Source organism: Pelobates fuscus, chromosome 6, assembly GCF_036172605.1.
Source record: "Pelobates fuscus isolate aPelFus1 chromosome 6, aPelFus1.pri, whole genome shotgun sequence".
In the NCBI taxonomy this organism is placed as follows: Eukaryota; Metazoa; Chordata; class Amphibia; order Anura; family Pelobatidae; genus Pelobates; species Pelobates fuscus.
The window spans coordinates 137031742-137320099 of record NC_086322.1 but is presented as its reverse complement, the minus strand read 5'-3'; the positions used below and the strand labels follow the sequence as shown (position 1 = coordinate 137320099).

General features: G+C 39.8%; 3 protein-coding genes across 6 annotated transcripts; 2 read left to right on the top strand and 1 right to left on the bottom strand.

The window, feature by feature from the left end:
* Nucleotides 1-86412: 86412 nt before the first annotated feature.
* AP1AR (adaptor related protein complex 1 associated regulatory protein) lies at nucleotides 86413-129353 on the top strand. 2 transcript variants are annotated; one of them, XM_063458345.1, is made up of 10 exons: nucleotides 86413-86551; nucleotides 97980-98028; nucleotides 101148-101174; nucleotides 101775-101800; nucleotides 110723-110819; nucleotides 116122-116220; nucleotides 121388-121452; nucleotides 125296-125360; nucleotides 126346-126474; nucleotides 127397-129353. In XM_063458345.1, exons 1-10 carry the CDS (start codon nucleotides 86478-86480, stop codon nucleotides 127636-127638), a joined length of 873 nt encoding a protein of 290 aa, XP_063314415.1. In that variant the 5' UTR covers nucleotides 86413-86477; the 3' UTR covers nucleotides 127639-129353. The 2 variants fall into 2 exon arrangements, with proteins under 2 accessions (XP_063314415.1, XP_063314416.1); XM_063458346.1 differs by lacking the exon at nucleotides 116122-116220.
* A 25308-nt stretch (nucleotides 129354-154661) lies between these two features.
* TIFA (TRAF interacting protein with forkhead associated domain) lies at nucleotides 154662-159109 on the bottom strand. Its single transcript, XM_063460049.1, has 2 exons — nucleotides 158995-159109; nucleotides 154662-156039 (listed from the first exon to the last, which is right to left on the bottom strand). Exon 2 carries the CDS (start codon nucleotides 156029-156031, stop codon nucleotides 155432-155434), a length of 600 nt encoding a protein of 199 aa, XP_063316119.1. The 5' UTR covers nucleotides 156032-156039; nucleotides 158995-159109; the 3' UTR covers nucleotides 154662-155431.
* Nucleotides 159110-159192: 83 nt separating this feature from the next.
* On the top strand, nucleotides 159193-272490 carry ALPK1 (alpha kinase 1). 3 transcript variants are annotated; one of them, XM_063458341.1, is made up of 15 exons: nucleotides 159193-159280; nucleotides 160132-160211; nucleotides 206538-206715; nucleotides 223112-223266; nucleotides 252374-252572; nucleotides 255453-255512; nucleotides 257970-258056; nucleotides 258746-258822; nucleotides 260704-260799; nucleotides 262723-262827; nucleotides 265333-267208; nucleotides 269482-269635; nucleotides 270965-271127; nucleotides 271682-271868; nucleotides 272137-272490. In XM_063458341.1, exons 3-15 carry the CDS (start codon nucleotides 206598-206600, stop codon nucleotides 272358-272360), a joined length of 3501 nt encoding a protein of 1166 aa, XP_063314411.1. In that variant the 5' UTR covers nucleotides 159193-159280; nucleotides 160132-160211; nucleotides 206538-206597; the 3' UTR covers nucleotides 272361-272490. The 3 variants fall into 3 exon arrangements, with proteins under 3 accessions (XP_063314411.1, XP_063314410.1, XP_063314412.1); XM_063458340.1 differs by lacking the exons at nucleotides 159193-159280; nucleotides 160132-160211 and adding an exon at nucleotides 167615-167719; XM_063458342.1 differs by lacking the exons at nucleotides 159193-159280; nucleotides 160132-160211 and adding an exon at nucleotides 167615-167728.
* Nucleotides 272491-288358: the final 15868 nt, after the last annotated feature.

The following is a 288358-nucleotide window of genomic DNA, read 5'->3' as shown; positions in this document are numbered from 1 at the left end:
ATCAGACCTTCCTTCTAATTCCTCCTCAATTGCCCTCTGCTGGATGATCTGTGTATTGATATTAGCTATATAATTCAATTGAATCAGACCTTCCTTCTAATCCCACCTCAATTGCCCTCTGCTGGTTGATTTGTGTATCGCTAGCAGCTCTATGTGTTCTAATGCTAGTGTGCATTGCATGCAAAAAATAACCCTGGGGCGTCGCCACAGTATGCAAATGAATCAATGAAAAAATTCTGCATAGCACATATCGTTCTTCCTATCCCTTAAACCCGTCGGTCCTGCATCAACTAACTATTACATCCTGTCCTGGTTTGACTTTTCCAAGCTTTGTTTTGTGCCTTTTCTAAACATTTTAATGTTATCAACAGTAGGCAAAATAAGAGGGGTTTGGACCCTACCCCTTTAAAATTATGGTCTTCCCATTAAAAGTTTTCTGTGTAAGTAATGAGCTGCACTTTGTTGCAAAGTTGTGTTTGTAAAAAAAATCTCATTGTATGCCTTCTGGAAGCTGCAAATGCCTTTTTAAAGGCACTGTTATAAAGAATAGTTGAAAAAGATGTCTAGGTAAACTGTCTATAAAATATATGCCCAATAGTTTGGAGCTATCATAGAAATGTGCAAGAGTTACATCTTTTTATTAATAATAATATAGGTTTTCTTTTAAAAGAAGCTATTCTCCCTTCTAATCTATCCTCAAATGAAAATACCCTCTCCTGGATGATCTGTGTATTGCTATCAGCTATATAATTCAAATGAATCACACCTTCCTTCTAATTCCTCCTCAATTGCCCTCTGCTGGATGATCTGTGTATTGCTATTAGCTATATAATTCAATTGATTCAGACCTTCCTTCTAATCCCTCCTCAATTGCCCTCTGCTGGTTTATTTGTGTATCGCTAGCAGCTCTGTGTGTTCTAATGCTAGTGTGCATTGCATGCAGAAAATAACCCTGGAACGTCGCCACAGTATGCAAATGAATCAATGAAAAAATTCTGTATAGCAAATATCGTTCTTCCTATCTCTTGAACCCGTCGGTCCTGCATCAACTCACTATTACATCCTGTCCTGGTATGACTTTTTCCAGCTTTTTTTTGTGAATTTTCTAAATATTTTAATGTTATCAACAGCAGGCAAAATAAGAAGGGTTTGGACCCTACCCCTTTAAAATTATGGTCTTCCCATTAAAAGTTTTCTGTGTAAGTAATGAGCTGCACTTTGTTGCAAAGTTGTGTTTGTAATAAATTCTCATTGCATGCCATCTGGAAGCTGCAAATGCCTTTTTAAAGGCACTGTTATAAAGAATAGTTGAAAAAGAGGCCTAGGTAAACTGTCTATAAAATATATGCCCAATAGTTTGGAGATATCATAGAAACGTGCAAGCGTTACATCATTTTATTAATAATAATATAGGTTTTCTTTTAATTGAAGCTATTCTCCCTTCTAATCTATCCTCAAATGAAAATACCCTCTCCTGGATGATCTGTGTATTGCTATCAGCTATATAATTCAAATGAATCAGACCTTCCTTCTAATTCCTCCTCAATTGCCCTCTGCTGGATGATCTGTGTATTGCTATTAGCTATATAATTCAATTGAATCAGACCTTCCTTCTAATCCCTCCTCAATTGCCCTCTGCTGGTTGATTTGTGTATCGCTAGCAGCTCTATGTGTTCTAATGCTAGTGTGCATTGCATGCAGAAAATAACCCTGGGGCGTCGCCACAGTATGCAAATGAATCAATGAAAAAATTCTGTATAGCAAATATCATTCTTAATATCTCTTGAACCCGTCGGTCCTGCATCAACTCACTATTACATCCTGTCCTGGTATGACTTTTCCAAGCTTTGTTTTGTGCCTTTTCTAAACATTTTAATGTTATCAACAGCAGGCAAAATAAGAGGGGTTTGGACACTACCCCTTTAAAATTATGGTCTTCCTATTAAAAGTTTTCCGTGTAAGTGATGAGCTGCACTTTGTTGCAAAGTTGTTTTTGTAATAAATTCTCATTGCATGCCATCTGGAAGCTGCAAATGCCTTTTTAAAGGCACTGTTATAAAGAATAGTTGAAAAAGAGGCCTAGGTAAACTGTCTATAAAATATATGCCCAATAGTTTGGAGATATCATAGAAACGTGCAAGCGTTACATCATTTTATTAATAATAATATAGGTTTTCTTTTAATTGAAGCTATTCTCCCTTCTATTCTATCCTCAAATGAAAATACCCTCTCCTGGATGATCTGTGTATTGCTATCAGCTATATAATTCAAATGAATCAGATCTTCCTTCTAATTCCTCCTCAATTGCCCTCTGCTGGATGATCTGTGTATTTCTATTAGCTATATAATTCAATTGAATCAGACCTTCCTTCTAATCCCTCCTCAATTGCCCTCTGGTGGTTGATTTGTGTATCGCTAGCAGCTCTATGTGTTCTAATGCTAGTGTGCATTGCATGCAGAAAATAACCCTGGAGCGTCGCCACAGTATGCAAATGAATCAATGAAAAAATTCTGTATAGCAAATATCGTTCTTCCTATCTCTTGAACCCGTCGGTCCTGCATCAACTCACTATTACATCCTGTCCTGGTATGACTTTTCCCAGCTTTGTTTTGTGCCTTTTCTAAACATTTTAATGTTATCAACAGCAGGCAAAATAAGAGGGGTTTGGACGCTACCCCTTTAAAATCATTGTCTTCCCTTTAAAAGTTTTCTGTGAAAGTAATGAGCTGCACTTTGTTGCAAAGTTGTGTTTGTAATAAATTCTCATTGCATGCCATCTGGAAGCTGCAAATGCCTTTTTAAAGGCACTGTTATAAAGAATAGTTGAAAAAGAGGCCTAGGTAAACTGTCTATAAAATATATGCCCAATAGTTTGGAGATATCATAGAAACGTGCAAGCGTTACATCATTTTATTAATAATAATATAGGTTTTCTTTTAATTGAAGCTATTCTCCCTTCTAATCTATCCTCAAATGAAAATACCCTCTGCTGGATGATCTGTGTATTGCTATCAGCTATATAATTCAAATGAATCAGACCTTCCTTCTAATTCCTCCTCAATTGCCCTCTGCTGGATGATCTGTGTATTGCTATTAGCTATATAATTCAATTGAATCAGACCTTCCTTCTAATCCCACCTCAATTGCCCTCTGCTGGTTGATTTGTGTATCGCTAGCAGCTCTATGTGTTCTAATGCTAGTGTGCATTGCATGCAGAAAATAACCCTGGGGCGTCGCCACAGTATGCAAATGAATCAATGAAAAAATTCTGCATAGCACATATCGTTCTTCCTATCCCTTAAACCCGTCGGTCCTGCATCAACTAACTATTACATCCTGTCCTGGTTTGACTTTTCCAAGCTTTGTTTTGTGCCTTTTCTAAACATTTTAATGTTATCAACAGTAGGCAAAATAAGAGGGGTTTGGAAAGCAGTTGTTGGTGGGGGATTCCATCATAAGAGGTGTGGAGATGGACAATGGTGGTCTTGTGAGGTGTCTTCCCGGAGCTACTGCTCACAGAGACAGGAGACGTATCGGTAATATTGTTAAGCAAGCAAAGCAGGAAGGGGAATTGGATGTACTTGTCCATTTAGGGACAAATGACTTGGCTTGCAATGAGGTTTCAGAGGTTAAGGAAGTTTTTAGTGTTTTTGCCAATGATATACGGCAGGTTGCTTCCACATTGTCATTCTCTGAAGTTCTGCCTGTGCATAACACTCAGAATGACAGGCGGATGCGTATTAGGGACTTTAACTTGTGGCTTGGTGAATGGTGTCGGGAGCAAGGATTTGGCTTTATTACTCATGGTAGCTCTGTTTGGAATGGAAATAAACTGTACAAAAAAGATGGTTTGCATCTTTCTCAAAAGGGAACAAATGTTCTCAGTGAGCAGTTCAGAGGTTTTGCTAGGATGTATTTAAACTAGGAGGGGGGGGCAAAAGGGTGATAAAACATCAATCCAATTGTCCCCCAAAACAAGGACAGAAGGTGCCTGTAGCAAGTGTGTTAAAAAATGATAAGCTTAGAGTCATGTCTACAAATGCTCGCAGTTTAGGGAATAAGATCCATGAACTTGTGGCAATAATGGCAACTGATAGTGTAGATTTAGTCGCTGTTACTGAGACATGGTATAATGAGAAAAATGACTGGGACATAGCAATACCAGGGTACTCTTTATATAGAAAAGACAGGGAAGGCAAGAAAGGGGGAGGGGTGGCCCTGTATGTAAAGAATAGCATAAAATCTAGTCTAATAAAGGTTAGTGAGGCGAACATAGAGTCAGTTTGGGTTACGTTAGAATTTGGTAATCACACAGTAACTCGTGTAGGTGTGATTTATAGGCCCCCAGGACAAATTGAAGAGTTAGATAATCTACTAGTTGAAGAAATAGCTAAAATGACAATGAAGGGGGAAGTTATCATCATGGGTGACTTTAATCTTCCTGATATAAATTGGAAAACAAAAATAGCTACTTGTGCCAGGAGCACACATATTCTAAACTCCCTACTGGGATTGTCTCTAAAACAAGTCGTTGAGGAGCCAACTCGTAAAGAGGCCATACTAGATTTAGTGTTAACAAATGGAGATTTGGTATCAGATATTACTGTAGGTGAAAGTTTAGGATCCAGTGATCATCAGTCAGTGTGGTTTAATATAAGAACAGTGACTGAGTCACACCACACAAAAACAAAAGTTTTAGACTTTAGAAAAACAGACTTTTCCAAAATTAGAATATGTGTAAAGGAGTCATTATCAGACTGGAGCAATTTAAATGGAGTCCAAAAGAAATGGGATTATTTAAAAGTTGCACTACTGAAGGCAACAGAAAATTGCATTAGGCTTGTCAGTAAAAGCAAAAAATTCAAGAAACCACTGTGGTACTCCACAGATGTAGCCAAGATAGTAAAAAACAAAAAGTTAGCATTTAGTAATTATAAAAAAACCCAGAGTGAGGAAGACAGAATGACCTATAAGATTAGGCAGAAAGAGGCTAAGCAAGTTATAAGAGCTTCCAAATCACACACAGAAGAGAAAATAGCACAGTCAGTAAAAAAGGGGGACAAAACCTTTTTTAGATACATAAATGAGAAAAGAAAAGTAAAACAAGGATTAGTTAGATTAAAAACAAAAGAAGGAAGGTATGTAGATGAGGATAAAGGTCTAGCTGACTGCCTCAATGAATATTTTTGTTCGGTATTTACAGATGAAAATGAAGGAAAGGGACCTCAGTTAAGAAAAAGGATAAATGAGTCATTTATTACACGTGAGTTTACAGAGGAAGAGGTTCTATTTCAACTGTCAAAAGTAAAGACAAATAAGTCAATGGGACCTGATGGAATACACCCAAAGCTATTAAAAGAGCTTAGTGGTGTACTAGCAAAACCATTAACAGATTTATTTAACCAATCATTGATAACAGGAGTAGTCCCAGAAGATTGGAAGTTAGCGAATGTTGTGCCCATTCACAAGAAAGGTAATAGGGAGGAGTCGGGCAACTATAGGCCAGTAAGCCTAACTTCAGTAGTGGGGAAAGTGATGGAAACCATGTTAAAGGATAGGATTGTTGAACATCTAAAAACACACGGATTTCAAGATCAGAGACAACATGGGTTTACTTCAGGGAGATCATGCCAAACTAATCTTATTGATTTTTTTGATTGGGTAACTAAAATTATAGATCAGGGTGGTGCAGTAGACATTGCTTACCTCGATTTCAGTAAGGCTTTTGACACTGTTGCACATAGAAGGCTTATCAACAAACTACAATCTTTGAGTTTGGATTCCAATATTGTTGAATGGGTAAGGCAGTGGCTGAGTGACAGGAAACAGAGGGTTGTAGTCAATGGAGTATATTCAAAGCTTGGGCTTGTCACCAGTGGGGTACCTCAGGGATCTGTACTTGGACCCATTCTCTTTAATATTTTTATTAGTGATATTGCAGAAGGTCTTGATGGTAAGGTGTGTCTTTTTGCGGATGATACTAAGATATGTAACAGGGTTGATGTTCCAGGAGGGATAAGCCAAATGGAAAATGATTTAGGTAGACTAGAAAAATGGTCAGAGTTGTGGCAACTGACATTTAATGTGGATAAGTGCAAGATAATGCATCTTGGACGTAAAAACCCAAGGGCAGAGTACAGAATATTTGATAGAGTCCTAACCTCAACATCTGAGGAAAGGGATTTAGGGGTGATTATTTCTGATGACTTAAAGGTAGGCAGACAATGTAATAGAGCAGCAGGAAATGCTAGCAGAATGCTTGGTTGTATAGGGAGAGGTATTAGCAGTAGAAAGAGGGAAGTGCTCATGCCATTGTACAGAACACTGGTGAGACCTCACTTGGAGTACTGTACACAGTACTGGAGACCCTATCTTCAGAAGGATATTGATACCTTAGAGAGAGTTCAAAGAAGGGCTACTAAACTGGTTCATGGATTGCAGGATAAAACTTACCAAGAAAGGTTAAAGGATCTTAACATGTATAGCATGGAGGAAAGACGAGACAGGGGGGATATGATAGAAACATTTAAATACATAAAGGGAATCAACACAGTAAAGGAGGAGACTATATTTAAAAGAAGAAAAACTACCACAACAAGAGGACATAGTCTTAAATTAGAGGGACAAAGGTTTAAAAATAATATCAGGAAGTATTACTTTACTGAGAGGGTAGTGGATGCATGGAATAGCCTTCCAGCTGAAGTGGTAGAGGTTAACACAGTAAAGGAGTTTAAGCATGCGTGGGATAGGCATAAGGCTATCCTAACTATAAGATAAGGCCAGGGACTAATGAAAGTATTTAGAAAACTGGGCAGACTAGATGGGCCGAATGGTTCTTATCTGCCGTCACATTCTATGTTTCTATGTTTCTATGTTTCTACCCCTTTAAAATTATGGTCTTCCCATTAAAAGTTTTCTGTGTAAGTAATGAGCTGCACTTTGTTGCAAAGTTGTGTTTGTAAAAAAAATCTCATTGCATTCCTTCTGGAAGCTGCAAATGCCTTTTTAAAGGCACTGTTATAAAGAATAGTTGAAAAAGATGTCTAGGTAAACTGTCTATAAAATATATGCCCAATAGTTTGGAGCTATCATAGAAATGTGCAAGCGTTACATCTTTTTATTAATAATAATATAGGTTTTCTTTTAAAAGAAGCTATTCTCCCTTCTAATCTATCCTCAAATGAAAATACCCTCTCCTGGATGATCTGTGTATTGCTATCAGCTATATAATTCAAATGAATCACACCTTCCTTCTAATTCCTCCTCAATTGCCCTCTGCTGGATGATCTGTGTATTGCTATTAGCTATATAATTCAATTGAATCAGACCTTCCTTCTAATCCCTCCTCAATTGCCCTCTGCTGGTTTATTTGTGTATCGCTAGCAGCTCTGTGTGTTCTAATGCTAGTGTGCATTGCATGCAGAAAATAACCCTGGAACGTTGCCACAGTATGCAAATGAATCAATGAAAAAATTCTGTATAGCAAATATCGTTCTTCCTATCTCTTGAACCCGTCGGTCCTGCATCAACTCACTATTACATCCTGTCCTGGTATGACTTTTTCCAGCTTTTTTTTGTGGCTTTTCTAAATATTTTAATGTTATCAACAGCAGGCAAAATAAGAAGGGTTTGGACCCTACCCCTTTAAAATTATGGTCTTCCCATTAAAAGTTTTCTGTGTAAGTAATGAGCTGCACTTTGATGCAAAGTTGTGTTTGTAATAAATTCTCATTGCATGCCATCTGGAAGCTGCAAATGCCTTTTTAAAGGCACTGTTATAAAGAATAGTTGAAAAAGAGGCCTAGGTAAACTGTCTATAAAATATATGCCCAATAGTTTGGAGATATCATAGAAACGTGCAAGCGTTACATCATTTTATTAATAATAATATAGGTTTTCTTTTAATTGAAGCTATTCTCCCTTCTATTCTATCCTCAAATGAAAATACCCTCTCCTGGATGATCTGTGTATTGCTATCAGCTATATAATTCAAATGAATCAGATCTTCCTTCTAATTCCTCCTCAATTGCCCTCTGCTGGATGATCTGTGTATTTCTATTAGCTATATAATTCAATTGAATCAGACCTTCCTTCTAATCCCTCCTCAATTGCCCTCTGCTGGTTGATTTGTGTATCGCTAGCAGCTCTATGTGTTCTAATGCTACTGTGCATTGCATGCAGAAAATAACCCTGGAGCGTCGCCACAGTATGCAAATGAATCAATGAAAAAATTCTGTATAGCAAATATCGTTCTTCCTATCTCTTGAACCCGTCGGTCCTGCATCAACTCACTATTACATCCTGTCCTGGTATGACTTTTCCCAGCTTTGTTTTGTGCCTTTTCTAAACATTTTAATGTTATCAACAGCAGGCAAAATAAGAGGGGTTTGGACCCTACCCCTTTAAAATCATTGTCTTCCCTTTAAAAGTTTTCTGTGAAAGTAATGAGCTGCACTTTGTTGCAAAGTTGTGTTTGTAATAAATTCTCATTGCATGCCATCTGGAAGCTGCAAATGCCTTTTTAAAGGCACTGTTATAAAGAATAGTTGAAAAAGAGGCCTAGGTAAACTGTCTATAAAATATATGCCCAATAGTTTGGAGATATCATAGAAACGTGCAAGCGTTACATCATTTTATTAATAATAATATAGGTTTTCTTTTAATTGAAGCTATTCTCCCTTCTAATCTATCCTCAAATGAAAATACCCTCTGCTGGATGATCTATGTATTGCTATCAGCTATATAATTCAAATGAATCAGACCTTCCTTCTAATTCCTCCTCAATTGCCCTCTGCTGGATGATCTGTGTATTGCTATTAGTTATATAATTCAATTGAATCAGACCTTCCTTCTAATCCCTCCTCAATTGCCCTCTGCTGGTTGAATTGTGTATCGAAAGCAGCTCTATGTGTTCTAATGCTACTGTGCATTGCATGCAGAAAATAACCCTGGGGCATCGCCACAGTATGCAAATGAATCAATGAAAAAATTCTGTATAGCAAATATCGTTCTTCCTATCTCTTGAACCCTTCGGTCCTGCATCAACTCACTGTTACATCCTGTCCCGGTATGACTTTTCCCAGCTTTGTTTTGTGCCTTTTCTAAACATTTTAATGTTATAAACAGCAGGCAAAATAAGATGGGTTTGGACCCTACGCCTTTAAAATTATGGTCTTCTCTTTAAAATTTTACTGTTTAAGTAATGAGCTGCATTTTGTTGCAAAGCTGTGTTTGTAATAAATTCTCATTGCATGCCATCTGGAAGCTGCAAATTCCTTTTTAAAGGCATTGTTTTAAAGAATAGCTGAAAAAGATGCATAGGTCAAATGTCTATAACATATATGCCCAAGAGTTTGGAGATATCATAGAAACGTGCAAGCTTTACATCATTTTATTAATAATAATATAGGTTTTCTTTTAATTGAAGCTATTCTCCCTTCTAATCTATCCTCAAATGAAAATACCCTCTCCTGGATGATCTGTGTATTGCTATCAGCTATATAATTCAAATGAATCAGACCTTCCTTCTAATTCCTCCTCAATTGCCCTCTGCTGGATGATCTGTGTATTGCTATTAGCTATATAATTCAATTGAATCAGACCTTCCTTCTAATCGCTCCTCAATTGCCCTCCGCTGGTTGATTTGTGTATCGCTAGCAGCTCTATGTGTTCTAATGATAGTGTGCATTGCATGCAGAAAATAACCCTGGGGCGTCGCCACAGTATGCAAATGAATCAATGAAAAAATTCGGTATAACAAATATCGTTCTTCCTATCTCTTGAACCCATCGGTCCTGCATCAACTCACTATTACATCCTTTCCTGGTATGACTTTTCCCAGCTTTGTTTTGTGCCTTTTCTAAACATTTTAATGTTATCAACAGTAGGCAAAATAAGAGGGGTTTGGACCCTACCCCTTTAAAATTATGGTCTTCCCTTTAAAAGTTTTCTGTGTAAGTAATAAGCTGCACTTTGTTGCAAAGTTGTGTTTGTAATAAATTCTTATTGCACGCCATCTGGAAGCTGCAAATGCCTTTTTAAAGGCACTGTTATAAAGAATAGTTGAAAAAGATGCCTAGGTAAACTGTCTATAAAATATATGCCCAATAGTTTGGAGATATTATAGAAACGTGCAAGCGTTACATCATTTTATTAATAATAATATAGGTTTTCTTTTAATTGAAGCTATTCTCCCTTCTAATCTATCCTCAAATGAAAATACCCTCTCCTGGATGATCTGTGTATTGCTATCAGCTATATAGTTCAAATGAATCAGACCTTCCTTCTAATTCCTCCTCAATTGCTCTCTGCTGGATGATCTGTGTATTGCTATTAGCTATACAATTCAATTGAATCAGACTTTCATTCTAATCCCTCCTCAATTGCCCTCTGCTGGTTGATTTGTGTATCGCTAGCAGCTCTATGTGTTCTAATGATAGTGTGCATTGCATGCAGAAAATAACCCTGGGGCGTCGCCACAGTATGCAAATGAATCAATGAAAAAATTCTGTATAGCAAATATCGTTCTTCCTATCTCTTGAACCTGTCGGTCCTGCATCAACTCACTATTACATCCTGTCCTGGTATGACTTTTCCCAGCTTTGTTTTGTGCCTTTTCTAAACATTTTAATGTTATCAACAGCAGGCAAAATAAGAGGGGTTTGGACCCTACCCCTTTAAAATTATGGTCTTCCCTTTAAAAGTTTTCTGTGTAAGTAATGAGCTGCACTTTGTTGCAAAGTTATGTTTGTAATAAATTCATATTGCATGCCATCTGGAAGCTGCAAATGCGTTTTTAAAGGAACTGTTATAAAGAATAGTTGAAAAAGATGCCTAGGTAAACAGTCTATAAAATATATGCCCAATAGTTTGGAGATATCATAGAAACATGCAAGCGTTACATCATTTTATTAATAATAATAATATAGGTTTTCTTTTAATTGAAGCTATTCTCCCTTCTAATCTATCCTCAAATGAAAATACCCTCTCCTGGATGATCTGTGTATTGCTATCAGCTATATAATTCAATTGAATCAGACCTTCCTTCTAATTCCTCCTCAATTGCCCTCTGCTGGATGATCTGTGTATTGCTATTAGCTATATAATTCAATTGAATCAGACCTTCCTTCTAATCCCTCCTCAATTGCCCTCTGCTGGTTGATTTGGGTATCGCTAGCAGCTCTATGTGTTCTAATGATAGTGTGCATTGCATGCAGAAAATAACCCCGGGGCGTCGCCACAGTATGCAAATGAATCAATGAAAAAATTCTGTATAGCAAATATCGTTCTTCCTATCTCTTGAACCCGTCGGTCCTGCATCAACTCACTATTACATCCTGTCCTGGTATGACTTTTCCCAGCTTTGTTTTGTGCCTTTTCTAAACATTTTAATGTTATCAACAGCAGGCAAAATAAGAGGGGTTTGGACCCTACCCCTTTAAAATTATGGTCTTCCCTTTAAAAGTTTTCTGTGTAAGTAATGAGCTGCACTTTGTTGCAAAGTTGTGTTTGTAATAAATTCTCATTGCATGCCATCTGGAAGCTGCAAATGCCTTTTTAAAGGCACTGTTAAAAGAATAGTTGAAAAAGATGCCTAGGTAAACTGTCTATAAAATATATGCCCAATAGTTTGGAGATATCATAGAAACGTGCAAGCGTTACATCATTTTATTAATAATAATATAGGTTTTCTTTTAATTGAAGCTATTTTCCCTTCTAATCTATCCTCAAATGAAAATACCCTCTCCTGGAAAATCTGTGTATTGCTATCAGCTATATAATTCTAATGAATCAGACCTTCCTTCTAATTCCTCCTCAATTGCCCTCTGCTGGATGATCTGTGTATTGCTATTAGCTATATTATTCAATTGAATCAGACCTTCTTTCTAATCCCTCCTCAATTGCCCTCTGATGGTTGATTTGTGTATCGCTAGCAGCTCTATGTGTTCTAATGCTACTGTGCATTGCATGCAGAAAATAACCCTGGGGCGTCACCACAGTATGCAAATGAATCAATGAAAAAATTCTGTATAGCAAATATCGTTCTGCCTATCTCTTGAACCCGTCGGTCCTGCATCAACTCACTATTACATCCTGTCCTGGTATGACTTTTCCAAGCTTTGTTTTGTGCCTTTTCTAAACATTTTAATGTTATCAACAGCAGGCAAAATAAGAGGGGTTTGGACACTACCCCTTTAAAATTATGGTCTTCCCTTTAAAAGTTTTCTGTGTAAGTAATGAGCTGCACTTTGTTGCAAAGTTGTGTTTGTAATAAATTCTTATTGAATGCCGTCTGGAAGCTGCAAATGCCTTTTTAAAGGCACTGTTATAAAGAATAGTTGAAAAAGATGCTTAGGTAAACTGTCTATAAAATATATGCCCAATAGTTTGGAGATATCATAGAAACGTGCAAGCGTTACATTATTTTATTAATAATAATAATAATAATATAGGTTTTCTTTTAATTGAAGCTATTCTCCCTTCTAATCTATCCTCAAATGAAAATACCCTCTCCTGGATGATCTGTGTATTGCTATCAGCTATATAATTCAAATGAATCAGACCTTCCTTCTAATTCCTCCTCAATTGCCCTCTGCTGGATGATCTGTGTATTGCTATTAGCTATATAATTCAATTGAATCAGACCTTCCTTCTAAACCCTCCTCAATTGCCCTCTGCTGGTTGATTTGTGTATCGCTAGCAGCTCTATGTGTTCTAATGCTAGTGTGCATTGCATGCAGAAAATAACCCTGGGGCGTCGCCACAGTATGCAAATGAATCAATGAAAAAATTCTGTATAGCAAATATCGTTCTTCCTATCTCTTGAACCCGTCGGTCCTGCATCAACTCACTATTACATCCTGTCCTGGTATGACTTTTCCCAGCTTTGTTTTGTGCCTTTTCTAAACATTTTAATGTTATCAACAGCAGGCAAAATAAGAGGGGTTTGGACCCTACCCCTTTAAAATTATGGTCTTTCCGTTAAAAGCTTTCTCTGTAAGTAATGAGCTGAACTTTGTTGCAAAGTTGTGTTTGTAATAAATTCTCATTACATGCCATCTGGATGCTGCAAATGCCTTTTTAAAGGCACTGTTATAAAGAATAGTTAAAAAAGATGCCTAGGTAAACTGTCGATAAAATATATGCCCAATACTTTGGAGATATCATAGAAACGTGCAAGCGTTACATCATTTTATTAATAATAATATAGGTTTTCTTTTAATTGAAGCTATTCTCCCTTCTAATCTATCCTCAAATGAAAATACCCTCTCCTGGATGATCTGTGTATTGCTATCAGCTATATAATTCAAATGAATCAGACCTTCCTTCTAATTCCTCCTCAATTGCCCTCTGCCGGATGATCTGTGTATTGCTATTAGCTATATAATTCAATTGAATCAGACCTTCCTTCTAATCCCTCCTCAATTGCCCTCTGCTGGTTGATTTGTGTATCGCTAGCAGCTCTATGTGTTCTAATGATAGTGTGCATTGCATGCAGAAAATAACCCCGGGGCGTCGCCACAGTATGCAAATGAATCAATGAAAAAATTCTGTATAGCAAATATCGTTCTTCCTATCTCTTGAACCCACCGGTCCTGCATCAACTCACTATTACATCCTGTCCTGGTATGACTTTTCCAAGCTTTGTTTTGTGCCTTTTCTAAACATTTTAATGTTATCAACAGCAGGCAAAATAAGAGGGGTTTGGACCCTACCCCTTTAAAATTATGGTCGTTCCGTTAAAAGTTTTCTGTGTAAGTAATGAGCTGCACTTTGTTGCAAAGTTGTGTTTGTAATAAATTCTCATTGCATGCCATCTGCAAGCTGCAAATGCCTTTTTAAAGGCACTGTTATAAAGAATAGTTGAAAAAGATGCCTAGGTAAACTGTCTATAAAATATATGCCCAATAGTTTGGAGATATCATAGAAATGTGCAAGCGTTACATCATTTTATTAATAATAATATAGGTTTTCTTTTAATTGAAGCTATTCTCCCTTCTAATCTATCCTCAAATGAAAATACCCTCTCCTGGATGATCTGTGTATTGCTATCAGCTATATAATTCAAATGAATCAGACCTTCCTTCTAATTCCTCCTCAATTGCCCTCTGCCGGATGATCTGTGTATTGCTATTAGCTATATAATTCAATTGAATCAGACCTTCCTTCTAATCCCTCCTCAATTGCCCTCTGCTGGTTGATTTGTGTATCACTAGCAGCTCTATGTGTTCTAATGCTAGTGTGCATTGCATGCAGAAAATAACCCTGGGGAGTCGCCACTGTATGCAAATGAATCAATGAAAAAATTCTGTATAGCAAATATCGTTCTTCCTATCTCTTGAACCCGTCGGTCCTGCATCAACTCACTATTACATCCTGTCCTGGTATGACTTTTCCAAGCTTTGTTTTGTGCCTTTTCTAAATATTTTAATGTTATCAACAGCAGGCAAAATAAGAGGGGTTTGGACCCTACCCCTTTAAAATTATGGTCTTCCCTTTAAAAGTGTTCTGTGTAAGTAATGAGCTACACTTTGTTGCAAAGTTGTGTTTGTAATAAATTCTCATTGCATGCCATCTGGAAGCTGCAAATGCTTTTTTAAAGGCACTGTTCTAAAGAATAGTTGAAAAAGATGCATAGGAAAACTGTCGATAAAATATATGACCAATAGTTTGGAGATATCATAGAAACATGCAAGCGTTACATCATTTTATTAATAATAATAATAATAATATAGGTTTTCTTTTAATTGAAGCTATTCTCTCTTCTAATCTATCCTCAAATGAAAACACCCTCTCCTGGATGATCTGTGTATTGCTATCAGCTATATAATTCAAATTAATCAGACCTGCCTTCTAATTCCTCCTCAATTGCCCTCTGCTGGATGATTTGTGTATTGCTATTAGCTATATAATTCAATTGAATCAGACCTTCCTTCTAATCCCTCCTCAATTGCCCTCTGCTGGTTGATTTGTGTATCACTAGCAGCTCTATGTGTTCTAATGCTAGTGTGCATTGCATGCAGAAAATAACCCTGGGGCGTCGCCACAGTATGCAAATGAATCAATGAAAAAATTCTGTATAGCAAATATCGTTCTTCCTATCTCTTGAACCCGTCGGTCCTGCATCAACTCACTATTACATCCTGTCCTGGTATGACTTTTCCAAGCTTTGTTTTGTGCCTTTTCTAAGCATTTTAATGTTATAAACAGCAGGCAAAATGAGAGGGGTTTGGACCCTACCCCTTTAAAATTATGGTCTTCCGTTTAAAAGTGTTATGTGTAAGTAATGAGCTGCACTTTGTTGCAAAGTTGTGTTTGTAAAAAGTTCTCATTGCATGCCATCTGGAAGCTGCAAATGCCTTTTTAAAGGCACTGTTATAAAGAATAGTTGAAAAAGATGCCTAGGTAAATTGTCTATAAAATATATGCTCAATAGTTTGGAGATACAATAGAAACGTGCCAGCGTTACATCATTTTATTAATAATAGTATAGGTTTTCTTTTAATTGAAGCTATTCTCCCTTCTAATCTATCCTCAAATGAAAATACCCTCTCCTGGATGATCTGTGTATTGCTATCAGCTATATTATTCAAATGAATCACACCTTCCTTCTAATCCCTCCTCAATTGCCCTCTGCTGGTTGATTTGTGTAACGCTAGCAGCTCTATGTGTTCTAATGCTACTGTGCATTGCATGCAGAAAATAACCCTGGGGCGTCACCACAGTATGCAAATGAATCAATGAAAAAATTCTGTATAGCAAATATCGTTCTGCCTATCTCTTGAACCCGCCGGTCCTGCATCAACTCACTAGTACATCCTGTCCTGGTTTGACTTTTCCCAGCTTTGTTTTGTGCCTTTTCTAAACATTTTAATGTTATCAACAGCAGGCAAAATAACAGGGGTTTGGACCCTACCCCTTTAAAATTCTGGTCTTTCCGTTAAAAGTTTTCTGTGTAAGTAAGGCGCAGTACTTTGTTGCAAAGTTGTGTTTGTAATAAATTCTCATTGCATGCCATTTGGAAGCTGCAAATGCCTTTTTAAAGGCACTGTTATAAAGAATAGTTGAAAAAGATGCCTAGGTAAATTGTCTATAAAATATATGCCCAATAGTTTGGAGATATCATAGAAACGTGCCAGCGTTACATCATTTTATTAATAATAATATAGGTTTTCTTTTAATTGAAGCTAGTCTCCCTTCTAATCTATCCTCAAATGAAAATACCCTCTCCTGGATGATCCGTGTATTGCTATCAGCTATTTAATTCAAATGAATCAGACCTTCCTTCTAATTCCTCCTCAATTGCCCTCTGATGGATGATCTGTGTATTGCTATTAGCTATATAATTCAATTGAATCAGACCTTCCTTCTAATCCCTCCTCAATTGCCCTCTGCTGGTTTATTTGTGTATCGCTAGCAGCTCTATGTGTTCTAATGCTAGTGTGCATTGCATGCAGAAAATAACCCCGGGGCATCGCCACAGTATGCAAATGAATCAATGAAAAAATTCTGTATAGCAAATATCGTTCTTCCTATCTCTTGAACCCGTCGGTCCTGCATCAACTCACTATTACATCCTGTCCTGGTATGACTTTTCCCAGCTTTGTTTTGTGCCTTTTCTAAACATTTTAATGTTATCAACAGCAGGCAAAATAAGAGGGGTTTGGACCCTACCCCTTTAAAATTATGGTCTTTCCGTTAAAAGCTTTCTGTGTAAGTAATGAGCTGAACTTTGTTGCAAAGTTGTGTTTGTAATAAATTCTCATTGCATGCCATCTGGATGCTGCAAATGCCTTTTTAAAGGCACTGTTATAAAGAATAGTTAAAAAAGATGCCTAGGTAAACTGTCGATAAAATATATGCCCAATACTTTGGAGATATCATAGAAACGTGCAAGCGTTACATCATTTTATAAATAATAATATAGGTTTTCTTTTAATTGAAGCTATTCTCCTTTCTAATCTATCCTCAAATGAAAATACCCTCTCCTGGATGATCTGTGTATTGCTATCAGCTATATAATTCAAATGAATCAGACCTTCCTTCTAATTCCTCCTCAATTGCCCTCTGCTGGATGATCTGTGTATTGCTATTAGCTATATAATTCTATTGAATCAGACCTTCCTTCTAGTCCCTTCTCAATTGCCCTCTGCTGGTTGATTTGTGTATCGCTAGCAGCTATATGTGTTCTAATGTTAGTGTGCAGAAAATAACCCTGGGGTGTCGCCACAGTATGCAAATGAATCAATGAAAAAATTCTGTATAGCAAATATCGTTCTTCCTATCTCTTGAACCCGTCGGTCCTGCATCAACTCACTATTACATCCTGTCCTGGTATGACTTTTCTAAACATTTTAATGTTATCAACAGCAGGCAAAATAAGAGGGGTTTGGACCCTACCCCTTTAAAATTATGGTCTTTCCGTTAAAAGTTTTCTGGGTAAGTAATGAGCTGCACTTTGTTGCAAAGTTGTGTTTGTAATAAATTCTCATTGCATGCCATCTGGAAGCTGCAAATGCCTTTTTAAAGGCACTGTTGTAAAGAATAGTTGAAAAAGATGCCTAGGTAAACTGTCTATAAAATATATGCCCAATAGTTTGGAGATATCATAGAAATGTGCAAGCGTTACATCATTTTATTAATAATAATATAGGTTTTCTTTTAATTGAAGCTATTCTCCCTTCTAATCTATCCTCAAATGAAAACACCCTCTCCTGGATGATCTGTGTATTGCTATCAGCTATATAATTCAAATGAATCAGACCTTCCTTCTAATTCCTCCTCAATTGCCCTCTGCTGGATGATCTGTGTATTGCTATTAGCTATATAATTCAATTGAATCAGACTTTCCTTCTAATCCCACCTCAATTGCCCTCTGCTGGTTGATTTGTGTATCGCTAGCAGCTCTATGTGTTCTAATGCTAGTGTGCATTGCATGCAAAAAATAACCCTGGGGCGTCGCCACAGTATGCAAATGAATCAATGAAAAAATTCTGCATAGCACATATCGTTCTTCCTATCCCTTAAACCCGTCGGTCCTGCATCAACTAACTATTACATCCTGTCCTGGTTTGACTTTTCCAAGCTTTGTTTTGTGCCTTTTCTAAACATTTTAATGTTATCAACAGCAGGCAAAATAAGAGGGGTTTGGACCCTACCCCTTTAAAATTATGGTCTTCCCATTAAAAGTTTTCTGTGTAAGTAATGAGCTGCACTTTGTTGCAAAGTTGTGTTTGTAAAAAAATCTCATTGCATGCCTTCTGGAAGCTGCAAATGCCTTTTTAAAGGCACTGTTATAAAGAATAGTTGAAAAAGATGTCTAGGTAAACTGTCTATAAAATATATGCCTAATAGTTTGGAGCTATCATAGAAATGTGCAAGCGTTACATCTTTTTATTAATAATAATATAGGTTTTCTTTTAAAAGAAGTTATTCTCCCTTCTAATCTATCCTCAAATGAAAATACCCTCTCCTGGATGATCTGTGTATTGCTATCAGCTATATAATTCAAATGAATCACACCTTCCTTCTAATTCCTCCTCAATTGCCCTCTGCTGGATGATCTGTGTATTGCTATTAGCTATATAATTCAATTGAATCAGACCTTCCTTCTAATCCCTCCTCAATTGCCATCTGCTGGTTTATTTGTGTATCGCTAGCAGCTCTGTGTGTTCTAATGCTAGTGTGCATTGCATGCAGAAAATAACCCTGGAACGTCGCCACAGTATGCAAATGAATCAATGAAAAAATTCTGTATAGCAAATATCGTTCTTCCTATCTCTTGAACCCGTCGGTCCTGCATCAACTCACTATTACATCCTGTCCTGGTATGACTTTTCCAAGCTTTGTTTTGTGCCTTTTCTAAACATTTTAATGTTATCAACAGCAGGCAAAATAAGAGGGGTTTGGACACTACCCCTTTAAAATTATGGTCTTCCTATTAAAAGTTTTCCGTGTAAGTGAAGAGCTGCACTTTGTTGCAAAGTTGTGTTTGTAATAAATTCTCATTGCATGCCATCTGGAAGCTGCAAATGCCTTTTTAAAGGCACTGTTATAAAGAATAGTTGAAAAAGAGGCCTAGGTAAACTGTCTATAAAATATATGCCCAATAGTTTGGAGATATCATAGAAACGTGAAAGCGTTACATCATTTTATTAATAATAATATAGGTTTTCTTTTAATTGAAGCTATTCTCCCTTCTAATCTATCCTCAAATGAAAATACCCTCTCCTGGATGATCTGTGTATTGCTATCAGCTATATAATTCAAATGAATCAGACCTTCCTTCTAATTCCTCCTCAATTGCCCTCTGCTGGATGATCTGTGTATTGCTATTAGCTATATAATTCAATTGAATCAGACCTTCCTTCTAATCCCTCCTCAATTGCCCTCTGCTGGTTGATTTGTGTAACGCTAGCAGCTCTATGTGTTCTAATGCTAGTGTGCATTGCATGCAGAAAATAACCCTGGGGCGTCGCCACAGTATGCAAATGAATCAATGAAAAAATTCTGTATAGCACATATCGTTCTTCCTATCTCTTGAACCCGTCGGTCCTGCATCAACTCACTATTACATCCTGTCCTGGTATGACTTTTCCCAGCTTTGTTTTGTGCCTTTTCTAAACATTTTAATGTTATCAACAGCAGGCAAAATAAGAGGGGTTTGGACCCTACCCCTTTAAAATCATTGTCTTCCCTTTAAAAGTTTTCTGTGAAAGTAATGAGCTGCACTTTGTTGCAAAGTTGTGTTTGTAATAAATTCTCATTGCATGCCATCTGGAAGCTGCAAATGCCTTTTTAAAGGCACTGTTATAAAGAATAGTTGAAAAAGAGGCCTAGGTAAACTGTCTATAAAATATATGCCCAATAGTTTGGAGATATCATAGAAACGTGCAAGCGTTACATCATTTTATTAATAATAATATAGGTTTTCTTTTAATTGAAGCTATTCTCCCTTCTAATCTATCCTCAAATGAAAATACCCTCTGCTGGATGGTCTGTGTATTGCTATCAGCTATATAATTCAAATAAATCAGACCTTCCCTCTAATTCCTCCTCAATTGCCCTTTGCTGGATGACCTGTGTATTGCTATTAGCTATATAATTCAATTGAATCAGACCTTCCTTCTAATCCCTCCTCAATTGCCCTCTGCTGGTTGATTTGTGTATCGCTAGCAGCTCTATGTGTTCTAATGCTAGTGTGCATTGCATGCAGAAAATAACCCTGGAGCGTCGCCACAGTATGCAAATGAATCAATGAAAAAATTCTGTATAGCACATATCGTTCTTCCTATCTCTTGAACCCGTCGGTCCTGCATCAACTAACTATTACATCCTGTCCTGGTATGACTTTTCCAAGCTTTGTTTTGTGCCTTTTCTAAACATTTTTATGTTATCAACAGCAGGCAAAATAAGAGGGGTTTGGACCCTACCCCTTTAAAATTATGGTCTTCCCTTTAAAAGTTTTCTGTGAAAGTAATGAGCTGCACTTTGTTGCAAAGTTGTGTTTGTAATAAATTCTCATTGCATGCCATCTGGAAGCTGCAAATGCCTTTTTAAAGGCACTGTTATAAAGAATAGTTGAAAAAGAGGCCTAGGTAAACTGTCTATAAAATATATGCCCAATAGTTTGGAGATATCATAGAAACGTGCAAGCGTTACATCATTTTATTAATAATAATATAGGTTTTCTTTTAATTGAAGCTATTCTCCCTTCTAATCTATCCTCAAATGAAAATACCCTCTGCTGGATGATCTATGTATTGCTATCAGCTATATAATTCAAATGAATCAGACCTTCCTTCTAATTCCTCCTCAATTGCCCTCTGCTGGATGATCTGTGTATTGCTATTAGTTATATAATTCAATTGAATCAGACCTTCCTTCTAATCCCTCCTCAATTGCCCTCTGCTGGTTGAATTGTGTATCGAAAGCAGCTCTATGTGTTCTAATGCTACTGTGCATTGCATGCAGAAAATAACCCTGGGGCATCGCCACAGTATGCAAATGAATCAATGAAAAAATTCTGTATAGCAAATATCGTTCTTCCTATCTCTTGAACCCTTCGGTCCTGCATCAACTCACTGTTACATCCTGTCCCGGTATGACTTTTCCCAGCTTTGTTTTGTGCCTTTTCTAAACATTTTAATGTTATAAACAGCAGGCAAAATGAGATGGGTTTGGACCCTACGCCTTTAAAATTATGGTCTTCTCTTTAAAATTTTACTGTTTAAGTAATGAGCTGCATTTTGTTGCAAAGCTGTGTTTGTAATAAATTCTCATTGCATGCCATCTGGAAGCTGCAAATTCCTTTTTAAAGGCATTGTTTTAAAGAATAGCTGAAAAAGATGCATAGGTCAAATGTCTATAACATATATGCCCAAGAGTTTGGAGATATCATAGAAACGTGCAAGCTTTACATCATTTTATTAATAATAATATAGGTTTTCTTTTAATTGAAGCTATTCTCCCTTCTAATCTATCCTCAAATGAAAATACCCTCTCCTGGATGATCTGTGTATTGCTATCAGCTATATAATTCAAATGAATCAGACCTTCCTTCTAATTCCTCCTCAATTGCCCTCTGCTGGATGATCTGTGTATTGCTATTAGCTATATAATTCAATTGAATCAGACCTTCCTTCTAATCGCTCCTCAATTGCCCTCCGCTGGTTGATTTGTGTATCGCTAGCAGCTCTATGTGTTCTAATGATAGTGTGCATTGCATGCAGAAAATAACCCTGGGGCGTCGCCACAGTATGCAAATGAATCAATGAAAAAATTTGGTATAACAAATATCGTTCTTCCTATCTCTTGAACCCATCGGTCCTGCATCAACTCACTATTACATCCTTTCCTGGTATGACTTTTCCCAGCTTTGTTTTGTGCCTTTTCTAAACATTTTAATGTTATCAACAGTAGGCAAAATAAGAGGGGTTTGGACCCTACCCCTTTAAAATTATGGTCTTCCCTTTAAAAGTTTTCTGTGTAAGTAATAAGCTGCACTTTGTTGCAAAGTTGTGTTTGTAATAAATTCTCATTGCACGCCATCTGGAAGCTGCAAATGCCTTTTTAAAGGCACTGTTATAAAGAATAGTTGAAAAAGATGCCTAGGTAAACTGTCTATAAAATATATGCCCAATAGTTTGGAGATATTATAGAAACGTGCAAGCGTTACATCATTTTATTAATAATAATATAGGTTTTCTTTTAATTGAAGCTATTCTCCCTTCTAATCTATCCTCAAATGAAAATACCCTCTCCTGGATGATCTGTGTATTGCTATCAGCTATATAGTTCAAATGAATCAGACCTTCCTTCTAATTCCTCCTCAATTGCTCTCTGCTGGATGATCTGTGTATTGCTATTAGCTATACAATTCAATTGAATCAGACTTTCATTCTAATCCCTCCTCAATTGCCCTCTGCTGGTTGATTTGTGTATCGCTAGCAGCTCTATGTGTTCTAATGATAGTGTGCATTGCATGCAGAAAATAACCCTGGGGCGTCGCCACAGTATGCAAATGAATCAATGAAAAAATTCTGTATAGCAAATATCGTTCTTCCTATCTCTTGAACCTGTCGGTCCTGCATCAACTCACTATTACATCCTGTCCTGGTATGACTTTTCCCAGCTTTGTTTTGTGCCTTTTCTAAACATTTTAATGTTATCAACAGCAGGCAAAATAAGAGGGGTTTGGACCCTACCCCTTTAAAATTATGGTCTTCCCTTTAAAAGTTTTCTGTGTAAGTAATGAGTTGCACTTTGTTGCAAAGTTATGTTTGTAATAAATTCATATTGCATGCCATCTGGAAGCTGCAAATGCGTTTTTAAAGGAACTGTTATAAAGAATAGTTGAAAAAGATGTCTAGGTAAACAGTCTATAAAATATATGCCCAATAGTTTGGAGATATCATAGAAACATGCAAGCGTTACATCATTTTATTAATAATAATAATATAGGTTTTCTTTTAATTGAAGCTATTCTCCCTTCTAATCTATCCTCAAATGAAAATACCCTCTCCTGGATGATCTGTGTATTGCTATCAGCTATATAATTCAATTGAATCAGACCTTCCTTCTAATTCCTCCTCAATTGCCCTCTGCTGGATGATCTGTGTATTGCTATTAGCTATATAATTCAATTGAATCAGACCTTCCTTCTAATCCCTCCTCAATTGCCCTCTGCTGGTTGATTTGTGTATCGCTAGCAGCTCTATGTGTTCTAATGATAGTGTGCATTGCATGCAGAAAATAACCCCGGGGCGTCGCCACAGTATGCAAATGAATCAATGAAAAAATTCTGTATAGCAAATATCGTTCTTCCTATCTCTTGAACCCGTCGGTCCTGCATCAACTCACTATTACATCCTGTCCTGGTATGACTTTTCCCAGCTTTGTTTTGTGCCTTTTCTAAACATTTTAATGTTATCAACAGCAGGCAAAATAAGAGGGGTTTGGACCCTACCCCTTTAAAATTATGGTCTTCCCTTTAAAAGTTTTCTGTGTAAGTAATGAGCTGCACTTTGTTGCAAAGTTGTGTTTGTAATAAATTCTCATTGCATGCCATCTGGAAGCTGCAAATGCCTTTTTAAAGGCACTGTTAAAAGAATAGTTGAAAAAGATGCCTAGGTAAACTGTCTATAAAATATATGCCCAATAGTTTGGAGATATCATAGAAACGTGCAAGCGTTACATCATTTTATTAATAATAATATAGGTTTTCTTTTAATTGAAGCTATTCTCCCTTCTAATCTATCCTCAAATGAAAATACCCTCTCCTGGAAAATCTGTGTATTGCTATCAGCTATATAATTCTAATGAATCAGACCTTCCTTCTAATTCCTCCTCAATTGCCCTTTGCTGGATGACCTGTGTATTGCTATTAGCTATATAATTCAATTGAATCAGACCTTCCTTCTAATCCCTCCTCAATTGCCCTCTGCTGGTTGATTTGTGTATCGCTAGCAGCTCTATGTGTTCTAATGCTACTGTGCATTGCATGCAGAAAATAACCCTGGGGCGTCGCCACAGTATGCAAATGAATCAATGAAAAAATTCTGTATAGCACATATCGTTCTTCCTATCTCTTGAACCCGTCGGTCCTGCATCAACTAACTATTACATCCTGTCCTGGTATGACTTTTCCAAGCTTTGTTTTGTGCCTTTTCTAAACATTTTAATGTTATCAACAGCAGGCAAAATAAGAGGGGTTTGGACCCTACCCCTTTAAAATTATGTTCTTCCCTTTAAAAGTTTTCTGTGTAAGTAATGAGCTGCACTTTGTTGCAAAGTTGTGTTTGTAATAAATTCTCATTGCATGCCATCTGGAAGCTGCAAATACCTTTTTAAAGGCACTGTTATGAAGAATAGTTGAAAAAGATGCCTAGGTAAACTGTCTATAAAATATATGCCCAATAGTATGGAGATATCATAGTAACGTGCAAGTGTTTATAATTTTATTAATAATAATATAGGTTTTCTTTTAATTGAAGCTATTCTCCCTTCTAATCTATCCTCAAATGAAAATACCCTCTCCTGGATGATCTGTGTATTGCTATCAGCTATATAATTCAAATGAATCAGACCTTCCTTCTAATTCCTCCTCAATTGCCCTCTGCTGGATGATCTGTGTATTGCTATTAGTTATATAATTCAATTGAATCAGACCTTCCTTCTAATCCCTCCTCAATTGCCCTCTGCTGGTTGATTTGTGTATCGAAAGCAGCTCTATGTGTTCTAATGCTACTGTGCATTGCATGCAGAAAATAACCCTGGGGCATCGCCACAGTATGCAAATGAATCAATGAAAAAATTCTGTATAGCAAATATCGTTCTTCCTATCTCTTGAACCCTTCGTTCCTGCATCAACTCACTGTTACATCCTGTCCTGGTATGACTTTTCCCAGCTTTGTTTTGTGCCTTTTCTAAACATTTTAATGTTTTAAACAGCAGGCAAAATGAGATGGGTTTGGAACCTACCCCTTTAAAATTATGGTCTTTACTTTCAAGTTTTACTGTGTAAGTAATGAGCTGCATTTTGTTGCAAAGCTGTGTTTGTAATAAATTCTCATTGCATGCCATCTGGAAGCTGCAAATTCCTTTTTAAAGGCATTGTTATAAAGAATAGTTGAAAAAGATGCATAGGTCAAATGTCTATAACATATATGCCCAAGAGTTTGGAGATATCATAGAAACGTGCAAGCTTTACATCATTTTATTAATAATAATATAGGTTTTCTTTTAATTGAAGCTATTCTCCCTTCTAATCTATCCTCAAATGAAAATACCCTCTCCTGGATGATCTGTGTATTGCTATCAGCTATATAATTCAAATGAATCAGACCTTCCTTCTAATTCCTCCTCAATTGCCCTCTGCTGGATGATCTGTGTATTGCTATTAGCTATAATTCAATTGAATCAGACCTTCATTCTAATCCCTCCTCAATTGCCCTCTGCTGGTTGATTTGTGTATCGCTAGCAGCTCTATGTGTTCTAATGATAGTGTGCATTGCATGCAGAAAATAACCCTGGGGCGTCGCCACAGTATGCAAATGAATCAATGAAAAAATTCTGTATAGCAAATATCGTTCTTCCTATCTCTTGAACCTGTCGGTCCTGAATCAACTCACTATTACATCCTGTCCTGGTATCACTTTTCCCAGCTTTGTTTTGTGCCTTTTCTAAACATTTTAATGTTATCAACAGCAGGCAAAATAAGAGGGGTTTGGACCCTACCCCTTTAAAATTATGGTCTTCCCTTTAAAAGTTTTCTGTGTAAGTAATGAGCTGCACTTTGTTGCAAAGTTGTGTTTGTAATAAATTCTTATTGCATGCCATCTGGAAGCTGCAAATGCCTTTTTAAAGGCACTGTTATAAAGAATAGTTGAAAAAGATGCCTAGGTAAACTGTCTATAAAATATATGCCCAATAGTTTGGAGATATCATAGAAACATGCAAGCGTTACATCATTTTATTAATAATAATAATATAGGTTTTCTTTTAATTGAAGTTATTCTCCCTTCTAATCTATCCTCAAATGAAAATACCCTCTCCTGGATGATCTGTGTATTGCTATCAGCTATATAATTCACTTGAATCAGACCTTCCTTCTAATTCCTCCTCAATTGCCCTCTGCTGGATGATCTGTGTATTGCTATTAGCTATAATTCAATTGAATCAGACCTTCCTTCTAATCCCTCCTCAATTGCCCTCTGCTGGTTGATTTGTGTATCGCTAGCAGCTCTATGTGTTCTAATGATAGTGTGCATTGCATGCAGAAAATAACCCCGGGGCGTCGCCACAGTATGCAAATGAATCAATGAAAAAATTCTGTATAGCAAATATCGTTCTTCCTATCTCTTGAACCCGTCGGTCCTGCATCAACTCACTATTACATCCTGTCCTGGTATGACTTTTCCAAGCTTTGTTTTGTGCCTTTTCTAAACATTTTAATGTTATCAACAGCAGGCAAAATAAGAGGGGTTTGGACCCTACCCCTTTAAACTTATGGTCTTCCCTTTAAAAGTTTTCTGTGTTAGTAATGAGCTGCACTTTGTTGCAAAGTTGTGTTTGTTATAAATTCTCATTGCATGCCATCTGGAAGCTGCAAATGCCTTTTTAAAGGCACTGTTAAAAGAATAGTTGAAAAAGATGCCTAGGTAAACTGTCTATAAAATATATGCCCAATAGTTTTGAGATATCATAGAAACGTGCAAGCGTTACATCATTTTATTAATAATAATATAGGTTTTCTTTTAATTGAAGCAATTCTCCCTTCTAATCTATCCTCAAATGAAAATACCCTCTCCTGGAAAATCTGTGTATTGCTATCAGCTATATAATTCAAATGAATCAGACCTTCCTTCTAATTCCTCCTCAATTGCCCTCTGCTGGATGATCTGTGTATTGCTATTAGCTATATTATTCAATTGAATCAGACCTTCCTTCTATTCCCTCCTCAATTGCCCTCTGATGGTTGATTTGTGTATCGCTAGCAGCTCTATGTGTTCTAATGCTAGTGTGCATTGCATGCAGAAAATAACCCTGGGGCGTCGCCACAGTATGCAAATGAATCAATGAAAAAATTCTGTATAGCAAATATCATTCTTCCTATCTCTTGAACCCACCGGTCCTGCATCAACTCACTATTACATCCTGTCCTGGTATGACTTTTCCCAGCTTTGTTTTGTGCCTTTTCTAAACATTTTAATGTTATCAACAGCAGGCAAAATAAGAGGGGTTTGGACCCTACCCCTTTAAAATTATGGTCGTTCCGTTAAAAGTTTTCTGTGTAAGTAATGAGCTGCACTTTGTTGCAAAGTTGTGTTTGTAATAAATTCTCATTGCATGCCATCTGCAAGCTGCAAATGCCTTTTTAAAGGCACTGTTACAAAGAATAGTTGAAAAAGATGCCTAGGTAAACTGTCTATAAAATATATGCCCAATAGTTTGGAGATATCATAGATATGTGCAAGCGTTACATCATTTTATTAATAATAATATAGGTTTTCTTTTAATTGAAGCTATTCTCCCTTCTAATCTATCCTCAAATGAAAATACCCTCTCCTGGATGATCTGTGTATTGCTATCAGCTATATAATTCAAATGAATCAGACCTTTCTTCTAATTCCTCCTCAATTGCCCTCTGCTGGATGATCTGTGTATTGCTATTAGCTATATAATTCAATTGAATCAGACCTTCCTTCTAATCCCTCCTCAATTGCCCTCTGCTGGTTGATTTGTGTATCACTAGCAGCTCTATGTGTTCTAATGCTAGTGTGCATTGCATGCAGAAAATAACCCTGGGGAGTCGCCACTGTATGCAAATGAATCAATGAAAAAATTTGTATAGCAAATATCGTTCTTCCTATCTCTTGAACCCGTCGGTCCTGCATCAACTCACTATTACATCCTGTCCTGGTATGACTTTTCCAAGCTTTGTTTTGTGCCTTTTCTAAATATTTTAATGTTATCAACAGCAGGCAAAATAAGAGGGGTTTGGACCCTACCCCTTTAAAATTATGGTCTTCCCTTTAAAAGTTTTCTGTGTAAGTAATGAGCTACACTTTGTTGCAAAGTTGTGTTTGTAATAAATTCTCATTGCACGCCATCTGGAAGCTGCAAATGCCTTTTTAAAGGCACTGTTATAAAGAATAGTTGAAAAAGATGCCTAGGAAAACTGTCGATAAAATATATGACCAATAGTTTGGAGATATCATAGAAACATGCAAGCGTTACATCATTTTATTAATAATAATAATAATAATATAGGTTTTCTTTTAATTGAAGCTATTCTCCCTTCTAATCTATCCTCAAATGAAAACACCCTCTCCTGGATGATCTGTGTATTGCTATCAGCTATATAATTCAAATTAATCAGACCTGCCTTCTAATTCCTCCTCAATTGCCCTCTGCTGGATGATTTGTGTATTGCTATTAGCTATATAATTCAATTGAATCAGACCTTCCTTCTAATCCCTCCTCAATTGCCCTCTGCTGGTTGATTTGTGTATCACTAGCAGCTCTATGTGTTCTAATGCTAGTGTGCATTGCATGCAGAAAATAACCCTGGGGCGTCGCCACAGTATGCAAATGAATCAATGAAAAAATTCTGTATAGCAAATATCGTTCTTCCTATCTCTTGAACCCACCGGTCCTGCATCAACTCACTATTACATCCTGTCCTGGTATGACTTTTCCCAGCTTTGTTTTGTGCCTTTTCTAAACATTTTAATGTTATCAACAGCAGGCAAAATAAGAGGGGTTTGGACCCTACCCCTTTAAAATTATGGTCGTTCCGTTAAAAGTTTTCTGTGTAAGTAATGAGCTGCACTTTGTTGCAAAGTTGTGTTTGTAATAAATTCTCATTGCATGCCATCTGCAAGCTGCAAATGCCTTTTTAAAGGCACTGTTATAAAGAATAGTTGAAAAAGATGCCTAGGTAAACTGTCTATAAAATATATGCCCAATAGTTTGGAGATATCATAGAAATGTGCAAGCGTTACATCATTTTATTAATAATAATATAGGTTTTCTTTTAATTGAAGCTATTCTCCATTCTAATCTATCCTCAAATGAAAATACCCTCTCCTGGATGATCTGTGTATTGCTATCAGCTATATAATTCAAATGAATCAGACCTTCCTTCTAATTCCTCCTCAATTGCCCTCTGCTGGATGATCTGTGTATTGCTATTAGCTATATAATTCAATTGAATCAGACCTTCCTTCTAATCCCTCCTCAATTGCCCTCTGCTGGTTGATTTGTGTATCACTAGCAGCTCTATGTGTTCTAATGCTAGTGTGCATTGCATGCAGAAAATAACCCTGGGGAGTCGCCACTGTATGCAAATGAATCAATGAAAAAATTCTGTATAGCAAATATCGTTCTTCCTATCTCTTGAACCCGTCGGTCCTGCATCAACTCACTATTACATCCTGTCCTGGTATGACTTTTCCAAGCTTTGTTTTGTGCCTTTTCTAAGCATTTTAATGTTATAAACAGCAGGCAAAATAAGAGGGGTTTGGACCCTACCCCTTTAAAATTATGGTCTTCCGTTTAAAAGTTTTCTGTGTAAGTAATGAGCTGCACTTTGTTGCAAAGTTGTGTTTGTAAAAAGTTCTCATTGCATGCCATCTGGAAGCTGCAAATGCCTTTTTAAAGGCACTGTTATAAAGAATAGTTGAAAAAGATGCCTAGGTAAATTGTCTATAAAATATATGCCCAATAGTTTGGAGATACAATAGAAACGTGCCAGCGTTACATCATTTTATTAATAATAGTATAGGTTTTCTTTTAATTGAAGCTATTCTCCCTTCTAATCTATCCTCAAATGAAAATACCCTCTCCTGGATGATCTGTGTATTGCTATCAGCTATATAATTCAAATGAATCACACCTTCCTTCTAATCCCTCCTCAATTGCCCTCTGCTGGTTGATTTGTGTAACGCTAGCAGCTCTATGTGTTCTAATGCTACTGTGCATTGCATGCAGAAAATAACCCTGGGGCGTCACCACAGTATGCAAATGAATCAATGAAAAAATTCTGTATAGCAAATATCGTTCTGCCTATCTCTTGAACCCGCCGGTCCTGCATCAACTCACTATTACATCCTGTCCTGGTTTGACTTTTCCCAGCTTTGTTTTGTGCCTTTTCTAAACATTTTAATGTTATCAACAGCAGGCAAAATAACAGGGGTTTGGACCCTACCCCTTTAAAATTCTGGTGTTTCCGTTAAAAGTTTTCTGTGTAAGTAATGAGCTGCACTTTATTGCAAAGTTGTGTTTGTAATAAATTCTCATTGCATGCCATTTGGAAGCTGCAAATGCCTTTTTAAAGGCACTGTTATAAAGAATAGTTGAAAAAGATGCCTAGGTAAATTGTCTATAAAATATATGCCCAATAGTTTGGAGATATCATAGAAACATGCCAGCGTTACATCATTTTATTAATAATAATATAGGTTTTCTTTTAATTGAAGCTAGTCTCCCTTCTAATCTATCCTCAAATGAAAATACCCTCTCCTGGATGATCTGTGTATTGCTATCAGCTATTTAATTCAAATGAATCAGACCTTCCTTCTAATTCCTCCTCAATTGCCCTCTGCTGGATGATCTGTGTATTGCTATTAGCTATATAATTCAATTGAATCAGACCTTCCTTCTAATCCCTTCTCAATTGCCCTCTGCTGGTTGATTTGTGTATCGCTAGCAGCTCTATGTGTTCTAATGCTAGTGTGCATTGCATGCAGAAAATAACCCTGGGGCGTCGCCACAGTATGCAAATGAATCAATGAAAAAATTCTGTATAGCAAATATCATTCTTAATATCTCTTGAACCCGTCGGTCCTGCATCAACTCACTATTACATCCTGTCCTGGTATGACTTTTCCAAGCTTTGTTTTGTGCCTTTTCTAAACATTTTAATGTTATCAACAGCAGGCAAAATAAGAGGGGTTTGGACACTACCCCTTTAAAATTATGGTCTTCCTATTAAAAGTTTTCCGTGTAAGTGATGAGCTGCACTTTGTTGCAAAGTTGTTTTTGTAATAAATTCTCATTGCATGCCATCTGGAAGCTGCAAATGCCTTTTTAAAGGCACTGTTATAAAGAATAGTTGAAAAAGAGGCCTAGGTAAACTGTCTATAAAATATATGCCCAATAGTTTGGAGATATCATAGAAACGTGCAAGCGTTACATCATTTTATTAATAATAATATAGGTTTTCTTTTAATTGAAGCTATTCTCCCTTCTATTCTATCCTCAAATGAAAATACCCTCTCCTGGATGATCTGTGTATTGCTATCAGCTATATAATTCAAATGAATCAGATCTTCCTTCTAATTCCTCCTCAATTGCCCTCTGCTGGATGATCTGTGTATTTCTATTAGCTATATAATTCAATTGAATCAGACCTTCCTTCTAATCCCTCCTCAATTGCCCTCTGGTGGTTGATTTGTGTATCGCTAGCAGCTCTATGTGTTCTAATGCTAGTGTGCATTGCATGCAGAAAATAACCCTGGAGCGTCGCCACAGTATGCAAATGAATCAATGAAAAAATTCTGTATAGCAAATATCGTTCTTCCTATCTCTTGAACCCGTCGGTCCTGCATCAACTCACTATTACATCCTGTCCTGGTATGACTTTTCCCAGCTTTGTTTTGTGCCTTTTCTAAACATTTTAATGTTATCAACAGCAGGCAAAATAAGAGGGGTTTGGACCCTACCCCTTTAAAATCATTGTCTTCCCTTTAAAAGTTTCTGTGAAAGTAATGAGCTGCACTTTGTTGCAAAGTTGTGTTTGTAATAAATTCTCATTGCATGCCATCTGGAAGCTGCAAATGCCTTTTTAAAGGCACTGTTATAAAGAATAGTTGAAAAAGAGGCCTAGGTAAACTGTCTATAAAATATATGCCCAATAGTTTGGAGATATCATAGAAACGTGCAAGCGTTACATCATTTTATTAATAATAATATAGGTTTTCTTTTAATTGAAGCTATTCTCCCTTCTAATCTATCCTCAAATGAAAATACCCTCTGCTGGATGATCTGTGTATTGCTATCAGCTATATAATTCAAATGAATCAGACCTTCCTTCTAATTCCTCCTCAATTGCCCTCTGCTGGATGATCTGTGTATTGCTATTAGCTATATAATTCAATTGAATCAGACCTTCCTTCTAATCCCACCTCAATTGCCCTCTGCTGGTTGATTTGTGTATCGCTAGCAGCTCTATGTGTTCTAATGCTAGTGTGCATTGCATGCAGAAAATAACCCTGGGGCGTCGCCACAGTATGCAAATGAATCAATGAAAAAATTCTGCATAGCACATATCGTTCTTCCTATCCCTTAAACCCGTCGGTCCTGCATCAACTAACTATTACATCCTGTCCTGGTTTGACTTTTCCAAGCTTTGTTTTGTGCCTTTTCTAAACATTTTAATGTTATCAACAGTAGGCAAAATAAGAGGGGTTTGGAAAGCAGTTGTTGGTGGGGGATTCCATCATAAGAGGTGTGGAGATGGACAATGGTGGTCTTGTGAGGTGTCTTCCCGGAGCTACTGCTCACAGAGACAGGAGACGTATCGGTAATATTGTTAAGCAAGCAAAGCAGGAAGGGGAATTGGATGTACTTGTCCATTTAGGGACAAATGACTTGGCTTGCAATGAGGTTTCAGAGGTTAAGGAAGTTTTTAGTTTTTTTGCCAATGATATACGGCAGGTTGCTTCCACATTGTCATTCTCTGAAGTTCTGCCTGTGCATAACACTCAGAATGACAGGCGGATGCGTATTAGGGACTTTAACTTGTGGCTTGGTGAATGGTGTCGGGAGCAAGGATTTGGCTTTATTGCTCATGGTAACTCTGTTTGGAATGGAAATAAACTGTACAAAAAAGATGGTTTGCATCTTTCTCAAAAGGGAACAAATGTTCTCAGTGAGCAGTTCAGAGGTTTTGCTAGGATGTATTTAAACTAGGAGGGGGGGGCAAAAGGGTGATAAAACATCAATCCAATTGTCCCCCAAAACAAGGACAGAAGGTGCCTGTAGCAAGTGTGTTAAAAAATGATAAGCTTAGAGTCATGTCTACAAATGCTCGCAGTTTAGGGAATAAGATCCATGAACTTGTGGCAATAATGGCAACTGATAGTGTAGATTTAGTCGCTGTTACTGAGACATGGTATAATGAGAAAAATGACTGGGACATAGCAATACCAGGGTACTCTTTATATAGAAAAGACAGGGAAGGCAAGAAAGGGGGAGGGGTGGCCCTGTATGTAAAGAATAGCATAAAATCTAGTCTAATAAAGGTTAGTGAGGCGAACATAGAGTCAGTTTGGGTTACGTTAGAATTTGGTAATCACACAGTAACTCGTGTAGGTGTGATTTATAGGCCCCCAGGACAAATTGAAGAGTTAGATAATCTACTAGTTGAAGAAATAGCTAAAATGACAATGAAGGGGGAAGTTATCATCATGGGTGACTTTAATCTTCCTGATATAAATTGGAAAACAAAAATAGCTACTTGTGCCAGGAGCACACATATTCTAAACTCCCTACTGGGATTGTCTCTAAAACAAGTCGTTGAGGAGCCAACTCGTAAAGAGGCCATACTAGATTTAGTGTTAACAAATGGAGATTTGGTATCAGATATTACTGTAGGTGAAAGTTTAGGATCCAGTGATCATCAGTCAGTGTGGTTTAATATAAGAACAGTGACTGAGTCACAAGACACAAAAACAAAAGTTTTAGACTTTAGAAAAACAGACTTTTCCAAAATTAGAATATGTGTAAAGGAGTCATTATCAGACTGGAGCAATTTAAATGGAGTCCAAAAGAAATGGGATTATTTAAAAGTTGCACTACTGAAGGCAACAGAAAATTGCATTAGGCTTGTCAGTAAAAGCAAAAAATTCAAGAAACCACTGTGGTACTCCACAGATGTAGCCAAGATAGTAAAAAACAAAAAGTTAGCATTTAGTAATTATAAAAAAACCCAGAGTGAGGAAGACAGAATGACCTATAAGATTAGGCAGAAAGAGGCTAAGCAAGTTATAAGAGCTTCCAAATCACACACAGAAGAGAAAATAGCACAGTCAGTAAAAAAGGGGGACAAAACCTTTTTTAGATACATAAATGAGAAAAGAAAAGTAAAACAAGGATTAGTTAGATTAAAAACAAAAGAAGGAAGGTATGTAGATGAGGATAAAGGTCTAGCTGACTGCCTCAATGAATATTTTTGTTCGGTATTTACAGATGAAAATGAAGGAAAGGGACCTCAGTTAAGAAAAAGGATAAATGAGTCATTTATTACACGTGAGTTTACAGAGGAAGAGGTTCTATTTCAACTGTCAAAAGTAAAGACAAATAAGTCAATGGGACCTGATGGAATACACCCAAAGCTATTAAAAGAGCTTAGTGGTGTACTAGCAAAACCATTAACAGATTTATTTAACCAATCATTGATAACAGGAGTAGTCCCAGAAGATTGGAAGTTAGCGAATGTTGTGCCCATTCACAAGAAAGGTAATAGGGAGGAGTCGGGCAACTATAGGCCAGTAAGCCTAACTTCAGTAGTGGGGAAAGTGATGGAAACCATGTTAAAGGATAGGATTGTTGAACATCTAAAAACACACGGATTTCAAGATCAGAGACAACATGGGTTTACTTCAGGGAGATCATGCCAAACTAATCTTATTGATTTTTTTGATTGGGTAACTAAAATTATAGATCAGGGTGGTGCAGTAGACATTGCTTACCTCGATTTCAGTAAGGCTTTTGACACTGTTGCACATAGAAGGCTTATCAACAAACTACAATCTTTGAGTTTGGATTCCAATATTGTTGAATGGGTAAGGCAGTGGCTGAGTGACAGGAAACAGAGGGTTGTAGTCAATGGAGTATATTCAAAGCTTGGGCTTGTCACCAGTGGGGTACCTCAGGGATCTGTACTTGGACCCATTCTCTTTAATATTTTTATTAGTGATATTGCAGAAGGTCTTGATGGTAAGGTGTGTCTTTTTGCGGATGATACTAAGATATGTAACAGGGTTGATGTTCCAGGAGGGATAAGCCAAATGGAAAATGATTTAGGTAGACTAGAAAAATGGTCAGAGTTGTGGCAACTGACATTTAATGTGGATAAGTGCAAGATAATGCATCTTGGACGTAAAAACCCAAGGGCAGAGTACAGAATATTTGATAGAGTCCTAACCTCAACATCTGAGGAAAGGGATTTAGGGGTGATTATTTCTGATGACTTAAAGGTAGGCAGACAATGTAATAGAGCAGCAGGAAATGCTAGCAGAATGCTTGGTTGTATAGGGAGAGGTATTAGCAGTAGAAAGAGGGAAGTGCTCATGCCATTGTACAGAACACTGGTGAGACCTCACTTGGAGTACTGTACACAGTACTGGAGACCCTATCTTCAGAAGGATATTGATACCTTAGAGAGAGTTCAAAGAAGGGCTACTAAACTGGTTCATGGATTGCAGGATAAAACTTACCAAGAAAGGTTAAAGGATCTTAACATGTATAGCATGGAGGAAAGACGAGACAGGGGGGATATGATAGAAACATTTAAATACATAAAGGGAATCAACACAGTAAAGGAGGAGACTATATTTAAAAGAAGAAAAACTACCACAACAAGAGGACATAGTCTTAAATTAGAGGGACAAAGGTTTAAAAATAATATCAGGAAGTATTACTTTACTGAGAGGGTAGTGGATGCATGGAATAGCCTTCCAGCTGAAGTGGTAGAGGTTAACACAGTAAAGGAGTTTAAGCATGCGTGGGATAGGCATAAGGCTATCCTAACTATAAGATAAGGCCAGGGACTAATGAAAGTATTTAGAAAACTGGGCAGACTAGATGGGCCGAATGGTTCTTATCTGCCGTCACATTCTATGTTTCTATGTTTCTATGTTTCTACCCCTTTAAAATTATGGTCTTCCCATTAAAAGTTTTCTGTGTAAGTAATGAGCTGCACTTTGTTGCAAAGTTGTGTTTGTAAAAAAAATCTCATTGCATTCCTTCTGGAAGCTGCAAATGCCTTTTTAAAGGCACTGTTATAAAGAATAGTTGAAAAAGATGTCTAGGTAAACTGTCTATAAAATATATGCCCAATAGTTTGGAGCTATCATAGAAATGTGCAAGCGTTACATCTTTTTATTAATAATAATATAGGTTTTCTTTTAAAAGAAGCTATTCTCCCTTCTAATCTATCCTCAAATGAAAATACCCTCTCCTGGATGATCTGTGTATTGCTATCAGCTATATAATTCAAATGAATCACACCTTCCTTCTAATTCCTCCTCAATTGCCCTCTGCTGGATGATCTGTGTATTGCTATTAGCTATATAATTCAATTGAATCAGACCTTCCTTCTAATCCCTCCTCAATTGCCCTCTGCTGGTTTATTTGTGTATCGCTAGCAGCTCTGTGTGTTCTAATGCTAGTGTGCATTGCATGCAGAAAATAACCCTGGAACGTTGCCACAGTATGCAAATGAATCAATGAAAAAATTCTGTATAGCAAATATCGTTCTTCCTATCTCTTGAACCCGTCGGTCCTGCATCAACTCACTATTACATCCTGTCCTGGTATGACTTTTTCCAGCTTTTTTTTGTGGCTTTTCTAAATATTTTAATGTTATCAACAGCAGGCAAAATAAGAAGGGTTTGGACCCTACCCCTTTAAAATTATGGTCTTCCCATTAAAAGTTTTCTGTGTAAGTAATGAGCTGCACTTTGTTGTAAAGTTGTGTTTGTAATAAATTCTCATTGCATGCCATCTGGAAGCTGCAAATGCCTTTTTAAAGGCACTGTTATAAAGAATAGTTGAAAAAGAGGCCTAGGTAAACTGTCTATAAAATATATGCCCAATAGTTTGGAGATATCATAGAAACGTGCAAGCGTTACATCATTTTATTAATAATAATATAGGTTTTCTTTTAATTGAAGCTATTCTCCCTTCTAATCTATCCTCAAATGAAAATACCCTCTCCTGGATGATCTGTGTATTGCTATCAGCTATATAATTCAAATGAATCAGACCTTCCTTCTAATTCCTCCTCAATTGCCCTCTGCTGGATGATCTGTGTATTGCTATTAGCTATATAATTCAATTGAATCAGACCTTCCTTCTAATCCCTCCTCAATTGCCCTCTGCTGGTTGATTTGTGTATCGCTAGCAGCTCTATGTGTTCTAATGCTAGTGTGCATTGCATGCAGAAAATAACCCTGGGGCGTCGCCACAGTATGCAAATGAATCAATGAAAAAATTCTGTATTGCAAATATCATTCTTAATATCTCTTGAACCCGTCGGTCCTGCATCAACTCACTATTACATCCTGTCCTGGTATGACTTTTCCAAGCTTTGTTTTGTGCCTTTTCTAAACATTTTAATGTTATCAACAGCAGGCAAAATAAGAGGGGTTTGGACACTACCCCTTTAAAATTATGGTCTTCCTATTAAAAGTTTTCCGTGTAAGTGATGAGCTGCACTTTGATGCAAAGTTGTGTTTGTAATAAATTCTCATTGCATGCCATCTGGAAGCTGCAAATGCCTTTTTAAAGGCACTGTTATAAAGAATAGTTGAAAAAGAGGCCTAGGTAAACTGTCTATAAAATATATGCCCAATAGTTTGGAGATATCATAGAAACGTGCAAGCGTTACATCATTTTATTAATAATAATATAGGTTTTCTTTTAATTGAAGCTATTCTCCCTTCTATTCTATCCTCAAATGAAAATACCCTCTCCTGGATGATCTGTGTATTGCTATCAGCTATATAATTCAAATGAATCAGATCTTCCTTCTAATTCCTCCTCAATTGCCCTCTGCTGGATGATCTGTGTATTTCTATTAGCTATATAATTCAATTGAATCAGACCTTCCTTCTAATCCCTCCTCAATTGCCCTCTGCTGGTTGATTTGTGTATCGCTAGCAGCTCTATGTGTTCTAATGCTACTGTGCATTGCATGCAGAAAATAACCCTGGAGCGTCGCCACAGTATGCAATTGAATCAATGAAAAAATTCTGTATAGCAAATATCGTTCTTCCTATCTCTTGAACCCGTCGGTCCTGCATCAACTCACTATTACATCCTGTCCTGGTATGACTTTTCCCAGCTTTGTTTTGTGCCTTTTCTAAACATTTTAATGTTATCAACAGCAGGCAAAATAAGAGGGGTTTGGACCCTACCCCTTTAAAATCATTGTCTTCCCTTTAAAAGTTTTCTGTGAAAGTAATGAGCTGCACTTTGTTGCAAAGTTGTGTTTGTAATAAATTCTCATTGCATGCCATCTGGAAGCTGCAAATGCCTTTTTAAAGGCACTGTTATAAAGAATAGTTGAAAAAGAGGCCTAGGTAAACTGTCTATAAAATATATGCCCAATAGTTTGGAGATATCATAGAAACGTGCAAGCGTTACATCATTTTATTAATAATAATATAGGTTTTCTTTTAATTGAAGCTATTCTCCCTTCTAATCTATCCTCAAATGAAAATACCCTCTGCTGGATGATCTATGTATTGCTATCAGCTATATAATTCAAATGAATCAGACCTTCCTTCTAATTCCTCCTCAATTGCCCTCTGCTGGATGATCTGTGTATTGCTATTAGTTATATAATTCAATTGAATCAGACCTTCCTTCTAATCCCTCCTCAATTGCCCTCTGCTGGTTGAATTGTGTATCGAAAGCAGCTCTATGTGTTCTAATGCTACTGTGCATTGCATGCAGAAAATAACCCTGGGGCATCGCCACAGTATGCAAATGAATCAATGAAAAAATTCTGTATAGCAAATATCGTTCTTCCTATCTCTTGAACCCTTCGGTCCTGCATCAACTCACTGTTACATCCTGTCCCGGTATGACTTTTCCCAGCTTTGTTTTGTGCCTTTTCTAAACATTTTAATGTTATAAACAGCAGGCAAAATGAGATGGGTTTGGACCCTACACCTTTAAAATTATGGTCTTCTCTTTAAAATTTTACTGTTTAAGTAATGAGCTGCATTTTGTTGCAAAGCTGTGTTTGTAATAAATTCTCATTGCATGCCATCTGGAAGCTGCAAATTCCTTTTTAAAGGCATTGTTTTAAAGAATAGCTGAAAAAGATGCATAGGTCAAATGTCTATAACATATATGCCCAAGAGTTTGGAGATATCATAGAAACGTGCAAGCTTTACATCATTTTATTAATAATAATATAGGTTTTCTTTTAATTGAAGCTATTCTCCCTTCTAATCTATCCTCAAATGAAAATACCCTCTCCTGGATGATCTGTTTATTGCTATCAGCTATATAATTCAAATGAATCAGACCTTCCTTCTAATTCCTCCTCAATTGCCCTCTGCTGGATGATCTGTGTATTGCTATTAGCTATATAATTCAATTGAATCAGACCTTCCTTCTAATCGCTCCTCAATTGCCCTCCGCTGGTTGATTTGTGTATCGCTAGCAGCTCTATGTGTTCTAATGATAGTGTGCATTGCATGCAGAAAATAACCCTGGGGCGTCGCCACAGTATGCAAATGAATCAATGAAAAAATTCGGTATAACAAATATCGTTCTTCCTATCTCTTGAACCCATCGGTCCTGCATCAACTCACTATTACATCCTTTCCTGGTATGACTTTTCCCAGCTTTGTTTTGTGCCTTTTCTAAACATTTTAATGTTATCAACAGTAGGCAAAATAAGAGGGGTTTGGACCCTACCCCTTTAAAATTATGGTCTTCCCTTTAAAAGTTTTCTGTGTAAGTAATAAGCTGCACTTTGTTGCAAAGTTGTGTTTGTAATAAATTCTCATTGCACGCCATCTGGAAGCTGCAAATGCCTTTTTAAAGGCACTGTTATAAAGAATAGTTGAAAAAGATGCCTAGGTAAACTGTCTATAAAATATATGCCCAATAGTTTGGAGATATTATAGAAACGTGCAAGCGTTACATCATTTTATTAATAATAATATAGGTTTTCTTTTAATTGAAGCTATTCTCCCTTCTAATCTATCCTCAAATGAAAATACCCTCTCCTGGATGATCTGTGTATTGCTATCAGCTATATAGTTCAAATGAATCAGACCTTCCTTCTAATTCCTCCTCAATTGCTCTCTGCTGGATGATCTGTGTATTGCTATTAGCTATACAATTCAATTGAATCAGACTTTCATTCTAATCCCTCCTCAATTGCCCTCTGCTGGTTGATTTGTGTATCGCTAGCAGCTCTATGTGTTCTAATGATAGTGTGCATTGCATGCAGAAAATAACCCTGGGGCGTCGCCACAGTATGCAAATGAATCAATGAAAAAATTCTGTATAGCAAATATCGTTCTTCCTATCTCTTGAACCTGTCGGTCCTGCATCAACTCACTATTACATCCTGTCCTGGTATGACTTTTCCCAGCTTTGTTTTGTGCCTTTTCTAAACATTTTAATGTTATCAACAGCAGGCAAAATAAGAGGGGTTTGGACCCTACCCCTTTAAAATTATGGTCTTCCCTTTAAAAGTTTTCTGTGTAAGTAATGAGCTGCACTTTGTTGCAAAGTTATGTTTGTAATAAATTCATATTGCATGCCATCTGGAAGCTGCAAATGCGTTTTTAAAGGAACTGTTATAAAGAATAGTTGAAAAAGATGCCTAGGTAAACAGTCTATAAAATATATGCCCAATAGTTTGGAGATATCATAGAAACATGCAAGCGTTACATCATTTTATTAATAATAATAATATAGGTTTTCTTTTAATTGAAGCTATTCTCCCTTCTAATCTATCCTCAAATGAAAATACCCTCTCCTGGATGATCTGTGTATTGCTATCAGCTATATAATTCAAATGAATCAGACCTTCCTTCTAATTCCTCCTCAATTGCCCTTTGCTGGATGACCTGTGTATTGCTATTAGCTATATAATTCAATTGAATCAGACCTTCCTTCTAATCCCTCCTCAATTGCCCTCTGCTGGTTGATTTGTGTATCGCTAGCAGCTCTATGTGTTCTAATGCTAGTGTGCATTGCATGCAGAAAATAACCCTGGGGCGTCGCCACAGTATGCAAATTAATCAATGAAAAAATTCTGTATAGCACATATCGTTCTTCCTATCTCTTGAACCCGTCGGTCCTGCATCAACTAACTATTACATCCTGTCCTGGTATGACTTTTCCAAGCTTTGTTTTGTGCCTTTTCTAAACATTTTAATGTTATCAACAGCAGGCAAAATAAGAGGGGTTTGGACCCTACCCCTTTAAAATTATGGTCTTCCCTTTAAAAGTTTTCTGTGAAAGTAATGAGCTGCAATTTGTTGCAAAGTTGTGTTTGTAATAAATTCTCATTGCATGCCATCTGGAAGCTGCAAATGCCTTTTTAAAGGCACTGTTATAAAGAATAGTTGAAAAAGAGGTCTAGGTAAACTGTCTATAAAATATATGCCCAATAGTTTGGAGATATCATAGAAACGTGCAAGCGTTACATCATTTTATTAATAATAATATAGGTTTTCTTTTAATTGAAGCTATTCTCCCTTCTAATCTATCCTCAAATGAAAATACCCTCTCCTGGATGATCTGTGTATTGATATCAGCTATATAATTCAAATGAATCAGACCTTCCTTCTAATTCCTCCTCAATTGCCCTCTGCTGGATGATCTGTGTATTGCTATTAGCTATATAATTCAATTGAATCAGACCTTCCTTCTAATCGCTCCTCAATTGCCCTCTGCTGGTTGATTTGTGTATCGCTAGCAGCTCTATGTGTTCTAATGATAGTGTGCATTGCATGCAGAAAATAACCCTGGGGCGTCGCCACAGTATGCAAATGAATCAATGAAAAAATTCGGGAAAACAAATATCGTTCTTCCTATCTCTTGAACCCGTCGGTCCTGCATCAACTCACTATTACATCCTTTCCTGGTATGACTTTTTTCAGCTTTGTTTTGTGCCTTTTCTAAACATTTTAATGTTATTAACAGCAGGCAAAATAAGAGGGATTTGGACCCTACCCCTTTAAAATTATGGTCTTCCCTTTAAAAGTTTTCTGTGTAAGTAATAAGCTGCACTTTGTTGCAAAGTTGTGTTTGTAATAAATTCTCATTGCACGCCATCTGGAAGCTGCAAATGCCTTTTTAAAGGCACTGTTATAAAGAATAGTTGAAAAAGATGCCTAGGTAAACTGTCTATAAAATATATGCCCAATAGTTTGGAGATATCATAGAAACGTGCAAGCGTTACATCATTTTATTAATAATAATATAGGTTTTCTTTTAATTGAAGCTATTCTCCCTTCTAATCTATCCTCAAATGAAAATACCCTCTCCTGGATGATCTGTGTATTGCTATCAGCTATATAATTCAAATGACTCAGACCTTCCTTCTAATTCCTCCTCAATTACCCTCTGCTGGATGATCTGTGTATTGCTATTAGCTATATAATTCAATTGAATCAGACCTTCCTTCTAATCCCTCCTCAATTGCCCTCTGCTGGTTGATTTGTGTATCGCTAGCAGCTCTATGTGTTCTAATGCTAGTGTGCATTGCATGCAGAAAATAACCCTGGGGCGTCGCCACAGTATGCAAATGAATCAATGAAAAAATTCTGTATAGCACATATCGTTCTTCCTATCTCTTGAACCCGTCGGTCCTGCATCAACTAACTATTACATCCTGTCCTGGTATGACTTTTCCAAGCTTTGTTTTGTGCCTTTTCTAAACATTTTAATGTTATCAACAGCAGGCAAAAAAAGAGGGGTTTGGACCCTACCCCTTTAAAATTATGGTCTTCCCTTTAAAAGTTTTCTGTGTAAGTAATGAGCTGCACTTTGTTGCAAAGTTGTGTTTGTAATAAATTCTCATTGCATGCCATCTGGAAGCTGCAAATACCTTTTTAAAGGCACTGTTATGAAGAATAGTTGAAAAAGATGCCTAGGTAAACTGTCTATAAAATATATGCCCAATAGTATGGAGATATCATAGTAACGTGCAAGTGTTTATAATTTTATTAATAATAATATAGGTTTTCTTTTAATTGAAGCTATTCTCCCTTCTAATCTATCCTCAAATGAAAATACCCTCTCCTGGATGATCTGTGTATTGCTATCAGCTATATAATTCAAATGAATCAGACCTTCCTTCTAATTCCTCCTCAATTGCCCTCTGCTGGATGATCTGTGTATTGCTATTAGTTATATAATTCAATTGAATCAGACCTTCCTTCTAATCCCTCCTCAATTGCCCTCTGCTGGTTGATTTGTGTATCGAAAGCAGCTCTATGTGTTCTAATGCTACTGTGCATTGCATGCAGAAAATAACCCTGGGGCATCGCCACAGTATGCAAATGAATCAATGAAAAAATTCTGTATAGCAAATATCGTTCTTCCTATCTCTTGAACCCTTCGTTCCTGCATCAACTCACTGTTACATCCTGTCCTGGTATGACTTTTCCCAGCTTTGTTTTGTGCCTTTTCTAAACATTTTAATGTTTTAAACAGCAGGCAAAATGAGATGGGTTTGGAACCTACCCCTTTAAAATTATGGTCTTTCCTTTCAAGTTTTACTGTGTAAGTAATGAGCTGCATTTTGTTGCAAAGCTGTGTTTGTAATAAATTCTCATTGCATGCCATCTGGAAGCTGCAAATTCCTTTTTAAAGGCATTGTTATAAAGAATAGTTGAAAAAGATGCATAGGTCAAATGTCTATAACATATATGCCCAAGAGTTTGGAGATATCATAGAAACGTGCAAGCTTTACATCATTTTATTAATAATAATATAGGTTTTCTTTTAATTGAAGCTATTCTCCCTTCTAATCTATCCTCAAATGAAAATACCCTCTCCTGGATGATCTGTGTATTGCTATCAGCTATATAATTCAAATGAATCAGACCTTCCTTCTAATTCCTCCTCAATTGCCCTCTGCTGGATGATCTGTGTATTGCTATTAGCTATAATTCAATTGAATCAGACCTTCATTCTAATCCCTCCTCAATTGCCCTCTGCTGGTTGATTTGTGTATCGCTAGCAGCTCTATGTGTTCTAATGATAGTGTGCATTGCATGCAGAAAATAACCCTGGGGCGTCGCCACAGTATGCAAATGAATCAATGAAAAAATTCTGTATAGCAAATATCGTTCTTCCTATCTCTTGAACCTGTCGGTCCTGAATCAACTCACTATTACATCCTGTCCTGGTATCACTTTTCCCAGCTTTGTTTTGTGCCTTTTCTAAACATTTTAATGTTATCAACAGCAGGCAAAATAAGAGGGGTTTGGACCCTACCCCTTTAAAATTATGGTCTTTCCTTTAAAAGTTTTCTGTGTAAGTAATGAGCTGCACTTTGTTGCAAAGTTGTGTTTGTAATAAATTCTTATTGCATGCCATCTGGAAGCTGCAAATGCCTTTTTAAAGGCACTGTTATAAAGAATAGTTGAAAAAGATGCCTAGGTAAACTGTCTATAAAATATATGCCCAATAGTTTGGAGATATCATAGAAACATGCAAGCGTTACATCATTTTATTAATAATAATAATATAGGTTTTCTTTTAATTGAAGTTATTCTCCCTTCTAATCTATCCTCAAATGAAAATACCCTCTCCTGGATGATCTGTGTATTGCTATCAGCTATATAATTCACTTGAATCAGACCTTCCTTCTAATTCCTCCTCAATTGCCCTCTGCTGGATGATCTGTGTATTGCTATTAGCTATAATTCAATTGAATCAGACCTTCCTTCTAATCCCTCCTCAATTGCCCTCTGCTGGTTGATTTGTGTATCGCTAGCAGCTCTATGTGTTCTAATGATAGTGTGCATTGCATGCAGAAAATAACCCCGGGGCGTCGCCACAGTATGCAAATGAATCAATGAAAAAATTCTGTATAGCAAATATCGTTCTTCCTATCTCTTGAACCCGTCGGTCCTGCATCAACTCACTATTACATCCTGTCCTGGTATGACTTTTCCAAGCTTTGTTTTGTGCCTTTTCTAAACATTTTAATGTTATCAACAGCAGGCAAAATAAGAGGGGTTTGGACCCTACCCCTTTAAACTTATGGTCTTCCCTTTAATAGTTTTCTGTGTTAGTAATGAGCTGCACTTTGTTGCAAAGTTGTGTTTGTAATAAATTCTTATTGCATGCCATCTGGAAGCTGCAAATGCCTTTTTAAAGGCACTGTTATAAAGAATAGTTGAAAAAGATGCCTAGGTAAACTGTCTATAAAATATATGCCCAATAGTTTGGAGATATCATAGAAACATGCAAGCGTTACATCATTTTATTAATAATAATAATATAGGTTTTCTTTTAATTGAAGTTATTCTCCCTTCTAATCTATCCTCAAATGAAAATACCCTCTCCTGGATGATCTGTGTATTGCTATCAGCTATATAATTCACTTGAATTAGACCTTCCTTCTAATTCCTCCTCAATTGCCCTCTGCTGGATGATCTGTGTATTGCTATTAGCTATAATTCAATTGAATCAGACCTTCCTTCTAATCCCTCCTCAATTGCCCTCTGCTGGTTGATTTGTGTATCGCTAGCAGCTCTATGTGTTCTAATGATAGTGTGCATTGCATGCAGAAAATAACCCCGGGGCGTCGCCACAGTATGCAAATGAATCAATGAAAAAATTCTGTATAGCAAATATCGTTCTTCCTATCTCTTGAACCCGTCAGTCCTGCATCAACTCACTATTACATCCTGTCCTGGTATGACTTTTCCAAGCTTTGTTTTGTGCCTTTTCTAAACATTTTAATGTTATCAACAGCAGGCAAAATAAGAGGGGTTTGGACCCTACCCCTTTAAACTTATGGTCTTCCTTTTAAAAGTTTTCTGTGTTAGTAATGAGCTGCACTTTGTTGCAAAGTTGTGTTTGTTATAAATTCTCATTGCATGCCATCTGGAAGCTGCAAATGCCTTTTTAAAGGCACTGTTAAAAGAATAGTTGAAAAAGATGCCTAGGTAAACTGTCTATAAAATATATGCCCAATAGTTTTGAGATATCATAGAAACGTGCAAGCGTTACATCATTTTATTAATAATAATATAGGTTTTCTTTTAATTGAAGCAATTCTCCCTTCTAATCTATCCTCAAATGAAAATACCCTCTCCTGGAAAATCTGTGTATTGCTATCAGCTATATAATTCAAATGAATCAGACCTTCCTTCTAATTCCTCCTCAATTGCCCTCTGCTGGATGATCTGTGTATTGCTATTAGCTATATTATTCAATTGAATCAGACCTTCCTTCTATTCCCTCCTCAATTGCCCTCTGATGGTTGATTTGTGTATCGCTAGCAGCTCTATGTGTTCTAATGCTAGTGTGCATTGCATGCAGAAAATAACCCTGGGGAGTCGCCACTGTATGCAAATGAATCAATGAAAAAATTTGTATAGCAAATATCGTTCTTCCTATCTCTTGAACCCGTCGGTCCTGCATCAACTCACTATTACATCCTGTCCTGGTATGACTTTTCCAAGCTTTGTTTTGTGCCTTTTCTAAATATTTTAATGTTATCAACAGCAGGCAAAATAAGAGGGGTTTGGACCCTACCCCTTTAAAATTATGGTCTTCCCTTTAAAAGTTTTCTGTGTAAGTAATGAGCTACACTTTGTTGCAAAGTTGTGTTTGTAATAAATTCTCATTGCACGCCATCTGGAAGCTGCAAATGCCTTTTTAAAGGCACTGTTATAAAGAATAGTTGAAAAAGATGCCTAGGAAAACTGTCGATAAAATATATGACCAATAGTTTGGAGATATCATAGAAACATGCAAGCGTTACATCATTTTATTAATAATAATAATAATAATAATATAGGTTTTCTTTTAATTGAAGCTATTCTCCCTTCTAATCTATCCTCAAATGAAAATACCCTCTCCTGGATGATCTGTGTATTGCTATCAGCTATATAATTCAAATTAATCAGACCTGCCTTCTAATTCCTCCTCAATTGCCCTCTGCTGGATGATTTGTGTATTGCTATTAGCTATATAATTCAATTGAATCAGACCTTCCTTCTAATCCCTCCTCAATTGCCCTCTGCTGGTTGATTTGTGTATCACTAGCAGCTCTATGTGTTCTAATGCTAGTGTGCATTGCATGCAGAAAATAACCCTGGGGCGTCGCCACAGTATGCAAATGAATCAATGAAAAAATTCTGTATAGCAAATATCGTTCTTCCTATCTCTTGAACCCACCGGTCCTGCATCAACTCACTATTACATCCTGTCCTGGTATGACTTTTCCCAGCTTTGTTTTGTGCCTTTTCTAAACATTTTAATGTTATCAACAGCAGGCAAAATAAGAGGGGTTTGGACCCTACCCCTTTAAAATTATGGTCGTTCCGTTAAAAGTTTTCTGTGTAAGTAATGAGCTGCACTTTGTTGCAAAGTTGTGTTTGTAATAAATTCTCATTGCATGCCATCTGCAAGCTGCAAATGCCTTTTTAAAGGCACTGTTATAAAGAATAGTTGAAAAAGATGCCTAGGTAAACTGTCTATAAAATATATGCCCAATAGTTTGGAGATATCATAGAAATGTGCAAGCGTTACATCATTTTATTAATAATAATATAGGTTTTCTTTTAATTGAAGCTATTCTCCATTCTAATCTATCCTCAAATGAAAATACCCTCTCCTGGATGATCTGTGTATTGCTATCAGCTATATAATTCAAATGAATCAGACCTTCCTTCTAATTCCTCCTCAATTGCCCTCTGCTGGATGATCTGTGTATTGCTATTAGCTATATAATTCAATTGAATCAGACCTTCCTTCTAATCCCTCCTCAATTGCCCTCTGCTGGTTGATTTGTGTATCACTAGCAGCTCTATGTGTTCTAATGCTAGTGTGCATTGCATGCAGAAAATAACCCTGGGGAGTCGCCACTGTATGCAAATGAATCAATGAAAAAATTCTGTATAGCAAATATCGTTCTTCCTATCTCTTGAACCCTTCGGTCCTGCATCAACTCACTATTACATCCTGTCCTGGTATGACTTTTCCAAGCTTTGTTTTGTGCCTTTTCTAAGCATTTTAATGTTATAAACAGCAGGCAAAATAAGAGGGGTTTGGACCCTACCCCTTTAAAATTATGGTCTTCCGTTTAAAAGTTTTCTGTGTATGTAATGAGCTGCACTTTGTTGCAAAGTTGTGTTTGTAAAAAGTTCTCATTGCATGCCATCTGGAAGCTGCAAATGCCTTTTTAAAGGCACTGTTATAAAGAATAGTTGAAAAAGATGCCTAGGTAAATTGTCTATAAAATATATGCCCAATAGTTTGGAGATACAATAGAAACGTGCCAGCGTTACATCATTTTATTAATAATAGTATAGGTTTTCTTTTAATTGAAGCTATTCTCCCTTCTAATCTATCCTCAAATGAAAATACCCTCTCCTGGATGATCTGTGTATTGCTATCAGCTATGTAATTCAAATGAATCACACCTTCCTTCTAATCCCTCCTCAATTGCCCTCTGCTGGTTGATTTGTGTAACGCTAGCAGCTCTATGTGTTCTAATGCTACTGTGCATTGCATGCAGAAAATAACCCTGGGGCGTCACCACAGTATGCAAATGAATCAATGAAAAAATTCTGTATAGCAAATATCGTTCTGCCTATCTCTTGAACCCGCCGGTCCTGCATCAACTCACTATTACATCCTGTCCTGGTTTGACTTTTCCCAGCTTTGTTTTGTGCCTTTTCTAAACATTTTAATGTTATCAACAGCAGGCAAAATAACAGGGGTTTGGACCCTACCCCTTTAAAATTCTGGTGTTTCCGTTAAAAGTTTTCTGTGTAAGTAATGAGCTGCACTTTATTGCAAAGTTGTGTTTGTAATAAATTCTCATTGCATGCCATTTGGAAGCTGCAAATGCCTTTTTAAAGGCACTGTTATAAAGAATAGTTGAAAAAGATGCCTAGGTAAATTGTCTATAAAATATATGCCCAATAGTTTGGAGATATCATAGAAACATGCCAGCGTTACATCATTTTATTAATAATAATATAGGTTTTCTTTTAATTGAAGCTAGTCTCCCTTCTAATCTATCCTCAAATGAAAATACCCTCTCCTGGATGATCTGTGTATTGCTTTCAGCTATTTAATTCAAATGAATCAGACCTTCCTTCTAATTCCTCCTCAATTGCCCTCTGCTGGATGATCTGTGTATTGCTATTAGCTATATAATTCAATTGAATCAGACCTTCCTTCTAATCCCACCTCAATTGCCCTCTGCTGGTTGATTTGTGTATCGCTAGCAGCTCTATGTGTTCTAATGCTAGTGTGCATTGCATGCAAAAAATAACCCTGGGGCGTCGCCACAGTATGCAAATGAATCAATGAAAAAATTCTGCATAGCACATATCGTTCTTCCTATCCCTTAAAGCCGTCGGTCCTGCATCAACTAACTATTACATCCTGTCCTGGTTTGACTTTTCCAAGCTTTGTTTTGTGCCTTTTCTAAACATTTTAATGTTATCAACAGTAGGCAAAATAAGAGGGGTTTGGACCCTACCCCTTTAAAATTATGGTCTTCCCATTAAAAGTTTTCTGTGTAAGTAATGAGCTGCACTTTGTTGCAAAGTTGTGTTTGTAAAAAAAATCTCATTGTATGCCTTCTGGAAGCTGCAAATGCCTTTTTAAAGGCACTGTTATAAAGAATAGTTGAAAAAGATGTCTAGGTAAACTGTCTATAAAATATATGCCCAATAGTTTGGAGCTATCATAGAAATGTGCAAGAGTTACATCTTTTTATTAATAATAATATAGGTTTTCTTTTAAAAGAAGCTATTCTCCCTTCTAATCTATCCTCAAATGAAAATACCCTCTCCTGGATGATCTGTGTATTGCTATCAGCTATATAATTCAAATGAATCACACCTTCCTTCTAATTCCTCCTCAATTGCCCTCTGCTGGATGATCTGTGTATTGCTATTAGCTATATAATTCAATTGATTCAGACCTTCCTTCTAATCCCTCCTCAATTGCCCTCTGCTGGTTTATTTGTGTATCGCTAGCAGCTCTGTGTGTTCTAATGCTAGTGTGCATTGCATGCAGAAAATAACCCTGGAACGTCGCCACAGTATGCAAATGAATCAATGAAAAAATTCTGTATAGCAAATATCGTTCTTCCTATCTCTTGAACCCGTCGGTCCTGCATCAACTCACTATTACATCCTGTCCTGGTATGACTTTTTCCAGCTTTTTTTTGTGAATTTTCTAAATATTTTAATGTTATCAACAGCAGGCAAAATAAGAAGGGTTTGGACCCTACCCCTTTAAAATTATGGTCTTCCCATTAAAAGTTTTCTGTGTAAGTAATGAGCTGCACTTTGTTGCAAAGTTGTGTTTGTAATAAATTCTCATTGCATGCCATCTGGAAGCTGCAAATGCCTTTTTAAAGGCACTGTTATAAAGAATAGTTGAAAAAGAGGCCTAGGTAAACTGTCTATAAAATATATGCCCAATAGTTTGGAGATATCATAGAAACGTGCAAGCGTTACATCATTTTATTAATAATAATATAGGTTTTCTTTTAATTGAAGCTATTCTCCCTTCTAATCTATCCTCAAATGAAAATACCCTCTCCTGGATGATCTGTGTATTGCTATCAGCTATATAATTCAAATGAATCAGACCTTCCTTCTAATTCCTCCTCAATTGCCCTCTGCTGGATGATCTGTGTATTGCTATTAGCTATATAATTCAATTGAATCAGACCTTCCTTCTAATCCCTCCTCAATTGCCCTCTGCTGGTTGATTTGTGTATCGCTAGCAGCTCTATGTGTTCTAATGCTAGTGTGCATTGCATGCAGAAAATAACCCTGGGGCGTCGCCACAGTATGCAAATGAATCAATGAAAAAATTCTGTATAGCAAATATCATTCTTAATATCTCTTGAACCCGTCGGTCCTGCATCAACTCACTATTACATCCTGTCCTGGTATGACTTTTCCAAGCTTTGTTTTGTGCCTTTTCTAAACATTTTAATGTTATCAACAGCAGGCAAAATAAGAGGGGTTTGGACACTACCCCTTTAAAATTATGGTCTTCCTATTAAAAGTTTTCCGTGTAAGTGATGAGCTGCACTTTGTTGCAAAGTTGTTTTTGTAATAAATTCTCATTGCATGCCATCTGGAAGCTGCAAATGCCTTTTTAAAGGCACTGTTATAAAGAATAGTTGAAAAAGAGGCCTAGGTAAACTGTCTATAAAATATATGCCCAATAGTTTGGAGATATCATAGAAACGTGCAAGCGTTACATCATTTTATTAATAATAATATAGGTTTTCTTTTAATTGAAGCTATTCTCCCTTCTATTCTATCCTCAAATGAAAATACCCTCTCCTGGATGATCTGTGTATTGCTATCAGCTATATAATTCAAATGAATCAGATCTTCCTTCTAATTCCTCCTCAATTGCCCTCTGCTGGATGATCTGTGTATTTCTATTAGCTATATAATTCTATTGAATCAGACCTTCCTTCTAATCCCTCCTCAATTGCCCTCTGGTGGTTGATTTGTGTATCGCTAGCAGCTCTATGTGTTCTAATGCTAGTGTGCATTGCATGCAGAAAATAACCCTGGAGCGTCGCCACAGTATGCAAATGAATCAATGAAAAAATTCTGTATAGCAAATATCGTTCTTCCTATCTCTTGAACCCGTCGGTCCTGCATCAACTCACTATTACATCCTGTCCTGGTATGACTTTTCCCAGCTTTGTTTTGTGCCTTTTCTAAACATTTTAATGTTATCAACAGCAGGCAAAATAAGAGGGGTTTGGACCCTACCCCTTTAAAATCATTGTCTTCCCTTTAAAAGTTTTCTGTGAAAGTAATGAGCTGCACTTTGTTGCAAAGTTGTGTTTGTAATAAATTCTAATTGCATGCCATCTGGAAGCTGCAAATGCCTTTTTAAAGGCACTGTTATAAAGAATAGTTGAAAAAGAGGCCTAGGTAAACAGTCTATAAAATATATGCCCAATAGTTTGGAGATATCATAGAAACGTGCAAGCGTTACATCATTTTATTAATAATAATATAGGTTTTCTTTTAATTGAAGCTATTCTCCCTTCTAATCTATCCTCAAATGAAAATACCCTCTGCTGGATGATCTGTGTATTGCTATCAGCTATATAATTCAAATGAATCAGACCTTCCTTCTAATTCCTCCTCAATTGCCCTCTGCTGGATGATCTGTGTATTGCTATTAGCTATATAATTCAATTGAATCAGACCTTCCTTCTAATCCCACCTCAATTGCCCTCTGCTGGTTGATTTGTGTATCGCTAGCAGCTCTATGTGTTCTAATGCTAGTGTGCATTGCATGCAGAAAATAACCCTGGGGCATCGCCACAGTATGCAAATGAATCAATGAAAAAATTCTGCATAGCACATATCGTTCTTCCTATCCCTTAAACCCGTCGGTCCTGCATCAACTAACTATTACATCCTGTCCTGGTTTGACTTTTCCAAGCTTTGTTTTGTGCCTTTTCTAAACATTTTAATGTTATCAACAGTAGGCAAAATAAGAGGGGTTTGGACCCTACCCCTTTAAAATTATGGTCTTCCCATTAAAAGTTTTCTGTGTAAGTAATGAGCTGCACTTTGTTGCAAAGTTGTGTTTGTAAAAAAAATCTCATTGCATTCCTTCTGGAAGCTGCAAATGCCTTTTTAAAGGCACTGTTATAAAGAATAGTTGAAAAAGATGTCTAGGTAAACTGTCTATAAAATATATGCCCAATAGTTTGGAGCTATCATAGAAATGTGCAAGCGTTACATCTTTTTATTAATAATAATATAGGTTTTCTTTTAAAAGAAGCTATTCTCCCTTCTAATCTATCCTCAAATGAAAATACCCTCTCCTGGATGATCTGTGTATTGCTATCAGCTATATAATTCAAATGAATCACACCTTCCTTCTAATTCCTCCTCAATTGCCCTCTGCTGGATGATCTGTGTATTGCTATTAGCTATATAATTCAATTGAATCAGACCTTCCTTCTAATCCCTCCTCAATTGCCCTCTGCTGGTTTATTTGTGTATCGCTAGCAGCTCTGTGTGTTCTAATGCTAGTGTGCATTGCATGCAGAAAATAACCCTGGAACGTTGCCACAGTATGCAAATGAATCAATGAAAAAATTCTGTATAGCAAATATCGTTCTTCCTATCTCTTGAACCCGTCGGTCCTGCATCAACTCACTATTACATCCTGTCCTGGTATGACTTTTTCCAGCTTTTTTTTGTGGCTTTTCTAAATATTTTAATGTTATCAACAGCAGGCAAAATAAGAAGGGTTTGGACCCTACCCCTTTAAAATTATGGTCTTCCCATTAAAAGTTTTCTGTGTAAGTAATGAGCTGCACTTTGTTGTAAAGTTGTGTTTGTAATAAATTCTCATTGCATGCCATCTGGAAGCTGCAAATGCCTTTTTAAAGGCACTGTTATAAAGAATAGTTGAAAAAGAGGCCTAGGTAAACTGTCTATAAAATATATGCCCAATAGTTTGGAGATATCATAGAAACGTGCAAGCGTTACATCATTTTATTAATAATAATATAGGTTTTCTTTTAATTGAAGCTATTCTCCCTTCTAATCTATCCTCAAATGAAAATACCCTCTCCTGGATGATCTGTGTATTGCTATCAGCTATATAATTCAAATGAATCAGACCTTCCTTCTAATTCCTCCTCAATTGCCCTCTGCTGGATGATCTGTGTATTGCTATTAGCTATATAATTCAATTGAATCAGACCTTCCTTCTAATCCCTCCTCAATTGCCCTCTGCTGGTTGATTTGTGTATCGCTAGCAGCTCTATGTGTTCTAATGCTAGTGTGCATTGCATGCAGAAAATAACCCTGGGGCGTCGCCACAGTATGCAAATGAATCAATGAAAAAATTCTGTATTGCAAATATCATTCTTAATATCTCTTGAACCCGTCGGTCCTGCATCAACTCACTATTACATCCTGTCCTGGTATGACTTTTCCAAGCTTTGTTTTGTGCCTTTTCTAAACATTTTAATGTTATCAACAGCAGGCAAAATAAGAGGGGTTTGGACACTACCCCTTTAAAATTATGGTCTTCCTATTAAAAGTTTTCCGTGTAAGTGATGAGCTGCACTTTGATGCAAAGTTGTGTTTGTAATAAATTCTCATTGCATGCCATCTGGAAGCTGCAAATGCCTTTTTAAAGGCACTGTTATAAAGAATAGTTGAAAAAGAGGCCTAGGTAAACTGTCTATAAAATATATGCCCAATAGTTTGGAGATATCATAGAAACGTGCAAGCGTTACATCATTTTATTAATAATAATATAGGTTTTCTTTTAATTGAAGCTATTCTCCCTTCTATTCTATCCTCAAATGAAAATACCCTCTCCTGGATGATCTGTGTATTGCTATCAGCTATATAATTCAAATGAATCAGATCTTCCTTCTAATTCCTCCTCAATTGCCCTCTGCTGGATGATCTGTGTATTTCTATTAGCCTTATAATTCAATTGAATCAGACCTTCCTTCTAATCCCTCCTCAATTGCCCTCTGCTGGTTGATTTGTGTATCGCTAGCAGCTCTATGTGTTCTAATGCTACTGTGCATTGCATGCAGAAAATAACCCTGGAGCGTCGCCACAGTATGCAAATGAATCAATGAAAAAATTCTGTATAGCAAATATCGTTCTTCCTATCTCTTGAACCCGTCGGTCCTGCATCAACTCACTATTACATCCTGTCCTGGTATGACTTTTCCCAGCTTTGTTTTGTGCCTTTTCTAAACATTTTAATGTTATCAACAGCAGGCAAAATAAGAGGGGTTTGGACCCTACCCCTTTAAAATCATTGTCTTCCCTTTAAAAGTTTTCTGTGAAAGTAATGAGCTGCACTTTGTTGCAAAGTTGTGTTTGTAATAAATTCTCATTGCATGCCATCTGGAAGCTGCAAATGCCTTTTTAAAGGCACTGTTATAAAGAATAGTTGAAAAAGAGGCCTAGGTAAACTGTCTATAAAATATATGCCCAATAGTTTGGAGATATCATAGAAACGTGCAAGCGTTACATCATTTTATTAATAATAATATAGGTTTTCTTTTAATTGAAGCTATTCTCCCTTCTAATCTATCCTCAAATGAAAATACCCTCTGCTGGATGATCTGTGTATTGCTATCAGCTATATAATTCAAATGAATCAGACCTTCCTTCTAATTCCTCCTCAATTGCCCTCTGCTGGATGATCTGTGTATTGCTATTAGTTATATAATTCAATTGAATCAGACCTTCCTTCTAATCCCTCCTCAATTGCCCTCTGCTGGTTGAATTGTGTATCGAAAGCAGCTCTATGTGTTCTAATGCTACTGTGCATTGCATGCAGAAAATAACCCTGGGGCATCGCCACAGTATGCAAATGAATCAATGAAAAAATTCTGTATAGCAAATATCGTTCTTCCTATCTCTTGAACCCTTCGGTCCTGCATCAACTCACTGTTACATCCTGTCCCGGTATGACTTTTCCCAGCTTTGTTTTGTGCCTTTTCTAAACATTTTAATGTTATAAACAGCAGGCAAAATGAGATGGGTTTGGACCCTACGCCTTTAAAATTATGGTCTTCTCTTTAAAATTTTACTGTTTAAGTAATGAGCTGCATTTTGTTGCAAAGCTGTGTTTGTAATAAATTCTCATTGCATGCCATCTGGAAGCTGCAAATTCCTTTTTAAAGGCATTGTTTTAAAGAATAGCTGAAAAAGATGCATAGGTCAAATGTCTATAACATATATGCCCAAGAGTTTGGAGATATCATAGAAACGTGCAAGCTTTACATCATTTTATTAATAATAATATAGGTTTTCTTTTAATTGAAGCTATTCTCCCTTCTAATCTATCCTCAAATGAAAATACCCTCTCCTGGATGATCTGTGTATTGCTATCAGCTATATAATTCAAATGAATCAGACCTTCCTTCTAATTCCTCCTCAATTGCCCTCTGCTGGATGATCTGTGTATTGCTATTAGCTATATAATTCAATTGAATCAGACCTTCCTTCTAATCGCTCCTCAATTGCCCTCCGCTGGTTGATTTGTGTATCGCTAGCAGCTCTATGTGTTCTAATGATAGTGTGCATTGCATGCAGAAAATAACCCTGGGGCGTCGCCACAGTATGCAAATGAATCAATGAAAAAATTCGGTATAACAAATATCGTTCTTCCTATCTCTTGAACCCATCGGTCCTGCATCAACTCACTATTACATCCTTTCCTGGTATGACTTTTCCCAGCTTTGTTTTGTGCCTTTTCTAAACATTTTAATGTTATCAACAGTAGGCAAAATAAGAGGGGTTTGGACCCTACCCCTTTAAAATTATGGTCTTCCCTTTAAAAGTTTTCTGTGTAAGTAATAAGCTGCACTTTGTTGCAAAGTTGTGTTTGTAATAAATTCTCATTGCACGCCATCTGGAAGCTGCAAATGCCTTTTTAAAGGCACTGTTATAAAGAATAGTTGAAAAAGATGCCTAGGTAAACTGTCTATAAAATATATGCCCAATAGTTTGGAGATATTATAGAAACGTGCAAGCGTTACATCATTTTATTAATAATAATATAGGTTTTCTTTTAATTGAAGCTATTCTCCCTTCTAATCTATCCTCAAATGAAAATACCCTCTCCTGGATGATCTGTGTATTGCTATCAGCTATATAGTTCAAATGAATCAGACCTTCCTTCTAATTCCTCCTCAATTGCTCTCTGCTGGATGATCTGTGTATTGCTATTAGCTATACAATTCAATTGAATCAGACTTTCATTCTAATCCCTCCTCAATTGCCCTCTGCTGGTTGATTTGTGTATCGCTAGCAGCTCTATGTGTTCTAATGATAGTGTGCATTGCATGCAGAAAATAACCCTGGGGCGTCGCCACAGTATGCAAATGAATCAATGAAAAAATTCTGTATAGCAAATATCGTTCTTCCTATCTCTTGAACCTGTCGGTCCTGCATCAACTCACTATTACATCCTGTCCTGGTATGACTTTTCCCAGCTTTGTTTTGTGCCTTTTCTAAACATTTTAATGTTATCAACAGCAGGCAAAATAAGAGGGGTTTGGACCCTACCCCTTTAAAATTATGGTCTTCCCTTTAAAAGTTTTCTGTGTAAGTAATGAGTTGCACTTTGTTGCAAAGTTATGTTTGTAATAAATTCATATTGCATGCCATCTGGAAGCTGCAAATGCGTTTTTAAAGGAACTGTTATAAAGAATAGTTGAAAAAGATGCCTAGGTAAACAGTCTATAAAATATATGCCCAATAGTTTGGAGATATCATAGAAACATGCAAGCGTTACATCATTTTATTAATAATAATAATATAGGTTTTCTTTTAATTGAAGCTATTCTCCCTTCTAATCTATCCTCAAATGAAAATACCCTCTCCTGGATGATCTGTGTATTGCTATCAGCTATATAATTCAATTGAATCAGACCTTCCTTCTAATTCCTCCTCAATTGCCCTCTGCTGGATGATCTGTGTATTGCTATTAGCTATATAATTCAATTGAATCAGACCTTCCTTCTAATCCCTCCTCAATTGCCCTCTGCTGGTTGATTTGGGTATCGCTAGCAGCTCTATGTGTTCTAATGATAGTGTGCATTGCATGCAGAAAATAACCCCGGGGCGTCGCCACAGTATGCAAATGAATCAATGAAAAAATTCTGTATAGCAAATATCGTTCTTCCTATCTCTTGAACCCGTCGGTCCTGCATCAACTCACTATTACATCCTGTCCTGGTATGACTTTTCCCAGCTTTGTTTTGTGCCTTTTCTAAACATTTTAATGTTATCAACAGCAGGCAAAATAAGAGGGGTTTGGACCCTACCCCTTTAAAATTATGGTCTTCCCTTTAAAAGTTTTCTGTGTAAGTAATGAGCTGCACTTTGTTGCAAAGTTGTGTTTGTAATAAATTCTCATTGCATGCCATCTGGAAGCTGCAAATGCCTTTTTAAAGGCACTGTTAAAAGAATAGTTGAAAAAGATGCCTAGGTAAACTGTCTATAAAATATATGCCCAATAGTTTGGAGATATCATAGAAACGTGCAAGCGTTACATCATTTTATTAATAATAATATAGGTTTTCTTTTAATTGAAGCTATTCTCCCTTCTAATCTATCCTCAAATGAAAATACCCTCTCCTGGAAAATCTGTGTATTGCTATCAGCTATATAATTCTAATGAATCAGACCTTCCTTCTAATTCCTCCTCAATTGCCCTTTGCTGGATGACCTGTGTATTGCTATTAGCTATATAATTCAATTGAATCAGACCTTCCTTCTAATCCCTCCTCAATTGCCCTCTGCTGGTTGATTTGTGTATCGCTAGCAGCTCTATGTGTTCTAATGCTACTGTGCATTGCATGCAGAAAATAACCCTGGGGCGTCGCCACAGTATGCAAATGAATCAATGAAAAAATTCTGTATAGCACATATCGTTCTTCCTATCTCTTGAACCCGTCGGTCCTGCATCAACTAACTATTACATCCTGTCCTGGTATGACTTTTCCAAGCTTTGTTTTGTGCCTTTTCTAAACATTTTAATGTTATCAACAGCAGGCAAAATAAGAGGGGTTTGGACCCTACCCCTTTAAAATTATGTTCTTCCCTTTAAAAGTTTTCTGTGTAAGTAATGAGCTGCACTTTGTTGCAAAGTTGTGTTTGTAATAAATTCTCATTGCATGCCATCTGGAAGCTGCAAATACCTTTTTAAAGGCACTGTTATGAAGAATAGTTGAAAAAGATGCCTAGGTAAACTGTCTATAAAATATATGCCCAATAGTATGGAGATATCATAGTAACGTGCAAGTGTTTATAATTTTATTAATAATAATATAGGTTTTCTTTTAATTGAAGCTATTCTCCCTTCTAATCTATCCTCAAATGAAAATACCCTCTCCTGGATGATCTGTGTATTGCTATCAGCTATATAATTCAAATGAATCAGACCTTCCTTCTAATTCCTCCTCAATTGCCCTCTGCCGGATGATCTGTGTATTGCTATTAGTTATATAATTCAATTGAATCAGACCTTCCTTCTAATCCCTCCTCAATTGCCCTCTGCTGGTTGATTTGTGTATCGAAAGCAGCTCTATGTGTTCTAATGCTACTGTGCATTGCATGCAGAAAATAACCCTGGGGCATCGCCACAGTATGCAAATGAATCAATGAAAAAATTCTGTATAGCAAATATCGTTCTTCCTATCTCTTGAACCCTTCGTTCCTGCATCAACTCACTGTTACATCCTGTCCTGGTATGACTTTTCCCAGCTTTGTTTTGTGCCTTTTCTAAACATTTTAATGTTTTAAACAGCAGGCAAAATGAGATGGGTTTGGAACCTACCCCTTTAAAATTATGGTCTTTCCTTTCAAGTTTTACTGTGTAAGTAATGAGCTGCATTTTGTTGCAAAGCTGTGTTTGTAATAAATTCTCATTGCATGCCATCTGGAAGCTGCAAATTCCTTTTTAAAGGCATTGTTATAAAGAATAGTTGAAAAAGATGCATAGGTCAAATGTCTATAACATATATGCCCAAGAGTTTGGAGATATCATAGAAACGTGCAAGCTTTACATCATTTTATTAATAATAATATAGGTTTTCTTTTAATTGAAGCTATTCTCCCTTCTAATCTATCCTCAAATGAAAATACCCTCTCCTGGATGATCTGTGTATTGCTATCAGCTATATAATTCAAATGAATCAGACCTTCCTTCTAATTCCTCCTCAATTGCCCTCTGCTGGATGATCTGTGTATTGCTATTAGCTATAATTCAATTGAATCAGACCTTCATTCTAATCCCTCCTCAATTGCCCTCTGCTGGTTGATTTGTGTATCGCTAGCAGCTCTATGTGTTCTAATGATAGTGTGCATTGCATGCAGAAAATAACCCTGGGGCGTCGCCACAGTATGCAAATGAATCAATGAAAAAATTCTGTATAGCAAATATCGTTCTTCCTATCTCTTGAACCTGTCGGTCCTGAATCAACTCACTATTACATCCTGTCCTGGTATCACTTTTCCCAGCTTTGTTTTGTGCCTTTTCTAAACATTTTAATGTTATCAACAGCAGGCAAAATAAGAGGGGTTTGGACCCTACCCCTTTAAAATTATGGTCTTCCCTTTAAAAGTTTTCTGTGCAAGTAATGAGCTGCACTTTGTTGCAAAGTTGTGTTTGTAATAAATTCTTATTGCATGCCATCTGGAAGCTGCAAATGCCTTTTTAAAGGCACTGTTATAAAGAATAGTTGAAAAAGATGCCTAGGTAAACTGTCTATAAAATATATGCCCAATAGTTTGGAGATATCATAGAAACATGCAAGCGTTACATCATTTTATTAATAATAATAATATAGGTTTTCTTTTAATTGAAGTTATTCTCCCTTCTAATCTATCCTCAAATGAAAATACCCTCTCCTGGATGATCTGTGTATTGCTATCAGCTATATAATTCACTTGAATCAGACCTTCCTTCTAATTCCTCCTCAATTGCCCTCTGCTGGATGATCTGTGTATTGCTATTAGCTATAATTCAATTGAATCAGACCTTCCTTCTAATCCCTCCTCAATTGCCCTCTGCTGGTTGATTTGTGTATCGCTAGCAGCTCTATGTGTTCTAATGATAGTGTGCATTGCATGCAGAAAATAACCCCGGGGCGTCGCCACAGTATGCAAATGAATCAATGAAAAAATTCTGTATAGCAAATATCGTTCTTCCTATCTCTTGAACCCGTCGGTCCTGCATCAACTCACTATTACATCCTGTCCTGGTATGACTTTTCCAAGCTTTGTTTTGTGCCTTTTCTAAACATTTTAATGTTATCAACAGCAGGCAAAATAAGAGGGGTTTGGACCCTACCCCTTTAAACTTATGGTCTTCCCTTTAAAAGTTTTCTGTGTTAGTAATGAGCTGCACTTTGTTGCAAAGTTGTGTTTGTTATAAATTCTCATTGCATGCCATCTGGAAGCTGCAAATGCCTTTTTAAAGGCACTGTTAAAAGAATAGTTGAAAAAGATGCCTAGGTAAACTGTCTATAAAATATATGCCCAATAGTTTTGAGATATCATAGAAACGTGCAAGCGTTACATCATTTTATTAATAATAATATAGGTTTTCTTTTAATTGAAGCAATTCTCCCTTCTAATCTATCCTCAAATGAAAATACCCTCTCCTGGAAAATCTGTGTATTGCTATCAGCTATATAATTCAAATGAATCAGACCTTCCTTCTAATTCCTCCTCAATTGCCCTCTGCTGGATGATCTGTGTATTGCTATTAGCTATATTATTCAATTGAATCAGACCTTCCTTCTATTCCCTCCTCAATTGCCCTCTGATGGTTGATTTGTGTATCGCTAGCAGCTCTATGTGTTCTAATGCTAGTGTGCATTGCATGCAGAAAATAACCCTGGGGCGTCGCCACAGTATGCAAATGAATCAATGAAAAAATTCTGTATAGCAAATATCATTCTTCCTATCTCTTGAACCCACCGGTCCTGCATCAACTCACTATTACATCCTGTCCTGGTATGACTTTTCCCAGCTTTGTTTTGTGCCTTTTCTAAACATTTTAATGTTATCAACAGCAGGCAAAATAAGAGGGGTTTGGACCCTACCCCTTTAAAATTATGGTCGTTCCGTTAAAAGTTTTCTGTGTAAGTAATGAGCTGCACTTTGTTGCAAAGTTGTGTTTGTAATAAATTCTCATTGCATGCCATCTGCAAGCTGCAAATGCCTTTTTAAAGGCACTGTTATAAAGAATAGTTGAAAAAGATGCCTAGGTAAACTGTCTATAAAATATATGCCCAATAGTTTGGAGATATCATAGATATGTGCAAGCGTTACATCATTTTATTAATAATAATATAGGTTTTCTTTTAATTGAAGCTATTCTCCCTTCTAATCTATCCTCAAATGAAAATACCCTCTCCTGGATGATCTGTGTATTGCTATCAGCTATATAATTCAAATGAATCAGACCTTCCTTCTAATTCCTCCTCAATTGCCCTCTGCTGGATGATCTGTGTATTGCTATTAGCTATATAATTCAATTGAATCAGACCTTCCTTCTAATCCCTCCTCAATTGCCCTCTGCTGGTTGATTTGTGTATCACTAGCAGCTCTATGTGTTCTAATGCTAGTGTGCATTGCATGCAGAAAATAACCCTGGGGAGTCGCCACTGTATGCAAATGAATCAATGAAAAAATTTGTATAGCAAATATCGTTCTTCCTATCTCTTGAACCCGTCGGTCCTGCATCAACTCACTATTACATCCTGTCCTGGTATGACTTTTCCAAGCTTTGTTTTGTGCCTTTTCTAAATATTTTAATGTTATCAACAGCAGGCAAAATAAGAGGGGTTTGGACCCTACCCCTTTAAAATTATGGTCTTCCCTTTAAAAGTTTTCTGTGTAAGTAATGAGCTACACTTTGTTGCAAAGTTGTGTTTGTAATAAATTCTCATTGCACGCCATCTGGAAGCTGCAAATGCCTTTTTAAAGGCACTGTTATAAAGAATAGTTGAAAAAGATGCCTAGGAAAACTGTCGATAAAATATATGACCAATAGTTTGGAGATATCATAGAAACATGCAAGCGTTACATCATTTTATTAATAATAATAATAATAATATAGGTTTTCTTTTAATTGAAGCTATTCTCCCTTCTAATCTATCCTCAAATGAAAACACCCTCTCCTGGATGATCTGTGTATTGCTATCAGCTATATAATTCAAATTAATCAGACCTGCCTTCTAATTCCTCCTCAATTGCCCTCTGCTGGATGATTTGTGTATTGCTATTAGCTATATAATTCAATTGAATCAGACCTTCCTTCTAATCCCTCCTCAATTGCCCTCTGCTGGTTGATTTGTGTATCACTAGCAGCTCTATGTGTTCTAATGCTAGTGTGCATTGCATGCAGAAAATAACCCTGGGGCGTCGCCACAGTATGCAAATGAATCAATGAAAAAATTCTGTATAGCAAATATCGTTCTTCCTATCTCTTGAACCCACCGGTCCTGCATCAACTCACTATTACATCCTGTCCTGGTATGACTTTTCCCAGCTTTGTTTTGTGCCTTTTCTAAACATTTTAATGTTATCAACAGCAGGCAAAATAAGAGGGGTTTGGACCCTACCCCTTTAAAATTATGGTCGTTCCGTTAAAAGTTTTCTGTGTAAGTAATGAGCTGCACTTTGTTGCAAAGTTGTGTTTGTAATAAATTCTCATTGCATGCCATCTGCAAGCTGCAAATGCCTTTTTAAAGGCACTGTTATAAAGAATAGTTGAAAAAGATGCCTAGGTAAACTGTCTATAAAATATATGCCCAATAGTTTGGAGATATCATAGAAATGTGCAAGCGTTACATCATTTTATTAATAATAATATAGGTTTTCTTTTAATTGAAGCTATTCTCCATTCTAATCTATCCTCAAATGAAAATACCCTCTCCTGGATGATCTGTGTATTGCTATCAGCTATATAATTCAAATGAATCAGACCTTCCTTCTAATTCCTCCTCAATTGCCCTCTGCTGGATGATCTGTGTATTGCTATTAGCTATATAATTCAATTGAATCAGACCTTCCTTCTAATCCCTCCTCAATTGCCCTCTGCTGGTTTATTTGTGTATCGCTAGCAGCTCTATGTGTTCTAATGCTAGTGTGCATTGCATGCAGAAAATAACCCTGGGGAGTCGCCACTGTATGCAAATGAATCAATGAAAAAATTCTGTATAGCAAATATCGTTCTTCCTATCTCTTGAACCCGTCGGTCCTGCATCAACTCACTATTACATCCTGTCCTGGTATGACTTTTCCAAGCTTTGTTTTGTGCCTTTTCTAAGCATTTTAATGTTATAAACAGCAGGCAAAATAAGAGGGGTTTGGACCCTACCCCTTTAAAATTATGGTCTTCCGTTTAAAAGTTTTCTGTGTAAGTAATGAGCTGCACTTTGTTGCAAAGTTGTGTTTGTAAAAAGTTCTCATTGCATGCCATCTGGAAGCTGCAAATGCCTTTTTAAAGGCACTGTTATAAAGAATAGTTGAAAAAGATGCCTAGGTAAATTGTCTATAAAATATATGCCCAATAGTTTGGAGATACAATAGAAACGTGCCAGCGTTACATCATTTTATTAATAATAGTATAGGTTTTCTTTTAATTGAAGCTATTCTCCCTTCTAATCTATCCTCAAATGAAAATACCCTCTCCTGGATGATCTGTGTATTGCTATCAGCTATATAATTCAAATGAATCACACCTTCCTTCTAATCCCTCCTCAATTGCCCTCTGCTGGTTGATTTGTGTAACGCTAGCAGCTCTATGTGTTCTAATGCTACTGTGCATTGCATGCAGAAAATAACCCTGGGGCGTCACCACAGTATGCAAATGAATCAATGAAAAAATTCTGTATAGCAAATATCGTTCTGCCTATCTCTTGAACCCGCCGGTCCTGCATCAACTCACTATTACATCCTGTCCTGGTTTGACTTTTCCCAGCTTTGTTTTGTGCCTTTTCTAAACATTTTAATGTTATCAACAGCAGGCAAAATAACAGGGGTTTGGACCCTACCCCTTTAAAATTCTGGTGTTTCCGTTAAAAGTTTTCTGTGTAAGTAATGAGCTGCACTTTATTGCAAAGTTGTGTTTGTAATAAATTCTCATTGCATGCCATTTGGAAGCTGCAAATGCCTTTTTAAAGGCACTGTTATAAAGAATAGTTGAAAAAGATGCCTAGGTAAATTGTCTATAAAATATATGCCCAATAGTTTGGAGATATCATAGAAACATGCCAGCGTTACATCATTTTATTAATAATAATATAGGTTTTCTTTTAATTGAAGCTAGTCTCCCTTCTAATCTATCCTCAAATGAAAATACCCTCTCCTGGATGATCTGTGTATTGCTATCAGCTATTTAATTCAAATGAATCAGACCTTCCTTCTAATTCCTCCTCAATTGCCCTCTGCTGGATGATCTGTGTATTGCTATTAGCTATATAATTCAATTGAATCAGACCTTCCTTCTAATCCCTTCTCAATTGCCCTCTGCTGGTTGATTTGTGTATCGCTAGCAGCTCTATGTGTTCTAATGCTAGTGTGCATTGCATGCAGAAAATAACCCTGGGGCGTCGCCACAGTATGCAAATGAATCAATGAAAAAATTCTGTATAGCAAATATCATTCTTAATATCTCTTGAACCCGTCGGTCCTGCATCAACTCACTATTACATCCTGTCCTGGTATGACTTTTCCAAGCTTTGTTTTGTGCCTTTTCTAAACATTTTAATGTTATCAACAGCAGGCAAAATAAGAGGGGTTTGGACACTACCCCTTTAAAATTATGGTCTTCCTATTAAAAGTTTTCCGTGTAAGTGATGAGCTGCACTTTGTTGCAAAGTTGTTTTTGTAATAAATTCTCATTGCATGCCATCTGGAAGCTGCAAATGCCTTTTTAAAGGCACTGTTATAAAGAATAGTTGAAAAAGAGGCCTAGGTAAACTGTCTATAAAATATATGCCCAATAGTTTGGAGATATCATAGAAACGTGCAAGCGTTACATCATTTTATTAATAATAATATAGGTTTTCTTTTAATTGAAGCTATTCTCCCTTCTATTCTATCCTCAAATGAAAATACCCTCTCCTGGATGATCTGTGTATTGCTATCAGCTATATAATTCAAATGAATCAGATCTTCCTTCTAATTCCTCCTCAATTGCCCTCTGCTGGATGATCTGTGTATTTCTATTAGCTATATAATTCAATTGAATCAGACCTTCCTTCTAATCCCTCCTCAATTGCCCTCTGGTGGTTGATTTGTGTATCGCTAGCAGCTCTATGTGTTCTAATGCTAGTGTGCATTGCATGCAGAAAATAACCCTGGAGCGTCGCCACAGTATGCAAATGAATCAATGAAAAAATTCTGTATAGCAAATATCGTTCTTCCTATCTCTTGAACCCGTCGGTCCTGCATCAACTCACTATTACATCCTGTCCTGGTATGACTTTTCCCAGCTTTGTTTTGTGCCTTTTCTAAACATTTTAATGTTATCAACAGCAGGCAAAATAAGAGGGGTTTGGACCCTACCCCTTTAAAATCATTGTCTTCCCTTTAAAAGTTTTCTGTGAAAGTAATGAGCTGCACTTTGTTGCAAAGTTGTGTTTGTAATAAATTCTCATTGCATGCCATCTGGAAGCTGCAAATGCCTTTTTAAAGGCACTGTTATAAAGAATAGTTGAAAAAGAGGCCTAGGTAAACTGTCTATAAAATATATGCCCAATAGTTTGGAGATATCATAGAAACGTGCAAGCGTTACATCATTTTATTAATAATAATATAGGTTTTCTTTTAATTGAAGCTATTCTCCCTTCTAATCTATCCTCAAATGAAAATACCCTCTGCTGGATGATCTGTGTATTGCTATCAGCTATATAATTCAAATGAATCAGACCTTCCTTCTAATTCCTCCTCAATTGCCCTCTGCTGGATGATCTGTGTATTGCTATTAGCTATATAATTCAATTGAATCAGACCTTCCTTCTAATCCCACCTCAATTGCCCTCTGCTGGTTGATTTGTGTATCGCTAGCAGCTCTATGTGTTCTAATGCTAGTGTGCATTGCATGCAGAAAATAACCCTGGGGCGTCGCCACAGTATGCAAATGAATCAATGAAAAAATTCTGCATAGCACATATCGTTCTTCCTATCCCTTAAACCCGTCGGTCCTGCATCAACTAACTATTACATCCTGTCCTGGTTTGACTTTTCCAAGCTTTGTTTTGTGCCTTTTCTAAACATTTTAATGTTATCAACAGTAGGCAAAATAAGAGGGGTTTGGAAAGCAGTTGTTGGTGGGGGATTCCATCATAAGAGGTGTGGAGATGGACAATGGTGGTCTTGTGAGGTGTCTTCCCGGAGCTACTGCTCACAGAGACAGGAGACGTATCGGTAATATTGTTAAGCAAGCAAAGCAGGAAGGGGAATTGGATGTACTTGTCCATTTAGGGACAAATGACTTGGCTTGCAATGAGGTTTCAGAGGTTAAGGAAGTTTTTAGTGTTTTTGCCAATGATATACGGCAGGTTGCTTCCACATTGTCATTCTCTGAAGTTCTGCCTGTGCATAACACTCAGAATGACAGGCGGATGCGTATTAGGGACTTTAACTTGTGGCTTGGTGAATGGTGTCGGGAGCAAGGATTTGGCTTTATTGCTCATGGTAGCTCTGTTTGGAATGGAAATAAACTGTACAAAAAAGATGGTTTGCATCTTTCTCAAAAGGGAACAAATGTTCTCAGTGAGCAGTTCAGAGGTTTTGCTAGGATGTATTTAAACTAGGAGGGGGGGGCAAAAGGGTGATAAAACATCAATCCAATTGTCCCCCAAAACAAGGACAGAAGGTGCCTGTAGCAAGTGTGTTAAAAAATGATAAGCTTAGAGTCATGTCTACAAATGCTCGCAGTTTAGGGAATAAGATCCATGAACTTGTGGCAATAATGGCAACTGATAGTGTAGATTTAGTCGCTGTTACTGAGACATGGTATAATGAGAAAAATGACTGGGACATAGCAATACCAGGGTACTCTTTATATAGAAAAGACAGGGAAGGCAAGAAAGGGGGAGGGGTGGCCCTGTATGTAAAGAATAGCATAAAATCTAGTCTAATAAAGGTTAGTGAGGCGAACATAGAGTCAGTTTGGGTTACGTTAGAATTTGGTAATCACACAGTAACTCGTGTAGGTGTGATTTATAGGCCCCCAGGACAAATTGAAGAGTTAGATAATCTACTAGTTGAAGAAATAGCTAAAATGACAATGAAGGGGGAAGTTATCATCATGGGTGACTTTAATCTTCCTGATATAAATTGGAAAACAAAAATAGCTACTTGTGCCAGGAGCACACATATTCTAAACTCCCTACTGGGATTGTCTCTAAAACAAGTCGTTGAGGAGCCAACTCGTAAAGAGGCCATACTAGATTTAGTGTTAACAAATGGAGATTTGGTATCAGATATTACTGTAGGTGAAAGTTTAGGATCCAGTGATCATCAGTCAGTGTGGTTTAATATAAGAACAGTGACTGAGTCACAAGACACAAAAACAAAAGTTTTAGACTTTAGAAAAACAGACTTTTCCAAAATTAGAATATGTGTAAAGGAGTCATTATCAGACTGGAGCAATTTAAATGGAGTCCAAAAGAAATGGGATTATTTAAAAGTTGCACTACTGAAGGCAACAGAAAATTGCATTAGGCTTGTCAGTAAAAGCAAAAAATTCAAGAAACCACTGTGGTACTCCACAGATGTAGCCAAGATAGTAAAAAACAAAAAGTTAGCATTTAGTAATTATAAAAAAACCCAGAGTGAGGAAGACAGAATGACCTATAAGATTAGGCAGAAAGAGGCTAAGCAAGTTATAAGAGCTTCCAAATCACACACAGAAGAGAAAATAGCACAGTCAGTAAAAAAGGGGGACAAAACCTTTTTTAGATACATAAATGAGAAAAGAAAAGTAAAACAAGGATTAGTTAGATTAAAAACAAAAGAAGGAAGGTATGTAGATGAGGATAAAGGTCTAGCTGACTGCCTCAATGAATATTTTTGTTCGGTATTTACAGATGAAAATGAAGGAAAGGGACCTCAGTTAAGAAAAAGGATAAATGAGTCATTTATTACACGTGAGTTTACAGAGGAAGAGGTTCTATTTCAACTGTCAAAAGTAAAGACAAATAAGTCAATGGGACCTGATGGAATACACCCAAAGCTATTAAAAGAGCTTAGTGGTGTACTAGCAAAACCATTAACAGATTTATTTAACCAATCATTGATAACAGGAGTAGTCCCAGAAGATTGGAAGTTAGCGAATGTTGTGCCCATTCACAAGAAAGGTAATAGGGAGGAGTCGGGCAACTATAGGCCAGTAAGCCTAACTTCAGTAGTGGGGAAAGTGATGGAAACCATGTTAAAGGATAGGATTGTTGAACATCTAAAAACACACGGATTTCAAGATCAGAGACAACATGGGTTTACTTCAGGGAGATCATGCCAAACTAATCTTATTGATTTTTTTGATTGGGTAACTAAAATTATAGATCAGGGTGGTGCAGTAGACATTGCTTACCTCGATTTCAGTAAGGCTTTTGACACTGTTGCACATAGAAGGCTTATCAACAAACTACAATCTTTGAGTTTGGATTCCAATATTGTTGAATGGGTAAGGCAGTGGCTGAGTGACAGGAAACAGAGGGTTGTAGTCAATGGAGTATATTCAAAGCTTGGGCTTGTCACCAGTGGGGTACCTCAGGGATCTGTACTTGGACCCATTCTCTTTAATATTTTTATTAGTGATATTGCAGAAGGTCTTGATGGTAAGGTGTGTCTTTTTGCGGATGATACTAAGATATGTAACAGGGTTGATGTTCCAGGAGGGATAAGCCAAATGGAAAATGATTTAGGTAGACTAGAAAAATGGTCAGAGTTGTGGCAACTGACATTTAATGTGGATAAGTGCAAGATAATGCATCTTGGACGTAAAAACCCAAGGGCAGAGTACAGAATATTTGATAGAGTCCTAACCTCAACATCTGAGGAAAGGGATTTAGGGGTGATTATTTCTGATGACTTAAAGGTAGGCAGACAATGTAATAGAGCAGCAGGAAATGCTAGCAGAATGCTTGGTTGTATAGGGAGAGGTATTAGCAGTAGAAAGAGGGAAGTGCTCATGCCATTGTACAGAACACTGGTGAGACCTCACTTGGAGTACTGTACACAGTACTGGAGACCCTATCTTCAGAAGGATATTGATACCTTAGAGAGAGTTCAAAGAAGGGCTACTAAACTGGTTCATGGATTGCAGGATAAAACTTACCAAGAAAGGTTAAAGGATCTTAACATGTATAGCATGGAGGAAAGACGAGACAGGGGGGATATGATAGAAACATTTAAATACATAAAGGGAATCAACACAGTAAAGGAGGAGACTATATTTAAAAGAAGAAAAACTACCACAACAAGAGGACATAGTCTTAAATTAGAGGGACAAAGGTTTAAAAATAATATCAGGAAGTATTACTTTACTGAGAGGGTAGTGGATGCATGGAATAGCCTTCCAGCTGAAGTGGTAGAGGTTAACACAGTAAAGGAGTTTAAGCATGCGTGGGATAGGCATAAGGCTATCCTAACTATAAGATAAGGCCAGGGACTAATGAAAGTATTTAGAAAACTGGGCAGACTAGATGGGCCGAATGGTTCTTATCTGCCGTCACATTCTATGTTTCTATGTTTCTATGTTTCTACCCCTTTAAAATTATGGTCTTCCCATTAAAAGTTTTCTGTGTAAGTAATGAGCTGCACTTTGTTGCAAAGTTGTGTTTGTAAAAAAAATCTCATTGCATTCCTTCTGGAAGCTGCAAATGCCTTTTTAAAGGCACTGTTATAAAGAATAGTTGAAAAAGATGTCTAGGTAAACTGTCTATAAAATATATGCCCAATAGTTTGGAGCTATCATAGAAATGTGCAAGCGTTACATCTTTTTATTAATAATAATATAGGTTTTCTTTTAAAAGAAGCTATTCTCCCTTCTAATCTATCCTCAAATGAAAATACCCTCTCCTGGATGATCTGTGTATTGCTATCAGCTATATAATTCAAATGAATCACACCTTCCTTCTAATTCCTCCTCAATTGCCCTCTGCTGGATGATCTGTGTATTGCTATTAGCTATATAATTCAATTGAATCAGACCTTCCTTCTAATCCCTCCTCAATTGCCCTCTGCTGGTTTATTTGTGTATCGCTAGCAGCTCTGTGTGTTCTAATGCTAGTGTGCATTGCATGCAGAAAATAACCCTGGAACGTTGCCACAGTATGCAAATGAATCAATGAAAAAATTCTGTATAGCAAATATCGTTCTTCCTATCTCTTGAACCCGTCGGTCCTGCATCAACTCACTATTACATCCTGTCCTGGTATGACTTTTTCCAGCTTTTTTTTGTGGCTTTTCTAAATATTTTAATGTTATCAACAGCAGGCAAAATAAGAAGGGTTTGGACCCTACCCCTTTAAAATTATGGTCTTCCCATTAAAAGTTTTCTGTGTAAGTAATGAGCTGCACTTTGTTGTAAAGTTGTGTTTGTAATAAATTCTCATTGCATGCCATCTGGAAGCTGCAAATGCCTTTTTAAAGGCACTGTTATAAAGAATAGTTGAAAAAGAGGCCTAGGTAAACTGTCTATAAAATATATGCCCAATAGTTTGGAGATATCATAGAAACGTGCAAGCGTTACATCATTTTATTAATAATAATATAGGTTTTCTTTTAATTGAAGCTATTCTCCCTTCTAATCTATCCTCAAATGAAAATACCCTCTCCTGGATGATCTGTGTATTGCTATCAGCTATATAATTCAAATGAATCAGACCTTCCTTCTAATTCCTCCTCAATTGCCCTCTGCTGGATGATCTGTGTATTGCTATTAGCTATATAATTCAATTGAATCAGACCTTCCTTCTAATCCCTCCTCAATTGCCCTCTGCTGGTTGATTTGTGTATCGCTAGCAGCTCTATGTGTTCTAATGCTAGTGTGCATTGCATGCAGAAAATAACCCTGGGGCGTCGCCACAGTATGCAAATGAATCAATGAAAAAATTCTGTATTGCAAATATCATTCTTAATATCTCTTGAACCCGTCGGTCCTGCATCAACTCACTATTACATCCTGTCCTGGTATGACTTTTCCAAGCTTTGTTTTGTGCCTTTTCTAAACATTTTAATGTTATCAACAGCAGGCAAAATAAGAGGGGTTTGGACACTACCCCTTTAAAATTATGGTCTTCCTATTAAAAGTTTTCCGTGTAAGTGATGAGCTGCACTTTGATGCAAAGTTGTGTTTGTAATAAATTCTCATTGCATGCCATCTGGAAGCTGCAAATGCCTTTTTAAAGGCACTGTTATAAAGAATAGTTGAAAAAGAGGCCTAGGTAAACTGTCTATAAAATATATGCCCAATAGTTTGGAGATATCATAGAAACGTGCAAGCGTTACATCATTTTATTAATAATAATATAGGTTTTCTTTTAATTGAAGCTATTCTCCCTTCTATTCTATCCTCAAATGAAAATACCCTCTCCTGGATGATCTGTGTATTGCTATCAGCTATATAATTCAAATGAATCAGATCTTCCTTCTAATTCCTCCTCAATTGCCCTCTGCTGGATGATCTGTGTATTTCTATTAGCTATATAATTCAATTGAATCAGACCTTCCTTCTAATCCCTCCTCAATTGCCCTCTGCTGGTTGATTTGTGTATCGCTAGCAGCTCTATGTGTTCTAATGCTACTGTGCATTGCATGCAGAAAATAACCCTGGAGCGTCGCCACAGTATGCAAATGAATCAATGAAAAAATTCTGTATAGCAAATATCGTTCTTCCTATCTCTTGAACCCGTCGGTCCTGCATCAACTCACTATTACATCCTGTCCTGGTATGACTTTTCCCAGCTTTGTTTTGTGCCTTTTCTAAACATTTTAATGTTATCAACAGCAGGCAAAATAAGAGGGGTTTGGACCCTACCCCTTTAAAATCATTGTCTTCCCTTTAAAAGTTTTCTGTGAAAGTAATGAGCTGCACTTTGTTGCAAAGTTGTGTTTGTAATAAATTCTCATTGCATGCCATCTGGAAGCTGCAAATGCCTTTTTAAAGGCACTGTTATAAAGAATAGTTGAAAAAGAGGCCTAGGTAAACTGTCTATAAAATATATGCCCAATAGTTTGGAGATATCATAGAAACGTGCAAGCGTTACATCATTTTATTAATAATAATATAGGTTTTCTTTTAATTGAAGCTATTCTCCCTTCTAATCTATCCTCAAATGAAAATACCCTCTGCTGGATGATCTATGTATTGCTATCAGCTATATAATTCAAATGAATCAGACCTTCCTTCTAATTCCTCCTCAATTGCCCTCTGCTGGATGATCTGTGTATTGCTATTAGTTATATAATTCAATTGAATCAGACCTTCCTTCTAATCCCTCCTCAATTGCCCTCTGCTGGTTGAATTGTGTATCGAAAGCAGCTCTATGTGTTCTAATGCTACTGTGCATTGCATGCAGAAAATAACCCTGGGGCATCGCCACAGTATGCAAATGAATCAATGAAAAAATTCTGTATAGCAAATATCGTTCTTCCTATCTCTTGAACCCTTCGGTCCTGCATCAACTCACTGTTACATCCTGTCCCGGTATGACTTTTCCCAGCTTTGTTTTGTGCCTTTTCTAAACATTTTAATGTTATCAACAGCAGGCAAAATAAGAGGGGTTTGGACCCTACGCCTTTAAAATTATGGTCTTCTCTTTAAAATTTTACTGTTTAAGTAATGAGCTGCATTTTGTTGCAAAGCTGTGTTTGTAATAAATTCTCATTGCATGCCATCTGGAAGCTGCAAATTCCTTTTTAAAGGCATTGTTTTAAAGAATAGCTGAAAAAGATGCATAGGTCAAATGTCTATAACATATATGCCCAAGAGTTTGGAGATATCATAGAAACGTGCAAGCTTTACATCATTTTATTAATAATAATATAGGTTTTCTTTTAATTGAAGCTATTCTCCCTTCTAATCTATCCTCAAATGAAAATACCCTCTCCTGGATGATCTGTGTATTGCTATCAGCTATATAATTCAAATGAATCAGACCTTCCTTCTAATTCCTCCTCAATTGCCCTCTGCTGGATGATCTGTGTATTGCTATTAGCTATATAATTCAATTGAATCAGACCTTCCTTCTAATCGCTCCTCAATTGCCCTCCGCTGGTTGATTTGTGTATCGCTAGCAGCTCTATGTGTTCTATTGATAGTGTGCATTGCATGCAGAAAATAACCCTGGGGCGTCGCCACAGTATGCAAATGAATCAATGAAAAAATTCGGTATAACAAATATCGTTCTTCCTATCTCTTGAACCCATCGGTCCTGCATCAACTCACTATTACATCCTTTCCTGGTATGACTTTTCCCAGCTTTGTTTTGTGCCTTTTCTAAACATTTTAATGTTATCAACAGTAGGCAAAATAAGAGGGGTTTGGACCCTACCCCTTTAAAATTATGGTCTTCCCTTTAAAAGTTTTCTGTGTAAGTAATAAGCTGCACTTTGTTGCAAAGTTGTGTTTGTAATAAATTCTCATTGCACGCCATCTGGAAGCTGCAAATGCCTTTTTAAAGGCACTGTTATAAAGAATAGTTGAAAAAGATGCCTAGGTAAACTGTCTATAAAATATATGCCCAATAGTTTGGAGATATTATAGAAACGTGCAAGCGTTACATCATTTTATTAATAATAATATAGGTTTTCTTTTAATTGAAGCTATTCTCCCTTCTAATCTATCCTCAAATGAAAATACCCTCTCCTGGATGATCTGTGTATTGCTATCAGCTATATAGTTCAAATGAATCAGACCTTCCTTCTAATTCCTCCTCAATTGCTCTCTGCTGGATGATCTGTGTATTGCTATTAGCTATACAATTCAATTGAATCAGACTTTCATTCTAATCCCTCCTCAATTGCCCTCTGCTGGTTGATTTGTGTATCGCTAGCAGCTCTATGTGTTCTAATGATAGTGTGCATTGCATGCAGAAAATAACCCTGGGGCGTCGCCACAGTATGCAAATGAATCAATGAAAAAATTCTGTATAGCAAATATCGTTCTTCCTATCTCTTGAACCTGTCGGTCCTGCATCAACTCACTATTACATCCTGTCCTGGTATGACTTTTCCCAGCTTTGTTTTGTGCCTTTTCTAAACATTTTAATGTTATCAACAGCAGGCAAAATAAGAGGGGTTTGGACCCTACCCCTTTAAAATTATGGTCTTCCCTTTAAAAGTTTTCTGTGTAAGTAATGAGCTGCACTTTGTTGCAAAGTTATGTTTGTAATAAATTCATATTGCATGCCATCTGGAAGCTGCAAATGCGTTTTTAAAGGAACTGTTATAAAGAATAGTTGAAAAAGATGCCTAGGTAAACAGTCTATAAAATATATGCCCAATAGTTTGGAGATATCATAGAAACATGCAAGCGTTACATCATTTTATTAATAATAATAATATAGGTTTTCTTTTAATTGAAGCTATTCTCCCTTCTAATCTATCCTCAAATGAAAATACCCTCTCCTGGATGATCTGTGTATTGCTATCAGCTATATAATTCAATTGAATCAGACCTTCCTTCTAATTCCTCCTCAATTGCCCTCTGCTGGATGATCTGTGTATTGCTATTAGCTATATAATTCAATTGAATCAGACCTTCCTTCTAATCCCTCCTCAATTGCCCTCTGCTGGTTGATTTGGGTATCGCTAGCAGCTCTATGTGTTCTAATGATAGTGTGCATTGCATGCAGAAAATAACCCCGGGGCGTCGCCACAGTATGCAAATGAATCAATGAAAAAATTCTGTATAGCAAATATCGTTCTTCCTATCTCTTGAACCCGTCGGTCCTGCATCAACTCACTATTACATCCTGTCCTGGTATGACTTTTCCCAGCTTTGTTTTGTGCCTTTTCTAAACATTTTAATGTTATCAACAGCAGGCAAAATAAGAGGGGTTTGGACCCTACCCCTTTAAAATTATGGTCTTCCCTTTAAAAGTTTTCTGTGTAAGTAATGAGCTGCACTTTGTTGCAAAGTTGTGTTTGTAATAAATTCTCATTGCATGCCATCTGGAAGCTGCAAATGCCTTTTTAAAGGCACTGTTAAAAGAATAGTTGAAAAAGATGCCTAGGTAAACTGTCTATAAAATATATGCCCAATAGTTTGGAGATATCATAGAAACGTGCAAGCGTTACATCATTTTATTAATAATAATATAGGTTTTCTTTTAATTGAAGCTATTTTCCCTTCTAATCTATCCTCAAATGAAAATACCCTCTCCTGGAAAATCTGTGTATTGCTATCAGCTATATAATTCTAATGAATCAGACCTTCCTTCTAATTCCTCCTCAATTGCCCTCTGCTGGATGATCTGTGTATTGCTATTAGCTATATTATTCAATTGAATCAGACCTTCTTTCTAATCCCTCCTCAATTGCCCTCTGATGGTTGATTTGTGTATCGCTAGCAGCTCTATGTGTTCTAATGCTACTGTGCATTGCATGCAGAAAATAACCCTGGGGCGTCACCACAGTATGCAAATGAATCAATGAAAAAATTCTGTATAGCAAATATCGTTCTGCCTATCTCTTGAACCCGTCGGTCCTGCATCAACTCACTATTACATCCTGTCCTGGTATGACTTTTCCAAGCTTTGTTTTGTGCCTTTTCTAAACATTTTAATGTTATCAACAGCAGGCAAAATAAGAGGGGTTTGGACACTACCCCTTTAAAATTATGGTCTTCCCTTTAAAAGTTTTCTGTGTAAGTAATGAGCTGCACTTTGTTGCAAAGTTGTGTTTGTAATAAATTCTTATTGAATGCCGTCTGGAAGCTGCAAATGCCTTTTTAAAGGCACTGTTATAAAGAATAGTTGAAAAAGATGCTTAGGTAAACTGTCTATAAAATATATGCCCAATAGTTTGGAGATATCATAGAAACGTGCAAGCGTTACATTATTTTATTAATAATAATAATAATAATATAGGTTTTCTTTTAATTGAAGCTATTCTCCCTTCTAATCTATCCTCAAATGAAAATACCCTCTCCTGGATGATCTGTGTATTGCTATCAGCTATATAATTCAAATGAATCAGACCTTCCTTCTAATTCCTCCTCAATTGCCCTCTGCTGGATGATCTGTGTATTGCTATTAGCTATATAATTCAATTGAATCAGACCTTCCTTCTAAACCCTCCTCAATTGCCCTCTGCTGGTTGATTTGTGTATCGCTAGCAGCTCTATGTGTTCTAATGCTAGTGTGCATTGCATGCAGAAAATAACCCTGGGGCGTCGCCACAGTATGCAAATGAATCAATGAAAAAATTCTGTATAGCAAATATCGTTCTTCCTATCTCTTGAACCCGTCGGTCCTGCATCAACTCACTATTACATCCTGTCCTGGTATGACTTTTCCCAGCTTTGTTTTGTGCCTTTTCTAAACATTTTAATGTTATCAACAGCAGGCAAAATAAGAGGGTTTTGGACCCTACCCCTTTAAAATTATGGTCTTCCCATTAAAAGTTTTCTGTGTAAGTAATGAGCCGCACTTTGTTGCAAAGTTGTGTTTGTAATAAATTCTCATTGCATGCCATCTGGAAGCAGCAAATTCATTTTTAAAGGCACTGTTATAAAGAATAGTTGAAAAAGAGGCCTAGGTAAACTGTCTATAAAATATATGCCCAATAGTTTGGAGATATCATAGAAACGTGCAAGCGTTACATCATTTTATTAGTAATAATATAGGTTTTCTTTTAATTGAAGCTATTCTCCCTTCTAATCTATCCTCAAATGAAAATACCCTCTCCTGGATGATCTGTATATTGCTATCAGCTATATAATTCAAATGAATCAGACCTTTCTTCTAATTTCTCCTCAATTGCCCTCTGCTGGATGATCTGTGTATTGCTATTAGCTATATAATTCAATTGAATCAGACCTTCCTTCTAATCCCTCCTCAATTGCCCTCTGCTGGTTGATTTGTGTATCGCTAGCAGCTCTATGTGTTCTAATGCTAGTGTGCATTGCATGCAGAAAATAACCCTGGGGCGTCGCCACAGTATGCAAATGAATCAATGAAAAAATTCTGTATAGCAAATATCGTTCTTCCTATCTCTTGAACCCGTCGGTCCTGCATCAACTCACTATTACATCCTGTCCTGGTATGACTTTTCCCAGCTTTGTTTTGTGCCTTTTCTAAACATTTTAATGTTATCAACAGCAGGCAAAATAAGAGGGGTTTGGACCCTACCCCTTTAAAATTATGGTCTTCCCTTTAAAAGTTTTCTGTGTAAGTAATGAGCTGCACTTTGTTGCAAAGTTGTGTTTGTAATAAATTCTCATTGCATGCCATCTGGAAGCTGCAAATGCCTTTTTAAAGGCACTGTTATAAAGAATAGTTGAAAAATATGCCTAGGTAAACTGTCGCATCATTTTATTAATAATATAGGTTTTCTTTTAATTGAAGCTATTCTCCCTTCTAATCTATCCTCAAATGAAAATACCCTCTCCTGGATGATCTGTGTATTGCTATCAGCTATATAGTTCAAGCGAAGTAATGGCTAAGATGTGGAATATTCTAGGTGTTAAACGAAAGCTACATATTGCATACTGCGTCTAGCGGGGGGGTAGAGCGATATAACCAGTCTATCGTTAATATTCTGAAGAAGTATGTTAAGGAGTCTGGTAAAGACTGGGACATTAAATTGCCCCTAGTTTTAATGGCGATTAGAGCTACACCTAGTACTGCTACCAAATTGTCACCTTTTTGAATTGATGACAGGAAGAAAGATGGTTTTACCACAGCATTTACTATATCGTACTTCGGATCATAATTTGATCAATGCTGCCACTACGCATCAGTATATCGAAAATTTGGGCGAGCATTTACAGCATGCGTTTGCTTTTGCCCAAAAGAATCTAGAAAAAGCAGCGACAGGGGTTAAGACCTATTACGATTTAAAAACCACGAAAAAGGAATATGAGATAACAGATCAGGTCTATCTGTATAACTTTGCGCGAAATCAAGCCAAGGAAAATACATTTTTACCTTCTCTGAAAGGGCCATATGTCATCATTGACGAAATTTCCCCAGTAGCGTACAAGATAAAAATTCCTAAGGATGGTGATTTTATTGAAAAGTGGGTTCACATTAACCAGTTGCGTGCTTGTCATCCTAAATCTCAATTAAGGATTATAGGTGTGGATTCGGATGCAGAAGGGTGAACGACTAACCTGGATGAATGCTTTATTCACGTGGTATTGTATGATGTGAAATGTTGTGATGTGCCATGATCTCATGTACGTTCATGTCATTAACCATTTCCTTGCCATCCAATAACTACATTTCTAAGCAGGTTACTAGCTTGTTTAACTGCTATAGGCATATTGCTGAGGAGTCAGTAATATATGTAGTGAGGGATGAAGTTATAAAAATAGAATTAGAGAGAATACGTATGTTGATGAATCGGAATAATGTGTTATCCTAGGCCAAGTGATGTCATACTGTTATAAGTTTGTATACTTAACAAACCTTGAATCATTAGTAGATAAGTCTGAAACGAGTTCCTGATCCGTGACTGTCGAAAGATGTCCAAGAAGGATGTGGCGTGTTTCTGGATTGTATTGTTCCTGTGCCAAGAGCTACAGACCGACCCGATCGCAGAGATGGGACCATCCTCCGGCATCCTGATTCAAGAGACACCAGGGTTCATCTTGACAGTGAAGAGGATCCTTACCCGACGTGTGTTCGTCAGCTTGGACCCCAAGATTTCCATCGAGAAGGCGTACAACATTTCATCGATGCAGCTTCCTGAGTTACAGACTTGGTACCAGATGCACCTCCAAAGAGCACAGGACCGTGTGCGAAACATCTTGGAGCAAGCCCGGAAACCATTTGTATCCAGTTCTATTTCGATGAGCAACCGACCCAAAAGGTTCCTCACCGCTATAATTGTTGCATTAGTTTGTGCCACTGTCGGTGCAGTTGTCGCAACTGGAATGTCTGCAGCCAACTCTATTACTGTCCAAAAGCTGGATATGGAAATCTATGCGCTAAAGCAACACATTAACGATATTCATCAGGTGATAAACCAGCAAAGAACACTTCTCCAAGACGTGCTAACTATTGTGGAAGACACAGTTGTTACAACAAATTTGCATTTGGAGTTATTGCCAAATCCACTGAGTTGCACCAAAGTCATGACTTATTTAAGCGTGAACTTCTATTTCTACATGACCCGATATTGTTCCACACACTTGCTTTTCTCGATGAAGTGCAAACTGGAATGATCGAATTGGCAGGGGGACGCATACCTCTGTATTTTGTATCCAAGGATATTGTTCATGCGATGCTTGCCAATGTGGATGGAGAAACAATTGAGCCTATGCAATTAAATCTGGTCTTTGAGATGGGGAGCGCTATACCTCTCTTAATTGACCCGGAACGTATGGAGATTTGCTTTTTATTGGCCATACCATACGTAACTCCCAAAAACATTTTTCAAATGAAAACAATTTACAACGTTGGTACATGGAAGGAAAATATCCATGTAAAAGTCCAAACCCCAGATGTTTTGGCTTTTCAACCGTGGATACCAGATTGGTATTCAATACCCATTTTGAATGACTGTGAAAAATTCAAAGACAATAATTTCCAATGTGATGGAAAACCTTTTGTGTACGATTCTACCAATGCTTTGTGTGGGATCGAGTACCTTAAACATGGCTCTGAAACATGTCAAGTGACTATGTCAAAAACCGACAGTAATGCGTTAATACATGCTATCTTAGTAAAAGATAAATGGTTGGTAAGCACGTGTCTTAAAAACATGAGTGTTTTTCGCAGGGACCAGGTGACTAATAAAGTAATTGCCTTACCAACACCTGTATCATTGATCAAGGTTCCCCACGACTCTCGTATCACCATCGGTGACGTTACGCTATACCCAGTGTACACTGACGTCCTCGAAAGTGCTATTGAGATGGTGGATCCCTTCCAGAATCTAGATATCCCTCTAGATCCTAATCTAAAGTTCTTGCTGGACCATAAGCCCAACCACACTATCCAAATGTCAATCAAGAAAGATAATACATTTAAATACTCTGAGTTAGATACTGACCTTATTGATCGTGTTGACTGGTTCATTCATGTTAAAATTGTTATTGGGTGTGTTATGATAATGATGATATTATGGTTGATTGTACTAAGTGTAAAGTTCAAAACACTTACAGGTACAAAAACATACGAACATGTTCATTCCACGCATAGGCCTATGTCAGAAATGATGTGATTGCACAATATGTCTTGTGACTTCCATAGTGCCTATTCATAAGCTAAATTATTTGGCTATGACAGGCACTAAGGGGGTTTATGTCAGGGTATTTATATCGGCAGACATTTTGTGCTATGATAGAAATACAAAGTATATATTCTGAAGTAATCTGAACATACCAGAATCCATTTTGTTCGTTTCAAGTTAACAAAGAGACACAGAATTTCTATCCTTTCTCTAAAACTGACCGCTTTGCCCGAGCTGAATGGAATGTGTAATATAAACAACCTAGAGATAAGACATTGAGAACGGGGGATGGATAGACTGTCTAAATGCTAATGGAATAAAATAAATTCTAAATCCAGACATAGGTGACAGAGAAGATTAAATAATTATTTTACTTTCTATACCTAACAGATTCCCATTGTATTTAGGGGTCATTTGAAGTATTACAAACTGTCATATTAGAAATTATAGCAGAATTTGCAGACACATAGTCTGGACAAAACTGACAGAAGACTTGAGTTAGGGCAAATATATAGATAACGTAAATGACGTCAAAATAGCCACCAGGAAAAGTTAACTCTTTCCTGGATAGGTATGTTTAGTGGGACAAGACTGCCATCTTGAGTCCAAATACTAAAATGGTTACCTAGAAGAGAACCACACCCCTAGTTTCCTATTGGTTCTCACTTAGAGGAATTTTCCCTTTAAAAAGTTAAGACAAGGGAAGAGAGAAGGAAGAATCGGGCAATCAGAGTAACCAAGAAAATCGGAGAGAGAGATCGATCAAGACACTCCATGCAGAACAAGAGAGAAACATTCCTTGACACTTAGCTACCTGAGAATATCTGATGAGAAAATATCTACTTAACTGGTAAATAATAGCATTATATATGACTGGATAAATCATGATTAGATTTCAATATTTAGAAATCTTAATTAACTAAGAAATATATATTTATAACCATTTCATACTGCAGATGAAATTGGGATAAGTGTTTATTTCTGTGACATATCACAAGTTAGTATATTGTGACATTTATCCAGCTGTATTGATTTGCTCTAAAATAAGATAAAATATCTGTTAGACAAATTAATTAAAATATCAGCTTAGATAACATAGTAAGATTTCTCATTGGATGGATCAAGGAAGTGGTTACTGACTGTTTAAATGTTATTTTATTTAAAATTACATAGGAGTAGATCTTAAATCCCTAGAAGAGGTCTAGCCAGCATTGAAAGGGTTATACTGCCAGCTGAAAGATTTTATTGCTTTACGCTGCACGCTGAGGAATTCTCTTCTCCCCGTGAAACTTTCTTTGTCTCTGTGAAGACAGCCATAAATCTTCTTGACAACTACTGTATTAACCATTAGATGTTTTTATATTACCACTTTGTATTGCATATTGTGTTATACTGAATATTCATTGATTATTGTCACGCATGTTACTCATTATTATTATTTAAATTGTTAAGAAATAAAAATTATCTATTTTTATAACAATTGTGATTTATTATATGATATACATTTCACTTATAACGATAACGATCTTTGGGATCTGAGAATTGAAAATCGTGGGCAATTCTCATCTGTTTACTATTATTATCCCATAAATATCCCCACACCGCGCATGCGCATTAGCGCACCCCATAGGAAAGCATTGAAAACGATTTTCAATGTTTTCCTATGGGGAATTGAGCGACGCTGGAGGTCCTCACACAGCGTGAGGACGTCCAGCGCCGCTCTAGAACAGAAAACCTGTGCTATAGAGCAGGAAGTTCCCTCTAGTGGCTGTCTAATAGACAGCCACTAGGGGAGGACTTAACCCTGCAAGGTAATTATTGCAGTTCATAAACAACTGCAATAATTACACTTGCAGGGTTAAGGGTAGTGGGAGTTGGCACCCAGACCACTCCAATGGGCAGAAGTGGTCTGGGTGCCTACAGTGTCCCTTTAATGCTATGTTTGTCTGGTGGGTTTTTTCTTTGTCTGACATTATGGGCACTGTATTGTTCCAGTTTTATCAATACATTATGTCTTGGCATGTGTACTTTGGTTTAAGTACCGATTTAACCGTTGGGCTCCTGTTTTTTATGTTTTCACAGGTTGGTTCTGTGCTGTTTGTGCTGTTAAGAGACCTTCACTACTTCCCACAAGGCTTCACCACGTTGGCTGGAGATCTATGGATTGTGTTGTGATGTGCTCCTCATTGTTGGCGCTTCTCTATTCATTTATGAATTGGTCCCAGTTCGCATATGGTTCCTGATCGGTATCCGGCTGGATTTCAGGATGGTTTGTTATGCCGTGGTTTGAACTGATTCATCGGTTCCTGTTTGCTGGTTTGGTGTCGCTTCTCCAAAGAAAGAGGACATACGTGGGGAAGTGCTGACTATTATACTGGGATTTGGTATGGGAGTGGTCTATCACTATGGTTACCATTTTTTCTTACTGTTTGTATTCTTTGCTGCTATTGGTGGACAGTAAAGAAAGGGTTAAGCAAAACTCGCCTCCGTGTCTTTCATAAAATCATGACTTTTCGTCATGAAATAGCAAAATCATGTAATTCTCTCTATCTCTACACAGTTTGTAATCATTTCAGCCAAGGTCTCAATTGCTAACACAAATAATAGTGGTGACAATGGACACCTCTGTTTGGTCCCATTAAAAAGTTCAAAACTTTCAGAGACGAAACCATTTGCAGAGACTGTTGCTGTAGGAGAACAGTATTTGCGACATAACTTTTCTCAAGAAGCCCCAGTGTATCCTATCGAATGCCTTTTCCGCATCTAAAGATTAGAGCAAAGAAGGTATGTGACTTAGTTTAACTTGATTTATTACATTTATATAATAACTTGTACTATCCGGGGCCTGACGATTTAAAACAAAACCCACCTGATCAAAGACACATACATACACACAGACACACATACATACATACAGACACACACACACATACATACATGCATACAAACAAACACACACATATACAAAATGTTTAAGTCACCCACTGTTTCCTACCTTTTAGGTGCAGGAGGGTGACTTTCCCTGACTTTTCTGACTCTGATTGCCTCTCTTTCCTCTCGCGCAGCTCTCTGATAGCTGGGAGGAGTGACCGGAGCAGTCACTTCCTCCCAGCAGTGACCTCATCACAGGGGGCCCGGTCGCGCTGTTAAAGCACTGCAGTGCTGACCAGGCCCCCTGGAAAATCCATACCCATCAAGTGGCCCTAACAGCATGTGCCACTGGATGGGCCCGTTGAAGGTGTGGCCTCTGTGGTTTCCCGCGCAGGCCGGGGTCGCCAAACATGGCGATGAGTACACAGTCGCAGGGGACTGCAGGGCTTCTGGGCCCCATGTAGTGACGGGCCCGGTCGCAGATGTGACCCCTATATGTACGCCACTGAATACCAGAAACATCAAACCAGAAAATGCACTAATAGGGAACAAAGAACTACAACAGGGCAATGATTCAGAGCAAGTGATCCTTTTTATAGTGTGGCCCTTTAATTGAGAGCCACGCCCCCAAACCATCCAATTCCAAATGATCCTGTGGGCTGTGATTTTTTTCAAAGGGACGTTATCCAGAAATGACTTAATTATTTCTGTTGTGGTCTGAGCATTATTAGGATTTAATCTCAAATTATATAATTTTTTTTATCATTTATCAATTGTAATACTTATTTTAATAGGGTGTGTAATTTTTCACCCTCATCATTTATCACATGTTCAATTTTGGATTGAGATATTTTATGCCGCAATTTAGAGGCTAATAATGTAGATGCCTTGTTACTTTTTGAATAAAAAATGAGTTTCAATCTCTTTAACATCAAGGATGTGTACTTCAATTGGAAGGTGTTAATTTTATTTTTGATTCAGAGATTTTTGAAGTTTATTCAATTTATATAATTATTTTTTCTAATTCTTGTAAATTTTTTGTTCTAATTATCTTTAGATAGGAGGTCCTTTGTAAAAAAAAAAATGGCATCTTATTACTACTTTATGGGCATTCCACAATAAAGTATCAAGTACATTTGGGGCCGAATTTTCTTTAAAATAATTTTTAATTACTTCTTCAGCAGGCATCCTTTTTTCCAAACCTGTGACTAAGTAGTCACTAAGATGTAATTCTTTGTTTGTGTTTAATCAGGAAGACTCTTCTAGATGCAGCGTAATGGGTGCATGGTCTGACCAGTTAATGTCCAAAAAGTGGATGAAATTATATAAGGTATATTGTTTTCATTTGTCAAAAACCTGTCTATGAGGGCGTACATGTTACTGGCAATGGAATGATAGGTGTAGTCTTTTTCATTTTACAAGAAACAAACCCACCTTAAAGGGTTATTCCAACCCAGAATTGTTTTTAGAAAAATTTAAAAAAATATATATAAATGCATATCTATTAGGTTCCCCCTGTAAAAATCTGCAAACAAGATATAAACATACCTTAATCCAGCACTGGGCAGAGCGGCCGGCGCTGATCGTCCATGGCACATTGTGATATCACCCTGCACTTACGCGCTTCACTCACAGGCTTCTCCTAGAGAAGTCTGTGATTTAAGTGATTTGCAAGCTCAGAGTGCAAAGTTTTTTTTTTTAACAGAGGGTATCGGTTGGAAGAGGAAAGCTAAGACATAGCACATACATACTTCTACCACCATGACCACTTCAGTGGTAGAAGTATGTATGTGCAATATGTTAGCTTTTCCTTTCCTCCCACAACCCTCTGTTATTATTATTATTGCTATTTATAAAGCGCCAACAGATTCCGCAGCGCTGTACAATTAGTGGAGAAACGTACAATATACACAGACAAATATAAGAGGTAGAGAGAGCCCTGCCTGTAAGTTGATTTCTAGCCATTGGAGCTCTTTTATACAAAGTGCTTGGCTAGATAGCCTGAGTTAAAAAAAACTTTACACTCTGACCTTGTGATTGCAGCGTGTAAGTGGTTGGAGTAAACTTTTCAGACATCCTTTTTGGATAGTGAGGCTAACCAAGGTTACTCCGTTGATTTGTAGACCAGCTCACCCACACCTGTATGGCAATTTGGCACTCCTATAGTACACATACAGTTCTGTTTTTCTGTTTGGGCAGGGACTTGTTCACCTCTTGTATCTTTTATGTTCTGTAAGTAAATTACTTGTTGTCAGATATCCCCAATCTATACTTGTAAAGGCAGTGAAATCTATATCAATGATAATTGCATTTTGAACATACTATGTGAAAATACAATGACTGTGCTCTCTTTTTTATTTATTAATTAAATGACTTATGGACAGATGAGCCATTGCCTTCCATAATGTAACAGTAATATGTCTGAGTGCACCACGCACACGCCAGCAGCCTAACCGGGCCGCCATGTTTGTGAAGGGCAGCAGAGGCGGAAGCCAGTGCAGACGTCAGAAAGTCGTGACGTGCATGACCAGCACACGCCTGACAATGACGAGCACGGGAGCGCGCAGCCCTGAGCTTCCCGGATCGAGCGAGCGCGCGTTCACGAGTCCCTCGGGTTGGTGCTATGTGCGCGCCGCGGTCAGTATGCCATGGGGATCTGTTGGACTCGGTGTTGTAGCCTCTTCCGCAGAGAGAGCAGTCGCTTGCAGAGAGCAGGAGGAGGGTAAGGTGATGGGGGCAGAGGGGCATTGGGTGGTTTTAATATATCCCTCCTTTTTATGGAGACCCTGTGGCTCTCAGAGTTAGTGTGTCTGATTGCCTGGACACTGTGGCAGTGAGAGGGTTAATCAGTTTGGGTTTGTAGGATCTCCCCCCAGGGGTGCAATGTCTGGCTACTGTCTATATACTCTCACTCCATTGTTCCTGGTCACATGGAGGATGCTCCCATGGGGGTATGACTGCACACACTGGGATACAGCACCCAATCCAGTGTCACCTGAGCTTCTCTGTCACCTGAGCTGGAGCACCTCCCTGTGCCAGACTGTGTGAGGGTGTCACCATGTCACTGGCATCATGTACATAGCTGCACGGATACATAGAAGACATGGGAGCAGTATTGTGTTTATTTTTGTTTGGTTCATTCTAAATGAAAGCCCAGGTTCCAGTACAATTCCAACCTCATGCCAGCACATCCTTGGAAGTATCAGAAGGATAGTATCAGAAAGTCTGCTATTTTTGTATCACTGACTTGTAGCAAAATGTAATATATTCACATACCATGGTGCAAGCTGTTCATTCATTGCCTGTGTAGCAGACAAGGGTAGGTCAAGGTTTATTACACTAGGAGCTTTGATTGTTATTTAAAATTACATTTGAGTAACTAAAAGTGTGTTTATTATGGGATATTTGTAGACTACAGAATTGTTTCTAAATCTCCTTACCTGGGGATCACATAAGGTGAACCAAGCTGTTTGTTTTACAATTGTATGCAAACACTGAATTGTATTTTATAAAAAAAATAAAAAAGATTGTTGCACAGTTAGGGCATGACATTTGAACTGAACAATATTGTGCATAGTTTCTCATTCAATGATGTACTTTTTTCCTTTCATTTAGTCTTACAAAATCATTAGGCTAGTATAATTTATTAGAGATTATACTGTATATGCTTGCTTTCAATCCTTCCAAATGGTTAATTTTACAGAGACACTGTAACTGCTTCATCTCATTAAAGTGGTTATAGTGTCAAGAGTCTCCTGGCCGTTGTAATTCCATTCAGTTTTAATCTGTGTTGTTACATTTTAGAGTCCCCAGAAGCCCATTGTCTGTGCTTATTGGGCCAATGAGGATGTATTGGTGTGAGCAGCAATGGGCAGGTGTGATTGACTGAGATTGTCACCTGACTGCCCTCAGCCTATCACAGTGCCTACTGCTGGTATTGATTGGTATGGCTGGAAGGAATGATGTAATCTCTGCTTCGCTATACCTCCAGTAGGGGCTGGGCTGTGGGTTGCCAGGAATTTAGTATAAAACAGCCAGATAATGAACAATGCCATAAAACTGCTATAACCAATCCAATGAGATGAAATGGTTATAGTACTTACAGACACCCTTTAAATATATTTTCAAGCTAGTCATGACATATTTCTGGCACAATGGCTCCTTAAAACATGTGAAATCTACCATGAGGAATACTTATAGATGCATGTTTTTGAGGTCTACTCTGTACTGTCAATTTATATTTGAGGGCTGCTAAGTTCCCGTTAATAAGGCATTGACTTAGCTAGGAGAGTTAAAATGAACACATCTCTAATTTGACTTTGTGATTTCTCGGACATACAGCAAACCTTTACACAAGTAATTGCTCATGAGGTAGAGAGCTCGGGACAAATTGTCTTTTTCCTTAAAGCGGTACTGTCTACCTCCCCCTTAAAAATTAGTATTTCATAAATATAAAATATTTATGAACTACTCATATAGACTGTGTTGGAATGTCATTGAAATTCCAACGCAGTTAAAGGGAAACTCCAGTGCCAGGAAAACAATCCGTTTTCCTGGCACTGGAGGTACTCTCTCCCTCCCACCCTCCAATCCCCAGTTGCTGAAGGGGTGAAAACCCCTTTAGTCACTTACCTGAGGCAGCGGCGATGTCCCTCGTCGCTGTCTCCTCCTCCGCGCCACTCCTCCTAATTCCGTCCACCGGTGGGCGAGACTGATCCCGCACACTGGCCGAGGAGACCTAATGCGCATGCGCATTAGCGCTCCTCATAGGAAAGCATTGAAAAAGATTTCCAATGCTTTCCTATGGGGAAATGAGCGACGCTGGAGGTCCTCACACAGCGTGAGAACGTCCAGCGATGTTCTAGCAAAGAAAATCTTTGCTAGAAATCAGGAAGTTCCCTCTAGTGGCTGTCTAATAGACAGCCACTAGAGGAGGAGTTAACCCTGCAATGTAATTATTGCAGTGTATAAAAAAAATGCAATAATTACAGTTGCAGGGTTAGGAGTAGTGGGAGTTGGCACCCAGACCACTCCAATGGGCAGAAGTGGTCTGGGTGCCTGGAGTGTCCCTTTAAGAGTTATACAAAGACAAAACAGGGACTACTTGGTCTCAGTATATTTTTTTGTACGCCTGACTCTTTTAAACACTGGGTGGAGCTACCGCAATCTAGAAGTGCAGGGAATCGGACTTATCTATGGAGGGTCTCATAGGATCCTCCATAGACCTCAGTGGTGTACTCTGTCATGCATGCGAGAAAGTACACAAGTGACGTCTGCTCCTGGCTCAAAGTAAAATTCACCTTAGCCTGCCCCCCAGCCACAGGACCCCCAGCCACAGGACCCCCAGCTGTGATGTCACCATGTGGGGTCATTAAAAATTCTGCAAAGTCCCCAGACGGTGACAGTGCTGCTTTAATGCATTAGCAATATCAGCTATATCAGGCTTAAATAAATCATGGTATGGTAACAATGCAATATATGTGTGCGCAAAACATATGGCCATAAAAAATTGTTAAATAATCGTGTCTGAAATAATTAAGAAAATTGCAAATTGAACGTCTGTTGAATTGCTTAAACATCAGCATTCTTAGATGTGAAATTGAAGCTAGAATGAGCATGTACATTTCTGGCAATGTGATCTTCTGAAAGCCTATAGAACTATTCATGGAATTGCTGTTCTCCAGGGCTGTAGCAGAATGGATATTGGCTGGATGGGAGATGTGTTGCAGGTGTATTATATGTAGTTTGTTGAACTCCCTCACAAATGCAGACTAAGTAGACGTCACACATTTTACAAAATGCATTGTTTGGGTACTGCTCTACACTTGGGCAGTAAGGGTTTTGTGTGTGTCTAAAAACTTTGGTGCTAATTACTAGATTTTGGCCATCACTCCCCGGCATACTGGAGTGGGTGCATTATTTGAGGTAAATATGAGTAGAGATTCATGTAAGGGACCGCTTAAGTGCCATGAGCTCTATAATCTTTCGAAGGAGTCTTTGGGTGGAGTCTTCCTGGTTTTCCTCAGTCTGTTTTTGACAACAACAAAAAAAAAAAGCTGTGTGGACACAGCACCTGAAGCCTAGTGCCCTCTTCTGCCACCTTAACAATACGGAAGTTACACTGCTACATTATCTGTACAAATATGTCCAAGTTTGGATAGTGATGTGTTCCAAAGTCTGAACTATCCCAAGTCCAAATTAAATAGGAAAGTGCTTGCCTACAGGTGTCAATTGGTTAAAACATAACATTTAATAAATTCGTTTAAAAGCTTGCCGTTGATGATCAGCAAATAAACCAAAAATTATTATTAAATTCTAAAGCTATTAATAGTGTAGAACAAAGGACAAAAAGAAAAATGTAAAAAATAAATTAAAAAAGGGACTATTGTAGAATAATCCTAATCATTTCTGAGATTACAGCATGAGTTCAAGTATAAGTAATTAGTAGTGTACATTTAGAAATGCCAGTGAAAATGAAGCTGGCAATTCTAAGAGACACAAAGTATCAATAGAGTAAAATATAACCACTAACTATAGTTTAGTATACTATTGTATCAATTTCCCTTAAAGGGAACTATCAGTGTAACTCTGCTAGGTTTTACACTCTATAGGAGAGGAACTCAGCCTGAAAATCTCTTATCAGATACAAGAATTGGATTGTTCAATGCATGACTCTTTTCCCAAATAGTGCTGTTCACCGATCATACTGTGAGTTGCTAAGCTGTGCCTTCAAGGGCACCTAATCTGTATAAGAAACTATCTGCTAGTCTAAGGTAAGCACTAGTTTTGGAAAAAGAAAGTCATGCAAATGCCCTGCCTATCTCTCTTGCAGAGGACATAATGTCTAAGATCTAATAAAAAAAGCAAATGTGTTAAAGTGATCGTTATAGAGCAGGGGTAGGCAACCTTCAGCACCCCAAATGTTGTGGACTACATCCCCCATAATGCTCTTACACCCATAATGCTGGCAAAGCATCATGGGAGGTGAGGTCCAAAACATCTGGAGTGCCGAGGGTTGCCTATGCCTGTTATAGAGTATAGTGCAGAGCAGAGCCCCGACGCGCGTTTCGCCGGTAAGGCGGCTCTTCAAGGGGGATAGGACTATTGTGACAGGGTATATATCGGGAAATTCTAACCGAAGTCCACACAGCTATCATTGCTGTCCAAAACGCTATGAGAAGAACTAGAGAGACAGAGTGCACTAACATTCTTGGATCATAACAAAAAATCACTAGTTTTGTTACTTATAGAATCCATTTAAAGAAAACCGATTCTTAAGCTCTGATTTGAGACCTAAAATTGGATCCCTATGTTATTTCATTGTGTCCCCAAAACATCACATCGCATTGCTCATATCTCCTGCAGCTGTCTACAATAAATAGTGTACTGTTATGACACTGTTGTCCCCTTGAGATCAGTCTGACAGTCTGAAGAATATAATGAGGTTTTAAAAAAAAAAAAAAATTATTTAGTTAAACTGTATTTTGTATAACAGTTGAAAAATGGGTGACTGAACTATTTTTATATTTGAAACCTCATTTACCAACTGTTTATCATGTAAATTATTTGGGTCAGTGAGAAAATGGTTAAACAAAACTGTATAGAGTTTTTGAGCACCCTAAAACACACTTTTCACAACACTTTCATCCATTTGTACACTTATTGCCTGATAGTGAAATCCCATTCACAAGTCAAGAGCAGAGAAGTGAGTGGGTTTTCACTAATAAGTTTACATTATGCAGTGGAAGTGCTTCTTTCTGACTTGACTGGAAGTAGATATGGCATTGCACTTTGTGACGAATTGAACCTCGTCACGGGTACTTGGAGGGGCCTGCTGGCCAGCCTCTTGCCAAAAGACTACTGGCCAAGTCAACGACTGTAAAGACCCATATTTTATTCCTCCTGGTTACCCTGGTCCTGCACTTTCCATAGAACCGAACGCTAGCTCCATGGCTGCCGTTCACATGGACCAAAACCGCAAATGGACTTCAGGGGGAACTATATGCCCTGGAACTATATTCGGCATGAAGACTTCGCGGTTTCCGGCCGGTCCCCCAGCGGCACTTAGCTGTGATTCTATGGAACCGTTTTGGGCATGGGACTATGTGTGCAGTCGGTAAAAACTTTGACTTCCAAGCAAATTCTGAACCCCTGAACTGATCTGGATGATTCTGTGATATGTTGGTCACCCAGATCAGGGCTATCAGGGGATGTAACTTTGTAGGGATTTTATGTATTTTAAGATATTTTGGGGGTCTAGTAAAAATGTGTGTTTTTTGTGTTTGGAGATATTTGAGTTTAGTATAGTGCTTGACTCAATTATCTCCTAAGTAAAAGGGAAGGCTTATTGTATTGTATATGGGAGTGTCATGCATTGTAACACTGTTATTATTGGTCTGCGACTTTGTAACGGAGTTCCCTACAAGGTCCATGTAGGAGTGCCCCTTGCATGGGGATTGTCATAAAAGGCCAAGTGTGGCACCATTAAAATCAGTCCCACTTCACCCTCAACATAGAGCCTTGTCTCGTGTGTGGAGTTTACAGCTATATTCACTCTGGGGATTGCTTTACTCCTTATACTCCCTGGAATTATAATCACTAGCTCTTATAAGAGATGTTCCTGCTATACTCTCTGGAGTAGGAGAGGTTCACCCACTGGAAGCTGGATCCTGGTCTTGGGTCCAGGGTGGGTGGAGGACAGCGAGACCCCAACCAAGCTGCGGCGGTTTGTGGGGTCTGTGGTGCTGATGGTGTCTGGTGAGCACTAGGAGCATTGATTGGCAGAGGCACTCGGTCGGGGTGCCAGGCGGTCCGTCACACACTTTATTAAAAATATTGCACTTATATAAAGTTTTTTGCACTGTCAATTACTATAACACAATGCCCTTATTTATTCCTGACACTTTAATTAAGGTTGTTGGAGTGTTAAACACTTTATTTTATTAGAGCATTCTTGTCTGTCAGAAAGAATTAGTGCACCTTTTCCTATTTTTTTTATTTATTTATTTAATGTGTTTTGTCATATATTGCACTTTAAGAGGCACTGCTTTTTCCAACATTATCAGGTTTTTTTGGCACATATTTAAACATTTTAGACATTGGTCAGTGCCTCTTTACTTGTTTTGGTGTTCTGCATTTTCTTTGAGAATTTGGGTAAGCATCACTGAGCTGGGAGACTTAGTTCTTGTGGGGACCCTTTTAACAGGAGGATAAAATGGCTTGCCCTCAGTGGAACCTCTTAGATTCTCACGGTTATACTTTGTGCTGTGTTATGTTCAGGAATATCTAGATTCTGTATACCTAACACTTGGCTTATTAGTTCTGAGTGCCTCCAATATTTTCCATTATCTTTTCACCACACCTGTTTGGAAAAATGTTAAACTAATTTGGAAATATCCACTGGCTATCATATTGATATTAAGCAAAGTATTATTGTACATTCTGCCGGGAACCTTTATGGATATTTTACAAATTAAATTAATTGTCTACTCAAAATAAAAATCTTTAATCATGCTGAAGCCTTCTTCATTTTCCGCAAATGATGCATCTTTATAGTGTTTAATAATTCATGACTTGCGCAGAGAAAATGAGCTACATGAACGGAACATTTAAGTTGCATTAAACACTATCATTAAATTGCCGATTCCTTGTAAATAGGGCCTACTGTCTGTAAAGCAGCTTGTTTGGTTTCAGAGACCAGGCATAGTTTTATTCTTTGCAGGTTTATGGCACACTTTGCATGCAGGTGCGCACCTCTGCTGGCTCCAGTATTTTTCACTTTTTGGGAAACTTTTGTAGAAGGTAATAAGCAAGGAAAAGTGCTATAATTTAATGTGTATTTAAATAGCTGTGGCTCTTACTGAATAACCATGTTGACCTGTGTAACGGCACCCCGGGCATAAAAGGGTTAAACCGCCGTTTAGGAGATCTTCCCCTTCTAGAGATACAGGCACAGCTACTGTAGAACACCAAACTTCTGAACTGAATACAAGGGAATGCTCCAAACTCCCGAACTGCATACAAAATAGCACTCCAAACTCCCGAACTGGAACCTCCCGAATAGCTGCTAGCAGACGAACAGAAAAAGCACCCAAGCGGCTTACACTCCTGGCAGTCAGTCTCCAACAGCATACAGTAAATCCCCCCCCAAGAACGCGACAAGGCTTCGTGTTGAGGGTCAAGCAGTGGTCTGGTTTATTCAGGGCTACCTGCCCAGTATTTATGCAGGTCTCCCACCTGGTGGACACTCTCCTAGGGGACCAGATGGAAGACTGTAACACAGACAGACATGTATCACATTCAGACACACAGAAGTAAAACATCCCCACAATACATCCTAATGTCCCTCCCTCTATCCTGGAGATAATTGGGAAGTAATCCAATTATCTCCCAGGACAGAGGCAAAACTCCATTATACACGTGGGGACACAAAGACAGCAAAACACTTTCAAATATGCAAAGGTACATTTTATACATAAAATACAGACATGTCACATATCCCCAGATAGCTGGGATCTGAGCGCACATAACTACCGAATAGCGCTCAGATCCTATACACACAGTTCAATTGCCATGGAGCCAAAGTCTTTAATTACACGAATAGGCTCCATGGCATAACTATCTGGGTTAAAACAGTCGCATAGAAAAAGTCCTGATTAATCCAGCGTTCGGCTAAACCGCCACGAATAGAAGCAAGGAGGCTGACGGCTCAGCGGTGTTTGAGCAAATAAGTGTCCATTTCCAGTTCCATAGTTTGGGCGCTGAACACCGCTGGCCGTTCGGGACTTTAAAATGGCCACCGCCACGTGTTCTGCAAACGAACAAAGGCCACCCAGTATTCGTCAATTAAGCTGCGGTTAACCGCAGCTTCTGGGAGGTCAATTGATGGCACACTCCAGCTCCCAGGTGGTCCAGTCATTCGTTTGTTTGTTCGGTAGCTTGAATCTACCAACCGCCGGGCAGAAAGGCACGAATGAGCCTTTTCTGCAGGGGAAAAGAAAGCTTCTTAACATGGGGCCATAATCCAGAGGCAACAGGCGGGCAACCAGGATTCTCCAATGCAATGTGGCGAGATTGGTCTCATCACAACCTGTAAGTCACGGAAATGCATGTCTACGTGCCTGATAAAGATGAATGTCTGTTCTGATTTTACTTAAAGGGTTACTAAAACCAGCATGACCACGTCAGTGATTTGAAGTGGTCATGGTGGTAGGAGTCAGAATGCGCATATTTTTAATTGTGTGTTGGCTGTCTAATGTCAATCTGTACATAAATCACAAATCAGCGCTGACAACAGACATAGATCTTTTACCCTTGCAAGGGGAAGCTAGTTCTCCTCACCCTTCCACATTGTGCTCCCCGCCACAGCATAGCTCTTTGTTTAATAAAAATGTTTTAAAAAGCTCTCTTCCCATTACCTCCCTCTGCCGTGTCTAAACTTGCACATGCACTTCAAGCAGGAAATTGGACCAATCACAGGCTTCTCTGTAAGAAGCCTGTGTTTGGATCCTGCAGGCCCTGTGATGTCAGGAGGGTGCCCGCAAGAGCCGCACCGGGAGCAGGGGGAACTTTCCCACAGTGCCCAGTAGGGCTTATTACGCTGGAAAGGTCCTCCCTCTCAGTATAGTTTTAGAAACCCTGCATCTTGGGGAGCATGGAGGCAGCGCGTGAGGGAGCAGTAATCTTCCTGCAGTTCCTCTCTGCTCTCTCATGCACTGTCTAGTAATTCCAGAGCCGGAATATGATGTCACTCTTACCCTGGCATTACTACAGAGAGCAGCCCCACTAGACCCCAGGGAAAAAATATTAAATGTTAGTTTGAGTGTGTGAGAAAATATATGTGTGAGTGTTTCTGTTTAGCTACCTGCCCCTCTCCGATCGCATGAGAAAGATATTTTTATTCTCCTTTTTTCCCATGCCGTGACCGTTTTGCAACGACTGGTCACACCTGCACGGCTGAGATGATCGATCTTTATGATCTCAGCTAAGATATATGCCAATCAGCATCTCCTCATTCACAGAGATGCATTGAATTAATGCATCTCTATGAGGAACATTCAGCACATCCATGCAGAGCTTGGAGAAGCTGAAAGTGGGCGCTGCACACTGCAGCTCTGACCTAGGACTTTAGTGACTGTCACTAGAGGTGTTACTAAGCGGCAATCTTCTCTCTGAAAAGTCTGCAGGGACAGGCTACAGACACCAGAAGAACTATGTGCTGTAGTGGTTCTGGTGATATATAGTGTCCCTAAAGAATTGCATTTTTCTTGTTGAAAATTAAAGGGACACTATAGTCACCAGAACAACTACAGCTTATTGAATTTGTTCTGGTGAGTAGAATTGTTACCTTCAGGCTTTTTGCTGTAAACACTGTCTTTTCAGAGAAAATGCAGCGTTTACATTACAGCCTAGTGATAACTTCACTGGCCAATCCTCAGATGGCTGTTAGAGATCCTTCCTGGGTCATGGCCGCCTAAAATGCATCCAAACCTTCAGTGTCTCCACCCTCTGCATGCAGACACTGAACATTCCTCATAGAGATTCATTGATTCAATTAATCTATATGAGGAGATGCTGATTGGCCAGGGCTGTGTTTGAATCATGCTGGCTCTGCCCCTGATCTGCCTCCTTGTCAGTCTCAGCCAATCCTATGGGGAAGCATTGTGATTGGGTCAGGCTACCACTTCTGCTTCTACAATTACAACTTGTTTTTCTGAGGCAAACAGCATGCAGATCTACAGCTTCAGGCTTGAATACAGGAAGATTTTGCTACATTTATGGAGGCATCAGGGGCCCAGGGGGGCTAGATAGTGGTTTTAACACTATGGGGTCAGGAATAATGTTTGTGCTCGTGATCTTTTAAACTTTGTTAGTTTAAAAAACAACAAACAAAATAAGGTCCTCTAACTTTTTTAGCTGGCTACTAGATTCCAAACAAATTTGTCAATCCCTGACTTATTATATATAATTTTGTTCAGGAGAAACAGGGCTTTCATTTCACTTCAAATATTCATATATGAAACGTAATTTAACATGAGTAAAATCATTTTTAATTCTGCATGGCATTTTAAATGTGAATGTCATAATACGGTTTGCTTTTACTGCAATAAAATACACATATTTGTATTCAGCGATGCCTACCGAGTACAACAGTACCCCCATGTATAGGTTTTATAGTTATTTTGAAACGTTACAAGGTCAAATATAGCATGTTACATTTTTCAGTTTATACAAATTGAAATTTGGCAGACAGGTGATGTTGCCTTTGAGACCGTATAATAGCCCAGGAATGAGAATTACCCCCATGATGACATACCATTTGCAAAAGTAGACAACCCAAGGTATTGCAAATGGGGTATGTCAAGTCTTTTAGTAGCCACTTGGTCACAAACGCTGGCCAATGTTAGCATTCATATTTGCTTGTGTGTGAAAAATGCAAAAAACAACTACACTATGAAAAGTGTTCATACTGTAGTCTATAGCAGTGTTTCCCAACCCAGTCCTCAAGGCACACCTACCAGTCCAGGATTTAAGGATTACCCAGTTTTGTCTAAGGTGTTTTTTCTTTTTTTTTTCTAAAAACACCTTAGACAAAACTGGGTAATCCTTAAATCCTGGACTGGTAGGTGTGCCTTGAGGACTGGGTTGGGAAACACTGGTCTATAGTATATCACTTTGTGTATCCCTGCAGTACCACAGTAAGACAGAACAAACGAGTTAGAATGTCACTTTATCCTTGCCTTTATTTCTAGCCTTGAATGATATCTATGCCTGGTACAGTGCCAGTTTTAATGTTATATAGTGTTACTGTCAATTTTTTTTATATTTTTAATAAACCTACTCACTGTAGAATAATGGACATTAAATTGTTTGGAATTCTGTGGAATGCAGTGAACGTTAAAATTTGCATTCTCATATTTGCATCATAAATTTATTTAAAATACACCGCCGAATTCAGATTTAGTGCATAAAACTAGACTGAGATATATTTTCTAAACTCAAGAGCAAGAAAATGTCAGTTACCCTATTTCCATGTTGTCTTTCATCACAGTGCTGTTATTATGGGTTATGACATGCTATAAGGCAACTGCATTTACTTATTTGTATTATTTTTAAAAATATTAAAAAAAATTTGTTTTGTTTTTATGCAGGTCAAAGTATTTCAGGACATGTTCCAGGGGAGAACATTTTACTATTGAGGTTAGTGCTTGCAAATAGTTTTTTGTACATCTACGATGCTCTTTCTTTGAAAATGTTTATCTCTTAAATATCTTGCATAAATGGGTAAGAGTCACCATAAAATTTGCTGAATACTTTGATAAAAGCTGCTCTTACACACTTTATTATTTAAGAAAAGGTCACCTATTCGGGATACAATTCAACTTGGTGCCAAAAGTTCTTTTATAAAAGAAAGGGCATATGGTCTTTAAAAATTATATCATGACATGACCTAAAAGCACATAAAATTTGTTTTTTCTCTTCATGTGTGAAATATTTACATTATAATGGAATTACTGTATGGTGACCTTTTTAAAAACTTGTAGAGATAAATAATATTTTTTTTTCTTTTTCTATGCATGTTTTCCTACTGAAATAATTTTGAAAGGAGCACTAACACGATGGTGCCCTAGTTTCAATTTAGGACCCCCAATGCAAGGGTTAGAAAGGTGAGTTTACTTACCTTTACTCCCTCGCAGTGCTGGTCTCTGGCATGCCCCTCCGCCTTCTTGGCTGAGATTATCGAGAACAAGGATCTAAGCCAATCCAGTGCCTTCCCATAGGAAAGCATTGAGAGGTTGTGTGAAAGCTTGGCAAAATGCCATGCTGCACTAATCGGATGGTCTCATAAAGGACCATTGGGGACCTCATGTGCATGTGCAGCAAGTGCTGCACACTTCAAATTTCACTATAAGAAAGCATTGAATCAGTGCTTTGCTACGGAGTCTACAGTCACATGACAGTTTTAATCTCTTACTTTCTAATAAACAATGTTTTACATTGGATGATTAAACCTATAGGACCACTGTACCCAGACCACTTCATTCAGCTAATGTGGCCTGGGTGACTTTAGTCACAATGACACATATATGTTTTGCTATGTGTATGTTCGAATGCAATTTTTGTCTTTGTCCACTCCCCCCAAGCGGCATCCAGCTTCTGAATTTTCAGATCCAGGAAGCACAGAGTGCTGCTGGGCAGGGGCAGCTGATTGGCTGAGAGCGGTGAGCTGGCACTCTCAGCCAATCAATGACTCCCCCAAAACTATCTTGCAAAAGGTACGTTTCTTTGCAAGACAGTGTTGTGAATAGGGAGTAATTTATTGGCTGAGAGCGTCAGATGACTGCTTCCGTAAACTGAATATTCAGAAGCCGGATGCCACCTGGGGCGGAGTGGAAATCGCCGTTGGAGGCATCTTTGGGGTAGAACCATCCAGAGCAAGATTATATTTTATTATTGTTGGAAAAGACCCCCTGGCAGAGAATTAAAGCTGAAATCTGATGGAATTTAATTTCTCCAGTTAGCAATCAAAAAACAGAAGTTGTAGACAACACACAAACATATGGTGCAATAAACAAATATTAAATAACGAGCAGAGAGTGAATACAAAATACTTACAAGGTGGAGGGGTCGGGGATTCCAGGGCACTTCTGGTATCATAACCAGTACTGTCGGATTTATATCACGAGCGCCTCTAGGCACATAATTCTCAAGTGCCCCCCTCCCTCCCACTTTCAAACGAAAAAACAAAAACAAAAAAAAACAAATATATATATATATATATATATATATATATATATATAACCATTTCCAATATTATACAAATTGTTGTATACACAAACATATAGAGTGAATGTGTGTGTGTGTTTATGTATATATATATATATATATATATATATATATATGTGTGTGTGTGTGTGTGTCTGAGTGCATGTGTTTCTGTGTGTGTTTGTAACAGCATGTGCTGTACCTTGTGTAACATGTATACACAGTTTAGGTAATAGCATATGTTGTAGTTTGTGTAGCAATATGTGCAACAGTGTAGGGCAGTAGTAGTGTTTGTGTGTGTGTGTATACAATCTGGAAAACTGAGCTTTGAGTAGCTGAGCTGTGTGCGTGTTCAGTGTGAGTAGCTGAGCTGCGTGTACAGTGTGAGTAGCGGAGCTGCATGCACAGTGTCTCCCTCCTGCAGATCACAGTGTTTTATCTGAGGGGGCGGTTTCATGTACTGGTAAGGCTTTTCAGACAGACTGGCAATGTGTAAAATAAAAACAGTATGTCTTCTATGAGTTTACCGAACAGTTTGATTCATCCTAAGTGAGGAGTGGAACTGCTCTTGAGGATATGCTGCTAATCCCATAAAACTGCTGTAGAAGGTGCAAGTATCTTATTGTTGACTTTTGCATGGAGAAATAGCTAACTTCAGTGGAAACACCGTTGCCTATTCCAGGTTTAAAGACTGTAGTGGAAGTAAGGTTGTTTGTCTGGCTGGTATTACTGACTTGCTTGTTTTAGCAGCAAAGCAGGATAACTTCATAAGGAGGTGTGAGTTGCAAGCATACAGCTGCTTCAATATGCCACAATATATAAACAAAAAGGAGGAATTCTACACTTTTATCAAAATCCTGGTGCAACCAGACCTGGGGTTGGCTGCCCCTACCGTAATAGTTGAACAGAATTGTGGTCCAGACACTCAAGGATCAGTTAAACAGCAGGTTTATTTTGGAAAGGTGAGATCGAAGCATTGAACTTTTCCAAATAAATCTTCTGTTTAACTGATCCTTGAGTGCTTGGACCACAATTTTGTTCATTATGCCACAAGACATATCTAAACTTTGATTCGCTTTATGTAAGTTTCAAACGTTTTTGTGATGAGTTCTGCAATAGCCATCAGATTAGGCCTGATTAAGTTAGTTTCCTGACTTCAGAATGAGAGGTTACCATTTGGGTACAGTACTAATTTAATGTATCTTGTTGATATACAATCTAGTAGTACTTGACTTGTGTTCTGAAAAACTTTAAATGTCTACTTATTCACAACCTTCTTTTTCACCCAAGTAAATCTTTATTATTTATCTGTAAGCTATCTTTGTATTTCAGGCAAAGTGATCCATCTATAATAGAACAAATATTATTAGTAATGTATGCATTATTGTGTGTGATAATCCTGCATGGTTGGATTTTCCACTGAAGTGGAGGTATAATATTAACAATTTTAGGATAAGTTCTGAATAAATGTGTAATCATTTAAAATGAATTGCTATATTTGAAATCGGTTGTAGAAGTGCATAGTAACAAAATTCTATGTTTCATTCCAACAGTTTGAAAATCTTGTAGAAAGTGATGAGGTGAGTAGAACTGTCTCTCATATTATTTCAGCATTACATTGTCGGGAACCTGCACCTTTTATATTATGGAATTTTCAGTGTTTGAAATAAATACTATAATTAAATTCTCCAGGCAGGGCATTGTTTGGTTGGAGTTATACCTACGAACAGTATTTTGCAAATAATGCTTTATGCTGTCTATCAAGTTATCATTCTGTGATTTAATTCTCTTTAACAAATGCAACATCTGTTACTTTAGTTTGTTTCTGTAGTTTTAAGTTGAGCTATTATCAGTAAACAAATGCACCCACTGCTATCTGTGTGCAGTGTCTTTAATGTTTTAAAACTACTTGCTCATGCTGGAAGAGCTACATCACTTACCTATTTCATAATGCACAATAAGCAAGTGCTTTGTGAAATTAGGGACATAGAGTAGCCTAGGGGGCAGAATGTAAAATACTAAGACACTTACGGTAAAGAGATTAAATTACAGATATTACCATTATTATTGTTTATAAACCGCCAACAAATTCTTCTTAGTTTTTTTCATGTTTCAGCTAAATACACTGCCAGATTAATGTTTGTACACTATGCATAAACTCCTGATTACTTTTTCAACAGGGGGAAAGTCCAGGAAGTAGTCAAAGGTAAGCACTGGATGAAAAAAATGCAGTGGTGATAGTCACGGTTTATTTTAGAACATCTTATATTGTTTGACCCCTTGATTTCATAGTTTGTTTATTTTTTGTCACAACATGATTTTTGCATGTTTTGTTAAATTTATTAATGCTTGTTCAACTTATGATGTACTCAAACATATAATAGACTATTTCTGCTTAAGGACAGATAGGCCTCCCTTATGTTTTGATCTATTTTGGAAGCAACATACTTTTGTTTAAATGCAAGAGTTTATTGGCATTGCCAAATAGGAAATAACTGCCTTTCAAAGCCTGTATGAGAGAGATGGCTGTGAAAGTACTGGCTGTGTTAATTAAAGGTAATGTAGAATGTAACTCTAAGACACATTTTGTATTGGTGAGAATCATGGGAGTTTGCCCAAGGCATACTGAAGGCAAGTATACCCTAACCTAACCCTATATACCAAAACCCTAACCTAACCCTATATACCAAAACCCTAACCTAACCCTATATACCAAAACCCTAACATTAAACGTAACCCTAAACCAACCCTAACTCTTATGCAGAGCTAATCCCTCCGCTGGTCTCATCTAATGCTGAAAATCTGGATCTTTTATGACCACACAGCAATTGGTTTCAGCAATCTTCACAAACCAGTGCCAATCAGTGTCTAATGTGACTTGTAGAGAGGCCCAACTTGGGTCTTTTAAAGCCCCATTGTTCTTCCGATCATTTGTGAGTAAGACTTATCTCATGAGAGCTAATGTAAGCTATCAGGAGCTTACAGCTCTCTCTTCTGGCTGCGGGCGGGGATCGGTGCCTGGTAAACTCCAGGTAAGAAGTTAAAACGTTACTAAACTGTATGACTACTATTTGGGGGACGTCAGGGCACTCCATAACAACTACAGTCCACTCTAAGTGTTCAGTATATACTTAAGTGAAGTTTAAAGGAACACTATAGTCCCCTAAATTACTTTAGCTAAATAAAGCAGTTTTCGTGTATAGATCATTCCCCTGCAATTTCACTGCTCAATTCACTGTCATTTAGGAGTTAAATCACTTTGTTTCTGTTTATGCAGCCCTAGCCACACCTCTCCTGGCTATGATTGACAGAGCCTGCATGAAAAAAAAAAAACTGGTTTCACTTTCAAACAGATGTAATTTACCTTAAATAATTGTATCTCAATCTCTAAATTGAACTTTAATCACATACAGGAGGCTCTTGCAGGGTCTAGCAAGCTATTAACATAGCAGGGGATAAGACAATCTTAATTAAACAGAACTTGCAATAAAGAAAGCCTAAATAGGGCTCTCTTTACAGGAAGTGTTTATGGAAGGCTGTGCAAGTCACATGCAGGGAGGTGTGACTCGGGTTCATAAACAAAGGGATTTAACTCCTAAATGGCAGAGGATTGAGCAGTGAGGCTGCAGGGGCATGTTCTATACACCAAAACTGCTTCATTAAGCTAAAGTTGTTCAGGTGACTATAGTGTCCCTTTAAAAAATTGTAGATTGAATCCACAGACAGTACATTACTCTGGATTGAATGGAGCGGCTGCACGCGCAGCCACCCTTCATAAATCCATTCCTAGAATGTAGGTACATGCAAGATTTTGTGGGATAGGTCTGTGACATTTGGAGACAGTTTGGCTGTTTGTTTAGACACTCACAGCACCCTTACATGCAACCATTGCTATGCCAACAGGCCTAGGAAAGTCTAAACCACAAAATGCTCAGTAACTTTTCATCTGTACATGTGCTAGAAATGTGGATATCACATCTATATGAAATGTTATGCTGTTTAAAATGGCATCAGCTCATGTTGGACATGTTTGCTGCAACTTTTTTATTATTTATTTAATGTTTTATATAGTTTGAACCCCTTAAAGGACCACTCTAGGCACCCAGACCACTTCAGCTTAATGAAGTGGTCTGGGTGCCAGGTCCAGCTAGGGTTAACCCATTTTTTTTTATAAACATAGCAGTTTCAGAGAAACTGCTATGTTTATAAATGGGTTACGCCTTCCCCCAAATCCTCTAGTGGCTGTCTCATTGACAGCCGCTAGAGGCGCTTGCGTGATTCTCACTGTGAAAATCACAGTGAGAGCACGCAAGCGTCCATAGGAAAGCATTGATAATGCTTTCCTATGCGACCGGCTGAATGCGCGCGCAGCTCTTGCTGCACGTGCGCATTCAGCCGACGGGGCGGAACGGAGGAGGATCGGAGGCAGAGAGCTCCCCGCCCAGCGCTGGAAAAGGTACGTTTTACCCCTTTTCCCCTTTCCAGAGCCGGGCGGGAGGGGGACCCTGAGGGTGGGGGCACCCTCAGGGCACTATAGTGCCAGGAAAACGAGTATGTTTTCCTGGCGCTATAGTGGTCCTTTAAGGACCAAACTTCTGGAGTAAAAGGGAATCATGACATGTCACACGTCATGTGTCCTTAAGGGGTTAATTAATCTATAAAACTATGTACACAACTGAATAAATAAATTGTGCTATTTGCATAGAAACAGTATTCATAATAAAATGACAATAGTAACGCCAATGCACATAATGAAAGAATAATACTGGATTGAGGGTTTTGTTAGGTTAAATAGACTTAGGAAGAGACTCTAGCTCAATTGTTTGGTGTCTGCAGTGTGACACAGGTACAAATAGTTTAACTTTTGCTAGATTACAGGTAGTTAGCAGATAAGACGCTGTTGATAGTTGTTGCCTGCCAGTGTCGGACCTATTTGGTTACGATAGAGGCTATCTCTGTGGCATCGCATAATTTAATGAGTGATCACTTAGACATCTCCGGTAATCTTTTTGACCTATAATTTCATGCTTGAACAGCTTTTGGTTTAGTGGTCATCTGGATCTGTACCATTCCATAGTTGTACACAACAGGTCTTGAAAGAACAACAGAGATATGACCTTAAGGTGGTATGGCGTCTTATTCCACACAGCAGACATCAATGACCTTTTGTCTTGACTATTTTGGAATCTGATGATGATATTGCTGCTCACCTCTGCCGTAGAATGAATTGGTTTAGTAATGTGATGGCACCCATCCAGGATCATAGTTTGTTTGTTTAACTGAAAGTAGGTGAGAGAAAGTGGGTCAGTTCAGTAATGTTCACTCATAGGACACCCCGCTGAAGTTTTCCTGCATCGCTTGTCCTTTATGGCAGTTAGGCGGTTAAGCGAATGTGTCGGGGCCAACTGCATATCTTGCATCGAGTGCTCAAACGTGGAAATCCTATCCTCATGAGCTATTTTAGTCACCTATGTAGTGTGGAGGCGAGTGGATATTCTATTCACCTTTTTGTGGCGCAACTCTGACAGGAGGCTCTTTAGCGTCTCTTCTGTCACCCGGCAGGCTGGTTCTTCTAGCAGATCTAGGTGGCTTGTGTAGCGAGCGCCTCCACCTCCTGAGCCTGAGGAGTAATCCGATGGTGGCACCATGACAGGCATCTGGGAACTTTGCGGTCTTCTGAAGAGTGTGTTTGTCTGCCTTGAGAAGTATTTTGTCAGCCCTGCACTCTGTGTTGCTGCATCCCATAGCAATTTTGGGCTGGTTATTGTGCTGTATTGGCTTATATTTAGGGCTTTTAGCATAGGTGTTCGAAGGTAAGAAAATGTGCATCCGACATGAAGGCTGCTGGCTCCGCTGTGATTGCTGCAACTTCTATCTGCAATACATTTCCAGCTTTATTTTTATAATGTTGTAGTGACCCCTAAATAATTTAAATTCATACAAACGTTAATTTCAGAATATGTGAAGCTTATCTAAAATGCATTCAAGTCTCCTTTATGATTATGTTTAAATATCCTTGATAATCATAAGAAGTAATAATTCTTAGTATCATGGCCTTATGCAAGGTTACTCAATAGCATGTGATCTAAAGGCCACCCAGATATAAATCTTAATGACTTGTTTCTAGCAATGCAATTCTTTGGCAATCGATTATTAAATAACATTTTGTATTACACACAGCACAGCAAATTAGTTATCCGAAAAATTTAAAAACATCTCTGGAAACCCTAAAACTCTATTTCAACTAAAAATCGTGAGTGAGTGTGAGTGGTTCAATTGTCAGATATTCACTGATTATCATGAAAATGTTAAATTTTTTGAGGGAATCCTTAAAGCGGCTCTGTCACTTCTTTTAAATCCCTCCTTGACTGCCCTGTTTTTTTGGGGGTTTTTTTTGGGGGGGGATGGTGTTTAAAGACACTTTTTTGCTAAATTATACATAAGGTAACATGGAGACCACTTTTTCTTATGTAGAACAAGCAGATTGGCAAATGGTTGGGCTTTAGTCAACCTCCAGCAGTCTTTTTCAACTGTGTCATTGGCTGTACTCACCTCTTTCTAGCGTGGCTTCACAAGGTCTTAGCATGAATTGGGAATGCACGTAATTTGAAGTACATGCCAACTATGGGCAGATTATATTAGAAACTTGAAGATGGCACCTTTTGGACAAGCTTCAGCTTAACTTGCAATTTTAGAGGGTTGTTCAGACCCTCCTGGTCTTCTTTCTGGGCCCTGCAAACTTAGAAACTTTAAGATGGTGGAGCCTAGAATTGACCACCTTCTTAAATTATAAGTTTAGCTGCTCCCAAGGTCCACAAATGGTTGGGAGTGTCTCGGCGGTATAAAGGAATGGATCCCTCCGTTCTTAGGTGAGCAATCCAAAAAGTGACTGAACCACTTTAAAGGGATGGGTTGGACCGCTCTGTAAAGTGATCACAGTCATTCTCAGCAGAACCACATCTTGGCTCTTTCTAGTGGTAGAAAGAAAGACCTTAACATGGACTGTGCCCTCTCTCTTCCTAGAATAAAGACCTGAGCTGGACATTAAACTTGGATAAAATTGATTACACTCAAGCCAGAGCAAAAATTTACATAGTCAGATGCTTGAAGTTTAGGTACACCTCCGTCAAAAAAGCAAGTACCTCGGATCTGGCAGCATTTTATACTGAAACACTTTGCAGACCAGATCTTCGCATTACAACCACTTTAGCAAACTAAAATGCTTATACTGGTTCGAGTAACCCTTTGATCCTTACGCATATAAAACCTTTCTGTAAATGAACTCTTCAGCTTTTATTCTTCTATTGTTTTAAAAGTTCATACAGATACACCATCGGCAAAAATGTAGACATTTTAGAGGAACACTAATAATAAAGTGGCATGAGGAAGGCTGAGCGCAGAGAAATGAGATTGATGTGATAGGAATTGTGAATGATACCAAGTGAAAACAAGCCACACAATAAAGTTTTATACTTTTTCTTTTTCTTTCTATGAGTATGCTTGTATGTCTGCTGCTTAGAGCACAGAGCTCATTATGCAGTTTACTTCCTTATTCTGTTTGGATGCTCTTGAAAATATTGACATATCTGTGAGTTCCATAAGTGGCATTACTAAACGGGTCTAAAGGGTCTGTTTTAAAGGAAGACTCTAGTGCAGATTTACCAATTATTTTTAAAACCTTCTGAAAATAAGACATTTAAATGTGTGTTAAAGTTAGAGCATATCTAAACCCTTACCTGAATATGCGTTTTTGTTTTTTTGCATTTTCTTTTAGGTTTTTGTTGCATCTTATTGTGCACCCAGTGCTATACAGTACTTAGCTGGTATTTCCCATACAATAAATTGTGGAGTAAGTAATGCACTCACAAACAAAAGTGTAAATCAGGCCTCTCACCCCCCTGGGGTATATGTAGTATGGGACTTGATAGTAGATCCAGATATCAGAATGTCTTCAGAGAAATGGGAAAAAAATGGGAAAAAAAAGGACCATGCAAAGTGAAAGTACGTATAAAAATATCAAAAGAGAATTTATTGGTTACACTTACAGACATAAAGTGGTAGTAAGCATGTCTCCACTCTCAGTGGAACTGGAAGGCAGAGTAGAAAATACCAGACACAGATCCAATCGGAGTAGCAGAGTACAGGAACAATAAAAGGACTATAAAACAAATAAAATCAAGAAACAGTCCGAAAAAGTTCAATATCCAACGCGTTTCGTCCGTGGTAAATGGAGGACTTCTTCAGGGATATGAGTAGATTCGAATATGTGGGAACTTTTATATCCAATTCAATCTTCCTTGATTCCGTTCACCGGCAGCGTGTGTTCCACATTGGAGCGCAGAATTGTACTTCCTGTGGAACACACGCTGCCGGTAAACGGCATCAAGGAAGATTGAATTGGATATAAAAGTTCCCACATATTCGAATCTACTCATATCCCTGAAGAAGTCCTCCATTTACCACGGACGAAACGCGTTGGATATTGAACTTTTTCGGACTGTTTCTTGATTTTATTTGTTTTATAGTCCTTTTATTGTTCCTGTACTCTGCTACTCCGATTGGATCTGTGTCTGGTAGTTTGTATTCTGCCTTCCAGTTCCACTGAGAGTGGAGACATGCTTACTACCACTTTATGTCTGTAAGTGTAACCAATAAATTCTCTTTTGATATTTTTATACGTACTTTCACTATGCATGGTCCTTTTTTTCCCATTTTTTTCCCATTTCTCTGAAGACATTCTGATATCTGGATCTACTATCAAGTCCCATACTACATATACCCCAGGGGGGGTGAGAGGCCTGATTTACACTTTTGTTTGTGAGTGCATTACTTACTCCACAATTTATTATCATTATCTTACTGTGTTACGCTATGATATACACCTTTTATCATTCCAGATTTTATTACATGCTTATATAGAATATTCCAATTTTGGATATATTCCTCAGGTTGTATCTTATTATTTTTGTGAAGGTGGTTTCCACTTTATTGCTTTCTGTTTTCTACTTTTGGTGTTAGTGAGGTTCACCTGGAACCACTTTCAATTTAGCAGTTCTATTGCTTATGGTTAGTGGGTATACTACTGTCTTGTCATTTCCCATACAATGCTTGACCATCTGTTCACTTGAATGATACATAGCATACTGTGGTGGACCTTGTCCTCTCCCCATTCGTTTCCCGTATCTCCCTTTTGATTTCTCCGAACAACTGTGTTCCCCCTGGTTCCTTCTATTGAACGTATTACCTTAAGTACGCTACCTGGCAGATGGCACCCATTTTGTTTTCCCGAACACTCACAGTAGTACTAAGCCGTGAACTCCCTAGAACTATTTTTGGCCACTTGACCATCAGGTCCCGGTCTGTTTGGTTCGCTGTTTTGCCAAAAACGTGCCAAAAAAGCACTTATTGGAGGTAAGGTGCTATGGACTATAAGAAACAATTGCTCCCTAAGAGCATGGGGGAGCACCCATTTATTTGACCACAGGAACTACCGATATTTGACCAGCCAAAACCACTTTTGCCCTGGATCTATTTTGGGCTTCGCCCACGTGTGCGGCCAGTCAAAATTTTACCCCAGTGATGATTGGACAATTCTTTATGGATCCGGGCGCTGTTTGGACAACTTGGGTGCTCCCAGAAGAGCTATCTGGGGATGTATGATGTGGGGTTCCTGTGTGTTTTAACAGTTTTTTGGATTGTTTTTAGATTTCATATTTTATGTTCTGCTCTCTGTACTCAGGAGATAATTAGTTTACTGGTCAGTAATCAATTATCTCCCGGACACAGAGACGTCTGGGTAGGCACTGTGCACAGACAATGGAGACCCCAGGGCTAGGCTCTGTGCATAAAAGGCTGAGTTTGGCTCAATAAAAAAGTTGTCCAGTTACTGGTGGAATGGGCTATATTCACTATGCAGCGCTTTTTTCCAGCTTGAGAGGATTTCGGCGGAGAAATTCGGTCTCAGGATTGCAGCTCCACTACTGCCATACCTCCCAACACTAGTAGTTACTTGTGCACTGGGCTTACTGGTAGCCATGCTCACCAGCCCCAATTGTTGCCATTGGGCAGATCAGTTGTAAGATTCTCTCATAGGAATGGAGTTTTTTATACTTGATGTGACAGGCACTCAACATTTCAACTGTAATTTTGCATTATGTTTAATATCACATGCACCTATGTTAACTTGAAAGACCTGAATGAATCGTTTTAATTATTTCAAGTTAAAGGGATACTTCATCCAAAAAACATTGTTTTAAGAGAACACTGGTTTTGGTAAACATAACCCTTTCATAACCTGCCCCTCACCCCCCAACCCCTCCAAATTATAAATAAATAAAAGCTGTTGTATCATATAGTGATGCTGCCAGTGTTGGTTACATCTCTGGTAACAGAGGGGTTAATCTCCATATGTGCAGCATTTCATAGTGAAATGATGCACATACAGACTCCAAGCACCATGACTGAACCAAATCATTGAACTGGTCATGGTGCATCAACAAATTTTTATGTAAAAGCATAGCAAGCTCTTGCTGTAAATTGTATCTTGGGTTTGTTTCTTTTGTGTGCCGTGTGCATGGGAATCCATGGTTGACAGATTTGTAGAGCTTCCTGGCATGTGTGCTTACAACTGCTATGATCATCCTTAGTGATGAAAACTAAGGCAATTTTTCCATGGCTCGGTTAATTTGCTAAAACCGCTATAGCAGAGAATGAATAAAGAGAACTGCAGATTTTATGAGTGGAAATGTTCAGCAAGCTGATGGCGGCTATATTCAGAGTAAACACCTTAGACAGTAAAGGGAAGTATATGCACCGGTTTGGGATATATTTGAATGGCAATGGAGGAAGTAAATCTCCCCTTCCTCCCCCATGTCTGGAGGAGTGGGGAATCACTGCTTTTATATGTCATACTGTGAAAGGATACAGTGACAGGGGACCGCTATGCAATAAAGACTGTTTATGTGTTTATAATCTATGCAACACTATAAACTTCCTAGACCGAAGAAGAGTTTCTTTATTGGTGGGCTTTAATGGATCTATAGGAGAATTGGACATATGACAAGATTACTTCCATGGACTTACTCTCCTGTGAAGCATATTTTACAGATATCTTCCTTCTTGTTTGCAGACCTTTAAGTGAAGAAGAAATAAGTGATTTAAGAGAGAGACGTTATGAATCGATCGCAAACAGACAGCAGTTTGATGACATCAAGTTACAAGATGAGGTAATGGAAATGTTGCTGGTAATATTTAGTCTCCTTGCTGTGACTGGTGTCTCTGCCGTACAGAGCAAGTATGGCAGACACTTATCCCTTTGAGTGCTGGAAATGTGTCCAACAATGTGCTTTTCAATCACATGAATGGTTACATGGACAGTACAATTGCATTTATAAATGAAAGGTTGATTACTGTCTGTCAGTAGTGAAAGGGTTGAATATTCGTAGAGTCAGCATTAAGCAGCTAACGGTGTGTTCTCCATTTATTACGTTGCTTAAAACAATATCCTACTTTTTTTTTTTTTTTTGGCAAGGGGTCTGGAAATGTATTTTATCCATTAACCATTTCCAGAAACACATGGAAATCGATGTTTGTTGGCCATCCAAATAGCAATGTGATTCCTTTCCACTTATACGTTTCTATTAAAGCATTTCCTGCATCACTGCTGAATGTTATGTTTCTGCCGATAGCTGCAAATGGAATTATTTTAATACAGTCCTTGTGGTTACAGTATGCTAAGCTTCTGCAAAATATGTTTAATACATTACGCAAGTGTTTATCACTATCCAGTGTTCCATGAAGCCTTTATATGGCAAGCAGTAGTGCGATAAGCGTGAATACTGTTTATATAAAATACTGAGTTTTTCTGTCAACTGACATACACAGTGTCATGCAGGACTTTAGAAGTGTCATACACATGGGAAACACATTTAGGGTTATATATTAAAGGGAGAATTCAAATTCAAAGTGAATTTTAAATTTAATACAAAAATAGCCGAAATGGAAGCAAACGTGACAGGATTTTTCCGTTTTGGCCATTTTGACATTTAACATTTGCTTTGAATTATTACTTTATTGAATAACCCTCACTGTATTTGAATATAGAAACACATGGAAGCTTTGAAACTTTTTTTTTTTTTTTTTTATCTTATCATTTATTTTCTTTTTAATTTGTTCCGAAAACACATATTTGTGTGTCTGACTGGCGATTGGCAGCTGGCACCTGATGTCTATTTTGAACAAGTTGATAGTTCATCAGAAAATGTATGAATGGGTTTAAAATTTTTATGCAATCTGTTAAAAACAATCTTACTCTTTTTTACTCAATATAATTGGCATTTAATCTTGTCAAAATAATTAGGTGATTTTTATTTTGTATTTTATTTTGCTACATGAAGCTGGATTTAAAATAAAAGAAGAATCCTAATTAAGGTTCTTTTTTCCACTTTACTGCAATGAAAAGTGTAATGCACCATGTGTGTTTTTTTTATTTTAGACTCCCTGAAAATTCTGTTTATTTAATTGACTGGCTTATCTGGGCATTTTGTGAATTGAATCCCAAAAAGCAATAAAAGCCTTCCTTTCTATTTCTCTCTTTCCTGTGTATCCTGCTCTTCCATTTCCTTCCCTTTCCCTCTTTGTTCATTTTCTTAACCTTCTTTGCTTATTCCATCGTCTTTCACACACTCTAAACCAGGTATAGGCAACTTTCGGCACTCCAGCTGTTGTGGACTACATCCCCCATAATGCTGTTACACCCATAATGCTGGAAAAGCATCATGGGAGGTGTACTCCAAAACATCTGCAGTGCCGAAGCTTGCTGTGCATGGAGAACATTTAAAGTGATTTTTAATTGGCAGTTATCAAGCACATAATCAGCTATCAGAAATATTTAGTTAATTTTTAAGCTCTGCGTGTAAAACTAAATTGTTTTATAATTTAAAGCTTGTAAGCTGTAATTTGAAATTCGTTTATTGTTGAACCATGTTTTTTATTTACAAAATTGTTGTGGTAATTATCCAAACAAAAACTTAATTTATTTGGAATATAAAAAGGACTCCACAAGCCATAATTTTAAGAATGAACAGTTGATAAATCAAGTGTTATTTGATGTTCCAAAAATATTATAATGAATTCTGAATAATTTGCTTTTTTTTTTTTAACATGTATATCAGTATAAGTAATATACAGTTTAAAATTGTTACACTTCCCAGTATGTAGTATTTATTTACAACCAGCAGAGGTCACTGCTGCCGTCTGTTCACTAAAAATATTGAATCACTGGAGTCAGATGCTGATAATAGCTAGACAGGGAGGGGAGGTGTAGTAACCCTATGTCGACTGTAGAGGTCTCCTCAACACCATCCTGTTGACATAATGCCTGTTCAATATCCTAAGTATAAATGCATATAAAGTCTCATTGGAAGAGGGAGAAAACCATTCTGACCTCACAAACCACTTAACTCACAATTTTGAATCCCGCGGACAAGTAACATGAATTTTTTTTAAAAGGTACAAACATCTATAGAATAATGATCATAAGTTCCATTTTACTAGTATAATATTGACTTGTTTATTACAGTTAACGCACGTTTAACTATAACAAAATAAGTGTGATATCTGTTGCTGGAAAATTATAAGTGTGAATCCATTAAAGGGACACAATGGTTACCAGAACAACTACAGCTTAATGTAGATGTTCGGGTGAGTATAATAGTTCCCTTCAGGCTTTTTTCATGTAAACAATGCCTTTTCAGAGAAAAGGAAGTATTTACATTACCTCTAGGGACACCTCCAAGTGGCTACTCCTTAGATGGCACTGGATGTGCTACCTGGCTCAGTGCTGCCGAAAAAGCAGCACTGACGTTCAGAGTCCCCACGCTCTGCATGGAGACACTGAATTTTCCTCAGAGAGATGCATTGATTCAATGCATCTCTATGAAGAGGTCCTGATTGGCTAAAACTGTTTTTGGCCCCACCCCTGTGCCAATTTTAACCAATCCCATGCTTTTCCTAGTATTCCTTTAAGTTTATGGATTCTTGGCTCCAATGATGTCACTGCAACACGGAGAGCTGTTTGTATGTCAAGTCGACAGCGTTACTTATTTTTCATTGCCGTAACAAATGAGTGTCTTTTCACACAAATATGTTGTTGCAAATGGAATAACAATTTTGTTTAACAGACACACACACACACAGAATACAATACAAATGTGACTTACACAACACCACAAATAAAGTGCTTAGTGAAAAAAGTGCAGATGGATAATTTGTCACTTAAAGGTTCACTATAGTATCAGGAAAACAAAGCAGTTTTCCTGACACTATAGTGCCCTGAGGGTGCCACCACCCTCAGGGCCCCTTTCCCGTGGCGCTGAAGGGGTTAAAACCCCTTCAGCCACTTACCTTATTCTAGCGCCGGGCTCCCTCGGCACTGATGACCTCTCCTCCCCGCCGACGTCCGCTCCCTCTGCCGACGTCAGTGGAGCTCAATGCTTTCCTATGGACTCTCTGCGCGATGGAGGCATAATATGCCTCCAGCGTCGCAGATGCGCCTCTAGTGGCTGTCCAGAAGACAGCCACTAGAGGCTGGCTTAACCCTGCAATGTAAACATAGCAGTTTTTAGCAGTTTGCATCTGCAGGGTTAAAACCTGAGGGACCTGGCACCCAAACCACTTCATTGAGCTGAAGTGGTCTGGGTGACTAGTGTCCCTTTAACTTCCCTTACAGCCAAGGAATAACCCGAAGATTTCCTAAAATCTTCAATTAGTAAAAATGCAAAATATAGGGTGTGTCCTGCTAGAGAAGATATGGATAGCGCAACATAGTGCAAAACTGTATAATGTAATTTTGGTAAATTATAAATGCCAATTGGCCACTCACACTTTTGAGCCAAATATAGAGCCTTCAGAAAATGATTGGTAGATATCTTTTCAAGTCTTGAACTTTATTTGTATCAATCTCATTCAATGATAAAAAAGACAAAGTGCAACCAAATCAAATAGCAAAATTATCTACTTACACCAAAGTAAACCGTAGTAGGTAAAGCATGTCACCAAAGGTACCCTGTGATTCTTTTGCTCACATGCTTTACCTACTACTGGCCCTGTGCTCTCTGTGCGTAGAGGAGTATCAGTGGTGTCTGCTAATAAGACCCAAAGAAGGGCAAAACGATTGTTCACGGTTGTTGTATCCCTCTTGCAGAAGGAACTTATTAGAAGTTTGGATATGGATTAACCTTGTCAGTGGGATCAGTCTGATATGCTTTTGGTATAGGTTCCCTATGGTTCAAGTGAACAAAAACATTTAGTTACCATTTTTTTTAAAATGTATTTTTGTATAAAGAATTTCTTCCTAGTGGTGAGGAGATTTACTAACTTTACTCTTACCTGAATTGTCTTAGCAGAAGCAGAAAATCAGAGCTTCTGCTAATGGGACCAAAACCTTTTATATGATGCAAACTAGCTCAGGAGTTGATTGCAAGCAGTTCCCAGATAGATGTAGAATTGCATAAAAAAATACTTTTGATATTTAATTACTTTGCAATGATTAACCCAGGGGGCATGGTAAAATATCCCTCCCTAAAGTAGTTGGAATATTAACTTGTTTGAACAGGGCCCTCATCTACCTATTGTTTCATTGTCTCATTTATTGTAAATTCCCCCCCCCCCTCCTTTTCATAATATTGTAAAGTGTTGAGGACTTAGTTGGCGCTATATAAATACCAATAATAATAAGCATTAATAAAGTATCAGATCAGACTCGAAATTTTTTATTGAATTATTTTTATTTTTCTATGTTTCTATGCATTTTTGTACATTTTATCATAAAACGATCGCAATTATATACAATAAGCAATGTCTAACTTTAACATATTAAAATCACATTCATTTTTAGTACATCCCAGACCCCGCTGTCTGGGCTTAGCAGTGAGATCCAGGTAAGATTATTTACCAGTTGTTTTTTACCATTTCTTTTCAGAGGTAGCCTATTTTCTCACCTTATCATGATTTGCAGCCTGTGTTTTACTTGTTTTGTACTTCTGAACATGTTCTAATTCCAAATGGATTTTGCCTCTTACAAATTTGTATTGGTAAAGTATGCCTTCAACATGTCTGTTTACATATCTTGAACTATAGTGGCTCAGTGTAGGTTTTAAGGGAAAATGCAGAAAGTCACCAAGACATGTGAAAAGACCAGAGCAAGGTGGAGGAGATTTATAAAAGTGTTACTTAATGCTAATGCGCTAGCCATACCAAAGTGTTTTTAAATCGATTACATATGGTTGGGTTTGATAAACTGCCTCTTGTATAAAACAATTCTCATAGATCTGAAGTTCCATTTAATATGTTAATATGGCCGTTGTCTTGTCTTTTATGTTTTGTTACTTAAAGTTTATATTCATTAATTTTATTTATTTTTTCATTATTTTGTTGCATGCGATTTTACGTTCTTGATTTCTTTTCTAACTAGAGGCGAGCTAGACAGGTTCTGATTATGTTAACCCTTATTGTTTTGTTCATACACAGTTAGCCTTACAAGAGGAGAAGTTAAAACTAGAAGAAGAGGCTTTATATGCTGCACAGCGTGAAGCAGCCAGGGCAGCCACGAAAAGAAAGCTTTTGGAGGTGAGGGGATGATGCCCCAATACTTGTAGACCTTCCTGTACCAGTAGATACATGTGTGTCTTTTTAGGCCAGCAAGGACTCCTTTGCTGCTGATATACTGTAAAGAAAGGCCTGCTTTTTTGGCAACAAGTTGTCACACACACACCCTCCCCCCCCCCCCCCCTTCTTTTTTTTACGGCAATTGATAATTAAAGACCTATTTACAATCTGAAAGTTTCACATCATGCCCCTGCAGTCTTACTGCTCAATTCTCTGTCATTTAGTTAAATCACTAAGTTTATTCACACCTACTCTGACGATGTTATTCACTAAAGGAAGAATTCAAGGTGAATTCAATGTAAATTTGAAATTTAAGGTCAAAACATCCAAACTGAAAATAGTCTCTAAGTCAACTATGCTACTCTTGCCTTAAATCAAAAATTCACCTTAAATTCTCCCTTCAGTAAATAACCCTGTAAAAGTTTAGCGTCCCTTGTTGCATAGTGTGTTTAAAGGGACACTATAGGCACCAGGACAACTTTAGCTTAGGGAAACTGTTTTGGTGGCTAGATCATATTCCTGTTGTCTCACAGCTCATTTTTCTGCAATTTAGTAGTTAAATCACTTTTGTTTCTGTTTATGCACCTCTAGCAACTACTCCTCGGTTGTGATTTGCATAGCCTGCATGAAAAAAAATGTTTTATTTTCACTCGGATGTTAACTTGCTTTGGGATTTTGTATCTCCTGCACTGTAAATGGAACTTGATCCACAGACAGAAGGGTCTTGCAGGGTCTAGAAGGCTATTAACAGAGCATGAGATAATAAATTCTAAATTGAACAGAATGTGCAATAAAGGAAGTTTTAACATTTGATCTTGCTTTACAGGACTAAAGTCTCACAGCAGAGAATTCAGCAGTGAGACTGCAGAGACATGATCTATACATAAAAACTGTTTCAATAAACTAAAGTTGGCCTGGTTCTAATAGTGTCCCTTTAATTTAAAATGTCCTGTCTCCTGCTCTTTTAATTGCTTGCTAGATCCTGTAACAGTCATGTGTGTGATTTGAAGTTTAATTAATAGAGAAGGAGATTAGAACTTGTAAAGTAAACACTCTCCTGTAAAAGTTCAACTTTTTTTTTTCTATGGAGGCTGTGTGCATCACAGCCAGGGAGGTGTGCCGAGAGCTGCATAAATAAAGCCATTTAACTCATAGGGGCAGAGCGAGCAGTGAGATTGCATGGGCATGATATATACACCAAGCTGCTTTGTTGTGGTGCTTAGAGTATATATTGCTTGTGTTAAAGGAACAATAATGGTTTTAAAAAAAATATTTTAATTCTTATCATGAATGTAAAAAATCACAGATGCCCTTTTTAACTCCATATAAATCCCCCTAGAAATTCACTTTAAAATGCAGATGTTGCTAATGTGAGGCAACCAACTAGTGGAATCACCCTTGATATTCCTGTGGTTTCCATGGCGATTTCTCAACTCTGTCCCACTTTTCTTTTGGCAACATTTCCTGAAAAATGTTTTCAATAATCCAATAAAACTGAATAATTTATTTCATTCAGTATCACTGTTTATAGTCAGAGCCTTATGGAGCATTTTGAGTTTGGCATGTGATGCACATTTAAAACAAAAATTTAAAAAACAAACATTTTATTTAAAGGAACACTATAGGGTAGGGAACGCAAACATGTATTCCTGACCCAACCCTCCATTTTGGTGGCTTGTTTACATTGCAGCTCTAAGTCTGCCCTCTGTGGCTGTCTGCCAGACAGCCACTAGAGGGCTTCCGGCATCCAAACAGACTTTTGGTCCGTTATCTCACGCACATTAGGTCTCCGACGTCGGCGGGGAAGAAGCGTGACCCAGCGCGAGGGACTGCCCCAGGAAGCACCTCCAGTGGCCATCTGAGGAGTGGCCACTTGGAGGTGTCCTTAGGGGCAATGTAAATACTGCATTTTCTCTGGAAAGGCAGTGTTTGCATGAAAATACCTGCATATAATGATTATACTCACCAGAATAACTACATTAAAGGGACACTATAGTAACCTGAACAACTTTTACTTAATGAAGCAGTTTTGGTGTACAGAACATGCCCCTGCAGCCTCACTGCTCAATCCTCTGCCATTTAGGAGTTAAATCCCTTTGTTTATGAACCCTAGTCACACCTCCCTGCATGTGACTTGCACAGCCTTCCATAAACACTTCCTGTAAAGAGAGCCCTATTTAGGCGTTCTTTATTGCAAGTTCTATTTAATTAAGATTTTCTTATCCCCTGCTATGTTAATAGCTTGCTAGACCCTGCAAGAGCCTCCTGTATGTGATTAAAGTTCAATTTAGAGATTGAGATACAATTATTTAAGGTAAATTACATATGTTTGAAAGTGGAACCAGTTTTTTTTTTCATGCAGGCTCTGTCAATCATAGCCAGGGGAGGTGTGGCTAGGGCTGCATAAACAGAAACAAAGTGATTTAACTCCTAAATGACAGTGAATTGAGCAGTGAAATTGCAGGGGAATGATCTATACACTAAAACTGCTTTATTTAGCTAGAGTAATTTAGGTGACTATAGTGTTCCTGTAAGCTGTAGTTGTTCTGGTGACTATAGTGTCTCTTTAAATAAACACTAATGGGTTAAATTTTACTTTCTAACAATGGCTCCCAGCCTTTTTTGAAACTATGCACACTTCAATGAAATACATTCCACAGCACACGTCAATGAAAGAATGCAAACACTGTCAACAGGCAGTGTGTATACTGTGACAATTGTGAAGGGTAGGTTGAAAGGACCGTTAAAAAAACAACTGAATGAAAGAAGTTCCAAAGCACACGACTTTGTTTGTTTTTTTATGTCAAGAGCAACTTTTGAATGTCACTTTTACATGACTAGAGAGGTATGCATGCTTCTAGCCATACTGACAAAGTTAGTTCCCCAAATTTTTAATATTATGTTTATTTGTGAGGTGTAAAATAAATAAAAAATAAATGTAGAAATAAAATTACCTGCTTGATTTACAACTCCCAGGGGGCAAGCCAGGTGCTGCAACAAAACTCTAAAGTGAGTTGGTACAGGGTGCACTATGCAATATTAACAATTAAATGTTATGCTGCTTAAAGTGATCATTTAAAATGCCCCCCCAAAAAATCATCTTGTGCTCTGTTATATACTCTCTGTGTACAGTCTCATAGTCTCTTATATACTCTCAGTTGTTTTTTAACGGTCCTTTCAACCTACCCTTCACAATTGTCACAGTGTACACACTGCCTGTTGATACAGTGCAAGTCATTTAATTGTAGAATCTGGGTGACACTGCGCTTTGAGATGAGCAGAGAAAGCTGTTCTGTGTGTGCGCACTGTAACCGTTTCTTCAAGTGAAGGTGATTGTCTTGCATGGAGTTAGCCGGTAGTGTACTCTCTCGCTATACATGTACTTGGACAGCTTAATTGGAAAGTACATTTTGGTGCTGATATTAAAGTAAAAAGAAAGAAAACCATAAAGTTATGCATTAGGGAGAAAACAACATTCTTACATGAGTCACCTGGCTCTGTAACTTTTGCATTTTATATTCATCAGGTAAAACATATAAACAAAAACAAAAAAATATCATGGTAAGTGGAGAATTGTGAAGGTTGTACTTCAAGTCATGCCTCCTGGGGATTCAGTTTAGCGAAGGTAAACTGGATCTGGAGTCTGGGCACAGCTGTGTGAATTTAAGCTCAATAGCCACTTTATTTTTGTCCCAAATTTTACAAATGTTACCACAATTCACTGTTTAGTAAACAAACCTTAGTGTTTGCATTGGTAAAATATCTCCCATGATATTAAATAAATTCAGGTTATATTGAGCCATTACTGTCCTTTTAAGAAACGTTTTCCCATTGAAATGATCATATTTAGTGTAGAACACATATTAGTGGAAAAATATAGTAAGAATTATGTATGAAGAGCAGCTGTAGGGCAAAGTTTTAAAAGTAGCGCAGTCACCATGGAAACCAATGGAATATTGCAGCCGATTGCTCCAATTATAGAACTTAGAACGTATTTATTTATCTATGAATTAACTATCTTTGACTCTTTAACCTCATTCTGTTGAACACATTATTTTCTACTACGGTAGGTACATTACATATATTTGCCCTTCGGAAGGGGTCACTTGGCATTTGTGTTTCTATGTGTAAGCACCCCCATGGTTTGTTTACTGTATCAATCTCCTGTAGATATCATGCCATCACTCAGTTAATCGGTTTTTCACAAAGCTTGATCTTGCAGATACATGGAAAATTATCAAGCGAACCTAGGAGATTAGTTGGAATATGTTCCGAACTTTAAGAACTTGTAGTTTTTACAAGTGACAAAAGGCAATTAAAATTTGTGGAAACTATGAACTTTTAAAATATCAACAATTTTAGGTCACTACGGGAATAAACAGATGTACTATACAATATGTACGTTTTCCAACAGCTGAGCGTTGTCATATATTAAGTGAAACAGACATGCTTTTGCTACAGCACTATTTGTGGTGCTCCTTTACTGGTGAGAAAACCAAGATCTAAGTAAGAATGGACTGTACTGGGTCTTGTCTGAATCCTTGGGTTACTGATGAAGGTAATGCACTATTCAGGAATATTGTCTGAATCCTTGGGTTACTGATGAAGGTAATGCACTATTCAGGAATATTCATTTAAGCTATCTAAGTGGCAGAGGTGTGTTTTTATCACATTGCTTTGCAATGTCCAAGGCTCACTTTAGGCATTAAAAGGGGAAAATCATCACCCCTAGTAGGAATTTGACTTAGGATGGCAGCTAGTTATTTTACATACATACTATGTTTGACATGGTACTCGCTGAATTAGAATTGGTGACATGCAATCACTCTCAATGTGTGACAACACAATACCTGAAGCTATTTGTCTACTTGCGTATAAAGGTACATGTGATCTATGTCAGTTAACAGGCACAATTTCTATAACCGTTTACTATAGCAACATCATGCAAAGGCAGCATTCTTGCTAACCTCAATGTCAAAATCGTGAATGCCATTTGCACAGTTACTATAATTGTGAACAATGCTAGACTTCCTTCAAACAATATGTTTTTGTTATTACCCATTTACAGGAAACTATATGACTGTTTTTGTTTTTTTTTTCCTTTTTTTCTTTCTTTTTTTTTCTTCAGCAACATCGGTTACAGTGGCTTAAGCAAAAAGCTCAAGCATTTAAAAGTGGGGAAAACATGAAAGGGTAATTTTTATTTTGTGTTTATTACATGATCAATAACATTGATTTATATCTGCATGGCATATCTTAATGTATGTGTATGAAACCGTATATCAGTAATCTGAGATATTGATACATCCTTGGTTGCGAATTGTACCACCTCATACCTGAAAATTAGGTTCTTTAAATAAAGTTCTCTTTGTTTTTGAGTGTATTTCCTATTTAAGCACAGATCTAATGTTATATTTGCAATTTTGCACTATTGTATTCTATTTTTTTTATTTCATATATTGTGATATCACTGACTATATTTCGTAGTGGGGAACAAAACGCTACAGGCTTTCGCTACTAGAGCTCGTATAAACATTCCATTCGATGTGAGTGTGCACTCTCTCTATTTTCATATCCACCCATTGCAAGATATACTACACTATTAGTCCCTATCTTTTCTATCTTTTTTTTTTTTTTTTTTTTTTAAATTCTTTATTTTGGTGTGCATGGAAAATATAACAAGTGAGCTTGACTTGCCCCAACGGCTTTGACAAGCTTATTACTAAACATATTTTAACATTTGGATAGCATGTGTTACAGTCTGCACATTTTTGTTAAATTAGTAACCTTACAGGATAACATCGTGTGTTCAGCATAAAAAGTTGTACATAATGGCATTTGCAATAGACGTGTGGATGAAAGAACTTAACGGCTGAAACTTTATCTTAATAAACAATAGGGTAACTTAGTCAGAGTATTGTTCAGTTGACAGTGCTTGGAGCGCTCGGTAGGCAGTGAGTAGGTAAGTAGAGTAGAAAATAAAATTAAAAAGGAGGGGTGGTTGGAAGGGCAGCTGAGATGGTCAAGTGGTAGGTAAATGTAAATATAGGCTTGCTGCCCTAACGAGCTGCCTAATCGAGCTTTTAGTGAGTACCTACGGTCATAACCTCGTGAGTGTAACCCTTGGGTCGCCCCTTGTTGGTGGTGCCTGAGGGTATGAAGGTGTAAGCCCGTGTCAAAGCGGTGAAGTCGTAAACGTCGTATGTACCCCGTGTGTGTTGTCTGGACATTATTATCCGGAGCATGTGCCTGATCTACGGTCAGGGGGGGGGTATTCAGTGGGGAAGAATTGCTACGTGGTCTGAGAAAGGTCTAGGTAAGCTGCAAGCTGTGTGTGGAGGGTATGGGGTTTTGTGCCCTGTGCGGGTAGGACTATTCTGTTGTATGAGTCCCACATCGGAAGAGGCAGTCCCTTGTAGTTTCAGGTTGTGGGTCTGGCTTTGGCGCCCACATCGGTCTGTCTGGGTACGAAGTCCGCCGTGGTTCCTGGGTCCCATCTGTGGGCTGGCTGGGTAGCCGGAGGTGGAGTGTCCATGTTAGGAGAGTGTTGGGGTAATCCCATGCGCTGCAGAATCGGTGCGGCTTCTTGGAGGTTGCGTATGGTGTAAGTAGAGGTTCCGTGGAGGATGGATAGGGACCTGGATGGGCGCCACCTGTAGTCGATTTTGTGTTGTTGTAACAGGCTAGTGAGCGGTTTTAGGTCTCGGCGCCATGCCAATGTGCTGCCACTGAGGTCTGCATAAAATGACAATGACATGTTCTCGAAGTTGTATGGTGTAATGCCCCTTAGTGCAGTCAGGAGCGCGGCTTTGTCCCTTCCATGTTGAAATTGAATAATTACGTCCCTTGATGCTGTGGGTGGTGCCTTAGCGGGTTTAGGCACCCGAAATATGCTTTCTATCACCATCGTTTTGGAGATTTTGGGTGTCAGTAGGACCGCTAGCAGTCTCCTTACTGCGTGTGGGAGCTCAGCTTCAGGCATGAGTTCAGGGATTCCCCTAACTTTCAGGTTGTTTTTGCGACGGGAATCTTCCAGTGCGGCAAAGCGGCATTCATAGGAGTAATTCTGTGTTTGCAGGTCTCTAACCTCTTGTTGGAGGGTCGTGAGCTGCTGCTTGCAGGAGAGGGAGGTGTTTTCCAGGGTTCCTATGCGGCCTGTCAGACCTTTCAGATCCTGGCGTAACGTTGCCATGTCTGCCTGCAGGGTTGTTTGTAATTCCCCCAGTAGCTCTTTTAGGAGTGTGGCTGTCACCGGGGCTGTGTCTGGCTTCGCAGATGGGATCGGCGGTGGTGGAAGCGCCGGTATCGGTGTGTAGCCCTCCTCCGTTCCACATGAGAAGTCGTCGGAGAGATCCGAGCAATCCCCTGTGATGGTCGCCATTTTGGGCCCATGTGCGCCTTGGGCCTGCCGCCATAAATCCCCTATGTTCATGCTCGACCGGGGAGCATCTTGCCGTAATTTCTTTGTTTTCTTCCCCATTTGGAAATAGGTATGCTAGGGGATGTTCAGGGTACGAGAAAGCTGGTCTGGGCGCCAGAAAATAGGTGAAAATTACCCTCGTTGGTCGGAGCTCCACACACATGCGACCGTCCGCTTAGGCTGTCAGACTCCGCCTATCTTTTTTTATTTTAACATGTACCTATTGAGGGGAGGACCCAATCCTATAGTAACCAAGGCCACTGGACAAATATGTTAAACTTTTTACTTTTATTTTACTGTATCTCACTTTATATATTCTTTTCACATCTGGCCCAATCTTTCTTCTTTACAAAAATGCCTGCTATGGCAAGTGAGAAATCCGGGCCCTGGACACAGGTACAATACAGCAACTATTTCAGAGACCGTTACCTTGCTGATAGACTGACAGATTTATTGGAGAAAGATATCAATAGTTATATCCCCTCTTATCTTCATACTGAATTACAGGGGCACCTGAATGAAAAAGTATTTGTATATCACCAACATTTACAGCAGTGTTTTACAATGAATATATATATATATATATATATATATATATATATATATATATATATATATATATATATATATATATATATATATATATATATATAAAATAGCAAGAAATGACGAATAAAGTAAATAAAAACAAGATGTGAAGATGGGCCTACTCAGATGTACTTATACAGGACTTACAGCACAGGGGTAAAGACTTGCTTTTTCAAGTGTGATCATTTTGAATGATTTTAATATATAGTTACAAAACGGCAAATAAAGAATATTGGTTAAAATAATAGAAATGAAATCGAATTTGCAATAAAAGTAGTGCAAACATTTAATTACTCTTTACAGGAAGGCTGTGTAAGTCACATTCAGGGAGATGTGATTAGGGCTGTATAAACAAAGTCATTTAAACTCTGAATAGCAGAGAAGTGAGATTGCAGGGGCATGATCTATACACTAAAACTGCTTCATTAAGCTAAAGTTGTTTTGGTGACTATAGTGACCCTTTAACTTCTGCATTTAATCACAGCTCTTGTTGAAAATTATCAAAATTTCATAAAACCCAGTGGGATCAACATGCATGCTATCACAGCATTATTTTGTGGGCTTGGCACATGAACTAGTTGGTATAGTAATTGCTACTTGCAAGATCGCTTTTTTATTTTTTAAATACATCAATGATTTGCATTTCTAAGAATAAAAACGTGGCAATTTCCTGTTCCCTACTAAAAGAAAAACATTTTAAAAAAGTTTTTATGTTCGTGTTACTTAATAGTGTATGTATGTGTGTGTGTGTGTGTGTGTGTATATATATAATATAGATGTTTCTTTTTTTTTGAAGTGCGGATATAGAATGTTTGAAAAGTCGCAGCTCGCCAAGGCCCCTTGATAATGCTATAGCTAGGGTATTGTTATGTAACATGTGATTGTCTCTGCATGCAGGAATGCATAAAATTAAAATTCTGATTTAATGCTACTGTTTAATTCCTTTTCGATACTTTGATAATTGGCAGAAAAGTAAGGCATGCCTATCTACCTGTATAAGACAAAGTAACATTGAATTGTTCTTACAGCTCAGAAGATTTTGAATCCTATTTGCAGAACGTGAAATCACAATATGAAGTATTCAGGAGTAGTAGTAAGTTATTAAACCTATTAATTTCTTCACCAGGAATTTTGCCAGTAGAAAAGAATCACTTCAAAACTGCTCTTTCATATAAAGCTATGTGATATATACAATGCAAACACTTCTGCATTGTGTAAGTGGTTTGCAGTTGTACTTGACATGTCAGTCATTTAGGACTGAAAAAGACGAAATGGGTTTGACAAACTGGATAAAGGAAGATTTGTAGGCTATATTAGAAAGCAGGTCACATAACAAGGGTTTAGTCTTGGCTTTGGAATGAAGAGGAAGAATCAGAGATTACTACCTTACAAACCTTCCTGAGTAAATTGCTGCTTTTAGAAAGTATAGGGAGTAGTCTCAATTGTCCCTTTCCGAATATCTAAATAAAATTAAAAAAACATGTTTTACACCAGTCCTGCCAGCTGCTCCGCCTCCCGCGACATCCATCTCACAAGCTGATGGTTAATCTAATGGTATTAGAGGAGCATTAGAAACTGATGAGTGGAAAGCACTGCGTGTGCATCCAAACTTCCACATAGAAAAGCATTGTATTCAGTGCTTTTCTATGGGTTTCTGTGTTACTTGTATGCATTTTACTGGCAGTGCTGCGGAAGTGCCTCTATTGACTGTCAGGGAGATTAGCTACTAGAGGTGATCGGAAAACCTCAAAAACTGTTTTACATGGCATGGTTTAAACTAAGCACAGTAACATTGTATAAGGAATCCTAGAACCAACTGATTTTATAACAGTTTGTTGAAGACTCAACTACAAGAATGTATCCTGCATGCTCAGTTAGCTGCTCAATGAAACTTGTTTTGAAAACTGGACCAATCTATTTGCTTATAAAATACATAAACTAGCCTTTAACCCCTTAAGGACACGTGACATGTCATGATTCCCTTTTTTTCAGAAGTTTGGTCCTTAAGGGGTTAAGACAAGTCTCCATAAACTGTAAAGTTGCATATTTCTTCTAACCAGTCTGTGTATATCATTCAGGGCTTTCTTCTGATGCCAACATATTAACTCCCAACACGGAGAGTAGCTGTGATCTCACCAACAAAACAAAGTCTACGAGTGGCAATGATGATAACACATCCCTGGATCTTGAGTGGGAGGATGAAGAAGGTGAGGAGCTGGCCCATGTTATTCATGCTTTATACTTAATTAAATATGTAACATTTGGGATAATGACATAACATAGTGTGGTTTATTAAAAGGTTACCCTAAGCATCATAACCATTATGGTAGTACCCTGGTGCTGTTCCCCAGTAACATGATAAACCAACAATGTCCATGGTGTCTGTACTGCCTCCAACCTCTCCAGAGCTGCAGAAGCCGAATGCCAATCCTGCCATCCATTCATTGCCTGGTAGTGTCAGCTGAGCGCTCTCAGCCAATGATTAACTGTCTGTACATAGAATGGACTTATATCTCTGTTTTCAGGCTGCCTATTGACACTGCCATAAGTGGAATTACATCTCCGGTACCTACTCCTAATATCTTTGTATGTGCAGCATTCCATCATGACAACTACAAAACACTGAAGTAGTCATGGTGCTTGGAGTAACACTTTACCCTCCTTTGCGGCAAAGTGCTTGTCTAGCAATGAGTTACGACACTTAAAGGAACACTCAGACATGCTGAATAACTAGCTGAACCAACTCCTTTTAAAGGAATGTTCTAGGTACAATAATTGCTACAGTTTATCTTAGTGGTTATGGTGCTAGTAGTCTGAGTGCAGCCCATCCAAGATAGAAGAAAAAAAACAGGGCTCACTTTGTACTGAAAACCCAGCTTCTCTGCTGCCCCATCTGTATTACCTGTACCCATCCAAGTTTCATAGCTGTGATTAGCTTTAAGCGCTAGTGGTGGCTTAGAACTGCACTCACGGCCTATAGTAATTTATAATGCGCTGACAACTCTTTTGCAGAATGTAGACTCAATAGGTTTGGCCAACTTACCTAGATATTTTCTCAAGGTGGCTTTCGACCCCACTAACTATATTTCATCAATGCTCAGGTATTAATGTGTACTCTTTCTTACCTAGGAATAAATAGGATGATTCCAATGAGAGAGCGCTCCAAGACTGAGGAAGATATTCTGCGGGCAGCCTTAACATACAGTAGGAAGAAGCCCGGGAGTCACGCGGCCTCAGCCTCTGATGATTCGAATGGGCTGGAGTGGGAGAATGATTTTGTGAGCGCAGAAATGGATGATAACGGGAACTCGGAATATGCAGGGTTTGTTAACCCAGTAACAGAGCAGTCTGCAGAGCAACAGGACAGGTAGAAGAGACATTGGATACAGTGGACTATAATGACCAAACACTTTATTCTCCTTTATGGATTATCGAATGTACAGACTTTTGTTTTCCTTTTTTTTTTTTTTTTTAAATGCACACTCAGATGTAGAAATGTGTCACTGGAAAAGAAATTAAGTGCAATTTTTATTGTTTACTTTTTGCGAATGTTTTTCTTTAAGGGGTTTGTATTTTAACCCCTTATGAACCATTGACATTCTTTGTCATCATAACTATCTGATTTTTACAGATCTTATCCTAAAATAAGTCATGTTCTACTCATCCATGACAGCAGGACTGCATAGAGTTACCAGTGGTTTCTGAGCAGGACATTCCGTGCAGTCAGCCTTTGTGGACCAGATTGTGATGACCGCATGGAATATCATTGGTTTTTAAGAGTTAATCACTAATGAAACATGTGATGTTGCTTGGATTTTGGCACTTGTCTAGGTCCACTAATTATCTGCACTACTTGAAAATTTGTCATTTTGGCAAGCATCTTGTCCTTCACTAGCCCTAGGTTTAGAATGTGTAGCAGTCTTTAATATTGTCTTCTATTCTTCTTTTTGGTTTTACATATTGGAAGACATTGCAGTGATATCTTCACATATAAAATATGATAAACTCCAGAATTCAAAATCTTGGCAACCTATATGATTCTGAACTACATTTCCCAAAATGTTCAGCCGGCCTAAGGGATACCCATCACTGATTTAGAAACTCTATACACATCTACCCATTTTTACAGAACAATTGAACAGTTTGGAAAAGCTATAATAGCAATACAGCTTCAAATTACAATGCCCATCTTTAGGAGAAACTCTCTGCAGAGCTGTTGCATTGCCTTAATTAGTATGTCATTAATAAATTAGTTATTTAAACTCAACAATTTTATAAAAATGGTTTATGTATTCATGTATTTTAATTTTTTTCCCCCATTAATATACATTATATTGAACTGTACTGACATAGAAAAATAATCCTCACTACCGATTTATAGGGAATCTGAGGGAGAAACCTTTCAGGTTGATTTTCATACATTTTATAGAAATGTGCGTGTGCTAGTTTGGAAAATCACCAAAGAAATGTTTTGCTATGTAACAAAAATATTTACAAATTGTAACAAGCCCCTGCTAAAATAATTTCAAAGAATCTGATTCATGTATTGATTAAAAAGAACTATAAAACAAGTGTAATTCATTAATTATTTTTTCTCTTATTCAAAATTTAGACTATGCACTAGGTAGTTATTGCATTGCATCATTTGTTCCTAACATTTAGATTGGGACCCATGACTCCAGTTCCAGTTATTTACAATAGACATCATATTGTAAGGCCCTAGGCAACTCTCTTAAATAATACCGTCCCTGATATATATAAAAAAAAATGTTGGTACCCAATTAATATCGTATACATCATATGCATATTTTGGTTCCCTGTCAATAGTGGTTAATAAGTACTGTAATCCATATTAAATACCTGCACTCATCACAGTCTCAGTTGAAGGACAAGTGTATGTGGTAGTGATGACTGCACTCACCCTGCTCTATATTTTGCTTTGCTGAGAAGCTAGCTCAGTGGGGAATTATGTGGTTTTCAAGATGCACTAGTCACTACAAACAAAAACCAATGCAATTTTTAGAAGCAAACAAAATAAACACAACACTGTGTATGATGTATACTAATAAATTTTGTTTTGTCTGTCTGTGAGTGGCTGAACTTATTGAATTTTGATCAGATTGTTATGTAAAATTCACACACACCAATCCAAAATCCAACAACTGTGTTGGTTGTGGCAAACAACCATAACATTTAAAAATATACATGCACTAGGTGGAGCTTTTGGGGAGGTGGAAGGCAGTGGTCTACAAAATATAAATAAGTGAAGTAAATGATAAATGCACTCACAAAATAAGAGCAAGTAGGACTATTCTTAATCAAAATTCTTGCGCAGTAGGATTTCTATAGGGAATCCTACCCCTTCGTCTGTATATTCTCCCGTAGTAGTGTAGATAGGAGAAATCACATAAAGATCCACAGATATTCCAAATGTAAAAGATGAATACTTTATTGGCTGGTTAATGGGGTAAAAGGCTAAAAACGATTCAAATACAAAATAAAAACAAATATTGGTACCATAAAATGTCTGCAATATCCTTTAAAATGCATTTCACCTTATCCTAAGGCTTCTTCAGTTGGTGCATCTAGATTCTTCCTTCTTACTCTTCCTTCTAAATACCTGCTGGCAGCTGGTTTTCGGTCTGCTCCTCAAATCAATTTCCTGAACGTTATTTGCGTTCCACGGTAATATGGGTCTCTTTCAGGCATCCCTATGCATCCCATTAGATTCCCGGAATTGCGTCATACGTTACATATCTATGCAAGTCTCCTACGCCTTATATATATTCATCATAACCGGTACGCCTGTGTTACTCGTGGAACACATCCTTTTTTTTTTATCATTATGGTTGGTCATTGTTAACATTGTCCTTACAGTAGGGTTCCCTGTTTAAACTCCCACTGGTAGTCTGTAGATAACACTGACCAAATAGTATATCTGAAGATACCCATGGTGTATAAAGTGTATTAGACCGAATACTAGTAGGGATATGAAAACCACCTTTCTGGTACATTGCAAAATATCAAGAACATGAGCATTATCAACAGCCTGGTAGATTGTGGATAACTGGTAAATGCTCTGCTACATAGAAAGAAAAACAAATGTCAACTGACAAATAGATCACGTGAAGATGACGAAGTGGACACACGCATAGTTGGTGAGGGTCATGTAGTGACAGTATTAGAGTATTAATAAACATATCCACGAGGACGGAGCTTGACTACTAAGCGGACCAGACGTTCTCTTGCAAGCTCCTGCATATCTCACACAAATACCTCCCTTACCGGACCGCTTGAACGTAACGAGCTGTGGAGAGGTGGCCACTACAGGTAGCTGCTCCAACGCTCAACCAACTGGCAGCAGATGTCTTTAAGATGGCGAATGGGCAGCCACATCGAGTGCTCGGACCGCCATGGTCCTCGCGGTACAGCAGAGCAAATACTGACACACCTGAATTAGCTTTTTGACAGCTACTTGGCAAAAGTAGAAACCCATTTTGCAGCAACACAGAGACCAGAACGGAACCGCAATAGGAGAGAAGAGCAGGTTCCCCCAGGGCACAGTGTCCCTACAGCTATGTCTCTTAAGTCTGACCCACCTGGGCTGAAGACCACAGAGGTAGGGAAAGTCCATCAGGAACTTCAGCTGTCCCTCTACAGGGAAAGACTTGAACTGGTTACTGAGGGCCCAAGTATGTGGGTCTAGGATGCAGACCTTCGCATCGACTTTTGGCTGGGAGGGCTCTGCACTTGACTCCTGCCTCGTATCACCTATTGCATGCCTCCCTCTACCATGGAAACAAGGTGTTGGTTGAAACCGGACTTACCACCTTGGGCCGTGTGACAGAAACCATGTACTTTGCCACCTAATGATTTGCCCAACTGCCTCATGCAATGCCATGTGCCGTACTGCTCGGTATAGTTACATTCATGTAAAAACAAGTTGTGATACAGAATCTGCTTCTTATCTGATCTCTGTACATTCCTCTGAGATGGGAGTTCATCAGGAGAGAATTAGAAATAATATTTCCATATTGGACTAGTGTGAGAACATAAAGGCTGTATAGCGTGTTCTCTTTGTTGTTTCTGCATTCAGTGCATTTATTTATGTAAATGTTCTTGTATTCGTAATCTAGCTAGATCATTGTTATTCCTGTCCTGGCCTTGTCTTTTTTTTTTTTTTCTTCACTCTTCCACACTTTAAATATTGGCTTTTCCAATGCTTCTGTTTTCTTCTTAGCGAATTCACTGCTATACAAACAATGTATTAATGTTGCTGGCACTACCCTATATGTGATATCGAGTTGTCTGGTTCAACCCCTCATAGAGGCAATTCATAGACCATGTTTTCCCAATAGAGGCAATTCATAGACCATGTTTTCATACACATCGGAATGTATTGGAACCTAATATTAAATTTACTATGACTGTCGGCAGGTATACTATGCCTTTTCTTCATGTACAAGCCAGTTAAACTGGTACCCAACTCCATCGAAATATCTATACTAAGCCCACTGATAAAAAAAAAAAACCTGTTGGGATCTGAAGGTAAGGTCACCTTACAGCAGGCTGTTAAGGGTATGTAGAATATCTCAAGAGGAATATCTGAATGCGAGCTCTTATTTATTTCTTTTTTTGTGTGTGTGTAGACAATTTGAAAAAAAGGTAGAATACTGCAATATTATGATCATAGACAGCCAGGGTGGATGAGAGGGATAAAACAAACAAGACCCCTTTTGTGTCTCCATACACGACACTTGGTGGTGACATTAAGAATGTTATTCTTTTTTAAGGAGATTAATATCGACCTCCACAATTCCATTACTTTTTCTCTTACATCAAAGCTAAGACGTCTTAGTATAATCTAATATTAGTGGAGGCAGGAGACAAGTGAGGTGTTTTTCTGAACTCAAAAAGTGTTTGTTTCCCTGCTTGGGTTAACCAGAAAGAAATAGTGTAATTAGGGGAGAATATTTTACACATACTCTTATAGGGCAAAAATATAAATTCTACATTTACTATACATGTCACTCTGTCCATGTTGTCATATTGAACTGTCTTTGTGGTAAGCTGTATGTAGGGAAGTCTACAAGAGCGATGAAGTAGTGAATAGCAGTGTATAAGGGCAACATTAAGGTGGCTATTACTAGAGAAGCATGACACTTTAAACCTGAGAGACACAGTGTTAATCAAATTTTAATTAACTCACAGAAACAAAAAGTAAATTAGAACCTTAAATACATTATATCCACAAAGTCTTAATGAGGATTTTGACCTGAAGCATTTACAGTGACAGACTACTGTGCTTCTCAGTGGAGGGACTGTGTTATCCTTCAGTGTTATCCTAGTTTGATCGTTATAGTATTTCCGCACGCCCTGTCAGAGCCTAGTCCGGACCAATGTTTGGTACTTGACACTTATAACTTCCTATGTATCCTTGTACACCTTTTAACCACATTTGGTCGCCTACTATACGATTCAAGGGTTCCCCTGCATATACTCTGAAGACATTTCTATGTATTTATCCAAACACCCATCATTGAGTATTGTAACGGATCCCCTATACTTGGACTGAGTATATCTGCTGAAGAGTCTCCTTATTCACGCAGAGTGAAAGTGTGTCTGTGTCTTGGAGATAATTGAGGTAAGCCTTGTTAAGCTAATTATTTCCCGGATAAAGAAGACACAATGTAAAATACCCCAAAGACAAGCATAAAACAACAAGCTATCCCCACAAGTTATATATCTTTCGCAAGGTAGGATCCGAGCTCCCATTCTGTGAAAATAGCGTTTGGATCCATGGGGAACTGTCCAATCACCACCCAGTTAAACTTGGCTGGCCACAACTAAAGTCCTTGCCGAAAATAGTTCCATGCGGCGGGTACCATGTCGCTGTCTTTTACTGGGGGCTTCAGCTGCTTGGGGAAAGGGAGCACCCTCCTTCTCATAGGGAGAGCTTGTTGACTCTCCAAAGAGTGTCCTCCTAGCTCATGGGGAAAGGGGTCAGAACAAGGTGAGGCACTGAGGGTAGCCAGACTGGAGTTTTGGAAGGATTGTCCGTAGCTCCCACTGGTGAAAGTCACTCTGGCTGGCTCAAAAGGGTGCAATGGGCAAGGAGAAAGAGGTTGATGGTATGGAGGCTTGTGAGGGAGTATAGACAGGAGAGGGAACAAGAGTGATTATAGTCCTTCTAGTACATTTACATGTAGCCTGCTTTATTTTTAAATTTTTCAGTATTTTACATTTTTTTCCATTTTAATATTTTTATTGATTAAAATAATATTTGTAATTTTAAAATTACATCCCTTATACCATATGTATTTTGGACCTTCTTGTGTATTATGTAATTAATGTTTTTTTTATTTATTCATTCATTCGTTATTTTTTTTATTAAAAAAAACAATAAACATATTTACATTTTTTACTCCCTTTATTTCTCATTACTCAACGGTTTCTTTTTTTTTTTTTTTTGTCATGTTATTTCTTTTTTTTTCATTATTATTTTTTTTTTTTTTAACAATTTCATCTTTGTGTGTAACTAACCCAGTGTGGTTAATATGCAATATAGAGGACTTTAATACAATGCATTTTTATTTGCTTTTCATAAAGAGGCCATATTTGGCAACGCTAGAGTCCTGCAATTAAGGAGGTATAGGGAGCCACCAGAGAAATTTATATAATCACCCGAAGCAGCCATGGTTCCCAAGCATGCACATTTTTTCCCATATGCATTTTGTAATACCTTTTTTCAGCTTTACTGTCCAGTTAGAGTGATACCATAGAAAGAAGACTTGTTCGTTTTTTTATTCTTAGATAGCCATTGAGTATTTGGATATTTTTTTATTTTATTTTGTAATTCTTTATTTTTGTTGTGCAGTATGGGTTACAAACATGCCTGTTATGCCACGACAGCAGTCACAGGTTCATCAACGCAAACATTGTCATGACAAGATTGAGCTGCACATTTTTATAGGTAGATAGGTCTAATAGGTGAGTACGTGTGATCATTGTTAAAAGTATGCAAGTTGTTATAAGTTAGGCTTCTTAACATGCGATGTTGCTCTATGCTTGGTACACTTTAAGAAACATGCGATTTAAGGGAAACAAGCTTAGTCTAGTTATAGGGTTCAAACATCAGAAATACAGTTTAGTTCAAGCTTAAATTGTTAACATAGTGAGTTTTAGATATTATAGCATGGTCGAACTAGTGTGGTTTAGCTCAAAGACATCGGGTAAACTTCATTGCCGAGCATAGTAACCGGTGGCACTAAGATACAACCTGCACATTGTGTGTTATGGTATGTTTAGGTTGTAGGCTGGCTAGTGTATGTCTAGGGTGAGTGGGTCTCGAGAGTAAATGTTCAGGCAGAGGTGGATAGCCGGTGTCCCAGGTAACCTTAGGGTGGGCCTCTCTCCCATAGTGCCAGTCAGCCGATGCCACGTGTGGGCAAAGTATAGTCCTGTGCCAGTTGCTGGAGCTGCTTGCTCCACGTTCTGGGTGTGTAGAGGAGAGGAGCGGCAGAGAGGGTTGTAGGTTCTCCTGGTGGGTATCTTGGGGTCCTGGCATTGCCTTGTGCTGATCGGCGTTGTCGCTCACCTTTGCCGGTTCGCTGTGGCAGTGTAGTGGTATCTGCTAGTTTATAGAGAATAAAAAAAAAAAAAAAAAAAATTCCATTCTACCTGTGTATGATTAACTGAGAAGATTATAAGATAAAAAATAACTTTTAATAAATAAATCTAAAATAAAATTATATTAATGAAAAATAATATGAACAGCAGGAGTGAGTGGAGACTATACAGCGAGTAAAACTCTGTGACTACTTATACAAGCTGTAAAAGTGTATACATAATAACACTAATGCTGAAGCAATACTGTTTTGCTATAATATAACATCAGGATATTCCCAAGTAATAGAGGTGATACTGTATTAAATATCACTAATAGCTGTAACAAGAGAGGGGAGATAAGACGACTGCTAAACCAGTGCTGTCAATAGTTAAAAGATTTATGGATAAGTAAGTCCCCTACATGATAGTATAACTAGCGACATGGGTTAACTCCACATACAATAATTGATAATGTTCTATGGTACTTAACCTCAGAAAGATCAAAGATAATGGTTCAGCTAAGACAGATTTCTGACAGACGGCAATTAGCCAGTTAAATATCACAAAAGCTGCCTAGATCATTATTCTATACGTCTTCCTCTGTCACTGTCTGTATATTTTCTACTACCTAGGCAACCTGTTCAAAACTGTTTGCAAACCCTCTCTTTACACTTTGACCTATTATTTAGATACAGCTAGCACTTAGGCTACTTGTGTGACTTTTAACCGGTTAACTGCTGCCTGTCTGCAGTCTTTCACAGATGAGCTACTACTTTGTGCTCCACTGTGGTCAAGCATAAGATAACATCATTCAGTGCAGGCAGCCGTTGTTACACTATTGTGTTATTATGTATACACTTTTACAGCTTGTATAAGTAGTCACAGAGTTTTACTCACTGTATAGTCTCCACTCATTCCTGCTGTTCGTATTATTATTTTTCTTTAATATAATTTTATTTTAGATTTATTTATTAAAAGTTATTTTTTAAGCTTATAATCTTCTCAGTTAATCATACACAGGTAGAATGGAATTTTTTTCTTTTTTTGTTTATTCTCTATGATATTCACCATTTAGGGGTTACCCCCTTTTTTGTGCCTTCTACCTTGTGATATCTACATTTTGGCCTTAGGTTAATTCTTTTCATTTTCTTCGTATAACTATCTGCTAGTTTAGGCTCGGCAATCCACCGTCTACCCGGACTGTCTGGATGGGCCTTACCCCTCCTGAGTCTGCTTTGGGTTGTTGCTTTCCGACGGGGCTGCCCATGATGTTGTGCCGTGGGAGTCCCCTCATTTTTATGAGCTTTGTGCAGGCCTTCTGCAGTCGCAGCGTTGCTCTGTGTGGGCACTGTAGGGTTGGGCTGTATCTTAAAAGTGGCCATATGGGGAGGGGGGTTTATCCCATCCTTCTTTTTGCCTTTATGCTGAGATCCCTGCAGCATACTGCTGGTTGAAGATTCTGCTTGTGGGGGCCACAGTAGAGCCTTTAGCTTCTTCCAGGTGGCCCTGAATATGCGGTCGTACCTGAGCTCCATCTCTCTCTCGATCGTGTGCACGGCATTGTAGGATGGGTCGACCGCCATCTTGTGGGCTCCGCCCGTGGCCCCTGGGCTGTGTGATCCTGTCGCTTGGGCCTTGCGTGGCCGGTTAGTCACTTGAGCTAGGACCGGGATATCCCCCGCCGGTCCAGAGGGGGGGGCGACGGGGGCTCCGAGTCTGTGTTCTCCTTGAACCTCGGCGGCAGGAGAGCGTCCGTCTCTCCCGCGGCCACCATGCCAGTAGGCCTCAACGGCGTGTGGGGGTTAGGTCGGGTCGATCGTCGCTTGGAAGGTATCGTTTTGTGTGTCCTTCTTCCCCCATCGCTTGGTAGCCCCAATCTGGCTGTTAGGTTCCGTTTTCGTAGGGTTATTTTGCTTTTTGGGGCTCTGGATGCAGGAGCTGGCAAGGTTTGCTGCTGCTCAGCTCTGCGGTTCAGCCCCGCCCCCTGGATATTTATTTACATAAGCCGGGCGTCATTTAGTGGGTCTGCCCGGATTTGGGTATATAATATTTATTAGTGCTACATTTTTTTCCATGTTTTTGTTGTGGTAATTATGGACATTCTCAACAAAATTCGTTTTGCATTAGCAATTGTCATGACTGTGAAATTATCTTTTGTACTTCATTATTTTGTAGAACTAAACCACAACATACTGTTGTGGAGGGTAATCTAAAATCTTCTGTACCATTTACGTTCTAAAAACATTGTTGTTCGTTTGTTTGTGTGCACTGTATTTTTTCCACAGTAGGTGGCACAAATGGCATAGGGGTGAACATCATCCTGTGTGTAAGGCAGTGTGATTTTATTTGGACTTTTTTGTAATAGTTGACTTTGATGATAATGATACTCTTTGTAAATAATTTTTTGGGGGGCAATAAATCGTTTTCAGCAATTCTTCATTGGTGATTTATTTCACTGTTGCACCCAGTTAGTTTTAAAGATCAGTAAAAATGTTTTTGTTACTCTCATCTAATTTCCACAATCAGTCCAGTGTACTCTGACACTATTTTGCTTCTGCAAAACATTTTCTTCTGCCGTTTTTGGGAAAACACTGTGTAATAACTAGTTTATATTGACCTGTCTCGCCGCTCTTATTATTCCACCAGCAGGATCAGTCCGGGTAAAAATCTAATGCTGTTAAACCAGGTAATTTAATGCAGTTTTTGCTGTATTTCACCTTCGCTAATCCTGAACCGTCTTGTCTACCAGGTTTATTGGCATTGCTCCACTGTAAATGTTTTGATAATCAGCAAATAGGCAGCTATGCTTTACACTTCACTATTTGAAAACAAGTCACTTATATTTAAACAGAGAACAGTACTGGACTGGTTCAGTGATTTATTCATATTCTCCATGTGTCATATTTAGATGTGCTGTTGACTGGGAAGATTTCTGAGTTTCCAAACTGCTCAAAGGGAGACTCCACGCACCATAATACCCTCATAGGAATTAGTTATTATGGTGCAAGAAGGTCATAGATGTCAGCTCACCTGAGGGAATTAAACTGTTAACAAATGGTTTAACTCCAAAGACTTCAAGACGGTTCCTTATTACTTTGCCCCTAAACTACATCCAAGGCTTCAATCAAGAAGCCTCAGATTAGTAGCTTCCATTGAAAAAAGAGAGTTAAAAAGACACGTACCTTTTTCATTCTCTCTTCTCAATGGGGGTATTCAAACATTCTTAATCTATCTGCAAAGCTTCCTGATTGAAGCTTCAGATTTGGAGCCTTAGTTCAGTGACAGTGCAATTAGAAGGTTTAACCACTTTAGCTCAGGACCTCCATGCACCATAACAACCTCCTTGCAATGAAGTTGTTATGGTGCTTGATGTGGTCCTTAAATCTTTGACTTCAAATTGGATTCCATGGGTTTACTAAACTATGACCTGTAGTGAATTGAAATCAGAAGGATACAATTTTGCCCAAAAAAATGATTTATAAAAATTCTCAAACTCACCTACAGTGAGTGAGCCTGAATGTTGCCACATTTTACTACAATTTAAGTTTAGCAACAATAAAGTTAAGTAACCCTAACAATATCAATATAGCCCAGAATCAAATTGGCCATCATTACATTTACCAGATACTATGAAGACCGCATTCAGTTCCACCACAGACTATAAAATAAAAATAAACAGTGTTTAAATTGAATAATACATAGTCATTGGTTGCATCAAGCATGTCAACTAAGCTCCAAATTGTAGTAAATTAAAATCGTAATGACAAATATTTTGGCAAAATACAGTAACTGTTCTATCATATACATTACAAAATTGGTCAATTCTGTACTTTTCTGTGCTACCCTCCTCACTCTTGTAAACCTTTTCAATAGTATTTACCTGGATAAAAGGATAAAATACTGGCATTATCAAAAATATAACAATTCCTCTAAATGCAAGTGTTACCAGCTAAATCAGAATTTGGTCTAAAAATGCAAAGTTATGGACAAATTATCAATACAGTAAGGTTACTCATGAAGACATAAAGGGACACTTTAAGCACTATAACATGCTCATTGCTCAGGTGGTGGCACAAGGCCCATCCCCCCCTAGTCCTGTCACCATGCACACTGTTGCTTTATAAATACAGTGGGTTGTACAAATTACACAGCTACTGGTTATACGTTTTTTCATCTAAGTATTTGCAAGGCACGAACATGCTGGCTTTATGTGTGCCATACAAAACCCACCTCCTTGACAGCTTATTGTAAAGCTGTACTGATCCATCTGAAAAAAGTATTTGCTTGGTCTTAAAAAGTTACCCAGGATTCCAAGAACGGCCAGGCATATGTGAATAGCAGTAAGATAAAATCTACTGTACAAGAATAGTGAGTTCATTTGTACAACACTTTCTAATTGGGTGACTCATGTTGCAATTATTACACAATTTATTATTAAAGGACAGAAAGCACCGTTTAGTTCCTGTTTCCATGGGTCAAGTGTTCTCTTTTTTGAAAAATTGGGTTGGTTTCCATTTAATAGCTGAAAGTCCACATGGAGTAAATGAGGAAATAGGATGATAGTTTCCATTTGCACACAGGAAAATGTCACTTATTTGAAAATTACACCATGTAACCTGTTTTTTTTTTTTTTACTGTTTTATGTGAAAGCAGCAAACATTATAAAATGCTAAAAGTAGTTATATCATGCACAATAAAAGCAGGTCAGTATTTTCAAAGAGAAAATAGAAATTAAAAATGCATTAAACAGAAACAAAGGGCAAAAGGAAAAACAAGAGTGCTTTTTTTTCCCAAGCGTTTTATTTCAAAAATCTATTTTAAGGATTTAGCAAATGCCAACACAATCCAGTTCAGCCAAGGCACAACCTGGGCACACTTTGCAAATAAGGAGGAGAAATACATACATTGTTTTATGACAGAGAGCCTATTTACAAAAAAAAAAAATATATTTTTTTATCTCCCACAAACATATCTACTAAATATAGATGATAAGTAAACACAATAAAAATACTGGATGTGACCATTCCCCTCTAAGGACTAAGACCCAGGACTAAGACTAACACCCAGCACTCCCAAGCAACCAAGTCCTGCAAAATCTTCTGAGCAGAGACTGGGCCCCTTAAAACAGCATTAACACCCAGCACTCCCAAGCAACCAAAATCTTCTGAGCAGAGACTGGGCCCCTTAAAACAGCATTAACACCCAGCACTCCCAAGCAACCAAAATCTTCTGAGCAGAGACTGGGCCCCTTAAAACAGCATTAACACCCAGCACTCCCAAGCAACCAAAATCTTCTGAGCAGAGACTGGGCCCCTTAAAACAGCATTAACACCCAGCACTCCCAAGCAACCAAGTCCTGCAAAATCTTCTGAGCAGAGACTGGGCCCCTTAAAACAGCATTAACACCCAGCACTCCCAAGCAACCAAGTCCTGCAAAATCTTCTGAGCAGAGACTGGGCCCCTTAAAACAGCATTAACACCCAGCACTCCCAAGCAACCAAGTCCTGCAAAATCTTCTGAGCAGAGACTGGGCCCCTTAAAACAGCATTAACACCCAGCACTCCCAAGCAACCAAGTCCTGCAAAATCTTCTGAGCAGAGGTATCATCTCTGGAAGATCTACTCAAGAATACCTGTATTCCTGTTTCCTTTAAACTCTCATTTTAAAATTTGTGTTCTATTCCATCTCCCTCCCTATACTATCACTACTTAATTGATAACTATATCTCCCATCCTGATCTTCTGTTTTTGTTTTTCTTAAAGCTGGTATGATCATGTCATTTTATGTTCATTCCCTAAGACTCGTTGTTAATTGTTTGTTTAGCTAGTGTTACTACTCTCACTGATAATCTAGTAAATTTATGTTCATGGTTTATGACTTTCACCTATCTGATCCTTCCTATCTTTTTATCCCAAATGTTCTCTCCTTTTAGTTTTTTCATCTCTAATTAATTACCTCAATAGCCCCATGTCTCCCCACCCATAATAGTGTGTTTTTGTTTCTTTTTTTTTTTTCTAACCTCAGACCTTATATTTCAGACTGGGCCCCTTAAAACAGCATTAACACCCAGCACTCCCAAGCAACCAAGTCCTGCAAAATCTTCTGAGCAGAGGTATCATCTCTGGAAGATTGCCTTGCCTCCCCTCCCCACACCATGGTCAACAACTTACTTATAGATAGTGCACATCAGCTGGTTTCCTTAACACACCAATCAAGTTACCAAACCTCTCCTCACCTGAATTCATTTAACACACTGCATCCTTACAATGGTTTAAACATTCATTGATATTTGTGTGTGTTTGTATATATGATCTACATATCTATATAATACACATTTTCTCTAATGTTCTCCCTTCTATTTTTCACTTTAACACTAACTTCTCTGATCACTAAAATATCCCTATCCTTTCACTCACCTGTCCCTGGCAGCACAATCCTCATTACTTCCACCTTACTCCCCTCCTCTCTCTATTCATCCCATGCACTCTACACATACCTTTCCAGCCTATCTCCACCAACTCCTCCCAAATCTACATACATACCCTCCTACAAAACTTTCAAATCCTGCTCCCACCTTCACTTCCTTTCTATCCTTCTGCTCCTAGCAGCTGGTGATGTATCTCCAAACCCCGGTCCCCTCTCAACAAACACAGCACATACTAACCCAAGGACCCACACTAATCTCATACCCATCTCATGTTCCTCCAGATCCTCCTTCAATACTGCCCTCTGGAACGCACGCTCTGTTTGCAATATAACTAAATCCACTGCTGTCCATGACTTCTTTATCTCTCGTTCAATAGATTTACTAGCCTTAACAGAAACCTGGCTCTCCCCCTCTGACACTGCCACCCCTGCATCTTTGTCCTTCGGTGGTCTCCAACTTACCCACAACCCAAGAAACTCTGAATGTAAAGGTGGTGGTGTTGGGTTTCTCCTCTCCCCTCACTGCTCTTTTAAACCTCTTCCCACCCCCCCTTCCCTCTCTTTCCCGTCATTTGAAATACACTCAATTCGCCTTTTCAAACCCTTCTCCGCTAACATTGCTGTTATTTACCGTCCCCCTGGTTCCCCTCTTCTCTTCCTTGACCACTTTGCTGCCTGGCTACCCTATTTCCTCTCTTCTAACATTCCATCCCTAATTCTCGGGGACTTCAATATTCCTATAAACCCACCTTTGACCTCTGCAGCCACTAAACTACTTTCAATGACTTCCTCCCTCGGGCTATCACAGTGTGGTATGTGTAAAACTGTTTCTGTGAGAAAAGTGGTATAACTATGGCACAATTAGTGTTATTGGTTAATGTTTTGAATGTGGAGCAGTCGACATGCAAGCCAACAATCATTAGGCCTCCATTTAATTAGAGCCAGTAATTTGGCTCTCATTAAGCTTTCGATTGGTTCGGATAGATTATATTACCTCCATTAAAGACTCATTGGTAACCAATAAATATCGGTTTGAATATTAAAACCGATACCTATCCTTTACATTGACAATACTGGATTAGGCTTTTTAATTCCATTTCTCAGGCTCATAATAAATGGCATAGACATCAGTATTTTACTCTCACGCGTGCATAAGAGAACAGCAGGCCCGGCTCCTGGCAGATAAAACAGAAAATGGCAGCACAGATAGGGCACAGCTTAAGGAAAAGGGCCTCCACACTGCAAAATATGCACAGACCCCCATAGGTAACAGCTTTCAAATAGCCATAAAATAAATATAAACGGCTAAAATGAAAAATAAAAATAACTCTCCCCTGATAAGTTTGAAGTGCATCTGACCACCGGCCTGCTGTCTGCACTCATTATGCACTACAAAGGGGGGCTTTATACCCTCCGAAATTGTGATTAAACAAAAGCAAGATTGCTAAAAAAAAGCATGGAAAGGGGGACCTCCTGTTTTACCTGAGGCACTAAAAGCGTTTCCTGGTTTTAAAAGATCACTAAACAAGGTGTAACTGGTGAACATTAACCTTAATCTTATCTAGGTATTTATTTTATAATTATCAAAACTAAAATTACACATAGATACATCAGGAGATGAGGACCCTGCCTATTTTCGTAGAGTCTAGCAAGTCGATACACAGAAGATCCTTCAGGAATCTCTTGAGTTTATTTACCAGATAAATAATCTGTGTGTTTGAGGCAGGGAAATGATTTATTAATAGTAATAATAGTCTCATAGCTGTTCATATCAGTAGGCAGATAAGCAAATGCTAAAACAATTATTGTTCAAACGTTGCATTGCTTACAGCAAAGGATATTTTTACACAATAACACTACATAATCATTGAATAAATAACAAAAATCAATATACAAGGAGATATATTTATTTAGAACACTAGTACCTTACAAAAGAGCAAACTTATGCATGCACGTATGTTTACCTATATATTTAATTCACATAACTCCACCAGGAGTACCTAGAGCTATATTCTCTACATTGCAGGAGCTGCACAGTACCTGCAGGAGGTATGTGGAGGTATAACCTTATTATGTACAATTCTAATGGATAAACCAGAGTGATCAGAATGGGGTAACAGTGCTCCCCAGTTTGGAGAGTGACTTTTTTTAAACATAGGAACTAGCATTTAATGGTGTTTCCTGCTAGTTCTGCAGAGAACTCTTCCACGCAACTACACACCTTGACTCTGCACCTTTTACCAAATTTTAACTATAGACTGTAATATACACAAAATACACTAACGCTGGTTCCTTTTTTTTTTGTTTCCTTTGTGTGAAAAATAATATATAACACTAAATTAAAATACATGTTGCACTAGGCTCTACATCTCAATGTGAGTGATTCAAAATTTTGTTGTAAAATTTAATCTAAGGTAGCCAAACTGTGATTATAGTTAAGATGAAAAATTTCATAAATTTAGATATATCTTTCTTAATTTTTTTTAATCTAGATCTCTATTTGTTACAGTTCAGAGTTTATTGAATAACCCTGACTTGTTATGCCTAGTGGATCTGTAATCAGAATACTAGAAATTGTCTGTTTCCATATATATCAATGCATAATTTAAAATAATGTTAATATAGTCGATTTACAGTAATGACCTTGGAGAAATTAGGTAATTTTGAAGTTGTCTACTCTATATCATGTATTCTTGTTGTATTTATCAGTATATTTTGGCCTTCCTTTAATATTTTTGGATAAGCTTTTCAAATTATTTCATGTTTTTGGGTAAATCTTTCTTTTAAAATGATTTAATATTTTGAAAAATATTTTGATCATTTTGATATATACCAATATATATATAAAAAATAAAATATTTTTAAAATGTATTTATGATTTTTTTTAATATTTTTATCTTTTTAAAACATTTTAAAAGCTAGCACAAAATAAGAAAAATAGGAGGATATCTAAGTAGCAGGAGTAGATAAAACAAAATGGTAATAATAAGGTGTAGTGGTTGTGGTGAGAGTGGAAAAAACCCTAATTCAGTCGAGAAATGAATTGAAATGAACTTAGCTTTTAATAAATATTAGTGTAAAAAGTACAGTAGTAGTCCCCTCTGATGATCCGAAAGGTGAAACGCCCATCAGGGGCATAGACACTGCAATCTACCTGTGCTACCCACTTGCCGACCTAGTTCCTAAACATTTTGTGGTCTTGTTCCAGACATTCTTATTAAGTTACTGCAGCACAGAGAATATGGAATGCTGGGGACTCTCATTTAGCATTAAAACCAATGGTTTAATGTTAAATGGAAGGACGGTGCCATGGGACTCCAGACACTGTAACCACTTCAATGAGATGAAACAGTTACGTTTCCTGCAGTGTCCTTTTAATTTACCACAGTTTTTTTCTATTGAACCCTTACTGTTTTTAATTACAAAGTGTTTTTATAGTACAGCCGATAAGATTGTCATATATCAGTGAATTGCCTCTCCTTTTATTAATTTTGCAAACATTTTTTGCAGTTTTTTTTTTTACCCTTTGTTTAGTAGTTCCACCACTAGGCAAAGGCAATAGCCTGGCAAGGAAAGTAGGCCAATTCTGCATAACTCAGCCACAATATACAGTAAAAGAAGTAGGATGTAGTTATTAACATATAATGATTGATTTATCATGAGGAGTAGAGAGGCATTACAAAACAGAAATAGTGGACAGGTACTAAAGGGATTAGAAGAGAAGCAAAAAGTTGGGTTTAGAAGAAAGGAGGGTAGAATTAAAAAAATGTATTTACACACACCCCGTTAAAATATCATACTGCCTGTACACACTACACTCAACCTCCAGGCACACAAACTAATACTCCAAACATTCACAAATTGATACATCACAGAAATACACCAAGCATTCATATACTGATATGCCACAGAAATTTACAGAACATTCACATACTAATACACCACAGAAATACACTAACCATTCACATATTGATACACCACAGAGATACACCAAACATTCACATATTGGTACTCCACAGAAATACACAAAAAAAATCACATATTGATACTCCACAGAAATACACCAAACATTCACATACTGATACACCACAGAGGTACACCAAACATTCACATATTGCTACTCCACAGAAATACACTTAATATTCACATACTGATACTCCACAGAAATACACTAAATATTTACATACTGGTACTCCACAGAAATACACCAAACATTCACATATTGATTCTCCACAGAAATACACTAAATATTCACATACTGATACACCACAGAGATACACCAAACATTCACATATTGATACTCCACAGAAATACACTTAATATTCACATACTGATACTCCACAGAAATAAAACAAAGAAAGGTGGGAAAAAGCACTCAGTATACGTATACAAAAAATTGGAAATGAACCAGGATCCGAAGACCAAGTAGAGATCTATAATAATAACAAACAAAACATAGCATAATACAGTATAAAATAGAGAAATATGTGATGTTGGTAGAAAACTCACAAACAGATGATATATCAGGCTTTTCACCCCACCAGGGGTTAAAACGAATAAATTGTATGGTGACTGTCAGATGATGAAGATTTCTTGATTTAATACACCAAACATTCACATACTGATACTCCACAGAAATACACTAAACATTCACATAGTGATGATGCTACAAACAGTATAAATAACACTACATGTACCCCAGTATCTCGTCGTGAAACTGTCATTAATGCCAGCTGGTATGGTGGCAGATCATTTTAGTCTGACTATCAAAAAGTAGATCCCATGTCGGTAAGTTTTGGCCACCCCTGACATATTTCTCCCTCAAAATTCCTTCTGTTACCCTGTGTATTGATCAATGTTTTCTATTAATTTACAGTAATATGATCAACTTTTATTTTTTCATAGGACAATAAAAAGTATAACACAATTTAATAGATATGGGACCTTAAGTTAATTGTTTATGATAAAAATAAGTTGGGAGATACTGCTTTTGAGTATTACAGACTAATTTCATCAGCTAATTAAATGTTAATATGGAAAACCCTACACTTAAAGTAAAGAAAATCCCCTTCCAACTGTTTTTATGAGTAATGTATACGCTTTTAAAGAATAGCCAAAGGCAGTTTCAACATCTCATTACAGTGCATTATGGGATGGAAATGTTGCAGCCCTTAAGCTAAAAGATGAGTCAACTCTTACAGAGTAGTTCAGACATACAAAGCCACATAGTTACATTGAGTTCACCTATTTGTTCTATTGGACAGTACTCTTCAACTCTAATACTGTGATAATCTGCTCCTCTATTCTGAAAATCTATACTTTTAAACCAAAATAAAATTTATGAGAACAGACGGCACAATAGCTCTTTCGATTAGTTTCCACTCAGATCTCAAACTCCCTAAAATCTAATTAAATATTTTTTTGCAGGTTGATTTTTTTTTTGTCATTGTGATGTAATAGGTACATGTTCTCCAATATTAAAAATAAGGATACGTACAAGTAGGAACCTATACAGTTGAGGTCTTCCCTTCATTGAAAAACACAATAAATAGTTTCCCTATTAAAATCAGAATGTGGAAAATTTTGATTCAAAGGTAACTTACAAGAATAATACAAAAATATTACGTAAAAAAACAAATGTATAAACATGACAACTTTTGTCAGACTATAATAAAGCATTTGACATGAATATAAAATTTTTTAAAAATGCCATCAGCAAACACGGAATACTTGAGTTGCTAATAATATGCATTAGCAACATTTAGACGTGTCCGCATTGCTTAGTCTGTACAAAAAAACAACAGCCCACAAATGATAATCAAATGGCTCAAGAAAATGGGTTCTAGGGTTACTCCAATCATTATAACCACAGCCTCAATGGCTCCCAACTTGGGTCCTTGCTGGGCTCGCATGCTAACTGGTGGAACGGTGACACGCTTCTGGCTTCTGCAGAGCCACAGCCGTTACCATTTATTGATTAAGAGCAACAGCTGACTGCTCTCAGCCAATGACTGACATTCTCTGCTGTTAAAGTTGCACAGAATTGACGCACAGTGCATTGAAATGTGAATGGTATTACACTAAAATCCTAAAGCATGTATCAAAATGATTTAAAAGAAAAGCCTAGATACATGATATAAAATAATATTTTATACAAATGCAGGTGTCATTTAACCTAAAAAGTTATTTCAATGTGTCTGGGCATAGCACAAATCAGAGTTTAACCCCTTCACTGCCGAGTACTTGTTGATTGAAAAATATTAGCATAACATTTAACTGAAGCAAGGGATGCATAGCTAGCATTTAAAAAAACAAAACAAGTTATAGACATAGAGAGTATAAACAACAAGAGCAATAAAACACCCAGGAGCCCCCTTAGCATAATCAAGCTTCATGCTCCACAAGAAAAACATCTCTATGCAACTGTAGTGAGCATGAAAATCGGAATAAACTTTAAGTAAAAACAATACTGCATTAAGTGGCTGTTAAAACAAAAGATAAACTAAGATCACATGTGTGAAGACATCAGAGGGGGATTAGTGCCAGCCGATAAACATAGAAACATAGAAACACAGAATGTGACGGCAGATAAGAACCATTCAGCCCATCTAGTCTGCCCAATTTTCTAAATACTTTCATTAGTCCCTGGCTTTATCTTATAGTTAGGATAGCCTTATGCCTATCCCACGCATGCTTAAACTCCCTCACTGTATTAACCTCTACCACTTCAGCTGAAAGGGTATTCAATGCATCCACTACCCTCTCAGTAAAGTAATACTTCCTGCTATTATTTTAAACCTTTGCCCCTCTAATTTAAGCGTATGTCCTCTTGTTGTGGTAGTTTTTCATCTTTTAAATATAGTCTTCTCCTTTACTGTGTTGATTTCCTTCATGTATTTCAATTTTTCTGTCATATCAACCCGTTCCTCCAAGCTATACATGTTAGTTCCTTTAACCTTTCCTTGTAAGTTTTATCCGGCAATCCATGAACCAGTTTAGTAGCCCTTCTCTGAACTCTTTCCAATGTATCAATATTTATTTATTTATTTATAAAATATTTTACCTGGATGGATACATTGAGATTTCTCTCGTTTTCAAGTATGTCCTGGGTCCACAAAACATTGCATTGTTACAATAGGATACAATATTACATCCCTCTGGAGATACGGTCTCCAGAACTGCGTACAATACTCCAAGTGAGGTCTCACCAATATTCTGTACAATGGCATGAACACTTCCCTCTTTCTACTGCTAATACTTCTCCCTATACAACCAAGCATTCTGCTAACATTTCCTGCTGCTCTTTTACATTGTCTGTCTAGCTTTAAGTCATCAGAAATAATTGCCCCCACATCCCTTTCCTCAGATGTTGAGGTTTGCACTGTATCAAATATTCTGTACTCTGCCCTTGGGTTTTTATGCCCAAGATACATTATCTTGCACTTATCAACATTAAATGGCAGTTGCCAGAACTCAGACCATTTTTCTAGTGTATCTGAATCATTTGTCATTTGGCTTATCCCTCCTGGAACAGTAACCATGTTGTAAATCTTTTATCATCAACAAAAAGACATATCTTACCATTAAGACCTTCTGCAATATCACTAATAAAAATATTAAAGAGAATGGGTCCAACTACATATAACTAAGGTACCCCACTGGTAACTAGACCTTGCTTAGAATATACTCCATTCACTACAACCCTCTGTAAGATTCCATTTCCAGTATATTAAATACCCCTCTGAGGTAATCAGGCACAAGGATCCAGACATGGGCCTCAGCAGCACCATAGTGGAGAAAGGAGATTTGCCCAGCCGCGGCCCCAAAGTCCTCCCAAGCAAGCCAGTCTCCAGGACAAAGCAAAGCAGGTCCACCTCTCAAGCCGACCCGTTAGTAAGTTGCGCCCAGGTATGTTGATATTGCGGTGTTTCATAGTTTTCTGCCATTTCCAGGTCCTCCTTAATGTTATCACTGAATTCCGCCACCAGGTATGCAGTGGGAGTCTCTAAGACTGCCAGATGCTGGCTTCTTGGAAAACTTGTCATCGCCAGGGCACACTGGCCCTGCGCTTCAGCTGTTTGTTCAGATTAGCCTCAAAATCAAGTTGTGCAGCATGAAAGGTAATTAGACATGCGGTCTTGATTATCTTAGGTGAGCTGAAGCAATTATCTACAGCTCTGATGGTTTCTCCCTGCCAGCTTGTGGAGTACTGGTAGCCTCTCAGGTGTGGACTGGGATCACCCCCACTGGAAACAAACAAAGGGGTAAAGGGGCCTGAAGATTGGCCACCTCTCCCACTTAATGCTCACTAGGGACTAGAGATGTGCATGGGCAATAAATTTGGTTCGGTTTGGCACTTACGAAATTCGGACTTCGGCAATTCGGGACTTACGAAATTCTGGACTTCGCCAATTCGAGACTTTGGCAATTCATTACTTCAGCAATTTGGGACTTCAGCACTTCGGTTTGGCACTTCCGAAATTTGGGGCTTCGGCAACTCGGGAATTTGTCAATTCGGGACTTCGGCAATTCCCTACACCTAACCCTACCTGAATGTCTGAATTGCCGAAATTAGTCCGAATTTACATTCTGAACGAATTGCACATGTCTACCTGCACATCTGTCACGGTTGGGTGAAGAAGCTCCCAAGAAGGTGTGAACTTCAGCACAGTGTGCCAGGTAAGTCTGAGGAGAAAATTCTTCTCACAGCTAACTCTGACGGGCCAAGTGAAGGCACAAGAAGGATTTCTTATCAGGATAGTGGAGGAGCTTGCTCATGATGCATCTCTCCACCATGACAGTCAAGCTAATCTCACGCTTTCATCCTTCAAGTAAATGCATACCCCCTAACCGCAGTGTCCAGTAAAGCAGGAAGTCTATGGACGGGGTAAAGGGGTGGGCCACTGACGCAAATCACATAACCAGAACTGCAGAAAGGGGCAAACATACCCAAAAAGGGGCATGTCTGTGTCCCAATGTCTCCCAGTCCCTTAGTGTATGTGTCCTAATTTCTCCCAGTGTCCCCATGTCACTAGGGGACATTGAGAGACATGGGGACCTGAGATACTAGGGAACACTGGGAGACCTGGGGGCACTGAGACACTTGGGGACACTGGGAGACATGGGGACACTGCGTGACTTTGAGACATGAGGGGACACTGGGAGACATGGGGCACTGAGACACTGTGATACATAGGGGGCACTGATATATAGGGGACACTGGAGACTTGGAAAAATACCTGGGTACAGGTTAAAATGTTGCGGTGTCCAATAAACCTGATGAAATCTATCACAGTGAGTGCCAGAGATTTTTTTCTTTTATACTAGGGGACACTGCGAGACTAAGGGACTCTCCAAGACTAAGGGACACTGAGACACTAAGGACACTGAGACACTACGGACACTGGGAGACATTAGGGACACTGGGAGACATGAGACACTGTGATACATAGGGGACACTGGAGACTTGATAAAGACCTGGGTACAAGTCGAAACATTGCGGTGTCCAATAAACCTGCTTAAATCTATCACAGTGAGTGCCTGATATTTTTTTATTTTATAATAGGGGACACAGACACTGGGAGGCATGGGGACACTGGGAGACATTGGGACACTGAGACACTGGGAGACTAGTGGACTTTGGGAGACTAGGAAACACTGAGACACTAGGGACACTGGCATACTACAGACACTGAGAGACACCTGAGGGACACTTGGAGACATGGAGACACTGAGATACTAGGGACACTAGCTGGGAGACATGGGGACACTGTCTCAGTGTCCCCAAGTCTCTCACCGTCCCCATGTCTCACAGTTTCCCCTAGTGTCTGTGTCCCCAGGTCTCCCAGTTCCCCCTAGTGTCTCAGTGTCCCCATGTCTCACAGTGTCCCCTAGTGTCTCCCAGGGCCCCCTAGTGTCTGTGTCCCCAGGTCTCCCTGCAGCCTTTCCCTCCCATCCCTCACTTACCTGAGTTGTTGGCTGTGTCTGCAGGCTCGGAGCTGCTGTCTGGGCTCTCTGTGTTCTTATCTCTCCACACACACAGTGACCCCTACTGGCCTGTGCTGGTATTGCAGAATAATCTCTGTTTATACTGAGACTGACATTTGTATTGCCAGTATTACTGCAATACCGGCACCGGCTAGGCAGCCTCAAATACCTGAGAAATACTTCTGAGAAATACCGGCAACCCTAAGAAATACTTGAGAAATACCTGGCAACCCTAAGAGTACTGTGAAAAAATCCTTTTTTTTTTTAAATCAATGGGCCTATTCCATGGGCTTGGGCCTGGAGCTGCAGCTCCATAAGCCCCTATGTTAATCAGGCCCTGCACTAGGTGCACTATCTAAGAGGCTTCCTGCTTGTGTCTAATGCCTAAAGACAACATAACTGCTTATGGTTACTCCACTGTGCCATGCCAACACCCTGTTAATCACAACTCATATATAAAAGAAGGTAGAGATACAAAAGAAGAGCCAAAAGAGCAAATCAGTGAACCTTATAGCAACAGATATTGCGTTTAAAGTTTGCAATGTGTTTCTGATATAAAATGTGGGTACAGAGTGCTATATGCAATATGGAGTCCAAGTTCAGCCTATTTCCTCACTCGGGAGGTTGAAGAGGTGAGCCAAGAGATCACTGCCGGTTGCAACTGTGCGGTAGTAAGGCTTGACAGCCCCAAAGCCCCAGGTCAGAAGAGAGGCAGGCATCATTGAGCCACGGACTCAGAAGCTTGCGAATTCCAAGTCCTTTTTCTCCTCTTACAAGGTCCTCAATGAAGTCTACCTTTAGTAGAAGGTGAGGCAGGAGCGGCAAATCATGTGCTCTGACGTTGGAAGTCAGCACAGAGGGGACCATGATGACCCTCACCGATCCGGGGGGCGGGGAATAGGTCCCGGGTGCGACTCATCCGGCAGGACTCCACTGAGAAGGTCGGCGGCCACTCCGAGCATGGCCCACACTAGACCACAGATACACAGGACCGAAACTCCGCTGTCGCGGGTCACAAGTATACTCCGATTGGTGCCCAAGGTGTTCGGGATTAGCATGGGTTAACATGTGATCAGGATTATTTCACGGAATAGGGCAATTTAAGCGAGGAGCCCCTTCCAATGGGACTATAAACTATTATCACTCCCATGATAAAAGTATATTGTGCATATAGCTTAATAGGACAGGGCTTGTCAAATTTGTTTTAAATCTAGGAGCCAGCCCATGAAACAAATGGGCCACTGCTATAGAATAACACATCACAGCTGGTTTTACTTGTTTTTTTCGTTATATCATGCTTTATTTTGTCCTATGGTTCTGATAACAGATTACTAATGGTAATGCTTATATCTTTCTCATAATCCTGAGGATCTCACTACATCGGAGCATGCTTGCTCCTTAGGGAGCACACGCTCTCCAGTACTTAAGAGATGGCATAATACACACCAATCAGCCCCCCCCCCCCATCCATCAATACCATCTACGAAAATGCACACTTAAAAACCTGAAATCGTCACGTCTCTTTTACAGCACTGAAACTTCACAAAATAGTGTCTAGATCATACATTGGGAATATTGTCTTACGCAGAAGATGTAACTGAGCATACTTTGGGGGCTTTTATGACAGTAGCACATATCAAGTGTACAATATACCCAGCAAAAATGCAACATGTATGTATAAAATGCTAATTTTTTTCTCCTTACCACAAACATTGATAGAAATTGGTGGCAAGTTATGGCACAATATATGCCATATAAGATAACCTGTAGGGGGCGGGACTGGACCGCCATTCTGAATTGTCGCATAGACTAATGGCTCCTGCAGATTCTTGGCAACTAAGTAGAAAATCCATGATTAACCAACCTAAATACATACCAGAAGCAGCAGCCCTGCGTGCACAAGGGTGCTGATTTCGAAGCTACATGCTCCCTGTGAATTTTGGTCGCTGGAGAGGGGGCTTTGATGACGTGGTAGCTGAGGCCTAACCAGGTGGTGAGTGGTGTGGCAGCCGCCCCAATATCCTGCCCAGTGTCTGCAAGCCGAATCTTTGTCGCTATGTGGTTCTGATCTCGTTCTCCCCCCCCCCTTTGCGCCAGTGGGGGTCATCCCGGTCCTCTCCTTGGGGACCCTATTGCAACTCAGAGTTATAGTTCTGCTACAGGGAACTCTCTCACTAAAATGGCAGATGCCTCGTGTCACATTAACAGCAACACAGACCAGGCTGGGCCTACCTGCACAACAGCTGACGACTTCACAGACTTCTGGCCAGGATCAACGCCTGTGGCTGCCGGTCAGACAGGAGAGGAGTTACCATTGCCCACTGAACCCATCGTCTGGGTTCCGGCAAGAAGCGACGACTCCAACGGCAGAAGGGGCCTGTGATAGGTGGCAGTGGTGGGTGCACCCTGTAATAGCAGCTGCAGTGACCCAAACGCCATAGGGCCATGACCCATACCATCCAGCTAGGGCAGTGTCCCAGAAGAAATGCATACAGCGGGAACTTCTCTAAGCTGGTATAACCAGCACCTGGGTACGCGGCCTACCAGCACAGATATCCGATATCCAGGAGCATATGGGCAGCCGGACCGTACCAGGATTATCCTGTGTCTCTGGAGGGGGTTGGCTGAGCTGTGACTCTAGATGTTGCTGGGTTTCTTTTGCTTTGCTTTTTTTTTATGCCCTCACTATGTTTAATTTTGATTAATTTGCATGATTTCTCAGTTCTTGGTACACTCTAGCCTACCGCTAATTGTTAATGTGGGGCATTTTATACCTCTAGCGTAAGCGCAGGGGTCCCCCGGCTAAATAATTATTTATAGCTTACAGTCATCCAACTCCTGCATCCCTTCTTTCAAGGAAGAGAAATCCTTCTCTCAGCCGGCGAGTCAGTCCAATTACAGACTTCTGTATGGGAAGCATTTTTTTGAACCGTGGCTATGCACGGTGACATCATGATGGGTTGTGGAAGAGCAGTGCCTTGAGTTAGGTTAAAGCAAACTATTTTTTTTTTTCTTTTAAAAAATACATTTTTGGGACGTTTTCATTATTTTTACAGGGAGGGTCTGTCTAATAATTATGCCCCATAGGATATTTCTAATGTTAAAAATATTTTTTTTTTTCAATCAGGCTTAGAGTAATTCTTTAACTTCTGTTTTATTTTTTCTAATTCTTTATTCATGACAGCCATCCAGCTAGTCAGTACAATATAAATGAAATATGCATGAATATACTTTACAGCATAGTACAACGATTTAGAATTATCTGAGAGAAGTGAGTGAGTCTGGAAGTTGGGGATCTCCCACTCTCATCTCATCTCATCTCAGCTTCTGTTGTTCTTAACTGTGCTTCTGGGTTAACTTGTTATATATATATATATATATATATATATACACACACACACACACACACAATGTAAGTGTGATACAATTTAAAAATAAATAAAAGCAATACTGGTACATCATGTAACATCAGTAAGGTGGCATTTCAGGGTAGCTGCGTGTTGTTGTTTTAAACCAAAAATGGACACAAATATTAGTTTTTAATAAACAAAACATATCCTAAAATGCTAGGCATTAATGAATGTTGAGGTCTGTTAGTGACTGAAAATGGTTATAACACCAAACATAAAAGTTAGCAACACTTGACTATAAATAATTACATGAATTGGTTTTATAACTGGTAAAATAGGTTATTACACACTGAACAGTCACCCACACCTGTGTAGCGCCTGCCTTCCATTAAGTAACACATACCCCAGTAAAAAAGGATAGAGGCAATTTTCCACTACTCATGTAAAAATCCAGTTACCGGTATATATTTTTAACTCATGATAATGAGTAATTTTAACCGATAATAACTTGTTCCCCAATCAACATTTAGGCTGTGTGATTCCCTTCAACAGAAGAATTCTTCTGACCATCTGCTTCTAAATTTCCATTTCAGCCAGACTAGTCTGGTCTCTTTCTACTGTTTATAGATCCCAAATTAGAGTTCTATTCTCTTTACCAGCTAGGAGATGGTATTGGATATCCCTTAAGTCCAACACTGATACTTAAAAAGCACAAGTCATAGGATTGGTGTTAACAAAATAAATATACATTAAAGGAAAAACCAAAACACTCTGTATATGCCTATAACAGACATCAAGTCCCAATGTCCTCGTTTGGATGAGTCACAAATTGATTTTCATCAGTTTCTTCTGCAATTGAACATTTAAGAAAAGTTGGAGGAGCTGACCCATTTAATATGCTATTTTCAGGTATAGAGACCATTAAATGTTGAGTTTCCTGAACAAGGGGGGTCCGAGACACATCACAAGATATCTCAAACACATCTTCTGATTCACCTTCTTCTTTCTCTAACAACATCTGAAAGTCCCCAAACTGTATTATGCATTTGGCAGGAAGATCAACCTTGTTCAAGTAATTCAGCTCCAAGTGGTCAACGTACAACTTTGCTTTCTTGCTCACATTTTTAATTTCAAAGGCAGTGCCGCCATGATGCAATGGTTTGAAGAACTGTATGACGAACTGAATCCGGGAGGCTCTGTTGCACAGAAATACATATTTGCAAGTATTTACATCTCGACCAAATGCTACAGTTGCCTCTGCCTTTATTTCTTGTGGTGTTCGTAGCGGAATAGCGCCAAATATATTTTGCCTATGATTTTGTGGATGATAGAAGGTCAAGTGCAAGCAGGTTGTAGTCTGCTCGGTTTCCACATTGATAGAATTGTTTGCCATTGTAACATCTGAATTATGGACAGGAGGAGGAGGGAAAAAAAAAATCAGGTTAGTGTTAGAATTGCATCAGGATACTCAAACAATGGTTAATCTGCACACTAGAATAAAAATAGAAAATCACAGCTACTCAAATATGTAAAATTAACCCACAAATCTACAAGACAAAATTTCACCTTTAAAAATAAATAAATAGGAGTGTGCGGAGAAAATGAATAAAGTGGCATTTTTGCTAGCAGACAGCAAGAAATTAAGGCACCCATAACCTTGAATTACCTACATATAAGGGAAGTGGTGTTAAAGATTTTAAAAGAACTTTTCTGAATCTTTACACCCACTCTCCTTAATGCAGATGAATGTGCATGTATGCATACACACACACACACAGTTATTAGTTTTCCTATGTAATGCTTGTATGAGAGCAAGGTGCTCACCACATAGGAGCATCAGGTCATTAAAGGGATTCTCCAGTGCCAGGAAAATATATTAGTTTTCCTGGCACTGCAGGATCCGGTAGTGCCCCTCTCCCTCCCACCCCAAGTTGCTGAAGGGGTTAAAACCCTTTCAGTGACTTACCGGAGTCCAGCGCAGATGTCCCTCGGCGCTGGTCAGGCTCCGCCTACTCTCCTCCCCCGCCGTCAGGGGAGGCCCATGCGCAGCAATGGCTGCGCACTAGACCTCCCCATAGGAAAGCATTATTCAATGCTTTCCTATGGGGATTTTAGCGACGCAGGACTTAACCCTGCAATGTAAATATTGCAGTTTATGAAAACTGCAATAATTACACTGGCAGGGTTAAGGGTAGTGGGAGTTGGCACCCAGACCACTCCAATGAGCAGAAGTGGTCTGGGTGCATGGTTTATCCATTTAATGCTCCTGATTGGCATTGGATTGAATTATGCTAGAGTAGGCTATGCCTCTTCTGTGATGTCATAAGAGTTCGAGAGGCAGCACCAAGGGAGCCTCAGCTCTAGAAGAGAAAAACGTTTTTTTTTTTGTTTTTTTAAAATGTAAAAAAAAATTATAATAAGGTGGTGGGAACCTAGGTTTTTATTCAACCCGCCCAAAAACCAAACAAACCTTTAAACAGAAGGAATAGGGAAACCCTATGGTGCATGTGAATTCTGCCTTTTCTGGAAGAAACTAAGCATTTAGAATCTCAGAAAGATTTATTTTACACAAGTGAATAAATATTTAGTATAGTGATTAGTGTTGTGTAGCATGTATGATAGAATATCCTGCTGCTGTCATGTGAACTGAGCTGTTCTGTATCCTTTGAAGTAGACAGTTGCTGCTCCACCCTCTCTCAAATTGCAGCCTGGAAATCCCCCCCAAAATTCCCAGCAACACAGAAAATTTTATATGAAGTTTTATATACTGGGTTATTCACTTACTTGCGAATAGATGGCAATTCTAAAGAGATTATTGTTTTTTATATATTGATCAAAGTTGGCTATTTTGTTCTACAAGTCTCTAAGTCAGATATGTCAATGTGATAATTTTAGCCTGAAATTGTAAGGCTTACCTTAGTAAATAACTTAAAATATCAACATATTCAGCAGTAAATAGGAGAACTACTGAACTAAGAGGACTATAAAATATTAATAAAGGTATGCAGTATTTGTTTAGGTTCTCAATCCCCCCTCTCTTGCCTGTTTCTGAACCCATACGGTAGCCAAAAAGGACAGTGATAAAGTGGTTCTGTAAACTCTGCATTACCAATCTGGTTCAGAGGCTTCGTGGAACAGTTTATATCAAATCATTCTTAAGCAATCTGTAGTGGTTATAGTTCCTTAAAGTTACTTTGAAAATGAATTAATAAAAATATATAAAATATAATATTTTACATGCAAACAGGTGGCCCATTTTGGTCACACAAAAAGCCCTTACAGTGATATCTATTCATTCTACAAGAACAGAAACAAATAAAGAGTGGTCCATTCGTTTCATAATTATCACTAAAAGCTGCATATACACACACACACACACACACACACGTTTAAAAAATTGCCTTTTTTTTTTTAGTTTACACAGCATACCTTTCTTTAACCCCTGCAGTGCCATGTGAAGTCTACTTTGGGACTACTGAAGGCATACCTGAATACAATGCACTTCTACTGCAGATGAGGAATCATAGGGGTACAAAGTCACCCAGAACAAGTTTGCACAGTGGAGTGTGTTTCTGCACTTACCTCCAATGCATTATGCAGTCTTGCAAACATTCCTCAATAAGTAAAAAGTTGCATTATAAATTAAACATTTTTATCTATTTTTCCAACTGTTCTGTACTTTCAGCCTAAAATGTGAACTTCCTTTTTCAATTTCACAGTTATCCATTTAGTTAATAACTATTTATAATGGATTATTTTCATCCCAACAATCAGTTTCGGAGTATAAACCTACTGTACATTGAATTAACTCTGGTCATTTGTCAACGTGAGAATTCAAAGTGAATTTCAAATTTAAGGTCAAAATACTGTGCAGAGAAAAAAAAAAAAATTCTCTATATTATTTTATTATTTATATAGCGCCATCAGATTCCATAGCACTGTACAATGGGTGGACTAACATACATGTAATTGTAACCAGACAACTGGACGCACAGAGGGCCCTGCTCAATGAGTTTACATTCTAGAGGTTGAGCTTTCCATCCAGAAACCCTGGCCTTAATCTGGACATTCACTTTGAATTCTTTATTAAATAGCCCTGAAATGCTCTGTCTCTGAATGCGAATATTTACAGCATTAAACCCATTGCAGCCATTCCCCTCTAACACAAGAGCCTCCTTCAGTACATTCTACATTAAGCAAGTTGTTACATTAAGCAAGTTGTTTGCCAGCTGGGGAATGGGGATCACACACAGTTAACGCCTCTCTAACCCACCAGCACAAACATCAAGTCCCCCCCAGCATATTACTACACACCCACAATTCACAACAATGTGTACAAACAACATTCTCACCTACCTAGACACAAGGCTCACGTCCTGTTATTCTCTGAAAAAAAACAGGTTTTCAGGATTTATATTCTAGCTTGCTTCCAAACTCCTCCTCTTTGTTAAACTGCAAAGATCAGCACATAACCCCCCTCCCTTTCTTTAATCCCTCCCCCCCCATCGCATTGCCCAACACTCACATCCTGAATTCCTTCCAGGAGCCCTCCCCCTAAACACAGTATGGGTTACTGGAAGTCAGCTGTTCTGGGAGATACAAAAGACTATTTACATTCCACGAATGGTCTGCTACACCCTCAGTATGTACATATATTACATAAACTGTTAGAGCATTTTTTTTTATATACACACATATTACTCCATATTAACCCAGTAAGGTTTAAGGGCAATTAACATGTTTGTACTAGAAACATATTTAGTTTCTGCAGTAACAAATCTCCTGTTAAAATATTCAAACAACATTTATATGGCAATATTTAGAAAGAAAATATTTGATTTTTTTTATTTATTTATAGTACAAACCCACAACCCACCAATAGAATATTCACTAAACTCAGAATTTTAGAGAAGTACAATCCAAATGGCAAAACATGCCAAAATAGCCATGCTGTCATTTTTCCTGAGCTGGGGAATTTCCCCCAGACTAGCTGTTGGAGCCTAAGTGTTGCTATTCAGATTTTGGTTTTCTACAGTTCAGAGTTTAGTGAATATCCTTCTTAGCCTACTCTAAACCAATAAAGTATCGATTAATAGGAAAATTTAATTTCTCTAGTTAATTTCATAAGTTATAAGCCGTTGCCTGTAATATTATTTATTCAACTAATGCAAGTAAAAAATTAAAATGCAAAATCTACGATTTTAAAATCGCAACTCTCTAAGCAAAGGATATCCATTTCTTTTAGACAATCACAAGCAAAAATGAGAAGAAAATTGCCACCGTTTACATGTGATGTTTTGATATCTATTAATAGCGTGGTAGTCAAAATGGTATGGTTAAAATGTGGAGCACTGATAGATAATGTGAAGGATAGTGACCAAGGTAATAGTAAAGTGGATAATGGATCCACTAATTAATGGACAAATAAAGTCACCCAGACCACTTAATCTCACTGTAAAACATTGTCGTTTTTTTGTTTGTTTTGTTTTTTAGAAACTGTAATGGGTACATTGCAGGTAAAATCAACTTCTAGCGACTGATATACTGAGCAGCACTGAAGCTCCTGGAAAAAGGTAAAAAACAACAACATATATATATATATATATATATATATATTTTATTGGAATGAAGTGGGGGGAGGATGGCAGTAAAAGAACTAGGGACAAGGGCACTATAGCATGAGGAATACAGGTTTGTATTCCTAACTCTTTAGTGTCCCTTTAAGCTCAGAAAGGCACATTATAAGTGTAAACAAATGGCTCCGCCTACAAGAAGTGTGCCTGTAAGAAAGTGGAAATCCGGCACTCTTATTGGCATATTTTTTCTGATTGTTTAACCATCAACTATGTGCACTATATAACATGAGACCAAGAAGGATCCTACTGGATGTGGTGAGAGAAATGCTTCTTCATGTTTTTTTTATTATATCTGAAGTACATTTGTAGCCAGGGCTGGCCTTAGGCATTTGGGCGCCCTGTGCAAAAAATCTTCACAGCGCCCCCCCTTCCCGTCTCCCCCTCCCCCACTCCTTCCCCCCTCCCACACACCCTGTCACACACACACACAGGCAGACAGCCATACACACACACACACAAACACACTCAGGCAGTCATACACAGACAGCCACACACAAACACACACACACAGACATAGAATGTGACGGCAGATAAGAACCATTCGTCTGCCCAGACAGTCACACATAGGCAGTCACACAAACAAACACACACAGGCAGACAGCCACACACACACACAAACACACACAGGCAGACAGCCACACACACAGGCTGGCAGTCACACACAGACAGCCACACACAAACACACAGGCAGACAGCCAAACACACAGAGGCAAACAGCCACACACACACACAGTCACACACACACACACACACACACAGACAAACAGTCAAACACACACACAGGCAGACAGCCACACACAGACAGTCACACACACACACACATAGGCAAACAGTCACACACACACAGGCAGACAGCCACACACACTCACTAACAGACAAACACACTAACAGAAACACACTAACAGACACACACACTAACAGACACACACACACTCACCCACATTAACACATTTTTTTAAATTTATTTAAACACCCCCCCCCCCCCCAGCCTCCTTACCTTTGGGAATGCTGGGGGGGGGGTGTCTCTTCCTCCCTGGTGGTCCAGTGGCTGCTGGGTGAGCGGCACTGGCTGGCGGGCGGGCGGGCGGCTGGCGAGGGAGCACTTCCTCTGAGCTGTCTGCTCAGCTCCCTTGCGCGCCTCAGAGTGAGGCTGGGAGCCGGAATATGACGTCATATTCCGGCTCCCAGCCTCACTCGGCGGCGCGCGAGGGAGCTGAGCAGACAGCTCAGAGGAAGTGCTCCCTCGCCAGCCGCCCACCAGTGCCGCCCGACCGCCCAGCATGTCTGTTAGCCGCAAGGCTAACAAGACATTTGCCTTGGGCATTTGGGGGCGGCTTTTTTTGCCGCCCCCTGGAAAATGCCGCCCAAGGCAAATGTCTTGTTTGCCTCGCGGCTAATACGCCCCTGCCGTGTGAGCTATGCGGCCGCAGGGCGCCCCCTGCTCCATGGCGCCCTGTGCGGCCGCACAGCTCGCACACCCCTAAGGCCGGCCCTGTTTGTAGCTGTTGGTATACCTAAACCGTTTATTTTGGCTGAAACAAAAACAGAGAATATGAGAACTCTGAGAACGGGCAAAAAGCCTAGACAAACTCAGTAGCTTGCCCTTCTTAGAGAAACTCCGTAGCTTTTTGAGTCCCTTCTCAGGTCTCAAAAATGTTTTTGCTTACTTGTGTCATTACAAAAAGAACCTATACCATTTGCATATCAAACTGATTCCACCCATAAGTTCCATCCAGAAGTGAAATGCCAGCACTTTCCTCTGCACAAGAGATGTAGCAAGTCCGGACGATCAGTTTGGCCTTCTTTGGCAGGGCCGGTGCAAGGATTTTTGCCGCCCTAGGCAAAAGTAAAGTTTGCCGCCCCTCCCCACCCCATGTGACATCACAATGCCCCACCCATGTGATCTGCCATGTTAACCAACGCCAGTGCTGCAGTGCCGCCATGTTTACATTAATAGGCCTGCAGGGACAGGCTATAGACACCAGAACCACTACATGAAGCTGAAGTGGTTCTGGGGACTATAGCGTTTCTTTAATGTGAGGTAAATTAGAGATTAGTGCCACGAATAATATACTAGATCGCCTACTTACAACCAGATGAGGATGATGATGGGCTCTAGCTGCAGTCTGGCTCCACTGGTCTGGTGTAGAACAGGCTCTCTGGAGGCTGTTTGTAACTGTGGTCACAAAAATCAATGTTCTGGGAGAACGGGAATCAGCTCCATTTTTTGGGGGCCCTTTACACAGCTCAAGGTCTGGGTCCCAGGGTCCACCTTCATGTTTCACCAATGAGTTTGTTCACAGGGGGTGGAATGTGTAGGGGATGTCCTGATATGTGTGTAAGGAATGCATTGTGTGAATCTGTGTTTGTATGTGTAAGGGCTGCAAGGTATGTTTCTGTGTATGTACGGGATGCAGTGTGTGCGTCTGTAAGGGGTGCATTGAGTGTGTGTAAGGAATGCATTGTGTGTTTCTGTGTGTGCAAGGGATGCATTGTGTGTAAGGGTTGCATTGCTTGTGTGTGTGTGTCTGTTTGTGTAATGCATTGTGTTTTTTTCTGTGTGTAAGGGGTGCATTGTGTGTGTGAGTGTGTGATGGGTGTCAATCTCTCCCCCCTCCCTTGTCACTCTCTTCTCCCTCCCTCCTTTGTCACTCTCTTCTCCCCCCCTTGTCCCTCTCTTCCCCCCCTCTCGTCACTCTCTTCTACCCTGCTTGTCCCTCTCTTCTCCCCCGTTGTCACTCTCTTCTACCCTGCTTGTCCCTCTCTTCTCCCCCGTTGTCACTCTCTTCTCCTCTGTTGTCACTCTCTTCTCCCCTCTCCACTCTCATTCCCCCTCCCTGTCAATTTCTTCCTCCCCTCCCTGTCAATTTATTTTCCCCGCTGTCGATTTATTCCCCCCCTTTCAATTTATCCCCCCTCCCTTTCAATTTATACCCCTCCCTTTCAATTTATCCCCCTCCCTTTCAATTTATCCCCCTCCCTTTCAATTTATCCCCCTCCCTTTCAATTTATCCCCCTCCCTTTCAATTTATCTCCCCCCTTTCAATTTATCCCCCTCCCTTTCAATTTATCTCCCCCCTCCCTTTCAATTTATCTCCCCCCTTCAATTTATCTCCCCCCTCCCTTTCAATTTATCCCCCCTTTCAATTTATCTCACCCCTCCCTTTCAATTTATCTCCCCCCCTTTCTATTTATCTCCCCCCCTTTCTATTTATCTCCCCCCCTTTCTATTTATCTCCCCCCTTTCTATTTATCTCCCCCCCTTTCTATTTATCTCCCCCCCTTTCTATTTATCTCCCCCCTTTCTATTTATCTCCCCCCCTTTCTATTTATCTCCCCCCCTTTCCATTTATCTCCCCCCCTTTCTATTTATCTCCCCCCCTTTCTATTTATCTCCCCCCTTTCTATTTATCTCCCCCCCTTTCTATTTATCTCCCCCCCTTTCTATTTATCTCCCCCCTTTCTATTTATCTCCCCCCCTTTCCATTTATCTCCCCCCCCTTTCTATTTATCTCCCCCCCTTTCTATTTATCTCCCCCCCCTTTCTATTTATCCCCCCCCCCAACCTGTGTTGTAGCGTGGCCGAGCTCTGTATGATCCGCGGATACAGGGAACTTTTGTTTCCTGTACCCGGCCGGACTAAAAGGTGCACACTCAGACAGATGCTCCCTGTACCCGCGGACCATACAGGGCTCGGCCATGCTACAGTGAGGGAGTGACAGGAGGGAGCGCTGAGCGCTTCCCTCCTGTCAGCCCCTCTCCTCATGCTGCGCCCGGGCGGTGCGCCCTCATGGACGCACCAGCCCGGGCAGAGCTGCAGCCGCCTGAGGCTCTCTACAGAGCGCTCGGGCGGCTGCAGCATGAGGGGGGCCGGCGCTCCTGGGGGCTCCCCTTCCCGGCTGCTTAGTCCGCCTTACAGGTAGTGCCGGCCCTGTTCTTTGGGCCTCGTCAGTGAGGTGTTGCTGATACCTCTCTGGGCACCATGAGCACGGGATCCTCATCTGGATTGTTTTTATCAAATACACACACACAAAGAAAAACCAAAAAATATTTTCCCATGCTAATTAAATTATACAATTATTAACCTCCCATGACTGTTCTGTAATGGACAGGTGCAATCTACACCATAAAACCTAAATTAAACCTGTCTCCTGTAAATCTAGTGGATGATTGTCACGTATTCATCCGCTTATAAAAATGTGATTAATGACAATTACTGTCCACACAGGAAAAGTTGTGCCGAGCAGCAACCTAATCCACAGAAGGGTTAATGCTGAGCAACAATTATGCAAATGGAAACCTGGTAACTGACTTTGGGGTCAAAGGCCGGTTACAGCCTATCAGATCTAGAGGAGGGGTATTTAGGCACAGTTCTCATCCTGTTCAGTGCCCTGTCGTCAGGGCCGGCGCGTCCATAAGGCGGCACAGGCGGCCGCCTTAGGGCGCACCGGCTCTGGGGGCGCCAGATTTCAGTGACCGGCAGGAGGGAAGCGCTCCTTCCTGCCAGGTCACCTTCTGGATCCCCGGCTGGCGGCAGCGTTCTAATGAGAGGCGGCGAGGGAGCTCTAACCTGTCTGCTCTGCTCCCTCGCGCGCCGTGTGCTGATGCTGCGGGAGCCGGAAGATGACATCATATTCCGGCTCCCGCGGCATCAGCAGACAGCCCACGAGGGAACAGAGCAGACAGGTTAGAGCTCCCTCACAGCCTCTCATTAGAACGCTGCCGCCAGCCGCACGGAAGCCCCACTGGACCCCAGGGACACATCCACACCAGCTCTCCAGGTAGGGAGGCTGGGTGGATATTAATATTTAATTGTGTGTGTCTGAAAGTGTATATGTGAGTGTGTGTCTGTGTCTGTGAGTGTGTGTCTGTGAGTGTGTGTGTCTGAAAGTGTATATGTGAGTGTGTGTGTGTGTCTGTGAGTGTGTGTGTCTGAAAGTGTATGTGTCTGTGTCTGAAAGTGTATGTGTGAGTGTGTTTGTCTAAATGTGTGTGTGTCTTTGTATGTGTTTGTCTGTGAGTGTGTGTCTGAAAGTGTGTGTGTCTGAAAGTGTATGTGTGAGTTTGTGTGTGTGTCTGAAAGTGTGTGTGTGTGTGTGTGTCTGAAAGTGTATGTGTGAGTTTGTCTAAATGTGTGTGTGTCTGTGTATGTGTTTGTCTGTGAGTGTGTGTCTGAAAGTGTATGTGTGAGTGTGTGTGTATGTGTTTGTCTTTGTGTGTATGTGTTTGTCTGTGAGTGTGTGTCTGAAAGTGTATGTGTAAGTGTGTGTGAGAGTGTGTGTGTATGTGTCTGTGGGTGTGTGTGTATGTGTCTGTCAGTGTGTGTGTGTGTATGTGTCTGTCAGTGTGTGTGTGTGTGTATGTGTTTGTCTTTGTGTGTGTATGTGTTTTTCTGTGAGTGTGTGTCTGTATGTGTTTGTCTGTGTGAGTGTGTGTATGTGTTTGTGAGTGTGTGTCTGTGTATGTGTTTGTGAGTGTGTGTCTGTGTATGTGTTTGTGAGTGTGTGTCTGTGTATGTGTTTGTGAGTGTGTGTCTGTGTGTGTGTTTGTCTGTGAGTGTGAGTGTGTGTATGTGTCTGTGTGTGTCTGTGAATGATTGTATGAATGTGTGTGTCTGTGTGTGTGTGTTTGTGAGTGTCTGTCAAATCAGTGAGAGTATGTTTGTGATTGAGTGTGTGTCTGTCAATGAATGAATGAGTGTGTGTCAGATCATTGAGTCTGTGTCTGTCAGTGACGTCTGTGTGTTTGTCATTGAGTGTGTGTGGCTGTTAGTGTGTATACACCACTGAGTGTAGCGTGGCGGAGCGGAGCGCAGTACATGAGCTTCTGTTTCCTGTACCCGGCCAGACTGAGAGGAGGTGCTCACTGAGAGAGGACTTCCTGTCAGTCCAGCCAGGTACAGAAAACTGAAGCTCCTGTAGAGGGTCTGCTCCGCAACGCTACAAGACAGGTAGGAGGCACACCAGGAAGGGGAGTGTGACCGCTAAGAGAGTGGGGGGTGCACCAAGGGACAGAGAGGGGAGGGGAGAGAAAAACCAAGGGACAGAGAAAAGAGGGGGGAGGGGAGAGGAACACTAAGGGACGGGGAAGAGGGAGGGGCTGGTTAGGAGGCACATAGGTGAAGATGTTAATTTTAGAGGGGGGGGTGGGGGCGGAAAAATTCATCTTCGCCTATGTACCCAAAAATCCTTGCACCGGCCCTGCCTGTCGTGGTTTCCCTTGTGGTTGTCCGAGAGCGCGTTCCTGTTATAGTTTTATACCTGGTTTTGGACTTTGGCTTTGTTTATTGACTTCTCTATATTCTGGTATCCTGACTCCTGGCTTTCCTCATCGCTGTGTCCCTTTCTGTGTTCCCTGACCTCGGCTAGTATTTTGACTATTTTATGTACGTTAAATCCGGCCATTCTAAGGACCGGTAATACGTTACTTATTTGTCATCCGTGCCATACAGTTCTACGTGCTGGATCATACAGTAATCCTGACAATGATAGATGCAGATGGCAAATTACATATACTTTATATTAAAACATACATTTTCTTGAAGATTGTTCTGTGACAAGGAATACTTGAATAGTCAGAATAGCTGCAAATTTCCATGGCACATGATTTAAATGTCACCTAAAGGTTAATAAAGCTGAATGTTTTTACTTTTATACGCAAGTATTCTTTCTAAGATTTTATCGAATGCCACCTTTGAACTGAGGAGTCACTCACTGCTCCTGGAAATCTAGTTCTAGACCAGAAAGGTAAAAGATTCAGTGGTGAAAAACAGTTCATGTATGTGTTGACTTTCATTTTAGGTAGCTCAGTGTATAGATTAAATGGCCACTATAGGCACCCAGACCGCTTCATTTAATTGAATTGTAGTTTCAGAGAGCTACTAGAGGCGCTTCCTGCATTGCTTCCTGCATTTACACAGAGTTAAACTCTGTAAAAACGATGCTGGATGTCCCTACAGTGTGCACAAGGACACCCAGCATCTTTAAATTTAATCTTTCATTGCATGGGGGGGAAGGGAGGGAAGAGGGCCACTAAAGTGTTAGGAATACAGCTTTGTATTCCTAACACTATAGTGTTCATTTAAGGTGTTTTTTTTATGTAGTCACATACAGTGATGCCCTGTTAAATAAACATTTGTTTTAAAAAAAAAAAATTAAAAAAAAATACGGTAGCTTTTCAAAATAAGTAATGAACAAAAATTCCCTGTGAGCCATGATTGTAAACGAATTGCTGAGATCATAAGAATGCTGCTAGCAGTCTGTGTGATTACACTAGATCATCGCTAGATGGCAGTAAGTCTGGTTTTGTGCACTGTCCAGCCTACAGCAGGAAATCCCAGAATGAAGCAACACCTGGTTGTGTCTGTGTGCTCTCAGCTACAGTATGATAGTTTGCAATGATTTCCTGGAAGCGAGTGGTGTATAAGAAGACACTGGATGTCTGAGGTCAGCCTGGTAATGATTTTCTAGAGTTTAGTATACAGTGCCAAAGTACTGTCTGTGGATGGATGCAATGTTATGACTTTTACTGTGAAGCAGGTATATTTTTACTGCATACCTGAATTTATCTGTACCAGCAAAACATCAAGGTAGATAAGGGTGTGCTTTTTGCCCCCACTATGTCCTAGTGTTACTGTCATGTGACAGAGTCCTTAGCCATTGCTGCGTTCTACTATATAACCTGTGTGTGGTTTGGGTTTCACAAGGTGTTTAAAAGGGACACTATAGTCAACAGAACAACTAAATCTTAGCATTTTTTTTGTGTTTATAACCTTTCAGAGAAAAGGCAGTGTTTACTCAGAGGGCCACTAGAGGTTCTTCCTGGGTCAGTGCTGCACAGTGTACAGAACACTATAGGCACACCTTGGACCCGTCTAATTCAAAAACAAGCAATTAAAAACGTCTAATTTTGATATATCAGCTCCACGGGCAGGCCACAGCATTTCTTCTATGCAACCCTGTAACTGCCTTTGTAAGCCATCCTGGTAAAAGAAAATGGCAACTTTGTAATATTTCTGCAAAGTTGTTATGGTAGTTTGTGTGAATCTTGAAAGGAATGTAATCAAATCTGCTCTTCTGTTTAAAAAAGAAAAAACATAAACCTGCCATTCACAGAGCTGTATTCCATGACGGGCTGATGGGGAGATCAAACATCTCGCTTACCTGCCCACATGTAGTGTTTTGCAGCCACCGGCGGGGGATAGAGGGAGGGAGACAGGAGAGGAACCCGGAGGACTTCTATCTTGCAGCTTCGCCGGGTTCCTATTGCGAGATTCAGAGCATTGCCATGGCAACGCTCCGGGTCTCGCGAGAGTTCACTCACCACTAGCACCACCAGGGATGGCAGCAGCACGATCCCCCCTCCCAGGCTAAAGGTAAGAAGCGAGGGGGGATATAATCACTCACACTCAAACACTGCACCCCTGACACTCACACACACACACTGCACCCCTGACACTCACAGCACCCTCACCCTCACTCAAACACAGCACCCCTTACACACAGCACTTCTCTTGCACACACTACACCCCTAATGCACACAGCACACACACACACACACACTGCACCCCTGAAACACACAGCTTCCTCACACACACACACATAGCACCCTCACGCAAACACAGCACCCATCACTCACACAGAGCACACACACACTGCGCCTCTCACACACACACTGCACAATACTCTTTCCTGGCATTTTTGTCTCCTGGTGTCCTATCTATTTCAAGCAAACACAGCACAAGCATGTTTTTAAATTTGCTTACACTGTGCAGAACAAAATACAGGGTCTTTTTCTCATGCTAAAGCTCTTCAGCAGAGCTCTGCGCATGGTCTGGCCTGGAAGAGCTGAACCAAAATGCTTACTTTGTGATGGGGCGTGCTTGTCATTGGTGATGACGACAAAACACACCCTATCTGGCCCCGCCCCCTTTTTAGTGGTCCGCTGTAATTAAAAATGCCCAGGCTGAATTTTTTTCCCAGTCGGGCCCTGCACAGAGTTAACCTATATATTGTGGTAAAAACATTGTTAACAGTGTATTTTAGCGTATTAAATTATTGAAACTTTTGTCCAGGTGTATGTTAGCGTATATTATTTTTTTGCCGGAAGTAGCAATAGATCGAAAAATTGATCATCTGCTATATGGGAAAAGATTGAAAATAGTCTGCTTTGAGGGAAAAGACTACAAATAGATTTTAAGATACAAGGGAAAAGGCGGGAAAATGTCGGAAAAAGACAAAACAGTTAGATAAATTAAATATTATCATTATTATTCGCTTGTCTATTGGTAAACAAAATGTCTTCCGTGATTTTGAGTTTTTGAAACAAAATGTTTTCGGTTGCTTAATGCTTGTTATTGCTGAGAATTATCTGGTTTATACTGTTAAGAGTACTCGTTACAATTTTTTGACTCTTAATAATAAAATACGCTATTTGATTTAAGTAAGATTGAGCAATAATAAAATACGCTAAAATACACTTACTGCAAAATTATCTGCAAATGCGTAGCTCCAAATGTATACTTACATGGAGTTTTATATGGAGTATATTTTTTTGAATCTTTGTATATAATGCCGATATTTGAATACAGGACACTTGTTTGTGTGTAGTATTTGTGTTTCACAAATATACATACACTTCCACACAAATACAGGCCCACATTGCCATACATAGAAAAACACATACACTGCCACACACAGATACCCTCAGATACACTCAAAGAGATACACACATGCACAGATACATTGACATATACACATGCCGAGACCCACAAACACTGACGTATGTGAGATAAATACACTGATACACAAACATTTTGAAACACTCACTCTCTCTTGGAGTCCAGCTCTCCCTCCTGTGGGCTTACAGTTCGAACTTCAACACCCCAGGGCTCCGGTGTGTCTTGTTCCATAAGTACCTGCTTGCTTCTCTGCCTCTATTTTTTTTTACTGTGTAAGATAAGATCTACCAGTGGTGGGAGTATGAATTGGAAGGGCCCAATGACACCTGCACCCTATTTCTCTGAATAGTCGCCCCCTGGTGCCATTGCACTGTCTGCCTGCACTCTTATCCCTGCCTGTCTCATTACATGAATTTACAATAGAAGAGACTGCACTTGTTTTATTAGGATATCTCACTAAGACAAAATAATAGAAGTACAAAGATGATCCAGGCCCTGGGGTAGACCGCAAATATCATGCTAACCTCATAAAGCTGAGTGAAAAGTGAGTAGTGCGGTTAGCCAGTTACGGTGTTAAATTAGCTTATTGTGGATTATTTGAAATGCACTATGGTTTAACTGCTATATAAATTATTGCTTCTTCTTATGCTAGGTTAAACCAAGTTTAGAGGTTTTAAAACTTGTGGTCTTCCTAACTCCTAGGAAGTCTTGGTTTAGGCTGCTGGTAGTGATTCTAGTTGGCTTGATTCTTGGTTGACCTCATAGCCACTAGGAAGTCCAAGTTTCCTGAAAACCAGAGTGAAATACCGCCTACCTCAAGTGAAAAACATATATTGAAAGTGTTGCTCTGAAATGTAATAGTGTATTTACACTACAGTACTTCACATTTGTTATATTCTATGAAATATGTTAAACCGCTTTAAAAACCTGTGTATGTCTTTTTACCAGGGGAGAGCTGGCAAGGTGGGCAGGAAGGCAATTGTCCCCCTAACCCATCACTATTAAATAGGAGTAGTGGGATGCAAGCTCACAGAACCATTCTGCTGAATAAAAGCAGTGTGAGGAGTGATGGGATGTCTGTTAGCAGAATGCTGCAGAGGTGAGGCAGCAAGCAGGAATTGAACAGGGCCTCTGCTAGTCCTGCACTGTGTTAGTTGGTACTTGGGCTGGTGTCATATGTACAGGGACACTAGTCACCAGAACCACTACAGCTTAATGTAGTGTTTCTGGTATCTGCAGCCTGTCCCTGTAGGCTTTTAAATGTAAACACTCAGAGAAAAGGCAGTGTTACATTACAGCCTAGTAACACCTCCACTGGCCACTCCTCAGACGGCCACTAGAAGTGCTTCCTGGGTCAGTGCTGCACAGTGTGTAGCACTCGCATTCTGTGTCTCAACGCTCTGCATGGAGGTGCATTTGGAGGCTATTACACATGCACTGCACAACATAGAGATGCTGATTGGTGCTGAGCATGCGCAATAGCCTCCCAATGCTTTCCTATGGGATAGCATTAGATTGGCTGAGAACGTCAAATGTAATACTTTCATCCAAGGAAGTGGAGCAAGGCTAGGCGAGCCGTGGGGAGACCAACGCGGTGCTTGAAAAAAGTTAAGTAAAATGCCTTTTTAAAACCAGGCAAGGGAGACAGAGCACCTAAACAGTGCTTTTACAACTCTAGTGTCAGTAATACATGTTTGTTTCATGCCTTGTTATGATCAATTTCAACTTGACAAGTGACTTCTCTACCGCTAGGTAATGAAAAAAAGCTCATGCTGATTGTTCCCTTTCTAGCAGCTACTATACATTATACTTTCACATTTTGGTGATCGCATGAATTGTGGACTTTATAAACTTTTGTTGATAATTAATAATAGCCTGTTAAATTTAAGTGTACTAGACAACCCTAGGGATCCCATCAGTTTTAGTGGGAGTGCATATGTGTATCTCATTAACTCCTGCCCATATTGTATATCTAGTTCAGCAATCTTAAAGGGACACTATAGTCACCCAGACCACTTCAGCTCAATGAAGTGGTCTGGGTGCAGTGTCCCTCTGGTTTTAACCCTTCAGATGCAAACAACTGCTATGTTCTTCCGGACAGCCACTAGAGGCGCATCTGCAATGCTGGAGGCATATTATGCCTCCATCGCGCAGAGCGTCCATAGGAAAGCATTGAAAAATGCTTTCCTATTGACAGCTTGAATGCACGCGCGGCACTTGCCGCTCTTGCGCATTCGGATCTGCTGACATCGGCAGGGGAGGAGAGGTCACCAGCACCGAGGGAGCCCGGCGCTGGAATAAGGTAAGCTGGAATAAGGTAAGCTGCTGAAGGGGTTTTAACGCACAAGCAGCGAGTGGGCAAACAATTAAAATACACTAAAAATAATAATAATATTGATTTTTATACACAATATAAAATACGTATTTTAAAAACTAAACATTTATGTTTTAATTATTTAAGGTATAGTGCATCCCTCTATAGATACATTCCTTTCTTATTTGGCATTACATAAATAATGCTAATGACAGGGTTTTGCATTATATTAGAATGTGCCACTTTGTGTATATCCAGATAATTTAAAGGGCCACTATAGTCACCAAAACAACTTTAGCTTAAAGGGACACTACAGTCACCTGAACAACTTTAGCTTAATGAAGCAGTTTTGGTGTATAAAACATGCCCCTGCAGCCTCACTGCTCAATCGTCTGCCATTCAGGAGTTAAATCCCTTTGTTTATGAACCCTAGTCACACCTCCCTGCATGTGACTTGCACAGCCTTCCATAAACACTTCCTGTAAAGAGAGCCCTATTTAGGCTTTCTTTATTGCAAGTTCTGTTTAATTAAGATTTTCGTATCCCCTGTTATGCTAGTAGCTTTCTAGACCCTGCAAGAGCCTCCTGTATGTGATTAAAGTTCAATTTACAGAGAAAGAGATACAATTGTTTAAGGTAAATTACATCTGATTGAAAGTAAAACCATTTTTTTTTTTCATGCAGGCTGTGTCAATCATAGCCATGGGAGGTGTTACAAGGGCTGCATAAACAGAAACAAAGTAATTTAACTACTAAATGGCAGTGAATTGAGCAGTGAAACATGAGAAGCATGATCTATACACTAAAACCGCTTCATTAAGCTAAAGGTGTTTAGGTTACTATAGTGTTCCTTTAAATTTGAAGTCAGAAAGCCAGTCTGTTGAATCTGAGCATTTGGATGCCTATAATTTAGTTACATGTTTCAATAGTTTGAAAACATTTAGACAGACTGAAATCTAGACAATATTCAAGGTTATTTGAGGGCTGCATTAAAAATCTGGACATTGATAAATCTTGAGAACGATGTCCTGAATTTTCCAATCTAAGTGCCTTGGGATGGTCCCAGTTATTATTGCTACCCCAGACTAGGGGACATTCAGACTTAAGTAAATAACTCCGCTTGTGTGGATGAAGCTAGCGCTGACCTGACAAATTGTATCTAAATAGATACTTGTCATATTTATTTACATTTTATGTTGTTTACAATGATTGTCTCAGATTGTATCTTTTTATTTCTCTTGTACATTTTAAGATAACTGAGAGATAATTGTATTTACTTTAGTCTTGTGATTGATCAAAGTGCAACTGGAGAGGTTTTGGTGTTCAGTTTTATTACTCGTCCTCCCCTTGAATGGAATTGTGTAATTGAAACTCCTCTGCACTAGGGCCTATTGTTGGAATCTCTCAACTATTACACATCATTTATAAATGACTTTATTGAACTCTGTATGGCATGGCCATGATATTGCTGCTATCATAAAAGGAAAATCTGTTACTTGTAATAACATAATTCGTTGATAACAAAATTGCAACAAGCTAGTGTCAAGTATCAAAAGTTGTAAAAGTCTTTAATAAATATTGTTACAAAAAAAAAAAAAAAGTGGCATTGAAAGGGATACTATTCAAAGAAAACCTGGAAGCGTTTCACATCTTAAAGCGGCACTGTCATGCCGAATCCCGTTTTTTTTTTTTTTAACCACCCCTCCCGCCTCCACTACATCCAATTGACCCCTTTGTCACCCCCAAATACCCCTAAGCCACCCAGATTACATATTTATTCATCTGTATTTTATGCCCCGATCTATATTCAGGGCGCCGCCATCTTTGTGTGGGTAGGTGAAGTCCCTGTGGGACACGTCATCTGCCCACACTAGATAGCGCTGAGATTCCCGCACATGCCCAGTGAAACACCTGGACATGCGGACGGGAATTTCAGCTATTCATTCATTCATCAGACAGACGAATGAATGAATATAAAAGTCAGATGAACAAACAAACATTGAGTATCAGTGTTCGTTTGTTCGTTCAGTTTATTACAAGGAGGGAGCTACCGGCACGCAGCTCCCTCCTTGTAATATGTAAAGACAGAAGTGGCGGGGAGCAGTGCTCCCCGCCACTTCATAAGCCCCCCAGGTCCCCCTCTCACTCTATGGGGGTCAAATTCCAAAGAACTTTCCCACGCTGTGTAAAATGACACAGAGCACTGTGATTGGATGGCTTGAAATCCATCCAATCACAGTGGTCTGTGTCATTTTACACAGCGTGGGAAAATTCCAAAGAGCTTTCCCACGCTGTGTAAAATGACACAGAGCACTGTGATTGGATGGTTTTCAAGCCATCCAATCACAGTGCTCTGTCATTTTACACAGCGTGGGAAAATTCCAAAGAACTTTCCCACGCTGTGTAAAATGACAAAGAGCACTCTGATTGGCTTAAACCCACCAATCAGAGTGTTCTTAGCCTAATTGCAGGGCGGGGCAAGGCTTTACAAGCCTTCCCCGCCATGCGTAGCTCAGTCTGCGCGGAGACCTCCATGGGTGAAGATGGATTATTTTTTTGCGCTCGGGTTTTTTTTTTCCGTCAGGTTTTTTTGGGGGCGCTCGGGTTTTTTATTTTATTTTAAGTTCGACGGGTATGATGGCTTTTTATTTGACCTTTTTTGGGGCTGAAAAATGAAGATTTTAGAAAAAAGAAGACTTCAAATGGTAAGTTTATTTTTTTTTTTAAAGGTTAGTTATTTTATTCCCCCCTCACTATTTTTAGGGTGAGGGGGGTAGGTAGGGGATAGTTTGATTTGGGTGTGGGGGGGGGGGGGTGACTAGGGGCTTGGGACCCCTAGTCCCTTGATTGGGGGGGGGGGCGGCATCATTTTCATTTAGGGCCCCCACCCGCCGCTCAGGGGTGGGGGCTGGGGGGGGAGGACGGTAGGTCCCCCCCACCATTCTTATCTAGGGCCCCCACCCGCCGCTCAGGGGTGGGGGCTGGGCGGGGAGGACGGTAGGTCCCCCCCCCACCATTCTTATCTAGCACCCCCACCCGCCGCTCAGGGGTGGGGGCTGGGGGGGGGGAGGACAGTAGGTCCCCTCCCCCTATCTTTATTTAGGGCCCCACCCACTGCTCAGGGGTGGGGGCCAGGTGGAGAGGACAGTAGGTCCCCCCCCATATCTTTATTTAGGGCCCCCACCCACCGACAGTAGGTCCCCCCCCCTTATTGTTATTTAGGGGGCCCCACCCACTGCTCAGGGGTGGGGGCCAGGTGGAGAGGACAGTAGGTTCCCCCCCCTTATTGTTTTTTAGGGCCCCCACCCACCGCTCAGGGGTGGGGGCTGGGGGGAGGACAGTAGGTCCCCCCCTATCTTTATTTAGGGCCCCCACCCACCGCTTATTGTTATTTAGGGGGCCCCACCAGCCGCGCAAGGGGGGGGGGGAGGTTATTAGGTTTTTTTTGGGGGGGGGGGGGGGGTTTACAGTGAGCAGCCACAGGCTGCTCACTGCTTACTAGACATGCCCCTACTCGCGGTATAGCGAGTAGGGGCATATTATTTACTAATACTAAGTAATCTTTACTTAGTATTAGTAAATTTGGCTGAACGACCAATTTAGGTCTTTCAGCCTTTTAGTAGATTTCTCCCTGATACCGTGGGAATTAGGGAGTTATCTACTAAGCGGCTGCAAGATGCAGCCGCGGCAATGAGTAGGATCGGAGTTTCATTCATTAGAATGGAATTCCGATCCAAACAAAGTGCCGAATTGTGTTCTAAAAGAAATGAACATACTGTTCTCATTCAGTTAGAACGCAATTCGGCAGTTTCGTCTAAAATGCCAGGAAGCATCGCGGGAACACAGAGGAAAGGTAAGAATTATGTGAAAATTGCTCTGACCAGCGGAAATGAAGCACACTTTGCTCCTCCGCTGGTCAGAGCTGGTCAAGCGGAGGAATCCTCCATAAGGCAAAGAGTCCCTACTTTGTCTTATGATTTTAAAGAAAACTAAAGAAGACAGGAAGAAACGGAGAACAGATCCTGAGAGAGGGGGAGAAGAGGAAGAGATTGAGGAAAGGTAAGTTCGGCATGACAGTGCCGCTTTAACCAGACGCTTTCTCAGCAGCCATTATTTGAAGGGAAACTGTTACTTTCCCAATATGTAATGCCTATTTATCCCTAGATTTCATAAATATATGTGTGGAGTGAAAAATGATAATTAAATGTATAAATCACACCTTCTTATACTGTGACTGGGCGCCTCCATCTTGGCTCTTGCTTAAAGGACCACTATAGTGCCAGGAAAACATACTCATTTTCCTGGCACTATAGTGGCCTGAGGGTGCCCCCACCCTCAGGGACCCCCTCCTGCCGGGCTGAATGGAGAGGAAGGGGTTAAACTTACCTCTTTCTCCAGCGCTGGGTTGGGGAGCTCTCCTCCTTCTCTCCGCCTGCTCTCCTCCTCTTTGGCTGAATGCGCATGCGTGGCAAGAGCCGCGCGCGCATTCAGCCAGTCTCATAGGAAAGCATTTACAATGCTTTCCTATGGACGCTGGCATCTTCTCACTGTGATTTTCACAGTGAGAAGCACGCAAGCGCCTCTAGCGGCTGTCAATGACACAGCCACTAGAGGCTGGATTAACCCTAATATAAATAGAAAAAAGGGTTAATCCTAGCTTGACCTGGCACCCAGACCACTTCATTAAGCCGAAGTGGTCTGGGTGCCTATAGTGGTCCTTTAATCATTGTTTTAAAGGGATACTGTAGTGCGAGGAATACAAAGCTGAATATTTCAAATTCTTTATTTTTGGTTTGATAGCTGGTAGACAACATGTCAACAATGGTCTAAGACATTCACCACACTATATGCCAGCATAGAAGTACAATTGACATCAGTGGTAAATTGCAGTACATCATCCTTCAGTTATTTATTGCTTCTAGAGCATATTTTGTTCCCAAGCTGTCCCCTTGCTCATGGAGGGGCTTGAAGGCCAGCCTCCTCCCTATAGACTATGGACCCTGTCTGGAACCCTATAAAATTACCCATAAGTGCTATTGTTACTGTGGGCAGGTGATGTAAAGCAGGGGTCGACAAATCCCAGGTGCCAGGTCATCGTAAATTTTGTCCTGGTGCCTAGGATGTGTGAGCCTGTTTCCACATACGTTGCACGTACTGTAGGCTGGCAGTGAGGGAGCTGTGATCTCCCTGCTTTGCTCCCTCGCGCAACGCTTAGTGATGCCGGGGCCAGAATATGACGTCACTACATTCCCGACATCACTAAGAGGCGTGCGTGGAAGCAAAGCAGGAAGATCACAGCTCCCTTGCTGCCCACCATTTCTTTTAAATTCTAGTTTAAAAAACAAACACAAAAAAACACCACAAAAAAATAAACTGGTGAAATGAAATGTAAAGTGAGCTGCTGGTTAAAGATTGATCTATATTTTACAAGGAAGTACAAATGTAAGTAGGGCTCTTGTGGACTCTTTTAATAGGAAAAAAAAACCTTAAAATAAAACTTTAGCGGCCACACAATGTAACTGTGAAAAAATAACAGAGAAAGCTTTTATAATTACTGAGAATGGGGAACACACAATAGATGCAATACAACGAGGGAGGCTACGTGCAGTAGAACATGTAGAAGGAGGGTGAGAGGAACTTGGCAGATGAGGAAAGAAACTGGCAAAGAGATAACAAGATTAGAGGGAAAACTCAGGAGGTATAATCACTCAAAAGAAGACCGAACCGGCTTAATTCTGTGACCAGTGATACGCTTATCTCTAGCAATTCTTCCATAGGCCTCACTATTGTTTAGTTGTAATTTTTAGTAATAGTATAACATCAACAATTTCCACAGCACTTGTCAATTCTACAATAGAGTATAAGTAGCAAATAAGAGAGAAACAACAAGTGTTAACAGGAAGAGAACGTGAAATGGTGCTTCCCCCCATGAAAGTAGTCAAACTGTTTTAGGAAGGTCACCTGACCCATCCCTCTGCAGCCTCCAGGAGAGCCAGAAGATCTCTTCCTGAGCTAAACGCCGCAGCACAGTTCTTAGCAAATTGTCTGAGAGAGATCAGCTGAACTCTCAGGTTATTACTGACCATGCCCTGCAGGATTTAGTTCAGGAAAACTAATTTAAAGAGACACTATAGTCACCAGAACAACTACAGCATCATGTAGTTGTTCTGGTGAGTATAATCATTCCCTTCAGGCATTTTTATGCAAACACTGCCGTTCAGCATCTCTACGCTCTGCATGTGGACACTGAATTCTTCTTATAGAGATTTAATGCATCTCTATTAGGAGGTGCTGATTGGCTAAAACGGTGTTCAGCCCTGCCCCAATCCCGCCTCCTTGCCAATTTTAGCCAATCCTATGCTTTCCCTGTGAGAAAGCATTGGATTGGCTAAAAATCATAATTCTGATGATATCATCAAGGAGGTTGTTTGGGGGCAGGGCTATCAATAAGGTGAATTTTCACCTTTTTAAAGGAGGTTAAGGGGGGCAAGCCACCTAAATGGTGGATTAAACACTATATGGTCAGGAATACATCTTTGTGTTCCTGTCCCTAAAGTGTTCCTTTAAGCTCATAGCAGATGCATACGACTCTCCTGAACGTTGCAGAGGGGCAGGGGGTGGCACTCAGTGAAGCCTAGGTAAGAAGTTAAACTGTTCTTAAACAGTTTGAGTTCTTACAATGATCGATGAGCGCACCATGGCATCATAACCACTACATCACACAGTAGTAGTTGAATACACACACACAGACTAGTAGGTGCAGTGTGTGTGTGTATGTGAGAGGGTTCTGTGTATGTGTAGGGTCTTTATTGTGTGTGTGTGTGTGTGTGTGTGAGGGGGTGATCAGGGAGAAAATGTATATCTTTTTACTTAAAAGGAAAAAAAAAAAAAACTTTATGCTCCCCCTGCCCCCCGTTTTACCTCTGGCCTGGAAGGAGAAGACATAACACTGCAAGCCCTGGTAATCCAGTGGTGGCTCATGCTCTCCAGCCTGCAGCTGCTCCTGCTGCAGGCTGTCTTCACTCTATTCGTCCAATGAGCACAGTGCTGTGTCTGAGCATTGCCTTGCCTTAGAATTCCAAGGACGGCAAGATGATGCTTAGAGGAACCAAAGTATTGTACCTTTTATTTCTTTTTCATTATGGTTTCATAAAGTAGTTTGTTTGATTTGGAGGTTACTTTTGAATTCGTCCACATTCTGATGGCTAGACACATGCTAAAATGGAGTGCTTCCCCTCCCCTAATTTTGTTCTACTTGAATTTAGCTAAGCTATTGTATGACCGGACATTTCCCTTCTCTCTCTTCTGTATCCCATTTCATATGCCGCAATAAAATAAAGATTGACAAAAAAAAAAAAAAAAAAAAGGATAAACAGTTAAGGCACTGGTGTAATTATATGAAGGGTACCTGCCACAATTTAAAAGGACAAAGAGGCAAACTTTAAATTTAAAGTGTGTGAGTAGGTATGTGGCCAGGGTTGGGGCTGTTGTGAGAAATTGTAGGTGACTTGCTATAAAATGTAAGAAAATGTCATAATTTACACATGGTGATTTCTAAATACATTTTTTTTGTAGTTTAAAGACACATTACATGGTTTTACCCAGGGCATTCACAAAATTACATCTACCGTATATTGAATATGGCTGAAAAGCTCTATTTTTCACTTCTGATTGTGTATGCGGTGCTGTGGTTAGTATATTGCATCATGTTAGCAAAAACTTCCCTAAATGTGACTTCTTAGATCAGCATTTATATTTTAGCATTTTGCATCATGTTTGTCAGTACTTCCTTAAATGTGACTTCTTAGATCAGCATTTTTATTTTTCCCTAATGACTGCTTTGTAGTATAATGACAAGCATGGCAAATGGAGGCCAGAGATGGATGCGTGCTTTATTCCAGCATGGGAAAATCTAACAATTAGAGGATTCAATAATGTTTGCTGCTCAAATGAGGTGGTCCTCTCATAGCACTCGGCACTGAAAGTCAACTTTGCTTTCCTGGCACTATAGTTTCCCTTAAAGTGTGTACCAGAACTCCACAGCAATAATACTCACAGTAATGTGTCTTTAAACTACAAAAAAAATGTATTTAGAAATCACCATGTGTAAATTATGACATTTTCTTACATTTTATAGCAAGTCACCTACAATTTCTCACAACAGCCCCAACCCTGGCCACATACCTACTCACACACTTTAAATTTAAAGTTTGCCTCTTTGTCCTTTTAAATTGTGGCAGGTACCCTTCATATAATTACACCAGTGCCTTAACTGTTTATCCTTTTTTTTTTGTCAATCTTTATTTTATTGCGGCATATGAAATGGGATACAGAAGAGAGAGAAGGGAAATGTCCGGTTTGTTCATGGGATGGGGTTAATACATCCTTAGCGTTAGGTAGATACATTTCCTTGTTTAGTAATGCCACTTTTTTGTTTTTTAAGTCGATTAACGAAAACATATATAAAGCATTTTAAAGGCAAGCAAACACCGCTTATGTTAAGTTACTACCACAATACTGGAGCCACGCTTGGAGCCCTGCATTCAATGTAGATACAGTGTAAATACAGTCATGCTATTCACCTAGCCAATAGTTAATATTGGAATCGTCTGAGTGCTGCGGGTCTATAAACCTGTTAGAAAGCTATTCAGTGCGAAGTAACCTGCTGATACCCTATGTAGGTAGTAAACATGCGATTGCAAGATATAGGTAACTAGCAAAATATGCGTAAATGTAGCTGTACAGAATAGACATATCTACGGCTTATGAGCACTCATAGTTAAACATACGTCTAAGGTTCTAGCTTAGGTTAGTTATATAAAGTTGAGGTAAGAGTAAAACATAACAATTAACAGTAACTTAATAGTAATCATAAGAAGAGTATGTCTTGGAGTATGCTTACTCATAGATTGGTGTGTCTCAGGCTGAGCATACATAAGTAAGAACCAGGTAATACTAAACCAGGCTGCAGAAGTCTATGAAACAGGCTATAAAGGCCGCCAGTCCGTTTTGGCAGCCCAAGGTGAAAACAGGCTAGATGTGGTTGAATTCCGGGAGGGTGTCACAGATAGTCCAAGAGGTGTTCTCTGTAGGTGTTGCAGCTCACTATCGCAGGCCGATAGATCCTTTTTCAGCCGATACCTCTGCGTGGAGGGAAGGTAACACGTGTCTGCAGTGTCCCCAAGGGCAGGGCGAGGAGTGAGTGTTGGGAGGCCGCCCTCCAGCCCCAGGCCGGTGGGAAGGCCAGCACCTGTAGGCCACTGACCCGGGGGCTCTTTGAGGCCGGGTCGATTCCGATATGGACGTCTCGGAGAGCCCGGATGTTCTGCGGCGGTCGGGCCTTTAGCGGTGTGGTCGGTGCCGTGGAGTGACTCTCCGCTTGGCCTTCGGCCCAGGATAGTTGCCCGGGCGAGTATCGGTTGCTTCTCTGTGTGGTGTGCCTGGATGTGGCCCCCTCCTGCCCTGCGCCTCTCTGCCCTTTTCTCTGAAGCTGGTTCCATCGGCTTACAGCGTAGTTCCAGGCTGTCCCAGAAGCGCTGGAAAATTATGTCTAGCTGCATTGAATAGTGCTCTACCGGGGTGAGCTGCTTACCAGTAGGCTGTGGTAGTGTGAGCTCTGTCCTCGTGGGCCCGTCCGCCATCCTGTACTGGCTGCCGACAGTAGTGCTTGGTCGGTGAAGTGCTACCACGGGTGGCTTTGTTGTGTGCCTCGGGCTGGCGGGGACCGGGATAACCCCCACCGGTCCATAGGGGAGGAAACAGGGGTTGAGGCTTGAGCGTGTCATAGCTAGTGGACGCAGGGGAGCGGCCGTCTCCCCCACACCAGCCACGTGTGTAGGCCGCATATGCTCGTGTAGACAATCCGTCGGGTTGGGCCACCTGAGGGGGGTATCCCCCGGTAGGTCCCGTCTCTGTTTGCTTTGTTAGGGTCAGGATTTGTCTCTCCTCCGCTTCCCCAAGCAGATTACCGGCTTAGTTAGTCGTTTGATCAACTGTTTATCCTTTTTTGTTTGTTTTAATTCATGGAGAATCTGGACATTTGGACAACAACTCTTTTCTTCAAATACTGTACATTTTTTAGATTAAAAAAAATATTATTATTACAGCTAATTAGTTTACAATGTTTTTGTGGATTTAAAATTTAAATTTAGAAATTGTAAAATTCTAAGGTTTGGTATATATATATATATTTTTAAATTAACTAATTGATCTGATAGCAACTGATATAATTTACCTAGAAGGTGGTTTTAGTTTATTATAGTTATTTTTGAAGTGAGCAGGTGAGGCATGGTGTTTACAAATCGCTTAGTTCTTGCATTATTTATAGATATTTGGATTCACAGCATCTAGAAAACAATTAAAAAAAATTATAGTCACAACTGTTACACATATGTTGACAAATTCTGACACTGAGTAAAAATTGCACACCTACCAAAAGCAGGCTCTGGAGGACTGAGGGCAAATGCAGCCAGGCACATTATTAACCTATTTTGTGCAGCGCAGAGTTCTGTGGCATTTAAAGAAACAGTATAGCGATAGGAATGCAAACCTGTACCTGCCTCCTGCATATCATCCAGGATGCAGTGTCTCCTCCACGATGGTCCTCACGTTTTGCACGCATTCAAGCTTCCCATAGATTTTAAGCCTTCCCCATAGGAAAGCATTCCCTCAATTTTCTACTTTGGGAATTTGCAAGGCACTGGATGTCCTGATGCACTGCGTGAGGACGTCCAGCATTGTTTCATGGAACTCTGTGAAACTGCAGGAAGCATCTCTAGTGGCTGTCTGCTAGACAGCCACTGGAGCAGACCTGTGCAACTTGGCAGTAGGTAGGAGCTAACATTAAAATAGGCAAAACAGGGCCGCAGGTAGGTTTTTAGCACCTCCATTTACAAGTAAATGTATAAAATTACAGATAAAAATACAGATACAAACACAGTGACAGACATAGAGACACACAAACTGACAGACACACACACACACAACCAACACACTGACAGACCTACAAATGCACAAACAGGCAGACATACAGATACAGAATTCATAAAGATTTACTTAACTTGGGAATTGGCCTTCCCTATTTGGAGGTACCTAGTGGGAGTATCCCCCAACAGTGTGTGCATTACCTCTTTCTCTCAAAATAGAGATACAGTTACACAGACAGACAGTCATACAGATACACACAAATTGTCTGACTTACAGATACAAACTAAAAGACATACATATACACATGCAGGCATAAATATACACTTGTATACCCTTTCCTACCTTTTGGGTGCTGGAGGGTGGTTTTCCTTGTGTCTAGTCTGCAGGCTGAGGTTGTTAGGAGTTAGGGGCTGGCTCTTGCAGTCTGCGACTCCTACTCTCCTGCCTTCTCCAATGCTTTGTTCTCCTGTCTCTTTCCTGGCATGGCCCTCTCGAAAACTCGTTTTCCTGGCACTATAGTGCCCTGTGGGTACCCCCCCCCTTAGGGTCCCACTCCCTCCTGGCTGAAGGGGGAGGAAGGGGGTTAAACACTCACCTTTATCCAGCGCCGGGCTCCCTCGGCGCTGGGAACTCTCCTCCTCCTTCCGACGTCATCGGCTGAATGCGCATTCAGTCCGTCCATAGGAAAGCATTCTCAATGCTTTCCTATGGATGCTGGCGTCTTCTCACTGTGAAAATCAGTAAGAAGATATTTCCATTTTCCAAGTTGCCATTCGGGCAGAAGAGTCAGCTGCCTATGAGTGTAGGCATGCTATTGGCTTATCTACGCAGAGACCATCATTGGCTCATAGCATGGCTTCTTCCATACAATGCCTTGCAAAAGTATTCACCCCCCTTGGCATTTTTCGGGTTTTGTTGCCTCACAACCTGGAATTAACATAGATTGTTTAATGATTTGCATCATTTAATTTACAGAACATGCCCACAACTTTGAATATGTTGTTATTTTTATTTTTTATTGTGAAGCAGACAACAAATAGGACAAAATAACAGAAAAATTCAATGTGCATAACTATTCACCCCCCTAAAGTCAATACTTTGTAGAGCCACCTTTTGCCATCTCAGCTCTGTTTGGGGTATGGTTATCTCTGTATTGTACTCAGGTCTGTATATTTTATAGATCTCTTTATGTTTTGTCCAGCTTGTTTTATTGTATGAGCATGTCTGTATTATGCTTAGCTCTCTGTATTGTGAGTATCTTTGTACTGTATAAGGAGGCAAAAATGTCTGGTGAGGAGTCTGGTGCTCGTCCATCTTAAAACTTAACCAGCTGATACTGGTTGGAAGGTATACAGTTGGAACTTCGCCACAGTTTGCGATAAGTGTTTGCAGCAACTCTCTCTGTAATGATTACACTACTGCTGTCTTTCCTTCCTAATTTCCTTAAAAAAAAAAAATTAAGAACTTCTCTAAAAACCAAAACCTTCCCCTTAGGTTTCTGTTTTCCATTTTGTGTTTTAAAGATACATTTTCCAAACACACACTACCTCACTTAAGGGCCATTTGTGGTCTGGTGACCAAATAATGAAAATACAATGTAATTATTCAATCTAACTATTCAAGAGTGTGTGTATCTATGCTCATCTTCAAGACTTCTCTAGGGCTGCACTGTTCCTGTGGAACTTTCGTCCATGCTCCAATAGACTGTCACCCACTCTCCGTTACTTCAAAAAAATCAATTATTGGACTTTTCTACACATCGTGACGCAGTGTGAATAATTACATGTAAAATGCTGATTGCTCTGCTGTTTTTCTAACATATTGGTTTTATCCATTTTTGAAACTATAAAAACACAGTACAAACTCTTGTTAAAGTGAGCTTATTTGTGTTGGAGGTCTTCCATAATTCCATAAAAACAGTTTGGTACTAGTACAGTAGGTGGCAGTGTTGTATTTAAGAAGAAGTTCACCAATAACCAAAAAGGGTTCAATGCCTATAAATCAATTATTATTATTGTTCATATTATTGTTCATATTATTATTAGTATTAGTATTTATATAGCGCCAACTTATTCCGCAGCACTTTAATATATTATAAAACTGGAAAATTAACAAAAAATAAGACACTTACAAAATTGTACAGGAACAAGCGAGCTGCTCAAGCGAGCTTTGTCTGTTGGAGGATGGCCTTTTAGATTCATTGGTTAATGAATAGATTTATTCATTAAATTCAGAACTCGAACCTTGATATGCAAAACTTACAGATCCCATTTGGATCAATTTGGAGGCAGTTTGGTAAAATAGAAAGCATGTTATTCACTAAAGGCCAAATTAGAGTGAATTGAAAACAGGACTGCAGAATTTAGGCCAGAATTGTTGGTTTTGAAGAAATATTTAACTACTGGTTGGCTGTGTTTGTTCATTTTACTATTTAGATTTCATTTCACTATAGTTCAACACTATTCCCACAATCTGTCCTAGTTATTTTTTCTGATTTTGCAGATCATGCGTTTACTGGATAGCTCTGACAGGGTTGCTGTGGATTTGCACATATTATTTCAAAATGACTATGGTGAAAAAATTATCAACACTTTTTAACTGTGTTTTTGTCCAAAAAATTACATTTTTATGGTTGGTTCCCAACATTTCATAGTTTAGTGAATACAATGAATTTTTAGATCCATATTTTAAAAACTTTGTATTTGTTTGAGAAACTGCTAGTGGCAGGACTTTTAGTTGTGGAGAAAATTTAAATATTATGTGAATAATTAACTGTGACAGTACAATTGATACAGAAGGAGCTGAAAAAGCTTACAATCTAAGCTAACAAGAATCTTTACTTCCATTACTCTGATGAGCGGAATAGTAAGAATACTCATGGGTCAGGCATCATCGATCTATGAAAGGTGTCGGTATTAATTTTCTCACTTTCCCCCAGAGTGTTTGGTCCCGGGGCATATCCCCCACATATGTCCGTACGTACCTCTATGTCTGCATAGTCAACAGAATTGGTCAATCGGGGTTTTGTGCATGTGATAGAGCTTGACCGGGATGGTTTACCACCGGAACATCGTTTTATATGTTTGTTCCTGCATCTTAACACATATTGACGTGGCAGGTTGGCTTACATCTAATGGCTTTTGGAGTTACTGAATGTGCATAGGGATTTGCGCAGGTAACTTTTTTCTTTTCTTTTTACTGTATTTTTGGGGGGCTGATGTAAACTATGGTCGTTGCTGCCGCCCAAGAGTAGTGGGAGTTTGAGCGCAGGACTTACTTTTGTGTATTTGTATTCACATATTTTGTCCGTTTGCCTCCTAGATCTCCTGCCAGTCAATTCCCTTCAATATCTCATCTAGCTCAGCCTCCCATTGATCTGTGTAGTGAAGTCCCCCCCCAGTTTGTTGTAGTGGTGCATAAGTATGAGTAAAACCTGGTGATGAGACCCTTCTGGTATGTTCCTGCATCAGAAATCTTTTCGAAGAACATTGTCTGTGATTGTGGCTTGGTTAGGTCTTATTTCTGGGCACACCTGTCCCACACCTGGAGGGAGGTGAGAATGACTGGGCAAACGGTTCTTAACAAAGCTCTTTGTTCCCTCGGGAACCAGATATAAAACTGCGTGAGGTCCGCTCCCAGCAAGTCCAATTTTTAATATGAGTATAAGTATAATGGATTCTCATGTAATCTAGGTTTTTAAAATAAACGTGTCTTTCATCTGGCATTTTTTGGATATATTAAAACATCCCTATGATTTCAAAGCTCTGAAGCTCCATCTTGTGGTGGGACTTTCAACTGCTTTTTATAGTGAAGTAGCTGTACTCCTGTCATATATTATCTATACTCCTTTTCAATGCAGTGTTTTATCCTTGTAAATAGTTTTTCCTAATTTGGGGGGGGTACAAAACTTTATGGAACATGTTATGGTTTCATAAGTGACATTTAATATGACTAGGCTAACGAGGAACAATTTTCTTTTTTTTTTTTTTTTTAAAGCTTTTACATTTATTTATTTTTTATGACAAGAAAATCTTTGGCCCTCACATAATATATTTACTATATTATAGTATATTATATTAAACACAAAATAATATATTAAACACAAAACATCTACAAATTGGGTTTGAGTCTAGGGATGTCTGTTCCATTCCCAAGGTAAATGGACAGATTCTCAAGGTTACACATTAAAGGGGCACTATGATCACCAGATCCACTACAGCTTAAAGAGAAAAAGTATTGTTTACATAGCTGCTTAGTAACATCTCAAGGTGCAGTCACTAAGATAGCAACTAGAGGTGCTTCCGATCACCTACATTCAGCTGCTCCACGCTCAACATAGAGACACTGAATGCCCTCTATAGATATGCATTGATCCAATGCATTTCTAAGAAGGATGATGATTGGCAGAACGTTATGCTGTGACTGCGCCATAGCCTCCCAATGCTTTCCTATGGGAAAGCATTGGATTGGCTAAAATTGCCAAGATTGAGACAAGGCTAACTGCGGCAAGACCGGCACATCGATGGAGAAAAGGTACGTTTTAAAACCTTTTTACACTATAAAGAGGGATGCCGGAGACCTAAATATCTATTCCAGCACTATAGTGTTAGGAATACATGTTTGTATTCCTAACAGTATAGTGTTCCTTTAACACCTTAAGGACCAAACTTCTGGAATAAAAGGGAATCATGACATGTCACACATGTCATGTGTCCTTAAGGGGTTAAGGACTGAATCCTACGTAATCCTCATAACCAAGATGTCTCTTGCTATGCAACTTTAACTCATGATGAATAATGGTTGCTTAATAAGCAATATCTCTATATCATGACCACTAAAGATTTGAATGAAGATGTGCTATTGTTACTCCATTAAAAGGATTCCTTGGTTAGCACATTCAGCAAGATGGTTTTGATTTGCTGCTTTTTAAAAGATTCTATAATGCTTCTACAGGAATATTCACCAGAATCAAGTATTTGTAGAATGGTATTTTAAAAAAAGGTGCTGGAATAATTCTATTGTTTTATAGATTGCAATTTAAATGAAAACATCTTAACACTGTATCATGCTGACATAATTAACGTAGGTAAAATTCTAATCTGCTAAAATCAAGTAAATAATTAACTTTTCATTTCTGTAAATGTATTTAAGTGTAAAGGTTTAATTAGATGAAAAATGTTATATATAGGGGAGGCGGAAAATACCTCCACTTAATCCTGTTTCTATTGCGATAAATAAAAGCCCACAATACCTTGGAATCTCATCCATCCTGAAGGCTTTGTATTTTACAAAATAATCAGATGTTAAAGTTATCCATAAGAAACTTTGTCTAATATCACTATAATCAATCCCACCAGCTCTATCCTGCCTTAAAGCATTGCATGTACTGACACAGTTTTACATCTCTTACGATAGTTTTAAGGTGATTGGGGTTTATAGACCATAATTTGGTATACCACAGCAATGACCTACCTCTCATGTGTCATGTTTCATTTTCATAGTTATTAAAAAGTAGGTGATGACGTTGCATGTTAGATCAATGTGCATGTCTATATGTCTGATATGATAACCATATTTTGATTGTATCCTCCACCTTGTTTCACCATGTCGGCAACAACTGGGCAAAATAATTCCACTATTTCCACCAACAAAGTTATATGGTTTAAAATACGTGTAACGAACATCAGGTTTTCCACGATGGCTCGGTTTGTAATAAAGTGTATTGGGCAAGATACCCCAGGGTCCTACGTGATATTAGACAGGTGGTTTTAATGTTGTGGCTGATCAGTGTATGTAATAGATATGGGTGGAAAACTGTAATTTAAGGTGAAACAATTACATAGTAAAAATGCTAAAACAGCCTCTTTCTCAAAAGTATGGAATGTTGAAAAAACCTGTGATTAAAGGGTTAAGCAGTGTGTACATATATCATGCTCCACCAGGGCCTATGTGTTTCAGCAGGGGGTTGGGTTTAGCCATTTATATTCATGAACCAGAAGCTCTTCAAGTCTTTATCACTTTGACAAAGACCTCTCTGTTTTACATTGCCATATGATTGTGGAGTCACACGACCAGATTAGTGGGTCCAGGCAGATTATTTCTTAATTCGTTGGGCCTCACCTTGGTAACAATTGGTTGTTATGACACTTCTAACATTAAGTAATGACATATTTTGACTGTTTCTAGATGAAGCTAAAACCCCTTAATTTTTTTTTTTTATTTCTCAAGAAATTGTTGTGGTAGTTTATGTATTGGAGATTTCTCACTTCAAAAGCATCCGCGTTGCGTAGACTCTGGGCTGCACCCTGCAGTACCAAATCTATAATGTCACCTTGGGAAGGCCTTTTTTTTGGTGATTGATATTTCATATGCAACAATCAGATGGTATTCAAAACAGAATTACTTACATTATTTTCAGATTGCAGGTGGAAAAATAAACTACAGGCTATCTGTAGCAAAGATTAGCCTACACAGTCAGTCAAAACAAAATTAGACAGTTTATCAAGAAGAAACAGTACAGGTACTGCATTAAAATTAGCAATACCAAAGAAATCTATAGCAACTCACCTCGCCACAGAAATAAAAGAGTGGCTGAAATCATTCATCAAATCAGTGCTCTGCCTTTTGTTTGAATGAAGCACTTTGCAGGAACTTTTGTACCATTACATGCATGCTTGTAGAAGCAGAATGATGTCAAACACATATTTGTGCACACTTTTGTACTGTTGTGTATACTTCCACTAGAAAGAAAGCTTGCCTGGTATTACGGTGTTATGTGTCCAACTATCCATGGTCACCCAGCAAATTTCAAGTATTGACTGAAGCTTGAAAGATACTCAAACTCAATTATTCTACCCTTTGTCACTATATTATTTTTACTATTACTATATTGCCATCTTTCTCTGTAGATTACCACCTTTATCCTTAGTCATTTTCTGTATATCCATTTTTTAAATTGCTTTTTTCAGTGAATTTATTTCATTAGTATTAAATTGGCATATAGCTATTATTTTCAGTGATAGAGTTTGGTTGGCAATTATTTTCAATTATACCTAACAAATGTTTGCTGTACCCACCTCTTTCTCCATTCCTTGCCCATCCTAGCAGAAAATACTTTTACCAAACTGTGTTCTTTTCTACCTGTTCAGAGCCTTCCATTTAACAGGAATAAAAGAGAGAAACTTAATTTTCACTAAGCACTAACCCACCCTGTCCCCATTTACCTCCTCATTCCCTTTATATCTTACCAGTTGCTGCAATTATCGTTTAATTCTCTCTGGCGATCCCCTTCAAATTTCCTCTGCTACATCTTGCTTCAACTCCCCATTTTAGCCTTTAGATTGTAAGCTCTCTGACTAAATATTTTGTACTAAAGAGCTTTAAAGGCTAGGTCTGAGCTCATAGGCATGTCCCACTTGGCCTTTTCTATTTGTCTTTGTATGTTCTATCATCTTTTTCCCCAATTATACTGTGCTGAGGGATTTTGTGAGGCTTTCATAATGCCAGTTATCATAAAATTAAGAAGAAGAATTGTTCAGGCTCAGTTTTTTTTTTTCTCCCAAAGTTGAGTCTACAGTCTCCAAATTTTATTTAGACTTACATTTTATGAAAGATGCCCTTAAAGACATACAAAGAGACAAGCAACAGATTCTTAAAGGGTTGCTCCTCAAATCTGACAAGTTCCATATATTTAAAGCAGGAATGGGGAACATCCGGCCCGAATTCATTTGGTTTAGCCCTGCCAAAGCAATTGCAGGCAGCGCTCAAAATTCAAAAGCCCTAATGATCTTTAAATTATTTTTCCCCTCGGACTGTGAGTGAGAGTCTGAGGGAATTAAAGGGACTCTCCAGTGCCAGGAAAACATATTCGTTTTCCTGGCACTGCAGGATCCTACAGTGCCCCTCTCCTTCCCACCCCCCATTCCATGTTGCTGAAGGGGTTAAAACCCCTTAATTAATTACCGGAGTCCAGCGACGAGGGATGTCCCTTGGCACTGGGTCAGGCTCCGCCTACTCTCCTACCCTGCCGACATCATTAGACCTCCCCATAGGAAAGCATTTTACAATGCTTTTCTATGTGGATTTCGGCAACGCTGGAGGTCCTCACATAGCGTGAGGACCTCCAGCGTCGCTGAAAACACTTTTAATGTTCTAAGAACATGGAAGTCCCTGAAAACTGCAATAATTACACTTGCAGGGTTAAGGGTAGTGGAAGTTGGCACCCAGTCCACTCCAGTGGGCAGAAGTGGTCTGGGTGCCTGGAGTTTCCCTTTAAGGAGGGATTTGATGGGGGCTGGTGCGACCGCAGTATGGTGGCCGGAGTGAGCACTGTAGGGAGGGAGCTTTCTATGCCTCTTCTGTTCTACCCTGCACTCAATCTCTGCCCCTGCACTCAGCACTGCCCCCAGACTCAAGCAGCTGACCTCACCGACGGGAAGATGCTGGAAAGTAGAAACTTTACCTCCCAGTGCTCCCACAGCATTCAATGTCAGATAGGCTTACTCAGCAACGAATGACTGAGTGAGCTTGTGTGTGTATGTGCCTGCAAGTAAGTGAGCTTGACTTTAGTGCACATGTGTGTCGGCGAGCTTGTCTATAGTGAGCATTTGTGTGTCAGTGAGCTTCTCTGTAGTGAGCATGTGTGTGTCGGTGAGCTTGTCTGTAGTGAGCATGTGTGTCGGTGAGCTTGTCTGTAGTGAGCATGTGTGTCAGTGAGCTTTTTATTAGTGAGCATGTGTGTGTCAGTGAGCTTGTCTGAATGAATGTGTCAGTGAGCTTGTCTGCCATGAAGTTGTGTCAGTGATCCTGTTAGCATTGAACATGTGTCAGTGAGCTTATCTGTAATGTAATGAGCATATGTCTGTCAGTGAGCTTGTCTGTAGTGAGCATGTGTGTGTCAGTGAGTTTTTTTTGTAGTGAGCATGTGTCAGTGAGCTTGTCTGTAGTGAGCATGTGTGTGTCAGTGAGATTGTTGTACGTATTTTTAAGTTGATAATTTGGCATGGCCAGCGAATGATGTTATAAATATCCAAATGGCCCATAGAAAATAAAAAGGTTTCCTACCCCTGATTTAAAGGTTGAATATGCAATTTTGTTTGTATTTGTGATGGTGTGTTGAAGAGGGAAGAGGTCTGTTCAATTAAGACACTGCATGAAATACATGTTATAGAAAAAAAAAGGTAATTGAAGTTACACCTGGAACGTGCATTTCTCAGCAATGTTGCCGTGGAGACCAACATTTATATACAATACAATAAACTGCACACACATAAAAATACAGTTTACATTTTATAACGCTACTTAAAATCACATATCTTTGTAAACTGCATGAAATACATCCTATTTACTCTTACCTGTACCATTGTCCATCATACACACCTTTGTTCGTTCTATAAATGCTCTCACTTTAATTAAAGTAATCAGTATCTGCATTCATACTGAAATCTGTCTTTTGCATGTATTTCTTTAAGTAATACACCAACTTAAAGTTTGCTTCAGTTTGAGCTGACTTATCCCTTCCAAATACCATTGGTGAGACATTAAAACAAAATTAAAGCAGTTTAATTAAAAAAGTGATGAAGCAGTTTTGGTGTACAGATCATGCCGATAAAAATATAGTTCAGCTCACTGACTTAATCATAAATCTTATGAAGGCATTACTAGGCATACCGATTATTCATTATCTCCTAGTTACTGCAGGCTTTTTTTCTGCTAAATACACACCGCATCATTTAAAGGGACTATGTAACTCAAAAACAATGTAACTAAAAGCACTGTGCAAAAATACATTCTCAAGTTTTGAACTAAAAGAGTTGCGTAGTCGCTACAAATAAGCAAAAACTAAAAAAAAAGCATCCTTTCTACACGCCCTGACCACTCACTTCCAAGAGGAATCGGGGGAACTGTAGGTTTCACATATACTCATGGGAGTGTATGCTAAGAGTTACTTCGTATTTACTTAAAGGACCTCTATAGTGCCAGGAAAACAAACTAGTTTTACTGACAATATAGGGTCTTTAGGTCCCCCCACCCTCAGGGTCCCACTCCCACCGGGCTGAAGGGGGAGCAAGGGGTTAATTATTTACCTTTCTCCAGCGCCGGGCTGCCTCGGCGCTGGGGAAATCTCCTCCCTCTTTCGACGTCAGTGCTGAATGCGCATGCGCGGCAGAGCTGCGCGCGCATTCAGTCAGTCCATAGGAAAGCATTTCTCAATTTCTATGGACGGCAGCGTCTTCTCACTGTGATTTTCACAGTGAGAAGCGTGGAAGCGCCTCTACTTGCTGTCAATGAGACAGCCACTAGAGGCTGGATTAACCCTAATGTAAACATACATAGCAGTTTCTCTGAAACTGCTATGTTTACAGCTGCAGGGTTAACCCTAGATGGACCTGGCACCCAGACCACTTAATTGAGCTGAAGTGGTCTGGGTGCCTATAGTGGTCCTTTAATAAAATGACAAGCAAATGCGTCTGCAAGTAACTAAGATGCCACCCATGTTTGCGTCCAGTAGGGTCTGGTCATAATTTCTGTGAGCATTTAGTGTGTTATTTGGGCAGGCCCTCTTCACCTACTGTTCTTGTATGTCAAACATGTTTTGTTGGCATTGCTTGTGTTTTTTTTTACCTATTGTACAGCGCTGTGGAATATTTTGGTGCATTATAGAAAAATAAAATTATTGCATACATCCTCAGTGACATAGTTACATAGGCTGAAAAAAACATGTGACCATCAAATTCAGCTTTCCTCGCATCTATTTTTTGCTGTTGATCTAAAATAAGGCAACAAACCTAGTTTGACGCACTTCCAATTTTGCAACAGATTTGGGGGAAAAAATCCTTCTTGACCCCAGAATTGCAGTCAGATTGATCCTTGGATCAAGAAGCTATTACCCTGCAACTGAAAAATTATATAATTAAATATTAGTAATTTTACAGTTTAATGAACTGGGAGACCAATCATTGTCTAAGAAATTATAGACATTTCATGATTGGCATCACCGCAAGAAGATCAGAAAGTATAAATTTTAATGCATAATCTTTATTATCCATTTAAAATAGGTAGTAACCTTGCTAGACACAAATCATCCAGACTTCGAAATGTTCAATTATCATTGTAACAAGTTCTCGCCTCTAGGTTGAGTGCAGTGCTCTTACTAAATAGAAGGGTTCCGTGCAAGTATTAGCTGCTATCCAGGAGCCGCCCTACTCATTCAACTGCTTTCTGTGCTTGTTAATTGGCTGGGACCACCAGAATTTAGAGGACACAGATGTCACTGATCGCTTTCCTAGGGAGCACATTCATGCCCATCTGTTGCAGTCTAGAAAACGGTTCATATATCCACAAGGCCTTAATTTAATTCTTGTCAGAAAGTAATGTAAATCCAGTTTACCCTCAGAAGTCACACTAGAGATTTATGCCAGGGAACCCCCTGCAATTTACACACGCTGGAGCTGTATAGGAAGAAAAGGAAGGCCTTTCATGTCTGTGCATATTAACAAGAGAAGCTGCCTTAAGAGAGTCTTTTTGATTGAGCTCTCTCATTATTTTAAGGCAGCCTGTGCAGCTTTCCCTGCATGAAAAGGAAACTGGGTTGTAAACAACAAATTATGGCGGGTAGGGATGGGGGAATGACACTATACAATGACATGTCCCAATGTGCTGGTAATTACTAATGTTTAAAGTTCTCTAGAGGAACAGTAGAATTATGTATTCTGTTCTAATGGTTTAATTGACAATATCACTGCTCATTTTCTACATCTCGCCTTCAGGCTGCTAACTGTTAGACACTGTAGGTGCTGCCAAAATTCTTGTAGAGATGCGATAAGTGTCTGTATGTTAATCTTTGGAAGATGCAAACTACCATTTGTTATCATAAAGATTGACATCTTATTAGTTTAGTTAATTTCTTATTCACTTTAACTTTTTACAGCGCAGCTTATTTTATGATCGATCTGATCTCTGATTATAGTAGTTGTAGTATGGTATTGTAAATTTTGCACTGATAACATAATTGAGGGCTTACTTGTTAAACAGTGAATTGTCACAAACCTAAAATTGAATTGCTAAATTCATGATAAAATGGCAATGATGTGGCTACAGAGAAAATCAAGTTTTGTAACAGAGTCTTAGTTTGTTTCTTATGCAAAAATAAAATTCAGATAAGGTATAGTATAGTTGCTTTTAGAAATAGATCAGTGGTCCTTAAAAGGCACCATTAACACTAAAATGTGCTATAGTGGTTATGGTGATTGAACAGTTTGATATTACATGGGGATGGCACCAGGAGACATCTGGCACCAGAACAACTACAGCGTGCTATAGTGGCTATGGTGCTTTCAGTCCAACTTAAAACCATAATATTATTATTATTATTATTATTATTATTTGCCAGCATAGTATAACCAAAGTATGCAAAACTATATAACGGGGTAAGCCATCTGTCTTTCTGTGTACTTTTTACACAGAAATACATATTTAATGGGTTTGTACAAGTAAAATAGTGTGTAGTGTGTGTGTTTGTGTGTGTTTTGTCTTTTGGATCAATACCAGATGTGTAACCTCATTCTTCAGTTCACTTCAAAAGCACGATATACACTTTAATTAACAGAAATCTGATCTTTGTGGGTTGACTTCAAGCATATGTGGATAAAAGCCCATTTTAGTCATGCTTGTGTGGATAACTGCAGTGAGATAAGGGATCAATGACATAATTTTCATTTACAGGGTCTCTTTTGGCACTAAACGCACTACAGCTCTAGAGACTGTCCCTACAGGCATGCACAGTGTAAATGCTGCCTTTTCTGAGTAAAGACCGTGTTGACATTGCTGCCTAAGTCTACCGCTGGTATCTGTCACTTGAATAGTCACTAGAAGGGCTTCCTGGGTTCGGTCCTGCAAATTTGTGATATATAGTGTTTTTACACTATAGCGTTAGGAATAATAATAGTTGTATTCTTAATGCTATAGTGTTACTTTAAATTGGACACTCCACTGCCCAAATGCAAACAAATAAAAAACATTATTTAGTAGATATACCCACAATGAAAATATACATGCATTTGTTGCTGCATTTTGTCCAATTGTCCTGTGTTCTGTAGAGTAAAATGACCCAGGAGGCTGGAGCCACTCTCCTTTGAAATATATCAGTCAGTAGGTTGCCCACTTTACCCTAAAAAGTCTGCACTTGCGGGCATTCCCACCACATGTGAATGTAGGCACCAACACAGGTCGTCTGGGGATTTTTTCATTTAATATAGTTTTACCGGGGTGACGTACCATCAAATCATAGTTTTGAAAGATTGTTCCTGTTCAGTGACACAAATCGATGATGTTTTATTGGCTTCACAGATATCCACCCTATTTAACCCCTCCACTACCTCTCCTAAATCAGCTTCCTATTAGCCTGTGTAAGGTAACTCTCCTATTTCCTGATTATAAGAGCATTTGTGTACATATAAAGATGTGGTGTGTGTATATACAGTGTGAGTGTGTATATATGTATGTGTGTATATATATATCAGGACTCGACAAATCCCAGGCCCGATCCGCCTCCAAGGTAGATGAGTGGAGGCGGGCAGGCGGCCTACTTGTGTAGAGCATTGACGTTCGGGCCGGTAGCCTACTCGTGAAGAGCATTGGCGTTCAAGTGAACGGCCTACTCGTGAAGAGCCGGTGGGCGGCCTGCTCATTAGGATTGAGGCAGGCGGGCCCGGGAGCTGTAACCTGCTCTGCTCCCTCACACGCCCTGTGTGTGTGTGTTTGTGAGTGTCCTGTGTCTGTCTGTCTGTCTGTCTGTGTTTCTGTCAGTGTGTATCAAATCAGTGTATGTGTGTCTGTTTAGGTGACCAGTCCCCCTCCAATCACATAAGAAAGTGGTTTTTACTCACCTTTTTTTCCCACATAGTGCTGGTATCACTGCAGCTGGCCCTGCCTCTATGACTGCCATCATCAATCTTGATGATCTCAGTCAATCCAAGGATTTCCCATAGGAAAGCATTGGGAGGCTATTGTGCATGTGTGGCAAAACACGATGATGTGCCAGTCAGCATCTCCTCATAGAGATGCATTGAATCAAAGCACCTCTATAGGGAACTTTCTGTGCCTCTATGCAGAGCGTGGAGATGCTAAACGTAGGTTCTGCACACTTTGCAGCACTGACCCAGGAAGCACCTCTAAAGGCCATCTGAGTGACTGTCACTAGAAGTGTTACTAGGCAACAATATAAATACTGCCTTTAATCTGAAGAGCCATGGCTTGCATTGAAAAGTGTGCAGGGACAGGCTCCTAACTGAAAACTCCTAGCCCTACTCCTTACCCAACCCTAACTCAGACCCTACCCCTATTCTTAACCCTACCTTTAACCCTACTCCTAACCCTACCCCTACCTGTTTTGCCACTTTTCAGAAGTCAGAAGCCCTTTAGCACTTTCGAAATTCGGCAATTCGGTTCGATTCGGCACTTCCGAAATTCGACACTACGGTCATTCGGAAGCATCCGAATGTCCGAAATTCGTCCGAATTTCCATTCGGACCGAACCAAATTGCACATGTCTAGTTATAAAAATTAGTTACTAACCTTTGTGTGTATTCCAAGAAACGGCATACTCAGGGATTTGTACTTCAATCAATTGTTGCTATTTATTCAGCTATTCCTTTATTATTATTATTATTATTATTAATATATTTATATAGCGCCAACAAATTACGTAGCGCTTTACAATGGGTGGACTAACAAACATGTAATTGTAACTAGACAAGTTTGCTGCACAGAAACAGAGGGGTTGAGGGCCCTTCTCAAAGAGCTTACATGCTAGAGGGAGTAGGGTAAAGTGACACAAAAGGTAAGGGAAGTATTAGGGAAGTAGATTGGTAGAATAGTATTCAATGAAGACTTAGTGAGGTTTTCTTGGAGCCATTAACAGTTTAATTGATATGCTTTTGTGAAGAAGTGAGTTTTTAATGATTTTTTTGAATGAGTGGAGACTGGGTGAGCATCTAATGGAAAAGGGAAGGGAGTTCCATAGGAACGGTGCAGCCCTAGAGAAGTCTTCAAAGCGAGCATCAGAGGTGGGAGTACGAACAGAGGATAGAGGCAGGTCCTTGGCAGAGCGTAGGGGCCTAGAAGGGACATATCGTGTATTAGGGAGGATAGATAGGTGGGAGTAGCATTATGAAGAGATTTGAAAGCAAGAACCAGAATTTTATATTGAGCCCTATATCATACAGGAAGCCAATGCAGAGACTGACGTAAGGGGTGAGGCGTCATAGTCCTGTATACACACATGTATCAATAGTCCTATATATACACTACTGTGCAAAGGTTTTAAACAGATTTTTTAAAAATATTTAAACTAAGAATGCTTTAAAAAAAATAAAGAGGTTAATAGTTTGTTTTTATCAATTGCTAAAATGCAAAATGAAGGAACAGAAGAAAAATCTAAATCAAGTTAATATTTGGTTTGACTGCTCTTGGACTTCAAAACAGCATCCATCCTTTTAGGTACTCTTTTGCAAGGTTTTATAAGAAACATGGCAGGTAGGTTGTGCTAAACATCTTGGAGAATTAACACCAATTATTCTGAGGATTTAGGCAGCTTCATAGCTTCAGTTGCTTCTGTCTCTTAATGTAATCCCGGACAGACTCAATGGTGTTGAGATCAAAGCTGTGTGTGAGTCATATCATCAATCATAGTTCTTCTTTGCACTGAATATTTTTATGAATTTGGCTGTATGTCTGGGGTGGTTATCATTATTAAATACATTTTGGTTCAATCAGATGACTGCCTCCCTGTTGTTACTGGTGTTACTGTATGGTGGATTAATATCTGCCTGTACTTCTCAGCATTGAGGAGACCATTCATTTTAACCAAACCCCAACCTCTAATTGAAGAATCGCAGCCCTAAACTAGCAAGTATCCTCCACCATGCTTCACTGTTGCTTGTAGACATTCATTATTGTACTGGTTTTGAGCAGTTCAGCAAAATTCCCCCTTCTGCTACAACCAAATATTGGAAACTGACTCATCATTACAGAGTACCTGCTGCCATTTATCTGCCCTCCAATTCCAATGTCTCTGTGCATAGTTGAGATGCTTGGCCTTGTTTACAAGTCAGAGATATGGCTTTTTGGATGTCAGTGTTCCATTCAAGGGACAGAATAGGCATCCAGACTACTTCATCTCATTGAAGTGGTCCCTATACCCCTTAGTCCTGCAATGTAAAACGTTTTTACATTGCAGTACTAAGACAGCCTCTAGTGTTTACAGGACTCTGGATCTCTTAAAAGATGCTGGACATCCTCATGCTCTGCATGAGGACAATTCTTTCCTATGGAGAGGGCCCATTGCGCACACAGCGCTCACCGCGTATGTTCATTATGTCCCCTAGTTGAAGGTGACTGAGCGCCTACCCAGCTCCGAGGATCATCAGAGCTGGAATTGGATAAGTGATTTGAGTTTTTTTTTTTTAACCATTTATGAGACAGAGGGGGAAATCAGGGCACTCGGACAAATTAAGTTCCTGGGCCCCTTGTCCAATATACAAACGTACAAATATAAATGTTACGGTTGCCTCCAGGCTAGCTGGAAGTTGGACCACTTGGATATCCTGGTTCCCGAACTAGGAGAGGCAGAGGGTCGCTCCGATCAGCATATCCTGGTATTCCTATAAGAGTAGAATATCCCACTAGCTATAGTACAGCTAGGATCCACTGTTCCCTACAACACGAGTCGAGGCTGCGAGTTGAGGTTAAAACGAACTGGCTTTAATGGCACTCATGCATGGCAATTTATACAATTTATCGGGCCAAAGGACAACCCCTCTGGACCTGATGGTACACTGGACAATGCAATGCCCAACCAATTAGAGAAAAGTGCATCTTTTGAACACACTCCCCCCTAGCTTGGAGATAATTGGTTTCAACGGTTACACTAACCTACTTATCTCCAAGCGCATGAAAATACCACATTTTATTACCCACATGAAAATAACATAAAAATGCATAACTTTTATATTTTATTACGAAAATAGCCCATTCGACCATTCTCTGGATAGCTCAGACCTGAGCGCACAAGATATACAAACTGTGCTCAGATCTCACGAATGGCCTGTAAGAGTCATATTATAGTTTGTTCGCATGGTTTTTGAGCGAACGGAGGGAACAACCAGCACCTCAACGGGTTTCGTGTAAACCATCAGCCGATTACAGTTTTAGGGATTTTACTCTCTAGTCCCGCCGAACACTAGAAGACAAAAAGATGTCCGCCGCCTCATGTTCGGCATACGAACGGCGACTACCTTGGGTTAAGTACATAGGTTGCGGTTAACCGCAGAAACCACAGCTTAGTGACACACGCCAGGGTCTAGGTGGTCGTCGTTCGACAGTACTTTCGTGCATGGTTCAGTATTCCATTCGGGCAATTGTGCGCGAACGGTGACCACCCCGATGACGCCAATTAGGTTGCGGTTAACCACAAACCGCAACTCCCGGGCGGTTAATTGCCTGCACACTCCTGTAGCGGGATGGTTGACTGTTCGTTAGTTCTTTCGGCGGTTTCGAGGTCAACAAGGTTAACTAGCGGCACACGCCAAGAGCCGGGTGGTCAGTCATTCGTATATACGAATGGCTTGCAGAATGGGTTTGTATGAAACAAAGTAGCTTGGTGAAACAAAAATAACTGTATGTATCTGACAGAAGGGATCTCTGTAACAATAAATAGTTGCTTTTTCACTAACTATGAAATATTGTGGAACTGACAATGGAATTTCCATTTTGGACCAATATTTAAGTTGTAGAATGTTTCTAATTTGGCTATTTTTGGCCTCCAATGTGCAATTTTTGTCCGTTTTGTAAAGTTTAGTGAATAAACTACGTGTGTTTTGTGTATGTTTGACTGTGTGTATTGTGAGTGTAGGTGGTAGTTTATGTACCTAGTACCACTGCGGATGTATTTATGTATATGCATAAAGTGTTACTGTTACTATATGTGTGCATCTGTTTGTAGTATTATTATTATTTTATTATTGATATAGCGCCAGCAAATACTGTAGCAATGGGTATCTGAATATATGAATTCAATAACACATTTGAGTGGGTGAATGCAAGAACGCTTTTGTGTGTTGTGCAAAATTGTCCATTCATGTGTAATGTTTGTAAATGCAGAGTGTCTCGGTGTGTGGAACAAGGGTTGTGTAATGTGTGGAATGTGGAAGGGAGTGCTCGGGTATATTTAAAAAATGTTATCAGTTTGTTTAAATGTAGGGGTAATATTTCTATAGCAAGTCAGTGTGTGCAAATACAAGAGTGTATTTTAGCAGTTACTTGATTGTGTCAGTGTTTGTGAATGCAGGAGTTTATTTGTGAAGAGTGTTAAGGTATGTCGATGATCAATGTGAGTGTGAGTAATAACTAGATATAGTTTGCATACATGAAGAGCAGGAGTTGTGGGATACAAGTGTGTGTGTTTTTTAAAAATGTTTTATTTCTGTTTTCTCCATTTTCCAACACACTGACACATATACACACATCGACACAAAGACACACACATTGGCACATGTACAGACTTGGACAAATACACACACCTTGACACATACACACACACTCACTCAGATACACACACTGACGGATACACACACTGACACATATACACACACAGAGATACATACACACACAGACAGATACACACACTGGCACATACACACACTGACACATACCTGATGGGGGGCCCCCCAGTGTACTGAACCCGGTCGTTCTGGCTCTGCCAGCCCCAACACTTCGTCTGCAGTGCATGCCAAGCTGTGTGGACAGAGTAGACAAGAGAGAATTCCGCTCTTATTTCAGGGGTAGGCCTCAAAAAGCTTTGGTCCCTTGGTCAGTGACTGAATTGCCATAGTGCTTAATCCGCCCATGATTGCACTCGGGACCCACTGATTTCTGCATGTTCTGGTTTCATGGCACTGCTAAACATCTTTCATTTGTGAAGGGAAGTACACATGATGTGTCTTTCAGTTGACTTGGCCAACCACTAAATCTATAGTCCTCATTGTTGCCTGTGTCTTGCCATGGTATATGCCTTTTGACATTAAACTGCCCATGGGTGCACTCGGGACCCACTGATTTCTGCATGTTCTGGTTTCATGGCACTGCTAAACATCTTTCATTTGTGAAGGGAAGTGCACATGATGTGTCTTTCAGTTGACTTGGCCAACCACTAAATCTATAGTCCTCATTGTTGCCTGTGTCTTGCCATAGTGTATGCCTTTTGACATTAAAGCAACCTCACCTTTTTAGCATAGTTTGGTTGTTCCTCACAGAATTTTATTCCTCCTACAAAGCTGTTTCTCTTTCCCTTAATGATTTTTGTTTCTTTCCCCTAGTCTTCAGTCCTAACCGGTGCCACAGTTATTTCCAGGTGGGCTCCCCCTGTCTCGGGCCACAGCGCTGGGCCAATCCTAAAGGCACCCAAAGGTGGGGGCACCGGGAGGAGCCCTGTCACAGGGGGGCAAGGAGGTGTCCATCTGGCTACCTCTGGGCGCCCCTGAAGCTGTGCTAGGTAAGGCAGAGCAGGCAGCTGCTTACCTTGATGGCAGGTGCCTGCTCTGCCAACATATGCCGGTGACCTGTCCTGAGGAAAGGGGGATGGAGAAGCCAGGCGGCGAGGGAGGCTGTTTTTGCAGCCTCTCACTCCTCCCTCGCGCGCCTTCTGTGATGCTGGGAGCCGGAATATGACGTAATTCCGGCCCTAGCATACTAAACAGCGTCAGGAGGAGTAAAGAGCTGCCCCACACTGGACTCCAGGGAGATGAGTGTTTGACTGTCGGTGAGTGTGTGTGTGTGTGTCAGTGAGTGGCTGCTTGTGTATGTGTTTGTCAGTGAGTGAGTGAGTGTTTGTGTGTCTGTCAATGAGTGAGTGTATGTCTATCAGTAAGGGTCTGTGTGTGTGTCTGTCAGTGAGTGTGTGTGTGTGTGTGTGTCTGTCAATGAGTGAGTGTATGTATGTCAGTGAGTGTGTGTGTCTGTCAGTGAGTGTCTGTGTGTGTGTGTGTGTGTGTGTGTGTCTGTCAGTGAGTGTGTTTCTGCCAGTGTGTGTCTGTCAGTGAGTGAGTGACATGAGGGGCGGTAAAATGGATCCTTGCCTAGGGCAAGAAATCCTTGCACCAGCCCTGTCTTCAATCCTTTAAGAAGTCCCTCAAAACCCATCTTTTCAGGAATGCTTATGGCCTCCAAGAGTAACTTCTATCTCTCAAACCTTCCTCTTGCTCTCTCCTATAGCGCCACACTCCACTCTCACCTCCAGTTCTGCTACTTTCCTACCATGCCTATTTGCTGTCTCTCTCAATATCCTTCCTTTTGTGTTTTTATACCCCAACTCCTCTAGACTGTAAGCTCGTTTGAGCAGGGTCCTCAACTACCTTTTGTTCCTGTTACACTTTGTTATTGTTTCATTTGGTAAATTCCCCTTTTATTGTAAAGTGCTGTGGAATAAGCTGGTGCTATATAAATACCAATAATAATAATAATTAGCATGTTTGTTATAATTGTTATTAGAACTTTAAGATTTAATTAGCTTTAAGATTTAATTAGTCCTGGGGGCGGAGTCTAGCTACTGAAGCGATCAGACGCATGGCCGAGGAGCTCCGGGAAGAAAAGAGCAAAAACAATCGATAAAGGTGGGATTCAATACCCTACTCCCATTTCAGGGGGTACCCCTACATCCCCCAATCCACATGGGCCGCAAAACAAAAAAACAAAAGCCCGACAAGCCTCGGCAGGGCATGAGCATTGGGGACTTATGGAAACAGGCCCTGAGTGGCCCAGGCCCCAATATGACATCCCTACATGGCGGCTGCTCCAACTTTGAGGATGGAACATCGGACGAAGCAGAGGAGGAGTACTTAGCAGAGCCGCAGGGGCCCTCGACGGCACCACAGATACCTCCACCGCCCATGGCGACCTCCATGCCGGTAACAATGGAAGCGATCGGCAGGCTAATGGAGGACCACCATCGGAAAATTTCGGCAGAAGAGGCCGCAATCCGAGACGACCTGCACGGTCTGTCTAGCAGATTGGGAGTGGTAGAAAAACACTCTAACACCCAGGCCACCCATATCAAGGAGCTGCAACGGGTGGTTTCAGAGCTCCAACAACAAAACCTCCTCACGGAACGCAAGCTTGACGCCCAGGAAGATAGACAGCGAGAAAATAATCTGAAAGTGCGGGGGTAGCAGAAAACCTCTCAGAAGCCGAACTACCGCACTTCACTAGGCGGCTACTAACTGCACTTCTGAACCCCAAAACGGCTAAAGCAATCCAAATAACCAGTATATTCCGTATACCAAAATCAATTAAGGCACCAACTTCAGCTCCTGGAGATCTGATTATTCAATTCCTCAGCCGCATGGACAAAGCAGCAGTACAAGCAGCCATCAGAGGCCAACCAACCTACCTCTTTGAGGAGATGGAGCTCTCCTTCTTACTGATCTCTCGGGAGGAACGTTGGCGTGGAGGAGAGCACTGAGACCATTCACCTCCCTACTACGCACACACCAGCTCCGGTACCGTTGGGGCCCAGCCAACACACTGCATGTCACCAAAGGAGAAACAACGCATATAATACACGACATTCAAGAAGCCGCAGCAGCACTGAGAGACTTAGATCTCCCTTTGGACTCCCTCAGAAGGGCGATACCTGCAACCTCTCGAGGCCTTGAACCGGTACACGCTGCTGAATTCAAGCCTAGACAGAGAGCCACGTAGACCTCACCGGGACACTATTTTCTATTGCATAGTCGAATTACGACCTTATTGTTATTATTTTATTACAACTTTAATTTTATTTTTTATTTTTATTTTATTTTACCTTACTTTACTTTATTATATACAAAAATGAAACCAAGTGGGGACCAATAGGACGATGGAGGGCTCACACCCAGACTACACTACCGCCATCACGACCCCGCACCACAATAAACGTGACCAGAACCAGACCCGGACCACACAGACAGTCCCCTGGCAACATCGCTCACCCCTCATACCGTACCTAAAGGTACCCCAGACGCAGCATACAACAAGAAGGGGCCCTAAACCCGTTTGGCCAGCACTAGACGGACAGACACTCACTACTGACCCATATAGCCCAGCCCCAGACTGGCTGACATTGCCTAACACGACTTTCTAACCCGACCTTACGTTAACCTACCACACGTCACAGAGACCTCAACGTCTACTCCTCAACGACTGCTTAACTTGCAGAAGTCTTATCACATGCTACAATCGAAATTAGAATGTTCCCTCATACTTTACAGCTACTGTAAATATTAACATGACACAGCTATATTTCCAACCCTACAGAGCCCTACAGCCCATATACAGGTACAGGTACAGCATAACATACTTATCTCCAGCCCAACAGGTCCTATGCAAGAGACACTCACAATCTCTAGTCACAGAAAACCAGACAGGCGAGAGTCTCACACAATGCCTTGCACATATTATAAGCACGAGAAATTACTCCAGTTTACTCCTATAGTAGTCAACACCAGACCAGGTGCGATTTTGTACAAGTTTCAGGGCACTGCTGTTTGATCAACCTCTATGCATAACTTTATTTTAATTTTCGTTTGTTTCACGTAGTCGAACTACACACTAGCTACTTGCACTAGAACCGACCTCACTTATTATTATAAATTGTGCAACAGTTACCATGTACCCCATTGTAATAATTGTCGTTGAAGCGTACTTGGATTGCCGTTGGGGCACCACATATGCGTTGTTATATCAATATGCACTACAAAAATAAAGAATAAAAAAAAAAAGATTTAATTAGTCCTGTCTGTTAGGAAAAACGTTTTACATGAATTTTTGCAGGTAAATATTTTGTAAAAAATCTAACTGATTGGAATAATTTCCAATGATTAAAACAAATGAAATCGAGGCCTAAATGTCGAGAAAATTTCCGACTTTGTGTAAGTGCTCATTAGGTGGGTAAGCCTTACCTTATGTCAAATCAGCCGAGATACCACCTATTTCGATATGATCATAACCAACCATGCAATCAAATGTTTAATAAACTAGTGGCAAGTCTTTTCAGAGGAATAATATTTCTGTATCTATTCTTTTATGGTGTTGAACAGCTCAAGCACCCTGCTGTAATTTCACACACGTCTCTAATAAAGCCTTATAGAAGTTGCCATGTGTTTTCATGTACTTTTTCTCCATTATCTATCCCCGGCTTGAGGCTTGCATATAATTGATGATTCTTTAGTTAATCATCTCTTTTCCTCTTTTGTTCAGCAGGTACCTCACCCTTGAAAAATCCTTTTTATTTAGAATGTGTGTCTTCTCCTAGGTCATTGATCACAGTGCACCAAGGGATACTTGATTCACAGTCAAGTGGGAAACAGTCGTCATGAATAATCAAGAGGTTGTGGCTGTGCTAGAAGAGTGCAAGCAAAAGCTTGAATCGCTCGCTTCAGAGGTGTCAACGCCGTCTGAGGAAGAGAAGAATGACCACCAGTGGTGCAAAGGTGAGAACCTTATGTGAGGCACAGGACTGCCAGCAGGTTCCTTCTCAGCTTCTGCGTCCCAATCGCATGTCCTTGTCCCTGCTCTATTTTTCTTCTTTTGGCAGGCGAGAGCGAGTGAGCTGTTGGGTTTTGAGGTATGAATGGGATCTGGTCTGTAGGCAATGAAGGAAGCTCACTTTGTTGTGAGTGAATTGCTGTCACTTTTAATTTTCAGGCCCCAGTAAACCCAGGCAGAGTAGCATTTATTCTTGCAAGCAGAACAATGAGCAAAAGTTTGACGGCAGGTGACATACTTTTTGAATATCAGAAAAGATGGTGAATAGGCTATTAACGCAGTCTGTTATGTATGAATCTGTTTATCCATCAATGGGTTAAGAATTTCAATTTAATGACTCTGCTTGCTAATTTGTTTTTGCATGAGTTATTCCAAACAGTTGCTGATAACATTTTTTTTTCTTCTAAGAATTAAACAAACCAGAAATGAATAGAAAATCACTCCTAATGATATTAGTAGTAGCTTTTGGCCTTCTGTAATTTTGTGCTAATGATGTTAGAGTATCAAGGGAAATACACTATTTATGATCAATTAAGACTTGTGTACATTATTATTTTTATTTTAAGGTGCCAATTAAAAAAATAGAAGATCAGTTATTCTTTATGATATAAAGCATTACTACTAAGACCAGTACATATACACCAATATTCTACAGTAGAACTTGTTCAATGTTCGTAAGGCACTCAATACAAAACTATGAATGGTGCCAGTTTGAATTCTATATGAAGAAAAAAAAAATATTCTGTAGATATAAAACGGCATACCTACTTGATTTAAATACTTAAAGGACCACTCTAGTGCCAGGAAAGCATACTCATTTTCCTGGCACTAGAGTGCCCTGAGGGTGCCCCCACCCTCAGGGACCCCCTCCCGCCCTGCTCTGGAAAGGGCAAAAGGGGTAAAACTTACCTTTTTCCAGCGCTGGGCGGGGAGCTCTCCTCCTCCTCTCCGCCTCCGTTCCTCCCCGTTGGCTGAATGCGCACGCGCGGCAAGAGCTGCGCGCGCATTCAGCCGGTCACATAGGAAAGCATTCATAATGCTTTCCTATGGACGCTTGCGTGCTCTCACTGTGATTTTCACAGTGAGAATCACGCAAGCGCCTCTAGCGGCTGTCAGTGAGACAGCCACTAGAGGAAATAGGGGAAGGCTTAACTAATTGATAAACATAGCAGTTTCTCTGAAACTGCTATGTTTATAAAACAATTAGTTAACCCTAGCTGGACCTGGCACCCAGACCACTTCATTAAGCTGAAGTGGTCTGGGTGCCTAGAGTGGTCCTTTAAAAGCATTTTTTAAATAAACTATTAGTAATATTATTTATTCTACATATTGCAAATAGTTTTTTATGGGTACTCGTGTGAACCAACCCTCCATATCCTGCTTTCTGCACTTATTATTAAGTGGATTGCAAAGTTTTAAAAAGAGCAGGCAGTCAGGAATAGGTCAGGTGTGAAAAGTATAGTCTTGGAAAATTAGACCGGACTTGTGAGTACACGGATGATTTTAACTTCTTAGGAATGGCATAGTATTCAATGATGTCACACGCTATAACACGCATGATAGCGTGCAAGATTATGGTGCTGTAGTGTGAAAGGCCACATCCCTGCTGGCAACAGAGAGATCAGAGAATCATTTGGTGGTCAGGGCCGGACTGGGGAAAAAATTCGGCCTGGGCATTTTTTAATTACAGCGCCCCACTAAAAAGAGGTCCGGGCCAAATAGGGTGTGTTTTGTCATCACCAATGACAAGCACGCCCCATCACAAAGTGAGCATGTTGGTTCAATGCTCTTCCAGGGCAGACCATGCGCAGAGCTCTGCTGAAGAGCTCTAGCATGAGAAAAAGACCCTGCATCTGTTCTGCACAGCGCAAGCAAATTTAATAACATGCTTGCACTGTGTTTGCTTGAAATTTGTCTCTGGTGTCTCCATAGATGGTATACCAGGAGACAAAAATGCCAGGAAAGAGTATTGTGCAGTGTGTGTGTAAGGGTGCTGTGTATGTGTGTGCAAGAGGGGTGCAGTGTGTGTGAGGGGTGTAGTGTGTGCTGTGTGTAAGTGATAGGTGCTGTGTTTGCATGAGGGTGCTGTGTGTGTGAGGGGTGCAGTGTGTGTGTATGCTGTGTTTGCATGATGGGTGCTGTGTTCGTGCGATGGTGCTATGTGCCTGTGAGGGTGCTGTGTCAGGGGTGCAGTGTGTGTGATGGTGCAGTGAGTGTCAGGGGTCCAGTGTGTGTGTGTGAGTAAGGGTGCTGTGAGTGTCAGGAGTGCTGTGTGTGTTAGGGATGTAGTGTGTGTGCAAGAGGAGTGCAGTGTGTGTGTGAGGGTGCTGTGTGTGAGGGGTGCAGTGTGTGTGTGCTGTGTGCTGGGTGCTGTGTTTGAGTGAGGGTGCTATGTGCGTTTGAGGGTGCTGTGAGTGTCAGGGGTGCAGTGTGTGTGTGTGTGTGTGTGTGTGTGTGTGTGAGGGTGCTGTGAGTGTCAGGGGTGCAGGGTGTGTGTGTGTGTGTGAGTGAGGGTGATGTGAGTGTCAGGGGTGCAGTGTGTGTGTGAGTGATTATATCCCCCCTCCCTTCTTAACTGTGGCATGGGAGGGGGGATCGTGCTGGTGGTGCTAGTGGTGAGTGAACCTATGGGGCTAGAGTTCATTCTTGCGAGACCCGGAATGTTGCCATGGCAATGCTCCATATCTCGCAAGAGGAACTCGGCGGAGCTGCAAGTTAGAGCTCCTCCAGGTTCCTCTCCTGTCTCCCTCCCTCTCTCCCTCGTTGGCGGCCGCAATAAACTACATGTGGTGAGGGAGATCTTTTATATACCTACTGGCCCGTCATGGAACACAGCGGGGCCGGTGCTCGGATAGTGCCGGCCCTGCATAGACCGACGGGGGGATTCCCTGCCGGCCGAGGCCCATGGCCACAGCGGTGTGCCCGATGGCCAGTCCGGGCTTGCTGGTGGTCCAGTGTGCAGGATATCCAGGTGTAGACATTACAATCTCTTGTGGTCCTGTGTGCTGGTAATACCAGTTTGGAAATCTTGCAGTCTCTAGGCTGCAACTCTACTGGGTGCAGACCACATAACCATTACAGCATGTGGTAGTTCTTATTGTGCCAGGAGTGTCCACACACAGAGACACACAAAATTGTCTATTCTTGATTCTGAAATAATATTAAACCTAAAAATGACATATCCACACACTTAACTACCCAGACACACTAATAATGCAGACATACCATGCACACACTAACATTACAAATATAAAAATGGTTATTTTTTTAGAGAAAAAAAATCACTGTTATGTTGACGTTAAGCAAATAAAATGTATATGTTCTCTCTCATTCCATTCTCAGATTGCCTGTCTTAAACTCCTGCAATAAATCATCCTGTCTTTCTCTCCATGATGTTACTGCTGTTCTTATCCTGCCCCTTCTCCCTCCTTCCTCTTGCAGGCTTTGCTTTCCCTTAGGCTGAAGCAGGAGAGACACCCTAAGGAGCATTTCCCTGATAAGACATGCCGAGAACAGCCTTCTTATATCTGTACTGATTGGCACAGACTGAATTGACTGACAGGAGGCGGGAAGGGGTGTTTTTTAATCCGTGGTTTTAGAGAAATCTAGACATTTGCTCGTAACATGGATAGCATAATGCATAGATAAAATAATTTCTATAATTTAAGATTGTTGTATTTGTCATAAAAGGTACTCTTTAACCCCTTAAGGACCAAACTTCTGGAATAAAAGGGAATCATGACATGTCACACATGTCATGTGTCCTTAAGGGGTTAAACCTCAGGTGTTTCTATCATCTAGCCAAAACAGCCAGGGCAGAAAAGTGCCAATTTTAATTTGCAGGGGTTCAATTTCACCTACAGCAGGAGGATATTTTGACCTGTGCATGTATCTATCTATCTATCTAAAAATACAGCAAATTTTGCACTCAGATTCTCTCCCAGTGTTGTACTTTTCCCCCAGTGCCACTATCGCCGGCCTAATCCACAGCAAACTTGAAAGAGAGCATTTGGGAGTAATCACAACTAAGCCTCAGTATGAGTAAGCAAAGGACAGAGGACAATAAGAAAAAAGTTAAATCTATAAGTTAAATGTAAAAAAAAATATTAACTGCTCCTGAATGCCTGTTACTAGGAATTGTGCACTACATCAAATAATGGAGCAAAAAAAGGCAGGATTGCAACATAGTATTTTTTTCTACGTAGTATAATAAGCTAGCGCTATATAAATAAAAAAGTAATAATAATAATATGGTTACTTGTCAGTCGACGATCTCAGGTTGAGGTGTGTGTGGTCATTGTTTTATATATTTCCTTACACCTTTGTCATCAGGACGCACTTGGAAACCAGAGTAATCTGAAAATACCTTTCCTGGTTAAATACTTTGTTATTATTATTATTTATTTGCTCATTCTGTCTGATGATCATAATCATGATAAAAGTCTGAATCAGACTTTGTTTATATGGACTGAAACATCGATTTCTTAGTTTAAAGCGTGGAGGAAAAAAGCAGTGGAAACAATCTAATTTAGAGTTTGAGTGCTCTCCTTAAAGTTTGATATATATATGAAATCTGTATTTCATCTGTAAAGATGTATGAAATCTCATACAATATTTTTGTCAGGTTGCCTTGGATGGTTTGTTTGTAGAGTGCATTGGGATAAGAGAAATCTACAGACAATGAATACCATAATGAACAAAGAATACATAATTTCTTAATGCTTATTAATTTGCCAACCACTGAATAAGATAGTTATTCCTGTGCTTCAACCTGGAATATACGAATTTCAACAGGTTAGTTCCAGATGAGTGGAATCCATAATCGCAAGATTAGACACAGTTATTCAGGTGAAAAGCTTAAGAATGGTAGAAATGATCAGAGAAAAGGATTAGTGATTGCCTTCAAGAGAGCGCAGGGAACAGCAAGTCGGTGAAAATTGTATTAAGTGATTCAGTAATAGCATTCACTAATTCAGACTTTAACGTGTAAATATAAAAACAATCATGTGCAGACCTTCATTAAATTGAATGAATACAAATAACTAACCTTGACATTTTAAAATTAAAAATGCAGATCCGGGGGGCGGGGCCTGGCCGCCAAGCTGGCTGGACGTGGGGCACCTCGGCTCCCTGACAAACCCGCAATAACCAGCTTCAAAATGCCCCTACTCGCCTGAAAACCCTCAGCTGCCGTGAGAGGGCAAAGGGGACCCGACCACCAACCTTCGGGGCAAGTATCAGCCCCCGCTCCACTGGCGATGCGGTCTGGTGGGCGAGTGGGATTGCGGCCTGCTGTGAGGCCCTGGCGGGAGAAGCGGCCGATCTCCCGTACTTGGTCTGGCGAGACCTCCCACCGCCTGCTAAGGGCCCCGTTACCCCCCCGTGGGCCGGGGGGTTATCCCGGACCCCACCGGGGACGCATCGCTCGTTCAGGGCATCCAGGCTGCAGGAGGACTGACTGGGAACCGCATGGGAAAATCCAAGATGGCTGCCGCGCTCATTGTGAGACGGAGAAGTGAGGAGGAAATACCTAAGCAACGGCAGACAGACTGAGTGCTCCTTCCACCCACAGGATAACTGTATAGGGGATATGCTCCACAAGCAAGCCTCAGCATTATAACACTCACACCAACAGAGGCATCACCTCCCATTAACACCAGTGGATTTAAGGGGACTATTTCTGGACTCTGACCCTGCCTGAGTACAAGGGAACAACGAGAATGGGGAACAAGCTTCACTCCACTCCTGACTTTCAAGCCCCCACACACTGAAACAACCAGCTACAAGCACAGGTTTAGCACAGCTGCAGGAGGGATCAAGCGGCGTCTAACCACATATGCCTCAAGTTATAACAGAGTATGGTGTACCTCTTAATCTTGCACCTAATCCACAATTTTAATGTGTGTCTTTTGCATCGGACTCTCTTCCTGCAGTTAGAAAATAATCAAAATGTTTGAGCCTGCATGTATATCCGACGCTCTGCTGCCCCCTGGTGGTTAAACTTAATTAAGCTTATTGTAATCTGTTCTTAATGATGACCTTAGCTCCTGTTTTCATGGCAAATATAAGCTCACTGTTTTGTATCTCACACATATGCCCAGCACAAATGCCGATCTAGACAAGTTAAGCATCAATTATCTTGCTGTATTTTATTTAACTTCCCGCTAAAGATACAACTGTTTAGCCAAGCTTGCTACAAATATAAAAATGTGCAGACTCTCATGCCACTGTTTAACCAATATATATCTTGCAATACGCTGTTGTGGCGTCTGTTGATTCCTTGTACCCACCTGCACAGCAAAAATAAAGAATAAAAAAAAAAAAAAAAAAATGCAGATCCAACATACAACTATATGTTCCAGGGTTCAATATAACTTCCCAATAAAGTTAACAATGTTTCCTGGGTCTACATATCCTTAATAAAATTATGTACGCTGCTCCAATTTTCGCTTTGAAGAGTTCTTTAATATCGCACCATTCCTATTTTATTGTATTTTCATCCCTTCGCTTGTAAACTAAATATAATTTTTATTAAAGTGATGTAACTCGGTTTAAGCGTAGTAGTAACAATATTTAACTAAAAGGTACAACACAGCATATGAAGAGCTGTTATCATGTAGTATACGTGCCACCGTTCCCTTAAGTGTCATTACACTGCACTCCTGCTTACCATGTTCCAATATTTTTGACAGATTATGAAGAAATTAAGTGTTTCTATTTTGATGTCTTAAACAGAGGAGGTGGTCTTAATGCACTCTTTTATTTGTTATATAGATTAAAAACGGTTTGAAAAACAGAGAGGCTGCATTTAAAAGGGACATTTATCAAAGTGTTCTGTTCTAAAAAGTGGTGACAAAAATGTTAACAAAAAAATGTTTTGTTTTTTTACCCCACTTTTTCAGGGTTATTTACTGAACAGCAGATTTTGTACCCCCAAACCAATCTGCAGCAATCACCCGGATGCATTTTGTGTATGGATTAAAATCCATGCTTTCGCATCCAAGTTTTATATAAAGTATGGGATTCAGAAAATTCATAGATCACTGAATTGAACACAATTTTAAAAAGCAAAGAAACAAATGCTTCCGGCAGGATGTATACACAAATAATCTTTCACTTGATTTTTTGCAAGTGAATGGGAATTTTAAGTACTAGTTGCCCGCTGACAGTGCCATCATCTAGCAGGGAAATCTGTAAAAAAAAAATATATATAAAATATCGGTGGCGCAAGGGTTAATTTGGTGGTGGCTAGCCAGCACCCACATTAAAAAAAGTAAAATAAATAAATAAACCCATATTTCTATAACAGGGGTTTACAACCTTCAGCAATCTCTATTATTAATAAATGATTGCTTAGGTGAGTAAAATTTTTTCTGGGATATGGTATGAGCAATTCCACATTAAACAATCGGGTTGAAGCAAACAATAGCTTATTTTACAAGCTCAGTTAAATGCTGAAAAGCTGTTTGTCCACTTTAACAGGATGATCTGTTATACAGATGCCTTTCTAATCAATAATGAAAGATGCTGGTTTTCAAACTAATTAGTAGACCTAGTCAGGTTATAAAATAGGGACAAGAGATTGACTATGTAGTAATGTATAACCAACGTATTGACTATTCTAGAACACATAAATGCACATTAACTAAAAAGAATTATAAAATCCATAGTTTATAGTGTTTTATGAATAATTAATTAATCCCCGCCATGTATAACTATGGGAGAAGCATGCCTCTTGCCATCTTTGTACTGTGGAACATAATGCTGAATTAATTCTTGTTCATTACCCGGCACTTTACCAATTAAGCCAGTCTTTTATATATGCTGATGACGGAATTAATGGCTTGGTTTGGAGATTCCGCTTCATGGCACAGATTTAAGGCAGTTGAGCGTGTTCTTCTAAAGCAGGTGTCTTTTTTTTCTTACTAGGCCTTAACGTTCACATTGTGATAACGGACTAGTGAAAAAAAAGACACAGAGCCTACAATGCTCCAGCTTTAGTTAGTCACTGGGGACTGAAAACTGAAAAACCTTTTGTTTTTCTCTTCTATCACCCCCCCCCATTTTTATGACTAATTCAATATTAATTACCATTGTCAAACCCAATTTTCTGCCAGTGATTTCCATGAAGGTTTGTGAAGTTGCATGTGATATCTGTAAATAACTATCAATTAGAAAGCACACTTTTGGGGACAGATATAAACAAATATAATAACAATGTCATCTCGTATTCATATAGTACACGATTGAAGAGAAACAATGATAATAATAACACAACGATTTACAGACACATGCATTCTATTAATAACTTCTAAAATGATTAGCAATATTAAAAAATAAAATAAAATAAAAACATTTTTGCAACAAAATGCTTAAGGTTCTAGGGATATTTTGAGGATTTACCCACCTCTTACCCATTGTTTCCTGATAATTCACCACTAATGAAATAAGTAAAAAAAAAAAAAAAAAGCCACATTTGAGCAACCAATGTGACAGTCTCAGTCTATATGTTCAAGACACAGGTAATATAAGTAGACATATTTTAAGATTTAAAACGTTAACACACAATAGGTTATTTATGTACTAATGATTAATGTCAATGTTTGTATGCACTAATGATTAATGTCAATGTTTGTATGCACTAATGATTAATGTCAAGCGCTTGCTATATGTGACTGGGTGAATTTGACCTTTGATTGTTGTTATTATTATTATTAATAGAGCGCCAACTTATTCTGCAGCACTTTACAAGATTATGAAACGGAGCAATTTAAAGGGACACTATAGTCACCTGAACAACTTTAGCTTAATGAAGCAGTTTTGGTGTATAGAACATGCCCCTGCAGCCTCACTGCTCAATCCTCTGCCATTTAGGAGTTAAATCCCTTTGTTTATGAACCCTAGTCACATCTCCCTGCATGTGACTTGCACAGCCTTCCATAAACACTTCCTGTAAAGAGAGCCCTATTTAGGCTTTCTTTATTGCAAGTTCTGTTTAATTAAGATTTTCTTATCCCCTGCTATGTTAATAGCTTGCTAGACCCTGCAAGAGCCTCCTGTATGTGATTAAAGTTCAATTTAGAGATTGAGATACAATTATTTAAGGTAAATTACATCTGTTTGAAAGTGAAACCATTTTTTTTTCATGCAGGCTCTGTTAAAGGACTACTCTAGTGCCAGGAAAACATACTCGTTTTCCTGGCACTAGAGTGCCCTGAGGGTGCCCCCACCCTCAGGGACCCCCTCCCGCCCGGCTCTGGAAAGGGCAAAAGGGGTAAAACTTACCTTTTTCCAGCGCTGGGCGGGGAGCTCTCCTCCTCCTCTCCGCCTCCGTTCCGCCCCGCCGGCTGAATGCGCACCCGCGGCAAGAGCTGCGCGCGCATTCAGACGGTCGCATAGGAAAGCATTTACAATGGAGTTTTGCCTTTGTCCTGGGAGATAATTGAATTACTTTTCCAATTATCTCCAGGGCAGAAGGGAGGAAACCAGGATGCAGTGTGGGGATGTTTTGCTTCTGTGAGTCTGTAATGTGATACATGTCTGTCTGTGTTACAGTCTTCCATTTGGTCCCCTAGGGGAGTGTCCACCAGGTGGGAGACCTGCATAAATACAGGGGCAGGTAGCCCAAAATAAACAGACCACTGCTTGACCCTCAACACGGAGCCTTGTCTCGTTCTTGGGGGGGATTCACTGTATGCTGTTGGAGACTGATTGCTAGGAGTGTAAGCTGATGTATGCTTTTCCTGTTCGTCTGCTAGCAGCTATTCGTGAGGTTCCAGTTTGGAGTGCTATTTTGTATCCAGTTCGGGAGTGTGGTGATTTTACAGTAGCTGTGCCTGTCTGTGAAAAGGGGATTATCGCCTAAACGGATTTTAACCCCTTGTCTGCAGAAACGGTCCGTTACACCAGGGAAGCCACTCACACTGCTAGATAAACACAGAAATGCAGAATAACCCTCCCCTCATACAAATAATACGGACAGCCCACACACAAACATACACACAATCCGCACAAACGAAACACCACTAACAATCCACATACATGCACACAACCCCACATGCAATACCCCAAACAGCCCCCACACACTACCAAACACACACTTTGACATATCCATCCACACACACACACACACACACACACACACAATTCCACAAGCAGCACCCATACACAGCTTACATTCATATGTATCATACACAGTACCATAAACTACTCATGAACATAAACAATATAATAGCTCATATACGCAGGGCCTTCTTAATGTGGGGTAAACTGGGCAGCTGCACCGTGAGCCCTGCTGGCCTCAACTATTTCTAACCCTCTGGCTGGTAATCTGCACACTAAGGAGGCCCACCGGGAGGCCCATGCACAAAGGACCACCCGCTGGGCTTCTGTCAGCAGGGATCCGGCACACGCTGAGGTGCTTTAACAGCACGAGCGGGCCCCTTGCTTTTCGGCAGCAGGCTGGGAGGAAGTGACGGCCACGCATCACTTCCTCCCACAAAGAGAGGAGCGCGCAGGAAAGAAGAGTAGGCAGATTGGAGGGGGGCTGGCCAAGAGCTCTAGACCCCAACTCCCAACGCCTTCAGCCACCAACATGAAAGGTAGGAAACTGGAGGGTGAGTTTTAAAGTGTATGTCTGTGTCAGTATGTCTGTCAGTGTATGTGTGTCAGTATGTTTGTGTGTGTGTCATATCTGTGTGTGTCAGTATGTTTGTGTGTCAGCATGTCTGTGTGTCAGTATGTCTGTGTGTGTGTCAGTATATCTGTGTCAGTATATCTGTGTGTGTGTGTGTCAGTATGTTTGTATGACAGCATGTCTGTGTGTATGTCAGTATGTCTCTGTGTGTGTCACTATATCTGTGTGTGTGTGTGTGCTTGCAATCACACCAACACCACATACAAACATATTCCACAAAAACACACAAAAACTGCTTAGTGCTAAATACAGACCTGCAAACATGAGTAAATGGTAGAGCCCCAGCTGTCAATGCATTTCTGGAGTTGCACGACAGATGGGGATCTACCTTTTAATCACCCGTGCAACAGGGAGACCGCCAAGAATTCTTGCACCTCTCTACTTTAGGTCCGCCACTGTGTTGAGGTGGAGGACGTGATTGCATGCCTGGGAAGGGGGGACAAAGTCCAGGGGGCCCTAAGCAGATGCTTTGCCCAGGGTCCAATCATTATCAAAGACAGCCCTGCATATATACGCACAAATACAACGATAAAAAGCAATTACAGTACAAATAACACAAGCAAAATACGGTAGCACACACACCTCGATTTATAAAAAAAATAGGACCGGCACGCTACGGGACATCACAATCCTATATCGGCACAGTGCTGGTTGCCTACCCCTGTACACTAAAACTGCTTTATTTAGCTAAAGTAATTTAGGTGACTTTAGTGTTCCTTTAACAATAAATGAAAAAAATCACAAAATGATTCAGGAACAATAGACTGTGATGAGGACACTGCTCAAACAACCTTATACAGTCTTCAGTGATTAGGTATTACAGCTGTTGTGTTATATCAGATTTAGACATTAAAGTCATAGGCAGAGTCAACTCATTCTTTTATGTTTGATTTATAATCTAATAAGATTGAGTAGGGTAAAATAAAATCTGTATTGCTTGACAGTTAATCTCAAACACTGGATAAATACTTCAATATTATCATTATTATTATTATTATTATTATTATTATTATTTTCTAACCTATCTGTGTTCTGTATTGCTTGCGAGCCAGGCACTCTTACAGTGGTTTGGGCAAATATATTTTTATCATGACTATACTGGAAAGCTGTCTCTCATGAATGAGCAAATGTATTACGCTATCAAGGCAGATTTAAATAATCTTCTAATCTTAACAAGAGTGGGGTGATAGTGTGTTGGAGGGGGGTGATACTATGTGGGAGGGGGGTGATACTGTGAGAAAGGGGATGATGGTGTGTGGGAGGGGGTAATATCGTGAGGGGGGGTGATACTGTGAGGGAGGATATATACTGTGAGATAGGTGGGTGATACTGTCAGGGAGCGTGGTCATGGTGTGTAGGGGGGGGGGTAATACTGGGAGGGAGAAGGGTAATTCTGTAAGTGGGGAAATACTGGGAGGGAGGGAGATACTGGGGGGGGATACTGAGAAGGAGGGGGTAATACTGTGAGGGATGTAGGGGGTTATAGTGTGAGGGAGGGGGTAATTCTGTGAGAGTGGGAATACTGTGAGGGGGAATACTGGTAGGTAGGGGGGAATACTAGGAGGGACGGGGGTGATAGTGTGAGGGAGGGGGTATACTAGGAGGGGGTGACAAGGTATTTGCCTGTGCATTTGGGGGTGGCGTTTTTTGCCGCTCCCTGGAAAGTGCCGACAATGGTGTTTGGGAGGGGGTGATAGTGTGAGGGAGGGGTTATACTGTGAGGGAGGGGGTATACTGGGAGGTAGGGGATGATGGTATGAGGTAGGGGGTATACTGGGAGCGGGGTGATAGTGAGAGGGAGGGGGTATACTGAAAGGGAGGGAGTGATAGTGTGAGGGAGGGGATATACTGAAAGGAGGTGATGGTGTTAGAGATGGGAGTGATAGTGAGGGGGTATACTGGGAGGAGGTGATGGTGTTAGGGAGGTGGTATACTAGGAGGGAGGTGATAGTAAGGGGGATACTGGGATGGGGTAATGGTGTTAGGGAGGGGGAATACTGGGAGGGGGTGATAGTGAGAGAGAGGGAGTATACTGAAAGGGAGGGGGGTGATGGTGTTAGAGAGGGGGTATACTTGGAGTGGAGTGATAGTGAGGGGGTATACTGGGAGGGGGTGATGGTGTTAGGGAGGTGGTATACTGGGAGGGAGGTGATAGTAAGGGTGTTAGGGAGGGGGTGATAGTGAGAGGGAGGGCGTATACTGAAAGGGAGGGGGTGATGGTGTTAGAGAGGTGGTATACTGGGAGGGAGGTGATATTAAGGGGGATACTGGGATGGGGTAATGGGGTATACTGGAAGGAGGTGATGGTGTTAGGGAGGGGGTATACTGGGAGGGGGGGTGATAGTGAGGGGAGATACTGGGATGGGGTGATGGTGTTAGGGAGAGGGTTTACTGGGAGGGGGTGATGGTGCTAGGGAGAGGGTATATTGGGAGGGGGTGATGGTGCTAGGGAGGGGGTATACTGGGAGGGGGGATATTGAGGGGGTATACTGGGAGGGGTGATGGGAGATGCATATTTGGTTAAAGAATGGATAAATGAGGTTTAGGATGGGATTCCAAGTTAGTGCAATATATACAATTGGTGTCCCTGTTAAGACTTATTGCCAGGTCTGATATTTGAACAAATGAAGAACGTTATTGAAATCATGATCCAAGATCAAGATTACTAAGGCGGTGCAATATTCAGTTTTCATAGACCTCGGGTTACGGGTCAGAAGGGGGTGCACACAGCACCACATTTACATACTGACACTCCACAAAAATGCTCCTCACATTCAAACACTGACTTTCCACAGTACACATCCCACATTCACTACTGACACTTCATATAAATGCACCCCATATTTACATTCTGATGCTTCATAGACCTGCACCTCACATTCACACACTTAGTCCTCAGAAATACAAGTCACATTCAAGTCACAGAATTACACTTTACATTCATATCCTGACACATCATTGAACTACATTCACATGGTTTCAACCCTCTGAAATATACATGCACACACAAATTAAATACAAACAACACACACTCCCCACACATATTACATACAGCCAACATAAACCAAACACATTACTGGGAGTCATTGATGTATTTAGTATCTGTGCTGCCCTAGGCATGACGGAACTCGGACACCCCCTAATTTACATTTGCCCCACCCCTTCCTGTCAATGCCACACCTCTTCCTGTTAAACTACTAACACACACTTTGACTGAAGGACACACTCTCAGATACACTGACATACGCAAACAATCACTGACTCACTGACATATATACACTAACAATGACGCAGACAAACACACTGACAGGTATACACATTCACTTAGACACACACATTCACTGACAGACACTCACTCACAGACACACACTGACATACAGACACACACACACACAGGCGCCCTCACAGACACAATCACTCAGAAACAAACACATATTCACTGACAGACACACACACACTCTCACTCAATGACAGACAGCCACACAGTGACAGACATACACACACACTCACTCAGATACACACTGACAGACATACACAATCACTCACATACACACTGACAGACATGCACACATTGACAGCCAGACATACACACTGATATACGCACACTGACAGCCAGACAAACACTGATATACACACACTAATTCACCCGGTTTCCATTATAGGGTGTGTATATAGGTGTGTATCTTGATGTTAGATGGGGGATGTTGTGTGTATCCCCTGTCTGGCTGTGGTGCCTGTGCAGTGCCACCTGTTGGATGCAACAATTATGTGCACTACCTGAATAGCAAGACTAGTTAATTTGCATATTCAGGTAGATTTGCATATTATGGTTTATTCATACAGGGGACATATTTCTTGTTTGTCTTTCCTCCCTCTTTATAAATATTGTGTTGTATTTTTATGAGTTCCTGTATGATTCCCCATGATTTTTGTTATATGTATTGAATTGACTGTGTTACCAAAATTTGAATGTAATGCGGGTAGTCCCGAGTGTAAATAAAATGTGTGGTAGTTCCATAGGGAACTGTGTGCCCTGTCAGGTTTATTCAGGGAATCCAGTAGCAGCGTTTTCGGACCTGCATGTAACCCGAAGGGGTCAAAAAGCAGATCGGGACTTATGTAACTTTACTTTTCACATAAATACACTGATTATTATAAGACCTATGAGTGCACCCATTTTTGGATATTATAATTTAAACGTGGGTTTAGCACTTAGGCCATAGTATATATTTTTCATTTGAGATTCTTTTGGAATCATAAAAAATAAATAAATCTATATATTTTTTATATATATATATATATATATATATATATATATATATATATGTGTGTGTGTACACACACATTTATTATTTGTAAGTGACTCCTTGCATTTCCTAACAATATCATCCATTCAGCTTATTTAAAATCCATGAACAGACACTTTTCACATGTCCTCACTGGGGCAGTGATCTTATTCCAAGCTGTTATCTATATCTCTTTGTCTAGTCACAAAGGACTGAACACATCCTCAAAGTTATCTGCACTTGACAAGCTTCAGTGGGCACTTTCCTTGTAACTGTTTATATGTTCGGGCTTCCAACCAAACAGAAGCTTGCCCTTTAGCCAAAAGCAATTTCACTTGGATTCCTTTGCTGAGTGAAAATCTCTGTTTAGCAAGCACATCCTTCATCTGCAATCCAGACTCCCCATCAGTGTACAGTTTGGGTGGTCTGTTTGCTAGTCTATGGTGGTAAGTGCAATGGCTATTTGCATTTAACTATGGACTTGTAGGTCAGTGTGGCCATAAATATTCTATGAACATGGCATTATGCTTTGCTTGGGGAAAAAACAAATTGTACCTTTTGAAGATGTCATGCTGCATGGATTGTTAATGTCCAAGAACTATCTTTCTCTTTAAGAAGAATAGAGGTCTAATGTAAGTCAAGACATAGACCCTTTCAACTGCACCATGGTAATTTGGTGAACCTATCAAGCTATTGCCCTTTATTTATGGCAATAACTTTTCAAACTTGTAAGACAATAGCCGAGAAGTTCATTGATGTTTAAAAGGGCTTAAGAAGATCTTACAAAATGCTCTGCTTTGAGGTAAAGAATGGACAGAGTCATGGATCTTGTTGAGTTTTTCAGGAATGATTGTAATGTACTAAAATGGGTGATCTAAACTAATTGCAAAATTAGTGAGCAGCCACTTGTTCCAGACGTGGAATGGACCGTAGATGTTAGCATCAACCTGCAGCTATCTTCTTAAGTGCTAAACACTGGAAGTGGCAAGGGGCAAAATGTATTTAGTAAGTGAATATAGCCTTTTTCTTCTACTGATCATTTTGACAAGTTTACTTCCTGATCACCACTTTCCATATGGCATCTCTCATGAACATTACCATAGTGTTTTACTTCCATCTAAAACCTTTTTAATGGTTGACTGATCTAGTTCTCCTTGGGGGCAGAACAAAATAGTTCTTCAGCTGACAGACACTCTCTTATTATTAGTGTTTTGGTGAAAGCCAACAATGTGTAGCAATAACAGGAAGGTGTGTGGGAAATTGACCTGCTCATAGGGGAGGTGCACAGCCGAACATTGGGAGATGAATCATCTCTTAACTCACCAGAGTTTTCCTAACATGCCCTTTGACCTTTTACAGATTCGCTTCCAGAGGATCTGACAAACCTGATTCAGGAGGCAAAGGAAATGAAGTGGCCCTTTGTGCCAGAGAGGTGGCAGTACAAACAGGCAACATCCCCAGAAGACAAAACAAACCTACAAGATATCATTAACCCAAGGCTGCGTGACTTACTGGTATGAATCACATCACCTGTCTCTCCTGAGACTAAAATTAGTGCACTGTTTCTGTATTTTTTTAGTTAAATGGATATTGTGGTCATTGTCTAATAACATAAACCAATGTGTTCCGTAAACTTGGTGATTTTGCTACTAAATTGAATAACGTGAGTTAAAGTGAGGAAAGTAAATACAAACTAAAATAGGAGTGCTGTTCAGGTATGATGTTTAACTAATAGAGTGGAACCACGTAACTCAAAATGAATCCGTTCCTGAAGGCTGTTCTAGTTCTGATTCGTTCGAGAACCGAATGAACATTTCACTTAAGAATTCATGTAAATTTGATTAATCTGCTCCAGACCACCAAAATTACAGCATTTTAACACAAATTTTATAGTATAATAATGTCTTACATGCAAATAAAAAACACATAGGAAAATAATAATAAACAAAATGTACAGAAAATGAAAATGAAAATGTAACTTCACTTTACCTATATGATGAGAGTTGATGGCGTAAGTAGAAAGGAGAAGAGATATTGTTTGAATGGGAATAGGTAACTGTTCTTCTGGCATTTAAAGTGTGTCTAATTGAACATGTTTGTGGCATGATTTGTTCGGGTACCAAAGATCGTTCGTGTACAGAGAAGTTCCAAGGTTCCACTGTATAACAAAGAGAGATGTTTAGGTATTGAAAAATACCCAGTGAAGCCATAGCCAATCAGTTATTACTAATTAAGTTTTCCACTAAACTTATCTTAAAGGAACATTCTGAGCACCATAACAACTAAACTCCAATGATGTTGGTATGGTGCCCTCGGCGTTCATTTAAGTTTCTGTAAAGTTCGTCAGAACCCTGGAGTCCTTTTTTTTTTGTTTGTTTTTTTTACAATCTTTATTTTCGCTGTGCACAGTTTAACAAGCATTTTCACAGAGATATTTCACAAGATAAGTGACAAAAGAACTAACAACGTTGTCATGTGAGAGTAGAACTGCACTTTTTATATTAATAATGAAACAGATAAACAATGCATGAGTAAGTGATTATAAGAAACAGGTATCAAGCAAGTATACCACCACATTGGTTTTCAGGGACATAAAGGAAACGTCCTAATTGCCTTGCAGGAGTACAGCAAACAGAGTAATGTTATTTGCGATGTAATAAGGATCAATAGGCTGTGGGCAAGCATACGGTGGAGGGCACATTCCAGTAGTCAGCCTATTCCCACTATGGGCATGGTACAGTCCCATCCAACCTTGCTAATCGGCAGGCCCAGAGCTGCAAGCGGTGAGGTCAAATATTCCCAGTGATGAGTCAGATGTCGAGTAGCATTCCGCTTGTCAGCCTGTCTGGGAGAGCCCTAGCATGGCACGCATTTGCCCCGCGTCAGCTGATGCCTGTGTGCAACTTTTCGCATGCGGTGTCTGTGTGGCCTACGCTGCCGGATGCAGGCCACCATAGGGCCTATAGCCTTTTGTCGGTTTCCGGGTCTTCGAGATGGCTGGACTGGTAGGTATTGTGTCTGATCCTGTGTAGCAAACAGGAGGCTCCAAAATGCATCAAAGAGGCTGTCCAGTTTGATCAGTAGATCGGACTTCTCCTCCATGTATAACCTGGAGCATGCGGTCTTTGCCATATTTGGAGCACCAGACATGGAAGCAGCTGGAGTCACAGCAGTACCCCAAGCCCTCTGCAAAGGTAAGGAGCCCTGAGGGTGGGAACCGGGATCACCCTCGCTGGTCCAGAGGGCAGGAGTAGTGGGGCGTCGGGCCGGTAGATCGGCCACCTCTCTCTTCCACAACGCCCGCTAGGCCTCTAGACGGCCGCTGGAAGCAACTCAGAGTGGGTCAGTCTGTACAGTAAGACAAGTTGACGCTGTCTGCTGGAACTAAGAATCCCAAGATACTGGTAACTGGACTAAATCATCAAAATAGCTAGGAGCGCTAACAGAACACGTCCAGTCGCCATCACAGTCAGGCCCCGCCCCGCAGAACCCTGGAGTCTTAGTTAACACTGAAGTTGCATATTGACAAAATAAATTCTAACTGAAAGTATAACTGACTAATTAGTGATATATACTTCATAATATATTATGTGTAAAAATGTAAAATAGAAGAAGAAATATGTAATTGTGTAACAAAATTTACCATAATAAAACAAGCAGTTCTAATGCCTAGATCCGGTATAGGCAACCTTCGGCACTCCAGATGATTTGGACTACACCTCCCATGATGCTTTGTCAGCATTATGAGTGTAAGACCATTATGGGGGATGTAGTCCACAATATCTGGAGTGCCAAAGGGTGCCTATCCCTGGCCTAGATCACATTGCCCTCTTTCATGGAGAGACGTGGTATCACTATATAAAAATTGTAAAAAAAAAGAGTATAGAAATAAGGTTAAATTGGTTTAAACAGCATACAAAGTTGGAGGGTCCATTGTCAAAACAGGCAACGAGTAAAGGGTAAAGGGTACAGCTGTTTCCTTACTGGTCTGCCAGTTGCGTACCGCCACTTCTGAAGAAGCCTATCAGGCGAAACGCGTTAAGTGGGACTTATTTTATATTTTATATATTTTATCCTTCACTATTTTGTTTGTAATATTAAAGTATACTTTTTTAAGTTACTTTTTATAGTTTCAACATTTTATTTGGTTTCCTGGATCCTGTATATCCTTGGTGGGGATCATACCACCTATGCTGTTTATACTAGAGCAGGTCATTTGCTCTAGATAGTGTAAGTACAATACTATTCACCATTTAATACAATATTAGTACTTACTTCACCATATTGCTGCTATCTTTCTTTCTTTTTTATATCTACCAAGCACATTGCACTTTGAAAACATCTGTGACAACCACTACAAATCCAGAGACGGGGATTGTACCGTCCAAGCGCTTCACAGTAGAGCTCTGTTATAGCTCATTTAAATGTGAGTGGACTGTACAAAGCCATATAACTACCTGTTTTTAAAATAACATGTACTGTATTGCACTATGATTTTTTATCTTAATTTTTTTTTCAAGGTTTTGATTTATCAGAATATTCAAGGATACATGTATGTATTTTTCTGCATATATATAAATCACTAGGCGCGGTATACGCTACTTCTGTTTTTGCCATTGTACCAGCCCCTGCAGTCTCTAGCATCACTACTGACACTGTCTGCTCCGCATATGCACCATTTATGACGTGGCGCCTGTGCGCCGGCGTCATGATATTACTAATGATGGAATTAGACCTATTCACCGCCTATGACATTTAGGGGACGTGGTTATGACAATTATGCCTCCCAACCTATAAAACAACAACGTTTTAAGTGAGCAGTGCCTTGTTGTGGTTTCTACTTGATCCAATAGCGCATTTATACTATTTTGAATTCCTATTACTGACCTAACTTTCCACTTGCCCATTCTGTATTCTGTATTCCTGATCTGGCACTGTCTTAGTGCCTATCTAAATTCTAGTTTCCTGGTTTCTCTTGACTCTTGCTATTCCTAACTATTCTACCTATCTGTTTGTTTATCGTGAAGTCTGGACAGTCTAAGGCAAAGCAAACAAAAAAACAAAACAGTTTTTAATGTTATATGGCTACTTAAAATCAGCTATCTTAGCAAACAAATATGGGGATTCAGTTCCACCATATGGCCATATTGTGTTAAGCCCACCATATCGGTGGGTCCTACACGAGTTCCAAAGTGGGATACAAATTAAATAGCGCTAGTGCTTAATAAGCTAGAGTGTATTTAATCTCTTGTAAGAGCATTGTGAATATATATAATGCAAAATTAATGTGACAAAAACCACTATTAAAAAAGTCTCAAAACTAAACAAAGTGATAGTGCTTTGATGTTTGTAGTCACAATGCACATCATATATCTGCTTTTTATCAAATGAACACTAAAGTGATATTACTATTCAAAACCTCCTTAAATTTATACTTCCCTGTGATAACCTCCAAAGGTGCATCTAAAGCTGGAGGCGGGTCGGGGTGCTCAACCCAAAACGAATCTGGACTCCAAACATACATAGACAAAAAAGGAACTGGGGGCACACAAGGCGTATACATGCACCCACACAAAAATACAGTTAACAAATTTAAACCTATTTAGTTTAGAAAAACGTCGCCTGAGAGGGGATATGATAACATTATACAAATATATTCGAGGCCAATACAAACCATTGTGTGGAAATCTATTCACAAACCGGACTTTACATAGGACATGAGGTCATGCGTTTAGACTAGAAGAAAGAAGATTTCGTCTAAGGCAAAGGAAAGGTTTTTTTACTGTAAGAACAATCAGGATGTGGAATTCTCTGCCTGAAGAAGTGGTTTTATCAGAGTCCATACAGATGTTCAAACAGCTACTAGATGCATACTTGCAAAAACAGAATATGGACGCAAGTCTCTTTTCAGCTATGTAACTATGTAACTATGTAACAGTTTTAATAATTCAAGGTGACTTAAAATCATCACAGTATCCCAGTCATAGGCGTGCGCAGCCTATTGTATTAGGGTGTGCACTCTAAAACACAAACACACACGCTGCTTGTGTGTGTATATATATATATATATATACAGGGCCGGCGCGTCCATAAGGCGGGACAGGCGGCCGCCTTAGGGTGCCAGAGGAGGGGGGCGCAAAAATCCGAATCCCCTGCCTCTGGCTGGAGACTCGGATTTCTAATCTCACCTCTCTCCCTGCAGCCAGCACACAGCAGGAGCCTGGCAGTGAAGTCAGCCGTCCTCCTCTGATGATGTCAGAAGGGGGCGGGACTTCTACTGCTCCCAGACTCCCCAGCGGTCCTGACTGCAGCTCCAGCTTCCAGCCTCCAGTGCAGCCTGTCCCAGCCGACCACCAGGGATAAGGTTCTCCCTCCTGGCCCAAGGTAAGCCCCTGGGAGGGGAAGGGGAATAACTTTTAGTATGTTTACTTTTATTTTATTTTGTAAATCAAAACGTTTTTTTGTTTTTTTTTGCAGCCCAGCATACTCCCCCTGCCCCCACTATACTGCCCCTGCCCCACTATACTGCCCCTGCCCCACTATACTGCCCCTGCCCCACTATATTACCCCTGCCCCACTATATTACCCCTGCCCCACTATACTCCCCCTGCCCCCACCATACTGCCCCTGCCCCACTATACTGCCCCTGCCCCACTATACTGCCCCTGCCCCACTATACTGCCCCTGCCCCACTATACTGCCCCTGCCCCACTATACTACCCCTGCCCCCACCATACTCCCCCTGCCTCCACCATACTCCCCCTGCCTCCACCATACTCCCCCTGCCCCCACCATACTGCCCCTGCCCCCACCATACTGCCCCTGCCCCCACCATACTGCCACTGCCCCCACCATACTGCCCCTGCCCCACCATACTGCCCCTGCCCCCACCATACTGCCCCTGCCCCACTATACTGCCCCTGCCCCACTATACTGCCCCTGCCCCACTATACAGCCCCTGCCCCACTATACACTATACTGCCCCCACTATACTGCCCCCACTATACTGCCCCTGCCCCACTATACTGCCCCTGCCCCACCATACTGCCCCTGCCCCACTATACTGCCCCTGCCCCACTATACTACCCCTGCCCCCACTATACACTATACTGCCCCCACCATACTGCCCCTGCCCCCACCATACTACCCCTGCCCCACCATACTACCCCTTCCCCCACTATACATTATACTGCCGCTGCCCCCACCATACTCCCCCTGCCCCCGCTATACTCCCCCTGCCCCCACCATAGTGCCCCTACCCCTCTACAGCACTTCTATTTCCCTCTATAGCCCCTGCCCCCACCATACTGCCCCTGCCCCCTCTATGTGCCTGCCCCCCACTATACTGCCCCTGCCCCCTCTATAGCCCCTGCCCCACCATACTACCCCTGCCCCCTCTACAGCCCCTCTATGCCCCTGCCCCTCTATAGCCCCTGCCCCACCATACTACCCCTGCCCCTTAACAGCCCCTCTATAGCCTCTGTCCCCACCATACTGCCCCAGCCCCCCCTCTACTGCCCCATGTGCCCCTCTCCAGCACTTCTACTTCCCTCTATAGCCCCTGCCCCCACCATTCTGCCCATGCCCCCTCTACGTCCCTCTATAGCACCTGTCCCCACCATACTGCCCCATCTGCCCCTCTACAGCACCTCTATAGCCCCTGCCCCCACCATACTGACCCTGTCCTCCTCTACTGCCCCATGTGCCACTCTACAGCACCTCTATTTCCCTCCACAACCCCTGCCCCACCATACTGCCCCTCTACAGTCCCTCTATTTCCATCTACAGCCCCTGCCCTGTCTACAGCCCCTCTATTTCCCTCTAAAGCCTCTACCCCACCATACTGCCCATGCGCCCCCTATATAGCCCATGCCCCCCTCTACAGCCCCTGCCCCCACTATACTGCCCATGTCCCCCTCTATTGCTTCTGTGACCCCCTCTTTATCCACTGTGCCTCCTCTATTTCCCTCTACAGACCCTGCCTCCTGCCTCTGCCCCCCTTTCACACGCCTCTACTGCCCCTGTCTCCCCCCTCTACTTCCCCTACCCCTATACAGCCCCTGTTCCCCCCGTCCCCCCCTCTACTTCCCATTTACCCCCACCATACTGTTCCTGTGACACCACTTTATTGCCTCAGTGTCCCTCGTTACAGCCTGTGCCCACACCATACTGCCCCTGTGTCCCCCTCTACTGCCCGTTTCCAACCACATTGCCCATTTTCTCCCACCACAGCCCTTCCACTCCCTTGTACAGCCCCTATTCCCTTACTACAGTCATTACCCCCACTACAGCCCCTCTCACCCAATTGCTGCCCATATCCCCCACACTACAGCCCCTGTTCCCACTTGCAGCCATCAACCTACTTCAGTCCCTAACCCCCTACTACAGCCCCAATTCCCCACTACATTTACTAAGCCCCCAATTACAGCCCCTAACTCTCAACTACAGCCCCTAACTCCTCAATTAGAGCCCCTATTACCCAACTAAAACTCACTACCAGCCCCCCCACCCACGATTAGGTTCTGGATCTGCCCCTGCTTTGTATACCTGTGTCTGCATGTCTCTGTATGACTATGTCTGTCTGTGTATGAAAGTGTATTTATGTCTGTGTCTGTATGTCTCTATATGACTGTGTCTGTGTGTTTCTGCCTGTGTCTGTATGTCTCTGTATGACCGTATCCATATGTCTCTGTATGCCTTGTTCTGTGTATATATGTCTCTGCATGCCTGTATGCATCTGTATGTTTTTTTCTGTATGTCTTTGTATGCCTGCATCTTCATGTCTCTGTATGTCTGTATGTCTGTGTTTGTATAACTGTGTCTTTATTTATCTATATGTGTGTGTCTGTATGACTGTATGTCTGTGTACCTGTATGTGTTGATTGTATGACTGTGTTTGTTTGATTGTGTGCCTGAATATTTCTGTGACTATGTGCCTGTATGTGTGTGTAGCTATATATCTATGTCTATATGGCTTGGGAGAGAAAAGTTACATAAAGGGCCCCGAGGGGAAGAGGGACACACAGAAAAGGGCTGTGGGAAAGAAAGACACACAGAGGGGCTGGGGGGGGGGGGGAGAGGAGATACACATGGGGTTGTAAGAGACATATACAAGAGGGTGTAAGACACACTAATATATACAATACACTAAATGGGGATTTCAAAAGGCTGGATACGGGACACCGCTAAAGATACATCTTATTTGTGTGTCGGGGGGAGGGGGGCGGCAAAATTCACCTTCGCCTGTGTAGCCAAAAATCTTTGCACCGGCCCTGTATATATATATATATATATATATATATATATATATATATATATATATATATATATATATATATATATATATATATGATATTCCGGATAGCACTCTCAGGACTCATAGTACTTATAGTACTTATATATATACTTATAGTACTTATATATATATATATATATATATATAAGATATTCCGGATAGCACTTATAGGACTTATAGTATAGTATAGTCAAATAGTAAAACTTAGCTTTTAATAGCTTCACATAAAAAAAAAATCAATGTTTCAGATTGTTATACACAAACTTTTATCAGTGTGTATAACAAACTGAAATGTTGATTTTTATTTTATGTGAAGCTTATTAAAGGCTACGTTTTACTATTTGACAAGTCCTGAGAGTTCTTTCCGGACTATCTTCTAGGTAATTGGCTTGACAAGCACCGGGCAAGTTACTGGATATATGGAGTGCAAGACCTTTTTTTCTAATATTTTTATCTCTGTGGATTTACAGATATTGCGGGTTTCAGACCAGGCTTTAGGTCTATGGGTCTATATATATTTTATTATTATTTTTTAGACGTAGACCGAGGGAAATAAAATTAAAGTCTGGAGTCTGAGTTAGTACAGACAACCATAGAGACCTAAGCATTGGAGGTACAGCCATTTGGCAGTAGTGATTTTTGACTTGTCTCTGACCTTCAGTTTGGGAGTACAATTATACACTTATACTGTTTCATTTATTATCTTTCACTTGATGCAATATTATTTCCATTTATCTAGACTTCCAGTTGATACTCATATTTCTGGATTTGCTATCCAGTAGTCTGAGTATACTTTGTAGTTTTAGTAATAGGGGTTAAGCCCCATGGCACTTCTGGAGTGTCAACTAAGGTGTAATTTTCTAAGAGGTACGTGGATTAGTCCTGTGTTTGACAGCCACCACTCGTAGATTTAGTTTTCTTTTGGAGCACTGTATTTAACCCTGTAAGTTTCTATGACACCCTAAAACCTGTACATGGGGGTACTGTTTTACTCGGGAGAGTGATTCAAAACAGTAAACCATATCACAGCGATGATATTGTCAGAGAAAATTATTATTTTTTGCATTTTTCACACACAAACGGCACTTTCACTGATGATATCATTGTTGTAATACATTTTACTGTTCTGAAACACTAATATTTGTATTCAGCAAAGTCTCCTGAGTATAACAGTGCCCCCCATGTACAGATTTTATAGCGTTGCTGAAAGTTACAGGGTCAAATATAAGGGTCAAATAATTTTACAATGAAAATTGGCAGGTTGGTTATGTTGATTTGAGAGCTTATGGTAGCCCAGGAATGAGAATTACCCCCATGATGGCATACCATTTGCTAAAGAAGACAACCTAAGGTAGTGCAAATGGGGTATGTCCAGTCTTTTTTAGTAGCCACTTAGTCACAAACACTGGCCAAAATTAGCGTTCAATTTAATCTTTTACTTTTTTCACACACAAACAAATATGAACGCTAACTTTGGCCAGTGTTTGTGACTAAATGGCTACTAAAAAAGACTAAACATACCCCATATTGAATACCCTGGGTTGTCTGCTTTAAAAAAATATGTACATGTGGGGTGTGATTCAGAGATTTATGACAGATGATAGTGTTACAATGTCACTATTGATACATTTTAAAAATATATATTTAGAAAAAGCAATTTCCTATTTGTACTTATAGCCCTATAACTTGCAAAAAAAAAAGCACGTAAACACTGGGTGTTTTTAAACTCAGGACAAAATTTTGAATCTGTTTAGCAGTTTTTTTCATTAGCTTTTGTAGGTAAGTAAAATATTTTCCAAGCAAAAGTCAAAAAACATGTTTTTCTTTCCATTTTTGGCCATGTTTTATTATTCTTTTTAAAGTAAATTATATGACATGATACAAATAATGGTATGTAAATAAAGCCCTTTTTGTCCTGAAAAAAACAATATATAACTTGAATCGTAACAGTAAATAAGAGAGAGGAAAATTACAGCTAAACACAAACACAAAAGTGTTAAAAGAGCCCTGGTCCTTAACGTACAACATGGCCAAAACAGTCCTGAAGCGGTTAAAATAAATAAGCTGTTATAACGGTAACAAATCTCAGTAAACATTTTTACACAAGGTGCATGGTACATGGGAATTTTTACAACAGAAACTAAATCAAAATGTTGCTGCAACCAAATTGTCATCAATAAAGTTGTCAGGACCCCCTACAGACTATTATGGTTTCATCATCTGTATGCTCTAGAGAAGAAGACGCCACACAGAAGGTGTTATGGACTAAAATTCTTCAATGACTTCGTTATAAGTAGCCGACCAAGCTTTAGGAGTAGGTCCATCATACTCCCTTAGCAGTGTGGCTTCTGCTTCTAATTAATCCACTGACACCTTACATTTGTTGGCAAGGATTTCTATGTCACCTTTATGAATCTCCAAGCTTAGCAGTTTTCCTACTGCAGTTACAAAATCACACGAATCCTGTACAAATCACCGGTCAATACCAATTATCAATGAATCCAGTCAGTGGCGTACATACCGTGGTCTCAGGGGTTCCTGCCGCCATGTGTTGTGGCCTCGGCCTGCACGGCAAACCATCCTGGCTGCACATTCAAGGGGCCCATCGGGTGGAATTTCCAGGGGGCCCCGGTCAGTGCTGCAGCGCTTTAACAACGTGACCAGTCACACTATGAGGAAGTGACTGCCCGTCACTCCTCCCAGCTATCAGAGAGAGCCACGCGGGAGGAAGAAGAGGGAGTCAGGGTGGAAACTCTGACTCCCACCAGCCTGAGCCACCACTGGACCCCAGGGAAAGTCACCCTCCTGCACCTAAAAGGTACGAAACAGGACGGTGACTTAAACATTTTGTATATGTGCGTTTTTGTTTGTATGCATGTGTTTGTGTGTCTGTGTTTGTGTATGTGTCGGTATGTATGTGTATGTGTGTGTCTGTCTGTATGTGTGTGTGTATGTGTCTGTGTGTGTGTCTGTATGTGTGTGTGTGTGCCTGTTTGTATGTATGTGTGTGTCTGTCTGTATGTACGTGTCTTTCTATGTTAGTGTGTATGTGTGTGTATGTATTTGTCTCTGTATGTGTGTTTGTGTGTATTTGTCTATATGTATGTGTCTGTGTGTATGTATATGTCTCTGTGTGTATGTGTGTTTGTGTGTCTGTCGGAGGGGGGAGCCCATGGATCAGTTCCGCACCGTGGCCCCATGGATTGTGTGTATGCAACTGAATCCAGTAGTGGGTAAAATTAAGTGATATTTTTGGCACACTTTTTTTTTAATAGCATATCAGCAGTGCAGCACAGAGCCTCAATTCTGAGGCCTAATTAGGGTAGGGTGACCACATTTTGAAAATGCCATTCAGGGACACTTTCTTGGCCCTCCCTGATCCCCTCTTCACACCGGACACAGCGGCGTAACATGGGCATAGATCATGTACACCCCTCATTTCATGTCCATCCCCCCATGTTTTATGTCCATTCCCCCATAATTTATATCCCCCCATATTTCACGTCTATTCCCCCATATTTCATACCCCCCCATATTTCATGTCCATTCCCCCACCCCCCCATTTCATTTATATTTCCCAATTTCTTGTCCACCTCCCCACTACTGACTCAATGAGAGGAAGGGAAATTAAATCTTTATCATGGAATCAATAGTAGTACTAGTGACTCCATGATGAAGATTTCACCCCCCTCCCTCATTCCATGCACTTACCTGGTCCTGGGAGCTTCTCTCTCTTTCCTCCCGCGCGGCCGTCTGCAGAATGCAGAAGCTCAGACCCACAAAATGTGGGACTGTCCTCGGCGATCGCCCGGGAAACGTGGGCACCCTGGATTAGGGTGTGCCTAGGCACACCCGATGCGCACGATTCCCAATATTGGTGGGTCCTACAAGAAAATGAAATAGTGTTAGTGCTAAATGAACTAAAGTGTATTTAATTAATCTGTAAGAGCATTGTGAATATATGTTTACAATGTAAAGGTAAAACAAAGTTGCTTTACAACAGGTTCTGTGTTGACAGTTTTCTTTAAAAGCTATGTTTTAATGAATTTTGTAGATCTTATTATATGTCTTTCACTGTATTTGTATGTTTTTTAGACTATTTTCTTTTGTCACTCAATGTTCCTGGAATGCAGAAGCTCAGCTCATTATTAAAGAGAGAAACAAACATTTGTCCTTTGTTCTTGGGGCATGTCTTTGGAAGTAAGCCGGCCGCTTAGAATTGTCTGATCCTGTTGCAGCGTTAAACTAATTCTGTATTGTCATTTTATTTCTACTTTTTTGTGTGACCTTCGACAGAAATTTATGACTGATTTTGACCTTTTTGACCCCTGCAAAGCTTCTTAACTTGGAAGCGTACAGTTCCGATTCTCCCAGAAAAAGCACCTGCGGTAAAACGCCCCAAGAAACCTGGGTAGATGAGAGATTAATGTGGCTATAATAGCAAGCCCGTGTTTTTGGCATTATGCTCTCTCCACAGGTAGATGGGCCTTTTCTGAGATGATACCAATTATTTATTACTGAAACATCTGTTGATAACTGCAGCTGGCCCTGCTAAACAAAGCACATCTCAGGGTCAGGGACTATAAAGACCTGAAATCCTCGCCTCATGCCAGTTTGCACTATTCACAAGCTTTTTCTATCTCTGTCCCTTCCCCCCAAACACAAGGCCTGGGAAGCCTGAATGTTTCCTACTTTGTCAACATGGAGCCTCCTTTCCCTCTCTATGCACTTTGAAGTATCATTTAATCTTATGGAGTCATTTATACTTCACACTTATAATAGCATGAAGGACAGGAGGACTTAGAGGCACAGGATAAAGGAATTAACAACTCTCCCCCTCCTCCAGCATGTGTTTCAGTTCTGAATTGTTGTTGCTTTGATCCACATGAATTGGAATGATGCACGCGTCTCCAATTAATGTTGGTTCAGTCAGTTTTTTCAACACAGGTATGAGTTTTAAATAAATATACAGTAAAATGCGTGAAATAAAATCTGACCTAGTGCGTTTTGCTATCCACTGTTTCCAGGCAACTTGGTTGCATATTTGTCATGAACGGAAAATAAATAGCTTACTTCTGCACCCTAGCCTTCCATGGTCACCCTCACCTTGGGTAGAACACTTTTTTCTCTTGCAGAGAAATTACACATCTTCTTCACCTAGACTGGTGAGCTTTATGGGACATTCTATATATAAAAATACTGTTTTTTGGGGGCGGGGTCTGACTGCCATGCTGGCTGGCTGCATGTGAAGAGAGCTCTGAGTGCTGAACTTTAATCTAGACAAATCTAATGACCATTCCACATAAGAAACTCTCAATATCTGTGCCTGAGACAAGCCAGATACATTAAGGCTGAATCCTGCCACTTTTGGACACACAAGCACCGACTAAACCCTGAAGGAAATTTGCGGCCTACCTGGAGGTAGTCTGCATCTGGCGTCTGCTAAGCAACCCTGGTGGCCAGATGCTGGAGACATCTGAGACCTGACACTGCATAAAACACACAAATTTCGCCACTGCTTTGACCAAGATGGCGCCCTTTACGCACCCCTCCACTGCACGAGGCCCGCTAGAGTCCAGCTTAACGCGGCTCGACCAAATATTTGCCGACTTCTGGCTGAAGCTAGACCGAGCATGCCACCCTGAAACCAGGCCAAGAAGCCACAGAAGTACGCTGCTATACGTACCTGATGTTCACCAACAATATGGGTCAACAGTGAATAGACGTCCAGCCACCGCGCACGCCAGCCCTAAGAAGCAAAAGCCACGGCGGACCTCGGATGAGAAGCAGCCTCCTGGACAGGAGCGCATTCACAGAGCGTCTACTCACCTGTGCTCTCAACCAGGTGCTACAATCACGAGGCCAGCGGCGAGAAACGCACGTCGACGATCCGCTGCACAACGGGCCCTGGAAACAAGGCCGGCTCTGATCCACAAAGCCCCAGTGGTGCCAGCTAGGCTGGAGGCTGTCCTCAATGCCTTTTGGCGCAAGCTAGAAAACCGGGCACTACAACATGCCATACAGAAGACAGGCAGCCACCTACCTGAGAGGCGTCCACACGAGGCAAAGAAACAGCCTGCAGTTCACACCAGGAGGGAGTTCCCACAGAGAAGGTGCAACAGACCACGCAAACCACCCCAGCACAAGGACAAGCAGAGGAAAATGCCACTGGGACCTATTGCTGGCCCTCACCAACGGTCTGCAGGACTCCTGGGCACACCGATCCGACGGGCTGAACTACTCCACCTGACAACGCCTGTGCCACGAGGCCTGAGGTACCGAGCCATGCTGCATGACTGTGAGGTGCCCACACAGGGCATGATGAAGGGGTCTGCCACCACAAGCTGTCCAGCTGGACACAGCCTACTTAGGCTACTTTGCTTGCAATCTACCAATTTAATACTTACCGCAGCCAAATGCTCTAATGCTCTAAATCTTCATACCTGGACTGTTGCTGCCATAACCTTGTTCTGGATAGATCTGATAAGCATGTTCATAATCGTATTTAGCCCGCCTGACTTTATGTGAATGTTTCTGGTTTTTTTCCCTCCGTTACTCCACTCCATAAACAATATAGATTTACCTAGTGAGCCTGCAAATGTTTAGCTACTACCTAGTCTATTAATTATACATATAGAACCACAAACAGAAGTGGGATACGGCTGTACAGTCTATATAGGGAACATACAAGGAAAAAAACAATAGTGTGATACAGTATATACAGTGAAAATGTGCGCTTAAATGGATGCACTCACGAGATAGTAAAGGTAAAACAGCATTCAAGGTGCCTCCCCAGGAAATATGGGGGGATGCTGGTATCCTTCAGTAGTGTCTAGCAGCCAAATGGGACACAGGACTCCAGGTGAGTAATGGTAGAAAATATTGGTAGTTTTATTTTCTTTAAAAGGTGATACAACACCAAGCAGATAAAATATAAAAGTGCAGCAGTAGGTCCAACGCGTTTCGTTCAACACAGGAACTTCATCAGGGACCGCACAGTAAAAGAAATCAACAGCAATATTGCAGATTGTAAAAAAATACACATATTTTTTTACAATCTGCAATATTGCTGTTGATTTCTTTTACTGTGCGGTCCCTGATGAAGTTCCTGTGTTGAACGAAACGCGTTGGACCTACTGCTGCACTTTTATATTTTATCTGCTTGGTGTTGTATCACCTTTTAAAGAAAATAAAACTACCAATATTTTCTACCATTACTCACCTGGAGTCCTGTGTCCCATTTGGCTGCTAGACACTACTGAAGGATACCAGCATCCCCCCATATTTCCTGGGGAGGCACCTTGAATGCTGTTTTACCTTTACTATCTCGTGAGTGCATCCATTTAAGCGCACATTTTCACTGTATATACTGTATCACACTATTGTTTTTTTCCTTGTATGTTCCCTATATAGACTGTACAGCCGTATCCCACTTCTGTTTGTGGTTCTATACATATATATGATCGTTTTGTGGTGGATAACGATCTTGGGAGGCTACAGACTGATTGAAGTTAAGTAATCGATATTTAACACTCAACAACGTAGTTGTTTTGTTTTGCTATTAATTATACATGCCTGACATGAACTGGTATTTTCTTTATCATCTTTCAAACTAGTGCAGTAGTCCTGACAGCATGTCCAGCACCCTAACTCAGGCATGAATATAGCACCTTCTGTAATACCTAATAGACAGGACTTCTAACTACTGAACTCACAATGTTATTGTTTAGCAATCTATATAGGACGACTGCCCTCCATGTGCGCCTAGCATGTTTAACACCGACACAGTCTTGTATTATATTTTGACCTTTGTGTATGTTACTTAACCTAGCAAGTCTCCTAGCCAACTCACCTATATACACCTGTACCATGATTTTCAGATAGATGAACCTACCTAGGAAGCATAACACTCTGTTTATCTTATGTTCATACCATAAAAATTGTGCATGCCTTAAAAAAAATAAAAAAATAGCCATTCTTCGGCCTCCTCAGGAACGCAAAGTCATGTAGTTAACATGATTGTAAACGTGACCTAACTCCTCATAAGCTTGTCTAGCTTAGCATGTCTAAACCAACTCATCGATGTTATGTAGTTAGTTACTCTCATGTTTTCCTAAAAGTAAAATGTGCTGTTTAATCTGCCACACTTTAAAATACTAAAATGTTATGAAAAAGCCTGTAGCAGCTGTTGTGGCTCTACAAGCCTGTTGTTACCTCATGCACAATAAAAATAAAGAATTAAAAAAAAAAACAACAACTTCCTTTGGTTTAAAAACTGTCTAAAACAGAAGGGTATTGCAAGTGAACTGTATACTAGTAATCTAAAGAGGAATACTGTGTGTGGAGTGAAATAATGCTGTAATGCAAGTTTTTGTACTCAAATTTGCATACCAGTTTTTACTATTAAACTATATTTGGATTTTGTCTAGAATTTAATAATAATAATAATAATAATAATAATAATACTGTTTTGATATAAATTTGAATATTCAGGAAACACTTCAAGTAACATAGCCATGATAATGAGTTATAGTGGTTATGGTGCCAGGAGTTCCTTGTCGTACCCCCCACACCCCAATTGTTTGCAGTCAGACCGTTTTAGAATGGTTTCACTTCTTACTCTCTGACTGATGTAGAGGAGGTGGGGAGTGTTGTCTGGTGAACCGCTCTCTGGCTGATGTAGAGGAGGTGGGGAGTTGTGTCTGGTGAACCGCAAAAAAGTAGTCAAACATTTTGTAGTGTTTATGGTGCCAGAAGTGCTAACTGCTAACTGCTTGAGAGAGGGGCAGCAATATTTATAGAGGATGGTGTCCTCTTCCACACCCAAAGTGCTACCTTGGGCCAATGCAGAAATGCCTTGCTGAATTCAAACATTTTACAGATATTACATGTACTTGTAATATCTGTAAAATGTTTGAATTCAGCTCCTAATAAGGGCAACTGACACATTTACATAATGATAAACATGCACCAAACACCATGCAGACTGGTAAAGTTTGTCGTTACCGACATTTTACATAAATTTCAAGGCTTCAAGCAGCATAGTAAAAAAAAATACACAATCAAACTAGTACAAAGTGCTAAAGGGAATGTATGGTTTTAAATAATAAAAATTTGCTATTTAGTAATTTAAGAACAGCATATATGTCCCATTAGGTTATGATGTCCTCTTTTTTTCCAAAGGGCAAGAACAAGGGGACTTTAGTTAAGGATTATTTGGGTGGTGGGTAAATTACTAACCACCTCTTTTGCTAACTCCTTTGCACTTTGAGCCTTTACAAAGGATGGTGGGATGTTTCCCTGTGTCGCTGTATAATGCACATTTCCCCTTTTGTTCCGCTTCGCCCTACATTGCAAGATATTTCGTTAAAGGGAGGATTTGTTCATGTTGTCACCAGCTGGTAACTCCCCTGTGAAATCAGAAGCCGCTCTCTATTTGTATGATTTCAACGGAAAATAGGATGCACAAACACACAACAGACTGTCAGAGAAATGTGGATGTAATTGAATTTCATCACGTGTACTCATTTAGGACAGGATGAGATCTCTATGCCATTTAGATGTAAATAATGTTATAGAATAAACAGACCTCTCATGGGACTAGTTTAAGCATTCATTTGATTATTAGAGAGGTTTTCGGACAACATATAACTTGCAGGACACACCAGAAATTCTAAATAAGAATGTTTCAATGAAATAAGTGGATTTGAAAAACAAGGAATGTTACGTAATATCCAGCACACTTTGTATCCAATTTAGAAACAGAGTGGCTCTGTCACCTGCTATTGGGATGACTGTTGTTTACGATAAAATACTTGCCATTTAAACTCATACTTCAGCAGTTCTCAGCATATGGGCAATCCTGATTGGCTATCATCCCGATGCACATGTATGTCAGGACATGTCCCTTTAAGGGAAAGCATGAAAATGTTATTATGGATCTGCCCATCTCTAAACCCTCTTACAAATTTATACCTGACAAACTGAAAAAGATCTGGATAAATATATCTGAGAAATGTTTGTGTTTTTCATAGAAACCTTCTTTGTAGGATATCCTAGAAAGGGACCAAAAGATGAGAAGTAGATAAAAGGAGTAACATGTACAATCTTTATTCACCTAAGGCCCATGTAAAGATAGGGCAACCTAAAAACTTTTTTTTATTTTTATTTTTTTACATTACTTTTGGTAGTGCAAAGCATAAAAAAGATAGATATTGACATTCAACAATGATAAGATAATTATATTGCTAAATGTCAGAATACAGCACTGTTTATATTGAATGAGAGACAAGAAACTATAAATCTCAACAGGCTAAGTTAGATGGCACAAAACCTGAAAATGTAACTTTTATTATACTTAAAGGGACACTATAGTCACCCAGACCACTTCAGCTCAATGAAGTGGTCTGGGTGCCAGGTCCCCCAGGTTTTAACCCTTCAGATGTAAACATAGCAGTTTCAGAGTCTTCCTGACAGCTGCTAGAGGCGTGCAGAACGTCCATAGGAAAGCATTGAGAAATGCTTTCCTATGGACTGTTTGAATGCACGCGCGGCTCTTGCTGCGCATGCGCATTCCTCCACTCCACTAGGGAGCTGACGTCGGCGGGGGAGGAGAGGTCCACAGCGCTGAGGGAGCCCGGCGCTGGATTAAGGTAAGTAGCTGAAAGGGTTTTAACCCCTTCAATGCCAAGGGAGGAGGGCCCTGAGGGTTAGGGGTCCTAAGGAGGATATATTGTCAGGAAAACGAGTTTGTTTTCCTGACACTATAGTGATCCTTTAAAATTAAATGTATTTGTTCAACAATGTATCCAAAAACACAATCTGTGAGAAACATACAAAAGACGGTGTTAAATCAAAATCCTGTTTACCTTACTGACATAAAACAGTGCTAAACATTGAGAGGGGTATGGTCAAAAACATGAGTGTTGATAGGGATGGAGTGAACCATGCTGGAGCTACAGCTGGGCTTCTTAAAAGCCTTACGTGTGATTATCACCTTCTTTGGTTGATAGCCCCAACTTTTGTGTCTGAAATTCGAGTTCATAAATTCCGCTTAGGGTCATAGCCTTATGCTGATGTACCTCTGGATAGACCCTTTCAAGGTCACACTGGTTATAAGGGATTATTAGCCATAGCGATTGTATTTACTATCATAGTTGGTTCAATCGTTAGCTACAGAAAACTAGCGGACTGATTGTTTTCAACAATTACCCATACGGTACCTAGTTCATAACAGGTAGAGGTTGGGGTTCACTGGTATTGTGTAGGGTCTAGGGATCCACACTTAATTACATTAGATTACAGTCCCGCAGTTTACCATCTCTATTCATCATCCAGCTCATTTTACACTACTACTGTTTCGCTACTCTGTAAGGAAAATGTTATTGTATCATCATACAAGTTGAAACATTCTTTCTATGTTCTTCATTACAAGAAGCCCTGTTGAGCACTTACATTGAAGTACATTTTAGGACATGCATGTCCTTCTAAGAAGTGGTTGTATTCAATCTTTCTTCCCTCCCCCCTCTTTTAGACAAATAGTAGACATAACATGTAACATTTGTCCTAGCAATAATAAAGGAATTCCATATAAGATAAGCATTGGCTATGTTATAGTATTGTCTTTTAAAGAATATATCTTGATTTTATTACACATACCCTATTTTTGTATAGTAATTTTTTTTGTTTTGTTTGTTTTTTGTTTAGTTTCACCTTTATTCTATAAGCTCTATCCTTAAGGGTTGCTCCAACATCTATGGTTCCTTTCTTGAAACATTAACTCTGATTTCAATTCAGGGTCAGGCCCTTTTGTGTGATTCACATAATGTTCATTTGGTCATCATGTTAGTGTGCAAGAGCACTCTTGCTTGTGTGAAACTAATGGTACAATATCAATAGCAGTGTAAGCCTTGTTAGCTAATAGGTTTTGTAATTTGGTACCTTTTCCACTAGGTGGCATCACTTCACACAATTGTGTAATATCTTGAATTTTCAGGGATATAGTCTTAGAGAACATATGAAGGTAAAAAGGTGCCTCTACGTGAAACTGGTATAAGTAAAACGGAGATTGTGCAGCGCTATATCTTTTGCCAATTCCCTCAAGGACTAACACAAACATCAGTTAAAAAGGGAAGTGTTAAAATTCTATGTGTTAAATGTTTTTTCAATGAAAAAAAAAAATGTTTTGCATGATCAGAATCCTCAAATTCCTTTATCATCATTAAAGGAATGCTGCCTTCATTTAAAAATAATAATAATAATAATTTACTAAAAACTTAGTTATATGGTACCATCTCATTATTTTTTATTATTCATGTATATGATTTATTTTATTTTTATTTTTTAAACAGTAATTAACAGCTGTAAAATGGTGAACATTGGGTTAAAATGGCTGTCAGAAAGGTGGGGAGTATGCAGGGTTTTTTCTTCCGAAGTTTGAGTTTATTTGATTTAAAAAAAAATAGCAGATAACAGATTATGTTCAAATGTTGTTTAATAATACTAAATTAGTAATGTATTGTTTTTATTATACAAAAAGTGTCCGAAGTTGTTAGAATTACTCACTTGAGAAAGAGACAAACGATATATTGGATAACATTTATCAACACCGTTATTCACTAAAGTGAGATTTTAATGTGATTTTTAAATTAAAGGCCAAAATAGCTGAATTGTAAAAAAAAAAAAAAAAAAAAAAAAAAATCCTCTAACTCCAGATTAGCTGCTTTGGCCTAAAATGTGAAATTCAACTTGAATTTTCACTTTAGTGTATAACACTGTTAATTTAATAAATTAATAATAATAATAATACACTTTATAAATTGCTCTCAAGTGGGCCATTGGAAGGGAACAAATGTGTTTCCAGATGAACTGTCAAAATTATATACAGAATTTCCTGGTCCAGTGCAGTTACATGTTACTTGCTAGACTAACTATGCATAAATTGTAGGTTGTAGAAGTCTTTGTCTTAAAAGAAACCAGAATAAAGTCCCACACGCGTTGTTGTGTATACAGTGGAAGTATTTAACTCCTCTTTGTGTTTTAGCTCCTCCTCTTCACAGTCATCATACACAACACATCTTAGTTATGTTAGCCTTATTAAGATGGAAATAACGTATTTTAACTTTTTTAAGCATGTGTCCCCCTTGGTTTCCAGCAATTCCAAATGTTAATGTGCCAGGTGAAATGAACAAGATTGATTACACCATTACACTGACACCTTTTAAGGAGTGGGTTATATTAGGCAACAAGTGAACAGTCAGTTCTTGTATTTCATGTGTTGAAAGCGGGAAAAATGGAAAAGCAAAAACATCTGAGTGACTTTGACAAGGGCGAAATAGTGAAGGCTAGACCAGTGTTCCCCAACCCAGTCCTCATGGACCACCAACAGTCCAGGTTTTAATCAGTACCTCCATTGGAATAAAACAGGGAAATGCATAAATCCATGAGGACTGGATTGGGGAACACTGGACTAGATGACTGGATCAGAGCATCTCCAAAACGCAGAGGCGGAACTATCACAGTTGCAGGGGTCGCAGCTGCAACCAGTCACCTCACTCCATGGGGCCCGGCTACCCTGTCAACCCCTGCATGTTCTGTCTTGCGCTGCTCACACCTGCTGTCTACTTGGCAACTATACATGCCTTCTTCATAGACTTCTACAATGTGTGCGAAACACCTGCTGAACGAGTGACCATGCTTCTTTGTGAGATTTTTTATAAGGGGTGGAGATTATTGTGTCCTGTCTTCGCCCTTTTGCTCTCAGTCCCCATCCATTCCTAGTTTGCAAGTTCCATCTCCCGCACCCCCCACCATTTAGTCGCTGGCTTTATTCTACCCAGGCCCCTTTCCTCTCAGGATGTGCTCTATTCCCTCTCCCTGTCATTGCTAGTGGAGAGCAGTATCTGAGGGCCACGTGATTTGGCAGGCAGTGATAGGTGTAGAACTGAATGATACTGATAAAAGCGCTATCCCGGCAGACGGCTGCAGGTCAGAATACTCCTGGGTGTTATTGTAAAACCATTATACCCTGTACTGCCCCTATTGTACATACGTGGGTTTAAAAAACAAACAAACAAAAAAACTACTTCTAGTGTCTCTGTGAAAGCCCTGGGGCCCCCTTCCCATGTGTCTTCCTCCAGCCTCACTGTGTCTCATTCCCCCCCCGTGTCTCATTCCCATGCCCAAGCCCCCCTTATGTGTCTCATTCCCTCACCCCCCTCAGCCCCTCCTGGTGTCCCATACCCTCCTCTTCCCAGCCCCTACATGTTTCCCATTACCTGTCTTCTCAGCCCCTCCATGTTTCCCATCCCCTCCTCCCTCCCATCCCCTCCATGTGTCCCATTTCTCCCTCTCCCCCGCCCTGTGTCCTATTCCTACATCTCTCCCCCCCTCCACTCCCTGCGTCCCACTCCTCCCTCTCTACCCCCTCCCTGTGTCCCATACCCTCCCTCTCCCCCTGTTCTTGGCTGGCTGCGGCTCTTACATTGAGCACCTCCTGTCTGACCGCTCGGCCATGCTACACACAGGCAAGATGGGAACAGCATAGCTCTCCCCTCCTGCTAGACACCCGTGAATCGTAGACCCGGGCTGGTGCCGTTGTGCACCGGCCCAGAAGGGTATCCAGGCGGCCCATGGTCGCAGGGGTTGCGAATGATGGGCCAGGTCGCAGCTGCAACCCCAGCAACTGTGGTAGGTACGCCACTGACTACAAACACAATGTCCAAATCATAGCTGTATGAAAAATAAATGTGGTTTGATTCATGCTCTAATGGCCATTAAAATGTCTATTACTAGAAACTGGAGACACGTGGCCTCAGACATTGGAATAAATAAAATGGCAATGTAAAATGGAAAGGGGCATTGCCTTGATGTTTTTGCTTTAACAATGCTAGGTGCTCAATGTGGAATAAGTGTGTCAATATGCTAGACTCTGCTTCCACTATATGATAGGCATTATATGACACCTGAGGTTCCGCTCTTCTATTCTTTTGGGGTTTACTGGACTACCGGGGAGATGCCAAAATCAAAATCAAGACAGTTTAACAGGATGACCCTGTATACTCTAAAATACGAAATCTAATATTTGTTCTGAACTTTGTCCTATTTGTTTGTTTGTTCTATGTCTGCAGAGCTGATGGACATATACAATTTCTGCAGTGTTTGATGGTCTACATTGTTGAAATCCACTATCACTTGTAGATTGAATATTAAGAATGAAAAAATAATCCAATAATATATATTTAAATAAATAAATAAATGTGATTTTTAGGCCGACATCTCACAGGGATCACAGTAAACATCCAAGTAAAGAGCATATCTTTTATTTTCCATGGACTATCTGCCTTTAAAGAGATCACATTTCAACATTAAATTGCATATATCTAATATTCTAAAACAATATTCTTAAAGTAACTGAAAGAAAGTTATTCAATGTGATAAGAACAGTTTACACAAAATGCTGTTGAGCATCTTCTCAATACACTTAGTTCCATGTTTCACCTCATTCTGAGGGTGAACATTTTGTATCACATTACTATGGAGCCAGTACTTGGGAAGAGATTGTGCTCTGTTCCTTTTTTGTGCCGAGAAACATGTAATTGTGTGACCCTTGAGGTAGCTTTCTATTTGAGGAACCATGGTGGGTGATAGATAAAGTGAAGTTGTAAGCAAGGCCCAGGTTGGTTTAAGAGATAATATTATCAGAGTTTAAACTTCATTCATCTGTTTTTTCTTATCCTTTTCAATGCTGTTGGTAGTTTATTAGTTGTGGTTTTTCTTTAAATTTCACACGTTCTTTGTGCTTTGGAGGAAAGGTTGCTAAGTAACCGAACCCTTTCTTGCCACATTAAACCCATTGTCTGCTCTGTATGTGCACTTTCTTCCTGTAAAAAGAGTTGTCTGTTTTATTACCCGCATGACAACATTAAAAGTCATAGATAAGTAGTGGTCCATTAAAAGGAATTCCTGTTTTCCACACTTTCAACCATTACATCTTATCTATACATTTTCCATGAATTTGCTCTATTTCTGCAATGATCTCCATGACAATTTCTATTTTACTATAAATGTTGCTACAATCAGAGAGGTTGAATTGAACAGGGCATATGATCAGTGCAATCACATGTAAAGTCAGAGAGACTTTTCTCAAATTAATATAAATGACTGACAGTTGCCTGCTGTTAAACCTACAGGTACTGTCAATGTAAGCAAAAAGATAGTCTATTATTCTGTTGAAAAATGGAATTGATATATCTCCATATTATACAAACACCAGAGAAACCACTCTATCTTACAATGGTGTGTCAAGGTTGTAGGGCCAAGCCATCATTAGGACAAGTCATGTATTGGTTTTGCTTCTAGCAGATAGCCCTGAATCAATAACTGCATTACTTTACACCTTCACAGGTGGAACCAATGTACTGTATTTGGAATCAGGGACTTAGGCTACCTCTCCTCTTGAGAAACTTGGTGAGCTTGAAATGCAGTAGTTTGTTCCGGCCTGGCAGGCCACAAACACCCAGTCTTTCCAGATCACATTGAGCTATGAGTGCTTTATATGGCTGAACATATGCAGTTCTGTAGCCCTGAATGTGTTTCTTTTGACCATGGGTCACAAATATAAAAAGCAAATACCGGTGGACATATTCCACAGCCTCGATATAGGCTATATGCTACGGCGGCGACACTGTTACTCTAAGCCCACTATGAGGGAACATACTGAGTATTTCTCAGAATACTTGGGTATGGTCTACTCTAATGCCAGGGAAGACATGATCGCAGTCCTTCTACAAGCCTACAAATGATGATGTCTCTTCCATCACCCTGGGAAAGCAGAGGAGCCTTCTAAGCAGACCACTGCCACATCATCACAGTGGGCATATGACAGTCCCATAGAAAAAAAGTCAGTAGGAATGACCACAATTTATGAAAACTGCTAGGTGATTTTAATTAGCCTTGTAAAATCTAAAACTGTATTGTATTGTGTGTTCACTGTTCCTTAAGCTGTAATTTATATACTTTTGGTCTTTATGACAGCACTACTACTGAGAAATACATGTTCCAGGTGTGGCCCAGAATTTTTTTTTCTGTGTAGATTTGATGTGGAATCCAAATTAGATTCTTATTGGGCTGAGTACCCCACCCATCCACTATGGGTGCCCCTTTGGAGTTGACCACAGGAAAGCACAAATTGAGAAGAGTCTATATAAACTGTTTAAAGGGACACTATGGGCACCCAGACCACTTCAGCTCATTGAAGTTGTCTAGGTGCATAGTTCCAGGTTCCTTAACCCTGCAAAGATAATCATTGCAGGTTTTAATAAACTGTAATAACTACCTTTTTGAGGGTTATCTCCACCTCTAGTGGCTGTCTACCAGCCACTAGAGGGACTTCTGTGTCATTAGGTGACTTTTGGTCCCCTAACTGACGCTGGACGTCCTCACGCTATGGAGGACTTCCAGCGTCATCCATTGCCGTGCATGCGCATTAGTCCCGCATTAGTCCTCCCCGCTAGCTGATACAGGGTAAGTGACACTGGGGGGGGGGTTTAATGGAGGGATGCATTATAGGGAACTATAGCGCCAGGAAAACAACTTTTTTTTTTTGCACTATAGTTTCCCTTTAAGCAGTAAGTATTGCAGTTAGCATGTTAATTTCTTATTTTAAAATTAGTGAAGAACCCACCAATATCGGGGTACTGTGACGTAGTGGTGGGTCAACTCATTATTTCCATATGGTGTAACTGAATCCCCATATTTGTTTGCTAAGATAGGTGATTTTAAGTAGCCATGTAAAATTCAAAACTGTATATTTAAAAAAAAAAAATTGTGTGCACTTGTCCTTGGTCTATATATTATATATATTTTAGTCTTTACAGTAACACCACTGTTGAAAAATGCATGTTCGGGGTGTGCTCCACAATTCCATTTTTTTCTATATTCGTTTTTGAACACAGACATGTCTTTAACCCCTTAAGGACCAAGCTTCTGGAATAAAAGGGAATCATGACGTGTCACACACGTCATGTGTCCTTAAGGGGTTAAATTATAAAGCATGGCCCTTATTTCTGTTTATCTTGTCCAAAAATCAATCTGCTTTGGTGTCAATATGGCCAGCTTTACAGCTGTTTAGAACAATTATCTGAACATCCCCAATGATTACAACAATAATATTCTCATGCCAAACCTAATTTTTATTGCTTTTGTATTGAAATGGTAATGGAAATCAACTTACTCTTATGATAATTTGTAACAGTGCTGAGAATAGCAGGCCTAAAAAAACATCATTATCCTGATAAGTGCTGGTACCCAAAACACGAGTTGTAAAGACTTGAAGAGGGCAGGGCATGCAAGCAAAAGATCAGAAAATGTATGCAAACTTTCCATTATGTGTAGTGTGTGTACACTGTCAGTTGCTGTATAAATCCTTTAAGAAATCTGCATTATTTGCAGAATGTATAAATGTGGTCAGTGCAGGGAGCCTTACATTGTCACTGAATTCCTTCAACACCTGGCAGTGAATCGAAAACATAGGCCATTCATCCACTTACTACGTGGCATGCATTCTCCACCATGGGCATTGTTTGTCATGATGCAAGTAAAGGAACATTGTTCCAAAGCAATTTCATCATGAAGCTTAAAAAAGGTGCTGATGAAAAAAATAATTCTGGTCACGTTTTTTCAGTACTGTGATTTACACTTTATTTATTTTGTAGTGTTATGTATATTTGTAAATGTTTTATATATGCACTTGTAACATCACTTTTCTTTCAATAGAAATCTAGATTGTCCTTTGCTTCCTCATCGTTTTCTATATGTCTGCAAGACAGAAAGATAATATCCACGGCTTTTCTTGTTGTGTATGTGTATACATCCATGCACACATGAGTATTGAAAATTAAGTGTGTGTCTTTGCAATAGTAACACTGCAGTCTGCCGTTTGCATAGAAAGCATTCTACTTGCTTGTAAACATTCTTTCGTGAGGAGCTTGGTTTCTCCATTTCACCCCGTTTGGTTTTGGAGATGACACCATGGGCTCTCAGGAATGATGCAGCTGCAGAGCTACAGGCACTCCAGAATGGGATGCTTGGTTTAGATTTTCAACAATGCTATTGAAGTGCTTATTTTCCTCCTGAAGAAACACAAACAGATGCAAACTTCTGTAAACACTTTAGCAATGAATTCAGTGGCACTGGCCTCTCAGCAGCGCTCAATAGGTGACAGAAAAATGTCTAATTAGTGCAAGTGGAAATAATAGGGCCACTTGGATTCCGTCCATCCTTCACTAAGTCTGCTTTTCTGAGCAACTCAAAACCCTTTTGTTTGGCAGGTCACTCTCTTTCAGGCTTTTGTACTCTAATATAAGAAGAGGAGAAGAGGAGGAAAACTAGATTAGGGGATGTTCTGTTCTTAAATACATAGTATGCTTGTTATCAAAGACAAAGTCTGCAAGTGCAGCTTACAGGTGTTGGGAGACATTCCTGTATTGTTGTAAAATAACAGGTAATCTTTTCTACACCAGGTGGAAACCTGTGTTTTAAGGTGTGTGTGTCTGTGGAGAATACTCTTCTTTGTCATAATGCTTCTACAATTGTGTGTTCATATTTCTTGGATCATAAAACCTCAAGGCCCTTATTTAAAAAGGAAATAATTGTATTCATGCCAACCACAAATACTGAGCCATTTTATTGGCCAGATCTTCCTAGGGAAAATCTGTGAATGTGAAGGCCGCAGGGCACGTTGGTGAATTTTCAGTTCAGATAATATAAGTGCCAGACTAACTGCTCTAAATTTTTGGTCATGCCTGTTTCGCAATGTCCTCCTCCCATCCCATCAGTTGGTAGATGTACCTTGATCATCGGATACAAAGAATCAAAACACAGTAGTTGAGTCTCTGGGTTTCAAAAATATCTGTCAATTTTGGAAAATACAGACAAACCTGTTCAACTTTATTAATAAATAACGGGTAACACTAGAGGCCAAGCAGCTCCTGTATAGCCACGTATGAATGTTATATTGTAAAAAGTGTAATGTATCAATGGTGTTTGGAGTAAAATTGGATACTGATACTGTCCTACACATGGAATAAAAATATATTCTGCTACTGTCTATGTGTAAATATTGTATTACTAAAAGATATCTGAATTTAGTACTTGTGAGAAAACCCACTAATAAAAAGTTGTTTTTTTATTGATCAATCTGTAACTATTATAATACAGCTGAGACGTAAATAGAAAGACTGCTGTTAAAAACAATCTACTATTATTGTCATGACAAAAAGCTTGGGCATTGACTCCGGTAACTACTTGCTGTAGCTAAAACCTGGACGCTGTAAAATCACTTTTTCAGTGGTCACCTTTGTTGCTAACCTATACTTTCAAATGTAGTTTGGACATTGGGTGGAATGATTGAATGGAATTGAACACAAAATCTTCTTTCAAGTAGGCTGATAGTAAATGACTGAATGGTAACCCCTAAAAAGAGAAGTCCTATTGATATAAGACTCTCTGTAAACTAGATATTTTGTATAATTAAATCAGTGTTCTATTATACATTTGCAATGTTTGTTTGATCAGCCCAAGCAGAAATCTTTAATGGGACTCAAAGTGCACATTCCCTGTTCCACACTCAACTAACCATTTCAATAGTGTTTACAAGCCCAAAACGAGTGGGCTTTTTAAAATAAATAGGAGGAATGTGACCCCCTCCTGTAAACCTGGATTTTAGATGTGGCATTTTTTTTTATCTTGGTGCTGTCACGCAGGACAGAGAAAAGTATTGCCACTAGTTAGGATCTATTTCAATATATATGAAAATAACTGAAATGTATAATTCTAATTAAAATCAGTATTATGTATACATCACTTGTCTCAAATGGTCGATATTACTGAACTTACTTAAATACAATCCATAGATCTGCTTTTGTTGGAATATCTTTGAAATCACCGCCAAAAAGCTGGAATCTTTCCTACATAATAAATTAATAAATCTCAGAATCCTCTGTTTTTTCTTTTCTTGTGAGTGTTGAGGCTTTTGAGACCAGGAATTTAAATTTTCTAGCAGATTTCCATGAGGCAAACTTTTATGTTAATTCTGCCTCTAAATTGATGATTAAACTGCTATGTCTTAATCTCATATTTATATAATATAGTTTATTGGCTGTTTTATCACACACTAACAAATAACTGTTTTGCTTTTCTTTTGGAGACTTTACACATGGCATAAAGGTAATCATGTCATATGCATATCCTCCTGTCTGTCATGTAACATTGTTGCTGATATTTGACAAGTGACATGTGTGATCCTGGTGGTTTTCTCTCTTTGATAGGTATTCTTGAAGGCCTCCATTGCAGTTGCCGACAGTGCTACAGCCGCAGCCATCGTGTTCCTTATTGACCGATTTCTTTACTGGACAGATGCCTCCACCAGGCTCCTGCGAGTTGCCAAGGCATTGCATAAAATATGGCCCGATACACCAATTGCACCACAAGTTGTTATACGGCAAGCTCGCATCTCGGTAAACTCAGGTGATGAAACATGCTCGTTGATCTTTCTCTGTTTTCTTGGCTTAGTCCTAATTAGAGACTACTTGACTTTCAAGAGAACACTTTGTGCTATTATAGGAATGATATTCCTCTGAACTCAGGGGCTTCTTTTCACTCCAAGAGCCAACCTCCCCTTGCACTTACAAAGGAGCCAAGATAAAGAGTTTCTGAGCCAAAAGAGGTAGAGAGATTTGTGAAAAGGGCGTGGAAAATACTAATTGGGGCTTTTGTTCTCTAACAAATATTCCCTGCTGGTTTCAAACAGGGGTATCTGAATTGCTTTACTTGTGATGAAGAGCTCCTATAAAATAGCACACAGGCTGGGTACTTTCTCAGAGCCATGCTATCTGACCACTTGACTAGCTAACAAAACACTGCACTTATTTGGTATTTTTTAAATTTATTTAATATAAGTAAAGTTCTCATTGTTTATATTTTACTGTACAGACTGAACAGTTACAGTCATTTGTTGTATATTCCTACGATATCTACTGAAACATTTATTTATATGTTAATATAGATTTAAAGTCAATTTATCTTTACTGTTATATACATTATTACAAGTCAGAAGATACGGTTATAAAAGAATAAACACAACTATATGATGCAGGACAATAGAGTGGTTGCTCAGTTTCCTTTTCCCACATAATTAGCAATTATAATATTACCGTATATACTCGAATATAAGTCGACCCGAATATAAGTCTAGACCCCTAATTTTACGCCGGAAAACTTATTGACTCGAGTATAAGACTAGAGTGGGAAATGCAGCAGCTACTGGTAAATTTCTAAATAAAATTATATCCCCCCCAAATTATATTAATTGAATATTTATTTACAGTGTGTGTATATAATGAATGGTGTGTGTGTGTATTAGTGCAGTGTGTGTATGAATGCAGTGTGCGTAGTGTGTGTGTATATAATGCAGTGTGTGTGTGTGTGTGTATGAATGCAGTGTGTGTGTGTGTGTGTATGAATGCAGTGTGTGTGTGTGTGTATGAATGCAGTATGCGTAGTGTGTGTGTATATAATGCAGTGTGTGTGTATGAATGCAATGTGTGTGTATATAATGCAGTGTGTGTGTGTGTGTATGAATGCAGTGTGCGTAGTGTGTGTGTATGAATGCAGTGTGCGTAGTGTGTGTGTATGAATGCAGTGTGTGTAGTGTGTGTATGAATGCAGTGTGGGTGTGTATGTGATGCAGAGTGTGTTTGTGTGTCTGATGCAGAGCCTTGGTGGGGGGTGGGCATTTTAATTCTTATTTTTTAATTCTTATTTTAAAATTAAATTATTATTTTTTATATATTATATTTTATTTTTCTATTATTATTATTATTTTTAATATTATTAATATATTTTTATTTTATTTACATTTTTATTTATATTTTTTTTGTCCCCCCTCCCTGCTTGTTAGCTGGCCAGGGAGGGGGGCTCTCATTCCCTGGTGGTCCAGTGGATGGGCTGTAGGAGGGGGGCTGGCAGAGAGCTGTTACTTACCTTCACATCAGCTCCTGTCAGCTCCCTTCTTTCTCCTCCGTTCGGCTCCCCTGTCAGCAAGTCTCGCGGCCGCGTAGTTCGTTACCACGGTAACCCGTGGCAATGCTCTGACCCCGCAGCTCTCGCGAGACTTGCAGAGGGAGCCGACCGGAGGAGAGAGAAGGGAGCTGACAGGAGCTGCTGTGAAGGTAAGTAACGGCTCTCTGCCAGCCCTCAACAGGACCGCCGGGCTTGTAATGAGCCCGGTGGTCCTGTCTGTATTATGGCAATGTAAGTTGCCATAATACAGACAGTCACTCGAGTATAAGTCGAGTTGGGGTTTTTCAGCACAAAAAAATGTGCTGAAAAACTCGTCTTATACTCGAGTATATACGGTAATAAACACATGGATTTATAGTAAAATATAAACATAAAAATCTTTCCTAAACACACTTTTTCAACTAATGTCCTCTATATTATATATAAATATGAATCTCCACAATTAAAATGACTGCAGACCCAAATGAGTGTCTCAAAAATATGGTCAGATTCTTGAGAGTGAGGAGTATAACAACACAATTATATCCATATAGAGAGTGCGTGCAAGACTTAAAAAAAAAAACCATTGTGTAATAAGTAGTACAAACTACTATAAAGCCATAAAATGTTACAAAAGCCCATCACGTACAATAATGCACAAATAGCTTTTTTTCTGGATACAGTTTCCATCTCCTTATAATTAAAGGGTTACTCCTACCAACATGACCACTTCTGCTTTTAGAAGTAGTCGTGGTTGTAGGAGTCTGTTTCTGCTTGAAACGCTCCACATCCAGAGACATTTTCACTTTTTTTTCTACCCCACCAGGTGCCTACACAAAGAGGACACCTTCATACTTCATAGATCTATACATTTCATCTGGATCTAGCTTTAATATTTACGAAAACCTGAGACACTAAGAGGGAGACTTATCAAGGCAAAAACAGGTGCTCTTCTAATGTTTACTACTAAATAAGGAGCAATCACCATGGAAACCAACGCAATGTCTCTCATCATTTAGCACTTTGCTCCTGTTGCCCCTTAGCACCTGTTTTTTCTTGATAAATTTCCTGATAATTTAGGTTAGCAATGCATAATTACAAATGTCATATTGTTGTAAGGTTTTAAGGAAATTGGTTTATCTGATATCCAGTGTGCTAAATTCTAATTCCTTAAGACATGAAGGATCCCCAAACCCTTTTGGAACAGTTCTAAGTTTAATAAAACCAAACTGTTTTTGCAACCTCAATGACTGCATTGGGAATATCTGATGTGAAACTAGGATCAATATGTGTGTGTTTATGATTAAAATCTACACATTTAAACGTTCTGGCCACTTTTATCCACAGGAAAGCTTTTAAAAGCAGAATATATTTTAAGCAGTTTGATCATCAACAAAGGAACAACAGGTGAGAGGTTTAAATCATAGTAAGAAATTTGCTTCTAAAACAGTCGTATTCTGTTCTGCCCTAATGACATTGTGACGCCTGCCAATATGAAATATATTGATCATATAGAACATGCTAAGGGACACATTCATTCTGCTATGTTTTGGAGTGAACAGTTTCATATGTGAAAAACTAACAAAACCACGAAGAACATACATATGGATTTGTGGGAACTAATTAGCCCTAATAAATATTTAAACTCAGGGCTAATTTTACTTTTTGAATTAAATCTGTCTCTAATTGGTTTTGTTAATTAAACTTTTTGTAGCATCACATATGCAATATAAAAAATAAAATTAAAAGCGCAGGTAACAGAAAAACACTCCACCCTTTTTATAAAAAGGAAAGGAGATGGGTAATCAATGAAGTGATGCCTTGTCTGTCAAGTGAGTGAAATATATATTCTAGGAAGTTATAAGAAATAAGCACCAAAAGTACCATGGGTGCAAGAAACAATCCGAATCAGATGAATTAAAGAACCATTTGTGAGAAGCGTCCTAAAGAGAAGACCAAACAATCCTTTCTTGAAACGTAATAAAAAGAAACAAGTGTGGTTAAAAGGTGTAAATCAAAGAACATAAATAAAGTTAATAAGGTTATTATATAGTGCAGGTGAAACACACAGCAAGCATAAATCAATTTACACTTGAGAGTGTAGTAGTATAATCTCAATACTCTTCAATAGCTTCAAAATGAAGAACAACACACGTAGTGCAACAACGCAAATAAAAGCAATAAAACAGAATATATGGCACTTTTTTTTCATTGAGGCTGTAAAACCCCTTTGCATACCCCAGGTAAGTTGCCAAACCATTCTCAAACAGTTTGGCTGCTTATCCCGGGAAGGCACCATGGCATTCCTTGTTCTATAACTACTACATAGATCTGTAATTCTTATTGTATTTCGAGGTTTGTATTGGGCTCCGCTGCAATTCCGAATTCCAAGCCGAAATACATCTGAATTACAAACCAATTACGAAATATGCAATGGCGAACATTTTTGGCTCAAGTCTCTGGATTCTGCCCATGAGATAATTGATGGGTACAGTCACTAAATGTTAATTTTATTTACAGATCAAGTGAGAAGTGAGCAGTAGAGGGGGGGAAAGGAGGAGCACTCTATAATATATATATTCTTATATGTTTAATAAATATATAACATATAAAAATAGATATATTTTTTATAATTATTTTTTTTTTTTTCTGCTCTACTTATTTTTCCCTCTTTTGGTTACTTTTTCTCATTTGATCTGTGAACCAAGTGACAGGAAAATGCTCATACTAGTATCCTGCAAAATATGTACATGCTATGTACATATACATGTTTTGTACCGATTGGCCCATTTCTGTGCCTTTTTTGTTTTTGAGTCGATTTCTGAATTGGAATCCATGTTCTGAAATTCTGCAAAGCCGAATCTGTCATCAACTCAAATCTCACCCCAAAAATTTTGGTTCACTCGAGCTAAATTGTCTCACTGTGCACAAGTAGTGTTCTTACTGTGTTTCGATTGTTCCTTTAAAAAAAAAAAAAAAAAAAAACTGGACAAAAATGTAAATAGAAGCAGCATATTAATGGCACATAACTGGATTTAGTATTTATCCATAGAGATCAAGAAGATCTATATTGTTTGTATGTTATATACTTTATGTAGACTTCTAATACCTATATGCTCATACCTAAGCTAAATATGCTAATCATCCCTACGTAATATATGCTGTTTCTACTTAATCATGTAATGAGCTATGTATTGCATTAAATAACATTTAACGTTTTAACCTCATACTGTAAGTGTAAGATTTCTAAATCCTAAACTAAGCCTACACGCACCACAGTATAAGAAATATTATGGCTTCTTACAAGGCAATTCTGATCCTCAATCACGTAGAGAAGATTTTCAGGCAGACTGATCTTGTATTCACTGAACTTATTGCAAATGTTTATGTATATATTACCAGTGTGTTAAAGTGTGTTACACTTTCAGATAAAGGGAAATAACTGAAAATATGATACAATTCAAGTCCAAATCAACCTGTGCATATCCAAATTACTGGGTGTCTCAAAGAAATTAGTCTAACAGATTTGCCTGTAGTTTTGCTACCATGTCAAGCCGGGGTTGGTAAATCTTTGTAGAATTTAGAAATCAATAGGGCATATTTATATCCTGATTTTCTCAGGAAACACATGTAAAATAATGAAAAACATATGGCAACCACCAACATTGGCTTTTTGTATATTAAAAAAACACGACCAAAATTATGAAAAATTGCTACGGAAATCAGTATTCTGAGTCAGGAGGTTAAAATTAGGAAATGTCAAGACTAATAGGGATATATTTGTTGTCTAAATACATTGGGTTTTTTTCTCCTCTTTTTCTCTTAAATGTATTGACTTGTATGTCATGCTTGTGAAACAAATAGGTTCTTGGCATTATGCTAATGAAAACGACAGAGTTCTTGTGCAGTCTGTGTGCGTACAGATCAGAGGACAAATTCTGCAGAAATTGGGTAAGGCTATTCTAATCAAATTCTCTTACAACTTTCCTTATGAAAATGCAAAGACTTCTTGACCAGCTTTCTTCATTAAATTATATAATTTAATAAAACTAAACAAGCTTTCAATAAATACACTTTAATGGTCATTGCAGTGATACTAAAAAAACTCCCTTTATTTAAATGTGCGCAGGGATTTGGCATAGCGCGCAAGTAACTTTTTCCTTTGTTTTTTATTGTATGTTTTGTGGCTGCTGTGTACTATAGACATCGCTGCCGCCCAAGAGTAGTGGGAGTTTGGGTGCAGGGCTTACTTTTGTATGATTAGTAAAGACTATGTGTTTGCCTGATTTTTATTTTCAAAGTTAGGGTTCCATTAATCTTATATCAGTACTTGGGTTATAAGAGTAATGCCTTAGGTTGGTGGGAGTTACACTACTGGGCACCAGATGCTGTTTGCATCTGCTGTTTATAGTTCAGCCTTTCTTCTGTCAGAAGAATGACTACAGCAGAGCTGGGGAGACAGAATCATGCTGTTCTGTCTCCTCTGCCATTTCATCAGCTGAAATAGTGACAATTGAAAATGATGGTGTAAAAGAACATATTAAAAATGACTTTTTCTGTAGATCTTTACCGTTTTAGGCATCCTATATATTTCCCCTTTATTATCTCGAGATTCCTTTTTTTTTTTGTTTACCTTGCAGGCTTGTGGTATGAAGCAGCTGAGTTGATTTGGGCCTCCATTGTTGGGTTTTCTGAGCTGCCCAACCCAGACAAAAAGGTATATTTTGGCTTTATTTTACTGTCCCACCGAGCAGAATGTTGCAGCAATTGATGCGGAAGCAGGCTGAGTAATCAGCTTCACATTCCCTGCAAAACATCAGAAAGCAGGGAGAGTCTCTGTGTGTTTACTCCACCTCTGTAATCTTTGATAAGAGCTAAAGTGATAGTTTGAAGGGGTTATATACACAAAAGCAAATAATTTAATGACAGACTTGTGTCTGGTTCAATCATATGGATCTTTACTCTCCGTCCTGCTAATGAGATGCAGTGAGGAAGTTTTTAGCTTGCAGGGTAACAAGGAGCACTAATTACTGTTTTAAGTAATTGATCAATTATTAAAGTCTCGAAGGGATGCTGTATATGCAGAAGGAAAGTCTCTTTTTAATCCTTTGCAGCAAATGATGATGGCAAAGAGACCTTCCCTCCCTCCAAGCAATGTGGTCTTACACAGTAAAGGGATCACTTGCTCAGTGACTGCTATCCCCTTCAGCATAAATCCACTTTTAAAAAAAACAACAAATTTTGGTACTTAGGGACCCACCACCCCCCTTCAAGGGCATCACGTTGCAAGCGACAATGCACTAAGGATGCATATTATTAGAATTATTTTCAGAGAGATTTATATAATATGCTGTTTTAAGAAATTGTTACCCCTGCTGCCAAGTATTTTGGTAGTTTGTAAATTCTCTGCACATAAATGCAAATAAAAGTCCATATTAGTTTATTAATATCTCTATAATTAACTGGAGTGAACATTTTAGAAACCTATTAATGGTCTGCTTTATAGTGGTTCACAGAACATTACATAGCTGAAAAGAGTCAAGCGTCCATCAAGTTCAGCCTTTCTCACATCTGGTTTTGCTGTTGATCCAAAAGAAGGCAAAAAAATCTTAGTTTGAAGTCCTTCCAATTTTGCAACAATCAAACTGTCAGATCTCTCCTTGGATCAAGAAGTTATTTCCCCACAATTTAAAATTATATCCTTTAATATTATGTTTTTTTTCATCCAGTTGCTGTTTAAACATCTGTACGGACTCTGTTAAAACTACCTCTTCAGGCAGAAGTTCTTACCGTAAAAAAAAATCCTTTACTTTGCATTAGACTAAATCTCCTGTCTTCCACTCTAAATGACCTTGTGTCCAATGTATAATCCAGTTTATGAACAGATTTCCAGACAATGGTTTGTATTGGCCCAGAATATATTTGTATAATACTATCATATCCACTCTGAGGCAACATTTTTCTAACCTAAAGAGATTTAAATATGTTAACCTTTCTTCATAGCTAGAATGTTCCATTAATTTTATTAATTTTGTAGCCCGCCTCTGTACATGAATATGTAATGCAAAATACTATATTCTGATGACTGAGATATAAATAAGAATAAACCATTGAGTTGAAAATCTAATGCTAGTATCCATAATTGTGATAATTAACTAGAATTGATTTGAGTACATGATCGTAATACGTTTACGTTACAAATTTGCTAGGTGTGAGTGAACATCTTTACCTCTCAAGCAATTTTCCTATGGTCCCCATATATTGTCGATGAATAATGAATATCAAGAATCCAGATAATACTGATGTGTCCCTGAAACAGTCACATAATCACAGCAGCCCCCAGGCAATCAGTGTTTTAACAGCTCAGTGGTTATATATACAGATACAACTTTTGGGGATATCTAACTGATTGCCTTTAGTTCTTTATTTTGCACACGAGGTGTGTGTCTGCAGTAAGCTGTAAATCTGTCACCTGATTCTCAACTTCAGTTGGGGGTTTGGTTGGTAAATGAGAACAATGTGCCTGACACCTGTTACTTTAATCAGTACCTGCATACCTGTGATTAGTGACTAACACTTTTTTTCTTTGCCATTGCAGGGAATAGCCACATCTTTAGGTGTTTTGGCAGACATTTTTATTTCAATGAGTGAAGAAAACTATCAAAGGTTCAAAAAGAGTAGTAATGTCTGTCTGGTAAGGTACTCTCCTGTGTTCGTATTACACGTAAATAAAGCCTGTATTACAAAAGGCAATTCAAGGTGCTGTTATACTGGTCTCCTTGGTCGTACATGTGTTTTGCTAGAGTCTTGATTGCATGCTGTTTTTTTGACTTGCTTATGAAGAAATAATATTTATATATTTATTATTAGCATTTATATAAAAGCAACATATTTTGTAGTGCATTACATTTATAGAATTTGACAACAAGTTATACGTAGTAACATAACAATATTAAAGAAGTACTAGAGAAATTATATGATGTCAGATGGGAGGAGGGAGTGATGGATAAGATGCCTGTGCTGCAATGAGCAGTAAAAGTGGTATGTGGAACAAGGGAAGAGTGAAAGGAGAGAGAGAGAGCTGGGATACGGCAGTGAGGGAACTAAGGAGAGCATTTGTAATTAGAGATGTGTTGCCCAAGAAGATGGTAAGATTCCCTAAAGAGATATGTTTTAATTGACTTCTCAAAGGACTGGAGAAAGAGGCCAATAGTATGGGGTTGGGAATTCCATAAGAACGGGGTAACCCTTAAAAGAAATCCTGACGGTTAGAGTTAGTAGTGTGGGAATGAGGAGATGACAGGATTGCTTGCAATCTGAAGGTAACAAGAAGAGGTGCATTCATTCAGTAAAAAGGAAATGTAGCAAGGATTGGAATTACTGAGGGCTTTGTAGGTTTGCATTTTGAATTGGATCCCAAAGGGTAGAGGAAGCCAATATTATGATTGGCATGAAAGGGATGAGGTGTGGGAGTAGTTGTGAATCAGAAAGATAAGTCCGAAGAAGAACAATTCAGGTGTTTGGAAGTCTGATGAGTATTGCGTTGCAATAGTCTGGAAATAATGAACACAAGTACCTTAGCTGTATCTTGAGTTAGAAAGGGGTGAATGTGGGCAATTTTTTAAAGGTTGAATTTACAGCATTTGGAGACAGATTGGATGTGAGGAGGAAAGCTAAGACCTGAGTCAAAAGTAAAAGAAAAGCAGCAAGCTTGAGGGGTGTGGCAATAGGTATCCTTTTCATGTGGGGGAGATAGATGGAGGTGGGCTATTTTGGGGGGAAATTATGAGAAGTTCAGTTTTAGAAAACCGGAAGACATTAAGTTAAGGATGGAAAAGAGGCAGTTTGTGACTTGTTGAAAGTAACTAGTAGAGAGGTCAGAGGAGGAGAGGTAAATGTGAGTATCGTCCATGTATAGATGGTATTTAAATCCAAAAGACTTAATATGGTTACCAAGAGAAGCGGTGTAAATCATGAATAAAATTGGAGCAAAAAAGAACCATGGGGAACACCAACTAAGACGGGCAGTGGGGAGGAGGTAGCACCAGTGAAGGAGACACTAAAGCATTGTTCATAAAGATAGGATGAAAACCAGGAAAGTACAGTGTCAAGGATTCCAAGGTTGTGGAGGGTTTTAAGAAGAAGAGAGTGTTCCACAGGGATATTTATAGTCTCTAAATTCTGCCTTCTGTTTTCTATTAATGCTACATTACTTTCTTATTAAATGCAGACATCTTGTAAATAACAATTTATGAAAATAATCTTAACCCAGGACATATACTCGCACAATTCTCAACCATTTGAACAAACTCTTTTTTTCACATTGCATTTAACATTTTCAGACATATTTGAGTGACATTTGATGGAAATCTTTTCAAAGTTTCTTCTGTCTGTTTCATCATCTGGTCTTTAATTTGTCTGAATTATTTCAACCAAGAATGTGGTGGATATTACAGGGATGTACCTTCTCCCCATTATTTTGTTCTTTGTTATCCATGTCACTCAATACCTTGCTAGAAACCCATATTATTTATTGTCCCATTATTAAAACTCACTTGTCCTTTGGTTCTTTTGATTCCTTCTAAATCTGAACAGTGCAATTTGTTTTATTTGGCAGAGTTTACTGGAAGAGTTTGATCACCGGTTGCTGTCTGCGGCAGAGGCTTGCAAACTGGCTGCTACCTTCAGTTCATACACTCCACTCTTTGTTCTCACCAATCTGGTAACTGAGTGTCTTGAGCTACTCATCTTATGGTTTCACATTTAAAACTGCAAGGGACATACAGACACTGGCAACTTCAGAAGTACAGTAACTTGTTAGTTATATTAAAGTGGACTTTTCATCTAGCAATTATCATTACTATATTTATCACCGTTAAAATCTTGTTATAAACTCCTATGAGGAAGCTGTCCACTGAATCTTTAAACTGATTGCATTCCAACAGCAAAAACAAACAAAAACACTAGTGATTAACAATCCTAGTTTACCTCGTAAAGTTGTTCTCATTAAAGGCTAGCATTAATGTTAATATCGCCCTCTCAGGATCCTCTGTTCATATTCATAAACTGTAGCCACAGAGACCTATGGAAAACAAAAACCAAGTGACAAAAGACAGTTTTTATTTATTTTGACACAATAACACCAAAATAACTGTTTCAATGAGGGCATGGAAAATTCTTCCTATTGTGACAGCCCTGGTGAGATATCTGACATAGGGACATTAAAATGTTTTTTTTTTTACACTTGGAATTATTACAACCAACTTCTTCAGGGATGTTTCTATTGTTATTGTGTTGGTTTAACCACTGGATTTCTTCAGATTTAATTGATAGTTAAGAGATGGCTCAGTGGTCAAGGAAGACAGCTGTTGCAGTCACAGGTTTAATTCCTGGAAATTACATTTCACTCTTTCATTCTTCCAAGGTTGATAAAATAAGCAGCAATAAATTTGGTACTATTAGCATATACAGGTGATACCCGAAAAATTTGAATATCGTGCAAAAGTTCATTTATTTCAGTAATGCAACGTAAAAGGGGAAACTAATTTATGAGATAGACGCATTACATGCAAAGCAAGATAGTTCAAGCCGTGATTTGTCATAAGTGCGATGATTATGGCTTACAGCTCATGAAAACCCCAAATCCACAATCTCAATAAAATAGAATATTATATGCAATCAATAAAACAAGGAGTATACATAGAACAATATCGGACCTCTGAAAAGTATAAGCATGCATATGGACTCAGTACTTGGTTTGGGTCCCTTTTGCAGCAATTACTGCCTCAATGCGGCGTGGCATGGAAGCTATCATCCCGTGGCACTGCTGAGGTGTTATGGAACACCAGAATGCTTCAATAGCGGCTTTCAGCTCTTCTGCATTGTTCGGTCTCATGTCTCTCATCTTTCTCTTGGCAATGCCCCATAGATTCTCTATAGGGTTTAGGTCAGGCGAGTTTGCTGGCCAATCAAGCACAATAATCCCATGGTCATTGGACCAGGCTTCGGTGCTTTTGGCAGTGTGGGCAGGTGCCAAGTCCTGCTGGAAAATGAGTCAGCATTCCCATAAAGCTCGTCTGTCGAAGGAAGCATGAAGTGCTACAAAATCTCCTGGTAGACGGCTGCGTTGACCCTGGGCTTAATGAAGCACAGTGGACCAACACCAGCAGATGACATGGCTCCCCAAATCAACACAGACTGTGGAAACTTCACACTGGACTTCAAGCATCTTGCAGTGTGTGCCTCTCCATTCTTCCTCTAGACTCTGGGTCCTTGGTTTCCAAATGAGATGCAAAAGTTGCTCTCATCAGAAAAGAGGACTTTGGACCACTGAGCAACAGACCACGTCTGTTTTTCTTTAGCCCAGGTAAGATGCTTCTGACGTTATTTGTTGTTCAGGAGCGGCTTGACAAGAGGAATATGACATCTGAAGCCCATGTTCAGGATCTGTCTGTGTGTGGTGGCTCTTGATGCACTGACTCCAGCCTCAGTCCACTCCTTGTGAAAGTCCCCAACACTTTTGAATGGCCTTTGCCTGACAATCCTCTCCAGGCTGCTGACCGCACCTTTTTCTTCCACACTTTTCCCTTCCACATAACTTTCTATTAATGTGCTTTGATACAGCACTTTGGGAACATCCAACTTCCTTCACAATTACCTTTTGAGGCTTTCCCTCCTTATCAAGGGTGTCAATGATGGTTTTGTGCACAACTGTCAGGTCAGCAGTCTTCCCCGTGGTTGTGATTCCTACTGAACCAGACTGAGAGACCATTTAAAGGCTCAGAAACCCTTTGCAGGTGTTATGGCTTACTTAGCTGATTAGAGTGGGACACTGTGAGCCTAGAATATTGCACCTTTTCACAATATTCTAATTTACGGAGATTGTGGATTTGGGGTTTTCATGAGCTGTAAGCCATAATCATCGCACTTATGACAAATAACGGCTTGAACTATCTTGCTTTGCATGTAATGCTTCTATCTCATATATTAGTTTCCCCTTTTACGTTGCATTACTGAAATAAATAATCCTTTGCACGATATTCTAATTTTTCGATTATCACCTGTAGATCCCAGGATGCACTTGAAAATGTGTTACAAGCTCAATGTACCATTCCTGGCTAAATACTTTGATAGTATTAATATTATTACTCAGCAATTTGTCACTAAAAATAGTATTAGTAGCAAAATATACATTAAATAATATAGTATTTTTTTATTTGATTTCCAGAACATTCGTGGGACATGCCTGTTATCCTACAGTTTATCAAAAGAATGTCCCAAACAGAATAGATTGCATTATCTGTCAGAAGCAAAGGAGTCATTTGAAATTGGTCTTCTCACCAAGAAAAAAGGAGAACAAGTTACAAGCAAACAGGAACTTCACAGCTTTGTCAAATCAGCCTATAGTCTTTCAATTGTACATAGGTGGCTTCATGGTGATAATGTTCGCAGTAAAGAGGTGACCCTACTATGCAGAGAGGCAATGGAGAAGCTAGCCATGTATAGTGTATTAACAGACAAACAAGACAAAGGAAACCTTGCTAATGATATCATGTACCTGGTAGAATCTTTGAAAGAGCAGCTAATGGTAGATGCTTTCTCAAAATCAGATGAATGTTCTTACGTGCCTGACAGCTACAAGGACTGCTTGAAGAAAACCATTGTGAATGGAAAAGTGAGGTTCAGTGTTATATTGAACTTGTTTTCTTACCATCACAAATCAGTGTGTGACGCCTTTCAAAGTACCTGCAGAAATCAGAATGCAGGAGAAGTAGAATCTGGAGTTTGTGTGACAGCCTTAAAAACCCTTGATACGGTCAGTACAACAGAAGACATTGATTGCCCAACAACCGGAGATAGTGACCCACGCAGCCGGAAACATAACAGTAGGAGAAAGGGAATTGAACGGTCTACGGCAATAAACCATTTGTCAGGTGATGAGAAACGAAAGTCATTCAGTAGGTCAAATAACAGTAATAGTTCTACCTCTGGTTCTTTGAAATCATGGTGCAACGTGTCAAATTCCTCTTCCAGCTGGGAATCATTCGGTTTTAATAATGAACTGGATGAGTTTAAAGAGTCTGGTATAGATGGAGGTAAAATAGGTAGCCCTTGCTCTACAGCAGCATCTGATGACATTGATGAAAATGGCCCAGGAGTAAGTAAAGATCCAGAGGATATTTCTTTTGAGCACCTCTCTATCCATGAAACAGAGGAGGCAGGATCTCGTCCCAATAATCAAAACACCCTGGTTAGTAACCGGACAAATGAATCGGAAACCTCTGTTATTGGAAGCAGATTGGCCACAACTGTGCCTGATGTCAGAGGCCAAAATCCATGTTTGGGTGCTAATTTCTTTGAGATCTTTGACCCCACTGCTGAAACAGAGTCTGCCACCGATACAACCAACCATCCAACTGATATTGCAAAAAATGACCATTCAGTGAAACTAGATCTTGCTGGAAAAATGTTGTCTTGTGGAATAGACCCAGAAGGTGAAACTGTAGACACCACAGCAGATTTGTCAGTTAGTACACATGAGCCTTCAACCCAGATATTCCCACATCCTTCTACCAGTAAAAATGTAGTCAAACACCAGCTCTCTGTTGTGTCTTCTGAAGATGGATTTGTTGCTCTTAATATGGAAACAAACTCACAGGATGTGTATGAAGTTAGTGTTCTCAAACGGCAACAGTCTGCAGACAGTTCATCTAGCAAAAGAACTCTGCAACAACAGAAGAGCACACATAGTGTAAGCTCAAAGTCCAACTACAGCAATGTATTTCCAGTTGATTTTGCATGTGAGACTACCGAGGAGGAAGTGGATAAGTTAAACTTGAGTTTTACTAGTAGCCATAGTTCTGGCTCCTGGAGCAAATCCGCACAGTTTTCGAGCAGCCTTTCTGATTCAAACTCTTTTCTAAACTCTAGTGGGAGTTCATTTGTTTTCCTTAAATTTGATGATTCAAAATTAATACGTCCACTGCCTCCATTAGATGATATGGAATATGAAAACCTTCTTTCAGGTGTTGATAATGATTGGCTTCTGAAAAAGCTGGAGGGCACTGAGAAGATAAATTCTTTACCCCTGCACAGTGCATACAGTGAGTATTATTTGAGACTTTTTCATACCTTTAAGGGACACTGCAGATAAATGTTGAAAAAACATTTAGGCAATACTTTTTTTGTCCTTGTAGTAAATCAGTTAAAGTATGATAAAATTATATTTCTTCTAATTATACTTTGCATTATGCTCTGTGGCAACAATTTAGGTTTTTCCAATGTGGCTGCAATGAGTATGAACTGTGCATTACCAGCATTTTTGTATTGCAGTAAGTAGGAGCTATATTTTCTAGCCTGCTTTTTTCTTGGACAGTAAAGTTGTCTTTGGCCTAACTTTTATTGGATTCCATCCAATAAACAGAGAGAGAGAGCGTGTGTGTGTCATGCCTGTCTTGTTTTTGCCTTTTCTGGGCTTGTCTGCGTTTCTAAGGTTGTGACACAGTCCAAAACACTAGCTTGCCCCCTATTACTCTGCCCACCGGCATCCCAAAGTTGGGGTGTGTACATGTGTTTGTGTAGATTGTGTGTGTGTGTGTGTGTGTATGTTTCAGTGGATATACCTGTGTGTGTATGTGTATTTCAATGTATGCATAGAGCAGACTCCCTTAGACTTAACACAGTGATCCAAGTCTTGCAGCTAGTCTTTCAGCCACAGATGTAACACAGTGATCCCAGTCTTTACAGAACCAGGCTTACAGCCTCAGAGATGGCAAAGCACTGCAGGCAGAGTAAGTAGGCACTTGTGCCACCTCTAACAGACGTGTGTCTGTAGGAAAATGCCTACTCTACCTAATGCGAAATATGATTCTGGAGGTGTGGGTGATATTTTTGATGCAATTTACAATTAATGTTATATGCCATATTTATGTTGGATAATGGAAGTGTGTGTTAGTGAAAGATTCTGTATGTGATACAAGTTCATTGAATCTCTACCCACAGTGCCATATGCTATTTCAATTACAAGACACATGTTCTTTGCCACAAAGACTGTCAATGACAAAGAAAAACACTATCAATTGTGCATCTTTTTTATGTTTTTCAACAAGTCATGTAATTTTCTTAACTATAACCAACCACGGAATTGTGATGTCGAAAGACTTTATTTTAGGAAGGTGGCCTTCATTAAAAATGTGAGAAGAAATGTATTACAACGCCTTCTGTAAACTCTAGTTCCATTTGCACAAGATAATAAGTTAAGCTCAATCTTGCAGATGTTGTTAAACAGTTTCTCATCCATCTTTTTTCTGCTACCTGTCTCCACTATCTGTCTATTTTTTAATAAGTAACAGCTGCTTGCAGCATTGCCCTGAAAAACACTGAAATAAGAAATTACACACTACCAAGAACCCCTGGGTAGAAACCTATTACTGACGCTGTGTGAAAGTTCATCCAGATACTAAGTTAAGAACAAACCTTTCTTCTATGTGAAGAGAGAAGATAGAAGCATGATGGAGTCGAAAGAAGTTTACAACCACATAAAACATATTCGTTTTTTTTTCCTTAGGCTGTGAGCAGTTAACTTAAAGGTAGAGTAATGACACACTTATGTCCAAGGAAGTGTCTGCTTTAATGGTTGTTTAAAATGTCTGTAGAGTCATTATTAGTTAGTAAGTGAATAGCACATAGACATTGCACCAGGGGCTTTACTTTAAATTTCCTGTCCTAAATTAGGAGTTTATTGGCCAATAGTAGCCCTTCTCCTAAGCATTTCACAGACATGCTTGTTTGTCACGCTTCACTCAACAGCCACTAAAACATGCAACCAACACCACACATGTATGAACAGATTTGTCTGTGCATTGTCTGCAATAAGCCTTGTACTTACTCATCCTTAAAGCGGTGTATTGCTGGAGGATAAAACTTCACACAATATCTATAGATTTGTCCCATAGAACTGCAAAAGTAAAGTACAGGATTTGTAACTAAAATTTGTAACTAAAACTCTTAGTTTCATTGGGCACCTCTAGTCCTATTACTGTTAAGAGGATCACCTTTTGGCCCCACTAGTATTAATATAGACAGAGGGATTGAGCACCGTGTGAATCTGGGAGATTTTGTTGACCTGATCATTACCCTCCCTCTTACTGCTCAGGGGACAGAGGAGCAATGAGAGACTCTGGGCATGTTTCGTACCTACATAAACAATGGAATATTTGTTTCCCTTTTTACATTTTATTTTCACTGCAAAGTACCTGATTTTATAGTAATAAATTAGAAAGCTTTGATTCTCTGGAGGATTTTAGAAGTGCATAGCCACCCTCCATAAATTCATTTAACTTACCACTTTCTCTTGTATTATGTAAATTTTATTCAGATGCTTTGCTTCTGAAGTTCTCCAAGAACTCAGAGTTGTGGACAGCCCAGGAAACGTTTGTGTACTTTGGTGATTATGTGGCCGTTTCTAAACCAGGTCAACAACGAAATGCTTTCTGGATTCACTGTTTACACCAGGACGAGACTTTGGGAAGGTAATTATTTTATATTTAATATAAGCTAAAGTTGTCTACTCAGTACTATTTAAAAAACAAATGTCCTTCTCTGTTGTTGATATATAAGATCATTGTTAAGAAGCACCATAGAATAACTGGACCTTTACTCCTTCTATAATACATTCATGGGTTTTGGCAAACTCCAGTCCAATTATTCATTGCCCTCCACCAGCAGAAATAAGAAAGTATCATTAGTCGAAGGTCTCCTGGCCCCTTTTTCTTCAACAAGGGAAAGAGGGTCCCAAACTCTCCAGCTTTGTAATGGCTAAAGGGCCATTACACTTCTCTTTTAGCAGGGTGATGAGATATGCAGTCTACTGGCCATTTTAACCCTTTCAAGATCAGGAGACTATCATCTCATGCCTAATTTCTTGGTCCTGAAACTGCAGATGGGGTTAATCTTGATGAGCAAGACTTACTCATAAAATCACTTTAATTAGTTGGATTCCAAGCCAATCACTGTGTTGTGAGCGAATATCCAAGGTGGAAATGTTCCACCTTTAATTATCATACATCATTGAGCCCTTTAGCCAGTTATGTATGTGTGGTCACAAAGACAGACATTTACAGTCATTTACCAGTGGGCCTGAAATCCTATGGCCCTTTAACCATTAGAGGGTCAGGAGACTGGGTAACTCTTGACTGTGTTAACAATTGCAATAATTTATTATTGCAACTATTTATTAAACATCAAGAGCCAGGTGGAAAAAGAGGAGAACCATACACTAGGCTTCCAATAATAGTCTATGGGCCTATGGAGTCCACATATTGTTATTTATTTATTTTTAACATACAGACCCAATCAGCTCTCTCATTATGAGAGATCTAATCATCCCTCTTTAATTACATGCAGGGTTCTGACATATCCCAACATTTTATTTTAATATTTTCAGTCCTATATTGGAGAGCAGCACATTGCAGTGCTGTATAAAGTGGCATTGAAAGCATTAATCAGAGTGATGTCCCTCGCCTAGTGAGATCTTAAGCTTGGTCGCACTAAAAGTAGCATTTACACCTACAAAGGGCTTTTTTCAGCCTGTGAAACTAAAGCACCATTTAGTAAATAGCAGATGGTATCACTGTTTCTGTGGTTTCCAATAGAGATCTCTCACCCAGGGTCAGAGCCTTTTACTAATTGGCATTGCTCAAAGTTAGACCAGTTAGTTGATTGCTTGGTGTAACTGTGCTGCAACGCCACTTTTAACCGCATTGGGTTTCAGCAAATCAACATGATAATATCTAATACATTAAGGTATTCATAATATTATGTATTGAATGAATTATCTTGCTACATTTTCCTCTTCTTAGATATGTTGGGAAAGAGTACAAGAAGCCGAGAAGTATACTGTACCCTTTCAGTGATGTTGAGCGCCAAATGACAGCGCAATACTATGTGAATGAATTCAATAAAAGGCTATATGAATTGAATGTACCCACACAGCTATTTTACATCCCTTCCTATGTACTACTGGTAAGATTCTTGTTACTCTGTATAAATAGAGAGAGGTTTGTGTGCTTTTTGTGCTGAACAGCATTAAAAGGCTTGAAAGTGACCATTATGCAAGCTGTAAGAAAAACAAAAATGGAACAAATGCCATTAAATTCTAGTACTATAAAGTGATAAAAAATCACTAACTTGCATTTTATTTCCTACATTGCATTTTACCAGATTCCTTAATATTAATGTACGCCTCTCTGTTCACCATTCTGTTGTACGTCTACTGCCGTGCTACTCTTGCTTACTGGTCTGATTATTTATTTATTTTTATTTGTGTTTCATTTTGTTATTTATTGATATAAATGATCTAAAAAAAAATTATGTACAGTTCAAATTTTCAGTCATGCACCAAAAAAAAATTAAAAATTCCAAACTTAACTTAAGTAATAGAAAATCAATTTTTAGCTTATATGTTGATTTGACTTTTCTACAGTTACTTATACAAATAAGGCTTTTGTGGTGTTACACCGAATTAACAAGGCCAAAATATGTGGCTTCTATCACTTTTCTCTTCATCTTTCTTTCAGATTTTGGAAGATAAAAATATTAAAGGATGTGTAAGTGTGGAGCCGTATGTTCTTGGAGAATTTGTAAAATTATCTAATAATAAAGAGGTTGTCAAGACACAATATGAAGCAACTAAATATGGTTTAGCTTTTGGACATTTTGCTTATGAATTTTCAGGTCACTCTGATATTGTGGTGGATTTGCAAGGTAAGCGTCCAATTATTATAAACCTTGTATAATAATTTTACAAAAATGTATTTTGGTTAGTTAGTAGAATATCTAATTGAATCTGCAGTTGTGCTGATTAACCAGTTCTTTCAGTTACACTGGGAAACATGTCCAAGACACAGCAGTTCTAAATAATTGTCTGGAGCAGATTTTTTTTTTTTACTAATTTAATCTCTCCCCCTCCTTTTTGGTTGTTAGTGATTTTTGATTACACAATATATATATATATTTTTTATTTCTTTCACAGGTTGGGTAACTGGAAATAAGAACGGAGAAGCCCTTATTTACCTCACTGATCCCCAGATCCATTCTGTTAACAATACCGCAGCTGGTTCAAGCACGAACAGAGAAGCAACGTGCACCAATTTTGGAAAGAGAGGGATAAGGTTTTTCTTTAGTAAACAACATGCAGAGTGCAATGAAATTTGCCATAGTCTTTCCTTAACAAGGCCTGATCTATCAAATTTATAAAACAATATATCTAGGAAGCTTGGATAGACTTGACTTGTTATAATATTTGGTTCCAGTATAAAAAAATGTTTGAAAACTATTTAAGAAAAAAAAAACTTTTTAATGTTTTTTTCAAAGATAAATGTAGTAGAGCAGTATCGGGAAAAAAAAAAGATGTTCATTGTTGGAGGGTCAGATAATTTTAAAACAAGTGTTCCCAGATTAGTTGGACAAATCCAACAAAGTCAGCTGTAGAGAAACAAAGACAATAATGAAACCATACTACGATCCAGATACAAATGAACTTCCTACTCGCGTAAACAGAAGAAGCTACAAACATTAAAAGTTGAGTATACAGAGCAGAGTACTTCACCCGTGGCCCACTGGGAGGTGGAAATCTGATCATTGTTCCCCAATCCGTACATAAAGTGGAGGCACCGTAGGGGAAGACATACAGGGTTATTCACTAACGTGAGAATTGACCAAATTCAAAGTGGATTTAAAATTTAAGGCCAAAATAGAAACATTCTCCAAATCAGCAATGCTGACAATAGAGTCTTAAATTTGAAATTCACTTTGAATTGCTGACAGTTCTCACTTAATAGTGAGATAAAATGCAAAGTGTGACTTTGGCTAATCATCTTTGGCAAGAGTTGTACATTGATTAGGAGATGCATGCTTCCACGGTGTACACTGTGAGTCACTGTAAAACATCTCACATCAGCAAAGTGACCATTTCAATCCTCTTTCCATATGGAACACAAGACCGGAGACTAATTCTATGACAGAATCCATAAGTCTTTATAAGGATTGAGCCATCCAGAGTGTTTCTTATGTACCCTCTAGTGTGATCCTGTTCATGTATTCTCCTTTTTATCATCTCTCATTAGTTTGTTTTTTTTGTTTTTGTTTTTGTACTGTTTGTAAAATTTCGTACTGTATTGAAACTAATATAAAGATTGGGGAAATAAATATGTTTTAAGACTTTTTTTTTCACATCTAAAAATGTTTTCCAAGGAATCAGTTATCATAAACTTTCTCTAAATATTCTATGCACATCTTTCAAAAGATTTTGTGACTTGATGGGGAGATTTATTAATGTGTTACTTAATAATCCACTTATTTTTTTAACTGTATTTAAGCAAATTGAATATATATTTATACTTTGTGTATTTGATATGTGCAACCCATGAATGCTGTAATGCAAAGGAAGTGTGTACATTTGTTTGGTAAAAGTATTTCATTGCTTATTTTAAACTACAGATATTGTTATTTTCAAGCTTTTTTGACGTTCGCACCTTCCTTTTTGTATAAGCATTATTTGTTTTGATATACAGGAACCCTGTTGTCCCTCAACACTCTATACATGCAGTTTGCTGAGATTATAAAGAGCAGGGGGTGAATGAAATCCTTTTACTGTGCACACACGCTTGCAGCTGCGCATCCAATAATTCTTTGCTTTGTGGCTAATCCTCAGAGAATGCTTCTTGTGGAACACTCTGGATTTGCCAGGTGATCTTGACCGTGCTGATTTGTGCTCATTGCCGCTGCCTGTTCTATGTGTCACCCCTTGGGCATTTTCATGCTTAACCCACGTGTGAAACAAAACACTTGGAATATCCTAAAGCAAAACAGCAATATTCTGATGCAGAGAATACATCATGTTTGTGGTTTATCCATGCAAAGTCTGGTGGCAAGCTGTGCAGGTAAAGTCCAAGTCATTGTTTGCAGAGCTGTTCCTACTATTCCCTGCAGCCTCTAGAGAAATGGTTTACAAGAAGCATAAAATATAATTAATGGGTATTATAGCTGACTGTTTGAGAGCTCATTAGCATGTAATTACCCAGGATACTTTGCTTCCCTGGAAGCGATGGATATGTCTTGGCTGCCTGATAAAACATGAGTTATGGGAATATGGCACAGGCATTGTTGTTGCGTTTTTAAAAGAGTTCAAATCAAACAGGAATTTTGGGAAATTAAAACATGCGGTTTTTAATACTTAAAGATCACAATTGGAATCATTCCATAAGAACAATCTAGCCTTTAATGATCTTAAATAAAAATAGAATGTCACACTCATTTGACTATAGCAGGGCTGTATAGCTCTTCCTATACTAAATAAACAGGGCATTCTGTGCTAGCATAAAGTCTTTTACAGGCTGCGTTCAATCTTTAAGGACACATTATTACTTTACTATCTTTCACATTTCAGATGTATTACTGGCATGATGATATATTGACATTGATTTGGGGGTAGTTTCCGAGAAGAATGACGATGTAAAAGTCAGTCCTATGAGCTATGGTTTAATTAACTTTTTCTTCGTAATACACACAATAACCATGAACTGCTTTTTTTACCTGGGCTTCTGAGAAAATGGGGTTTACTTTGCATTGACATTATTGGCATAGTCATAAATATCTTCACTGAAAAGCAATGTGGAGATGCAAGCTACAGGGTATCCAAACCTAAATTCACACTTCAACAATCATAAGGCAATGGTTATATATGTTTCCAGACTTTTACTGGCTTTAGATTAAGGCATATGAAAGGCTATAACCCAGCAGGAGAGGTCACTTGGAGTTTGATGACAAAAGGAATGTATTTTACAAGAACTGACCTCCCTTTAAGCCAAATTCACAAGTGATCCCAAACCCAGGAGTAGGACAGAAACAAACACAATCCAAAATAGAGCATTCTGACTATAAACTATTAGTCTATTCTATATTATACCTCACTATTCTATATTATACCTCACTAAGGTTTATATAAAATAAATGGCTACCAATTTCTCCCAAGTATATTTTTGTACATTGTTAGCACAATTTCATCTAAACTATCCATCTATACGTTGTAGTGAGCTACACAGTATTTGTTTAATGAATATTTGAGATTAAACAGAGCACCTGCCACCTTAACTTGCAAGGCAGCCACCTGGCAGAGAACCATAATGTCCATAATGCATACAGGGCCAGTGACAGCTATTTGTGCTGACAATTTGTGGGTTGTGATGTCTCACACTTTTCATTGCAGCCTATTTTTTTAATTAATTAGGAAGGTAGTGGTTGCTGTATGTATGTGTGTGTGTGTGTGTGTGTGTTTGTATGTCTGTCTGAATGTATGTGTGTGTGTTTGTGTATATGTATGTGTGTGTTTGTTACTGTATGTGTATGTGTGTGTCTACATGTACGTGTGCCTGTATTTGTGTCTGTGTGTGTGTCTGCAGATGTATTGGGGGCAGGGACATATGGGGTGGGAGGTAGACGTATGGGGGGGCCCCAGGGCAATTTTCGCACCGGGTCCCCGTGATTAGTGTTGTCGCGAACCCAAAATTTTCGGTTCGCGAACAGCGAACGCGAACTTCCGCAAATGTTCGCGAACCGGCGAACCGCGCGAACCGCCATTGACTTCAATGGGCAGGCGAATTTTAAAACCAACAGGGACTCTTTCTGGCCACAAAAGTGATGGAAAAGTTGTTTCAAGGGGACTAACACCTGGACTGTGGCATGCCGGAGGGGGATCCATGGCAAAACTCCCATGGAAAATTACACAGTTGATGCAGAGTCTGCTTTTAATCCATAAAGGGCAGAAATCACCTAACATTGACACCTGTCCTCAAAGCCCCTGATACACACTGACACAGAGCAGAATAGAGACTGTTACCCCTACATAGGGTCACTTGGCAGATATGGCGGGGTCGTGGGAGGATGACTTTCACCTCTTCCCCTGTTAGATTCCCGTTGTGCTGTGACATCACCCTTATACGCTGTGTAAAGCATACTATTTAATTTGATCAGCATGGCCACTTGAGTTTTTATAGTTTTCACGCTGCTTGTAGTTTATATATGGTTCACAAAAATCAAACAAACGATAAAGTAAACATGTAAGGATTCAGAATATTCTTTCAAACCCTTACACATTGTGTGTACGTATTTTTTGTCTTAAGTTTGTGGCTTTAAAGAGGTTCGCGTTGTTTCTATGATGTGCATAACATGTTCTTGTAAATGTTTGTTAAATTGTTCCTGGAATTGTAATTTTTGAATCTGAATAAAGTCAAATCCCTGATACACACTGACACATAGCAGAATAGGGACTGTTCCCCCTACATAGGGTCACTTGGCAGATATGGATTGACACCTATCCTAATGATCCCTGATACACACTGACACAGAGCAGAATAGAGACTGTTCCCCCTACATAGGGTCACTTGGCAGATATGGATTGACACCTGTCCTCAAAACCCCTGATACACACTGACACAGAGCAGAATAGGGACTGTTCCCCCTACATAGAGTCACTTGGCAGATATGGATTGACACCTGTCCTCAAAACCCCTGATACACACTAACACAGAGCAGAATAGGGAATGTTCCTCCTACATAGGGTCACTTGGCAGATATGGATTGACACCTGTCCTCAAAACCCCTGATACACACTGACACAGAGCAGAATAGAGACCGGGGGTCTAGTAGCGTGGACACCCAGCACAGGTTGTTCTCCTTCAGCCTTTTTATACGAGGGTCCCTCAACAGGCATGACAGCATGAAAGACCCCATTTGCACAAGGTTGGATGCCGAGCTACTCATTTCCCGTTCCTCCTCCTCACACAGAGCAGAATAGGGACTGTTCCCCCTACATAGGGTCACTTGGCAGATATGGATTGACACCTATCCTAATGATCCCTGATACACACTGACACAGAGCATAATAGGGACTGTTCCCCCTACATAGGGTCACTTGGCAGATATGGATTGACACCTGTCCTCAAAACCCCTGATACACACTGACACCGAGCAGAATAGGGACTGTTCCTCCTACATAGGGTCACTTGGCAGATATGGATTGACACCTGTCCTCAAAACCCCTGATACACACTGACACAGAGCAGAATAGGGACTGTTCCCCCTACATAGGGTCACTTGGCAGATATGGATTGACACCTGTCCTCAAAGCCCCTGATACACACTGACACAGAGCAGAATAGAGACTGTTCCCTGTCCACAGAGACCATGATACACTGACACAGAGCAGAATAGAGACTGTTCCCTGTCCACAGAGACCATGATACACACTGACACAGAGCAGAATAGAGACTGTTCCCCGTCCACAGAGACCATGATACACACTGACACAGAGCAGAATAGGGACTGTTCCCCCTACATAGGGTCACTTGGCAGATATGGATTGACACCTGTCCTCAAAGCCCCTGATACACACTGACACAGAGCAGAATAGAGACTGTTCCCTGTCCACAGAGACCATGATACACACTGACACAGAGCAAAATAGAGACTGTTCCCCGTCCACAGAGACCATGATACACACTGACACAGAGCAGAATAGAGACTGTTCCCCTTACATAGGGTCACTTGGCAGGTATGGATTGACACCTGTCCTCAAAGCCCCTGATACACACTGACACAGAGCAGAATAGAGACTGTTCCCTGTCCACAGAGACCATGATACACACTGACACAGAGCAAAATAGAGACTGTTCCCCGTCCACAGAGACCATGATACACACTGACACAGAGCAGAATAGAGACTGTTCCCCTTACATAGGGTCACTTGGCAGGTATGGATTGACACCTGTCCTCAAAGCCCCTGATACACACTGACACAGAGCAGAATAGAGACTGTTCCCCCTACATAGGGTCACTTGGCAGATATGGATTGACACCTGTCCTCAAAACCCCTGATACACACTGACACAGAGCAGAATAGGGACTGTTCCTCCTACATAGGGTCACTTGGCAGATATGGATTGACACCTGTCCTCAAAACCCTTGATACACACTGACACAGAGCAGAATAGAGACTGTTCCCCGTCCACAGAGACCATGATACACACTGACACAGAGCAGAATAGAGACTGTTCCCCGTCCACAGAGACCATGATACACACTGACACAGAGCAGAATAGAGACTGTTCCCTGTCCACAGAGACCATGATACACACTGACACAGAGCAGAATAGAGACTGTTCCCCGTCCACAGAGACCATGATACACACTGACACAGAGCAGAATAGAGACTGTTCCCCCTACATAGGGTCACTTGGCAGGTATGGATTGACACCTGTCCTCAAAGCCCCTGATACACTGACACAGAGCAGAATAGAGACTGTTCCCTGTCCACAGAGACCATGATACACACTGACACAGAGCAGAATAGAGACTGTTCCCCGTCCACAGAGACCATGATACACACTGACACAGAGCAGAATAGAGACTGTTCCCCCTACATAGGGTCACTTGGCAGGTATGGATTGACACCTGTCCTCAAAGCCCCTGATACACACTGACACAGAGCAGAATAGAGACTGTTCCCCCTACATAGGGTCACTTGGCAGATATGGATTGACACCTGTCCTCAAAACCCCTGATACACACTGACACAGAGCAGAATAGGGACTGTTCCTCCTACATAGGGTCACTTGGCAGATATGGATTGACACCTGTCCTCAAAACCCCTGATACACACTGACACAGAGCAGAATAGAGACTGTTCCCCGTCCACAGAGACCATGATACACACTGACACAGAGCAGAATAGGGACTGTTCCCCCTACATAGGGTCACTTGGCAGGTATGGATTGACACCTGTCCTCAAAGCCCATGATACACACTGGGGGGAGCTACTGTCCTCCCCAACCCCTGCGCGGTGGGTGGGGGCCATAAATCACAATGGGGGGACCTACTGTCCTCCCCCCTCGGCCCCCACCCCTGCGCGGTGGGTGGGGGCCATAAATCACAATGGGGGGGCCTACTTTCCTCCCCCTCAGCCCCCATCCCTGCGCGGTGGGTGGGGGGCATAAATCACAATGGGACGGACCTACTGATAGGAGTGGAGTATTGTTCATATCAGTTTAATACCTTCCGCGTCTCCTATCAGTGGACGTGTATATGGCAGCCATTATAGGAACCGCACACCTGGGACCCGAGCAAGGTCACCTCGTTCAAGCTGCTCTGGTTCCTTGATGAGCCAGCTGCCCGTGAGTTAACATGTCCCGTGGAGAAGCACTCTGTCCTGTAAAGCCTCACCACAAAAAAAATTAAATAAATAACAGCACTCGGAGTGGTGAGTTTAGTAAATGTTCATATCAGTTTAATACCTTCCGCGTCTCCTATCAGTGGACGTGTATATGGCAGCCATTTTAGGAACCGCACACCTGGGACCCGAGCAAGGTCACCTCTTTCAACAGGCGACAAGATTTGGCCCTGTAAAACTCTCCTGGATATTATGTACAATTTCTATGGATATGGCATTGATTTATGTAACAGGGAGATGGAAGAAGATGCTTGGTCGGTCCTCTTACTTGAAATTTGGGGCACTGCGCGGGCTAGCTAATGTGCCACCAGATAGGAGTGGTGAGTTTAGTATTGTTCATATCAGTTTAATACCTTCCGCGTCTCCTATCAGTGGACGTGTAAATGGCAGCGATTTTTAATTGTGGAATCACCTCCCCTTTTTAGGCCAAGGTGGGAAGATGCTTAGACCACTGGTATATTGGTGCCATCTTGGAGGATTTATTTTTGGTTTGGTTTTTGAAGCCACAGTGCTGCACCAGTGGGCCTAAAAATTAGGCATGTACACATGCCTGAAAAATTTGGTATTGTTGCAGCCGCTGCTGTAGCAGCGGCCAGAAAAATTGATGCTTGTTTCACAGGCAGAAAGTGCCCTAAAACATGGCGGCTTGAACCCTAGTTGGTGGCGGATAAGTCACGCAAGTCAAACGTCATTCAGAGCTAAAATACAGCAGCGTGGGTGGCGGAGCTTAACCAGCGAGCTAAACGGACGCCATCTCGACAAGCTCCCCAGTAAACGGGCACAATCTATTAAAAATCCCAACACCCTCAGCCGATCCAACCTCCTCCAGCCCCCAGCTGGACTCCCTACCTACTCCCGAGCCGATCGATGCCCTTCTTTGCGGCTTCCACCCAGCAGAAGCGGAGACGGAAGGTTGGGGCCTACCCCACGCTCACAATCCCAGACCTGGAGAAACTACTCGGCGGCTACGGAGCGCGACAAGCGCGGGACGAAGCCTCCCTCCAAAGGTCAGACCATCCGGCACACACACCAGCCATGGGCCGCCGCTCACAGCGCCCACAAGCCATAGAACAAAACCGGGACATAGGGACCATGCTTCAAAGGCCTGCTCCGGCTAAAACTACTCCCGCGGACACGCCGCGTACGGCGCCCCACTACCAACACATGGATCAACCGGAGGCAGAAACAACCTCAGAAGCCCACATAGGGCCACAACACCAACAAGACCCTCCAGCAGACATGACCCCAACATCCAGGCATGATTTAAAAATCCTATTTTCGGACTTCCATAAAATCCTTGCGGCAGAACTGGCCCCCATCAAAAAGGACATCACTGCCACTATAAACAGGGTACACACTAATGAAAAACACATCACAGACATGCAAACTCACCTAGCTGAGCTGCAAGAATCAATGCACCACCTTCAGGCGCAACAAAGAGCCATAATGGCACAGCAGACAACCATGGAGGAACGCCATCGGCGCACTAATATAAAAATTAGAGGCATCCCGGCAGCCATCTTGCCAGATGAACTACCGCACTACACAAGGCTCCTTCAGGCCACTATTCTGCCTCACACCACGGTCAAGAAGATGGTCACTGAGGAGATCTACCGCCTGCCTACGTCCTCAAAGGTACGCTCAAACACACCCAGAGATGTGATACTCAGGTGCCCAAATGTACACGACAAGATTCAGGTCATGTCTGCATTAAAAGGTAAAACACCCCTGATATTTGAGGGCGCTAGCCTAACCTTTTTCCAGGATCTTACAAAGTCTACCCTCATGTGGCGCAAAACCTTCAGCTCCCTCACCAACAGACTGAGGGCAGCAGACATCACCTATCGATGGGGGGCACACGGATCCCTGGTGATACCACAGAACGGATCCCAACTCACACTTGCCTCCATGTAAGAGGCACCCACAATAATACAGGCCTTGGGACTGCCTGCAATTCGTGGCGGTGTCACCAACTCCTCTGCAATGCCACGCATTCCTTGATTGTCAGCCGTCAGCAGGTTTACCCAATGCGCAGTGTAGGTGATATACCTGCCCTGACCATGCTTTGCAGACCAGGTATCAGTGGTCAGATGGACCCTTGCCCCAACACTGTGTGCCAGACATGCCATGACTTCCTTTTGCACAATCGAGTACAAGTTGGGGATTGCCTTTTGTGAAAAGAAATTCCGGCCGGGTACCTTCCACTTCGGTGTCCCAATAGCTACAATTTTTTTGAACGCCTCAGACTCAACCAGATTGTATGGTAAAAGCTGGCGGGCTAATAGTTCGGACAAGCAAGCTGTCAGACGCTGGGCAAGGGGGTGACTTGGTGACATTGGCTTCTTACGCTCAAACATGTCCTTAACAGACACATGACTGTGGGCAGATGAGCGGGAACTGCTCAAGGCGGGAGACGGAGTGGCGGATGGTTGAGAGGGGGCAAGGAGGACAGCAGTGGTTGACGTGGCTGAAGATGCTGGACCAGGAGGAGGATGGCGGCTTAGAGTAGGCGTGCTGCTTGTACTCATGTGTTGATCCCATAGGCGTTTGTGATGTGAGATCATGTGCCTACGCAAAGCAGTTGTACCTAGGTGGGTGTTGGACCTCCCACGACTCAGTTTCCTTTGGCACAGGTTGCAAATGGCATCGCTGTTGTCAGAGGCAGACACACAAAAAAAATGCCACACTGCTGAGCTCTGCAATGACGGCATTCTGGTGGTGGACACAGCATGCATTGATTGGCGTGCTGTCGGGCTGACCCCGGGTGCCGATGCATGCTGTCTGACTGTGCCACTAGCTCCTTGCGACGACCCCCCCCTGCTTCCAACTCGTCTCCTCCTCTCTGTCTCCCCATCTGAACTTTCGCCCTGTTCTTCTTCTTGCCGAGCGGGCACCCACGTGACATCCATGGATGCATCGTCATCATCAACCGCTTCGCTTGTATCTAACAACTCAGAAAAGGAAGCAGCAGCGGGTACAACATCATCATCACACCGTACCTCCATGTGTTTAATGCTGCCTGCCTGAGACATATCCCTGTTATCTACATCCTCTAGCAATAATGGTTGCGCATCACTCATTTCTTCAAACGGGTGTGTCAATAACTCCTCTGACATACCAAGTAAAGCGGCTGTGGTGCTAGTTTTGGTGGTGGCGGCAGGCGGGTGAGTGGTATCTTGAGAGGTGCCTGAAGCTAAGCTGGAGGAGGATGGTGCGTCAAGGTTCCGAGCGGAGGCTGTACAAGATTGGGTGTCCTGTGTTAGCCAGTCAACTATGTCCTCAGAACTTTTCAAGTTCTGGGTACGTGGCTTCTGAAAACTGGGCATTATTCTAGGGCAAAAGGGAATCACAGCACCACGACCACGACGGCCCCTGCGGGGTGGCCTGCCTCTGCCTGTCATTTTTTGGGGGATTAGTGGTACTATGCGTGCAAGCTACTGTGAGACCAGATATGATTGGCAATGTGAACTGTAACAGTTCTGCAGAGCACACACTGTAGGCCTGACTCACCCGCTTGAAGACAAGTAACTGCTATTCAATCTATAACAGTGAAAAACAAATTTTGGTTTTAAAAGCACGCTATAGAGACACCAGATATGAGTGGCAACTGTCAAAGTACGCTGGCAGGGTTGTGCAGGGCACACGCTGAAGGAAGGTCTGACAGAGCCGCTTGAAGGACACTGACTGGCTGCTATTAGCTTACACTGGAAACCTTTTTTCTTTGTAAAAGCACGCTAAAGAGACACCAGATATGATTGGCAACTGTCAAAGCACGCTGGCAGTGTTGTGCAGGGCACACGCTGAAGGAAGGCCTGACAGAGCCGCTTGAAGGACACTGACTGGCTGCTATTAGCTTACACTGGAAACCTTTTTTCTTTGTAAAAGCACGCTATAGAGACACCAGATATGAGTGGCAACTGTCAAAGTATGCTGGCAGGGTTGTGCAGGGCACACGCTGAAGAAAGGCCTGACAGAGCCGCTTGAAGGACACTGACTGGCTGCTATTAGCTTACACTGGAAACCTTTTTTCTTTGTAAAAGCACGCTAAAGAGACACCAGATATGATTGGCAACTGTCAAAGCACGTTGGCACAGGTCTGCAGAGCACACGCTGAAGGAGGCCTGACACCCAGACGCTTGCAGACAACTAACTGCTCTTCTATTACAGTGAAAAAAAATTATTTATTTTAAATCTAAAGCTTAAGCTATTGTAAAAACAGATATGAGTTGTGGCACTGGGCAAGAGGGCACAGTATCCACTGTGAACCTCACACAGAAGCTGGCAGGCAGGCAACTGCTCTTCTATTACAGTGGAAACAAAATTTTGGTTTTAAAAGCACGCTATAGAGACACCAGATATGAGTGGCAACTGTCAAAGTACGCTGGCAGGGTTGTGCAGGGCACACGCTGAAGGAAGGCCTGACAGAGCCGCTTGAAGGACACTGACTGGCTGCTATTAGCTTACACTGGAAACCTTTTTTCTTTGTAAAAGCACGCTAAAGAGACACCAGATATGATTGGCAACTGTCAAAGCACGCTGGCACAGGTCTGCAGAGCACACGCTGAAGGAGGCCTGACACCCAGACGCTTATTTTAAATCTAAAGCTTAAGCTATTGTAAAAACAGATATGAGTGGTGGCACTGGGCAAGAGGGCACAGTATCCACTGTGAACCTCACACAGAAGCTGGCAGGCAGGCAACTGCTCTTCTATTACAGTGGAAACAAAATTTTGGTTTTAAAAGCACGCTATAGAGACACCAGATATGAGTGGCAACTGTCAAAGTACGCTGGCAGGGTTGTGCAGGGCACACGCTGAAGGAAGGCCTGACAGAGCCGCTTGAAGGACACTGACTGGCTGCTATTAGCTTACACTGGAAACCTTTTTTCTTTGTAAAAGCACGCTAAAGAGACACCAGATATGATTGGCAACTGTCAAAGCACGCTGGCAGTGTTGTGCAGGGCACACGCTGAAGGAAGGCCTGACAGAGCCGCTTGAAGGACACTGACTGGCTGCTATTAGCTTACACTGGAAACCTTTTTTCTTTGTAAAAGCACGCTATAGAGACACCAGATATGAGTGGCAACTGTCAAAGTATGCTGGCAGGGTTGTGCAGGGCACACGCTGAAGGAAGGCCTGACAGAGCCGCTTGAAGGACACTGACTGGCTGCTATTAGCTTACACTGGAAACCTTTTTTCTTTGTAAAAGCACGCTAAAGAGACACCAGATATGATTGGCAACTGTCAAAGCACGCTGGCACAGGTCTGCAGAGCACACGCTGAAGGAGGCCTGACACCCAGACGCTTGCAGACAACTAACTGCTCTTCTATTACAGTGAAAAAAAATTATTTATTTTAAATCTAAAGCTTAAGCTATTGTAAAAACAGATATGAGTTGTGGCACTGGGCAAGAGGGCACAGTATCCACTGTGAACCTCACACAGAAGCTGGCAGGCAGGCAACTGCTCTTCTATTACAGTGGAAACAAAATTTTGGTTTTAAAAGCACGCTATAGAGACACCAGATATGAGTGGCAACTGTCAAAGTACGCTGGCAGGGTTGTGCAGGGCACACGCTGAAGGAAGCCCTGACAGAGCCGCTTGAAGGACACTGACTGGCTGCTATTAGCTTACACTAGAAACCTTTTTTCTTTGTAAAAGCACGCTATAGAGACACCATATATGAGTGGCAACTGTCAAAGTACGCTGGCAGGGTTGTGCAGGGCACACGCTGAAGGAAGGCCTGACAGAGCCGCTTGAAGGACACTGACTGGCTGCTATTAGCTTACACTGGAAACCTTTTTTCTTTGTAAAAGCACGCTAAAGAGACACCAGATATGATTGGCAACTGTCAAAGCACGCTGGCAGTGTTGTGCAGGGCACACGCTGAAGGAAGGCCTGACAGAGCCGCTTGAAGGACACTGACTGGCTGCTATTAGCTTACACTGGAAACCTTTTTTCTTTGTAAAAGCACGCTATAGAGACACCAGATATGAGTGGCAACTGTCAAAGTATGCTGGCAGGGTTGTGCAGGGCACACGCTGAAGGAAGGCCTGACAGAGCCGCTTGAAGGACACTGACTGGCTGCTATTAGCTTACACTGGAAACCTTTTTTCTTTGTAAAAGCACGCTAAAGAGACACCAGATATGATTGGCAACTGTCAAAGCACGCTGGCACAGGTCTGCAGAGCACACGCTGAAGGAGGCCTGACACCCAGACGCTTGCAGACAACTAACTGCTCTTCTATTACAGTGAAAAAAAATTATTTATTTTAAATCTAAAGCTTAAGCTATTGTAAAAACAGATATGAGTTGTGGCACTGGGCAAGAGGGCACAGTATCCACTGTGAACCTCACACAGAAGCTGGCAGGCAGGCAACTGCTCTTCTATTACAGTGGAAACAAAATTTTGGTTTTAAAAGCACGCTATAGAGACACCAGATATGAGTGGCAACTGTCAAAGTACGCTGGCAGGGTTGTGCAGGGCACACGCTGAAGGAAGGCCTGACAGAGCCGCTTGAAGGACACTGACTGGCTGCTATTAGCTTACACTGGAAACCTTTTTTCTTTGTAAAAGCACGCTAAAGAGACACCAGATATGATTGGCAACTGTCAAAGCACGCTGGCACAGGTCTGCAGAGCACACGCTGAAGAAGGCCTGACACCCAGACGCTTATTTTAAATCTAAAGCTTAAGCTATTGTAAAAACAGATATGAGTGGTGGCACTGGGCAAGAGGGCACAGTATCCACTGTGAACCTCACACAGAAGCTGGCAGGCAGGCAACTGCTCTTCTATTACAGTGGAAACAAAATTTTGGTTTTAAAAGCACGCTATAGAGACACCAGATATGAGTGGCAACTGTCAAAGTACGCTGGCAGGGTTGTGCAGGGCACACGCTGAAGGAAGGCCTGACAGAGCCGCTTGAAGGACACTGACTGGCTGCTATTAGCTTACACTGGGAACCTTTTTTCTTTGTAAAAGCACGCTAAAGAGACACCAGATATGATTGGCAACTGTCAAAGCACGCTGGCAGTGTTGTGCAGGGCACACGCTGAAGGAAGGCCTGACAGAGCCGCTTGAAGGACACTGACTGGCTGCTATTAGCTTACACTGGAAACCTTTTTTCTTTGTAAAAGCACGCTATAGAGACACCAGATATGAGTGGCAACTATCAAAGTATGCTGGCAGGGTTGTGCAGGGCACACGCTGAAGGAAGGCCTGACAGAGCCGCTTGAAGGACACTGACTGGCTGCTATTAGCTTACACTGGAAACCTTTTTTCTTTGTAAAAGCACGCTAAAGAGACACCAGATATGATTGGCAACTGTCAAAGCACGCTGGCACAGGTCTGCAGAGCACACGCTGAAGGAGGCCTGACACCCAGACGCTTGCAGACAACTAACTGCTCTTCTATTACAGTGAAAAAAAATTATTTATTTTAAATCTAAAGCTTAAGCTATTGTAAAAACAGATATGAGTTGTGGCACTGGGCAAGAGGGCACAGTATCCACTGTGAACCTCACACAGAAGCTGGCAGGCAGGCAACTGCTCTTCTATTACAGTGGAAACAAAATTTTGGTTTTAAAAGCACGCTATAGAGACACCAGATATGAGTGGCAACTGTCAAAGTACGCTGGCAGGGTTGTGCAGGGCACACGCTGAAGGAAGGCCTGACAGAGCCGCTTGAAGGACACTGACTGGCTGCTATTAGCTTACACTGGAAACCTTTTTTCTTTGTAAAAGCACGCTAAAGAGACACCAGATATGATTGGCAACTGTCAAAGCACGCTGGCAGTGTTGTGCAGGGCACACGCTGAAGGAAGGCCTGACAGAGCCGCTTGAAGGACACTGACTGGCTTCTATTAGCTTACACTGGAAACCATTTTTCTTTGTAAAAGCACGCTAAAGAGACACCAGATATGATTGGCAACTGTCAAAGCACGCTGGCACAGGTCTGCAGAGCACACGCTGAAGGAGGCCTGACACCCAGACGCTTGCAGACAACTAACTGCTCTTCTATTACAGTGAAAAAAAATTATTTATTTTAAATCTAAAGCTTAAGCTATTGTAAAAACAGATATGAGTTGTGGCACTGGGCAAGAGGGCACAGTATCCACTGTGAACCTCACACAGAAGCTGGCAGGCAGGCAACTGCTCTTCTATTACAGTGGAAACAAAATTTTGGTTTTAAAAGCACGCTATAGAGACACCAGATATGAGTGGCAACTGTCAAAGTACGCTGGCAGGGTTGTGCAGGGCACACGCTGAAGGAAGGCCTGACAGAGCCGCTTGAAGGACACTGACTGGCTGCTATTAGCTTACACTGGAAACCTAATTTCTTTGTAAAAGCACGCTAAAGAGACACCAGATATGATTGGCAACTGTCAAAGCACGCTGGCAGTGTTGTGCAGGGCACACGCTGAAGGAAGGCCTGACAGAGCCGCTTGAAGGACACTGACTGGCTTCTATTAGCTTACACTGGAAACCTTTTTTCTTTGTAAAAGCACGCTAAAGAGACACCAGATATGATTGGCAACTGTCAAAGCACGCTGGCACAGGTCTGCAGAGCACACGCTGAAGGAGGCCTGACACCCAGACGCTTGCAGACAACTAACTGCTCTTCTATTACAGTGAAAAAAAATTATTTATTTTAAATCTAAAGCTTAAGCTATTGTAAAAACAGATATGAGTTGTGGCACTGGGCAAGAGGGCACAGTATCCACTGTGAACCTCACACAGAAGCTGGCAGGCAGGCAACTGCTCTTCTATTACAGTGAAAAAAAATTATTTATTTTAAATCTAAAGCTTAACCTATTGTAAAAACAGATATTTGTGGTGGCACTGTGCAAGTGGGCACAGTATCCAATGTGAACCTCACACAGAAGCTGGCAGGCAGGCAACTGCTCTTCTATTACAGTGATTTTTTTAAATTTATTTTAAATCTAAAGCTTAAGCTATTGTAAAAACAGACAT

Bases quoted from the DNA above. Each gene is read 5' to 3' on its own strand.
- AP1AR (XM_063458345.1), top strand. From the start codon at position 86,478: ATGGGGATCTGTTGGACTCGGTGTTGTAGCCTCTTCCGCAGAGAGAGC. The intron at 98,029-101,147 runs GTTAGTGCTTGC...TCATTCCAACAG, and splicing joins GAGAACATTTTACTATTGAG to TTTGAAAATCTTGTAGAAAG. The intron at 121,453-125,295 runs GTAATTTTTATT...TTGTTCTTACAG, and splicing joins AGTGGGGAAAACATGAAAGG to CTCAGAAGATTTTGAATCCT.
- TIFA (XM_063460049.1), bottom strand. From the start codon at position 156,031: ATGGCAAACAATTCTATCAATGTGGAAACCGAGCAGACTACAACCTGC.
- ALPK1 (XM_063458341.1), top strand. From the start codon at position 206,598: ATGAATAATCAAGAGGTTGTGGCTGTGCTAGAAGAGTGCAAGCAAAAG. The intron at 262,828-265,332 runs GTAACTGAGTGT...TTTGATTTCCAG, and splicing joins TCTTTGTTCTCACCAATCTG to AACATTCGTGGGACATGCCT. The intron at 269,636-270,964 runs GTAATTATTTTA...TCCTCTTCTTAG, and splicing joins CAGGACGAGACTTTGGGAAG to ATATGTTGGGAAAGAGTACA.